The sequence below is a fragment of the Ambystoma mexicanum genome, chromosome 7p (genome assembly GCF_040938575.1).
Source record: "Ambystoma mexicanum isolate Mex_15411 chromosome 7p, UKY_AmexF1_1, whole genome shotgun sequence".
Lineage (NCBI taxonomy): Eukaryota > Metazoa > Chordata > Amphibia > Caudata > Ambystomatidae > Ambystoma > Ambystoma mexicanum.
This window is the reverse complement of record NC_090939.1, coordinates 668,686,509-668,974,866: the sequence shown is the minus strand read 5'-3', so window position 1 is coordinate 668,974,866 and position 288,358 is coordinate 668,686,509. Positions and strand designations below refer to the sequence as shown.

The window sequence follows — 288,358 nt, the reverse complement described above, 5'->3', positions numbered from 1 at the left end:
ATTAGCAGCAGCGATGGCACAGATTTGCTAATAAACCTTTCAACATATAACGATGAAGAACTTACTGCGAAGGAGCCAGCTGTGGTATACCCTATGAGTTCGCCTGAATCAACCATTTTTGTGCAACCTATAACTGCTCCAGAAGGACTCACTGTGCCAGCGGTGCAGGCAGACATAAATGCATGCGACAGGGTGGCACAGGCTGTAACACAGGTTCCAACTGCAGCAACGTCCTTGATAATTCCATCTACAAAATGCCAATTAATCCAACCGCCACCTTCGCTCCAAAATGTGAAAGATGGTTTGGAGCCTATATTCACGACTTTAGAGGCCAAACGAAGACTGATTGCTGCTAAGTCGCAAATTAAAGGCCTGTTGTCAAGCCCGCAAGTTGCCCATGAGGGTTTGCTTGATACTGACAACGTGCAAGTTCAAAAGAGAGAGTCCCACTCTGTGAATAATGGTCAACCGATATTACATAGAAATAGACAAAGTTCAAGTCTTAATACAGGAATTCACCCAAAGACACAAATAGCGCGGCAGAGTAACAAAAATGTGCATACTCCTAAAGTCAATATGAAAGGGAGGAAAATACAAGCACCTTTAATACAGGCGCCACATCGACTCCTCTTGGAACGAATTGAAACCTCTGATGATCTAATCTTAAACCGACACAATGTGCTATGGTTATGCCATATAATTCCAAGTTTAAGAGCAATTGAATCTGCGGATTTAAAAATTGTGGAATTCTTCAATGAAAAGAAAAATGATGCTGTGATTTTACATCTACAGTCTAAACTTATTGTTGAAGCCCTGTTGGATGCTGGCCCCGTGTTGATATCACTGGGGTTCGACATAGCAAAAATTGAAGAAGACCGACAATTTGGCTCTCTTGAAGAGAAGGCAGACCTTCCAATAGTTGCTGCCACAAGTTATTCTCTGACTGAAGAGATAGAAACAAACCAGGGCGTGATCAAAACTGGAGAGTCCGTGTTGGGTCTGCATCGAGCTTTACTCTCCACCGAGGCACCCCATACAAGGGATCCGATAAGAATAACGATTAACGGAATGGTGAGCCCTTTGCCTACAGGGGTCGACCCTAAGACTCAAGAACCCCCAGGTAACAGAGATGACGACTGGACATGGTTGGCTGCAACCATAAACAACCAACTGGAAAAGTAATGCCAGGAACCAGAGGGCCCAAAAGGGTGCACCATGGGCTCATGGAATACCCGTGGTTTTTTGCACCTTTTTGAATCATCGTGGGCCTGTGGATTGGATATATTATGTTTACAAGAAACTTGGCTTTTGCAAAATCCGTTGCTGGAAGGCTTTGAAGTGGCATTCAATCCAGCCATAAAGCAGGCAAAAGGTAGACCGATGGCTGGCCTGCTTGTGGCTATAAAAAAAGCATCTGGACTTCGGATTTTGAACTCATGCAGTCCATCTCCTTTTATTCAGGTTGTCACCATCCATACCCAACAGAATGGTTGTAAGGCACCACGCTTGTATATTATTAACGTATATTGGAATCATTTGGCCAAGGACGACTCGCTTTTTATTGATCAAATTACAGCATTGATCGACGATCTATTAACAAAGGAGCTGCCATTGGACCTAATTGTGTGTGGGGATTTAAACATCGTTTGTGCCTCAAATTTAGACAGAATTGTGCTAAAGGGTAAGAAGGCCCATAAACACGAAGAAGTAGCAGCTCAGTGGTGCTTAGAAATGGAGCTCTGTGGTTTATCAATGCTCAACGGCCATACTGTCGGAGACATTCCTGCATGTCCTACATGGAGAAGATCTGATCAGGAATCAGTACTTGACTACATATTTGTATCTGAAAACATCCACAAACGGACAAAAAAAATGGAAGTTGTCAGAATGAAGCATAGCGACCACGATATGGTTCAATTTATATTTGAACATTCTACTCTGTGTATTAAGGAAGGTTGGCGCTTTTCTGTGACTACTGGATCCAGTAGGATCCGTTTAAACTTGTTGGACACAGAAGTTGCTACTATTACACACAATTTCCAACATGGCTCGAACGCACTTGAATACCGAGATCTTTTGTGCGATTATGAAGAACGAAAACATAACACAAAACATAAGGAGTTTCGAGCAAAACACAAATTTGATATGGCTATCATGCAACGAAAAAGAGCCATGCGACAAGAATTAAGGGCTTTAAAAAATATAAGCAGTGCATCCAGGAAGGAGTGCAAACGAATGATCAAACAAAGATACCGGAACTGGCATAAATCACATGCAGCTATTATGATGCAAAACGACTCAGAACTTATGTTACAGAAAATGTCTGGTAAAAAGTCGGCTGAGTACTGGAGACTGATAAATAACAGCATGGCTCCTCAACATGCATTACAGGCTAATGCAGTCTCGGACGTAAAGTGGGCCGAATTTTACTCGAATCTGTATGCTTAAGACCCATCTCCCACAGTCTGGGTATATACGGCGTTAAACAAATGGGACTTGGCGTTTGAGCGCCTTGATATACTCAACGTAATTAAAAACGTGCATGATTCTAGAGCTCCCGGGCCGGACGGCCTAACTAACTTCACGCTCAAGAAAAACCCAGAACTATGGACAGACTTTTGTGTAACGTTGTTTGAAAGAGTCATTAAGAACTGCTCGACCCCAAAGTCCTGGAAAAGCGCTGTGGTGGTACTTATTTTTAAAAAAGAGGATCGAACTAATCCTCGAAACTATAGGCTTATAGCGCTACTTGACGTCTTGGGGAAGATCTATGCCAGCCTTTTACAACAAAAATTCCTAAAATGGGCTACAGTTGCTAACCACTTAGATCCCAGACAAGCAGGTTTTGTAAAAGGAGTAGGATGTGGGTTAAACCTGTTATTGTTAAATCTTCTAAAAATGGATGCACTGAAGTCAAACACAAAGATCTATACGGCCCTGATAAACTTGTCACAGGCGTTTGATAGCATAAATAGGGAGTTGTTGTGTGAAAAACTCACGAGGTGGAATTGTCCCTCTAGCCTAGTGGACGCAATCCGCGAGCTACACACGGACACTTTCATTAAGATTCGTTTGGATGAGAAAGGTACGTTGTCTGCTGCCATTGCCACATATAAGGGCGTGAAACAAGGCTGCCAGTTGGCAGCAATTGTTTTCAATCTCTTTATCTCAGACATAATGCAAGCCTTTAATGGTGTAGCCACCTTTCCTCCAAAACTTTATGGGTCTCCCATTGAATACCTGGTTTATGCAGACAACCTTCTTTTGGTAGACTTGACTCCTATTGGGCTCCAGCGAAAACTCAACTGTCTTGATCACTATACAACAGAAAACGGTCTCATAATCAACAAAGAAAAAAGCGAAATTCTGATTTTTGAAAAGTTACAGGGAAATAAGGGCAAAAAAGGAAAGTTTCGCTGGCGGATTGCAAATGAGTGCCTACAAATTGTAAAGAACTCGACCTATTTGGGCATGAAAATCAGCGCCAGTAGAAGAGATGAGCCATGGTCTGCTGCTGCAAAAAGCAAGTGCCGGCAGCTGGCGTGTCAAGCGCAACTAATCAACAAAAACTTTGGCAAATTTTCACTAAAACCTGTCATTTTGTTCTTTGAGCAAAAAGCGGTACCTGCACTAATATATGGTGGGGAAAATGCGTTTGGTTGTGCAGAGGTTTTGTGGAATTCCTTAGAAAACATTTTTTGGTCCCGTGTCTTGCAGCTTCCAAAGGGTACGTCGACAACATGTCTACGGTATGAGCTAGGGCTCATATCAATTAAAGCAAGAGTCACTTGGAACTTACTAAGTCTATATAGAAAAACGATGGTTAAAACTCCGGTGCCGCAATTTGAATTACTACACAAGTCTGATAACGACAGAGTTTACACTACATTATTTGATTGAAATTTACTCTGTCAGGCTCTATTAAAGGAGTATGACATCAGTCTCTTATTGTTAATAGAGAACCCAGACATGGCTAAAACGAAAATCTGGAGATCTGACTGGATATCGACCTGTGACTCAAGAGCAAATTCAAATCTAATGTGTGAGGTACCGGGAGAAGCAAAAGCTTATGGTCAGAGACACACATATCTAACCTGCTTACCAGATCAGTACTCAAGAGCCCTGTACATGCGTTTTAGAATGAATTTGTTTTTAACAAAAAAGCGTTTGGTTACATGGACGAAGTTTGCTAACATCGATCTAGCGTGCAGATTCTGTAAAACGAGTAATGAATCCATCAAACATTTAGTCATTGTTTGCTCGGCTTTTGAGCAACAAAGAGAGAGACATTTTGGTAAACTGATCAATGAGCATCAATTCATGAGAACAGATGACTGGTGGAAGGCATTGTTTGAGGGGAACAACAGAGTAGTTCTATTTGCTTTAGTAAATTTTCTTCGATTGTTAAAAAGTAATTTAGACACTGAGAATGAAAAATTGGGACTACGTAATTAAGAGAACTGTTACGGAGGAGGTATATGGGTTGTATGTGTGGAACCAAACGATGATGTTTCAGATTGATAAAGAAAAACGAAGAGTTGGAAGGAGGGATGTGGAGATTGTATTGTTGTTTTAAAGGTTTGAACAAACCAATAAAATATAAAAAAGAAAAAAAAATACATATACATTTATTAAAGGCCTTTTAAATCAAACACAAAGCAAATAGCAGCAGTAATAACTAAACCAAAACAACACTACTATTAAACATATATAAAGTTACCAATGGCCTAAAGGAATAGTGCACAGTAAGGGTCCACAACATGTAAAGAAAGGGAGCATACAGTGTGAATATCGTTCAAGCAGTCTTTCACTTTTTAAACCCTAACTGATAGGCAGTCCAATCCCTAAGATGAGTGGAGCCTTATGCTCAAAAGTACTTTCGGTGCTGGTGCACGCGATCGTGCGGTTGGGCCAAAACAGGATCTCTTGTAGGGATTGTAGTGACTCAGGAAGGTGGGTGAGACAGTGAAGAATAAGTTCCCACTATTTGAGGAGGGTCTCCTCAAGAGGGCAGAACAGGATCCAAGAGTTGGGAACAGCTCGGTAGCACAGGCTACCTCGATAAAGAAGAGTAACCCTCAGGGGACATGTGCGTAAAAATGAAGGGAGGCGCCAGGGGCCACCGGTAAGGGTTGCAAGTACTTATTGACCCTCAGTGCACTCCAGACCAAACTCCGGCAGTCGAGTACACTTTGGTCTTAGGTTCAAATCCTGCAGTTGCACAGCTCTGCGGCTTTCAGGGGCTGTGTTCCAGGGATGATTCCTTGGCGGCACAGTGGTGATTTCTCCGCTCCTTATGAAGGGACCAGGCCAATTCCACTGCAGAGAGTCTGAGGGAATAAGGGGGCACAGCAGCAAGGCACGCATGAATTTCGTCATGATAGTTGGGCGGCGCGGTGCCCGCGTATGCTCGGGTACAGGCGTACTCTCCCAATTCCAGACGTAGGAATGCTAGGTGTACAAAACTCGGCAGGAGAGTGCCTTATACCCAGAGTTTACAGTCTTCAAAGGCTCAAGTGTTAACTCGAGATGGCAGTGGTTCCAGGGCAAAGGTCCTGTGCAAGCTGGTCAGTTCCCTGGGCAGTCAAGGAACACTTCTGAGAAGGCTTGCTTACAGGTTAAGTTGGAGGTGCCAAGAATAGTTAGTCCCACTATTCCAATGGGTCAAAGCGACCTTTGCAGACCTTCTAAGTTCGATCAAAAAAAGGGGGTCCACCGGGACCACAGGCAGCTCAGGGTGCCAAACCTTCCAGCGTGTCACCAGCAGTTACTCGGCTCTGCTTCTTGGTTACATTGTACTTGGCTCCTATCCTAAGTTCTGTGTGAACTCAAGAGATCGACCTTGAGTAGGTGTAAGATGCCTTCTCTTATCAAGAATCTCCTTTGCGCCAAAACGAAGAGGACCCAATGAGAGATCGGCTCACATTCAACCATCCCAGACATGGACCAATCATGGACCACAGTGGTCCCAGTCATTCGCAGCACACCAGACATCCTGCCACCCAGGATGTGTATTGGAACTAGACAATCCACCCCACATCCTGGAGGCACACACACAAGGCATGCAGATGCACACGAAAGCTTCGGTTTGCGCAGGAGTCTGCATGACCAAATAAGGAATTTCCCGGATCTGCTCGATCTAGGGAAGGCAAAGGGACAAGATGAACAAAGGACAGAACAAAGGACCTCGTGGCATGGCCATTTTAGGCACTGGCCACTGTCCTGGGCCAAACGCGGTATGGACCGTAGAAAAGGGTTAAACATATATGAAAAGTAACAGCTGCCGCCAGCTCTGTCCAAGACACATTTGTACTTCTCTGAAAAATTCTTTGAGGGTGTCTAGAGCCTTAAAATGAATGGAAGACCACAGCGCACTGTACTTTACGGTACTTTGGGCCCAGATAAACTGTTGCTAAGAACTAGGAACAAAGTGAAAGATTAACGGAAATAAAGTCTCCCAGTACTGACTGTCTTTAACGGCATGTCAGTTTCCGCATAACAAAGTGAGTGAACGCCCAGCAGAGTACAGCAGAAGGCTAGGCTCCACTGGCAAAAATCAGGCTAGGATTGTCAGATAACAGCAAAATGTTGGGGGGTTCACAACTCGAAGCCAAATTACACATAACTTGAAATCTTTCCTAACACTCGCCCCTCCCAGACCAAGGACAGGGGGAACAAATCCACCCCTAGATGAGGTTTTTGTTCAGGTTGTTTAAACATTCTGGACAACCCATCTGCATTGCTATGTTGGACACCTGGCCTATGCTCAATGTTGAAGTGAAACCTGTGCAGGCTTATGGACCACCTGAGCAACTTAGGATTCTCTCCCTTCATGTTCTTGAGCCACTTTAAGGTCTTATGGTCAGTTTACCCAGTGAAGTGGGTCCCATAGAGGTAGAGTCTCAGTTTCCTTAGGGCCCACACAACAGAGAAACATTCTTTCTCTACTACCACTTGAGCTGTCTGTCCTTAAGCTGGTGATTAATGATTCTAATAGGGTGTTCCTTACCTTTCTCATCTACTTGTGATAGTACAGCACCTATCCCAGTGACAGAGCATCTGTCTGCACAACAAAAGGTATTTGGTAATCAAGGGCCCTGACTACAGGGGCCTGGCACAAGGAGTCCTTTAAGCCATTGAAGGCCTTCCCACAACCCTCAGACCAAGAGACCTTCCTAGGTTTCTTTGGAGTTGTGAGAGCAGCCAGAGGGGCAGCTATGATGCCATATTCTGTCATAAAGTTTCTATAGTACCCTGTGAGACATAAAAAGGCTCTCACCTGGGTTTGTGTAGTGGGGGTAGACCAGTCTTGTACCGCTTGTACTTTACTGGGTAGAGGCTGTATCCTCCCTCCACCTACTTCATGCCCAAGGTAGACCACTGAACCTTGAACAATCTGGCACTTAATGGCCTTTATAGTCAAGTGGGTCTTCTGAAGAGCCTGCAACACAATTCTAAGGTGTTTCACATAATCCTCCCAGGTGGCACTGAAAACTGCTATATCATCCAGAAATGCAAGACAGAATTCATCCAACCCATTAAGGACATGATTCACAAGCCTCTGAAAAGTGGCGGGTGGATTTTTCAACCCAAAGGGCATTTTCCGGAACAGGTAAAGGCCTTCTAGAGTTGAGAATGCTGTCTTCCCCTTGGCATGTTCTGCTAGGGCTATTTGGCAATACCCTGCAGTGAGGACAAATGTGCTGAGGCACTTGGAGGCACACAAAGTATCCACCAGCTCACCAGTTCTAGGTGAGGGGTGTACATCTGTCTTGGTGACAGCATTCAGAGCCCTGTAATCCACACAGAACTTCAACTCAGAGGAACCTGCTTATGGAACCAGAAACACAGGACTGGACCAAGGACTACTGGAGGGTTCAACCACGCCAAGATCTAACATCTTGTTGACCTTTGTCTTGATGTAAGATATCACCTAATCTGATATCCTGTATCCCCTGCTTTTGGTAGGTACACTATCTCCTGTGTCAATATCATGTTTGCACCAAGGTGTCAAACCAGGAGCTAGGGAAAACAAGGGGGAGAATTGCCTCAGCAAACTTCTCACCTCATCTTGCTGTAAAGTTGTCAGACGAGGGGCCACTTTGACACCCTCAATGGAGCTGTCTGAAGGACTGCCCTGGAACAGATCAGGAAAGGTTCTGAGTCTTCCTCCTCTAGGTCTGACGCCAACAGCAGCGCAGCTATTTCAACTATTGGGATGAAAGCATTCAGCCTATTTACATGGAACACTTTTGGAGCCTGACCAGCCCTTCCAAGGTCCACTAAATAGTTAACCCACCCAGTGACTCCACCACTTGTAAGGGCCTGACCATTTGTCCTGTAAAGCTGTAGGCCCTATAGGGTTCACGATCAGGACTTGCTGGCCTGGTGTAAAGTTGACCAGGGAAGCCTTCTGGTCATACCAGTGTTTCACCAGGGCTTGCCCAGCCTTCAACTTCTCACTAGCCTGACCCATCAGGAGGACCATTCTTTTTCTTAGACCTAGCACATAGTCCACTACATTGGTAGTGATGGGGGAGTAGACATCTCCCTCCCCGTTGACATTAACTTAGGGTCCCCTTACAGGGTGACCAAAAAGAAGCTGAGAGGGGCTGAAGCCAACCCCCTCTTGAGGTACCTCTATGTATGCAAACAACAAGCATGGTAAAAGGAGATCCCATTTTCTCCTCTTGAGCTCTTCCAGAGCCCCAATCATGTTTTTGAGGGTTCTATTGGACCTCTCAACTAAGCCATTCGTTTGGGGGTGATATGCTGAGGAAAACATGTAAGTAACCCCACACCCTTTCCACATGGCTTCTATTTGCTTGGACATGAAGTTGCTGCCCCTATCCGACACAACCTTTTTAGGGAAGCCTACCCTAGGGAATATGCCAAGTAAAGCTTTTGCAACTGACTTGGCAGTTACAGTTTTTAATGGCTGGCCTCAGGATACCTAGTGGCATGGTCGACCAGCACCAGGATAAGCCTGAGGATGTTTTAGGGTCAAGGGGGCCTACTATGTCAATCCCTACCCTTTCAAATGGCACCCCCTCAACTGGGAGTAGTACCAGAGGAGCTTGGATTGTTGTGCCACTTTACCCAGATAACTGGCATGTGGCACAACTCATGCAGTGACTTTCTACTTGCACCCCCATCTTGGGTCAGTAGAAGTGCTAGGCTAGCCTTTGCTTCGTTCTCTTGATGCCAAGGTGCCCAGCAAGGGGACATTCATGCGCCAGCTGCAAGAGGAAGGGTGTTACATGAAGGGGAACCACAAACCTCCTAGGGTCTCCTTCTGTAGACTCTGTGGGCTCACTCTAGAGAAGCCCACCTTCCCAATAAATCCTGTGCTTCCCAGGAGGTTCACCCTCACACTAGCAGCAGGCCTGTCTCCATAGGCCTTCCAACGATGGGCACTCACGTTGGCCCTTACTAAACCCAACCCTATCAGGACCACCTTCAACCAATAAACTTTGGAGTTCAGGATGGTCATGTGGACTAAGAATTTCAGGCAACACATCTTCCTCGTCGGATTCAGGTGTTTGGCCAACTACCTCCACCTCAGTGGTAGGTGAGTCAGGGTGAGGGGTGTTTTCTTTCCCGATCTTGTCTTTTTTGACTCCTTGTCACGCGCGTAAGGCGCCTGCCTTCATGGAGGCTATGGAGCGCTTGGCGGTTTTCCCCGCATTAAGCAGGGCCATTTCTTTCTCTCTCTGCAGCGTTCTAGCTATTTGTCTGTGTTTATTTTCCCTGCCTTTAAACCACCCCCCTTTCTGCGACGCTTCGTGTTGCAACCCTATCACTTCTGCATCTGGGTGCTCACGCTCTGTTTTCTCTCGCTCTGTTCGTACTTCTGTCCCGGTTCCTTTCCCTGCTGTTTTCTTGTCTTTCTTGGCCTTCATGGTTCCGCCCGCTGCCTACCTTTGTTTCACCCGTTCCCTTTTCTTTCTTCCTTTCGCCTCCACTTTCCTTGGCGGTCTCCTCTTTCCTTCCCTTTCCCTTTGCCGGTCGGGGTTTGTTCCATCCCCGGTTCCCTTTCCTTGTTCCTTTTTCCTTTTTTTTGCTTACCTTCTTTGCCTTCTTCCTGGCGTTCTGCTTTCCTGCGGCTCCGGTCTCCACTGTGTGCTTCTTTCTTCCGCTCTGGGGATATTGGAGCTTTCTTCATTCCAAAGTACCTGCAAGGGAATTATGAAATCCATCAGGAGGTCGGTCCGCCCACACATCCGACCACTAGAGAAGTTACTTACCAGCATACCCACCGGTCATCAGGGACTGCCTTCCAAACTCCACGAGAGGATTTTTTCTGCCAAATTGGCGTTTTCCTCTCTGAGGGCTCTCTCGGAACGGGGTCCATTGCGCCTCCTTTACGAAGGCATCATTGTGGCTTCGCTCCGGGGAAGACCATACCTCTTCAGAAAGAAAAGAAGAGATCAAAGAAAGAAAGATCAACGTCAAGAGAGTTCGTCTGAAGAAGCAGGTGAGGAGGAGGGGGTGTTTGGAGACAGTGATACACAAGAAGTAGAGGAGTACTTTGATAAACTTGACACTGCTTTAGCCTTGGGATTCTCCTTTGGCGTGGGCTTGGCTTTGGTCTTGGCCAATGCAGCCCTTGTTTGTGACCTTGTGCATGGCCTCTCTGCCTTGTCACCCACAAAACCTAAGTCTCTGCGGTCATTCCCTAGCAGGAACTTACCTTGGACTTGCCTCTGTATGCTCACTGGAATCCTGACCATAGTAGCATTGATAGCAAGATTTACAGGCATTACTGGGAACTTGAGAGGGGGGCCATCACCTAACTTGGTGGGCATAAAAGGAGCTCTGGCAAGTTCCTCTGGGTTTACCAAAGTGGAATACTCCACAGTTCTGCTGGCCCCCCTATCCCTAAGGGCAGGGGTGTCTACTCCATTGATTATCATACTGTCCTTAAAGTAGTGCTTGTTGTTATCTGGATTGCTAGCATAAGCCTCTGAGACTTTAGGCTCCCAGGAACCCAGGGAATCTAGGGCTACCTCAGATTCTATCCCACTGGGGAAGGAGTCTGAGGAGAAGGATGCCCTGTGATCCCTTCCTCCTCATCGGAGGGGAAGGCCAGACTCACAGAGTGGACCCCCAAGACTTGACATTACATCTGGGGCCCCCCTTCACATGGTCATTTGCTCCACAAGCCACACAAGATCCACTGGGCCCATGGACATAGGGAGGCTTACTATAACCAGAGTTCTGTTTGGGAGGATAACTCCCACTACCCTGAACATTCTCTTGGGACTTACCCTTGAATTTCTTTTTGTGGCTCTTTTAGGAGGACATTTTATCAGATCTCCACCCTCTTTATCTTCGTGCTTGTTCCCATCCTTCTGCTTACCAGGAGTAGTCTTGTCCTCATGGGACACTCTGTGCCTATAAATCTGCTACCATGGCCAGCTTCTTAGGATCTAACTCATTTGAATCAGCCAAGTGGTGCTTAAGCCCAGTGGAACAAGATGCAAAAATATGTTCATGGATGACTAACCATATCATACCCTCAAAGGTGGAGACCTTATAGCCTTCAACACAGCCAGTCAAGTTTTTCAAGGAATCGGTAACATAGGACACCCAAGTGTTACTGTCTTTCTTTTTGTACTCTCTAAATCTCTTTAAGTATTGGGCATGAGTCTTCCCAAACTTTAAGATGAGAGTTTGCTTCAATTTTGCAAAGTCTACTCTTTCAGCCTTAGAAATTTCCATAATAGCACATAATAGTTGTTACCTCTTTCTCTTAGGGGCAGGGTGGCTAGCACCAGAATGATCACCTTCCCCAGATTTCTATATAGTTTCACCAATGCACACTTTTGCATAGAAGTTGCCTTTTTTCTGAATCTTGAAGGCATGCTCCGGGACTTCCTGTGCGGCCCGAAAACTCACAGATTGGCACTTCATGTTTTATCCCTGCCTTATAGTGCAGGAGGGGCACAATTCCCACGCCTGGAGTTTTACTACTTGGCTGCTCAAATAAGTTTTATTGTGAAATGGTTGTCAGACGAATTTACATCTGAACATGAGCTACTCAATGCACTAGTGAGACCTGCTTGGCTCAGGGAGGCTTTATGGCTCTGGTTAAATCACACAGACCTCAGCCTTTGGTACTGCGAGTGGGTAGACAGATTTGGACTAGAGTATAAAAGATACTTTGACTGCAACACCCTTACTCCCCCAATGTCCCAACACTGGCTGGTACATGTGTCAATTTAGACGAGATAAAGGATATTCGATGTGGTGAAAGGGCGGGTATAACTATCCGGGGCAACATGTATGAAAATGGGTCATTCAGAGATCTGACCAGCCTTATGCAATATGAGGGTAGCAAAGTTTGCTAGGTACAATTGGAGTGAATGGCCTGCGGAGCCCCAAGAAAACATTTCCTGGCTCTAATGTGTGCATTAGAAGATGGCTGGAGGCCTGTATCCAGACTATATAAGCATTTACTGGATGCAGCTAGCGTTAAACCGCGTTAAACTGAAAGCACGCTGGGAGATAGAGTTTGGTTTATAAATCACAGATAAGCAATGGGAATTGGTGTTAAGCTTTGTTAAAAATGTGTCCTGTAATGCCAGATTGAGGTTAATACAAATTAATGTGCTCCATCACACTTATATGACACCCTCTAGAGTTGGCAACTTTAAACAGGGTGCACCATCCACCTGCCCACGCTGCCATCAGGATGAGGCCCATCTTATGCATGTGCTGTGGACATGCACGTTGGTACAGTGCTTCTGGTCTCGAATCAAACAGACCTGCAAAGATTCTAGAATTAACAGGTACCACTGGACCCCGCTTGAATGCATCTTGTGTATATACCCTAGATTGCGCAAGCACAAACATGTTACTAAATTCATGGACCAAAAGATGCTTGGTGTTGAGATGGATTTCTGAACTCTGACCTGGTGGGCAGAGGTTCAGAAGGACAGCCTAGTTTCTTGGAAAAGGCTAACCTTCTGGACAAGCCAAACCAGTCAATGTAGCATTGACGGCGGTCAAGACTAAGTCTCAGGAGGGGTGAGGGTAATTGAAAGCCCACAAGAGCACACACAGTAAATGACACTACAAATTACTCTGTCAGGTGTATATATCAAAAATACATATACATTTATTAAAGGCCTTTTAAATCAAACACAAAGCAAATTGCAGCAGTAATAACTAAACCAACACAACACTACTATTAAAGGTATATAGAGTTACCAATGGCCTCAAGGAATAGTGCACAGTAAGGGCCCACCACCTGTACAGAAAGGGACTATACAATGCAAATATCATTCAGGCAGTCTTTCAGTTTTCAAATCCTAACTGATAGGCAGTCCAATCCCTAAGCTGAGTGGAGCCTTGTGCTCAAATGTACTTTTGCTGCTGGCGCACAGGATCGTGCGGTTGGGCCAAAACGGGGTCTCTGGCAGGAGCTGTGGTGACTGAGGAAGGTGGGTGAGGCATTGACGGATACATTCCCACTATTCGAGGAGGGTCTCCCCAAGAGGGCAGAACAGGATCCAAGAGTTGGGAACAGCTCGTGGGCACAGGCTACCTCGATAGAGTTGACCCTCAGGGGACACATGCGTAAAAAATGGAGGGATGCGCCAGGGGCCACCGGTAAGGGTTGCAAGTACTTACCGACCCTTGTCGCACTCCAGACCAAACTCCGGCAGTCGAGTCCACTTTGGTCGCAGGTTCAAATCCTGCAGTTGCTCGGCTCTGCAGCTTTCAGGGGCTGCGTTCCAGGGATGATTCCATGGCGGGACAGTGGCGATTTCTCCGCTACTTATGAAGGGATCAGGCCAATTCCACTGCAGAGAGCCTGAGGGCACAGGGGGTACAGCAGCAAGGCACCCACAAAGTTTGTCACCACAGCTGGGCCACACGGTGCCCGCGTATGCTCGGGTTCAGGCGTACTCTCCTAATTCCAGACCTAGGAATGTTAGATGTATGAAACTCGGCGGGAGAGTGCCTTATACCCAGAGTTTACAGTCTCCAAAGGCTCAAGTTTCAACTCAAAATGGCAGCGGTTCCAGGGCAAAGGTCCAGGAACACTTCCGAGAAGGCTTGTTTACAGATAAAGTTAGAGGTGCCGAGAATAGTTAGTTCCACTATTCCAATGGGTCAAAGCGCCTTTACAGAACTTCTAAGTTTGATCAGAAACAGGGGGTCCAACGGGATGACAGCGGGCTCACAGTGCCAAACCTTCCAGCGGGTCCCCAGCGGTTCCTTGGCTCTGCTTCTTGGTTGCAGGATACTTGGCTCCTTTCCTAAGTTCGGTGTGAACTGAAGAGATTGACCTGGAATTGGTGTAAAATGCCTTCTCTTATCCGGAATCTCCTTTGCGCCAAAACGAAGAGGACCCAATGAGAGAGCTGCTCACATACAGCCATCCCAGACGTGGACCAATCATGGACCACGGTATTCCCAGTCATTCCCAGCACAGCAGACATCCTGGCACCTAGGATGTGTATTGGAATTAGACAATCCACCCCACATCCTGGAGGCACACACATAAGGCATGCAGAAGCCACTGAAAGCTTCGGTTTGCGTGGGGTCTGCATGACCAAATAAGGAATTACCCGGGTCTGCTTGAAGGCAAAGGGACAAGATGGCCAAAGGACAGAACAAAGGACCTCGTGGCATGGCCATTTTAGGCATTGGCCACTGTCCTGGGTCAGATGTGATAAACGCAGTATGGACCATAGGAAAGGGTTAAAAATATATGAAAAATAACACCTGCTGCCAGCTCTGTCCAATACATATTTGTACATTCACCGAAAAATCCTTTGAAGGGGTCTTGGGCCTTAAAAATGAAAGGAAGACCACAGCACACTGCACTGTATGGTACTTTGGGCACTGATAAAATGTTGCTAAGAACTAGCAACAAAGTGAAAGAATAAGGGAAACAAAGTCTCCCAGTACTGACTGTCTTTAAGGGCATGTCAATTTCCCCATAACAAAATAAGTGAAAGCCCAGCAGAGTACAGCAGATGGCTGGGCTCCACTGGCAAAAGTCAAGCTAGGATTGTCAGACAGTAACAAGTTGGGAGGGTTCACAAGTGGAGGGACAATTGCACATAAATGGAAATATTTCCTAACACTTAGCAATGTCATGGAAATCTAAAAGGGGCCCGCAGTTTGATATATGGTTCAGGGAATTTGCAACTTGGTGTGAGGCTGAAACAAAAGCATGGATGAGTGGAGTACAAGCACATGATGAAGATATGGCAATTAACCTAGAGGCCTCGAAAGCCCTTATCAAATTTGTCATTAATGCGTCAGATTAAAACCCGCCCTGAATGCTCTACATTTGGTTTTGCTAACTTTGCTCTTTACCTCTTACCATTAAGTACAAGGAAGGGGTAATTGCCCAAAATGTTGCCCTCACAATTATGACGGCTAAAAATGGCGACTTTTATTTTTTAGACCCCCCTTACACCATATATATATATATATATATATATATATATATATATATATATATATATATATATATATATATATATATATGTGTGTGTGGGGGGTATGTAATATAATGGTAATATGGGGAGGGTGCAGGGGGTCTCCCCACTACATATGTATGGGGTGTAAGGGGGGGGGTTTAAAACTTTTTTTTAACAAAAATAAAGTCGCCATTTTCGGCCATCGTAATAATAGTGGTCGCAATAATCCCATAGATCCCGAGGAAGACATAGACCCTGGGCTCGCCCATAGATGAGACCACGTGGAATACCTACTTGGCATGTACTAGATCGGCCATAACACTCACTAATAACCAACATTATTTGTTTTAGACAGCAAATCATTGGGTATTAGTTAGACATTTTTAGTTTAGGTATATTGGTTGAATCGCTGGATGTTGATTGTATCATCTAACATTGCTGCTGATATTTACACAGTTTAAGGACTGTGTTACTATGTAATGAAGCTGAAATAATGTTACCAATAAATAAATAAAAGAAATTAAAAATAAATAAAAATAAAACTGAGACCAAGAAGTGTTAGAACAATTGTGAGGAACCTGAGGGCGTCCTCACTTCCTTTCCTCCAACATCCTCTGCTCCGCTGAACAGGGAAGGGCCATCACTCTTGGATCCCGACCCTGGGGGTGGGGGAGATGCGAGGGAGGATCACCTGGGTAGGGGACACTTGGGGAATAGTAGGGGAGGTCCTTGGGTGAAACGCAGTTTCCCCCATTTCCATTCCATGATGAACCCTCAGTCCCAACTGCCTTCATGGGATATTGTTACCCTTTTCCCTTTTTCCAGGATAACCCTAGAAAGTACCACCAAAATAGGGACACAAGGAAAAGGGTGAAGAAGGGGATATCCGCAGGCAAGACACGGTATCCCCCTTTTCATTTTGAGAACCCACCTTACCCTCCCCCTGCCTCTAAAGGCTGTTGCCAGTCACCTCCCTTCATTTCCCCTCATTCATACCACTATAGTACTGGGACAAGGAAGGGGCCTGCAAGCTAGTGTAAGGGTCAGTCATGTCCATATTACTCCACTAACTATGGTCATTCATTTGGGCCTGCACACCTGCAACCTGTTAAATGGTTGAAGGTGCATAAAAGGTGGGGCGACAAGAAAAGAGGAGAGACCAGCAGGAGAGAAGCCGGGCCGAGCGTTTCAGGCCTGAGGGGAGAGAAATCATGCAGAGGAGGGTCCTGCCTGGGGATCAGGATGCCATCGAGTACCGAGGAGAGAATGTGGCGCCTAGGCCTGGGCATGCTGTGAGAGGGTCACAGTGATCGGAGGCTCCCTCGTCAGGTGCCCACAGCAGAGGCTGCGGGGCACAGAGAAAATCCAGTTGCAGTAAGCTACCAGCAGCGTCCACGAGAGGTGACCGAAGCTGCCGGCAACTCACAGAAAGAAGACCGGAATGCGAGCAGGGCTTGCAATACAATGAAGACGTGTATGCATGCGGAGCTAAAGAAGAGAAAAGCAGCCGCCCGGAGGAGCCACCAGGACCCGGTCAGTGAAAAAAGGGAACACTCGTACCAGGGCGCTCCTAGGGGCTATTAAAGGGCACAAGCAGATGCAGAACAAACAAAATTATATGTGTGAGATGAAGGAAACCCAAAGTAAAGGGTTGTAGTGATCAAAATGAACAAGATGAACTGTGAGTGAAAGAATAAGAATTAAGAACTATTGAATACCGAATTAAAGGAAAGCTTTTGATTAGCCTATGAATGGAAGGCGAGCTTGTGTGAAACACACGTAAAATATTGAAAACCAAAGAACGAATCTTGTGAAATACAATGAAAAGCAAGTAATGAATATTACAGAAAAGTGTGAAAGCAATGTGTTTAATGAAAGAGAGCCCCACAGAGTGAGCTGAATAAAAGAATAAGTTGTGGCAAAGTCAAGAGACTGGCAAAGAGGAAAATACATTGTGGCAAAGCCAAAAGGATGGCGAGGAGAAAGCCAAGTGAATGCGAATTAGAACACAGGTGCAGTGACAGAAGACCCTGTGTGGGCAAGAAAGCTTAGGGCTACCGATTGCGTGACTTGTAATAGGTGTCATGCATAGGAATTCCACTTGGTCGGTATGGTGCAGGTGGAAACATTGGGGAATATGGTCCCTTTATCACACAGCCAACATGGTGCCCGTAAGCTCCTCAGAAGATCATCTCTTACTGCGGTTTAGTTGTTTCCAATATGGCCCCCGGCTGAACTGCCCAGAAGCAGCATTTGTGTGGGAACCTACATGAAGGATCAATGGACCTTGCCGGATGCATTGCTTCAATCTTGACCCGAAAGCTAATATCAGAATTCTGTTTTCTATTTATTCTGCTTTTTCTCTGTTCACTTCTGTTTCGCCCCTCCTTTCTTGCTACATGCCTTCTCCTTGTGCTCTTTTTTCTCTATCCCTCCTAGCATCGATTATCCCTGTGGGACTTCTGGACCCCCAGCCCGGCAGTCTTCCCTGCAGGTCAACTCGTGCATCACCCGCCGGATCGCCTCATCGATCGCAGCGCAACCCGTGCATCATCTTTTATATCCTCTCTGCGTTTTCTGTGCAGCACGTTCACCTGTATCTTGAAGTGCCATAACTATATTATTTCTTGTTATTGTTCCGCATTCTGTGTACTGCTGACCCTCTGGGCTATGCCTTTCGCTTTCCACATGAGGGTTATCAGTTGCTGCAGTTTGTGAAGAATAGTAACACTATGGGCCTCATTCAGAGTATGGAGGTAGTCCTGGCGCTATTTGCGCCATGACTACCTCCCATACCGGTACCGTGTCCGGTTTGGTGAGATGGGGACTTACCGGTCCAGTCCAACCTTGGCGGGACCGGTAAGTCCCCATTCACCAAACCAGTCCCCATTCCCATTTCAGCCCCCATAGGGCTCAATGGGAAGGGGGAAGTAGCTAATAACGGTACCGCAATTTGTGGTACCGTTATTGGCTCTGATTTCCCTTAGCGGGTCCCGTCCTTAACGCCTAGTAGGTGTTAAGGAAGGGACCCGCTAAGGGAACTCATAGTAGGGCTCAAAGGGATTACCGGCACCAATGTCCTTAACGGTGCCCGGTATCCCTTTGCGCCCTACTCGGAATGAGGCCCTATGTGTTCTCTGCATATCCATAGGGAATTACGAACTACTCTCTCCAAGGAGCGCTGCCTTTTCCCATTTACCTCAAGATCATTCTATTGAACATCCATTGGGTTCTCTGCCCCTGGAGGGTTTACAAGACCTTCCCACTGGCTTTGTGTTCACATTACAGAAAATGTTGGATGGTCCATTTACTGAATTCGGTGACTACACTACGTCAGTGGTAAGTGATCTATTGTGGTTCCGTTATTGTTGCATGGGGTCATAATTGGGTGGACCGCGTGGTCCGACAACTGTACCTATACCAGAGATACCCTGTCTGTGGAAGTCAAGGAAACATACAGAGAGCAAAGCCAAATGTATGAAAGGGATTGCTGAAGTGAAGCAGAGGAAAGCAATCTGCATGAACTGGCAAGGAATCAGAAAGAGTATAAAGTTGATCTGGAACTGGTTGTGAATCTTAAGAGGCTGAAACTAAGGATACATTGTCAAGGTGGACCAGCTGGCGTCTGGGAGAAGGAAAACCCCAGATGATGTACATTTTGGTGGCATTTTAGGAAAATAGAACCCTAAGACCATTGTGGAATCATGTTGCCTTCTTGGGGAAAGACACCTCAGGACCATTGTGGAATTGTATTGTCTTCTTGGGTGAAGGGAACCCCGAAACTGTGTGGAACTGTCTAGAACTTGGGGAAGGGAACCTCAAGACTTTTTGGAACTGTGTTGTCTTCTCGGGGAAGGGAACCTTGAGACTGTGTGGAACTGTTTTGAACTTGGGGATGGGGAACTGTAAAGTAAGCCAGGAGCTGGAAGAAGCTCAGAACTTTATTTGGAACACTATTTCTTTTATTGCTGACATCCCTACACATTGGGCCTCATTACAAGTATGCCGGTCCGGAAATAGCAGTGCTGGTTGCTCCGTACCGGCACCTTTTTCTGGTCTGGCATACTCTGAGTTGTGATGCTGCTAACACCGGCACCGCAAGTGACCTACCGTATCCGGCAACACGGTGACCGGAATCTGCTGCAAAACGTGTCAGCCGTGCCTGGGACACCGGCATGGCGTTAGTACATGCACATTCCGAGCTCCACGTACATGCAAACACCAGCATGGACATGCCGGTAGTACCATGAATTCCGCACCGGAAACACCGGCATCGTGGACCTGGCGTTAACTAGAGTCAGGGTGTGCAGAAACCACCCACAGGTGCCCAAGATCAGCCCAGGTGGCCCCAATTAGCACTGTAAAAGCACAAAATGACCACTCACACACCCCACACACCTTCCAACACTACCATGCTAGCAGTAGCAGTACTGGAGCTGGAGGCCCTGCATGCAGGCCTACTACTTGAGGAAGCAGGGAGGCATTGGATGTGGCACAGGTGCTTGAGGAGAAGGAGGGAAATCATGGCCCTGCAAAACAACAATGGCCAGCAGGGTGCAGCCCGCAGGCAGCCAACTATTCCACACATAAGGGCCACAACCTTCAACCTGAGCCAAAGCCAGACCCACCCTCTGTACCGGCTAGACAGGGAGACCATCACATCCATAATGGACCTGATCCATGATGACCTGGTCTGCCTCATATAAATCCTACAGCCCCCCCTCCCCTCTTGCTCAAGGTAGTGTCTGTACTACACTTTCTAGGCACGGGCACCTATCAACACACTGTGGATGAACTGCATGGACTATCACAACCCTGTTTCTCGCGTGTTCTGTTTCAGGTCATTGATGCACTCCTGCATCACGTTGCAGATCACATAGGCCTAACGAGAACAGCTGACCAGGTCAATACCATGAATATCGCTTTTCATGCCCTTGCAGGCATGCCCAATTTGATAGGTGCATTGGACTGCACACATGTGGTGCTGGTGGGCAGGCATGTCATTAAGGCAGTGTACAGGAACCGAAAACTCTACCACTCACACAATGATGGTGTGTGATGTCCGCCACTTCATCACCCACTGCTGTGCCATATTCCCTGGTTCAACCCACGACTCCATGGTGCTGCAGAACTCCATGCTGTCAGGGTACATGGCACGTCACCGCGGAGAGCGTACCTGGCTGTTGGGTGAGTGTATCTACCTAAGCATGTGTACTGTTCAAGGGGGAGGGGGGGGACAAAACACCATAGCGTACCTGGCTGTTGGGTGAATGTATCTACCAAAGCATGTTCAATGGGGGTATGTACAACACCTATCAGCAGTGCATGTGTGCAATGCAATGTGCAACAAAGAAATAGCATGCCTGAGTACAAGGACGCTCTGAACCCCAGTTACTACACTGGGTGTATTACCAGATCCTGATCATAAGGGCAAGTCACATTAACAACGTGTAATACATGTAGGCATACATATAATGCACTTAGCTTTGCAGCTCCGTTGTAGCTCCTGTTTCTATGGGTGACTTCTGAGTCGTACTGTGTCTGCTGCGGGTGCCGAGCCGGCATCTATAGGACTCAGAAATAATACAACTAGGTTGTGCACTCCCTCTTGCAACAGAGTGATTGTTTCTTTTCTTAGGAGGTGTAGGAACATTTAAACTGTCGTTCAGCATTTCGTTATGCTTAAGTAGAATGTTCCCCAGTTCGTTTTGTAACGTTCCCCATGCGTTGTTAGATTAGTATCCCCATGCGAGAACTGAACGGCAGAGCCATATTACTTATCTTTGGAGCCGCGGGCCTGGGCGTTGGATCAGAGAGGCAGGGTGCGGCCCTGCAAGATGATCATCCTTAGGTGGACTGGATCCCCTCAGAAACATGTCCGCACAGTTGGGAATCTGTGGCACAGAAGACTTGATGCAGCGCGCATGCGCGCTGACACAGGTGTGGCTCAAGGAGCCTCCTGATATTGTGTGAGCCCGTGAAGGTTGCTGGGAGACGTAGTCTCTCTCTCCCCATTACACTTTTTGCTGTGGTCTGGGGTGCCTGTTGCTCTTTCCCCTGTTGCTGTAGTGGGTGGCTGCTCTCTTGCCTTGGCCCAACACTAGGCACCTACAGAGTGGGCAAATATGGCATTTACTGTGAGTGATGTGTTTTTTAGGGTTCCTTGCACATGCAACCCTACCAACCATGCAAGCAGCCTGTGTGCTCCCTACACCTTTGACTGCCTGATCCTCTGCCCCTCACAGTACACCCCGCTCCCCAGAGAAGGACCAGGCTTATCAAGGTAGTTTGAGTGAAAGAGGCGCAAGAGCCGGGGGGAACATGAATGTTACTCGCTGGTTCCCAAGAGCGGTCTTCTGGGCCAAACCCCATCCAATCTACCAAATAATGAAGTTGACCCCCTCTTGCATGGGAATTCAAGATAGCCATTATTCCACATTCGGGATAACCCTTCCCTAGGATGGGAGGTGGATGTGTAGTATGTGTAGTGGCTGATGCAGGTTTCAAAAGGGTTGTGTGGAAGACTGGGTGGATTTGCATATGAGTTGGCAGTTTTAATTGCATGGCTACTTGGTTGATCACTGCTTCAACTGTGAAGGGCTGATGTAACAGGGTTGCAATTTGCGGGGCCCAGGTAACTGGAGGTGACGAATGGGAAGCCACGCTTTATCCCCTACACAGTAATGGGGTTTTGGTCTGTGCTTTTTGTCTGCAAATCTTTTGTAGAATTCTTTGGCTTATTCTAGGTTGGTGTACACATCTTTCCAGATATGCATCTTTCCAGATATGGTTCTTACGGGTCTGCACGGGAGGCGGGTGGTTGAATGGCGGGTTGTTTACGGGGTGAAACCCATAAGTGCTAAAGAATGGTGAGTATTTAGAGGTGGAGAGTCGTGAGTTATTATATGCCAATTCTGTCATCCAAATGGCCGCCACCCAAATACCCTCAGCACTATGATCGGAACAGCGGAGGCACTGCTCAATTGTCTGGTTTAACCTCTCAGTTTGTCTCTCTGTTTCAGGATGGTAGCTTGTTGACAATCTCATTGTAATGCCTGTGTGCTTACAATGTGCTCGCCAAAACCTTGACGCGAACCGGGTTCCTCTGTTGGAAACTATATGTAGGCGGATGATATGTTGCATAAAAAGGACTAGCAAAACACTGGCTGTGGGAACTCCCTTGCATGGTATAAAGTGGGCCAACTTGGTGAGTGAATCTATGACAACGAGGATGTCTGAGTTCCCTTGGTCAGGTGGGAGATGCCGTGGCACTGTGGGCATTGGTAGAGGACGCAAGAGGCCAGCCTGGTTTTGATGGTCTGGTTTGTTCCGAGCACAAGTTTTGCAGTTCTGTACGTATGACCGAACATCCTTGTGAAGCGTTGTCCACCAGTAATGTCTTTTTACCAGGTCTTTGGTTTTGGTAATGCCTGGGTGCCCTGCCACCGGTGAGTTGTGGCACCACTTTAATACTTGGTTCTTCAATGCCTTAGTAGGTACGTACAATGCAGTGCTGTGGTATGATAACCCACCTTTACTGTTTGTTTCTGTGTGCCGCACCATTGGTGTAATACTTGGGCTGACATAGCCCTACCAATGCGTACAAACAGATCAGCACTGGTGCTTCCTATTATATGGGTAGGGTGGTACAATGGGTCTTGGGGTTTCTTTTCCTGCTCATCACTTGCCTCATCTGGGTATCGAGACAGTATATTGGCTTTCCTATTCTCCTGACCTGGTGGGTATGTGACAAACAAAATCGAAGTCCATCTTAGCTGGTGTGGATTTAGGGCTCTTGCAGACTTCAGGAACTGCAGATTCCGATGGTCCGTCAATACGGTGACAGTATGCCTGGCTCCTAGTAAACAACGCCTCCATTCTATAAAGGCTGCTTTGATTGCTAGGCGTTCTCTGTCGGCTATGATATAATTCTGCTCCACAGGGTTTAGCTTTCTTGAATAGTAGGCTACTGGATGTAGATGACCACTCTGGTCCTGTTGTGATAGTATAGCTCCAACAGCGTAGCTGGAAGCGTCCGTCTCCACCAGGAATGGTTCTGTGGTATCTGGGTGCAGAAGAACCAGGGCTGTTGTAAAGGCTTCTTTTAGGCGTTGCAAACTTTCCTCGGCTGCTGCGTCCCACTTGAAAGGTATGCACTTACGCAAAGTCGGGTAATGGGCACAACTTTTTCTATGAAGTTGTTTTTGAACCGGTGGTAGAAATGTGCAAATCCCAATACTGCTTGCACTTCTTTCCCTGTCTTTGAGGACGGCATATCCGGGATGGCTTGTACTTTCCTGCTGTCCATCCTGACTCCATCCAGTGATAGAATGAATCCCAGAAACTACAATTTTGTGCAGTGGAAGTCACACTTTTCTAGTTTGGCGTACAGATGGTTCTCTCTGAGCCGTCGGAAGACCGCCTTGACATGTTTTATTTATTTATTACATTTTTGGGATTTGTGAAGTGCACTAACAGCCCATGGTCATTGAGGCACTGTTGCAAGAGAGTGTCTTAGTTACAGGAAGAAAACTTTGCTCATTATTACAGTGAGCGTGTAGCATGACAGTGCAAATTTAGAAGGTTACATACATAGTTGGTTACAGGTTTAGTAAATCATACAGAACAATGATGATTACATCACATAGATGGGAGAGGCATGCAGCCTAGATGGAAGCAATGGGGGGCTACGTTTATACGAACAGCATAGTTTTTATCGCTTTCTGGAAGCCTAGGTGTGACTCAATACTTCTAATGTGAGGTGGTAACGTGTTCCAGTGGGTAGCAGCCATGACAGGGAAGCTGGCACATCCTGCGCGAATCCTCCAGGTATTAGGGGTGGAGATTCGGTTGGTGTAAGCTATTCTTGTGGGTCTGGTTGTGATAGGTTTGGCTATTATTTGAGAAAGGTAGAGGGGGGTGCAATGCTTGTGCGAAATGCGAGCTAGAACAACATGCCGTCAATGCGCAGCCATTTTGGACACTCATCTCCCATCACAGTAATATAGCCTGCGTCTCTGCGAGCCTCGCAGAATAAACAAGCATTTCAGTAGCTCAAACAGAGCAAAGTCACATAGCTACATGAATATTATTGCTGAGTGGACTTACTGTAGAGAATAGTTATTGTATTGTCCACTGAAGGACGAATACAGGGAGGGAGTCCGAGTGCCCTGCAGGTGCATGATAATGGGTTCTGGGAATGAATGCAAGGAGAGGGGCGCTGGGTTTTTCCATTTCTGACCTGTTTTTTCCACCCTCTCTCCCTTCAACATGTGATCTGCTCTTCGGCCGAGGGCGAACACAACTGAAAAGGGCGGGGAAATGCCCCCATAAAGGAGAGCGCATTGCATGGCAAAAGATAGTTGGAATTTGGACCCCGGAGTGATGCAGTCTTGCTGAGAGGGAGGATGCTCCGCCTCAGACCCCGTTAGAACGAGTGATCTCTTCGCCTACATGCGGAAGGACTAAGCAGTGTTGTAGTGGCCAAGATGAAGGTGTCTTCTGCTGCCCCTCTAACAGTGACGTCCCTTATATCTATATCTTTATATATCTAAGTGTATGTTTGTCTATGTATGCTAATCTCATATATACATATATTGTGTGAATAAAGGGCCTGTAACGAGCCATTTGTTTTATGATAATGGGTAGTTTATGTGTGTTTTTTTGCTTGTCTGAGTTCAATAACTTGTTTTGCCAGGGGTCCGGAGTGTAAGTGTTCGCCTCACGTGGCCAAGCAAAACAGGGGGCCATGTTATGGACCCATTTGTGCATAAGGGCAACAGTTTTAAAGACAATCTGCAACTTGATGGGGAGCCAGCGAACCTACCACCTGGTCTCTGCGAAATGGTCGCTCTCACAAAAGCTGGTGTCGGCCATGAGGGCATTATTTTGGACCGTTTGTAGTTTCCTGATGTTTTTGGTGGATTTCCCTGCTAAGAGGGCATTGCAATAATCCAGCCAAGACCCAATTATTGCTTTCGCTATAGTGAGGCAGTTCTGTTCTGACAGAAAGGGTCTGGCTGCATTAAGCAGTTTAGAATGGTAGGCTGCTGTGGATGCAATGGCTTTGACCTGCTTGCTCATTGAGAGATTGAAGTACAAGAAGGCATCCAAGGTCTTGACAGCTTGAGATACAGAAATTGGTGTGTTATCAATCTTGAAGGAGCTGTATTGATTGTCCAGTTTTTTTATGGTTGCGGGTGATCTGATTAGCAGAAGTTCGGTTTTTTCACCGTTAAGCCACAACCAGTTTTCTGTCATCCAGTTTTGAAAGGTGGACTAGATGGAGTTGAGTGTTTTCATGTCGGACTCATAGTCGCCGGTGAGGGGAATGAGGACCTGCGTGTCATCAGCATGATTTGTATATGTGATGCCCAGCGCGTCCAGAATGTTGAACAGTGGCCTCGTGAACAGGTTGTAAAGGGTCGGTGAGATGCAGGAGCCCTGTGGAACTCTGCATTTTATGTCGCTTGGGTGCGCACAAACTGAGTCAGAGAAGACTTTCATGACCCTTTCCTGGAAAAACGAGCTGATCCAAGCTATGGCCTTAGGGGAGAAATTGGCAGTGGAAGAGAGATGGTGGCAGAGGGAATTATGGTCCACAAAATCAAAAGCTGTGGACCGATCAAGGACAAGAAGGAGCGCTGGTTTGCCGGCGTCTCTGAAATCGTCTATTTGGTTTTTGAGGTCTAAAAATGCTGTTTCAGTCCCGTGTTCAGGACAGAAGCCTGACTGTTGGAGGCCGAGAAGGTCGTGAGACTCGAGGAATTTTTGGACTTGCAGATAAGCTGCCTTGCCGAGGAATTTTAATAGAAAGGGGACCGTGGTGATGGGTCTGTAGTTCCCTGGGACAGTTGGGTCAAATGTGGGTTTTTTAAGGAGAGAACGTTCCCATGCTTCCTTAAAGCCAGTTGGGACATGGCCTGTTGTGAAGGAGGCATTCATGAAGGCTGTAAGGAAAGGGGCAAGGGTCGGGGCACAATCCTTGATGAGTTGAGCCGGGCAGGCGTCCCCTTTGCAGTAGCTTGGTTCGATGGATTTGAGGAGGGCGATGACTTCTTGTTCGCTCATTTCCTTGAAGACAAAGGGGGGGGGGATTCACCCAAGGTGCTACTATGGTGGTTAGATATTTGATGGCTAAGTGCCTGTTGATGGGCAAAGATTTTATTTTGAAGAGTGTCGAGTTTGTCCAACATAGCAGATTGGATACTATTACACCAGTTTTTGTCTTTAAGGAGGGTCGGTGGAGGTGGGGCGGTGTGTTTCCAACTCTCTGAAGATGGCAAACATTTCTTTGGTCCCTGATTTAGCATTTAATGTCCTAGTGTTGAACGAGGTGGCTTTAGCTTTGATTATAGTGGCTTCATATTCCTTGGAGATAATCTTAAAAGCTAGCTTGGAGGAGTCGTTAGGCTTAGTTTTCCAATAGGAGAGTGCTGTCCTTTTCCCGAAGCATAGCTCAAGAAGCTCTTGGGAGAACAAAGCATTTGAGTGCTTGGTGCGCTTAGCTTTCCTTAGGGTGAGTGGGGCGTTGGCGTCAACCGCTTGGGAGATGATGTTTTTGAAAGCACTAGCAAGAGTTTCTGGGTTGCTGGAGAAGGAGGGCTGAAGGGCAGGCACCAGGAGGTAGGGCGTGAGTTTTTCCTTCGTGAGCTGATGAGAGCTTCTGGTGAGTGCCGGGGGGAGGGTAGTCTCTTGCTTAGGGGACCTCTTAGTGGTGTTGAGATCAAATTGAATGAAGTGGCGATCAGACCAGGGAATAGGGGAGCTGTCCATGACAGCGAGAGGGCAGTTATGGTGGGCAATCCAGTCAGGGTGCAGCCTTTAATGTGAGTAGGCTCTGTAATGGCTTGTATGAACCCTAGGGTAGGTAAGGCTTTATTGAGGGAGGCTTCTTGCGAGTCATTAGGGTAATTAAGGCCTAGGTTAAGATCTCCCGGCAGGATAGATTTGGTGGACTTTTTTAGGTTATCACAGAGGGTATGAATAAGGGCATCTTGGAAGTCAGCGACTGGCCCTGGTGGCCGATAGACTACATGGAGGGCAATGGTACAGTTAGGGGAGGGGTTAATATTCGGAAGAAGGTAATCACTATTATAGCCTAGTTCCCCTTCCATCCTTCTGATTGGGATGGTCTCTTTTGCTATGAGAGCTACCCCTCCACCTTTCTGGAGTGGGCGGTCTTGCCTAAAGATAGTGTAACCTGATGGGATAGCAAGGGCCAGGGCTGGGCCTGAGGCTTCATTAAGCCAGGTTTCACTCATTATCAGGAGATCAAGGTTACAGCTGGTGACTAGGTCCTGAACGTCCAGGGCATGCACTGGGAGTGAGCAGGCGTTGATGAGGGCACAACCAAGGGAAGGATCCTTTAGGGTGGTGTTGGTTAAGGGTATTGGGACAGGTATATTGAAAACTGTAGTAGCAACCCTATTTGGCATGGGAAGTGCTGATTCAACACTATTAGGCACAGGCAGTGCTGTATCAACACTATTAGGCACAGGCAATACAACACCAACACTATTAGGCATAGGCAGGACTGTGGCAGCACTATTAGGCACAGGCAGTACTGTATCAACACTATTAGGCACAGGCAGGACTGTGGCAACACTATTAGGCACAGGCAGTTCTGTATCAACACTATTAGGCACATGCAAAACAACACCAACACTATTAGGCATAGGCAGGACTGTGGCAGCACTATTAGGCACAGGCAGTACAATACCAACAGTATTTGGCACAGGCAGTACTGTAGCAACAGTATTAGGCATAGGCAACACAATGGAAACATAATTTGGCACAGGCAGTACTATATAATCACTATTAGACACAGGCAGGACTGCGGCAGCACGATTTGGCACAGGCAGTACAATACCAACAGTATTTGGCACAGGCAGTACTGTAGCAACAGTATTAAGCATAGGCAATGCAATGTCAACAGAATTTGTCACAGGCAGTACTATATCATCAATATTAGGCATAGGCAATACAATGCCAACAGAATTTGGCACATGCAGTACTATATCATCACTATTAGGCATAGGCAATACAATGCCAACAGAATTTGGCACATGCAGTACTGTATCATCACTATTAGGCTTAGGCAATACAATGCAAGCAGAATGTGGCACAGGCAGTACTATATCATCACTATTAGGCATAGGCAATACAATGCCAACAGAATTTGGCACAGGCAATACTATATCATCACTGTTAGGCACAGGGAGGACTGTGGCAGCACTAGTTGGCATAGGCAGTACAATACAAAGAGTATTTGGCACATGCAGTACTGTAGCAACAGTATTAGGCATAGGCAATACAATGCCCACAGAATTTGGCACAGGCAGTACTGTAGCAACAGTATTAGGCACAGGCTGGACTGTGGCAGCACTATTTGGCATAGCACCACAGAACCAACAGCGTTTGGCATAGGCAATGCATAATAGGCAAGAGGTAGTGTTTGTGGGGCATCTCATGAGGCCTGGAGGGCAGATGGTAACATGTGTGCATTTATCTTGGTAACCATGGCACATTCATGCCCAGCAATCTGAGGCAAGATGGGGGTGACTGGGTGCGTAAAGCTTGCAGTGTTTAGTGCTGGAAGGTCTTCCGGTTGTGGAAAATGGAGACCAGACAGGGTTCCATGTGGTGATGCCTCCTGGTATGTTACAAGTGCTCAGGATTTCACATGCGCAACATTGCGAGCGGTTGGTTTGTGAAGGTGGACAGGGTGGAATGTAAACCTTACACGCAGGCACAAGTTCCTTATGTGAGGAGGTGGCTGAGAGGAGACAAGTTGCGCGGGGAGGGAACGCACACAGAGGCGAGTGCTCCTCTCCAGTAGTCGAAATGGGCGGGAGCGGTCGGGAGCATGCTCCTCTACTTCTTTTAATTAAGTTTTACTGTTCCTACACCTTTTATTTTAAAAATAAACCATTACGGAATGGTTTCCTTTTAAAATAAAAATTGTAGGGAGAAGTTAAAACTTGCACTGCATGGAACGTTCCCTTAAACAGCAGGCGCATGTGTTTTGGGGTTTGAATTGCGCTTGGGATGGTGCCTGCTGATTAGCTTTGTGGGAAGCGGTCCAGGCCAGTAGCGAACATAGTTCCACTACTTCTTTTCGTACACTTCGACCACTGCTCCTCTCAGCTAAAACGGCCAACAAGGGGTGGCGTAAGGTAACAGCAGGGCACACAGGAACATCACCGATAGGGGTGGGAACATTTTTATTAAATGCTGCATGACCCTTACCTTTCCGGGATGGCGCAGTGAGGTGGGTTGTGGTACCCAGAATCCTCGAGCAGCGGAGAGCTGCAGAGAGTGGCAGTTGATATGCTGTTCCTTCGAGGGGAAGTAGATCAAGATATCATTGGTGTAAACGATGGCAAACACGTCTAGATATCCATGAAGGACCTCTTCCAGGAAGTGCTGAAAGGCGGCGAGTGCGTTTCAGGGACCAAATAGCATGACTTGATACTCATATTGTTATCTACGACTACGGTTGATATTGTGAGACACAATCAATGAATATATTTGGTATTGCAGATATAGAAACCGACTAACCTGGTCAGACAGCAGTGACTTTAGATTGCAGATGTAGAAGATTTCCCCGTTATTTCTACCTCCCTCGGCCTGAATAGGGGAATTTACAGACCGAAGGAAGGCAGCGTTCACAGGGAAACCCTCTGGGGAAGAAAAGCCTGAAGTGTCGGAGGATCTGGAGGACTTCGGAACCTGGATGATGTGTAATGCCGGCGCTAATCTTCGGGTTCGGGATGATGAGCTGCGTTGTTCCCGGGATCGTTCCAGCGAAGGAGCTTCACTGAGAAGGTAAGACAACAGGTAAGTGAGTGAAAGTAGTAAGCTTGGGAAAAGAAAATAGTGTAATCGGAAGTGAAACCTACCGGGAAATAGTAACAGGTAAGATCTATGGGAAGTTGAATAGAACAGAAGGGCTCCTTGCAAAACAAAAGGGATACGTTAATGCCAAGCGAGAAAAAGAGATTGGAAAGAGGAAGAACTATTCTAAGGTACTTACAAGCCTCAATCTGAAACGGAAGAAGAATGAAATGTATCATTCAGTAGGTCCGAAGCCGTAGAAGAGATTAGGTTTGGCGAGTTTGGAGCCAAACGAAAGGAGCTGGTAGATGGCGGAGGAGTCAGTCCGTACGGGAGGAAGGTTGATGGCTGAGGTGGATCTGTCGTGAGGAAAGCTGGATAGGCGCTGAGGACACCTAAAGGCTGGAGACAGGGTTGCACAGATCTAATTCACTGCAAGAGAGAGAGAGAGGGTTAGGAATGAAGAACAAATAAAGAGAAAGGATATTGAACACCTAGAATCGGTAACTTACGAAGCATCTTTCCTAAGAGTAGCGACGCACTGACTGTCGGAGATGCAGTCGTTATATGCGGTCACATGATCAGCACAAGACGTCTGAAACGTACGTGCATAAGCTGCACAGTCCATCCAAGAAAGCCTGAGACAATCATGGGCCATCTTGGTGGAAGAAACCAACAATGAATGGCAAAGGCGGCTGCGATGCCACAGGGACCAGCACCAATAAGAGGATGTAACAGTATGCCCCTTCTCAAGGGCGGAGAACCCGGCTTACCAGGATGCAGCCGGAAAAAGCGGCGTACCAAACGAGGAGCATGAACCCCTGAAGCCAGTTCCCAAGATCGGTCAGCCGGGCCATAACCCTTCGAATTCACCAAGAACTGAAGGCGACCCCTACAGTAACGAGAATCACAGATGCCAGCGACCTCAAATTCAGGACCCAAAAGAGTTGAAACAGGGGGAGGATGAGCCACCTGATTCCGCAGGAAACGATCTGGAACAGATAGTTTAATTTGGGACACGTGGAAAACAGGATGTATCCTTGACCAAGAAGAAGGCAGCAAAAGACGAACCGCAGTAGAACCCACCAGAGACAACACCCTGAATGGACCAAAAAACCGGGGAGAGAGCTTTGAAGGAACCAAGTGACGAGGAAGAAAGCGGGAGGACAACCAGACAGAGTCACCAACAGTCAAAACCGGAATAGCCCTCCGGTGACGATCAGCATTCCTCTTGGCCCGATCCTGAGCTGCCTGAAGAGCCTGACGGGCGAGACGATGACCAAGTTGGATGTCAGCTCGGAGACTATTCACACCAGGCACCCGAGAAGAAGGAGGTGTAACAGAAGGAACAAAGGCATGATGGTATCCATAAGAGCAGTGAAAGGGACTCGTCTTTAGGGCAATATGGTGGGAGTTATTATAAGCGAATTCCGCCAAAGGTAAGAGTTCGACCCAGTCATCCTGTGCGGCAGATACAAAGCAGGGCAAATAGCCCTCCAAGGTCTGATTGAGACGCTCAGTCTGTCCATTCATTTGTGGGTGGTATCCAGAACTCAGAGCCCTTCGTATTCCCAAGTAAGTACACAGCTTCTGCCAAAAAAGAGAAGTATATTGGGGTCCCCTGTCAGAAACTATAGTGTCCGGCAAGCCATGTCGAGAGAAAATCTCAGAGATAAAGATCCGAGACATACGATCAGCATTGGGCAGCTTGGGTAGCAGGGTGAAATGAGCCATCTTTGTAAAGTAGTCTATAATCACCATGATGGTGTTGTGACTATCTGACTGTGTAAGGTCTACTATAAAGTCCGTAGAAATAACCTGCCAGGGCCTGTCAGGAATTGGCTTACGGGTGAGTAGACCCAAAGGATTTTGACGACTTGGATTGGAGACACGTGACACAGGCAGAGACATAGTCTCTAACATCTGCACGAAGAGTAGGCCACCAAACATGGTGTTTGATCAGATCCAAAGTGGAGTGATATCCTCGATGACCAGCCGCCCGAGTATCATGACACATATGAAGAACTTCATTCTGCAGGGTGGTAGAAGGAACAAATACTTGATCTTCATGAAAAAAAGTGGTTAATTGTCAGATGGTAAGTTGGTAGAAGGTTGTTGCATAACTGAAGATGCTGGGTAGTTGCTTGTTTAATTGTTTGAAGGAAGTCTATTAACACGGAAATGAAACTGGCTCTGGGAAACAGATATTCTGACCTAAATCTAGCTGTGGGTCGATCCTTACGGGAAAGAGCGTCTGCTCTAAGATTCTGTTTTCCGGGAAGAAAGGTAAATAATATCCGAAAGGGCAAAAAGAAGTGTGCCCACCGAGCCTGGCGACTGTTGGTAGTTTGGGCCTGTTGTAATACGTTCAGGTTTTGATGTTCCGTTCGAATCTCAATAGGATGGGGAGAGCCCAACAATAAATGTCTCCACTCCACGAACGATCTTTTTATGGCTAATAATTCCTTTTCAAGGACTGAGTAGTTTATCTCGGACGAGTTGAAAGTCTTAGACATGTAGGCAACCGGTGATTCTTCCCCTAAGACAGATCTTTGTAAAAGAACAGCTCCCAAAGCATAATGTGAAGCGTCCGTTTCTACAATAAACTGCTTGGACTCGTCTGGCATGGCCAAAATCGGGGCTGAGGAAAAAAAATGTTAACAGTTCGAAAGCATCTTGAGCTTGCGAGTTCCAGGAGAATCGAACCTTTTTTCTTAGCAATTTAGTTATTGGAAGAATGATTTCTGAGAAACGAGGTATAAACTTTCGATAAAAATTGGCAAAACCAAGAAAACGCTGAATATCCGTAACGTTTGACTGAGATGGCAATTCTAAAACTGCAGACACCTTCCTAGGATCCATGGAAACCCCCTGGGCGGAAAGGATGAAACCGAGATAGTTGACCTGTGTCTGATAGAATTCACACTTCTCAGCCTTGCAGTACAGCTGATTGGACTGGAGTCGATCCAAAACCAGAGCTACATGATTCACATGGACGGCCTCATTTGAGGAAAAAACTAAAATATCATCCAGGTAAATGACCACAAAATGCAACAAAATGTCTGCAAAGAGATGATCCATAAACCGCTGGAACACTGCGGGAGCATTGGATAGACCGAAAGGCATGACATGATATTCATAATGTCCGAATGGCATTCGAAAGACGGTCTTCCATTCGTCCCCGGGGGCAATCCACATAAAATGATAGGCCCCACGGAGATCTAACTTTGGGTAAATCTTTGCCCCTCACACTGCCTCCAGGCTGTCAGGAATTAACAGCAGGGGGTACTTGTCCACAACCGTGATCTTATTAAGACCCCGGTAGTCTATACATGGCCTCAATTCCTCTGTATCTTTTTTTTTAAACAAAAAACAAAGATGCTCCAGCCGGTGAGGTTGATTCGGTGATCAGACTGCTTCGCAGGTTTGTGTGGAGGTAATCCTTGAGTTCTGTCTTTTCGCGTTGTGACAACATATACATGCGTCCAAAGGGTATAGGTTTATCCGGAATCAGATTTATGTGGCAGTCATCTCTTCGATGAGGAGGTAAGGTCGGAAACTGCGGCGTGGAAAACATGGGTAGATATTGATTGTAACACTCAGGAATCCGGCCCACTTGGCCAACTGTAGTTATCCTGGTGGAAGCATTAGCTTGTGAAGGGATGCAAATCCCCACTGATTCTTGGGGCAGGCAGCGTGTCACACAATGATCGGATCCCAAGAAGAGAGTGCCTGCAGACCAGTTAATAAACGGGTTGTGTAATCGCAACCATGGCAAGCCCAGAATTATGGGAAAGTGAGCGGCTTTAATAATATCAAAGCTGAGGATTTCCTTATGTGAAGAGATCATGCAAGTGATGGGCTTAGTCTGCTCTCGTATATGCCCAGAACTTAGAGGGCAGCCATCAACCCCTTGAATACGAGTAATACAAGCTTTAGTTAAGCGCTCTATTTCTCTTGCTTCTGCCCATTTGTCATCTATACAATTCCCAGCTGCTCCACATTCCACAAGGGCAGGAACACCTTGGAGTACCTGTTTCTGAAGTACTAAAGTTATGGATATGACAACCATAGAAAGATCAGCTGGTGGGGAAGCATGTGATAATTCTAATGAGCTTGAGGAACCCTTTTTAAAAACCCCAGTCGCGGTTCCTCTTACGATAGGGTTTTGGAGTTTCCCTGACCTTTTTGGTTATACGGTCCTGATCGACGAGGAGGAACAGTTGGGCAATCCCTTAATACATGGGTAGATGAACCGCAATACATACGTAGACCAAGGGTTTTACGCCGCTCTTTTTCTCCTGCCGTTAAAGGACCTTGCGCTGCCCCAATCTGCATGGGTTCCTCCATTGGAGGAGTTTTAGCTAAAGATGGAAGGCCTTCAGACCGAAAATGAGATACCCTTCCTTTCTTCCGTTCTTGAAGCCGTTCTCTGAGATGATAATCCATTTGCATGGTTACCGTAATCATGTTGGCTAGGTTTGCAGGCCGGGGTACCCTCGAGACCTCATCCTTCAATTTCTCTGTGAGACCCCTTCGGAAGAGAGTGAAGAGGGCGTCATCTGGCCAGGCAGTCTCTCAGGACAAATGTTTGAACTGGGTTATGTGGGTGAAGAGATCCTTATTCCCTTGTCTCAGATCTAGAAGCCGCTCTTGAGAGGCTACAGATATCTCTTGTCTACTGAACATGGTTTTTAGGCTATTAACGAAGGCTGGGTAGGAGTCCAGGATTACATTTCCTTAGGTTACCAACGGAGTGGCCCAAGCGAGAGCTGGACCCGTGAGATGGGAAATTAGAAATCCGACCTTGTCTTTGTCAGACGGAAAATAGCGTGGCTTGTAGGTAAATTGAACTGTATAACAATCTAAAAATTCTTTTAGCTAATGGGGATCCCCGTCAAACTTGCCTGATGGCAAGGTTGAAGGGGGCACCTCAGGAATGGCGCGAGCTATCTGCTGTTTTAACTGTGCATTTTCTTGCTTAAGTGTTTGGACTTCATGGGACATAGATTGCATAGCAGCCATCATCTGCTGCATTTGCTATTCTATTTTTCACTGCTGTAAGCACTGGCGTCGCTATCTGTTATCTCTGACTACGGTTGATATTGTGAGACACAATCATTGAATATATTTGGTATTGCAGATATAGAAACCGACTAACCTGGTCAGACAGCAGTGACTTTAGATTGCAGATGTAGAAGATTTCCCCGTTAATTCTACCTCCCTCGGCCTGAATAGGGGAACTTGCAGACTGAAGGAAGGCAGCGTTCGCAGGGAAACCCTCTGGGGAAGAAAACCCTAAAGTGTCGGAGGATCTGGAGGACTTCCGAACCTGGATGATGTGTAATGCCGGTGGTAATCTTTGGGTTGGGGATGATGAGCTGCGTTGTTCCCGGGATCATTCCAGCGAAGGAGCTTCTCTGCGAAGGTAAGACAACAGGTAAGTGAGTGAAAGTAGTAAGCTTGCGAAAAGAAAGAAGTGTAATCGGAAGTGAAACATACCGGGAAATAGTAACAGGTAAGATCTATGGGAAGTTGAATAGAACAGAAGAGCTCCTTGCAAAACAAAAGGGATACGTTAATGCCAAGCGAGAAAAAGAGATGGGAAAGAGGAAGAACTATTCTAAGGTACTTACAAGCCTCAATCTGAAACAGAAGAAGAATGAAATGTATCATTCAGTAGGTCCGAAGCCGTAGAAGAGATTAGGTTTGGCGGGTTTGGAGCCAAACGAAAAGAGCTGGTAGATGGCGGAGGAGTCAGTCCGTACGGGAGGAAGGTTGAGTCTGAGGAGGATCTGTCATGAGGAAAGCTGGATAGGCGCAGAGGACCGCTAAAGGCTGGAGACAGGGTTGCACAGATCTAATTCACTGCAAGAGAGAGAGAGGGTTAGGAATGAAGGACAAATAAAGAGAAAGGATATTGAACACCTAGAATCGGTAACTTATGAAGCGTCTTTCCTAAGAGTAGCGACACACTGACTGTTGGAGATGCAGTCGTTATATACGGTCACATGATTAGCACAAGACGTCTGAATGAAACGTACGTGCATAAGCTGCACAATCCATCCAAGAAAGCCTGAGACAATCATCGGCCATCTTGGTGGAAGAAACCAACAATGAATGGCAAAGGCGGCCGCGATGCCACAGGAACCAGCGCCGATAAGAGGATGTAACACATACAGTCTGAATTTCATTCGGAACGCAGTCTTCCATTCATCTCCTCCACGCACCCGCACCAGATGGTATGTACCTTGCATGTCCTGTTTTGCGAAGATCGTAGCTCCCCGCACCTGGTCTAGCAGCACCGTAATTAATGGTAAGGAGTACCTGTTCTTTATTGTTATCCAGTTTACTACTCGGCAGTCGATGCAGGTACGAAGGTCCCCGGTTTTCTTTGGCACAAACAATAATGGCAAGGAAACAGGTGATGTCGAGTGGCGGATGAAGCCATTTTTTAGATGGGTATCAATGTATTCCTTTACATACTTCTTTTCTGCTTCATTCAACGCATTAATCTGGCTACACGGCAGGACTGCTCCTGGTTCTAGATCGATGCAGTAGTCGAAGGAACAGTGCAGCGTTAGGGACTCAGCTGCCACCTTACTGAAGACGTCCCTAAATTCCTCGTACTATGGGGGGTAGTGTTTTTACACTGCTGCTGGCAACCCTCACTGGTTATATTGGTGTTTCCTGGTTCGCCTTGTCATCCTGAGGCCCAGGTATGTTGGGCAGGCATACCGTTACTTGAATACAATCAATTACTGGATTGTGCAAACGCAGCCAGGGCATCCCGATTATCAACTGGAACCTTTGAGTGGCTATAACATCGAAGCCGATTTTCCGGTGTGTCCCTGGGCATCCAGAGTTACCTCTTCGTCTGCTGTGTGATGAGTCCCGATATGAGGGGTGACCCTTCCACTGAATGTACTGCTTCTTGATGCTCTTTATTGCACAGCGGGAATCCTAATTCCATAGCATACCTCTTGTCGATAAAATTACACGTGGCCCCCGAGTCCAGCATAAGCATTACTGAGATTCTCCTGTTGTGGTAGCATAGCCACCCAGATAAGGAGACATGTGAAGATATGGGCTGTGTTGTGCTTGCTGAATGATGCACCAGGGTGTCCTTGTCCTGTGGGCTCAGCCGTTCCACCCCAGCTACTGACGAGCCCATGGGGTTCTCTTTGGCTTACTTGCGCAGTCTCTTACAAAGTGCCCAGCTTTGCCACAGTACAGAAACAGTTTGCCGCAATGCTGCTTTTCTTTTTCTTCCTTGGTTAGCAGCCCTCTCACCGTCCTGATTTGCATTCACTCGCTATCCATTGTTTTTTTCAGTCCTTTTGCTGGTCGTTGGTAGTTTAACCATGCGGGGGCTGGTCTGGATTCCCAACGCCTCCTTTCCTGTTTTCGCTCGCTCTGGCAATGGTCCAAACGTAGGGCTAGGTCAATCATCTTCGGGCAGTCAGGTCGTTGTGGAGCCAAATGTGCTATAAAGTCTTTTAGGTCCTCACGAAGGCCTTGGTAAAAAAGGGTGAGTCTTTTTTCATGAGGCCACTCCTTTTCCACTACTAGCCGGTTAAACATGGTAACATAGGTGAATAAGTCCTTACTTCCCTTGCGCAGCGTGAGTAGCTCCCAGTCTCTTAGTAAGGAAGCCGCTTTACGATTCAAGATTTTCCCAAACTGCTCTAGGAACCCGATCCAATCGTAAAGATAGCATCGTCTTTTGTACTGAGGGGGTCACCCAGGCTGCGGCATCCCCTCCCAGGTATGATATCACAAATGCTGCTCTAGCCTGTACGTCCCAGAATGCAGCAGGTTTGGCCAGAAAACGTAACTGGCATTGCATGATAAATGTTGCGTATTTCTGTGAGTCCCCATGATAACGTTCAGGTGGAGCAAACGGTAGCAGGGGTTCAGACATCACCTGCACATTCACTGGGTTTGTGGTAGGTGGTCTGGCTGGCAACGGCGTGCCCTGGGCTGTCAGCCTCTGCACAAATGATGTCAGAGCTGCGTAGTCCTGTCTAGTAGTGGTTAGCTCATATTTTAGATTCTGCAGAGCCCTTAATACGTCCTCCATGTTGGAGTCGTGCTGCAGGTCCCAGTCGCACGCAGAGGTAGCATGCACTCCTGCCTCCCCTCAGGGGTCTATTGGTGATGTATTAGTAATTGCACAGAGTCGCCGCAAGCCCTGTGGGGAAAGAGGGTTAGGTTCCACAGACTGGATGGGTAGGGGGTGGTAGGCTAAATGGGTAGAGGGTGAGGAAGAGGTTGTAGATGGGTAAGCGGGTTTTAGGGAAAGATGCTCTTTTGACTCTGGTTTTAGCATGTTCTTATTCTTGACTTGTGCTTTGCCACATTGTGATGATAACACTCACATTCATAACACCACAGACATGTGCAATTCTAAGCCCAATTGTTGCCCCCTCTGACCTCTGTGCCCCTCTGAGCACAGCTACTGATATGACATCAGTAACGCCAGAGGACCCCAGTTGCTACACTGGACACCACTGCAGCCCAGTTACCTCACCAGAATCCAGTATAATTTGGTTGCTGCACCAGACACTTGAACCCCAGTTACTTGACTGGGCATACTACCAGATCTTGCTCATAAGTGCAAGTCACATTAATAACGTGCAATACATGTTGGCATGAATATAATGCACTTAGATTCACAGCGCCATTGTAGCTCCTGTTTCTATGTCTGAGTTCTGAGTCATGCTGTGTCTGCTGCGGGCGCTGAGCCGGCGTCTATAGGAGACCCAACAATGTACTCCTATAGGGATGTGGCCAATCCCAGGTAGATTATCACACTAGGGTTTTGGGATATGACCCAACCCCCAGTGTTGAGTTTAAATAGTTTTCTTGTAACCATTAAACGTTTCAAACAGAGATTCTCGATAAGTTATTTAAAACTGTTTTTCTGTGTCACTGGGTGTGTATCAAAAAGTGTCTTGCCACAAAATAGACACCACAATAATATACATGTTTGACATACTTTTGTGAGTGTATAAATCAACATAAAAGAGGCGAACCAATTTCAATAACCCATTGACAAACATTTCATATTAACAGGTGAGGAACACACATTAAATAAAGCTGTTCCTATTGGCAATCTTTTAGAAAACTCAAAACAAAGTAATAAAATACATAATTGTGTTAGAGTCTTCACACAATTGCATCACCACAAACGTATTAATTTTAGTTCCAATCTAATAGGCTCCTTATGATGTGATATGGTTGCCGACGCGTTTCGGATACTAAATCCGTCTTCAGGGCTAGATGTCTATTGTTCATTGCAGAATTGTGTTTGATTCCTGTGTCTTTAGTGTGGTCGCTGATGGGACCTAAAGGTAATGTAAATTGTAAAAGTATCTTAGTGTAAATTCAACTCCTAGTGGTTTTTATGCTATGAATATTAACATTTGTAATTGGAGCTTTTAATATTACTGACCTCAGAGTGTCTGTGGCCCATGCCGGTATATGTAGTCAATCAACGAGCTGCCAGATTCCAAGGCTGGCGTCTGGATCTCAATAGAGTTACAGCCAGTAGCTGCGTGGGCGATAGAGCGATTCGGATTGTACTCGGTCCAATGAGACCTAAAACAAACAAGTATGTTACTCGAATAGTTGTAGCTGGTCATGGCGTACAAATAGACATCCTATGGTGAGCTTGTGGGTGCGCCCCAATGTATGTTCAGTAACGTGATAAATCTGCGTGTAAGCGAGCGGGTCCCAAACTGGATGCCCTATGTGGCTGGATCAGTCTCAGTAGCATGGGCTTACCTTGTGAGTGTCTGTAACACTGGTCCGTAATCGCAGGATGCTAGCGTCCGCTCACGGGCTGATGTGTGTAAGTAGGTTGCTGTGGACACCGCACGCCTGCACATATGGGTCCACGGCATCCATCTTGGAGCAGGGTCGTTACTTTGGTAACATCCCACGTGTACCTGTAATTCCGGTTTGCATAGCGAGATGGTGTGTCTCACGGTATACTTGTGTCCCTTGATCGGAGGCATATTGATTGGTAATGTTGACAGCGAGAAGGTAACAACGCCAGCGATGTCAGTCAGATGCCCTTTCTCTGTGCAAGTGATTGGTGAGCAATCTTCTAAATGTTGGTGGTCACAGGGACAAAGGCACGCATCCGAACTGAGTCGGTCGGGTGCCCATTCCCTGTGTGAGTTTCAGAGCTAAAATGGCTAGACATGTATGGAAAGTGTGTCACTATCAAAGCTCCATGCTGAGAAGACCCAGTATTGATCCATTGACTCACAAGGCCCACAATCAGGCAAATGATTCAGTTGGAAATGGATGATAATTGTAAATCACAGTACATCAAGCAATATACACATAGATCCAATACATTTGATAGTGTGGGCATCATATATACTACCCAATTCAAGAAATGAATACCGCTTACCATTCGGAACTGAGTCACAAACATATTTACACACAGATTTATCCAAAATTACAAAATCAATGCATATCGATGTTCAAAGAACTGCTAAACAGAATCAAAGAAAAGAAATCTGTTGGAAAGAAATCTTTCCTAGCTCCAACGTGAACTCATGTTGGTTTTACAAGGACATCCATACATGAGCTGAGTCTTATAAAAGTTCTGTGGCACATCCAGCCAGACAGCAGTTCAAGGTTGCTTCTACATTGGAAACCTCATCATGTGGATTGGACAATGGAAGGAAAGTCAGACAAAACACATAAAATCGGATTCACAGTTCATTCCCCTGGGGTAAATGCAATACAAGAGGTCTATCCAAAGTACCTCCCATTGCAGTAGTTTCCTATTCAGGTCCCCACCCCTGCTTCCTAGTGTGACTTTCTCCAGGATTACGCATTTTAAATGTGCAATTGTGTGACGTGCTTCTAGGAAGTGCATGGCCACCGGTGATTTGGAGTTTCTGGTCCTTATATTAGATGTATGCTCCGTCCACCGGATGTTTGCTGTTCTTGTGGTCATGCCAACATAGTAAAAGCCAGAAGGGCATTTCAGTGCGTAGATGACATTCTTTGAGTCACATGTTGAGGAGTGTCTTAACAAGATAGGTATGCCCGAGTGTGGATGCGTAATGGAGTTACCGGTAATTATATTCCCGCAATGTTGGCAGTTGAGGCATGGTTACGTGCCTTTGAATGTCTTTTAGATTTAGATGTTCGTAACTCTACTTATATCAGACTTCAGACTGCTCCGTAGGGATTTACTATTCCAGTAAGCCAACGTTGGTGGGTTCCTGAACAAAGGTTGTACTGTAGGGTCCATTTGCAGCATAGGCCCATTTCTTTTTATTATCCCTTTGATCTTGTAGCTCTGTATGGAGTGTGTTGTGATATAAACCAGGGTTTCCCCTTGCTTGGGTGGTTTAGGGGTGAGGAGTGTATCTCTCTCAATTGCATCTACTCTTGATGCTATGTCTGAAATGAGGGAAGGGCCATAACCCCTTTTCCTGAATTTCATCTTCAGGGTGTCTGATTGATGTCTTTATTCATCCATTTCAGAAATATTTCTTCTGTAGTGAAGGAATTGACTTAACAGTACAATTTCAATGGTATGTTTGGGTTGGGAACTTGTGGCCATCAGGAGACTGTTCCAATCAATGGTCTTAGTCAGTGGTCGAAGTGGGCGGGAGCGGTCGAGAGCGGTGCTCCTATACTTCTTTTAAATAGGTTTTACTGTCCTATAATTTTATTTTAAAAAGAAACCATTCCGGAACGGTTTCGTTTTAAAATAAAGGTGTAGGAACACATTGAAACTTGCACTTTCAGTGCATTGCACTGGATGTTCCCTTAAACATCAGGTGCATGTGTTTTGGGGGTTGTATTGTGCATGGGAGGGGTGTATCAATGGGGTTTGTGGGGAGCAGTGCAGGCCAGTAAGAAACATAGTTCCACTACTTCTTTTCATACACTTCGACCACTGGTCTTAGTGTATATTCTGGTTTCCAGAGAGTTTTTCTTGTTGTAGATTTCAACATCCAGAAAGTGGATACTTAGTTTACTTGTGCAGGTTTTGAATTTGATGCGTGGGTGCATGTTGTTCATCATCTCAAAGAAATCAACAAGTTCTTCATCTGGGCCAGACCAAATACCGAAGATGTCATCGATATACCGGACAAACAGTGAAAGATGTCCATCTAGGTGAGCTGAGGACGTTCTCATATTCAAGGTAATACATAAACGCATTGGCATAAGTAGGTGCCATAGCTGCTCCCATGCTTGTTCCTGATAACTGCAGATATTGGTCTCCGAATTTGAAGAAATTATTCATTAATACCAATTTTAGAAGAGTGAGGATAAACAAGCTATCACCTTGACAATTGGGTGACCGTAATAATAGCCACTCCACTGCTTCTAGTCCTGCTTCGTGCACAATGTTAGTGTAAAGGGACATGACATCCATCGTAAAGAGAGTGTCTCTGTAACGCTCACCTGATTCCCGCAGAGGCGCCGGTCTTGACTGGGTGAATGCCGTATCTTCAAAGGTGATGTGTAACACACGGTTGGCTCTTTGGGCTGGACCTCTGTGCACTGTATGTCTGACTCGAAGAGTAAGATGTCTGCAGATAGAAAATATGGGATTAATGAACTGGGGTTATTGGGTGCCTCTCTCCTCTTCCCTTTCTCTTCTCCTGTAGAACCCCAAAGGTTAACGCCCTCACCTTAGGTAAGTGAACGCCGAGCTCTCCATCTGCCTCGGGGCAGGGTGCCGTAACCAGTTTCTTCACTGGATAAGGGTGCAGGCCTCTTGACCTCAGAGGACTGCTGTCCGTCGTTAACTGCACGAACGGTAAGTTCTGGGCACTTCAAATGTCTTAAAAGTCTTTTGTAATGATATCTCTTGTTTTGCAGGGTTCCGGCGATGGAGAATGACGGGCTGATGAGAGTTGAGGATCGAACCCGCGTGAGGAATAGAAGCGCCTGGAAGCACGTAAGTAAGCGCTTGTAGCCTGCTTCACGATGCGCACTAACTGTCCCTTTTATCTTGCAGGTACAAGTTCTGAGCTTTAGAGAAGCTGAAGGGTGCTGGAATACCCACTGGATTCGGCGTGGGAAGGAGGAATGGCACGTGAGTAATAAAGTTGCCCAATGTCTTTAAACGCACCTTCTTTTGTCTTTCAGATGCGGGATGCAGCGCCGAAGGCCTCCGGAGCGTGCGAAGAGCTGGTAAGCTTTTGTCTTTCAGATGCCGGAATGCAGTGCAAAGACCTCCGGAGCATGCGAAGAGTAGGTAAGCCTTTGTCTTTCAGATGCCGGAATGCAGCGCGAGGCGTTGGTGACAGCCGATGGACCAGGTAAGAGATGTGCTGCCACTGAAGACCGTAGTGCTAACCTGTTCTTTCTTTGTCTTTACAGGTGCTGCTGAAGACTGGATTCCAGGATGGTAAGCCTTTGTTCCCTTAGGCCCAGGATCAGAAGCAGAAGACACGATGAGCGTTCTGCTGCAGAGAATGCAGAATAACACAAAGCAAGATTCATCCATCGGGTGTGGTTTAAATAGCCTCCTGTAGTGCTTAGGTGTCTCCTTCCACAGCCACGCCTAGGTAAGAAAAGAGTTCCTGCTTTCCAGAAGAGTTCCAGTGTTCTGAACCTAGGGAGTGGCTCCTGCCCCACCCAACAGGAAAAGTAGTCCCAAACAGAAGAGGATCAGGGGTTCAACTGGCAGGTAAGTAAGCAGCATGGTCTGCTGCAGGTAAGTCCACCCAAGCATTATGAGCCCGGCGCTTCCAGCGCTGGGACTGGGCATCTTTATGAGCCTGGTGCCACTGGCGCCAGGACAGGGTCCAAAAGGTCCCAATTGGGACTGGCTGGCACTCGCAACCGGGGTTATGGGTCTGCTTCCAAGGGTGTCGGGCAAGTCCTGATCTTTTGGAAGCAGAGATCATGACAGCACCCCCCCTCAAGGCCCCTCCCAAACCGGGCTTCTCCGGGGGTTTGGGCTTGTTAGGAAATGTTCGATGAAATCTTTTGATTAGACGAGGCGCGTGGACATATTCTGCAGGTTCCCAGGATCTTTCTTGGGGACCGTAGCCTTTCCAGTCAATCAGGTAAAATAGTTTAGATTTGGAGATCTTGGAATCCAGGATGCTTTTGACTTCAAAGTCGAGTTCTCCATCAACTAGAATGGGTTTTGGAGATGTAGTTAGTCGGGTTTGAGGTTGCACGGGTTTTAATAGAGAAACGTGGAAGACCGGATGTATCTTCATGTGAGGGGGCAAGTCCAACTTGACCGCTACTGGATTTACTATGGTAGTGATGGAATAGGGACCAAGGTATCTTGGGTTGAATGTGCGTGGTCCTTTTAGAGGTAGATATTTGGTGGATAACCAGACTTGATCTCCTACTTGATATTGGGGGGCTTCCTTCCGATGTTGGTCTGCTCCTTTCTTGTATTGTTCTTTAGCCCTTTGAAGGTGAGAAACGGCTTCCTTAAAGGCTTGGGTGATTGTAGAATGCAGGTGGTCTACTGCTGGTGTTCCAAGATCTTGGAGTGGATCCAACTCCGAGGTTCGAGGGTGACTACAGTATAAAAGAAAAAACGGGGTTTCCCCAGTTCCCGAGTGGACAGAGTTATTGTAGGCATATTCGGCTATCCAAAGGATATCTTTCCAAGTTTTTTCAGTTTGTTGTAGCATGCAGCGCAAATACTGTTCCAGAGTTTGATTGGTCCTCTCGGTTTGTCCGTCGGTTTGAGGGTGTTGGCTGGTCGAAAGTCTCACATCAATTTGAGCCGACCGACAGCAACTTCGCCAAAAATGAGAAATAAATTGACTACCTCGATCCGAAATTAGAACTGAAGGAAAACCGTGCAGTCGGACGATGTTTTCGAGAAATTCTCGGGCCAGAGTTGCTGCTGTTGGTAAGCCTTTGAGTGGAATGAAACGCGCCATCTTGGAGAATAGGTCCACGATTACTAGGATCGTATTGTATCCGGAGCATGGAGGTAGATCGGTGATGAAGTCCATAGAAAGCGTATGCCAAGGGCGAGGCGGGATGTCAATAGGGCGTAAGAGGCCGGCTGGTTTTTCCTTTTGACTCTTGTTTTGGGCGCATACTCCACAGGACATTATAAAGTCTCTGATATCTTTTTTCCAAGAGGGCCACCAGAAGTAGCGCTTGATCTTTTCCGAGGTCTTGGTCATACCGGGATGTCCTCCCATTAAAGAATCGTGATAACAAGAGATTACCTTTTTCTGTAAATCTGTGCTGGGCAGGTATAACCGTTCTTGGAAATATAATAGGTTGTCCTTCACCGTAAAGTCCTTTCCCTGCAGATGCCAATTCTGTATGTCTGCTGGAGTTACCAGTAGCCTGGCTTTATCCTTAACTTCCTCTATGGATTGTGTGGCGATTACACCTAGAATTCTTTGTTCGGGAATGATAGGTACAGGTTTAGGATTGATCAAATGTTCTTCCACTCCCATCCGAGAAAGGGCATCAGCTTTACCGTTTTTTGTACCAGGTCGATAGGTAATTATGAAGTCAAACTCGGCAAAGAATAGTGCCCAACGGAGTTGCCTAGAGGATTGAGCTTTTGCGGTTTTCAAATATTGCAGGTTTCGGTGATCTGTAATCACAGTAACGGTGTGTCGGGCCCCCAGAAGATAATGCCGCCAAGCTTTAAAGGCGGAGTTGATAGCTAGAAGTTCCTTATCAGTAATAGTGTAATTGATTTCAGGAGGCGAGAATTTGCGGGACCAAAATGCCACGGGATGCAACTGATTGGTTACTGGGTCCTTTTGTGATAGAACTGCCTCCATGGCAAGGCTCGAAGCATCAGTTTCAACGATGTAGGGGAGTTCTGGGCGAGGATGTTTTAAGATCGGTGCAGAGATAAATCTAGTCTTCAAATTCTGGAAAGCTTGTTCCGCCTCGGTAGACCATTCAAAACGTTTGTTTTTCTTTAACAAGGCGGTGATGGGCTGGACTATTCGAGAGAATTCGGGGATAAACCTGCGGTAAAAGTTAGCGAAGCCTAACATGCTTTGAACACCTTTTACGGAGGATGGCGATGGCCATTTGAGAATTGCATCGACCTTCTTTGAATCCATACGCACTCCGCTAGGTGATAATATGAATCCCAAGAATTCAACTTCAGTCACGTTGAAAACACATTTTTCCAACTTAGCGAAAAGTTTGTGTTGACGCAATCTCTCGAGGACCATTTTCACGTGTTTCCGATGTTCAGTTTCCGATGAAGAATAAACGAGGATGTCGTCAATGTAAACAACAACACACACATCTATGAGCTCTCTGAGGACATCATTCATAAAATATTGAAAGGCGGCCGGGGCATTGCAAAGTCCGAAGGGCATGACCTGATATTCAAATAGCCCATACTTGGTGCGGAAGGCCGTCTTCCATTCATCGCCCTCTTTTACTCGTACCAAGTGGTAGGCTCCTCTAAGATCCAGCTTTGTATATATGCATGCTTTTCTGACTTGGTCCAGGAGTTCAGGGATCAAAGGTAACGGATATCTATTCTTAACGGTGATCTGGTTCAGGGCGCGATAATCTATACAAGTTCTAAGGTCCCCTTCTTTTTTTAGAACGAAGAACAAAGCTGAGGAAGCAGGGGACTTGGAAGGACGAATAAACCCATTCGCTAGGTATTGATCCAGGTATTGTCGGAGGTGAAGATTCTCAGGCTCGGTGAGGGCATACATTCTACTACAAGGAGGAGTAGATCCAGGTATCAGGTCTATCTGGCAGTCATAAGACCTATGAGGAGGTAGAGAGTTAGCCTGGTCCTTCCGGAAAACATCTTGGAATTCTAAGTATTCAGGAGGTAACTGGGGAGCCTCCGAGGAAATTGCTGCCAGTGCAACACCAGGTCGAGGGTGACAAGTAGAGACACATTCTGGAAACTGAACCGTTCTTGCTCGCCAATCGATCTGAGGATTGTGCTTCTCTAACCAAGGAATTCCTAGAATAATCTGGAACTGAGGGGCCTTGATCACATCGAACACGATCTTCTCATGGTGTCCATCTTGACTTACTAGCGTCACTTCTTGGGTGGTATGCGTTACTGGTCCGGAGGCTATCTCCGTACCATCCACCGTAGTAATGACGTCCTTTACAGCCTTTGGACAAAGAGTCAGATTCATCCTCAAAACCATTTCATGATCCACATAATTGCCGATGGCACCGCTGTCGACGTAAGCTTCAATCGCATGTAATCGATCCGGATGTTCAGGGCTAATGAGGACCATAGGTATCACGAAATGCGAGGTCACGGAACTGGTTTTAACGCTCGGCAAGAGGACCTCTATTCTTGTCGGGCGAGGTCGTTTCCCTGCTCGGAGTTTGTGACCCTGGTAACTGCAGCTCCTACTGCCTTCTTGGCTGGTTTCACCGGACAGTCTCGAAGAAAGTGTCCCGAGTTTCCGCAATAGAGGCATAATTGCAGCTGTTTTCTCCTTTCCCGCTCCTTTTGTGTTAGTGGTCCTTTCAGGCCCCCTATTTGCATGGGTTCCCTGGAGTCTACTCCTTTGGTAGGAGTTGGTGGTTTGGAAAATACTCGAGCATCAAACTTGGAACGATCGGCCTTCCTGTTCTGCAGTCTGTGGTCAATTTGAACGACTAAGTCAATATAGTCCGAACAGTCTTGCGGGGGATTCACTACTTGGGCTAACACATCTTTGAGCTCTCCACGTAGACCTCTATAAAACAGCGTAATCCTTTTGTCCTCAGGCCATCGAGTTTCCACTATCAGTCTGTTGAAAGACGCAATATAAGCCAAAAGGTCTTGATTACCCTGTCGCAATGAAAAGAGCTCATTGTCCAAGGCCTGCCCCTGTGAATGTCTTGCAAACAGTTTTTCCACACTGAGCTGAAAAGCTTGAAAATCATGGAGAACCGGATCATCTTGATTAACTAGAGGGATCGACCAGTCTGCCGCATTGCCACTAAGGTACGAAAGCACGAAAGCTACCTTAGCTTGATCAGTTGGAAAGGCTGCTGGCCGGCATAAGAAGTGCAACCGGCACTGATTAATAAATACTGCAAACCTCTTTGGGTCACCAGAAAATCGTTCGGGCGGATCCAGAGGTACATTCCCAGGTAGGTTGATCTGCACTGGGTTCGTAGAGGATGTTGAAGGAAGATTTGCCCCTGATGCAGGTAACGGAGTTTGTCCGGCTTGTGACTGTAGCAATTGTCTAGCGAGATCGTCTGTTCGCTCCTTGGAAATAATCAGTTCCCTTCTTAGAGCATTCGTTTCCTGAGGGGCTGCATGCACTTCTGCTCTTAGTTCCCCAAGTAACTGGGCTAGCTGGTCGGTATCCGAGGTTTCCATAGCGCCTGGGTGGGAGTTTTGCGGTAGGCTTTGTGTTCTGTAACGCTCACCTGATTCCCGCAGAGGCGCCGGTCTTGACTGGGTGAATGCCGTATCTTCAAAGGTGATGTGTAACACACGGTTGGCTCTTTGGGCTGGACCTCTGTGCACTGTATGTCTGACTCGAAGAGTAAGATGTCTGCAGATAGAAAATATGGGATTAATGAACTGGGGTTATTGGGTGCCTATCTCCTCTTCCCTTTCTCTTCTCCTGTAGAACCCCAAAGGTTAACGCCCTCACCTTAGGTAAGTGAACGCCGAGCTCTCCATCTGCCTCGGGGCAGGGTGCCGTAACCAGTTTCTTCACTGGATAAGGGTGCAGGCCTCTTAACCTCAGAGGACTGCTGTCCGTCGTTAACTGCACTAATGGTAAGTTCTGGGCACTTCAAATGTCTTAAAAGTCTTTTGTAATGATATCTCTTGTTTTGCAGGGTTCCGGCGATGGAGGATGGCGGGCTGATGAGAGTTGAGGATCGAACCCGCGTGAGGAATAGAAGCGCCTGGAAGCACGTAAGTAAGCGCTTGTAGCCTGCTTCACGATGCGCACTAACTGTCCCTTTTATCTTGCAGGTACAAGTTCGGAGCTTTAGAGAAGCTGAAGGGTGCTGGAATACCCACTGGATTCGGCTTGGGAAGGAGGAATGGCACGTGAGTAATAAAGTTGCCCAATGTCTTTAAACGCACCTTCTTTTGTCTTTCAGATGCGGGATGCAGCGCCGAAGGCCTCCGGAGCGTGCGAAGAGCTGGTAAGCTTTTGTCTTTCAGATGCCGGAATGCAGTGCGAAGACCTCCGGAGCATGCGAAGAGTAGGTAAGCCTTTGTCTTTCAGATGCCGGAATGCAGCGCGAGGCGTTGGTGACAGCCGATGGACCAGGTAAGAGATGTGCTGCCACTGAAGACCGTAGTGCTAACCTGTTCTTTCTTTGTCTTTACAGGTGCTGCTGAAGACTGGATTCCAGGATGGTAAGCCTTTGTTCCCTTAGGCCCAGGATCAGAAGCAGAAGACACGATGAGCGTTCTGCTGCAGAGAATGCAGAATAACACAAAGCAAGATTCATCCATCGGGTGTGGTTTAAATAGCCTCCTGTAGTGCTTAGGTGTCTCCTTCCACAGCCACGCCTAGGTAAGAAAAGAGTTCCTGCTTTCCAGAAGAGTTCCAGTGTTCTGAACCTAGGGAGTGGCTCCTGCCCCACCCAACAGGAAAAGTAGTCCCAAACAGAAGAGGATCAGGGGTTCAACTGGCAGGTAAGTAAGCAGCATGGTCTGCTGCAGGTAAGTCCACCCAAGCATTATGAGCCCGGCGCTTCCAGCGCTGGGACTGGGCATCTTTATGAGCCTGGTGCCACTGGCGCCAGGACAGGGTCCAAAAGGTCCCAATTGGGACTGGCTGGCACTCGGAACCGGGGTTATGGGTCTGCTTCCAAGGGAGTCGGGCAAGTCCTGATCTTTTGGAAGCAGAGATCATGACAGTCTCTTCCTTCCATAAACTGGATGTTTCTCAGTCTATTCAAAAAGGGCATGGTGTCACGTATGTAGGTTTCTGTAGTCTGTATCAGTGGTTGTAGTACTTTATCCAGATATCGTGCCAGTGGTTCCAGAATGCTATTTGTGGCTGCTATTATGGGTCTCCCTAGGGGTTTGTCCAACTTCTTATGTATTTTGGGTGGAACGTATAATACAGGGATAATGGAATATTGATTCTCCAGGTATTTCCATGTTTTGGCAGAGATCACATCTCGATCAAGCATTTGATCGAGATGTGATCCCTGCCAAAACACGGAAACCTACATACATGACACCATGCACTTTTTGGTCCGACACCAGGGGGATTTTTTCCGATACCTGGGGATACAGGTGTCCTGCAACTATGAGGATCTCTTTGCAAAGAACTACCTGCCGCTATGGTCAGAGGTGCGGAGGGACCTGGAGAGATGGGCAAAGACACGACTCTCATGGATGGCCTGCCTAAATTGTATTAAAATGGTGGTGCTCCCTAATTTCTTATTTTTGTTTCAAATGCTCCGGTAGTGGTCCCGAGGGTGTTCCTATTGGAAGCCAAGGGGGTATTGTTGAAATTTCTATGTGTGGGGGCCAAGCATAGGGTGGCATATAAGGTCCTAATTCTACCAAAGGAGGAGGGGTGAGTAGGGTTCCCTGATCTTTGGACATACTGCAGAGCAGCCCCGTTTCGGATCATAGTCAACCATCTCGACCCACTCACCGAGAAGCAGTGTTAATGGACAATGCCGTCCTGGCCCCAGTCTCACTGGGGGAATGGCTGTGGGTTCCAAAGGCGTGCATCCAAAGGAGGGTGTTACAACACCCGATCTTGACAATCCTGTGGTCTCTCTGGAGGGGTGGGGGGCACAGGTGGCTCACTACGTGGCCATCACCCTTAGGTTGTATTTGGGCTCCACCCTTGCGGGACGGGATTGAGGATCCCCTGGCTTTTCAATTATGGTATGAAGGGAGCTCAGAAGGGTGGGGCAGTTGTGGGAGGTAGGGGTTTTGATGCTACTGGTACGACTAGAGGAATGCTTGCAAGTGGGGAAGCTATCACTATTTGCAGTTGAAGGGAGTGTTACTGGATGACTGGTGGGCTGAGAACCTGCGTATAGGTTGGAAAGATTTTGAGCATATCTTGTTTGCAAAGGCAGGCTCAAGGGGCCTCATTGCCAGGCTCTACAGGGTTGTGTTGTTGGCGGAGCCGAGGGACACACCCCCAGCCAGAAATAATTGGGGACAGGACCTGGGAAAGGACATTAATAATGCCCTGTGTGCACTAATGTGCAGGAAAGTATAACGCACAACAATGTCTCTGCAATATAGGCACCAGGCTCTCAAGTTGTTGCATAGGTGGCATTATCCGCCCACGGTACTAGACTAAATGTGTTGGGGGTGCGACCCCCAATGCTGGAAGTGTCATTGAGAGCAAGGCGACTACTTTCATATGTGGTGGGGGTGCTCAGGGGTGAAAGCATACTGGAAGGAGGTTCTAGCGTGGATCAAGGGGATTAATGGGGTTGAGAGAAGACTATCGCCATGGCTCCTCTTGTTTGGAGTGGGGCTGGAAGAGGAAGGGAATGAGATAGAAGAGGGGCACATGGTGCAAGTCATGTTAGTGGCTGCCAGGTCTTGTTTGGCACAGCGGTGGAAGAACCCGCATTTCCTGAAACAAAAAGAGTGGGTGGCGAAGGTAAGAGCTATCTATGATATGGAATTCCTAACACACCTGATGGATGAATCCCGGTCAAACATTGAAGGCTTGTGGGTCCCCTTTTTTGATAAGTATGGCCGATGATTAGTATGGGAAATGGAGGTGGGGAGGTGATGGGCCTAGGGGGGGCGAACTGCGACAAATCCCTTATAGGGTGCGTTGCAATGGTCGATTTCATCTGGGGGCGCTGGAGTGCTAGGGCCTAGCTGTGTAACCAGCCTGGGACTATCTGGAGGGGTGGGATTTACTCCTTCCAGATACAATACTATCGAAGTACACTGAGGACTGCTGCATGGGTGGGGCGGCGGGAGGGAGAGGGCACCTGGAGGGGGGACAAGGTAGGTTGTCTGGGAGGAGAAAGTTGAAGGAAATTGTTCTTGTGTTATTGAAAATGCAAACAGAGTTTAATTTGGAGGGAGAAAAGACGAGACTGAACTTAGGCCTTGCATAGACTACAGGCATTTGAAGGAAATCACAATAAAGAACAGGTATCGTTTACCTCTCATCGAAATCCTTTTAGACCAAGCATGACACAGCACTATATACACCAAATTAGATTTAAAGGGAGCTTACAATCTGGTCAGGATAAAGGCAGGGGACAAATGGAAAACTGCCTTCAGAACCAGATATGGGCACTACGAATACCTCGACATGCTGTTTGGGTTATGAAAAGCCCCTGCCGCCTTCCAACATCTTTTGATCAACATCTTCAGAGACATACTGGACATCTAGGTAGTCATCTAGCTTAATGTCATTTTGATTTTATCTCCTTCTAAATAAAGAAAAACACATTACCCATGTGAGAGAAGTCCTATCACAGCTCAGGAAACATCTCTATGCCAAGGCGTCTAAATGTGTTTTTCATCAACAAACGGTTTGTGTCCTTCGGTTATGTTCTGTCACCTGGGCGTATCAATATCGACTCAAGGAAGATCGAGGCCGTCTTGGATTGGCCTGTCTCTTGGTTTTGCAAATTTCTACAGGCGGTTTGTCCCACACTATTCCCGGATTCTGGTACCATTCACTGCATTACCATGTAAGGGACACACTTTTGACTGGAATCAACAGACTCAAGATGCCTTCGATTGTCTAAAACAGAAATATACTACTTCCTCCGTACTGAGGATCCCCAACCCAGAACTTCTGTTTGTAGTAGAAGCCGATGCCTCTGATTATGCTGTGGGGGCAGTACTATCCAAGCCGACCCACATTCCAAACTCAAGCACCCTCTAGCTTACCATTCCAGGAAACTTAACGATGCAGAACACAAATACAGCATCTTTGATGAAGAACTATTGGCAATCAAAGAAGCCTTTACCAAACCTTTACCAACTAGAGACACCATCTCTAGGGGGCAGTACATCCTATCCTCGTCATCACAGATCATAGAAATCTCAAGCTATTTACGCACGGCCCATTCCAACCACCAACGGCAGAACAGGTGGATCCATTTCTTCTCACGGTTCAACACCCCTGGTCCCCTCGGTGCTCAGACCACCAAGGCAGATTCATTGTTGTAACAAGATCCTGTGCCCCTGGAAAAGGTTGCAGGGCTCCCATGCATCGCCACATCACAAATCTTCTCTACGCTTCAATCTACACTGGAAGGGTATAAACAACACCATTGTCTTGCTTATACAGCCCTCATGAAAAGACAATTCCTACAAGAGGATCCTAAGCATCACGAGGGACAAGGGCTTCTGTTCCACGATGAAGACTATAGTTACCCACAACAACTATTGAAGCCCGTTTTCTTCAATGGTGTCACGATGACCCCAGTGCAGGTCACTTTGGCATCCAAAAAACCAGAAAGAAGGAGGAGAGGTATGCTTGGTGGAAGGATTGGGCTCTGTTAGGCAAGACCGTATGCAGTACCCTGTGGGAGATTGCACCAGCCTTGTCCTCTTGGCAATAGTTAACCCAACCTTTGGTATAAGCATGTACTACACATGTTGGTAGAGTGAATGAGCAGCCAGGCTTATCTCAAGAGGGAACAATGTGAGCTGTAGGGTTATTAGACAGAGATTAACAGTGACAAGTATCAGAATAAAGACTTACACTCAATGTTTCTTGATTAAACAATTATTTATTAATTTAACAGTCAGTTGTATAAGCCTTCTTTAGAAGGGAGCAACATATGTAACACAATAATATACTTCAGAAATGCACACTATCAGTTTCAATAAATCAGTAGATACCCATTTGGGATGGCACACAGATACTTCCTACACCCTGAGGTGACTTAAATAACTAGGACACTGTGGACATTGATTTATCACTGGTACATTTAGAGCAATACTGAGGTTTGGTGTAATAAGGAAAGGAGGAGGGAATAAAACAATGGTTAACAAATATTCTTAAGCAGGGAAGTACTTTTTGAACCCTGCAATGCAAAGTAAACTAACCCTTTCCTGGGGAAAGGTAAACCACAAAGTCAGAGGTAAGAAGAGTCCAGGACAGCCAGTGTTAATTGAACAAAAGTCTAGGTGAGCTGAAGCACTTCTGTCACGCTCACCTGATTCCCACGGGGGTGCTGGCCTGGTTTCGAGTGCTGATGCCTCTTCAATGGTGAAGCGCAGGGCTCTGAAGATGGATAGGACGGGCCCCTCTACTCTGGCTAATCTGGCTCGCAGGAATATCCTCCTGTACGTGAAAAGGGAGTATTACAATCTGGCGGAATAATGCTCGAGCCTCCCACTTCCTTCCAACTCTCCTCGATACCCTTCCACGATCCCCCGTGAAGTCTCACCTTAGGGTCTGAAAGGACGAGCTCTCCATCCTGCTTCTGACGCAGGGGCGCGTTGAACCCAGTTACTTCACTGGATTGAGGTTGGATGGGAGTTCAGGTAAGCTTGATTATACTGGTAAGGCGCTGTAAAAGTTCTGTTGCAAGTTCAAAAGTTCAAGCTTTAAATAATAATATTCATTGTCTTTTTCAAGTGATGAAAGAAGATTCCTTTGGAGACTTCTTGCAACAAAGCGCTAATGTTGATGTCTTTTCCCCATAGGGGCCGGGGTTCGGAATGCCAGAGATATGGCGCCGACCCGAAGTGAAAAGTGCAGTTCCAGTAAAGATCTGGTAAGTCCTAGATGAGCGCTCAGGTAATGTTTTTGCATTCGCTCATCTAATGTCTTTGTCTTTTTTCCCCATAGGGGCCGGGGTCCGGAAAATGCCTGGAAGCAGCAAGACCCGAAATGAAATGGGAATGACCCAACAGGCAAGTCTTAAAAGGAAACTGAGCTTTTCCTATTCCCTTCCTTCTCTCACCTTGTGTTCTTGTCTTTTTCTCTCTAGGCTCTGGGAAGTGGCTGCGGATCCGGATGATCGCTGCTGAAGATGGAGGCGCCCAAGAAAGGTGAGTGAAATGCAGCGCTGCAGCGATCGGAGCAAAATGCTTTTAAAAATGATGTCTTCCTTTTCAGGATCGTCGGTGAGATGTCTCCGTGGTGCAGGTTTAGCAGGTAAGGCCTTCTTCCTCTCCAATTCTCTTCTTATCCCCCTTTGCAGGTGTCCCAGGATGCTGACAGGCGTGGCTGAAGTCCAGAAGCAGGAGCAGACACGGTGAGCGTCCAGCTGCTAGGTGCAGAACAACGCGAAGCACGTGTGGCTGTTCGAGTGGGGTTTAAATAGCTTTGGAAGAAGTTCCAGGTATGTATCCTTCCACCGATCAGGTATGTATTCTTCCCCGACCACACCCGGGTGGAAAGTAGTCCCACAGGTAAAGTAGTCCCATTCAGGCCTCAAGAGGGCCTGGATGTAGCAGCATGGTCTGCATCAGGTAAGTGCACATAAAAACACTTGAACACATGTCCAGCTTTATGAGCCGGGCGCCTAAGGCGCCAGGACTGGGGTCCAACACTGCGTCCAAATGGCCCCAGCTTGGACCCGCTGGAACTTCCCTGGGGGGAATGATGCCTGCCTCTGGGGTTGCTGGGTCGGACCTGGCTCCTTGGAGGTAGGCATCATGACAGTTCTTGCAGGTAGGTAAAAAGTCTTGCACATTGTTTTAGAAGTCTTTGTAAAGAAATGAGATCACTGTAGGGCCACAAGCTAGGGGGCGTGTGAGGGCAAAGCTGCAAGCAACTGTGCAAAGGCAACCAAGACAAGTCTCAACTGAGAACTAGCAAGGTTACATGACAAGAGGTAAGTCCCCTTAGTTAAACAGTACCTTTGGTTAGAAGAAATTGGTTCCAGCTAGCTTCTGTTCCTGTGTAGGTCTGAAGATCCTGTTGTTCCTGGGCCTGAGTCATGGGGACAAGAGGGAGGACGTCTTGGGACTCCTGCACTACGAATGGAAGGAGGGCAGCAGCAATGGGCAGCACTTTGCGGTTTCAGCTCCTTGCGGCTCTCGCAAATAGCACCACCGCAGTTCTCAAATACCTTGATGGACTTTCCTCGCATTTGGGGTCCAGCACTCTATTGAGGTGGCTCAGGCTTGGTTAGTACTGCTTCCTGGGAGTCCAGAGGATCTTCCTGGAGCTTGGGTCCGACTTAAAAACAAGACACTCGATTCTGGTGTTCCTCTCCCTGGCAATCGGTTCCTGCAGCAGCAATGGACATACAGCCAGCTCCGAGAGGATGTCCAGACGAGTTCGCTTTGGGGTTGATTGGTCCCACCAACCCATGGCGAGAAGTCATCCGTTGCAGGGCTTCTCTAGGCAAGGCAAATTCGGAGCTTCAGCAATGCAGCATGGCTTCACCGAGCAAACCAACAGTTCATAAGTTGCAGCAAGCGTCTCTTCCAAGTTCCTCTTCTGATTCCTTCATCCAGTGGTCGACTCTGCCTCCCAAGCCAAAAGCCTTGCCTTTTATGCACGTTTCTCCCATTCATTCGCAGCCTAGCTGTCACTCACACAGCAGGGTGGCTGTCCTCCAAAGGGAGCCAGCCAGCCAATCACCTTTGAGTGCATTCCTGTAACCAAGGGGATTAAGCACAGGGAGTTTCAGGCACCTCCCTCACTTCGTGCCCCTGCCAGACACGCTGGAGCCAAAGACAAAACAAAGAAAGGGACCAAACCTGGTTTGGCGCGCAAAGAGTGAATCTCAAGAAGAACCTTTCCAACAAGAAATGGCGAAAAAAGAAGACCGGGCCATTTTGACAAAATGGGAACCCATGGGTGCTTTACTGCAGCTGCAATTGCAGCCCGCGGTAGAAACACACAATGGTAGGAAAAAGTAAACCACTGCCACCAGTCATCAATTGCAGAAAGGGTAACATAAACAAGGTTGCATGAGAAACTAGACAAAGGGGATACTAAGTAACCCCTCCATCACCCTATGGTAAGATAGTGTGTATCTAGAAAGATACAAAATGTAAGTAAAGTCAATTTCACTTCACTGCTCCTGGAAGGCATTTAAGCCTTTGGGAAATCTAAGGACTTCCCTGTGGCACTGCAATGAAGGTGCTGTGGTTCACAATGTAAAGATGATGCCTATGGAGTTTGTCAGACTCCAAAGTCAAATGAAACACAGAAAACGCATAGAATTAAAAGTACAAAGTCCCAAAGTTCAGCAAAAGAGCTGGGTGTCTCTAAGGTGGGAGGAATTTAGCACTAAAATGAAAATTCTCCATAACAAGCTCACAATGTTAGAGACTATGTCCAAGGATGTGGTGTTTGTTCTCGGTCAAAAAGCGATCACCAGCAGACCATGGGTTTACTACAACTGCTACCCATAACACAGGGTACATGGAAAGACTGTTCGATGGACTTCATCACTGATCATCCTGTGGTACAAGGACAAACCAAAATTCTGACTATTGTGGATCGATTCATTAAAATGGCCCATTTTGTGGCACTGCCAAGCCCACCATCGGCTTGTGCTTTGGCCCAACTCTTTATCCAAAACGTATTCCGACCGCATGGTCTGCATAACACCATAGTTACGGATATAGGAACCCAATTTGTGTCTCGATTTTGGAGAGGAACCAGTCAGCTTTTGGGAATCAAACTATGTTTTTCTTCCGCATACCACCTCCAGAGTGATGGCCAGAACGAGAGAGTGAACCAGGTGATAGGTCAATACCTACACTGTTATGCCACTCTGCACAATGATAATTGGGTAGCTCTGTTACCACTAACAGAGTTTGCCTCATTAGCTGACACTCCAATTCACCTAACGTATGGTTATCATCCGTCTTCATTTTCTATTAAAGCAAACAAGTCCATTCCAGTACCAGCGGCACAAGAACACCTTCAAGCCCTGCGGCAAGGATTCCAAAAAGCCTCCATACAGAAACATGCACAAGATACAATCAAGAAATTCACTGATTAAAAAGAGATAAAAAGATAAAGGAGGTTAGTCACGGATAACCTTAACCTTCCCATATGTCAGCGGATGTTCAAACCTTGCATTGTAAGACCTATTAAGATCTCAAAGGTTATCAATCCTGTTGCAATGAGACTTCAACTGCCTGCAAGTTATCGTATACATCCTGTGTTTCATGTCTCCTTACTGAAACCGGCTACGCATTCCCTCCGATATGGCGATCGACATTTACCTCGACTCCCAGCAGTGGGTTCATAGGATGAATATGAAGTCAGGGAAATCATGCACTCTCATATTCGTAAGAACACCATACAGTATCTGATTGATTGGGTGGGGTACGGTCCTGAGGAGAGAACATGGGTCTCGGACAAGAATGTCCATTCACCACGTTTGGTCAGAAAGTTTCACTTGCTCAATCCAGGCAAACCTAGGTTGAAAACATTCCCCCAGATCCTGGTTGGAGGAGGGCCAAGGAAGGGACATACTGTAAGGCTTAGGCAACCTCCCACAAGAACACGTCCCGCTGCCAGCCACCTGTTACCAGGACGGCTGTGGCAGTCCTTATAGACCCACAGGTACAGGCCAAATAGATTTCCATTCAGAGGCACACCACTTAGTAATGGCTAAATAAGTATTTCTGGTCCGTTTAGCGTCAGAGGAGCACGTCTTGTATTCGTGCCAGCAACGGAGCACCGTTGCTTTATTCCTGTACCCGATCAACCTCGGAGAAAGCAAGGTGCTTCAGGACTTCCATGGCACTTCCAGATCACTCTGAGCCCCACCACGATTAGGTAATTAGTGTAGTTCTTGCCCTTGATTCATGTGCTGGCATCCAGCAAACTTTAACTTTTGTTTTCACGTGCCATTTTGTGAGCCGGGAAACTGGCAACATTTGCATAAATCTTTCCGGCATTCAACCAGCCTTGTGGATCATGACACTGATTTCTTTAGGAGTGTTCTCCCAGTAACTTGCCTTGATTAATTACAACCTGAAGATCACTTACACAGTATTACGGGTGCAGTACTGTGGGGTCTTGTTTCTCAGCAAACTGTCCCCTCAACCAGGAAATAAATATATCTAAAGGGAGATAAAAGAAGGGGGGATTCTTCAAGTCTTTTTCTAAAATGTATTACCTTTGTTTCCCCTTCTGTTCAGTTCTTCACCTACCTCCACTGCACTCCTAAGAAAATCCACTCTGCACCAAGGCGAGGATTACAAGGGGGAGTTTGGTTGTCTCAAATCGTAACTCCTTTTCCTTCCTGGCTTTGGTTTATTCCATACATGGTTCCTGAAGGCCAGTTTGTATGAATCTTGACAGAGACATAGGAATTGGCAAAGGGCTGCTCGATCTGCTGAAGACTGTTTGTCATTGTTTATATCCTTCAGTCAGTAGTGTGAGAAACCAAAGGGTGTCTCACTTGCTAGTCCCCGTGGATCTCTCTCTCAGGTGGCCAGGGCACGGCCATCGTCTTTGTATCCAGACCCTGGGGGTGGACCAGTGCAGTAGGATCACCTGGGTGAGGGATCTTTGGGGGGTGGGTGTGAGGCAACCAATGGTGAAACGTGGTATCCCCCCCTTTCCCGTGCCGATACCCCATCCTATTTTATAGGATTTTCCAGCATTCCAACTCTGCCCCACCCCTTTCTACGCAAACACTGGGCAGAGGAAGAGGAGAACTGAGAGTAAAGAGGCTAACACTTGCATATCTCAATGGACATGTCCCATTAACAAGGTCAGGCAAAGTCAGGCACTTGACCTTAATTACATACAGTTGATACTCATTAGCTCCCCCCACACGGATAAAAGGCGGAACATTGATACACAGATTGAGCAAGGGAAGACACGAGAAGGAGCAGATCTTCCAGGGCAAAGGCGAACCCACTGGAATAGGACGACCGATTGAGGGACCAGAGCGAGGGTTAGGGAAACCCTAAACATCCCTGCAGGAGGTCATTGCCTCTGGGAAACCGTGAAGGATATGCATAGAAAGCCAAATCCCCAACAAGAAGAAGCCAGCGACCGCCCCAGGTGAACGGCAGAGTTGGGGAGGCGAGGCCAAGCCTGTGATATAAGCCTTAACTCGTGAATCAAAGCCGCAGAGAAAAGAAAGGAATGCACACAACCGGTGAGTTAGCAAAAGACATGAAAGCCCAGTATGTGTCAAGGAAAGATTGAAGACGTAACAGAGTATCTCACAATTGATGGATGTGCGCGTGCTGATGAGACGCGAAAGAAAGCAAACCAGTAGTGAACTTGAAAACATAACGATAACTGGGAAGCCAGTGATACAGAGTAGCGGAGTGGTCCGGCGAAAGGAAATAGCCCACTCGAATGTCTCTGGAAAATGTTTGATGTTTTGTTAAGAAGCGACAAAGTGAACAAACTCTGAAATGCGCAATGATCAAGATTAATGTTATGTTATGTTATTTTGCTTGTACTGCGCCAAATCCTGTAGGCATCCAGGCGCCGAGAGACAGATATGGGGACCGAAGCTACTTGCAGGTGTTCATACTAATTAAAGAGATACGTTTTCAATTGCTTCCGGAACGCAAAAAGATCCTTAGTCTTACGCAGGGATACCGGTAGCGCATTCCATGCCTTCGCTCCTTGGGTATGAAAGGCTCTGCCGAGCCCACGGGATCGTTTCACTCGATGTTGTACTAAGTAGAAGTCTTCGGCTGACCTAAAAGGATTTCTTTTGGGCTGATAGATACTAACAACATCCTTCAGATAAGCTGGAGCATTCCCCAAAATGCATTTATGGCAGATAGTTAAAAGTTGAAACTGGATTATGGCTTCCACAGGAAGCCAATGTAGTTTTTTCCTAGCTGCTGTAGTAGGTTCTAAACGTTTCATCTGGAAGATGATGCGGATGGCTTTATTCTGGACTTTTTGTAGTTCTTGGATATCAGCTTTGCTTGCCCCACCTAGGAGCGCATTACAATAGTCCACACGTGGCAGGATAACGGCTCTCACAAGTTTAATGCGAATTTTGACCGAAATAAGTGGGGTGACCTGCCTGAGCACTTTGAGATGATAATTAGTGCTCAAAGTGATGGCTGTGACATGGGCTTCACAATCTAGGCTGTTTTCCATGAAAGTGCCCAAAGTTTTAACTTTCTGCACAACCTTGATATAACTGCCATCTATCCTGAAACTTACATACTCTTTGCACAACTGAGTTTGTGCCTGACGGGGGCCAAATAGCATGAATTCAGTCTTTGAGGCATTCAAGCAAAGCCCATTTGTAGACATCCACAGCATCGTGATCGCCAGTGATATCGAGAACCAACTGAAAATCATCAGCGTAGTTACAAAAGAAAATCTGGAAAGATTCTAATTCACAACAAAGAGGGAGAATGTAAATGTTAAACAATAGTGGTGATAGACATGCTCCCTGAGGTACACCACAAGTTATAAGTTGTGATTTAGAGGCACTATACCCCCAATGCACCTGTGACCGGCGGCCCTCCAAGAATGATCTCAGCCAAGCTAATCCTGATGAAAGGAGAAGTTTTCTTTTAACCTTTCTGATTGTGTTATGGAACTACCAAGACCAAGAGACATTGGGGTAAATTACATAAGGGTGCGCTGAAGTGAAAGTGAAGTGATCCTGCAGAGGTCTCTAAAAAAAACTTGCACACTTGAAAGTCTTTGACATCAGTGAAAGGTCCGAGCCCAACTGAGGGAGACTTGGAATGTGAAATAAGTTGGGGGAAGGAACCCCCTAACGTATGTGAATGAAGCTTGGCCAAGGGAACCACTGCAAGTGCTGTGATTGTAAGGTCTGAGCCCGGCTGAGGAAGATCGATGCTGAATCAGGTACTTTGTGTTGAGAGGTCCGAGCACAACTGAGGGAGACCTACGTGAACTGTTGATGCCTTGAGAGGTCAGAGCCCGACAGAGGGGGACCTATGTGAACTTTTGTTGAACTGTGAAAGAACATTTGGTGAAGTGAAATAACGGGACTTTAACGAGGAATGACAAGTGGGCCACAACCCACGTTTTGAGCTGCTTTTTTAAAATAACCTGAGCCAGAGTGTGTCATCCTGTCTACAGGGGCCGCCTTACTCCGTGCTGTCCAACGTGGGGAGGAGAGCTGATTCAGCCACCTTGATCCTTTATGTTATAACACTGACTTTTCTTTGCATATGCATGCCTTTTTACACAATTTGTGTATAAGAAATAGGGCAGGCATATGTTTTGTTTTGTAGAGGCCCCTTTCATTTGACATAGACTGACTGGGACTGATTTTTCTTTATTATTTGATGGTAGAGACTACTCCAATCGTAGCTGTAGGGCAAAGTAGGAGTTTTCCAAACCCCAATAATTTAATAAAGGTTTTGAAACTTGTAGCTCTTGTGTCAGTGTCATACTTGTAATACCATGCTTCCCTTACGGAACATTGCCTTTTGGGGGGCCATATTCCTCAGTATAACACAGCATAGTATGTCGATTGATTCCAACAGCGCAGAAATGAGAGGCTACAAGGACTCCCTAAACAACTCCTTCCAGGCTTATGAACCTTTGTGTCTTTAAGTGATGTAAGTGAAGTGGTACAGTTGGAAGGCTCCATTAAGCACAACAGGATTTCAACAAGAGGGTGTTGTGCTTAATATTCCTAAGTACTCCAAGATGACTGAAAACCCTGAAGAAATGTGCATTGCTAGGAGGGTTAAACAGATGTGCTTGTCATTGTGAAAATGAGGTCACTCAGCAATCACCAAGAGTCTCAGTCAGTCCTGGGCGGTCTTGCAACTTTGTAGGATCTGAATATGACATAGACTTGGAGGCAATTGTAGCTCAAAATGAGGCCAATATTTTTGGCCACCCCCCTAACAATGGGTCATCAAAACCACAGAACAAGTTCAGGAGTGGCCTTACAGAGAAATCTAGACCTTGTGCCTTATCTGGCGTATCAGCTCATGAGGCCAAATTCAAATCATGCTGTAAATAAAAATAAAAGATTCCTCCAGTAATTTCTTTGATTCATGGCTTTTTTACAGTTTGTTGATTTAGAGCAGTTATAAAGTAAGGCTGCTTAACTGTGTAATAATGTGCACTCCCCCAACCATTCTTTCTGTCATTTATGTAGGTGCTCCTTGGATAGGTTCACTCTTGGCAGGTATAGTCAGACCCTGCCCCACTAAACCCATACAATGAGGTCCACAGGGATTCCAGCAGCTGCACCCAAAGGAGAAGCGCTGGTCACATAAGCAATTCGGTGGCCAGTTTAACTCCCTGCCTGCCAGCACCAATGATGGAGCAGCCTTCATATTGGCTTACAGTGAAATCTCAACTACTTCCTAGAGGGCTGTCATGTCACTGCTGCTCTCTGCCACTGAGGAGAAGGGCCTCTGAGAATTAAAAGCCAAAATCTCCCAAGCCGCCCAACCAGAAAAGTAAGAGCCGGCAACCCGTCTGTGGTAGCCCTGCTCATAGCACTCACCGAAACAGCTCAACTGCCAATACATTTTGCAGTGCACAACTGACTCTTGGCTGCTTAAAGCAGTTCCGGCAATACAAACACCAGACTCTAAACAGGGGCACATAAGCTATAGTACCAGAGTCCCCAAAAGTTCTGCCTCTCTGTCCTGCAACACCTAGCGCTCTAGGGTAAGTTTGTATAATGATACACCTGCTACCTGTTCATTTTACAGAGGAGTTCCAGGAGTTTAGCTCCATCTTGGTGCCCAGCCTGCCATGCCCCCTTCCAAGTCCATGATTTTTAATATGTCTCATATGTGGGGCCAGGTATATATTGAGAAGCAGAGGCGACGGGCTCAGTTCTTGCAGGAATCCACAGGTCACTTCATTGAGTTAGACCTGAAAAGGAGAAAGACAGGTGGTATCTGTTCTGTCCATGTGGAAGAACCTCATCCATTGTAGCGTAGTGTTGTGTTTGCCTACTTCTTCCAGTCTCCTTATTATAGATGTTTTGTTGGTGGTGTGGAAAGCCACTGAAGTATCTAGGAGTATGAGGACTGAGGTGATATTAGCATCTGTGTTGATTTATAGGTTGTTCCAAATGGATCTGAAGCAGATTCTGTTCCCCTCATTGCCTTGAATCCTATGTGTGCATGGTCTAGGATGGTGATGGACTCCACGTGTTCCAGACATTGGCTACTGTGAGGGGTCAGTAATGCGAGGCGGACAGCGGCCTGTGGTTTTTTCACAATTACACATTTTTATTAAAAGAAAAATATTCAAACAGTTCCTCTCTAATCCTACTCTATGAGGGAATTCCCTACCTAGTCTAAAGGCTATGGGAATCACTCCTAACATATACAAACTGGCCGTCACACTAAACAACAAAACATTCACAGTAATTCACAACAACATAAAAGAATGAACAACAATCAACCAGTTTTTGGATGACCTTCACCTGTCCTGGGTAAACCCCTTCCCCAGGATTGTCCAAAGTCAACTTCCCCAAATGTTCAAAAGAAAAAGTTAAGTTTTGTACCAGTTCTTGTAATTTCCAAATAAAACAAAAGTTCATCAAACAAAAATCCACATGTAACAGTTCTTCATCTTTCAACTGAAATAATCCCCTTCCAATTCCAGCCAAGAAAATAGCACTGTACCTGACCACAATATCCTGGATATTCTCTTGCCAAGATTGTTTTGCTGTCACAAGTCTCTCCCCTTCTCACCTGTTTTTGTTGTTTACTTGAGACCTTCTTTGGTGACTTCTTTCGCACGGTCTGGGATTTGTATAGACCCGTGCGCCGGTCTTTGGATTCCAGCGTGAGGATGACAATCCAACTCCAGGATACGTGCAGATGTCCAGGACGGGGACCAGGAAGGAGCAATGTCCGAGCTTGGAGACACGGAATGCCGTGAACCGAGCGCATGCGAAAATCCAGGAATTTCGAAGGTAAGTTTTGAGGAAAGAAGGGAAGGAAGAGGGATTCAAGGAACCAGGAAACAGGATGCAGATGAAAGCCCTGAGCGAACTCCGGCAACACACGTCCAACTACAGCAAGCGGTAGCGTTGAGACGCGCAGAGCCGCGGGGGCGTGTCTGTTTAGTAGAACACACAGCGTGGAGCGCAAGGACTGGCAAACAGCGCTCTGTGTCCGGCAGCCATGTTGGAAGGATTACTGCATTCAATCCCCTATGTGTCAGGGACCACGAAGTCCAGAAAGGACCTAGGCAATGGTTCATGACAGTATGCCTCCTCAGAAGCCCAGGTCCTCTGGGTTTGCCTGGATGGATAAGATGGTATCTTCGAATTAGCCTGTGGGCATTCATGTTTGACACAGGTTCCGAAGTGCGCTCACTGGGAGGATAACCTTTCCACTCGACCAAATATTGTAATTGGCCACGTCGGTACCTAGAGTCACAGATTCTGGAGACCTCATATTCGAGTTGATCATTGACAATCATTAGGGTAGATCTTGGAGCAGTTCGAGAGGGCTGAACATATGGTTTTAACAGAGAGGTATGGAAGACTGGATGGATCCTTTTCCATGATTCTGGTAGTCGGAGTCGAAAGGCCACTGGGTTGACAATTTCTTTTATAGAAAAGGCCCCGTAATACCTGGGAGCCAATTTATTTGGTTGTAGGTGACGGGAACGGAGTTTCGAGTATAACCAGACTTTATCGCCTACTGAATAGGAAGGCCCAGGGCCTTTTCAAGGTGTTCCTTTGCTTCTTTGTGCACATTAATTAGTGTTTCACTCAAGGAATCAACCGCAGGTACTGGGGTAGGGTATAGAAGAATGGACGGTAGAACTGAAGGATGAAATCCTTGACTGCAGAAGAAAGGACTGGTTTTGATAGCTGAATGATCTGAATTGTTGTATGCAAATTCGGCCACAGGTATTAAGAGATCCTGGACCTTGGTGGCAAAGCAACGAAGATACTATTCCAGGGTTTAGTTTACTCGTTTAGTGGCTCCATTGGTCTGTGGGTGATAACCCGAAGACAAGGCACGTTGGAGTCCCAGTATACGACATAACTGTTTCCAGAACTGGGATATGTACTGGGGTCCCTGGTCAGAAATGATCTTGGATGGTAGCCTATGAAGCCGGAATATGTGTTCCAGGAAAATGACAGCAAGTTCAGATGAGGATGGCAGTTTGTATAAAGGTGTAAAATGAGCCATATGAGTGAACAAATCAATGGTAACCATTATAGTTGTGTAGCCCCTGGAAGAGGGTAGTTCCACGATAAAATCAGTGGCAATGATTTCCATGGGTCTTGTTGGTATTGTTGGTTGGAGCAGGAGACCTGCTGTTTTTTGTTATCATGTTTGTTTTGATTGCAGACTGCACATGTTTGGATATGGATCTTGATATCATCCTTCATCTTTGGCCACCAAAACTGTCTTTGTATTAGATGGAGAGTGTTGGTGATGCCACGATGTCCTGAATGAAAAGTATCGTGTCATAGACTTGTGATCTTTTGTCTCAGTCCAGGAGTGGGAATGACCAAACGATTGTCCTTAAACAGGTATCCGTCCTTTGTTTTGAGATTCCACCGATTGTTTCTCTTAAACTCCTTCCAAGGATCAGAGGACTGGGTTTGAATTCTAATATCCTCCAGAAGGGTAATTGCTTGGGCAACAAATATTGGTGGGGAAACATCTTAGGAAAGGTCCGATCTTCAAGGGGTTCATAATCAAGACGTCTGGATAAGGCATCGGCTATAATTTTATGTGTTCCAGGAACATGATGGATTTTAAATTGGTTTTGGGCAAAAAAGAAGGCCCAACGGGGCTTGCGACTGTTCTACATTCTAGGGATTGCAGGACTTGAAGATTCCGATGGTCCGTGCGGACTTGTACTGGGTGTTTGGCTCCCAAAAGAAGATGACGCCAATCAGTGAAAGCTTGACGGATAGCTAGCCATTCCTTTTCCAGGACGGAATAATGAGTTTCACTGGGGGTCAAGGTGCAAGAAAGATAGGCGATAGGGTGTTCTAACTTGTCGCCAAGTTCCTGTTTCAGGACTACCCCAATGGCGTAATTGGAGGCATCAGTTTCGACAAGGAAAGGTCGATCAATGTCAGGTTGAGCTAGGATGGGAGCTTGTGTGAACTCCGACTTCAACTGCTGGAACGCGGAATCTTGGGCAGAGGTCCACCGAAAGGGGGTATCTTTCTTTAACAATGTAACAATGGGATGCACAATCTCAGAAAATGCTGGTATAAATTTCCGGTAGAAGTTAGCAAGCCCTAGGAAAGATTGGATTTGTTTTACAGTGGTTGGAACAGGCCAGGATAGAATTGAATCAACCCTTGAAGGGTCCATTCCAATTCCTTTTGGGCTAAGAACGAATCCGAGATAGTGAACAGTTGATACACGGAAGAGACACTTCTCGGGTTTAGTCAGGAGCTTGTGTTCACGTAGACGCTGTAAGACTGTCTTTACGTGCTCTTCATGTTTCAGGTGGTCCTTGGAGTATATCAGTAGGTCGTCCAGATATACAATAACGAAGAGGAACAGCATATCAGAAAACACCCGATCCATAAAACGTTGGAAGATTGCTGGGGCATTAGCAAGTCCAAAGGGCATAACCAAGTATTCAAAGTGGCCAAATGATGTTCTAAAGGCTGTCTTCCATTCGTCACCTTCCTTTATGTGAATAAGATGTTAGGCACCCCTGAGATCTAATTTCGTGAAGACGACTGCACCTCTGACTGCTTCCAGGATGTCCGAGATGAGAGGCAATGGGTAACGTTCCTCGAGAGTACACTGGTTAAGGCCACGGTAATCTAAGCACGGTCTAAGCTCCTTGGAATCCTTCTTGGGGACGAAAAATAGACAAGCGCCCACCGGGGACTTGGATGGTCGTTTAGTTCCATTTTCCAAGTTGGTATCCAAGTATTCCCGGGGGGCCCTTTTTTCAAGTTCTGACAAGATAAACATTCTGCCAAAAGGGATTACTGCTGAAGGTTCAGTATCAATGGCACAATCCTCAGGTCTGTGTGGTGGAAGAGCTTGAACAATGGCTGTCGAGAATACATCTGTGTAAGCCTGATAGGCCCTGGGAATCCGGATGATGTTAGAAACAGTGACTGGAATTTTCAGAGTTTCTTGAGAGTCTTCAGAGGAGCTTGGTAAGGTGTCTTGTGATAAGCAGTGGGACATACAATGTTCAGAACCAAGCAACAAGGAGCCTGCTGCCCAATTGATATAGGGGTTATGCTTCTGTAACAAGGGCTAGAACCATTGGATATTGGGCCGACCTTATGATGCCAAATTTGATCCTCTCTTGATGGTGGTTTATGGAAATTATGATCTCTTTAGTTTGAAGGGTTATGGGTCCCGAAGACAGGGGTCTCCCGTCAATAGCTTCTACGGTTACATTGTCTCTCAAATTTCATGTGGAATGTTGTGAGAAGTGACCCAATCATGATCTATGAATATGCCCATGGCTTCGCAATCCACTAATGCCAGGATGGGGTAAGATTCTTTCTTGGAAGGCGATAGGAATGCCTATAGAATCACAAGATTATTTTGTCCAGGAGAGTTCAAGAAAGGAATAGATATGGAGCAGACATCTCTCTCCCAAAACTGTGCCCCATCTAGGATCGGGAGCTGCCGTTTCCTGAACGCCGTGTAGGAGCAATAGGGCACTCTCTCGCGAGATGTTTATCGGAGGCGCAATACATGCATAGACCAGTGTGAATTCGGTGCATTCTTTCTTGTGGGGTAATGGGTCCACCGAAGGCCCCAGTTGCATGGGTTCTGGATCCGAGGTAGGAGAAGCTGTGGGCTCTGGTCTGTTTGAGTGGTCTGTGGCAGCCTTCTGGAAGGTTGATTTGGATTTCTTTTTCTCCGCCTTTCTTTCCTGGATTCGAAAGTCGATTTGCAAGGACAGGTCCATAAGAGCCTGGAAGGAGTTTGGGCGAGCTACCCTGGCTAACTCGTCCATTATTTCTTCATTCAGGCCTCTTCGGAAGAGGGTGAAGCTGGCTTCTGGAGACCAATCAGCTTCCTTCACAAGTTGTTTAAAGCGGGTCACATAATTCAAGTAAGCATTCTTGAGCGCTGTAAACCTGCTCTGGTCGATCAAACATGGCTTTTAGGGCTTCCACAAACCCATCGTAATTCTCCAGGAGTGGGTCGCCCGAATTGACTAGGGGGGTTGCCCAGGTCAAGGCGTTACCAGTGAGGTGTGAGATCATGAACCCCACATTTGCTCGAGGAGTGGAAAAGTAGTAGGGCTTGAAGGTGAAGTGTACCAAACATGAATCAAGGAAGGCACGGAGGGTCTTTGATGAACCATCAAATTTGTCCACTATTCCTCCCAATAACACACTTTCCTTAGTTGCAGAGTCATGTGACAAAACTAGCTGCTTTAATGCAGCATTTTCAGCCTTAAGGTTCTGAACTTCTGTGGTTAGTTCCTGCATGCCTCGCATGAGGTCTTGAACCGCGGCTTCCATCTCTGTATCGTTTTTTAGGCGTCTCAATCTGTCACAATTCTCTCCCCTTCTCACCTGTTTTTGTTATTTGCTTGAGACCTTCTTTGGTGACTTCTTTCGCACGGTCCGGGATTTGTATAGACCCGTGCGCCGGTCTTCGGATTCCAGCGTGAGGATGACAATCCAACTCCAGGATACGTTCAGATGTCCAGGACGGAGACCAGGAAGGAGCAATGTCCGAGCTTGGAGACACGGAACGCCGCGACCCGAGCGCGGGCGAAAATCCAGGAATTTCGAAGGTAAGTTTTGAGGAAAGGAGGGAAGGAAGGGGGATTCAAGGAACCGGGAAACAGGATGCAGATGAAAGCCCTGCGCGAATTCCGGCAACACACGTCCAACTACAGCAAGCGGTAACATTGAGACGCGCAGAGCCGTGGGGGCATGTCTGTTTAGTAGAACACAGAGCGTGGAGCGCAAGGACTGGCAAACAGCGTTCCGTGTCCAGCGGCCATGTTGGAAGGATTACTGCTTTCAATCCCCTATGTGTCAGGGACCACGAAGTCCAGAAAGGACAAAGGAGACGGTTCATGACATTTGCCACAGTTCAACGAATAGATTAATAACTTCTTCTTCAACTTCACAATTGGTTATGACCTCTGCAGTGTATTTGGTATAATTGTCCGGATGTTTCTTTTTGGGTTGTTGCTTTCCTTTTGACTACCACTCTTCTACTAATGTTACCATTAGAACATCCTTCTTTGTTCCACAGTATGCTACTACTTCAACCAAATTTAATGTAACATCCACTGGAAATATTATATATACAACCACATTTCTGGAATTTCTGCTTCAACTTTTTACTTTTAGTTTTTAGGCATTTAAAGACAAGACTCTTCGACCTCCACAGGTAGGCAAGGCATGCTTCTTTCCTCCTACTCCAAGAAAACGACAGCCTCTTAGCCTCTTCTGTCTGTCTTACTGCCACCAGTATAACCTACCCCTGCTTCAAGATTAACTCTCTCTCAACTTCAGCAGTCTCAGCATTACAGATTATTTACTCAATCTTCTTACAAGCACCCAGCTCCCTTCCCAAGCTTTATTCACAGATTCTTGGTTCCAGTAGATATCCTGAAGTTACATTACCACACTTCCAACTTCGGGTAACAATGTCACACTTGTATCAGAGGACAATGGACTTTCAAAAACTTCCTTAAGCAGGTGGATGGGTTTAAACAGCTTGCTTCACTATAGAAAGGGTTTGCCTCTTGGCTGGGTAATGCTTGTTCTTCTTATTAGTACAACAACTTCTAGTTTTAAAGAATACTTTTTATTCTTGATGTTACAATGTTCTGTCTTCAGAGGAGAAACAGATTTAGGCACACGCAACCATACTTTAAGGTAGATCTTTAACCTTAAATAACTGCAAGTGTTTGTATTCGGTATCCTGTGATTTTAACGAACGTAAAAGTTTCGAATGGCAAACTTTAGAAATGCCATTCTTTTGAATGACAATTTCTTTGAAAAAATTTTGAAAGTGCCGTCGACATGATTTAGGGTTAGGGTTGGGGCTTGGGCGAGGGTTGGGGGGTTTGGAGGGTGGCGTGGGGTTTGGGGGGTTGGGAGGGAACCCCTCCAATATACACTAAAACCATGAAACGTTACATGGAGCTGTCCACTGCGGAAATTACAGCACTGGACAACTCAATCAAACGTTTTCAAAGTTACAAAAAAAAGCATTGAAATGCTACTTTTAACATGTAAAAGTGCATTTCAATTGAAACCAGTCCATGACTATTGTCGACAGATTGGTTTAGAAAGAAATGCACTTTGCATGTTAAATATAGCTTGTCACAGCTTTTGTTTTCAAACTTTGTTTTCGAAACTTTTGTTTTTCTGAACTTTTTAAAAAAAATTATCACTATAAACCTTTGTATTACATGTATTATCACAAAGATGCTTTCTAACTCCTGTCGGGAATCACAATTGGCAACACGCAACCTTCCTTTGATGCTGTAAATACTTATAACAATTGTGAAAGCCAATGTTAGGAATGTTTTAACAAGCGTTGCCTCTTTGGATTAGGGACATGCAACCACTCCGGCAACGTTATAAATTCAACAATGAAAAATTAGATGCTTTTCTTCTTACGCAAGCACTACAACTTTAACTAGAAGTGCACGTGATACTTTTCCATTGTTAACAATACTTTTCACAATGACTAACAGTTTATACTTGCTTCTACTCTTACGCGAGCCACATTAGAGCTGGTAACAGTTACTGGCAAGAGTTTCAGAGTAAACCTGAATGCCAAGCTTCACTCACTGGCTCAAGGAACACTGCAGTTGCAGGTTTCGTCACCTTCCCGACTTCTTCCACTTCTACTTCTGCTATGGCTTTGGGCACACTTAGGACCCACACCCTTTTGCAGCACTGGTGTCTCAGGTCTGGCCACGCCAACTGGGAGTCTCCTTCACTCCTCTGTCCCTCGGCTTGCTTTTTGCTGCAGGCCTTGGGCTTCAGCACGGTCACAGCTCTGCAATTAAAGCCACTAGGTGCATTTCGGAAAACCTTCACTCTCAGCACGTCTTTCTTAGTGCAGTCACGCCAAGGCCAGACCCTCTCAGAACTTGCAGGTGAAATCTGCTGTCTCCACGTCCTAGTGTCCTTTAAGTGATCACACTTCCTCATGAACTGCCAGCTTCATGCTCTTTTACTTCTGCTACTTCTGCTAGCCTTCCAGCGCTGCCCCTGCTCCTTCCTTCCTCCCTCTTATGCTGCAGCCTTTTATACCTCATAGGTGGAGCAATTGGTTTCATGTGCTAACCATTCATGTCAACTGCCTGATGCTTGCAAAGGCTGTTAGGCCTAATAGCCTGTCTTACACGTCATAAATATGTGATTGAAAAGGGCAATCCCGGATCTAAATACACCCATTAGACTCCTCTTTGAATGGCTTGTATTCAATTTATTTCATATAGTCATATAGTACATCTATAAAGCAATCAATGTTTCTAAAAGTCAGTATTTCAAAGTGATACAATCAAAACAACAACATAAACATTATAATACATGTGCAAAAAGTGCATTACATTACATGTGTATTTAATGTTGATTAAACACATACAGTAATCATCCAAATATGTTACCCCTACCACTAGACTGGGGTTAGCTAAATCTAAATGCCTGATTCACTAGGATATTAAAGTAGTGTGAATGTTGCACTGCTAATTTTCTTGGCTTGTCGACACATCAGTGTTTCAGCCTCTGGAGTGATTGACAAGTGCTCTAGTTGTGACGGCCTTCATCAGGACGGAAACATTGGTTTTATATCCCCGTAGGAAGGGTTCCTGTGTGCATTATTGTGCAAAGTGGATTTCAGTCCCAGGAGGGGCATTCGAAGAAGAAATGGGGGCCGACACAGGGAGAGAGGGGAAACCCCAACCAGAGCCGATACCACTTACCGAGGAGCATGTTGGAACATGCGGGAGAACGAGAAGCAACCAAGAGCTGTCGTGGCAGCAACCAGCTCGCAGGAGGTGGAAGACACCACCCTGGTGGTGCAACCTCCTTACCAGGCAAGTAACAGGGAGAGTGGGAGACCAGGGCAGAAAGGCAGCCACACTACATGGCGGAGCCATATACATACAAGTGAGACAAACTAATATAATGATTGAGATATTCATCCTCATCTATATGCAAGAGATAAAATTAACAAGTGTCATACTCATATTTGCATAAACAAGAGAAACAAATATAACTATTTGCATGCACATATTTGTACCAGTGAGTGGCAATCATTACTGGGCTTATCATACTCCTCAAGTGACCAGGCGAGTGAGAATCATTATAGGGCTGATCATACACGTCCCAGTAAGAAAGCAAGTAACCAAGAGAGAGTCATTACTGGGCTCATCATACTCGACCTAGTAAGAAAACAAGTGACCAAGAGAGAGAGAATCATGACTGGGCTCATCATACTCAACAAACAACTAAACAACGGCCCAAGAGAGTAAGAATCATTACTGGGCTCATCATACTCGTCCTAGTAAGAAAACAAGTGATCAAGAGAGCGAGAATCATTACTGGGTTCACTATACTCGTCCCAGTAAGAAAACAAGTGACCAAGAGAGTAAGAATCATTACAGTGATCATCATATCCGTCCCAGTGAGAAAGCATACAACCAGAAGAGTGGAAATCATTCCTGGAACCTTTATTATCTTCCCAAAGTAGCAAGAACTGTGACAATAAGAAGATTGGTTACATTTCTCAAGAGATAAGTTCAACATTAGAGAAAGGGAAACTGTTTGATTCACCACAAGAAACGCAGCCAGGAGGGTCTGGCAAACTCAAAAGAGGAAGCCAAGAAGTTGGAAATGTCCCGTAAGAGAACTGAACGAATCATTGCAACGATAGCCAAGAACTATCTGAAGATTCTGTATTAAATTGTAGCGCCAAGAAAGCCACCCTAGGAGAACGGAGTAATTCTGCTCGACTTTAGCTATTTTGACAATAGTGGTAGGGTCAGCATAGCTATGTTTTTGGACAGAGGACAGGCTTTACTGTGGACTTCACTACTGATGAGAGGACACTGGTTAGTTGCGTTAGGCAGATAAAACCCATAGCTTAGTGAAAGTGAGGCATTTTCTTAATATGTCAAATAAAATAGTGTTGAGAATGGCAAGTTATAGTTTGTCTCTTCCTTCAAACACTCCATACCAAATACTTAACTCTGCTAGAATTATTAAATGCTAATGTTCTGCCATGTGGTTGGCAACAGACTATGAGAAACCTTCTACAAAGGTAGGATTGTGGGAAGGAGGTCTATATATGACTAGGAAGCAATTGTTAGTTTGGTGGTTCAGGTTACATTTTATGACTAGTGATTTGCAATCTGGGAGGTCCGCAGTTAGAGTTGTTGAGAATCTGATATGTTTCTCGTGTGCCACAGTGATCCCTCTTCTCTTGCCTTTTTGGTTAGCCTATAGGAATTATCTTGTCTTCTTGGTTAGTCTACAGGAATTTGGAACTAGTTGGAATGGTTTTGGGAGCTACAACCTTACAATTATCTGATAGTCATGCTTCTTGTATGAATTGAATGGAGATGCCTCCTTAGCTAATGATTTTGCGGATCTCTATTCTGTGCTTAGACAAAGAGCAAGCATTGATCAGTTTTAAATGTGTTCTATTCCCTGTCTCTGCTGCCCATTTTGATGCTTGTTTTGGCCTTGTCTGGTGCTGCTGTTCGGCTTATCCACAGCATTGGTGGGGGGCAAGGAGAGGGGGGTAGAGTTTGTGAGAGATACTTTTATTGGAATGGGTTCTTTGTTAAATCATTCTAGAAAGTTATTTGTTGGGTCGCTGGGCTCCCCTTGCTTGCAGGTTCCTGAATTGTTGATAGATGGGTGTGGCAGTCCTTTGGGATGAAAGGTTTGTTCTGGTGCAGAGTTTCTGTTAGTGTGCTATGGTCATTTTAGATTATGGCAGGGCTGCTGTCCATTTTTCTCTGGAAATGGTGAGCTTTCAGAGTGGAATGCTTACATGCACCAATTGTGATTCAGTTTGTGTGTGGCCCTTTTGTCTTCTCCTGATATTGTTCTATTTGTTTTTTACTTTTTTGCTATGTTAGTTAAAACTTTCACACAAAAAAGAACAATTAAATACAATCATGTTAAATCAGAATGTTGATCAAAAAGGTGATAAGAGCTTTACATTGTTATACTAAAGCTTTCTAAATAAACAGATTGACCTAGCTGTATATGTAGGACGATCAAACAGTTAATTAATTAAATGGTTAAGCCATTGTGAAACCCAATCATAAGATGATACCAAATGCTGTCTGAGCTCATGAAAGATAAGTTATGTGCAAATTTGCCCTGAAAATTCATATCTGAGACCAAAGGTGGCAGGAAAGTGAATTAAAAGATGTTTCAGAGTTTCAGTGGATGTGCAGCGAGAACAAAGCAGACCCTCTGTTTGATGGGTACAGCCCTGATGGGGCCCCATTGCTGCAAGTTACTGTAAGGGTGCAGAAGGAGGAGACTGACACATAGGTGGCATAGTAATTGCTATAGACTTTTATTAGTCAAGAAAAGAAAGAGAAAATCCCTAACTTTCCCTATCTATAAGACGGGTTTCCCTGCCTAAACTAAAACAGTAAGGGTTCTGTCAGAATGTCTGTGTACATCAATAGTCCACTGTTGTGTGTCAAAACCCCTACTTCAGTCCCTTACACTTAAAACTAAATTTGAGATAAAGTGGATATTCTTGGTCCAGAAGAATGACTCCCTTCTTCTGGACTGTTGATAAAAGTTAACTTCCAGGTTTTGGTTTATACCTAGGGGAATGACTCCCTTCCCTCGGTCAAAATTATCCTCCAACATAAAATACAAAGTTCCAGCACTTCTCTCTGTCAGGTACACTGCTTATCTTTTAACAATGTGTATCAGAAAGTATTTTCAGCTTTGGTTAACATGAGAATGACCCCCATATCCTGGTGTCTATATGTTACAGTTTAACAAAACCAGGGGGAATGACTCACTTGCCCTGGCCTGGGTTACCAGGAGAATTACCCCCTTTTCCTTGTATCTTTGGTATCTTGACTTCAGAGTTCACTACAATCAGGGGGAATGACTCCCTTACAGTGGTATACTTTCACTTAGTTGCACAATTCAACATCACCAGGGGGAATGACCCCCTTTCTCTTGGCCTCTCTTTCACTTTGCTTTCAAAGCTCAACGCGTTCAACCGTTGTCTTTGAGGGTCCCAGACCCAGGCTTCCCTGTCTCCAGACTTTGGTAGACTTGGTTCACTCCCCTGCCAAGTACTGCCACGAGGAAGATGATTTGTACTCCTCTTCTCCTGTGGGAGTGGTTCCCAGACACATATTCCTCTGCTGCCTTGATTTGGAAGACCTAGTTCACTCTCCTGCCAGTTACTGCCATGAAGAAGATGACTTGTAGGGGTCTTATTGTGCGGGTGCGGGTCCCAGACCCGTATTTCTCTTTTTCTTTGTATTTGGGCACTTGGAGCCCTTTTCTCCCAAGTACTGTCACGAGGAAGAAAATAAAGAGAAAACCTAACTTTCCCTATCTATAAGAGGGTTTTCCTGCCTCAACTAAAACAGTAAGAGTTCTGTCAGAATGTCTGTGCATATCAATAGTCCATCGTCTTGTGTCAAAAACTCTACTTCTGTCCCTTAGACTGTAAAACAAAACTTGAGATAAAGTAGATCTTCTCGGTCCATTCTTCTGGACTGTTCACTTCCAGGTTTTGGTTTCTTATTAGGGGAATGACTCTCTTCCCGGGGTCAAAATTGTCTTCCAACACAAAAGACAAAGGTCAGCACTTCTCTCGGTCCGGCACACTGCTCATCTTTTAACACTTTGTATTAGAAACTCTTTTCATCTGTGGTTTCCAGGTTCGCATTTTCCTGGATCCTCGACCCTTCCCTGGTGGCAAGTGGCTTTACTCAACCACCAGACAGAGGGAGATTCCCTCCAATCTTCACAGTTCTCTTTTCAGGGTCCCAGACACTGTTTGCCCCTTCTGCATTTCTTTGTGTGTAACTTTCACAACTTGTTGTTGCATCCTGAACCCTTCTTGGCCTCTTCCTGGGCATCGCAACAATTGCAGCATATGGATTGGAGCCTGCTATCCTCCCTACATCCCAGCCAGTCCGACTGTCGCCCCCATTACCTTTAGATACTCCTGTGCACAGCGATAGCTGTTCTATGGACTGGAGTTTGCCCTCCGTTCCTCCTCTGCAATCGTCAGCTTCTGTGACCCATGACTACCAGCAATGTAAGTATGGTTTTGATACCCCAGGGTTCACCTTCTTACTCAGCCTTTACCTTTGCCTGGCTTCGCGGTCAAAGGACCGACCGACGTCCAGCACTGGAGAGCCGCCTTCTGCAACCCGCTGGACTCTTCTTCTCTTCGGTCTCTGCCGTCTCTCTCCTCCCATGCCTCACAGCTTCCATGCTTGCTGTTACTCAGGGACTGGCTTGAAAGCCGGCTTGACAACATAGAAATACCTTCTTCGTTTATTGCATAAGTGGACATAGAAGACTACACTGTTCATTCATCATTCACGTTCTCAGCATTGCTCTTCCTTGTACTGCACCTCCAACCCCATCACAGTACCTGTTAAGTAGGTCTCCCTAAAGTAGTCCCTGCTCTTCCTCGTCTCAGTAGTTATTACGTTTTCAGGCTTGCAAACATACATGGAAGTATGGGATATGGAGTTGGGTTCTATGGGATAGGAAGATGTAAAGGGTGTGTGTATCGGTACCACTGGTACTTTGCACTTAGCCTACGGTGTGTGTGGAGGATTATCATACAGCGTTCTCATGAGATGTTCTCTTTTGTTCCCAGAGGGGAGGCCCCACGAGATCTTCCTGCTGAATACCATCCCCAGGGGCACTATCGGGTAGTGGCCTCACCACTCTGGCCTCATAGGAAGGGGTGCCCCTTCAGGGAGAAGTAATGAGAACTCAGGATTCATCACAGTACCAAATAAGTTAAAATTAAAACGCATTAAGATATTCCGAAAACTTGGGATCTGGAAATCGTACCAGATAATTTGGGAGTAGAGAAAAATTGCTATTTATTTTGGCATACTTATTGTACAATTTATATTAACTGATTAAATCCTGGTCCTTGGACCATATCAAGAATCACAGACTTTGTTTTTTGTGGGTCTGGATTCAAAATCAGGGCCCAATGGCTGCTGCCTTCCTCCTGCAACACATTTTCACAATCCTGGACATAAAGATTTAGCGGCAGGCATACTCGACTCAAGTCAACATTGTGAAAAAAGAAAAACAAGGATTGCTCTGGTGAATCCAAGATTGTATAGAACAGATTCAACTTCATCCACATCATGGAATCCTACCATGACTGAATCCACAGTTTGTGTTGAATAATCATCATTGGTTCAGACGATGGAAGATCTAGAAGTCTCTTCCAGAGTGGACCTTACAGTACATTTAATTGGTTTTGGTCCAGGGATAAAAATGTCTCCAGCCCAGCTAGCACAGAGGATAGAATTTTATTAGTGGAATCAGATGAATTTTCAATAGTTCCACTTTATTTTTTACATTTGGGTATAAAACAGTTTGGATCTAAGGTTGACAGATAGGCCGCCCATCCTTGACTATCATAGAATGGAAGTCATAGATAAGTTTTTTTTTGCAAATAGTTCGGAACAGCATTTCCTGCTGATCTAGGAACTTTTTATTTTTTTTTTTTATTTTTATTTTAAGTGAAAACAGTGTAAACAAACTTGTGACATTATACACAATAAACCAATAAAACACTTAACAAAGCACAACACTACACTCCACCCCTCCCCCCCAAGAGCTCATCCACAGGGTAGTTCCGTATCGACCTGGTGTGGCCGGGTGACTTCCTCCTCCGAGGCAGTAGGTTCTCCTCGTACCCCAAACAGACCAGTGATTAATGACCTCCAGGCTACTAGGTTGCCCACATCCTCCTCCCCGCATTTACTGCATGCCTCTTGCCAGACCATGGTTTCAGCCTCCGCCCATTTTTGGAGATCCCTCCACCACATCTCTATCCTAGGTTTGTAGCATTGCTTCCAGTTCATAGCTATCCTCCTCTTAGCGAGTATATACGCTAGGTCTCTCAGTTTCCCCAGATGTCTGGTGTTCTTTGGTCTGGAGAACCCCCCTAGAAGGCAAGCCCAGGTCGTGTCAATGCTTATCGAGACCCCTTTGTCAGCCAACTTCTGTGACACTTCTCCCCAGAAGACTTCAATTACTGGGCAGGACCAGAACATATGCGTCATGTCCGCGTTCTCCTCGTTACACTTCGGGCATGCTTGCCTGCCCGAGTTAGCAAACTTAGCTATTCTCTTGGGGGTCAAATACGCTCTGTGTGTGATATATAGTTGGATTTGCTGTAATCTAGCATTCCTGGACACTTTTTTATGATATCCCAGAGCCCGTTCCCACATCCCATCCGTCATCTGAACCCCCACCTCCATTTCCCATTCTAGTCTCAAGTCTGTCAAGTCCTTTCCCACTCGGGACATCACCACCTCGTACAATCTGGAGATCTCGTGTCCGCCCTCTGATATGTCATATATTGTGTCAATCAGGGCATCCGGATCCTCCGCTAACACCGTCTCAGGCCAAGATTTTCGGATAATCTGTACCAACCTGAAGTATGTAACATATTGGCCCCCATGTAACCCAGCTTCTTCTTCTAAGTCTGCAAAATCCTTGATGGCCCCATCTTGCCATATATCTCCTAACGTGGCCAACCCAACCGGTTCCCAGTACATTCTGATCAATTTTCTAAGTTGACCATCCCCCGCAGTCAAGGCAACCAGTGGCACCTGCGGCGAACACGGATCCGGGCTTTCCAGTAACCGGCATGCTCTACGCCACATTTTCCACCCAAGTAACAGCATACCAGGGCAAAGGTTTAAGTCTTGTCTAGGGACCCAGATGATCTCCTTCAAATAAAACGAGGTGCAATCTGTCCCAACCAATCTGGACTCGGGAGATTCCTCATCAGAGAGCCACTGTGTAACATATTGCAATTGGCTCGCTACATAATAGGCCTCAAAATGTGGTAATTTAATTCCTCCTTTGTCGTAGAAGTTTTGTAGCTTCCACAGCGCCACTCGGTTGCGAGTGCCGTGCCATAGGAAGTCCCTGCACATACTGTCGAGTTTGGTAAAGAACTTCCTAGCTATTAAGTATGGTATGTTATTGAAGAAATGCAGCAGTCTAGGCAAGACAACCATTTTAAGCAACGCCCCTCGCCCTATCATCGCTAGCGGCAGTTTTTCCCAAAATCGCATAGACGCACGTATTTTATCCACAGCAACCTCGGTGTTGTGCAGATGTTCGTTTCTCACAGTGTGATATATGTCTATTCCGAGGTATCGGAAGGACTCGGCTGCCCAAGGCACGGGCAATACCGGTAAGCGTTCCGTGGGGACCCTCGAATAGTACCCTAGAGGGAACATGCTCGACTTGTCAGGATTAACCGCTATGCCGGACAATTCGGCATACTTCTGCATGACCTCCAAAACATACTGGAGGTTCTCTTCAGGATACTTTAGGTACAGCAGCAGGTCATCGGCATATAAGGATATCAAATGGCTCTTTCCTCCCACCTCGATGCCCACCAGGTCATATTGCTGTCTAAGATATACCGCTAAGGGTTCCAAGGCCAATATGTATAACATCGGGGACCAAGGACATCCCTGCCTAGTACCCCTACTTAGGTGCCACTTGTCGGATATCACTGATCCTGTACGCACCCTAGCCGTAGGCTGGCTATACAGTAGTCTCGCCCATCTGATATAGCCTGGCCCAAACCCATATTCCCTCAGGACCGCAAACAGCCATGGCCACCTCACCGAATCAAACGCCTTAACTGCGTCTAGGGAGATCACTGCCATTTCCTCATCTCTTCTGTTCCCTTCTTCTATCACTCGGTGGAGCCGCCTGTGATTATGAGTTATGTTCCTGCCAGGGACATAACCTGTCTGATCCGAGTGTATCAGCCTGCCGATGACCTTGCGCAGCCTATCCGCCAAGACCGCTGTCAGAATCTTACTGTCTTGGTTTAACATCGACAGCGGTCTGTACGAACCACAGTGTTGTCTCGGCTTGTTAGGCTTGGGCAGTGGTACGATCAGCGCTTCTCTGAGCGTGTCTGGCAATCGGCCTCCCTCGAATGATTCGTTGTACATCTCAAGCATAGGGGGGAGTATCTCTGCGCTATACGTTTTGTAGAACTCACTCGGGAGTCCATCAGTGCCCGGGGTCTTGCAAGTAGGCAGCCGTTTCACCACCTCTTCCAGTTCATCTAGCGTAATGGGGCCATCTAACTCCTCCCTTTCCTCTGCACTAATCCTGGGCAGTTCTATATCTTCCAGTGCGTCCCTGATTTTATCCAGATTGTCTTCCCCTTTGTCCTCATACAGCGCTTTATAATAATCTAAGAAAGCAGCGTTAACCTCTTCCTGAGTGTGAGCCTCCTCTCCGTCTTCCCTTTCTATCATCATGACCGGGGCCCTGGGGGTTTCCCTCTTGTAAAGCCATGCCAGTAGGCGACCCGTTTTGTCACCTCCTGCATGTTGCCTCTCTACGTATTTCCTGTAATTGAGGTCACAAAGCCGCTCCCAAAGCTCTGAGCATCGTTGTTGTAATTCGAGTACTAGGTCTGTGTCCCCTCCCCCTCTGGTACATTCACGCTCCAATTCTTTCTCCACTTTTCCCAGCTCAGCTAAAACCCCCCCCTGAAGGCCCTTTGATTTAGAAATAGCATCGCCCCTCACTACCACCTTGAAGGCCTCCCAAAGTGTACCAGCCGACTCCACACTGCCTGTGTTCTCCTCAAAATACCTTGTAATCCTCTCTCTAATATCTTCTCTGAAGGCCGGGTCTCTGAGCGCCTCCGCCCGGAGGCGCCATGTTGGAATCCGCCCTCTAGGGCGGCCATATTGCCAGGCCATCACCAAGGGCGAATGGTCCGACAGGACCCTTGCTCTGTATTCAACCTGTATAGTTGTTATCGTCACTTCTGGCGTAGCAAAGAAGTAATCTAGTCTCGTGTGCAACTGTTGAGGGGCCGAATAATGAGAGTACTGCAAGGCCGTGGGGTGTTTCAATCTCCAGACATCCTCTAGTCCATAGTCGTCTAATAGTACCCGTAGAGCCCTGGCCGCTGGGGTGGGCCTATCTACTTTCCTGTCGGACCTATCTATCTTGGGGTCAAGAACACAGTTAAAATCCCCCCCCCAGATGATCGGTTCTCCTGCGCACGAGCCCAGGCGTGTACATAGAGTCCTGAAATATACAGCAGTATTCTGATTGGGGGCATATGTATTAATAATACTCAGTCCTCTGTTCTCAATCAGTACCCTCAGTATTACCAGCCTACCCTCCGTGTCTATCTCCTCTCGTACAATTCTGAGTGGGACATGCGGGGCCACCCAGATCAGCACACCTCTGGCATAGGCCGAGTACGGGGAGCCCACCACTGTACCCCCCCCATTTTTTCTTTACAAGGTCTAGTTTATGTTGGGCCAGGTGCGTTTCTTGTAGCAGGGCAATGTCGATCTTCTGTCGTTTAAGATACAACATGACTTTATTTCTTTTCAAGTAATTATTGAGGCCTCGGACGTTCCAGGTGGCAATCTTGAGGTCACCCATGGCAGCTATGTGTCTTCCCACCCCCCTTAAGGGAACCTCCAACAGTTCTCATGACACAGAAAGCGTCCCACTGCGGCCACTCCGCAAATAAGCTCATTCCCAAACTAACCGCACACACAACTAAACTCCAACCCCCTTTCCCCTCCCTCACCCACCCTCCCCCCAACACCACACACCCCAACTGTTGCCCAGCTTCAACAAAAGAGCTCAGGCACCCCCACATCTGGCTCCGCAAACACCAGTCCGTACACGGAGCCCAGTAGGGTGAGGTCGCCCTAATGGCCACCTAACCTAAGCTATTGTGGGGAGAGAGTATCGCTCCATGGGGCTCCCGTTCAATAATAATCTCAATGTTTGTGGCAAACAGTACAACCAACTGACCTTCCATACCGAAGGTTCCGAACCGACTATAATCAAGTCTTAGGGTCCATGTGTCGCGCCATCTTGCGACGCCATTTTACGTCTTCCGTAGTTCCTCCGAGTCCTTCTGGGGCCGGTCCGCCGATTCTTGAGGGCACCCTTGTGCGTCGAGCCACTCCATGGCGTCCTCTGGGGTCTCGAAAAATAAAGTCTTATGCGCCTGTATGACCTTCAGTTTTGCAGGGTAAAGCAACATATATTTGTAACCTGCCTCCCTCAGCCTCCGTTTCACAGTTCCAAAGTTCATGCGGCTCCGCTGCACAGCTAGGGTGTAATCCGGATACGCTGTGATGTTTGCTTCTCCTCTCTTGATCGTGCCTCCTTTACGAAAATGTTCTAATATTCTTTCCCGATCACGGTATTTAAGAATTTTGGCAATGATGGGTCTGGGCGGGTTTCCAGGAGGCGGCCTCCTCGTTAGGGCTCTATGTGCTCTCTCCACTGCGAAGCCTTGGGATAAGGCCCCTCCGGATATCTCCTGCAGCAACATGGTCTCAACGAAGTCAGTAGGGTCACGGCCCTCCGTCCCCTCCGGTAGGCCCACAATGCGGATATTGTTGCGACGGGCCCGTCCTTCCGCCTCCTCCGCTCTACTTTCCAGGTTGCCCACCCTTTGGATTAGGGCGTGCAGTTTTGTCTTGTGGGTGGCACAGTCCGCCGTATTCGGGCCGACTTCTTTTTCTAGGGACTCTGTGAGCTCTGCCAGAACCCTAACGTCTTGTCTCAGTAGATTGACGTCTTCCTGGACCTCCCCAACTTTGAGGTCCAATGCCGTTTTTAATTCAGAGACAGCCTGTTCTAATTTCGATTCCCAGGCCGCTCTCAGGTCCGCAATCGCTGCTAGGATTTCTTTGTTAGAGCTCGAAGTCGTCGCGCTACCTACGGCCGGTGCATCCTTATTCTTGGTGGCGTCCGAGCCCGGGGACGTTTTGGTGAAGTCATCCAGCGTGGGTTGTTTCGCCTTAGGTCGCACTGCCTTACTGGACATGGTTCTGAGGATGTGCAGGTCTACCGAATGATGAGTGGGCGCATTACGCGCTGACCTGGTTAGGTCTTCCCGCGACTCTTTTCAATCCCGTCTCAAGTCTATGTCGGCCATTTTGAATCGCCCTTTGTTCTCAGCGTCTCTCGACTTTTCTTCTCCGATCTCGGTCGTCGTAGCTACTATGACCTCCAAAAGTTCACAATACTTCGGCAGCACCTTCACACGCTGGCATGCATGTCGTCGGTTTTCAATAAGCAGTCGAATTGCACTGATTTGCCCGGATCTGTTCAGGATCTCGGGAGCTCCGCTGGAACGCGTCCTCCTACATGGCTCTCGTAGCCACGCCCCCCAAGTCATAGATAAGTTATAGTGGAAACTACACCCAAACCAACACCATTGATAAACCAATTAAATTTGGGGATGTGGGTAGACCTCTTGGTTATTAGAATAGATGTTTTTGACAAGTTGATCTTTAAGTTGTTCCTGTGGACATAATGGTTCAGGCCAGTAGGGGCTTGTTGTAGGGCAATTTGGGTCCTGTCAAACAGGATTATGTTGTATTTTTCCTGCCATATCTTGCCTAGCCTCCTTTGTTTTGTAAGTCGGGAGGGTCCGTAAGTTGAGCTGCAGCACGATATGTAGAAAGTCGTTGGTCTTGGTTGAGGTGCCTCACTACACTATGCATCTTGAGCAGAGTTGTTAGGAGTTGGGAAGGTAGGAGGTTCTGTGGTGGGTTGGATGTTTTTTCTTATAGTAATGTCTTAGTTGTTTGTTAACTTCTTTTTTGTTTTGCTCTCATTCCTTGGGTGAGCGATTCTGATATGTATTGCCTACAGTGAATGGATTGAATAAGTGGTTCCCATTTCTCAGCCTCCAGATTGAGACTTTGTCACAAAATATACAATTGACCTAATTTTGGGTGGTATTTAAGTCCTGTAACACACCCTGGCCGCATTCGATTCACTCAGTCAAATGTATTTGTTGACCGGCATCCTGGGTCCTGTTCACGGTAAGCATCTAACGGTTAAAGGGCACCACATCATCCTCTCCTTCAAAGCAGCCTAAAGAGGACAGAAACAATTCCTACCATCAGAGCTGGCAAGTTTTCCTGATTCATGCGTGACACCTTGAGCCAGTCCGGATGTTTCCCATTGCATGCTTGGACTTGGAGTTTTGTTATTTCCATTGTAAGTATGGGTCTACAAGTTCCATCATGCAATAGGAAAAACACGACTGGCTTGAGGTGTTATGTATGGAAATAGGAATCTTGTTAGCTATGCTCCGGTCCACTAGGGCAAAGCCTACACTTATGCAAGTTCAACAGGTTGAGATACTGTGCACCGCTGCCTCCAGTGGGGTTAGGTTAAGTTTATACGTGCAGTGCGCAAGTACCCAGGTGTATTATGTTCAAGACTTTTTCTAGGGTGGACTGGGTCGTATAGTGTCTCCCATTATCCCATTATCTGAAATATGCCTTCAATAAATGTTTATGGAGTGATGTATATGTATGAGAAACTGTGTCCCTCCTGAGCACATAACCAAGGCAAAAGAGATTAACCTGTTGAAATAAGATCCACATCGCCTTTCAGCATGCTAAAAGGGGCAAAGGGCTCTGAGTTATCTCACTCCCTGAGCAGGGATTATAATGGGAGGGTGAACAAATGGAAGAATAAGGGATCAAATACAAATGCGTCTCTGGTGGACACAGTTTTTCAGCCCACATATACAATTTTAATTGAGAGTATTTTTAAAGAGGACCAGCATATTTTACTACACAGATGTGGCATTCGTTTGTTGTTTTCAGAAATTTCAATTTCTTGAAAGGATATTGAAAGAGTGTTGATTTTATAGATCTTGAATGGACGAATGTGGTCATAGTCAGTTTCGACTCTAGAGTTGTCTTTGAGCTTATATTGAAAGAGGTGGCTACACTTAGACAAATAGTTTTTTTATGACACCTTTTAATGCTAGTTCTAGTAATAAGGATCAGCAGTGTTATAGTGTGATGGCTGTAGATAGGACTAATACCATTGAAGTTTCCATAGGTAATGGTTTCAACAAACAAAGAAGTGTACATTTTGGAAGAGGAGAGATTATCAAAGGAAATATAGACCACGATTGGTCATGGATAGAGGGCTCCTTATCCAACCAAAGGACTTTATAGGCTGCCACACATAGACTCTAGTGTTAGCTGCCACAAACCTACTCTCATGGAATACAAGGGGCCATTAAAGCTATTCACAAACCCTGAGCTAGGTGTATTTTACAAAATTTTGAAATAGTGTGTTTAACAGAGATATATTTGACAGAACTCCCTGCTTGGGACGGGTGTAGTGTCATTTTTCAAGCCTTCTAAAAAGGCCCTTTGGGAAGACCTATTGGGGTTTGGCCTCTGTGTTTAAAGTAGACTGTGGGTTTGTTAATATTAAGCAGAATAATATTAATCACTGTCTATTGGCTGAGGAATACAGCCTAAAGGTGCGAGGAACTACTACTCCGGTTCTGCTGGTCTGCATATGCCGTGTGGAAAGATGTATAGCCAGTCTAACTGATTTTATTGTCATTTGGACTGCTTATGATACTAACGGCCACGTGGTGGGGTTTTCTGTGATTTTAAATCAACTTGCCCTACAGTTGACAAAAGCGAGTAGAATCTGTTTAGTATCGCTGGTGAGCCATTTAATTTGCTAAAAACAGCAATGGTGGTAAGTGGCAGAATGGACTTAGAAATGTAGGTTTGGTGAAATTAAACAATGCTATTGAGGGTGATCTTACTGTTTGCCCCACTTGGCATAGAGGAACTTCTTCTTCAATGTTAGATTACATCTTTACAGATGAATTTCTTTTTGGAAAATGTAAGAGATTCAAAATTGTGCAGAATACCTGGAGTGACCACTGCATGGTGCAGTGTTAATTCAAACTTAATCTGAGTTTCTCTTTAGACACTTACAGTGCTGACATGGTGCCGAATGTTACTCTGAATAGAAATTAGCGGAATGATAACAAGGTTATCAGAGTAAATGGGGAGATGGCTAAAACTATGGAAACCTTGAGTTACGAGTGGAAGTTGATAACACTAACAACAGACAACTTCAACAATTGTTTCTCTGACATATTGGAGAATACACTGGGGAGAGATAAAATAGGGAAGATCCCAGGAACACGCACAACCAGAAAGACCCAAAAGTGCAATCCCAAATTAGCTTTTATGAAAAAGGGAAATGACGGCCGATATCAGGCATATTAAGGAGGAAAAAATACCTGAGATTGAGAAAAAGATAAGTATCAAAAAGGCTAAGCAGAGTTTTAAAGTTGGGCGCGGAGGCACCACGCTAGCCTATTTCGAGTAGATGTAGAAGCGATGTTGTCTTGCCTTCGAACCAAAGACATTACAAACTTTTGGAGAATTGTCAATGCAGCAAAAGCAGGGCAAGTGGAAGTCTGTTTATACTGAGACTGGACTCCCTTATTTTCAGAAAACGGGACTTGCTGATGCCTGTTCTAATGAAGAAATCGTCACTTTTGATTTGGAAGATATATATTGTATCATTCTTAAAGCAAGTAATTTGCGAGCACCTAGCCCCAGTCAGTTGTCAAACAAGCTCTTTAAGGGAGACCCGATTAGTTGGGCTAGGATATTTAAATGTCTTTTGGATGACATTATGGTAAAAGGGTGATTTCCAACTTCTTGCTAGACATTGTATATAATTGCCATTTTTACACGTGGAACAAGATCGGATCCAAAGAACTACCATCCAATCAAAATATTAGATGCTTGTAGTAAAATATTTGTGATTCTAAGACTACAAAATTTTGAAGATTGTGACTGGCAGAAGTTAAAAAACTCAAACTGGGTTTAGGAAATTCCATGATGCCAAGATTTAGTTTATGAGAAAAAATATGAAGTGATTCACATGGCTGCAGTAAACTTGTCGTCTGCTTTTGATGTGGTAAGTCACAATTGCTTATGGCAGAAATTGGAAGGTTGGGGAATTCCAAAGGGTTTGTTAAAATTAGTTAGGTTGCATGACGATTCTGTTGTACAGGTGCAGCTAAATCAGAAGGGGTTCTCTCTCAAAAAATATCCACCCAGATCATCTTATGGCAGGGGCCATGCCTTTTTAACTTGTACATTTCAAGCGTTGGGGAATTTTTAGATCAGACCGCCTTTGCCTCTCCCAAATTTGGATCGTTGGCTGGCTTACACCAATGATTTTATCTTATTAGAGCCAAATGGTATAGGTCTTCAGAGACTTTTAACTGCTTTTGTGAATTATGCAGGTGCACATTTTTTAAAGATTAAGTGCAAGAAAAACAAACATTCTGTCAATAACAACTAGAAAGAAATGCATAAACATGAGATGGACATTGAATGAGGTTGCATTAGAAAAAGTGAAGTGTCTGGTATATCTGGGATATCCTATTGTGGGCAATCCTGACAAAGTTTTTACAATGAATTACCTGAAGCAAATCAAAGATTCCCTTAGATTTCAAATGAAGTTTATAAAAAAAAATGATATTTCAAATGTACGTGCATACCATTATTTAACTATTATACAGGAAAACTGAAAGCAAAGCTCATGCATGGAGTTGAACTTCACCAGAACAGGGTTTCGGAATTCCTAGGAACCTTACAAAGTTTAATATGGTGTATGGTTCTTGGTATTCCAACCGCGGTCCCGATAGATGCCATCAGGTTTGAGTTTGGGCTAATTTCCCTTAAGGTAAGAGGATAGTGGAGAATATTTGCCTTATATCGTACATTTGTATGCCCTTCTTTAAACTATTTATATGAGTATTTGGGAGATTTATTTGAGGAGGGCACAGTATTAGTCTTACTAGGTTTTGCCGAAAGATGTGATCAACTTTTAGGCAATTGCAGTTTCAGTAAGGTGGATTTGATAGCTGATCCCATCAGAGACAAAAGAATGCTTTTATCTTATGGTGTTTTGCACAACGCATAATTTTCATGCATACGTTAGCTTGAACCACTTAGCCTTGGAACATAAGCGTTTGGGAGACACAGCTTCTTACCTCATGGTCTGTCCTTGCCATAAGGTTAGGTATAACTTTTTTCGGAGTCGGCGGAACCTTTACCGAATGGGAGAGACCTTATTAAGACGTAAGAAGATTAATTAGGTGGTGGCAAAAGGTAGATTTTGTAATAACCCAGAACCTTTAGCGACTCTCAAGCATTTCTTGGTATTTTGTCCCTCTGAATTCTTCGCGCACAATGCCATCCTAAATCAATTACCAACGCAGTAGTAAACAATAGTTTGCATTCAGAAGAAAAGGAGATCATACATGGATCAAATCTGTGGTTGAAGCCATTGCTCTACTCAAACCTTGCAAAGCGAAACCCACTAGCCACACCAATGCATAGTTCACTGCCGACCTCTTGCAACTCTGAACCGAGAGAAGGGCTGCCTTATCCCTATGGCAATCAACCCACAAAGATGCAGTGAAACTAGACTTCAAAGCCCTGTCCAAAGAATATTAAAAGCCATCACGCATGCCAAAGCCATCTCATTTGCATCCAGGATCCTCAAAGCACAACAAAACACCAAAGAAATCTTCTCAATCTTCAGGGATTTGGAGACTCCCACTCCTCCTCCCCAGAACTTCACCAAAGACAAGACTTGGTGTGATGGAATCAAACAGCTTTAATCAACAAACTTAACACCCTCCAAACCAAAATCCAGACCGCACAACACATCCTGATGACGAACAACACCCTTCTGCCCACCCCCTCGCACCATTTGGCCCCGGACTCTACCACCTCATTCTCCTTCAAAAAAATTGAAGAACATGACATGATCAAAATCATGAAATCCATTAAAGCGTCAAACTGCAAGGGAGACATCTGTCCCGCCGCAATCATCAAGGACTGCGCAAGCACTCTTACACCATTTCTAACCGCATTTGTCAATGCTTCCTTTGCTACCGGGAAAGTTCCTTCCTGCCTCAAGGAAGCCTGGGTGAGTCCCCTCATAAAGAAAACCTACCCTGGACCCCACCTCTTATGACAACTACAGGCCCATTACCACTGTCCCCTTTCTTCTTAAAATATTAGACAAAGCTGCCTACCTACAGGTGCAACAATTCATTCAAGAGAACAAAATCCTGGGGCTACGCCAGTCAGGCTTCTGTCCAGGTCATGGCACTGAGACAGCCCTACTTGATCTAAAAAATCAGATGGATGATGCTAGAGACTCAGGTAAACAGATTCTTCTCCTCCTCCTTGATCTCTCGGCAGCATTTGATCTTGTCGATCACAATGTCCTAGGCCACCAATTAACACATACAGCCAAATTATCACCCTATAGCATCTTCATGGATATCATCCTTCCTACAAGGAAGGACCATGCAAGTCTTCTCTGATACAGCATCTGCATCCCCTACCGTTATCCTCTGCGGAGTTCCACAAGGGTCCTGTGTCTTACCCACCCTCAATAATATATTCACTTATGCCCTTGTCCACATTCTTGACTCACTGGGTATCTCATGCACAAACTACGCGGACGATACAATTCAGTCACTTCACCATTGATAGCATCAGATTCCCAGTTGCTGACTCTGTAAAAACACTCGGAGTATATCTTGACTCCAGCCTATCTATGACAAGGCATGTCAAGGCCATCTCCTCCTCTGCGGCATAACCTGCTAAACTCTTAAATGCAGCCAGACCATTCCTCTCCAAGGAGAACTGCATCACCATCGCCATAGCTATTACAGGGTCGAGACTGGATTACTGCAATGCCCTCTTTCTAGGCACCTCAGCTAAAAACATGGAAAAACTACAAGTCATTCAAACTAACTCCCTGCGCGCCGCCATTGGTATTACTAAAAGAGAGCCCATCACTGCCGCCAGGAAACAGGCACACTGGCTCCCAATCAAAGAGCGAGTATTTTCAAAGTCCTCGCCCTAACTCATAAGTGTGTTCACCGAACTGCACCCCCATACCTCTCGGATAGGATACATTCCACTGCATCCACCAGACTGACTAGAACACGCTACACAAACATGCTCACAGTATCCAAAATCAAGAGAGCCCACGCAGGAGGTGCCAGCTTCCCATACTTAGCAGCCCTACAAAGGAACACTCTGCCACCCTCCCTACGAGCTGAAAGATCGCACCTAGCATTCCGCAAAGCGGTGAAAAATCCCGATTTTCACCTGAACTCCACCCGATACATCCAGCTAAGAAATATACCTGTATTACAAAATGTACATTGTTTTATTTGTAATGAAATGTAATGAATTATGTACAGTACTCTATCATGTGTAACTAAGCTCCTTACAAGTAACAGCGCTGCCATGTCCAAGGGCTGCCTGTGCGCTATACAAATGTAAAAATAAATAAATAGATGCGAGCAGTTGCTAGCACACTGCATTTATTTAAGCTCTGCATATCAAACTTAGGTATACATTGTTATTTTAAGTATGAGCGTGAAAAGCTTTCATTTGAATAATGTTATATTGTAAATAGTACTGCACTTGCACTTTCAAGAAGTCATCTTTATTATGTGGTATGCAACCATTTCTTTGTTTATGGCATTGCCAGTACTGAATCTAACTCCGTATTGTTATTTTGCACAATTGACAGTTTCTTAAAAGAGGATAATATTTTTAAGTTTTGGCCCATGTTATATATATATATATATACATATATATATATATATATATATAAGTATTTCTTTAATATTTTTTTTTCTCTCTCTGGGGTCTGTATGTATTTCTTTTAATGTCCTTAGTTGTTCATGGTTGATGTTTTAGGAGCTTGAGAGGTTTTGTAGTTTGGTTTAGGACATTTTAACTTTTATGTATTCTATTTATGTATTCTATTTACATTAATATCGAATGGATTGTTAAGGTTGAACATTTTGATTTAACCAATAAACAATGAAATATATATATATATATATATATATTATCCCTGCTTAACATGTTGAAAAGTACGGTTTTAGTATAGTATAAGTATACCGGTTGTTTGCCGAGGATATGGCTGTAGTCACTGCAAACGTGGACTGTCACCGACACATCTAAATATTCCGTTGACTAATTAACATTTCAATTGGTTTTACTACAACCAAAGACGTGACGAAACGTGTTTTCCCGGATTCCGACAACACATCTTTCAACATTAGTTTTATCTGCCTAAAAGACGGAGCGGAGAGCGCAGCGCCACCTGGTTGTGGAAAGTGTCGGCACCCAACGCATGCCCTTGCAATCCTGTGGGGAAAGGTCCTACTCTTGCCAGAACACACTTCCTGTTCCGCCCCTGCTCCGCCCTCCTCCACCCACGCCCCACCAACTGAGAAGGATCTACAAAGTGTCAACAAAGAAAGAAAAGAGGAAAGTTTCTGATGCGGACACTGTTGGCAGTCCTACCAAGTGGCGGTGAGGTGGCGCTGCGTGAGCACGAAGAGGAGGAATCGGGGCGTGCAGGCTGAAAGAAAGGGGCAACGTCACTAAAAGTTGAGCCGCAAACTTGAGAGGGTCTAGATATGCCCAGAGGGGCAGTTGTGCTGCTTAGCTGGGCACTGCTAAGCCCGTAACTGTCCAGACAGAAGCTAACCCCAGCCGCTTGTGCATGCGGGCCCCGGTCTAGTCTGCGCTCTTCTGCTCTCCTCTCTGGGCGCAGGAGCCTCCCGGGTGGTATGCAGACTCAGAGGGGTAATGGGAGCGACGCGGCCGCCCCCCACGCCTCCAGCAGCAGGATGAAGAAGCCTGACGTGAAGGTGGTGCTGCTGGGGGACGTTCACGTTGGCAAGACTTCGCTGCTGCACATGTACGTGGAGAAAAGGTTCCAGGACACGGTCAGCACGGTGGGGGGCGCCTTCTACCTCAAGCAATGGGGCCCCTACAACATCTCCATCTGGGACACTGCAGGTACTCCTGTGTGAACATTCAGTGCTTTAAACAAATCCAGTCTTGAAACTGGGTGATATACCCACTCTGTCCCCCAGCTGTGCTTTCTTAGGTTAACATATTTTTTATAGTTTACAATGAAAACATGAAACGCATGACAAAAAGAGAGGTTGATATTACTTTAAAGAACAGCCACGAGCCGGTTCCTACACCCAGACTCGTTATAAAGTGCAAGGCAATTGACTGGTCCCTTAGCATATAGAACACGGCCTGTTAAGCTATTTTTTTCTCATTTTCTCGCCTGGAAATACAGATTTGCATAGCTCTCAACCATTTGTGTCACAAAGGCGGGTGAAAACACCCGATTTTATTTTTGGCGGGTGAGAGGCCCATTGAAATGAATGGGCATGCCCGAGGCTTGGCGGGTGAGTCAGCTGTTTAGAAGGCGGGTGACACCCGCCAAAAGCGTGTGAGTTGAGAGCTATGGATTTGCCAGTGTACTTAATTAGAATAGTTCCCCAATTAACCCAGTGCCCCGAGGGGACTGCACTCTCGCCATGTTTGCATTTTTTTGCCCAGTTAAAACTTCCTTAAATTGAAGTTCCTAATACTGAATTTATTTTCAGGAAGGACTCATTTGCCCTCACTTGTGCCTTGTCCTCACTGTGGCCTATCTGCTACCAAGGCCGCTAATATCCTGGGTTCTGGTCACCAGATCATACGAATGCATCTTGGAAGCGGTAGTTTCTTTTAATGCCCTGTTGAGCAAATGGCAAGTGTGTGTACACGTCACCGGTAACTGATTGAACGGAATCCCGGGTCTGTTAGTGGTGTCTCGGAGACATGAAGTCATCTGTTCGCCCTAGACACCATCGATTCTCTTAGTGAACATAAAAATAATCTAACCGGCACAAACGTATAATAACCCAATTGTTTAGAAAGCGCTTGCTACCATACTGTAGTTTGTGCAAGTTCGTAGCGCTGTAAATGCATCGGGTTGTATTTGTGTGTTCACGAATGTGTGTGTACCTGTGATGCATGCTGGCATAAGGGCATGGGTTTGTTCTTCAATGCAAATGTGTGTGTGTGTACACATAAGGCAACACTTATGTCCTTGTGGTGCATTTGTCGAGTGCGTATGAATACATGTTAGTGTGCAACTGCGTGCGTGTGTGCATGATGTAGGTCCATGAAAATAGACTTGCAAAGTATGCTATTCACTGGGACTTCTTGAAAATATGGTGGGCCGGGCTGTAGCCTATTTATCTCAATATAATGTGTGTACCTCTGTACCTGGAGTACATGCGCACATTATGGCATTTAATTGGCAAAGTGCAAGTAAATATGATTGAACTGCCAATCAATACGCTTCACTTTCTACACAGATCCGCTCCTAGTCCAACCTGCTAACCATAGATGAACACCGTCACTCGTGCAATCCAAGCCACACGTCTAACCTGTTACTCTGCCTTGTATAAAGCACCATAGCACCATTGTGTTAGTTTAAAAGTGCTGAATCCTTGCCAGTGGCATACAGCTAAAACACCAGTAAACCTGCTCTAGCACTGACATAACCAAACACATTCTAAACCACTTATCCCATCTATTGACTTTGCCATTGCTTTGTAAAGGTGAGCCCAGGATCACGTAGTCAGAATAACACTCAATGATGGAGGACTTGGGTGCACGTCAAAACCCAGCTTTATTCAAACAACGAATCCAAGCTGGGACCGCATACAAGCATCTCATTGTCACAGCTCTCAACAAATTCAAGCAAGTTTTGTATCAACTACGCCCATCACATTACAATACAGTTTACAATACCTATGCTGAAGTTGGGTTGGTTGGTGGCTCAAAATACATATAGTATGTATAGGGGTTACTTACTCTATTGGTAGATACCTATATGATGGCTCTGCCTGGACCCATCCCACTACAGATATTATGTCTACTACATCATTACAGGGTCAGTTAATTGGTTGCCCTTATCCACTATAGGTGGTGTGGCACAGGGTCTTTCTCATTGGTTGGCATCTAGCGTACCAACCTTGCACTCCTTGGCAAAGCATCAAAATATGAGCGAGACATAAGTGGGTGGAGGGGAGAGACCTCTTCAGTCTGCCATCAGTTCAATTAAAGGATATTACTAATTATCCCGAGACGATGAGGCCTTCCCTTTCCTTAGTGGCCTTGTGCACTGTCTGGTGTCTGCACCTGTACGGAGGGAGTTCTGCAGTTGTCTTATCTACATTTGGCTCGTAATGAATAGCTAGTGTTTCTTGTATCTGGATCATGTGTTAGGGTACTGTGTTTGAGAATGGATTGCCTTCTATTTATTAAGGTTTCTACTAATTCTAATGTGCATGTTGTGTTCTTTGTGGCCCCTCATGGCGCTAGTTACTTTCTATGAAGTCTTTTGGCTTACTGATCGCGTGCACCTGGACATCAATGGCTGTTTGTGCTCTTATTAAAATTGATTAACTTGGGAGTCTACCGCTTCTCGTCCTGGGAACTGTTGTCTCGAGCCTGCGTTCTGTTAATTATTACTCCCTTCCTAGTTTCCGACCTTGGCTCTGGCCACCAGCCACTGTCTGAGCTCTGCACGAGTTTCTCGAATACATGTGTTTTCGTAAATTTAGCAACTTGGGGTTTGAGACTTTGCTAATTCTGAGACCTGGTGCGGCCTCTGCGTTAGAAAAATGGCTGCACTTCTGTTTTACTGTCTCCATATTGGCGACCTATAGTCGCATCTATTCATCCTGTATTTCTGCCATAGGATGGTTTACCTGCCAGTGTATTCATCCTATCTACCTACAAGCCACCTGCCCTAGCGGTGTAGTGAGTCCAGAACCGCCTTTTCTTTTATACTGTGTTGCACTATTTATACTGCACATTGTTTGTGCACCCTACAAACTACTTTTAGCACTTAAAAGTTTTTTGCATATACTCCTTAAAAGATGGACCAAGCCTTGTTGGGATGTGTTTGCCTTTATTGCTTAAATCAACATTTCAGTCCTTCTAGATGACATTTCGGCTTCTAAGCCTTTTTCAAATTTGGACTAGGTAAGCAGTCGATTCTGTTGCGCCACACCTTACCCCTTGATTTTACTTATCGATTGCTACTAGATTATGTTTTTGATTCACTACCTCTTTTAACATGCTCTTTGGAAGGATCAGCATGAGTGGAAGTCTGTGGGGCTCATCACGAGTCTGAACTTTCAGCGCAATTTCCGTCGAGCGGAATTGGCGCTACCACCCAGTCGTACAGCTGTATTAGCTCTGCATCACAACCTGGCATGAACGTGTGCCCCACTCCGGCAGTAACGTTAATACCGTCTGGTGGAAACTGTGGTGAAGTAAGACTTTCAGTGCTAATAGCACTACTGCTGGCGTTCTCTGGAGCTATTAACGCCAGCGGAAATTGCGCCATCGCCAGAACGGGAAGCATGGCGGCGGCCATTTTTGAAAACTCAATCCAACCAAATTCGCCCATTTCCTGCAGCCATTTGGGCCTGAAAGTCAGCAAACATGTCGCAGGAGAGGACTCGAGGTAAAGTGCCTGAAAACCGACTAAGCAAACCCAAATTCAGTGAGTGAGAACTGATGGTCCTCACTGATTAGGTTGTGACCCACTGCAAAACTGTATGGCAGCAGGCAGAGGAAGACATTGGGCCAGTGCAGGACTACCATCTGGTATGCCATCAGCCAGAAGGTGACATGATGCTGAGGACTGCAGAACGCGGTGGAACAACCTCAGGGTCAGGGTATGGGGAGTCCTGTCCCAACACCACCAGGAGGTCTGGGTAACTGGAGATGAAACTGTCCATTGTGGTACATGAGTAACCACAACACCGTGCAGCAATCACACATGTTGCGTGCCCAGTTGACCTGCCCCATGTTGGTATGGCAGACAAGCCCCATGGAAGTACATGTCCCCCTACACTGACATGGGCATAGCTAGCCAATCACTGAACACCACAGCGCATCACTGCTGACTGCACATCAGTCCCCTTAGAGACATGTCACTGTCATAGACAAAGCCACTAACACAATGTGTGCGTCACCTGGGGAGGGGCTGTAGGGCCATGAAGGGCCAGCAGCATACATGCCATGCATCAGCAGCCCCAGCTTGGACACCCTACCTTGCCCTCCCCACAGACGGGCCAAATGCCTCCTGGCCATGTGTCACACACACATGGCTGCAACCATCCTCACTATGCTGTGCCCACATGCAATGTCCCCTGACCCCATGCCCACCTGCCCAAATGTGTGGGGTGCCACTCTGTACCATAGCAAATGTGTTATGCCAACACACATGAAAGAACCATACCTGACCATATTTCCTACGTCCCCCTACAGGCACACAAGCATCGGAAGATAACGCAGGGGGCAGGCCCATCGCGAGAATAAAATTAATATGTTGCCATTGGTTGAAAACATGAGCTAATTATGAACAGAAACAAAAATAAGTTCTCACAATGTATACTGTATTAAGATGTACATATGTGCGTTTTCTTGCCGGTCCGCACAGACAAAGCCAGCAACATGGGCCTGCTGCTGCTTTCTTGTTGTGAACTTTTTGGTTTGTGTTTTGTTCACTGACACCCTGACCTTGGTTTAAATTTGTGGAGCAAATGGATACAAATGTGTCTATGAAACGCATTTTGTTTTTTGTTTCTGTCCATTAATAGAATTAATGGAATGTTCCATGCAACAAGATTGATTTAATTTTTTCGGGGATGCTGCACATTTATCTGTTCAGCACTGTGCTGTTTTTATGAAGAACTTTCATTAACTCATTAACAGTCAAAAAGTTAAAGTATGTGAAATATATTTGTCAACATTTAGTTCGAATGGCGTTAGTACTCTGTTTTATAAAGAGTTCATTAGCAAACGGTTGACATTTTGATTATTAGCATTTTTTTCTTTGTAAGCATTCAGCATTTCTGTTGCTTGTGTTATTCATGTTGGTAAGTGTATGAATATTTGTGCGTGCATGCACAGTGCACAATTTTATTTATTATTTTTTTTTTTCCAACACCCTTTCAAAAATGTCATCCCATGGTGAAACACTATGGTGTATAGCCTGCTATGCAAGGACCTATGGCCTTGAGTCCGAAGTCCAGGCCCTGCTCTAGAAAGCAAGATTCTGGAGTGGTTGCACACTGAACAGTGTCCAAATAAGGTCACTTCTAGTGTCAGGGAGTTAGTATCTCGGCTCACTTCTTTTGTATTGGTGGGTTCCCGTCCTCTGAAACTGTACTTTTTTGCATGATTACTGTTCCTTGGGTGTACCACCGCCTGGAATAGAGAGATGGCATCCAGTAGTTCTTGGATCATTTGTGTCTTCAGGGGTCTGCACTGGGCAGATGCATCCCACTCACTTCCTGCTCTATGTGGGTTCTTCCCGATGGGGTTCCTCCCAACCTCCACCTGTGTTCTAACTTTTGGGTTATGCTGACGGCCTGCTCACTGCCACCCTAGTGGGAGCCCATAACCCAGTCTCTCTGGACTTTCTCTCTCTGTTCCTGGGGATATAGTGCGTCACTCAGCCTGCCAATTATAGGGGATATATTGCTTTAACAACCTTCCTACCAGTCTCTCTAACCACTACCAGCTTCTATTCTCAGGTCAATAGGTCTCCTGCTTTAGCCAGAAGTCTCAACCCAGCATCTGGTTGCCTGGATTCAGCCACCTCCTATTTGCTGCCTCTAACTCTGGTGACCTCTGGTATAGACACCACCGTTTCTACACCCATCTGCTCCGGCTCTTCCTCTTCCTCCTTCTCTTATTCCTGCTCCTCTGGCACCCTCTCCATGCTAGTACACAGTCCACTTTCTAACACAGCTTCAGGAGGTCTGCCCCCTTGTTATATTGTGGATCATAGGGTGTTTTGACTGATTCCCTGAACCATTAGTCTTAGGTTTCCCTATACTTCACAGAGCCATGATCCTTGCACCTACTGCCTCAACTTGTGGTAGCCCACCCCTCACCTCAGATAAGGGCACTTTTGGGATGTTTGTCTAGCCCCTGCGTGAATCTGTCACTTTGGAATCAGGCAGGTGGATATCAAGACTGCATCCTGTGCCAGGAATACAGATGCCTGGTTTGTGGTTAATGTGCTCATCTCTCTGTGATTCTGCTCAGTTGCTGATGATGGTGGATAATGGATAGTAGTGAACCGGGACAGCCGACCCGGCCCTTTAAGACGAGGTAGCAATACTTTGAGATGAATGGGGATGCAGAAGATACGCAAACATCAGTAATCAATACAACTCAGGAAGTTGACAAAGTTGACTGTTTTAATGTCAATTATCTAAAACGGGGAGTACAACAGACGTCTCACAGCATGATCTCAAAGCAAGTTATAAAAAACATCATCTTTATAGGACGTATTAACATACGTCATCCTACGTGGTAAACTACAAAAACCTAGTGGCAAATGTGATCGGCTTAAGGGGAACATCTAGGTATACGTTCCATACTAGTATAAGAAAGTGATAGGCTCCTTTAACGTCAGGTGGGACTATTAAGCCCACCCTTCAAACGGGTCACTATGAACGTCACCAAATACACGTCGTCTCATTGGCTACACAAACCATAGGCCTCTTAATTACGTGGCCCCCTACAATTGGTTGGGACTCTTACATCCGTCAATACTTTTCCACCTACGTTAGCAGCATGCAGGTTGGACTTCCAGGTGCTGGTGCGCTGGTCACAACAAAAGCTTCCCACCAATTGGCATATCATCTATCATCACCTCCGTGAACTGCACGTCAATTAAGGTTTGGAACTTGGCCTTGGAAATGTTCTTTTGCTCTGGAGAATACAGGGGAGTAGAGGCACGCTCTGCCTCTCTGCGTAGGGGTGGTTCGTCATGTTTGTTCAGTTCCATCCATGTGACTGAAGACCACAAATTTGAACTCTGGTGCATTTAATACTACTATTATGAACCTGACGTCTTCCTTGTTTTCGTTCATGTCTTCTGAACAGGCGTTTCATTCTTTCACACGATTGTAACTAATGTCTGCTCATCGCTGTCCTATAAGACTGTGGCTTCTTGGCGATGATCCATCCTCGCCTTTCTGAGATTCACTTCTGTCATTCAATTGTTTTTCAACTGTGACACACTGAAAAAGGCCTTCCTTCTCTGGTCCAGCTCTGCTATGATATGTAGTGGAATCGTTCATTCTTTATTTAATGATAGTCGCATGCCGCAATCTATTCACTACTTAGCTAGCCCCAAGATTACTTAATCTGCTTGCATTTCTTTGCATCTGTACACGTGTAAAATAACTTGATATCTTCATCGTTTCTGTAGCATATGCCTTTTCATCTCGAGATGCTTGAAGTGGGGGTACTTGGCTCCTTCTCTACAGTAGTGGTTTGGGGTCACATGCTGAGTGCCTGGTTACTATTTTTGCCATAGGTTTTGTTGTGAGAACCGCTATCCATCCTGTGCTTCGTCTTTCTGTACCTGCTAACCCGGTTCAGACCATATGACTAGTATTTCTTTCTCTCAGCCTCATGTCTGTTTTTCTGTGTGTGCCACTGAGGTTTCCAACTCTATGGAAATCTCTGCCAGGACTAGGTGAGCTGCTGGGCATCCCCCATTTATGGCCTCCATGGGCCACATCATGGATAAGAGGATTCCTCATGGCCCTAATAGTTCTGCACCGCTCACCGACATGGCCAAAAGTGAATTTGTCACATGTTATTCAACAACTAAGGGTTTCCAAACATTACTATAGTTCATAAGCCATCGGAGTATCATGAATCACAACTAATGCCATCTCAGAGTATTCCTCCTTCATCATGTTGACCTCCAGTGCTGATTTTCCCCACCCACCATCTGCATGGGTCCGCTTCACAACATGCAGCCAGCCATGGTGAACCTTGGGCACAGTGCCTCCTTGTGGAATTGGCTGGTGAGGGGTCAGGGTTTATTTCCAGTTTCCATGTATTGGTTGTTGTCCTGAAGGTTATATACAAAATCAAATGCATCACCTGCAGATTCCACATGATCATTCCACCAGGTGTCTGCCTCACTACTAATGCAGGCGTGGGGGGTTCTATCAGGAACCTCATGTTACCAGTGTTTGAGTCGTCACATCACTGCAGCACCCCCGCCTCTGGACAATGCATTCCTCAAGGTGTTCAGGTTAAGGCTAAAGCAGTCTAGATATGTACAGTTTCCCACAGAGGAACCAGGCTTCATTACACACAGGCAGTCTCCTGCTGCTGTCGTGCATTGAGGCAGCTGCTCCTTCCAGTATTTTATTTATTGGATGTTTGTGGTATTTCACGGCATGACCTTGCCACACTGCCAAACTCTGGTCTTCCACAGTTCACTGGGAGGCCAGTTTCCACTCTTATTCCCCCCCCCCCCCCACCTCCAGCTTCACCCAGCATCTGATTCACTGACCCTTGTATTTGAGACTGGGCGTTGGGCACAAGGAGCAAATTGGCTGCCATCTTGGATCCTCAGAAAGCAGCTCAGGAGGCAGCGTTTTCAGTTATTTTTCTTGTTAGAGTAAGGTGCTCCAAGGTACATTTTGTTAACCCTATAATCACTAGTAGTTCTCTTCAGTTGACCTTCTCCTTTGGCATGGCCGCAATGCAGCATATGAATGGTGGCGACTATACTGAGCGCAGAGAAGGAACATCCTCTCAGCAGCCTAGCTGGCTCTGTCCCCCAACCTCCAAACCCTTTTTGTCATTTGAACTACCTTTGATGTTCCCCCTGCTTTGGACTTGAAGGTGGGCAAATGCGTTGGCTATATAAAAGCAAAACACTATTGGCTTTGGCAGTGCTTGCGTTTCCAGACTATTTAGAAAGCCTTGTTTCTGATGTGTCCCAAACCTCATCACCATTCTGTTGCATAGTGACCAGGGGAACAAGTTGCAAACTTCTAGCAAGCCATAAATAGTCACTTGCACCTCAACTCTACACGTACACACAGCACCCACTTTCTTACTCACCAAGAGTCCATTATCACTAGCCAATGGATCATGGAAAGTGCAAATATTGAGCCCTTATATTTTCAGTATGGATTGCACGTGTAGCGTTTGGACAATGCCAGCTGACTCTCCATTGTATTTGATGCTGGTTCAGGTTTTTTTCAGTGCTGTGTACTAGAAGTGTGTAACATGGGAATTATATGACATGATATACCATGTCATTGTGACATGACACCACACACCATGATATAACTTCATAGTGATGCAATATGGTATACCATGTCATTGTGACATGACACCACACACCATGATATAACTTCATAGTGGTGCAATATCATATCACGTCAATACTGTCACCTGACATTTAACAACTTGCCCTATAACAGGGCTAATATCAGAAATATTTGAACATTGTGTTGGGGCTTTAGTTGACAATAGAGGTGCAATTAACCTATGTGTGCTGTCTTGGTGCTTGCATGAAGATGGACATCGCTTTGGTGCTTCCCACTGTGGAAATCCTGATTTTTGCACCAGTGCAAACCCTGCTATATTTATTTTCATTATTTGTGTTTTATTTGAATGTATGTAGCGCTTTACATCAAAATGCTTAACACATTAAAATGGTACATTAAATGATTTCAATTTAGGAGGAGAGAATATAGTCTGAGGCGAGAGCAGCAAAGAGTCAGACGAAAGAGAGTGAAGACAGATCGGTAGCCTGTTTCAATGTAACGGGGCCAAGAGAGAAAAGGAGCGAAAGCAGGACTGGGCACATGGAGAACAAGGGACAGTAAGGAGGAACAGAGATTGAGAGTGAGTAGGAGACCAAAGTGATTCAAGGGAAGAGATATATGGTGGAGGAAGGTTCTGAAGAAACTTGGACTAAACAAGGAAATTGAATTTGAGGCGGGAGTTAAAGGAAACCCAGCAAAGGGATGAAAGTGCAGCAGATAGTCATGAGAGAAGAGGGAGAATAATGGACAGATGAGTTATTGTTGGATCTTGGAGGACTCCGGTGCAAAACGGGAAGGCCAAAGAGAAGAAGGTAGCGATAGAAAAGGTGTGGTAAAATGATGGAGGATGTTAAGAGATTCGAGGCATGGAAACATTCCTCTGGCACTGCAACCACCTCCAATCCAGTCACTGCTCTGAAACTAAGACCATTGCAAAGTGATTCATGGCAAACCCAAGTAATAAATAAAATTACGCTGGAATGTGAACACAGGTCATGCATACGCAATAAAAACACGAACTCGGCAGTGGCCAGACACTGGTTAGACAAAAGGCACAATCTATCACAGATACGGTTTCTAATATGGAAGTAGTGAAGAAATTAGAACCAAATGAACACCTCCATAAGCGATTGGACAGAAGGGAATGCTTCTGGATAGACTGGCTGGGAACACTTGCACCAAAGTGCTTGAATGAAGAAGTGAACTGGGCTTGTTTTATAACATCATGAAAACTACAAGATTTAATAACAAACAGAAACACTGCGAGAACTGGGAAAACTGGCTGAGTACTTTTAATATGCACAGAATCTTGGATATGAGCAAATGAGCTATGTCCTGAGAACATCATGTGATAATGAGCAAGTACAGATTAGATCTAATGCAGCCCTTTTTTTGGGCACCGGTTATTCACAATTGGTTTCATAATGAAATAAACTGAGTTATACGCACATACACATAGGCACCATAATGGAGAGATGGACACGGGAGTATCCTAGTTAATGTAATTTCCACATAAACTAATTAGAACATTTTGCTCTAAGATTTGGTCAATCTCGTAGTCTGCACTGGACACACAGATGGACGGGACACAGAGAATTATACAGGATGAACATACGGACATAGGAGATCTTTAAAGGGAGATGCATCTTAGATTAGACATGCATATATGCGCAGGTCATAATGCATAACAAGATTAACAGCCGTTAATATTCTATCATCACGGGGAAACATCATATTAATATGTAATCCACCTTTCATGGCGGTCACTTCCCGTGTCCCAGTAATAGTGTCCTAATTAATGGCATGACTTTATAACACTAATTAGTACATTTCACTTAAAGATTTGCTCAATCCCCTAGTCCGCACTTTATACACAGCCAGACGGGACATAGAGAACTATACAGTATTAACATACTGACACAATAGGCATTCGAAGGGAGATGTAGCTTGGACTAGACATGCATATATGCAGAGGACATTGCATAACAAGATTAACAGCTGGTAATAGTTTATCGGCACAGAAAACATTTAATGAATATGGAATTCACCTTAGTCATGGCGATTGCTTCCCGCTTCCCCGTATCCATGGAGATGTGGGACATGAGGTGCCGCCACGTCAGCACATAGGCTGGCGTGTCGAGACGCTTCAATTGATCGCCAACAAGAACAGTACACATAGGAAAGGGAACAACGTGCGGGTGTACAGTTTCCTTTTGAACGGCAGACACTGCTGCAGTTTGAGGTAAGCGACACCGAACGCTTAGAGTAAAGAAATCCATATTGTGTTTGAACGCGGATAGTGATAACATCCATCTTGTTAAAGTTACCAGGATGCAGATTTCGAGGAGATGGAAGCAAACAAGGTAAAAGCCATTAATCTCCCCACATTGTGCGAGTGTCTTCAGTTGAGTTTTTGATGGGATGACGAATGCCAACGACCCTCTTTGTATTTTCCTACTTCTATTTTAACAGAACAGTATGGCCCAGAGATAAAGGTATGATCTGCTTACATTACACGTGATATAACCATACTATCTCACCAGATACTGAATATGTAGGCAAACTTCCTTTGGTTCAACTTTATTCTTACCCTTATTTTCATTTCTCTTTTTTTTGAATTTTGGAACTATTTTGGGAATACCTTATGGACATACTTGGTATGTATCCAATCAACCAATTATGATTTATGTTGTGATCTCATTTTAATTTGATGTGGTGATTTACATGTGACATGGCATATTTATAGCCCTGAAGATGGAGAATCATTCCGAAATGCATAGGCTCTCTGACCATGTATAAGCCTAGAAAATGCTTCTAACAAACGAAGAATTAGTTTTGAGTGACAATAACTCATGATGAATAAAAAGATTAATATTTGCAACAGAAACGACTAGAAGAAGTCTTGATATGTAAAGGCAACTTTCTACAGAGAATTACTAAAGGATTAATGAATATATGTACTTTTTTATAAAGAAAAGGAACTTTGAGTAAAAAGCGCCACACATAGTTGGGTGAATTCACCCATTTTTTTTGCAAGGTAACGGTATGAACGTGTGTCCTGGTGTTTAAGGATCACAACATTCTGGCTGCTCCACTTAGAATAAACTATTCTTCTCACGAAAAAGAGGAATTACATTATATGATAAAGAACACGGTGGTGCCCACCTCTAAACCTCCATTTTCCAAACCCAAGTAATAAACCTGTGATAAAGAGGTCTCCAGAGTGAAGTCTGACACCAGATGCACACCTGGCTGCTTGCAGGCTGGTGGCGGTGGGCTGGGCCTGGTGCTTAAGCCTATCCAAGCAATCATGTAAGCCACAACCAAATGATGCCTTGCTGTTACTTAGATGCATGACAGATTGTTCTTATAGAGGGCATTTTATATGTGAAATCATTTTTTGGTAATTGTTTTAGTTATTGTTTCGACTGTGCCTATTATTTTCCGACCAATAGGACACAACTATTTGTCTAGTTATTTTGTTGATACTGTGCACAGATCTTATATTTTTTTTTATTTGTTTTTAGCTGTGCTCACTACTGAACTACATTTTCCTATTGCCCTAGCAGTGGTGTTAACGTTCCATGCACTTTCATGCATACGGGGCTTATAGGAGTCGCATCAGCGCTTTGATGCAAAGATTTGAATCTGGCCTCGTTGGCTGACCACCCCCTTCTCTCTTTGTGTTGTATCTACTTTGCTGCCTGCTGCATTTCATAATCTTGAAAGTATTAAGGACATTATTTCTTCTGGCCTCATGATGTCAAAACCTGTATACTCCTCTGATGAATTGAATAATCACTATTATCTTGCAATTTTCCAAAGAACCTTTTATAAACTTACCTTGCTTTCCATCCTTGATCCAAAACTCCCCCTAGAATCATCACTGTGGCTGAATCCACTCTCTTAAACATGCAGATACACTCTATGTTAAACTTTCTACAGTGCCCTTTAATGCCAATTTGGCAGTTGTCCATGTCTTATTAATTGACATCTTCGAAATATTATACGTGATATGAAGTTCTTGACAGAGATATGGTTTAAGGACACCCTCGGCCATTCTAAACTTGCTGTTACTCTCTCAGATTACTCGCTCTAATGTCTTCAGAGACATGGAAAAAAGAGAAAAAGCTATTGTTTGACGGCTCTCAACCTGAGACAGCTTAAGGTCTTTAGCTTATCCTTGGGTGAATTGCTTATATGGTAAACTGTCCCTTTCCTACCTGCGTGTTCATTTTGTGCTCTGTGCTTATGTATTGCCCTCCTTCCAATATAAAAGGAAGGACTTGTTTTTGGGAGCAACTTAATGATTTCCTTTTTCTACTCTCTATTGAATACTAAAAAGTGCCTTATGCTCAGTGATTTCAATATATGGGCCAGTAATTAATCAGCCCATAAATGTCTTTAAATGAGGGTCTATCTATGATCTACAGGTTTTCCATTTTGACTACTGGTTCTACTCTGAGCCCACCACCTCGATTAGCTTATATCCATAAATCTCACACTAGCTCTATCTTCTGTAATTGATCTTGATTGGTCTGATCATAAATCTACAGTGACTGCTGTTCTGGATGTTGAAGAGGTCTTACTTCGATATCAATTACTCTGGTTTAGTGATAGTGCTGAATTTGGCCGAGGCAATTGACATGCTGGATCACCAGGTTCTCCTCCAGAGACTGCCCTCTGTTGCCAGAGTTTTAAACTCTGCTCTCGAATAGTTTGCCTTGTTCATCATGGGCTGTAGTTTCGGCATTAATTTAGATGGTCTGACCACCGACTTTATCTCCAAATATGGTGTCCCTCAGGGATCCGCTTTCTCTGCTACTGTTTAATATGTACTTTCAGCCATTTCATGACTTATTTAATAAGTATGATGATAAATGTCATTGTTACGTGGATGACACTATTCTTCAAACTCACAGGGTGCCCTCCATCAGACAACAACATCTTGTAAGTCCAGACCTGGAGGCAATGCAAGTGGCCCAGTCTTAACACCACCAAAACTGAGCCGATGGTTCATCTTTGTAGCCACTCACTATTTTTGACATCTCAATATTCTTCTTTCCAGCTAAATTCCTATGACATTACAACATTTAACGAAATCCACACTTCAGGGATTTATTTTTACGCTACTGGACTTCTTTACTCACATTAGTCAAAACATGAGTAATGCCTCTTTTTATCTGAGACCTTTCAAACTGATTCGACCATACCTTTCTTTTGACCATCCGTCAATTATTGCCCACACTATTATTGGATTAAAATTGGTATACTGTAACAAGTTCTATTCTTCGTTACCTAAATCTCTCTATCATAAGTTTTGGATTTTGCAGAACAATACAGCTAGAATATCAAGCTCACCTGAAACCGTTCTTAAATCCTCTTAAATGGCTGCTGATCTTAGCTAGAATTAGAATAGCCACTCTGGTAAGTGTCTTTATGGAAAATCCCTTATCTATATTGCAAATGGACTAAAATGTTATACCACTGATGGACCTCAGGGGGCAGCTACATTTAAACTGTGGCCTGCTCTAGATTCAGGCTTAACTCGGCTTGTGGCAGAACTTATTGTGAGGGGTCAGTAATGCGAGGTGGACAACTGCTTGTAGTTCTCAGAATTCGACATTTAATGTTAAACAAAATTGCAAAGAAAACCTAACTAATCCTACCCTACCAGGGGATTACCTACCTAGTCTAGGATCTAAGGGAAAATCTCCTAGCATACACAAAACTGGCCCTCGCAATAAACAACAAAACAAAGCATTGACAACATAAATGAAAGATTACCAAATAACCAATGTCTCGGATGACCTCTACTTGTCCTGGGTAGATCTCGTTCCCCATGAATGTCCAACGTCCATTTATTCCAAGGAAAAATAAAGTCTAAAATCAGTTTTTGAACTGTTCTTCAATCAAACGAAAATCCACCGGTAACAGTTTTTCGTTTGTTGAAAAGTTCCCTTCCCAAGTTCCACAAAGAAAACTGCACCAATGGTAATCCTGGATAACCTCCTTCCAGGATAAAATGGATAAAGTTCAAAACAAAAGTACAATTTCTGCTTTAACAAAACTTCTTCTGCACCCTCTGCAGCGTCTTTAATATAACTTGTCAGGATGCTTCTTTTAAGGGGGTTGCTTTCTCCTTGTCAACTTCCTTCTGCCAATGATACTATGGAAGCAGGCTCCGTTGCCTCAGTCTACTACTACTTCAACTACATTCAAGTAGAAATGTTCTGACAAAATGATGGACAGCCACAGTTCTTCTGCTGCAGCTTGATACTTTGAAATTATATTAAGCTCTAAGACAAGACTCTTCGGCCTCTACAGGTATTAAAGGCACTCTTCATTCCTGTATCGTAAGAAAGGGCAACCTCTGTTCCTCTTCTGTCTTACATCTAACTTAAAATCTGCCTTGGCTTCTAGACTGCTTCTCTCTCTCAACGGTCTCACCTTCACAGATTATTTTTTTTCAGTTCTTTTAACATGCACCCTGCTCCCTTCCCCAGCTTTATGCACGCATTCTGGCTTCCAGTAGTTATCCCAAAGCTGTATTGCCACTCTTCCAGCCTTGGATAACCTTGTCACTCTTGTATCGGAGGACTCTGGATTTATAACAGCTTCAACAACCCCACAACATAGGTTTTCAGGTCTTAATTGGGCTAGTTTCACTTTAGAATGGATCTGCCTACTGTCTTGGGCAATGCTTTTTCTTTTCGTGACTTCAGCAACTTCTACAACTACTAGATAATTGTTCTGAATGTTTAGAAACAAACTTATGTACACGCAATCTCTTTGTTGTAAAACCTCCACTTAAAGACTTGCACTCCCCTTTGTTTGTGCAGCGCTCTGCTTTAATGTGGATCTGGAAACAGTTTCATACATGCAACCTCCCTGATGTTGAATCGTCTTCTAACATTTCGGGAAAGTCAACTTCTACTTCTTTAAATGGTTACCGGCAACATTCTCCTTCTTAATAGGAGACACGAAACCCCTCCGATAATGTTTTAAATGCAACAATGGGGGACAAAATAAAGCTTTTCTTTCTACGCAAGCACTGGATAAGCACGTGATACCATTCTCTGTGATAATTGCTTTCCCACGACCACAAACAACTTTACTCGCTTCTACTTACACGCAAGCGTTAATTCAGCCGGTTACAGTTACCGGCAAGCTGTTTTGTGTGATTTGGAGTACAGAGCTTCATTCACTGGCACCAAGTCACATCGGTTGCAGGCTGCTTCCACTTCCCGACTCTTTATTCTGCTATTACTGATATGGGCACTCTTGGGACCCACACCCCTCTGCAGCACGGGTGCTTCCGATACCGCCTCCAAAATGGAGAGTCTTCCTTTGTCCAGCTTCCCTCGGCTTGCTTCTGCACATGGGCCTTGGGTAGGATGCATGGCTTCCGCTCAGCACTCATAGCAATTAGGCACAACTGGAAATACTGCTAGTTTTTCCAGTCTCTTCCAATGCAGCCACAGCCAAACAAGGTTTGTGAGCACAGGACCAACTCGGAGCCTGCAGGCGGAATCTGCTCTTCTCTTGCTCTGGAATCCCTTCTGTAGTCGCACTTCCTAGTGAACTGCTAGCCTTGTGCTCCGCTTCTTCTGCTGCTGCTGACCTTCCAGTTCCTGCTTCTTTCTACTGCCTCTTCTTGCTGCAGCCTTTAATGCATCTCAGGGTGAGGCAATTGGCTTCAGGTGCAGGCCCTTAGTTAATTGCCTGACCCTGCCAAAGGCTGTTAGATCTGCACGCCTAACCTGTACCTCTGCATGCCTCTTCAGCCCTCTTCTTTGTCACAGTCCCTGAGGGATTCTGGGACATGTAGTCCATTTTAGGGAAATTTGGGTTTTCTGTTGCTTTACTGTTTTTTTAACAGTGATTTTACCTCCCCTGATATTATTAGAAGAGGGATTATAGGGTTTAACTTTTTTAGAGACAGATTGGACAGGAAAGGCCACATTTCGGCATTCGTTTTGGTATACCTTTGGCATTGGGGAGGATATGGGATTTCAGGGGTATAAAAGACTTGTTCATTGGATATAACCCTTTGTTGTATTACACCCTTGGAGTTTACCCTTCCATCTTTTAGTAGGAGTTTGAGATGTATCAAAATGACAATAAGTCAATTCCTCCTTCAACCCAGTGTTAAGAGTATCCTTCTCCAAGGAGAAATACTGTCTCATCCTGCGAAATCCCCCCACCGCCCTGGGCCTTCTCTCCACCCAGGTGATCCTCCCACAGTACACCGCTCCCAGGATTGGGATCTGGAAGTGTTTGCCCTCTCCTTGCCACCTGGGAAGAGATTCTAAGCAGGTATTTAGGGGGGGGGGGGATCCACCAAATTCTCCACGTTTTTCTGTGCAATGCTCTAAAATTTTCAACAAACGCCTACCACCCCCCCGCCCCCAGGTCTAAACCACATTTAGGAAAAACTAAGCTTGGTGACTGTGCCATTTTGTTCAACTTTGTCTTGCAGCGCCACTATGCTAGTGAGTTTGAGCACTTTAGAGTATTTAATGCTTAGTCAAATGCTGGTTGCACCCTTGTTGCCTTTTGAGGCCAAGACCATGAAGGGGAGCCTTGGAGTCCTTTCTTATCGGTAGCATGAGGTAAAACCTACTTGGCGATTGCATTTAAGGCTGTGCAGTGGTTCATTAAGTGAACATAATGGGAGCCCACCATAATAGGAGGCTAACGGCAACTGGAATTTGTGTGCAAAGTGTGCTTAATTTAAATTGGCCCTGGTGTAGGAAGTGGGCTTAATGGTAATTGGGCAATATCTGTGAGCATGAGGTAATTTGATAGCTGGTGATACTGCAAAGTGCTGTTGTGCCTAATGGGTTTTCTGGAATACAGCAATGACGTGCTACTCTAATAAGGATTAATGTGAATCGGAAATTATGTGCTAATTTCGTTCAAATCAAAATATGATGGAAACAATTTGTTCAACAACATTTTCTCTATATGGCACTTTATTATCACTTACATTTTCTTTTAACTGTAACTTTCTAGAATCAGTTATTGTTTTTCTACCATTTCACCAAATCGGTGCAAGCATCTATTTTGTGAGTACATAAGGCTGTACGTTTAGAATTTGTGTAATTGTTTTGCTTGTGACATTTACATAAACAAATTTCACTTATATTGTGCGGAATCTAGGATAATATTCTGGTAACATGCACAACATTTTGGCTATTGCTGGAGTCCAGACTAAAGAAAATAGATTTCCTCTTTTGGGGGTGAAAAGGAAGGTGAATTTTCTTCACAATGTTATTTATTATAATGAAATTTAGGAAGGTTTAATATGGACTTTCCCAAATGTGTACAAACCTGGGCACCTTGGTTGAAAAGATCTTCCACTATTAAAATGAAAGCTATAGGGCAGAAAGACAGAGTAGTAGGAAGCGTTAGTAAGGTAAAGGGGACTATTTTTCAAGAAAGGGCACCTGGTTACATCCCTGCTCTACCCAGGTGGGTCAACATTTATCAAATACAATTGAGCAAGGTGCTATGAACCCATGACACAACATATACTACTTCTGATAGTGAGGCTACTTATAGATGGTAGCAACAAAAGGTTGCAAGTGAAACAAATTTAATGCATCAAGCAGATATCACAAATGTTATTCAGTTATATTTTGGAAAACATATTTTCGAAATACCATTTTGTCACAATTTGCCTAATTTTTTTTTTCTTCGAGTGTCAATAAAAAAAAAAAACGGGGGGTTGGGGAGGGGAACCCCGATATTAAAAAAAAAAAACATTCGAAAATTGTTTTTTTTTCGGCAATTTTGTGCCGACAAAATGGCATTTCGAAAATATGGCATTTGAAAAAGTCACTATAAAACCTCACAAATATGTAAAAAAAGACCTAGGACATTCAATAAAATATATATAACTTACATACAACAATGAATAAATACATGTGCCAAAATAACTCCTTTTGGACAATGTTATCAATGATCGTTACAAACTTCAGGGTCCCTTACAAGGGATACCATATGGAAAGTGATTTAGGATAACATGTGGAAAGTGTCTGGCAGAAGCAGGATACATTTGCTCGTGCTAGGCTGGTTCCTGGATATCCTCACGCAGCCCATCGGGCGGACACCTACAATCAAGGTGAATCTTCCACCAAAGTGGAGCCTAGGACCGGCCTTCCTCCTTTTTGAAAAATTGTTTTCAACACAGCAATCTAATCTGGATCACACCGACCGATTTATTATTATTTCCCCCCCCCCCCTCCGCCCCCCCTACAGCTACATCACTTTCCATATGGTATCCCTTGTAAGGGACCCTAAAGATTGTACCCGTCATTGATAACATTGTCTAAAAGGAGTTATTTTGGCACATGTATTTATTCATTGTTGTATGTACGTTATATATATTTTATTGAATGTCCTATGTCTTTTTTTACATATTGATATCTACTTGATGCATTAAATTTGTTTCATTTGCAATCTTTTGTCGCTACCATCTAGAAGTAGCCTCACTATCAGAAGTAGTGTATGTTGTGTCATGGGTTCATAGTACCTTGCTCAATTGTATTTGGTAAGGTAAAGGGGAGACAATGCGAAATGTCCCTATGTTAAAAATAAAGTGCACAACGCAGGGGATGGGGAACATGAACTGGATGGTAGGAAGGCAGACAGGCGGTAGAGTTGGGGTGAGAAGAGAAGAGGGCAGTGAAAGGAAACACTTTCAACAAGACAAACCAATGTAATGTACCAAGCAAATACATATCTTCAAACTTACATTTTAAAAAAAAGAATTAAAGGCATGGCAATGCGCAGTGCACCAAAAGGTACATTTCTGAACTTTACCTTTTGGATATCTGATTTTCAAACAAACTTAAGACCTGAAGAAGTCATTGATTTTTTTAAAAATTTTTTATTTATTATGCGCTTATACACAAGTGTTTTCAAAGCGCAACCATGCATGGGAGGCAGGGGCATAGACACACAAAATCTGGGGGGGCACAGGGGACACCTTTGGGACTTTGCTAAAGACACAACATAACCCAGTCCAAACCGCCAGAGGGTCGAATGCCAGTCCTTAAAGCAATTTAAATATGTGTTCTATGTTCTTAAAAAAAAAAAAAAAAAAAGAAAAAAATGCTGACAGTTTTAAAAACAAAGTCGCACTTCCAATAAGTTTCAGCAGCACAAAAGCTCTTTATAAATACATTTTTAGCAAAACAGTGTAGAAATAAAGTATTTATGGACTACTAAAACTAAGTTTCAAGCATTTGCGATTTGACAGGAGGGGTTTTAACTAAGCAAAGTACTATTCATCTTTTTGAAGCTCTCTGTCTAACTGTTGTAAGGGGCTTTATATTATTATTTTGTTTTGTTGCATCCTTTAGTTTCCCAAGCAAATTATGTTGCTATTGCTTGTATTTCTACCAGATGCAGGATATCTTTATGTATTGCAGAACAATATAATTCAGTATTTTATGAGATATACTTGAACACAGTCAGGTTTTCTGTCATCGCAAAACACTAACCCTTCTCTCAGCCTCAGAGAAAGAAACTGGAACAGTTAGGCTTCACCTGTGCAAAGAAAGATGTTTGTCTGGGAAGAATCCTTAGAAACATATCTACACGTTTTGGGGCTAAAGCATACTTGTGGATGCTTGATAAGATGATGAATTGTGCAGAGAAGAGGGCATATTTGATTTCTGGGTATTTCACCATAATTTCAGTGCATCTCCCTGGTTAGTGAAAGAGTGGAATGGAAGAGTTCAGAAGGGGAAGTGGGGGAGGGTGAAAGAACGGAGTAGTGGATAGTTGCTGAGAGTCGTGGAAAAAAGGTGTTCAGGGAGGAGGAGCATTTAAAAGGGCGAGAGCGGTATAGATAATGTCCCAAAAAAAGGTTGACAGATTAAATTACTCATTTGGCTATTAGCATGCCTGCTGAACATTTTAGACTCCACTTAGAGCAAGCACTGGCAAAGAAAATAGTGTTGGCCTGACGTATAAACATTTTATATGCATTGGTGTTAATCTCCTGGTACCCATGCTAATTACCAGCTATCACATCATAGGCCCATAAAGTACCACCATTTGCCAGGTATGGGCATGATGTGCTCTGCTACTCGCACCATGCACCATATATTTCTACCCTGTACCAAGTAATGCAATGAAAAGCCCAAGTACTTACAATTGTAATTTTTTCTGTTCAGAATCCAAGGTACACATACCATCAGCAGGTATTGGCATCAATACATCGGGTTCAGGCACAATTACCATCCAATGCTTAGGTACTCAATCGATTATAGCCAGCGTCCACGATGCCCACTTAGAAGGCAGTGCCGGATTCCATTATGTCCATTTAGCAAAGAGGTTACTGGCTACATTGTGCCCATTTAGCATAGCAGTGCAATATTATGTTTTACTCAATTATGATGTTAATGCAAGGTTACATTATATCTACTTAGCACAAAAAGACTAGATACCAATATGCCAACTTATCTTATGCAATGGCAGATTCAAATATGCCCAACTAGGACAGTGATGCCACATTGCATTATTTGTAGTTTTGACAGTAGAGCAAGGTATCATTATGAACACCTGCACTGTACGCGCAGACTTCAGTATGCTTGGATAGCTCTGCTCTTCTGCATATTCTGTAGGGGCTGTATGTGTGTGGTCCAGTTGGATGTAGGTGTGTGGTGCTGGGGGCAGCTGGAGTGAGCAGTGCAGTGCTTGGGTTCTGTATGCACAGTAGGGTGAAGTATGTGCATTGCTATGCTAGGGGCAGTGTGAAGTGTTGTGTTGGAATGCTGTGTGTGTGCAGTGTGGTGATGTATATATGCAAGGGTGGGTGGTGTGGGCATAATTGCAGTGGGGTGGTGTGTAGACACTGCCCTGGGTTTATCCTCAGGGCTTTGTGGTGTGGGTGTGCAGTAGGGTGTACACTCCGTGATGGGCAGTTCTGCTTATGCAATCCTGGAATGTTTATTGCCAAAGCATACTTGGGCATGCACCTGCTACATACTTGGAAATTAAATGAGTTTCTTAATGTTGACCACATCTCAGAATGCATGTCCTTTCAATGTACCTAATTAATCAAAAAGAAATGCATTCAAGTGTTATTCTCACACTTTTTAAAGATGTTCTTGCTTTGCCAACTTTCAGCCAAAATGAAAAACAAGCATTGGCAAATGCCAACAGTTTGGGCATTTGTATAGACATTGGAAAGGCACTTGCCAGGGACTGCTGTAGTGGTATCAACTGGCCATTGATGACAGCAGGTGCAACATTGTGAGAATACCTGGGCATCTAATAGCAGTGCTTGACACATGCCAAATACTTAAACTGAAGCCAAAATTGGTGGTTTTTCCAATGCTTGTTTTTCTTAGGACTTCAATGAAGGGCATCCATAATGCTTACAAATGGAGTGGCTGAAGGCAGAATTGGTTAAGACATTTCTACTGCATTAGTTGCACGTTTAAAGCTCCAAGAAGTAATTAACTCTCAGAAGGTTGCTTTGAAAACGCATTGGCAGGAACTTTGAGTGTAGATGGCAAGGCTTGATTAAAGCAAGCTCACAGATGGTCATAGAGATTAGTGTGGCCATGGGCAGTCAATGGTGGGCAAATAACCAAGCAGCACCTACAACCTTTGTTTCCCATCTCATATGCCACTTCTCTCTAGCTGTACTCTAATGCAATAGTTGTGGCTTATAGGTGGCGCAAGGCCGAGGGTGGATCATTAGAAAAAAATCAATGGGTCAGATTTTTAAAACCTTTTTGACGCACGTGAGATGTGCTGAAGCATCTCCTCACTTGAGCCAAAAAAAAGGAGAAGCGCATTTCACAAGGGTCATCTGAATGAGTGCGACCTAGATGCACTCATTCAGATGCCCTTTTCCCCCCTTTGTGCATTTGCGTAAATAACAGGGAATCTTAGGGTATTTAAATGCCCTGGAATGAGTGTTCCCCCCCCCCCCCTCCGCCGTTGGAAGAAGGTGCAGTGAGGAGGCGCAAGTCATGACAGGGTCATTTCTCACTCTGTCATGATTGTTTGTTTTAAATGTGACAGCCCTGGAAATCCTCAACAAAGGCACAGAGGATCTAGACAAACACAAAGAAACAACCAACCCCAGCAAACTAGTAGATAACCCACACACCTCACCAACACTGATATCCAGGAAAAGTATCCAACAAAGAGTCCTCCAAAGCGTGCATGCTACACTGCAGACTGTTTAACGTATGATCTATGGCAAAACACCAAACGGAAATTAACGACTTTGTTAGCGAAGGTGGCATTGACGCCCCCTTCCTCACAGAAACATGGCTATCCGACAACTATAAAGTAATCGCTCATGGAGCCATACACGGCCACTAGAAAATAATACAAATAAAACGGAGATGGCAGATAGGAGGTATTGCCATGGCAAACAAAAACCAAATCAGCTCCACATATTTATCTTCAACAGACAAAAAACAGAGAATCACTCTGTCAACCACAAACTTGGCAAACAATCCAACATACTCTTCCCTACTCTTCCTTCTTATCTAGAGACTGCTCACCTTCGTCCTCATAATTCACTGATGCCCTAGCCAGCATAGCCATAAATCATGATAACATAATCCTTCTGGGAGATTTCTACATTTGGTGTGAAAGAAAAAACAAAAACAAAACCAAAACTGACTCCATCGGCACACTCCTGGAAATTATCCTTCTCAAACAAATGGTGAACAGACCCACCCACAGATCTGGACACATCTTTGACAGAATATTCTTCAGGGATGGACTCTCCACTACTGCCCCACTGATACCAATCATCTGGAGGGACCATCATATAATCCCTTTCAACGTTAGAACACCAACCCGTACAATACCCACAAACATAAAGTAATCAGTGACAAACAAAAAGAAACTGGAAACGGCTTGAGCTAGAAACACAAACCCAACTAATAGAAATCACCAAACCCGATTCCTCTCAACTACATGAAACGACACCAGACACTGTTGAAAAGAACCTTCACACCTGGATCACAGGTGGAGTAGACCATTTGGCACCCTTAAACATTCAAACCCACACTGAAAATATTTACTGGTTAGATGGTTCACAGGAGAACTGTGAGAACTCAAGAAAATAACCCGTAAACTAGAAAAGACGTGAAGGAAAAACTACAAACGACTGGACAAAAATAACTACCAAATACAAATGTATCTATACAGATTGGCAGTCTTCAAAGCCAAGAATGCACATTACGCTGCACGAATCCAATTGTAAACAAACCCCCAATTGGAAATGTACAGAATTATCATGGATATATAAAACCCAAACTCCTGCAGTAACAACACTATACCCTCGCAAATGTTATATGAGAGTATTCCAGACCACCTTGGAGTAAAAATACGCTCAATCCAGGAAGCTGTAGAGGCGTCCAAGAGGACCATTTACAACCCCCCCCCCAAGAAACCACATCTCCAATAACCAGTGCAATATTCACCCAATCACTGGCATAGCTGGGGCCCCGCAGCCCCATTGCTGTAGGGGGAACCCCCCCCCGCTGCCACGTGTCTGGGGGGGGTCACGGTCACTTGGACTTCAAAAAGAAATATTTATTTTTTAAGTCACTCTGCTTTTATGAAGAAATTATATCCGAACAGAAATTATTTCTTCATAAAGGCAGAGTGACTTCAAAAAGAAACTATTTCTTTTTGAAGTTTGATGGCTCCCCCACCACATGACATGGAAGCATCTAGGCAAAAATCGCCCAATACCAACCCAGAAGAACCTTAGGTTCTAGCACTGACCTCCAAAAAGAAACAAAACACTATGCGAAAACTAAACGGAGTGACTTTTTTCTCCATTCTCAAAGCCGAACTATGGACCTCGATCCCAAAGGAAATTAGGATGGCGGAAATCCAGCTAATCGTCTGGAAATGGCTTAAAACCTGGTTATTCAACTCGCCGAGATAAAAACAGATAATGATCACCCTCATGGGCAGGCCATTTCCACCTTGTACAACGTCCAAACCATGGGCAGGCTCTTTATACCTCATACAATGCCCAAACCACATCCACAAAGGCATTGGAACTCTAGCCTCTAGGGACAGAACAGCAAGGACCCCTACAACCGAACACTCCTCAATTCTGGGACCAATGTTTCAAGAAACACGCACACAAATTTGCATAATGGGTCAGGAGGGCCTATGAAACCAAATATCCCCTCTAGATATTTACCCACCCCAGTGACTGTTAACAGTCCCCTACACAATACTTTCTACCATATTAATCTGTATCCCTCCTGTAGTCTCGTCCCGCCAATTCAATTCTAACCTCAAGCCAATGCAAAGGTGAATGGCTTGCAAAAGGAAAACCATAGCATAGCTGCACAATAGCCAGATACCACCCAACATCCTACTAACCACTTCCTCTTCTCTACCACCCGCCGTCACCACACACTTACCACCCACGCCCAGATGGCTAAGGAACCACCCTGCTAAACACCCAAAACTGCACATCGCTCTCAAATCAACTCATAAACCCCAATAGTCTCCAACACTCAACAACACAAACACTGGACCCTGCCCATCTGGAAACAATAAGCATGCAGTGTACAAAACACACCCAGAAAGCACACATGCACAGACTCTAGTTACTCCTGGTTCTGCATGCATCAACCCACCCACTTTACCTTACAGATCCACGAGAGTCCCTGGAGACCATGGAAATGGCAACAGTGTGCAGTATAAATAACTTAACATAACATACCATTTCCATCCCCAAACAGGAACGAATGATTCTTTTTTCCTCAGGGCATTTTGCAGAGATGGGCCCTTTAATGGCCTGTCTTGGTGAAATGCGCATGCAGCAATCACATGGTTGCTGGGAACCTGTCATACATTAGTGTCGGGAGCGCGCTAATGTATGCAAGGGGGCTCAACAAAAATGCTCAGGTCACTTGGTGACTATGGTGATCTGAGCAATTCTGAAAGCAGCAAAATGAAATTTAGTGCATTTGCTGTGCTTCTTTTTTTTGCGCTGTTTTTTGACAATCTGGCCCAATGTCTGACTATACTATCCCACGAGCAAATAATGATTCAATATTTCTCCTTGTTGGAGAACGAAACCTCAATGGTTGAATACTCTGCTAAACTCGTGTTTATTAGTAGGTGACATTTGCATAGAAATATTTAATTAGAAAGGCTTTAATAAATTACAGTTACATACATTGTATTTGTATAATACTTGTTTTACTCTGAACTATACAAGGTACATTTTACTTTGCTGACTTAATACGCCAATCTGTTCACTGTCTTTGAAAAGATTCTCTGCAGATTATCATTGATGTCTGAGATTTGCCCTGCAGCCTCTTACATAAAGGGGGGGGGAGGGGTTGTGACAGCTGTGCATCCACTCATCCCCTATTCTACTGTTACAGTGACCTTACTTTTGCTCCTTAAGTAACCCCCTTTAATAGGAAGAGAAGCACTGCTAACCCACGTTACCGGACCAACATGACTTCCTGCCCCCTTGCGCATCCCCTTGCAATATCTGAAGAGGCTCTCCAAGTCTGCATATACTTGCCAATTTGTCTTAATTGTTGCCTGATGTAGCCCCTTGTATCTAGAGGCGAGGCTTTCCCAACCGGTATATTCGACTGTCATTATTGAACTGTACATATTTGTAATTGCCGCTCCTAGTCCTGCGTTGAGACTGAACCCTACCTACATGTAACTACCTAATGTGACCCTCCCAGTCTTGCGCTGTGACTGAACGGCATCTATATGTATCTACCTAAAGTGACCCATCCAGCCTTGCTCTGTGCCTGAACTGTACCTACATGCAACTATCTAATGTGACCTACCCAGCTCTGCGCTGGGACTGAACTGTACCTATATGTAACTACGTAATTGTGGCTCACCCAGCTTAGCGTTGTGATCAAATTGTACCATCCGTAACTTCCAAAGTTGAATATGCACTTTCTGTAACTAGTGCCTAGATACCTTGGGTTTTGTGCGCTGAAATAAATGTCAAAAATAAATATAAACTGAGCAGTTCATTGCAAGGTAAGCAGTGTCTATATATATTTCAAGCATTTGGAATAAGAAAGGCACATTTCCCAAAAGATGCCCTGCACTGCAATTGGAAAAATGAAGAGCCCTTCTTTCCCCTTGCTCCAGATTGTGGGGGGGATAAATCATATTGTATCCCCCCCTGCCTAAAATTGTGGGGGGGGGTATTTATTGCGCCTGAGCCCCCCCCCCCCCCCGCACCCCCATTTCCTACACCCATGATGGGAGGGGAAGACAAGACAAACAATCTTACTAGGCATGGTACATTCAGATTATGCAGGTGAACAGAAAGAAAGTGTGTGTGGGGGTGGGGGGCAATAGAGACAAGTGCACCCAGTCCCATCAGAACAAGGGTTAAGTGCAGAGAGATACCACTCTCATGGGTCGGAACCGAAGTACAGGAGTGCTGCAGCAAGTGCAGGAGACTGGCGATGAAGGCTTGGACATGTGAATCTGAGGGTACACCACGCAGCCAGTCAGCGAAACTGAGCAGAAGTAAGAGAACAGAAAGAGGTGGTTAGCAGGGGAGGGTGATGAGGCGAAGAGGAAAGTCTTGAGGAGTTTCCGTAGTTTAAGGAGATCCGGCTCAAGATGGAGAGAGACAGGTAGGCTGTTCCAGAGGGAGGCACCTGCAGAGGATAAAGCTGTCCCCCACCCCCTCCCAAGTCTCTGCTTGGAGAAGTGGCTCACCTGCAGAGAATTGAATATTGGAAGAGAGCATTGCAGGTAGAGTGGGCCCATGCCCCAGAAAGCATCGTGGACAATGCAAAGGGTCTTCAACTTAATCCATGCAGCCACGGGGAGCCAGTGAAGGGATTTCAGTGCTGGAAAGATGCAGTCCCTGGGCTTGAGGCCAAGGATAAGTCTTGCGGTTCTGTTCTGGGTGATTTGAAGAGGACGGAGAGTAGAAGTAGGCAGGTTGAGAACAAGGCTGTTGCAGTAGTCCAGCTTAGAGAGGACCTGCGCTCTGTAGACGGTGAGCCTCTGGGGGAAGGTGAGAAAAGGTAGACTACCTCTGAGAAGGTGCAGTTGGTAGTGGGACTTTTTAGAGATGTGCGACTCGAAGGAGAAAGTGGAGTCAAAGATGGGGCGGGGCCCTCACCCCTCGCCCCAGGATTTTTGCCTTGTTGGTAGGTGGAGGTGCAGAGCCAAGGGAGGCTGGCCAGAGAGAAAGCGGGAAGGTGGGAGCAGGGGTCCCGGTGAGGGCAATCTGTCTTACTGGCATTGAGGCAGAGGTCGTTTGCAGCACACCATGATTGAATTGCGGACAGTCGGGTATGAGTGAGGAAGAGGCCGAGGGTTGCCTGAAGGAGAGCTGCATGTCATCCGGGTAACACTGAAAGTTGGAGGTGAAGGTGGCTATCATGTGGGTTGGGGGTGGTGGCATGTAGCTATTGAGAAACCAGGGGGATAGGTTAGATCCCCTAGGGGGACACCGCAAGTAGAGAGCATGATAGGGGAGAGGAAACCTGGGATGGGCGGGCGTAGAGAAAGGTTAGCCATGCCAGGGCCTGATCAGTGATGCCCAGGGTATCACAGGGACGTGCAATCAGGGTGCTGTGGTTCACCGTATCAAAGGTAGTGGAGAGGTTGAGTAGGATGAGGACAGAGGAAGAGTTGGAATCAAGATTTGAGAGCAGATATTCAGATCAGTTTCTTGCCTCTGGATGATCTAAAGCCAGACTGGTGGTCATGGAAGCAGCCAACAGATTCAGTGTGGAGGGTAAGCTGGGAAATGGGCAACTTCTCCAGGAGTTTGCCCTGGAAAGCAGTGATAGAGATATGGCGATAGTTTGTTGGAATGGAAGGGTCAGCAGAAGGTTTTATGAGGAGAGGGTGCACAAGTGAGTGCTTAAGAGAAGTGGGGAAAACTCCTGTGGTGAAGGAGAGGTTGCAGAGGTCGACCAAGGCTGGGGCGATGTTGTCCTTGATGCTTTTGGAGGGACAGGGGTCCATCTGCTTGGAGGATGCTTTCATAGACCGACTTGTCTAGTGACCTCCTAAGGTGTGATCGGGAAGAGAGAAGAGAGAAGGGGAGTGGTGGAGTTGGCCATGGGTGGAGTTGGCCATGGGTGGAGGTGGCCATGGGTGGAGGTGGCCATGGGTGGAACGAGATGTTTGTGCATGGAGGTGGTGAGGAAGAGAGAGCGAGGATAGGATAATAGGATATCCTGTGTTTTTTTTTATTTTTTTTTTTAGGTGAAGTGTACAGCCTGGGCCGAGCAGAGTGCCTGGGTGGTCGCATTGGTGGAGGAGTCTGTGGTAGCGTTGGCTAGTTCCTTGCAGACTTTGAAAAGTTTGGCCATGTTATTGGATGCCACAGAGATGCAGGCTTGAATAAAGACTCTTTTCTTGGAGCGGATGCAGTGTCTATACTGCCTTTGGAGAAAGTGGCAGGCCAGTTTCTCAGAGGGTGTGCCTGAGGAATCCCATTCCGGTTCGGCTGCCCTGCACTTCTTTTAAGGACAGCTAATTCGGAGTCGTACCAAGAGTTGCACTTTTTGGTAGGTTTGAGTCGTACCTTCATGACCGGGGCAAGAATATCAAGAGTTTGGAAATAGGTTAAAGCTAGAGAGGGCTGTGTCAGAGTGGGAGTCAGTGGCAGGAGTGGAAGGAGCAGAGTGAGTTGAGGCAAAGGCAGCTACTGACGCTCTTTTCATGGTTCGGATAACCTTGTACATGGCCGGAATTGCCAGGCTTACCGATGCAAGAGGAGAAGAGAGCTTTAAGTGGGAAGAGAGGAGAGTAAGATTAAAGAGTGAGAGAGAATATGACCAGGTGGCCGATGGAAGCTGGCCAGCAGGAGTGAAGAGCTAGCAGAGAGGGAGAGCCTGCGGACCAGGCACTCAAAGGATGAGTGGGAATGACGGACATAGGGATTTACTCGGGGAAGATGGCAACTCCCCCATCTGGTCTGTTTGGTCCAGGCAGAGAGAGTATCTTGTAGCCTTCTGGGAGAAGTGTCAAAACTCGTGACCGAGCTATCCTTAAACTAGCTTTCAGTGAGGGCAAGAACATCATGATCCAGGAGTTCAAAGAGGTTGCAGATGTCAGAGGAGTGTTTGACAGCTGAGCGAGTTTTCAGCATGGCAGTGTGGAGCAGATTGCCATCAGTGAAGGACTTGTGGAGGGAGCAGGGGACAGTGGTCCCCCCATGAGTGGTGAGAGTGCCTGAGGGACAGAGGTAGAAGGGGGTAGAGAAGACGAGGCCGGCAAGGGATCCGGGACCATAGTGATTTAGAAGGGAGCCAGTGCAGGAGGCGCCGCAGGGGACAAAGGATCCCCAGATACAGTGTTAGCAGGTGGTGAGTTCACAAGAGAAGGAGGCTGACTGGGTTGTCAATGTGTGGGGTGGTGTCAAGGAGGCCATGGCGGGGGTAGAACGGTGGTTAGGAGGCAGCAAAGGTAGCAAGGGAGCCAGGGCTGCGGAAGGAGCTAATGCAGAAGGAAGAGGGAGGTTGATAAGGTGGGGGAAGGAGCCCATCAAAGAGAAGGTTGGGTTGAGGACCCTGTACCATGATGGTACCATTACGGTAGACGTTGATGATGACCTTGGAGGTGGAGAGAGCAAGAAGGACCTCTGAGCAGGTGCCACCATTGATTGGTGAGGAAGAGAAGAGCGATCATATAGAGAGTCCATAGGTCGGGTGAGGAAACGACAGAGTATGTCGGTCAGAGTCTCTCTGGCAGAGGCAATGACGTAGGTCTCTGCAATCGGAAGGCCTGGGTTGGAGCCCAGGATGTCCTCCTTGAGTTTCTTCCTGCCGGACTTGGTAAAGCGTATATGATATATATGTATATATAATATAGAGAGAGAGACACTCTGGGCACACGTTACATGGGTTTCTGCAAAGGTGTGAGAATCTTGGTGGTTGTATGGAAGCAGAATCTAAAGCTCTGTGTAACACGGGTCTCATACTCAGTGATTTCATACTCTACAAGCAGGGCCTCTGAGCAGAGAATTGGTGCCATAAGCCTGTGCCATGCAAGCAAAGCTTTATATCCTCTGCCTAGGAGTAAAAGGATTACAGCAATTCTGTTTGAGCCTGTACATTTGACATGATGTAGATCAATATTGCAGATAGCCTGTAGAGCTGAACATTTTCACCCCTGCCTTGAGTTGCAATTTGGGAAGTGACTCACTGGAGGATAATTGACTTCCAGGTTCTAGAATATGACTTTCGGGGGCAAAGTTTAACTGCAATGATAGTGTCGAGTTTTACGTTCAGTGCCTTGATGTGTATGTATCATTCAGTGTTCAAAGGTTGTTCGAGTAAAATGTTTTTGTTTGTTTTTTGGCTCGAAGTTTAGCTCCCGAGTTAAGCGCTTACCTTAAACGTGGGTGCAGCCTAAATTTTGCAAGTTCGAGTTGCGGCAGAGCCAATTCAGTACCCTTGTCCTTCCGAGGTGGATAAATTAGGTACCATTTTAAATTCAGTTATAATGCTTTTTATTACAAGCTTGGATGAGTGAGGAATCTGCACTACATAAAACATGATAATGTTATGTTGTTGGCTTTTATGCTGCTCTTCACTACCGTTTGCATAGTCTCGTAGTGCTGTATTATTGATTTCCGGTTACACAAAGTGAAAATATGACTTTCATCAACCGTGTTAGTTAATCATTAGTGTTGTCTATCTGTCCCCCCGCACCCCACAAATGCACGCATGCCTATTTGTTGATCAAACTAAATTCAATGGCCAACCTATTCCAGCTCCTTGTGTGCGGCGAATAACTTATTATGGGCATGGCCGTAGCGGAGGCAGCTTTTGGTGCCTGGGGGGCATGGATCTCCTGAGGGAGCATGGTTATGGTAAACTATTCAAGGTCAGTGGCAGCAGGTGCAGGGGCATTTACATCTTTTACAAATTGGCACAAGCAAGGCAAGAGAGCCCCACGTTGAAATGGTGCATTATGCAGCATATGTTTGGAGAGAAATGGTTTAAAAAGTAATAGAATTTGCAATTGGTTCTCTAGGGTGATTCATGATAACATCTAGAAGATGCCATGGTGCCAACAGTACACAGGAGCATTTTGACATGTTCATGATGCCTGAGTTCCCATTGTTATGCAGCTGTGTCCACTGTATGCCCCAGTATGGGCAGTGTAAATTATTTCATGAAGAAGAGTCCATAATAAATGCCAGCATTCCTAATGTGGCCACAATCTATGCTATTATGGTCACTGAAAAACACGTTGATGAAGCTGCTGCCACATTCTATTCCAAAATTCTCCATATGGCAAATTGAATGATGTTCCACAAACACTGTAAACCAACATTGTGCCCATTAATAGCTTCCTTGATGCAGCCCTCCTGCTGCCAAATACATGGATGCCTTGCACGCATCCACTTTAGCATCGCACCTTTCCCCCTTCCTAAACCCCCTCCTTCCCACACAGAGAAACACAAATACACGTGCACATCAATCGCACAGTAAATCAGAAGCAAGTACCAAGGACGTGTGCAGAGTTGAACTCCACTGGTGCAGGAAGGAAAGAACCAGAAGATTAGCCTTCGCTGTCTAAACTCCCAGACTCTCCCCATCAACACCAATTGGCCTCTTACACTTTCACATTTCAGGATGGAGTTCAAGACCCTTCTCTTCAAGGAATGGCTTCTTCCTAATGCCTAGATCCATATTGTTAGGGCTTGTCCTAATGCTGCTTTATACTCTGATGAATCTGAGGATGCCGTCCATTCTCCCCCAGGGGGAGACCTCTCCCAGGGCTGGAGGGCGGTGTGTCCACAGTGCGATAGTCCCCCTGGGGGTGGTGCATCGAGGGATGATCACATTGGGGAGGAACCCCCTTATAGGATTATGGAGGACCATCTGCAGAGAACGCGGTATGCCCCTGCAGTAATACCCCCTAAACCCCAATGATCCACCCATCCCTCCTTATGGTAAGGCCAATGTCCACTATGGTCATGCCAGCCAACCTAATGTACTTAACAGGGTTCAAACTTTAGAAAATGCAGAATATATATCATATCTGACTCTGACATATACTGGCAAGAGGATGATCAGGAGTCTGAACTCATGAACATTCTAGCTTCTTAAGGACTGAGAATAGTTAGATGATAAGAGTCCAAAGATCACCATCATAAAGCAGAATGAGCACTCTAGTTTTCCAGCAAACATGATTGGTCCAAAGCAACTCTTTCTCAATGCAGGAGTTTAAACATCAGACAGCTGACCTGGACAGGGATTGATCGGAGGAGGATGAAACTGGCAAACCAGGTAGTGGCGAGAGCCAGCTGGAGGGAAGCTGAAAGCGGAGGAGGAGGAGGAGGAGGAGGAGAACGTGAGCAAGGTCACTGGATCCAGGGCCGCTCACGTTACTGCTGTCCAGTATCTCCGGGCATCCTGAGCATAGCCGAAGCATCGAGAAGAAGCGGATGTCCAAGGAATCCACTGCTGATCAGGAAATACCTTGAACTTGAACAGAGCCTCCAGAGAATCTGATGCCAATCTGGAAACGCTGGTACCTTCTAGAGGGTAGCAAACGGGTAAGCTGGTTGCCCGAGTAGTGCAGTAGGTCCAGGGGAGTGAGGAGATGGAAGGCGGAAGCCATAATAATAGAGTCTGGGACCCTGGAAACTGAACCGTGCGAGTCTGGGACATGCACCCATTTGAAAGACAGAAACTAATCCGAACATTGCGAGTCAAGGACCTGCAACCATATGGGAAACTGAGACAAAACCAAACCATATATTGCAAGCTTGGCACCTGCACCCAAAAAGAGACGATCCGTGTTGGAACTATTGCTTAGCAGGAGAATAAACCAAGCAACCGTGAATGTTAGGAGTCTGGGACTTAGTTTTATAAAGAGTGTCAGTCCTCAAGAGGCAGGATAGTATACCGAGCCGAATGGAAAGGTGCAAGTTTGGGGAACGGCACCCAAAGGATAGGTTTTGCTTGGCAGCAGATTACACCAATGCAAATTGTATGATGAAAGTCTGAGACCTGCACCCAAATAAGTTCCATGAAAGCATAACCGCTTGGCAGGGGAGTGAAGCAAGCAGTTATATTGCAAGACGGGGATCGCACCAAGAAGAAAATACAGTAAAGCACATCCTATACTTGCCAAAGGGTGTGTGCCAAGTTGGTAGGATAAATGAGCGAAGCATAAGGAAGATATTATTGTGACCAACCTGTTGACATTTGTTTAAGCAACCACAGGCCCACAAGGCCCCAAAAGAAAAGCATGAGGATCAGGAATCTATGAGAAAGATTTACGACCCTAAGCTTTGTCTACAGTTTTGAAAATGTCTTTATTTCTGCCACTTCACCCAAGAGTCTGGGAACTGTTTTGTTTGTTGGATTCATGAAGAACATCTTTACTTTGGGAAGAGATCATCCTTGCACAGTTAGTTTGTTATTCTTGTTCGGGACAGAAGTAAGTCTTTTTGAAACACAACAGGGACGGACTTGGACATTCTGACAGGTTCATTAGTTCTCTTAGAGGCAGGGACACCCTGTTAGTTTTAGGGACAGAAAGGCATTTTTCCAACCCTTTTTCATATAATAAATATTTCTGCCCAAAAACCTGCCACCTTACTTCTGCACCCTTACTTCTGCACCCTCGCAATACACATTCATAATACGCAAAGGTAATGTCTCATAGGCATGTTTGTATGGCAGCAGTTGGTCTGATGAGTCAAAAGTAGCTCCAGTTAGTGACTAGGCTCTCCTAGGCTAGAAGCAGGAGTTTAAATGGCTCTAAGCAATTTTCAACTCTGTCTGGTATCTGCCTCATATCTTCGTATTATCCACAAGGCATGGAGGCTGTGTGCGGAATTATTTTATGCATTCATGCAATTGTTTGTTCTGTATTTTTGCCTGCTTCTTACACTCTTTACTGATGTTAGGGTGCCGATTTAATGCAACAAAATCCCAGAAACTCTGCATGTGTTGGAATCGGTGCCCCCATTGTGCAGCCCATAGGAACACTGATGACCTCGCAAATGAAGCTAGTTTCTAGTTTGGAGAATGTCATACCGATCCATCCGATGGCTCAAAACTGGCTTACTTTACATAGGGCGACATATATTATAGGGATTTGTGAAGCCTGTATGTACATAGACTTTCCCAAAATTTCTATTGCTGATTTATGACTTGCTGGATGGATTTGGATTCAATTTGAAAATGAAAAAGGTTTGGCACAGCCCCCCAAACTGGAAGTTCTGAGAAACCTGTGTGAACAACAAAATGCTGTTTGTGGCCTAGTGGTCCCAGTTCCCATAGAGACTAGTGCTTCGAGTGACCACGCGTAGTGTGTAAACTGCTGGATGGATTTGTACCAAATCAGAAACCTGGTCGAAAAGCATTGCAGATTTTTCTTTTGCTGGTTTGGGTTAAATCGGTACAGTAATTTTAAAAAATATTCAGAGAATGTGGTGCCCCCTGCTCCCAAAAATGTTACCGTTTTCTTCTCGATGCAGGTGATTTCCATGATAATATCAGGGAAAGTCTAAAATGAAAGTGTTAAAAATGCTATTTAGAGGAAGGAAAAGGATGCAATCACATCAAGCTAGTGGTGGGCAAGAGGAAAGAGGACACCATGTGAATTTGTGGAGTTGGGGGTAGGCTGGGGAGCCAGTTACGGCAATACCTTTTCGGCTTATCCGGGGAGTACCTGGGGAATCTTGGAGATTACTGCAGCAACAATGCAACACACGCTTGGAAAAGAAACTGTGTTGCACGAACCGAAGAGTGATGGACAATAATGGAGGAAGAATAGAAATTAAATGAAGTGAGGGTGGGGGGGGGGGGGGAGACTGAGGAAAGGGGACACCTGGACACCTGGTGAGTGACTGTGAGAACAAGGAAGACTTTTTTATTTTTAAATTTGTGAGGGTTTTTAGGGAATCTGAACACAATAGAAAAGATTTTATACCTGCAGTGATCACATCTATTAGGCAGGGGGCAATGGGTACAGTGGCCATGGCCAAAGGCCTTAACTTCTGGGCCACGAAGAAGCCCATCGGTGCAACATGTACAGTGGTCATGGCTGAAGCCCATGGGTAGTGGGTCCTGAAGGAACGTATTTGTGCAACATTTACAATGACCACATCTTTCATTGCCAAAGGCAATGAATGGCTGGTGGGCCACAAAGAAACTACTGTATAACAAAACCCTTGAAATTCAGTGAAAAAACTTTAGTTCAGAGAGGGTCTATATGACCACAATGATGACATCACTAATTACATCATGTATGACATCACTGATTGCATCACCTGTAGCATCAGAAATAACCTCATATGACTTAGCTAATGAAAGCTTTGAGTATATAAAAGAAATTGAAATGGTAGGACTATTTTATTGCATGTAAAATACTTATTATAAAGGTACATTATTTTCTACTGCAATTATAAGGCACATTTTTATTCAGCTATAATTTCTTTAAATATAGTGTATTCTCTACAGCTTGAAGTATGTACAGAACTGAATATAATAGAAATAGGACAGTATTTAAAGATGTTTCTACTTTTTGCAGTTGTTACTTTAATTTCTAATTAATTTAGAGAAGAAAAACTGAACATTATACAAATGTAATTTCATGTTTACAAGTAAAAATGAAATTTATTTTCTTCATTTCTTTTGTGTATGTATAATATATATGTAATTTTTGCAATTTTGCAGTAATCATTTTTTTTTTTTAAGAATACCCATGCTTAGAATTTCTATAATATATCTCAATTGATATAACTCGTCTCGGTTACAAAACAATACGTGTACATACTATTTTTTTTTAATTTCTTTTTTTATAATAAGCACACCCAAACATTTCAATCTGTACATTTAAGATGTATGAAACGATCAGGTTTCAACACGTTTCCATTTGTATTGAATTCTATTAATATTGTTTTACTACTGTATATACATATTCATATTTTTACTTGTATTTGCCACAATCGGTGTCATTCAATACAATTGACAATTGTATTTGCCTGCTATTTACTAAAGGTAAAACTATTTATATAATACATATTTATACTTTAATTTTCATCTTTTACCAAGTACTACAAATGAAAGAATCACAAATACTGATGTCAATGTGTAGACATTTAATGTGTTTATACAATAGTCCCATTGTTATGAAGTATGGTGAAAGCATATATAGAGGGGTACTTTAAATATTGTAAGCTACCTAATGAGTCCTCTTATGTCGGTTGCCATCTCTGATGCCATCATTGTGGACTTAAGCTGCACAACAAAGGGGCTGCAAGTTAAGGTGGCTTTGCCTGAATTGTCTGCAGAATTTCAGGGGCTTTGTAGGTGCTACTAATTAGCTAAAGTGTAGGAGATAGTAGCTGTTACATATAGTCGCAAAAGAATTGAGACTTGTAATGAAGAAAACATAAAAATGCTGTTTTCAGCCTACATTACTTTTTCCATAGAGAAAAAGTGAAGTCTTTTTAAACAGTCGTTGGTTGAAAACTGCTGGCTGATTTAGACCAAATAACATCAAGCATGCACCCCAGACCAATCAATTCTACTTGTTTCATGCCATAACTGCAAAACTGGAAATGTACAAACTTAGAATTAAAACATCTGTACATTAGTAATACCATTGCTAAGTCTATAATTAAACTTTCTAATCTTCTTTTCTAACTGATTTTGTTTTGCATATTAATCGAACTTCGAATTCTTAGATTATATATTATCATGATGCACACATCTTTTGTATGGGAATTAATTTTTTTATAAAACTTGCCATTTAGAAAAGAATGTGGTAATGTAATATTAGAGTAAGGTATGTTTGAAATAGAATTGGCTACTTTCCCTGCAATTATTGTAATTGCTTACTAATGAAATTCAAACCATTTTTTTAACATTACATAGTTTTATTTTGAACTTTATAAGTTGATAAATACTACACATGAATGCTCCACATGTGTAATCATATCATACTTCTGTATCAGTGTATTGTTCCATTTTTTTTAAAGTGTAATCACAAAAGAGGTTAACAAATATTCAAACTTATTTAATCGGTAGTGTCACAATGTAATTGATCTCATCGGTGATGTCATGTATGAGGTAATTGGCGATATCGTCAGTGATGTCTTCTGTGATGTCGTCATTGTGGTTATACGCTGTGCAAAGAGGGGTCGAATAGTTAAGGTGGAATTGCTCAAAATGGCAATCAGCCATGGCCAAACATGTTTCATGTTTCATAGTTCCTTGAGGTCTCACTAGCTATGGCCGTGGCCTTTGTGTGTTTTTTGTACTAATATCTTTCTTTTGGGCCCACTGGAAATGTCAAACCATTATTTTGTTAAACAGCCATTTCCCCTGCCCAGTAGCTGTGCCTATATGGAACCTTTTTTTTTTTTTTTTTTGTTCAGCTCCTTATATTCGCGATAATTTAACAGTAATCCTTTCCAATAACAGCAAATTCCTGCGGTAGAGACCACAAGAAAAATTGCTCCGAATTTAAAAGGCTTCCACGTTCTCACAGGCACTCAACATGTGCCACACACACCTTCGTTTTTCCAGGTCCCCTCACTCCGCTCAATTGCTTTTTCCCTTCATAACCCTCTCCCATTACCCCATATCACTTCATAGCTTTGTGTAATGCAAAATTAATTTGGGAGTGTGTTTTACAGCATGGTCGCTGTAATCTCATGCGATTCCCGTTGTCTTCCCCTGCAAACCAACTTTTTATTTATTTATTTATTTTTTTACCCGTAACTGCTTCCTCACCCACCCGCAAATTCCCAACTTCACATGGCGTCGTCTTTCCTTCCCACTCCTAACCTCCAGCCTGATGCGATTGCTATTTATATAGCGCCTACGGCCAGGCCATCTAAGCACTGCGGTTCAAAACAATGTGTTCCCATAGGAGTGACTACATAAACGGAGCAGTCTGTATCGTAGCAGCACTCCAGAAAATACACATAAGATGTTGACAAAGGAAATCCAATCCAAGTACCAGCCAGGATTTGGCTGAAATCTTGAAGTTGGTTAGGGATGCGTGCCCTCCCCCCGGCTGCCAGAGTGCAAAGATTTGGAATTTATTAAGAAGACAAAACAATTTTTCTTTTACAAAGTTGCCGCCTACTTCCCATTCATTTCCCTATAGACAAACCAGGTCAGTTTTTGCTGGACCGCACAGCCCAAACCGCTGGCCGGATTTGGACCAGGTCTGAAACAACTTTGGCATGAAGCGTTTAAAACGTATGGTTTGGGGTTATTCTGTGCAGTAGTTTTGAAGTATTTGAAAGAGAAGGGGGTGCCCTCTTCTCAAATGGATAGCTAAAAGTGTGAAAACCGGGTTTGTTTTAGAAATGAAACGGCTGCCATCTTTTTTTTTTTTTCTCCAAGTGAGAGATGGCGTGGCACAAAGAGTAATTTGGGAATTGGACGGGGTCTAGGGACTGAGTTTGCAACACAAAGCTTTTCTGTAACCTCAGCTATATCTGCGAATAGCTGACATCTCAAAGCAAACTGCGTCACAGAAACAGCGTGTGTTGTGGAGAAAGGGGGAGAGGGCAGGTGATGAAGCAATCTGGGGAGTGAGGGGAGCTGGCACAGATGATGTGGCACTTGGTGAGAGGCTGCGGGGGGGACAAAAATGCATTTTTCTTCTACCTTTTTGCCTGATATTCACAACTATAGAAAAATACAGATCGCCACAGCTATCTGTAGTTCCATACCCGCGGTTATAGTTCTTTTTTTATAGTGATGTCAGTGGTGAAAAATCAATGGCCATGTCCTTTTGGCATCCATGCAATAACCAGGACAGACCCTGCTTCGCTTCAAAGTGGAGGGGGCAGACCCCTCTGGCCATATTACCTAATAAATGAGCCAAAGTTACAAGACCACTTAGAGAAACATGGCTTGAGGGGGCAAACCCTTTCCTTGCTTTGAAGAAAAGCAGGGTCAGTCCCAGTTACTGCATGGATGGGTGACCGAATGGGCATTCTATTTTTTTTTTTTACACTGTACTACAGTCAATCGTTGAAGGTTTTGAACTTGGACTTTTTTTGTTGAATTGCATTCTGGTATTTGTAGTGTCCCAGTCGAGATGTGGGGGGCGGGGGGCAATAATGCCACAATTGTACACTTTTTGCCTAACCTAGCACTATGGTGATTTATATATTCGAGTGAGATGTGCATCTTTACAAACCAGAGTATTGTTGTAAGCCACACATGGGGGTGAGGATGGGAAATTATGAGAGGGCAAGTAAGTCATGAGTATTTGCCCACGATGTGGCAAGAGTTTGTAATCCTGGACACTGGTGCAGGTAATTTCCCCTGATTGTGGCTGCTTTTCAGGGCACAAGTAAAGGACACGTGGGTGGACAGCGTAATATTTTTTCAGAGGGTGGGCGCAACATTTTTTTTTTTAAAGTTTGGCAAGCTTGTTCAAGTACTTGGCTGCCAGGATTATACTCAAGTTGTCATGCTCCTAGTGCAGATGCCTACTCACAGGAACACAAGCACTTGTTTCGTATTGGGATTTTGTTTTCCAGGGAATATTTCACAACAGATTGTTGGGTTTAAAAGGTGAGCACCTTTTTATACTTTGCCAGCATGTTTCTTGGAACACATCCTCTCTCTCAGGATATTTGTCCGGAGTTCGTTAATTTTTTTTTTCCAATGCTATTTTGTCTTGCACACTTTCTTGGGAGAAGGTCTAATGAACTACATTTGTAGATTTCCCTTACTGTGCGTATATTCATGGGTGCCAGCTTTTGATTTTTTTCTGTGGGGCAAAAGTACCTGGGCATATGTTGTTCTTGCAGCCGGTCATTTTTTTTTATTAAGCAATGCTGCTTAAATGTGGTTAGTTGGGGCCACTGTGCGGAAAAAATCTATGGAATGACAAAACGCTTGAAATTCAAGGAAACATCTTTAGTTGCAGGGTAGTTCAGGTGAGCACTTGCACAACAAAACCTCTGAAATTCAGCTAAAGCCACCTTAACTGTGCGCGCCTTTTTGCGCAGCCTATGGCCTCACTGGTGAACTCAATGGTGACATCATCAATGACATACACAAAGTCAATGTAACAGAAATTGGATGTTATTTGAAGATTACTTTTACTTTGTATAGTATTTGTATACATTTTGACATATGAATCACTTACAAAAGAGACACAAAGAAATAACACATCTATGTACATAATCAGTTTTTTTTCAATACCCATGTATGGAAATCTTAAAATATATCCTAATACATAGTTGTTTCGTGTTTTTAAAGCTCTTCTCATGTCATTTAGAAAATGTGTACACATTTTTCTTACAGTAAAACAATTTAGTATTTGTTTATTTTAAAACTATTATTTGGGTTCAGCATGTCTCTTTCAATTCATTTCTGCTAATTTATTTCTAAATGTGTATACAGATTATATTATAGTGTACCTGTTTTAGATATATTTGGCACAAACAGGCACATTCTAAGCAGTTTCCTATTTATAAATCGGATATCTTTTACCAAGGTACCACAAAAGAAAGCTTCACAAGTGATATAACGCATGTGTAGCTGTTTGCTGTTTTAAACAATGTACTTATTGTTATGAACTATGAAGAAACGTAAGGGTTGTATAAATATGGGGAAAAACCTAGTCATCTTATGTCTGATGCCATTAGTTAAATAATCATTGATGTCACCAGTGATGGCACAGATGTCACCAGTGATGTCATCATTGTGGCTATAGGCTGCACAACAGGGGGCATGAAGTTAAGGCAGCTTTTGCTGAATTTCAGGCAGTTTGTTGTGTTTTAACGTCCCTGCAAGTAAACGTTTTTTTCCTCTGGAAAAATATTTTAAGGAACTAGGTGCATCCCCATGTTCTGTTGAATATTTATGTCCAGTTTAGTGGGGCTCTTGACAAACATTTTCTTTGGAAAATGTCCTCCAAATCCATCCAGCAAGTCAAATTATTAGCATTGCTCAGCCTTTCTGCTGTAAAAAGCACCAAGGATGATATAAAGTTTTTAAGGACCAGGGGGCACCCCCTTCATGATTGAATATTTTTAAAACTACTGGATGAATTTACCCAAACCAGGTAAGAATTGGTTCCATGAATTGTGCCCAAGTGGTTTTTATTTGGTCCAAACCTGCCAAGCAGTTTTCACGCCTCAGCTGTTCAAAAACTGCACTTCTTCTCTCTGGGAAAATGAATAAGCTGTTAACTGTGGTGTCTTGTTTTTCATAATAACTTTCATTTTTATAACTTCTGTTTCCATAATTTGGGCAGTTTTGGGGGTGGGGGCCTTGACAAACTTTGTTTGAAAATTTCATTTGCATCCATCCAGAAAGTCAAAGTTATTAGAAATAGAATTTAGGGATAAAATTGCAGATTTTCATTTCAGAAAGGCCTCTATGCTGAAAAGTACCAGTGACGATCTCTCGAATTTTGGGAGAAGGGGACACCCTTCTGGATGCAATAACCGCAGGCTTCCAAACAGTCGCAAGTCAACGCATTGTGCCAAGTTGTTTCGTACCTGGTCAAATTCCATCCAGTGGTTTTCGCTGTGCAAAATTTGACCTTTTCCGTCTATGGGAAAATGAATGTGTTTTTTTAATTCTATGTTTTTCTTTTCTTAATAAACCTTTTAAAATGTATATATTTTTTTTAACCACTCTTTCCCAAAATGTCCACTCTGGGGACAGAGAGAGGAAGGAAGGAAGGGCGGGTGGGTAGGAGGGTTTGGGGCATACGTATCATTTTATTTTTTCCTGCAGAATTTCAGCCTATTTCATCATACAAGTCAAAAGTCATTAGCAATTCATTTTTTGAAATTTCTTATGGTACTCAACGGGCACCTTTTTAGCACTATAATTATCGTCCATATATATATATATTATAGGGTGAGGTTAGTCATCCTTTAGCTAAGGTGAAACCTATCATCCTTTTGGAAATGCATATATTATATGCATAATGCCTTTTGAGTCGTATGACTGAGTACGAAATTCTCTAAACATGATGTCTCGCACCCCAAAACTGGAAAAAGTTGTGCAAATCAATGATTCAAAAGATATAGGGTAAAAAAAAAGTTGTTTACTTTTTTCATTGGTGTTCCTATAGTAAAAATGTCCAATTTCTGCTTCTTACACACACAGCCTAAAGTGCTGGATGGATTTCGGCCAGTAAGAAACCAGTACAAAGCACTCCAAGGACATATTTAGCTGGTTTGGTGTAATATTGGTCCAGGTTTTTTTTAGTTTTTTTTTTGTTTGTTTTTTTGGTCGAGGGCGGGGTGGCCCTGTACTGAAAACATTTTATTATATCTCCCGTGCTGCATTGCTGGACTCAAGGCTTTTCATTCCTGAAAACATGCCTTCCTGTAATTCAAGGTTCACATCTAGATTTGTTTTTTGCAAACCGCTCCAAAATGATAGGTGTAGGAGTAGGTAATTTTTTAAGCTGGGCAGTATCTGAGCCCTGTACAAAGAGGATTTGTGAAGGTTTGGGGGCTGGGGCTATTGTAGATTTTTTTTTCTAGTTTTTTCCCCCAACCTCATCTAAATCTCGATTTTTGTTTCGAATGACAAAAGAAAAGAGCAAATACTTAACAAATATAAAATTTTGAGATGCGACAAGTACAGTAAGTGCTAGTTGGGGAAGAGTAGTATTTTAAGTAAACTTAGGAAGCAATCCCTGTTTTTAATATGTAAAACAAATCAAGTGATTGCTTCCTAAATTGACCTAAAATGTGTGGGAGCAGGGTGTTGGGGAGCTATTATTGTTTGGGGGTGTTGGATCTGCTTTTAAAAGGTTTTACTTGGTTCATGGTAATAAAAGGTGTGCAACAGAACATCAAGCGGTGCTGTTGCATGTTTTCAATAGCCTTTGTTTTAATTGGACAAGCTTTTCATGTGACTTAACATTTAAGGCAGGTCTGCAGTGAAGCTCTGTCCTTTACCCTACATCCGTCTTCCCAGTAACCCAATATTAATCCATGTCATTACACACACATCCCTCTTCCTTGTCAATCCCCCCCCCACCAACTCCAATACTCCCACCTCACTCTTCCTCGTCGCATTACCCAATTAACCCCACCTCACTCTCCCTTGTCTCTTCCTCGTTAGTCCTTCAATACCCCTACCTCACTCTACCTTGTCAGTCTGCCACTACCATCACCTCACTGTACTTTCTCAGTCTTCCAATATAATCTCTTCACTTTTTTCCTCATCAGTCTTCCACTACCCCACTTCACTCTTCCTCGTCACAATCCCCCCATTACTCCACCACACTCTTCCGCATGCCAGCACACCATTAGTAATCCATTCTTTTCTAGTGGATAAAAACAAAGTTACGCCTGTTAAACCCAGTGTTGCATTGCTGAATAAGGCATGTTGATAACCATGGACCTGGCATTGGTTATGTGGTGTGAAGTATAGCATAACAAATCCCTTGAAATGCAGTGATAAAAACGTATGTGGACGTGACGTTAAGGTGCTAATTTAATGTAATAAGCCCATGAAATTCGGCTGGCGTTGAAAGTAACGCCATCTTAACTCTGAGGCCCCTGTATCGTTTGCCCAAAATTTACATTGTTCCGTGAAGTTGATTTGCTGTAGATTTACTATGACCATACTTTCTGTAATCTGCTAATTCTTAATGCAACACGTGGCCTTATGGTGGGCTGTTTGCTTGTCACAATTCGTTTTAAATCGTCTCCAATCACTAACTGTGGGCGTTGTTGCACCCTGAAGCCTTCAACTCAGTGGTACCTTGTAATTGATCTTGGAAGGATGAGCCACTAAAGCAACCCTCGAATTAGTTTCGGAGGTCTGTAGGTTACATACAAATGCCTCCCGCAGATGCATTAAGTCAATCATTATACAGTAGCCCTTTTAAAACCTGCTGATGAAAAAGAAGAGCTATTGCATCAACAAAACTGCCTGATGTCATCATACCTTCCAAGCATATCGCAATAACTATTTTGCCAAAAAAACAGACTTAAAAAAAATAAAAAAAACTCAGTACCAGATACTCAAAACGTTTTTTGGGGAAAGCACTTGCACCAACAAAAGGAGCAGCACAAACCACACCTGAATGGTGAGGTATGTGCGCTCATTCAGATGCCCCTTTTCACCCCTTTGTGCATTTGCGCATATCAAGGGGGCATTTCTGTGCACTTCAAAGCACATCCCGAATTCACAAACGGGATGCGCTTTTACATGTGCATAAAACTAAGGCAAACTCATACCCCTGCTCGGAATAGGTGCAGGGGAGGTGCAAATTGCATGGCAGACCCTTTTTTTAAAAAAAAAAAAAGAACATTATAATGTAAAGTGCGACAGCAGAAATATGGGACGCTGCTGCCTCACTCGCTATTGCTCAAACAGTTAACAAAATGTTTTTGTGGTTGGGTTTTTGGATCACATTTTACAGTGACAGGCCCTTTAAAAACCTGTCATGATGAAATGGGCTCCTATCGCCCCTAAGGGTGCTGGGAGCCTGTATAACAGTGTCACGAGAGCGCTCTTGACACTAATGTATTCAAGGTGTTTGGCCCATCCATCATATCCACCACAGCTCAGCCCCCTGAAAATGCGCTGGTCACCTTTTGAAAATAAGGGGGGGATATGCTAATTTCCCAAAATTAGGCATCTAAAAACAGCACATCCTCTGATCTATTTATTAGATGCACCATATTTTTTGAGGATATGGCCCAAAATCTGCATTTTTAAAAAAGTTAAAAATTGTCGCACCATGAGGAGGAAAGGAGAGAGATGGGGAGTGATGGGCAAGAAAGCAGCGAGAGAACAGTGGGTCAAAGGGCAAAGCAGTGGGCCCGAAAGCAGAGTGGGAGCGGTGGGCTAGAGTGGAAATGGTGGGCCAGAAAGGAGAGAGGGAGCAGTTGCTTGGAAAGAGGCAAAGGACTGCAGATTGGGGAGACATGATAGGGGAAGAGTACGATGGAATGGGAGAAAGGACAAAAGATGCAGAAGGAGTGAGAAAGAATGAAGGACTGTAGATTGCAAGAGGACTGGGAGTGTACAGTGGTAGCATGGCTGGGAGTGTGACAAGGACTGGGGAGTGAGTTGTGACTAGGCAGTGTGACAGAACACACAAGTATGTGCATTACTGGCCGGGTGAGAGGTTTCGGAGTGTAAGTGGTGGTGGGTGGTGGGGAATTGGTCAGTGTGAGGGGTGTTGGTGAGTGGGGTCTGTGGGTGCTTGGGGATTGGAGAACAAAGATTGGGGGTGGGCGGATATTTTTACCATCATAAACAAGAACTCTAATAATATTAAATGGGTTCACCAGAAAAGTAGAGCAAAACAAGTCAAAGGCATTCAGGACTCTTCCTATTAAATTGATACAGAAGGTGCAAATGATAACTAACAACCTGGCTCTCCAGTAACATACTACACTTCTAACCTGCCAATCTTACACCTGCCTGTCAATAAAAAATGTGCTGCAGAAATGCTGCAATAAATACAATATTGTGCTCCATAATTTTCAATTTCGTGCTGCGATGCCCTGCGTTGCATATTACTTAAAGTGGGATAACCGAGGTGGAGGCACCAACATTCTTTATCCTAGTAGGAGAGTATTTTTAGCATTTTATTATAATTTTTTATTTTATTTGTATAGTGCCCAGACCCAGAGGTATCACAGCGCTTGTACATGGTTGCTGCAGTAGTGAGCTAGTAAAACAAGGAAAGAATATATAAGTTATACATATTTGTTGAATAGCCACTTTTTTAGAGATTTTTTGAAGGCTGTGGTTTTTTTTTTATTTTTATTTTTTTTAAAATGTGGTCAAGGAGAGGTATTTCAGAGGGTGGGGCGGTCATGCAGAATCTGGTGCCCCCTGCTCCCTTGTGCTGGAATCATTCAATCTGTTTATATTTGTGAGTGTGTGAGGTTCTGTCTGCCGGAAAATTAAATGCATTTGTGTGGGTGTGTGGTTGTAGTCTTGCTGAAATGCTGGGGCTCGCGTTGTGCCGAACAGCAGCCACTCATCTGCCAAGATTACAGATGTTGAGAACTATTACTGTATATTGCTACACTTTTTTTTTTTTCGTTCTGCTAACTTTGAAAAACTTAAACGGCCCCTTTCGCAGATTTGTGTGTTTATTTCAGATTATAATGTTTTTTATGCAGTGTTTATACCCCACTTGAATGGCAAAACGCAGATGTTTAAATAAACCTACACTTGGAAAGGCTGAGCTGTCCTCCATGGGATTTGATCCTTTGACCAATGGATGCTTACTGCAACGGATGCATTGATTCACTGAGATTCCCTCCCAAATAAGTCAGACATGCAGAGAACACGGAATGTCTTGCACAATGAGGACAACCTGACAATAGAAATGTAATCACAGCTACTTGAATCATTGTTAGCCACTCTTGCCCGCTCCCCAGAACTGGCTGATGTGGAGTGTTGGACGCCTCAGCGGTGGAGTGTTGGAAGCCTCGACGTTCTTTCTGGTTGTGAGTGGTTTTCAGTGGTGTGGACACACAATTGTTTGAATTGACACCCTGCCAGAACTCCAAGTGTTTTCCTGTGATCAAAATCTATTGCAGGATATAGTCAGGAAGTCGTCGGAAATCTAAGCGTGTGCTTTGCAATTTCCTGCAATAAGTGTTCTTCAGTTGGCGCTTTGAATGCTGTATATAAAAACAGATTTTACATAGTTTATTAGAGCTGCCTAAACCCAATGTACAGGAGATAAATTGTCTTACCAAGTTGCTCCAGCCTTATTGGCTGGCTAAATACCTTTCACCACCCCTGAACCTATTCTCTATCCACCCAGCAAAAACACACTAGGCTGACGGAAGGGGTACCATGCATTAAAAGGCTTTACCGTATGCCATTCTGTTGAAAAATCCAATGGTTCCTACAAGCAGCCTAATAAACCAAAGACACTTACTTGAAGATTTGTACCTAGCTAACCTGAACCTCATGCCCACCGAAGCAATTTTGAAGAAAGGCTACTTGTAGCGCTGTATAAAAAGGTTTGATCAATAAATGTATCCATTTGTAGCTTTTTAGTAGTACTCCCTTCATTGGTTGCCCTATTTCATTCCATGTCTTCCAACAGTTGTCAGTGAAAATGTAACTACATCAGGATTAATCTTGTGCTTTAGGCCTAGTTTTCCTGGTGAATTCTTGAACAATGTTGTAAAATAAACTTAAATCGTTCCAACTGCTTTCACTTTATAGAAGTGGACTTGCACCCTTTTATCATTTCAAACTTAATTTAACTGATTTGGCGAGTCAGGAGGGCGACATTTTAGAAACTTGAATATTATGTTGGCCAAACATACATTTCTCAAAGCTTGCCTCAAGCTTCCTGAGTCCCCAAAATAAGAAGCTCTGTTTTGGCATTGTTGAGGGCCAGTGATTTGAAAGCCATCCAAATTTGGATTTGAGTAAAAACATGATTGATAAGCTCCAGGTCATCAATAGACATACCAGATAGCCTGATGACAATCTGCGTACCATCAGCATAATTACCAAAATATATGCCCATGGCCGAGAGAAGATTGCAGAGAAGTCTGGAGTATATATTAAAAAGTAATGGCGAAAGATAAGACCCCTGGGGCACACCACATGTAAGATTTGAAATGTTAGAAAAAGCATTGTCCTTAGTAAAGTCATACTTCTAGGGCCCAAGAAAGATTTGAACCAAGCAGTTGCCTCTGTAGAACATTTACCGACCGAGGTCAATCTGTCCGCCAGGAGTTGGTGATCAACAAGATCAAAGGCGGCAGCGAGATCTAATAGCAACACTAGTGCTGTGTTGCCCTTGTCTGTGATACCTGCAATATGTGGAATCTTGATTGCTGAGTAGCGACTATATTGTTGTTCTCCACAAATGCCTGGTACTGTGAATAGGCAATTTTGTTCCATATTTTTAGGATGTAGGGGACATTAGTTATCGGTCGATATTAGCAGCTTCTGCTGGGTCAAGATTGTCCTTTTTCAGAAGGGGTGTTACCCACGCCTCCTTAATATTTTCCGGAACATGAGCCTCAGAGGACCGATTTGATAAATCTAGTGAGCCATGGTACAAGAGTCAAAATAAAGTCTTGGAACAAGGATGCAGGAAAACTATCTTTACAGGAGGTGGGTTTGAGCTTACAAACCACTTCAATAACCTCATCTCCAGAGACTGTCCTTGAAGGTAAAAAGAGGAGAATCGATAATCGGTTCAACCACATTAATAATGGGAGTCGTGTGCACATTAATAATGGGAGTCGTGTGGGTAGATGGTGTCTTTACTTGTGTTAATGTTCCCTTGGTGCCTAAGTGTCTTATTAATGAAACTATCATGAATATGTTGGCACCAAGGATTATCTACAGATATAGAAGAAGTAGAGGCACATTCTTTCAATTCTTGAAGGATCGAGAAGAGCTCCTTAGGCTGAGATTTGGCTTTTGAGAACTGAGAATTAAGGTGTGCTTATTTAGTCGTGTGGATAAGGGTTTTAAACCGCTTGTTTATATAAGATGTGAGATTTAATTCTGAGGGATGTTTGTGCCAAGCGCTTTCTAATTGGCGCTTTTGAGTATGAGCCTCAACAACCTCAGGTGTAAACGGTGTATTAGGGGTGGGTCATTTTTATTTGAGGCTTTGAGAGGAGCGAGTGTCTCAAAAGCTTGATCCACAGCTGACCCAATGCCAGATATGATGTCTTCAAGAGGCATCTTCTCTTCAAGAGACGGTAATAATGGAAGAACAAGAGCTTGGAAAGCTTCATGGGTAACCTTCTGCATGTTTCTAGATAGGCGGGGTATAAGAGGCTGCTGGTTAACAAAGACTATATCTTTGGAAGTAATCTCAAAGGAGACTAGGTGGTGGTCTGACAATCTACAGTTTTTCACATTGATATTGGTAATTAAAAGGTTTTTTGATAAAATCATTCTAAAATGTTACCACCTATGTGGGTAGAAACCTTGACATGTTGATAAAAGTCAACAGAGTGCAAGGATTCAATAAGAGATCTAGCCACGCCGTCAGTGGAATCATTGGTCCAGGGATTAAAATCTTGCAGAATAATAGTAGGTGAATGCAGCTTACATGCATTACCAAGAAATACTAATAACTGTTCTTCAAATAAGGGAGTGTGCATAGGTGGTCTGTAGAGAAGTAGGAAATGTACAGATGATACAGGATTAAGATTGTTTTAAAAGGAGCCACACAATGATCTAAAATAGGAGGGCTTGACACACGTAATTTAAAAATCGATTCATAGATCACTGCTATTCCAACACCTCTCTATGAAGCCTATTCAGGTGAAGAAAGGAGTAGCCATTAGTAATTGCCAATTGGAGAGAGTGGTTGGCAGCATCGTGAGCCGAAGTCTTAGTCAGCGCACATATATCCGGTTGAGTCTGAGAAATGAGGTCTGCCTCTTCATGGCAATGTTTATCAAGAGACAGCGTATTTAATAATAAACAGTTCAGTGTATGCATACTAGGTATAACGCTGCTTGATACACGTGCTGATGCCACAATAGGCTGAGAGATTGAAGTTAAAAGCATATTCTGATCTGATATAATAGAAGTAGCGGTTTCCTGAGTTGGCAGATCGGCACAGAATTGTGGATGAAAACAGTATTCTCAGTTGCATTATCATGCGACATGGTCTGCAATCGGGTTCTGCGATTTCTTTAAGATTGCAGAAACAAGGTCACAGCAGGACGCCATATTTTTGGCACCAAGGAAGAAAGGTGGAGCAAGGGAACGTAGAGTGATACGGGTATGGGTACTCGCTACCACAAACGGCCCCAGACGCGCTTACGTGCCTGACGTGTCTAAATACGCTGGTGAACTGCAAACTCAATGGGAGTTGAAGTTCCAGTCAAGCTTGTTTTGCTCCTAATTTCAGAAGCAGACAAATAAAAGGCTAATAGGCTTTTTCGCTGTGCGGATGAAACAATGTTTGAGCAGCGTAACCTAGGTAAATTGTTCAGTTAAAAATATATTAAACTAAGTTGTGGCACTGACTAAGATAACTAAAATGTCAAGCAAAGTAGAGGCTAAAACAGATTAAAAACGCTGAATCAATTGTAGACTAAAATATCGCACCAGTCAATAAAATACAATAACTAGCAATGAGCTCTACACAATATTATAAGAATGTTCTCCTTTCTAGTAAGTCTATAGAATTCTCGCAGTAGTAGGAATTCCTCACATAGTCTCTTTGGATATCTTTCATCAGTCTCTGTAACTCTTCACGTGTGCCTTGTAGTTTTCCCTTATCCTTAGAGTTGCCCCTTGTGTTTCTTATGTCAGAAGAGCCATTTTGTCCTGGCTGATTAAGGGCTGTAGTACTTTGGTACGTTGATCCCTTATTTAACTTCACTTGTTTGATTTCTCTAAATTCACGTTTGCTGTAATGATTCCTATTTATTATCTCTTCTTCTTGTATACCTTGGTTTAATTCTCTCCCCGTTTCCCACAGAATGGTTATCTCCAATTGGGTTTTCTGGGTGTTATTCTTTTTTTATATTATTATTTCCTCTTTTCTCCCCAGAGTTTAAGTAATTTCCTTAAAGAGGACTTTTATGCCGTGATTTCTTTTGAGACAAGTTATTTTCATAACTTACTGCTTATTCCTTGGCAGCCCGTTATATTCGCTACTTCTGTTACCTTCTACTCTATTCTGATCTGGTGGATCGATTCTGGTAGACTAGTTGCATTGTGACCACCTCTCCGGTCTCCGTACTTTGTACACTGTAGTTTGGCGTTCCATTTCGCCTTTGGTTTTCTCTCCTCTTGGTGATTTCGTTGTCCTTTGACAAGGCGTCGGCCACCCATGTTCGTTGGTGCTCTGTGGCATCAGCGCTTTTGCGGGGACCGACTGTCCACCACAGGGTTCCCGTGGTCTTGCCACTGTCTAATGTTGGGCTCCTGCCTCACTGCTTTCTCTTGCTCGGTTGCGCCATGGCTTTGGCATCCAAGCATCTTTCTCTGGTTCCCGTCTCTGGATTTCTTGTGTTCAACTGGCACCTTGGGTTTGGTGTTTCACCGTCTCTCTCCCAGTTTCCCCTCTCTGGGATTGTGTTTGGCTGATGCCCTCGGTCTGGTGTTCCAGCCCCTCTCTTGTCCGTCTCTTGCTCTCGTGATTCTGTGTCAAGTGAGATTCATACACCCAGGCTTGTCTGCTTGTGCTGACTCTGCCTCCTTCCTCTTTGTACGCTGGACGTCCATTATTTGTATTGTATTTGTCATTTATATAGTGCCATGTCCCCATTTGCTAGACCAAATTTGTCATAGGTTGTCGTATTCTAATGGCAGTGGTATTAAGGCGAGTCTTGGTTTTTAGTGCGAGACGTTATGTGACCAGCTAGACCGAATTTGTCATAGCCGTATTCTAGAGAGCATGGATGGAAAGCTGTGCCTGCGGCAGATGTCCACAGACTAGGTGCGTTTATACATACCTAAACTCAGAAGGAGTTTATCTTCGATGCCGCTGTGTTAGAATGTTTGTGGGTTTATGGGCTGGCTACCCATAAGTCTACCAAAGTGATAGGCTGGTTGTCCAGGAGCATCTCCTAGTAGGGGTGGACATGCTACCATGGAAAAGGACCAGGCTAATGGGATTCTTGAGTGCAATAAGCAAATGCATTAAATCAATGTAGCTTCTACGTGTCTTCCACGTTGTTAAGAAGCTAACCAAGTGATCTAATAAGCATGATGTCAAGGGATACTTGCATGTAACCACTGTGCGATTCAGCATCTAACCTAAGCATTTATAAGTGCAAATGGGGTTGTTAGCCATTCCTACCCCCCAAACTCCATCTAAGTGCATACCATGTCCTATCCCCAAATCTTACTAGATGCACCTCATTTCTACCTCTGCTGATCCATTCTATCGAGCATTTAGTCTTTTGGGCCATCCCCGTTGATATTATATAGTACAGGATCTGCTGGTGCAAGCCCTCTAGGTATTCACCCGAGGCGGAAGTTAGGATGAGACTCCATTGCCTATTTCAGGGCCTGATCTGTGGTCCAGAAACCTTTCAATGGTAAAGTATAAGCTACCGTCAGATGTCTGGTAACCATAGCACACCAGTTGGAGTGAAGGAAGTCTGGAAGCAGATTTCTGATCGTATGGTGGAGTGGAGTGGAGTGGGGTGGAGTGGGTTGAGTTTAGCAGGACGGGCTGCCGCAAAAGCAGCCGGCATCCGCTACAATGTGAACTGTTGATGTTTCGGTGAGTCTGGCTGGTGCTTGGGTGCGAGGACAGTCATGTGAATGCTGAGGGAGGAGGATGCATGATGGGATAGGGAATAACCCAGTTTTAAGGTCCTTTCTGAATGCAAGGCGGTTGTCCATGCAGCAGATGTGAAGAGGACGAGAGTTCCAGATGGTAGGAGTTTCGATAGGGGTTGGGGGTGTTAACGAGGAGAAGCGCTGCACCGGATCTGAGGTTCCTGGTGGGTTGGTAGTGTATGAGTTTATTCTGGAGGAATTCGGGACTGGTGTTGTGGATGGCATGGTGAGTGATGCACATGGCTTTAAAGGTAGTCCGTCAACCATTAGGGAGTCAGTGTAGGACTCTGTGTGTGGCTAATGTGTTCTGTAGGTGAGGGGTAAACGAGGGGACGGGCAGCAGCGTTTTGGATTCTTTGGAGTTTCCTGAGCTGGAAAGCCGGTGTGCCTAGATAAAGGCAGTTTGCATTATATAAGCAGGAGAGGATGATGGGTAGGTGAGGTACGGGACGATTCGCCTGAGGCTGCATAGGTGGAAGAAGCAGGTTCTGGATACAGAGTTGATGTTTTAGGAGAGGGATAGATTAGAGTCCAGTGTGCATCTGAGGTTTTTCACTGAAGTGGAAGTTGTTGTGTGGGGGCCTAGAGAGTGAGGCCAGTGGATAGGTTGGGGGAAGGAGAGTGGTTTTACCGCATACTATGATTTCTGTTATTGTAGGGTTGAGGGGTTGGTCGTCATCCAGTGGTCATTATAAGAGAGGCATGCGCGATCCGGATGGGTGGCACCTACCCGTTCCAGTGTATGGGACGTTAAGATTTAAAGGGACATGCTTCTTGTCTGTAAATTGTGGCATCTATTCGGTGTTTTTTCATCCCAGTTGTTGTTGGTCTTTTTGGTGGTGGAACACCTCATGTAGGTGATAAGGTGGCTATCTCAAGGGAGTTCCTCACAGCAATGGAGTCCTTGTCCTCAAAGGGTGAGTTTTTCCCGATTAGGTCCCATTTACCTCTACACCCAGGGAGGGTATTGCGGAGTGGGCTCACCTCCATAGCCTCACAAGAAGGGGCCCTTGGGGAGAAGAGATGACTTCCCTCAATTTGTCACACTGCATAGGCAGTTACTCATGTTTTCAAGACATTGGACATTCACAAACTATGGAACTTAAAAGTTGAACCCTCACTTTCACTGAAGAGTTAGAGATGTACACCTACATCTTAGGGCTTGGCTCCCCTGCCTAGCCTTCCCCCCCCCCCTGGCCTGCCTTTGCACAATCAACTCTGGGTAAAAGCCCTGTAGCAGCGTGGACCGCATGGACTTCTGCTTTTTTACTATTCTGCCTGGGCCTCCAACATGGCCACCCTGCTTGCAGCAATCTGAGGAGGCACTTGACCTGCCTCGATCGAGCTGCTTGATTGGCTCAAGCTAGTCCAATTACCAGAAGGCCTGGGGAGCCGGCAGGTGATGCAGGCTCCCTTCGAAGGGCCACCATCAAAGGAATTGGGCTCACCCTGTCTGGCCCTGTCCAGACCTGGAAGAGGCCTTATTGCAGCATGCAGCTCCTTTTCACCACGCTAAGCCGCAAAGACTTCTCTTCTCTCTCCGGGATCCTCCTATCACCAGCACCTCTGTGTGTGATCCGCATGGTCCCACCATTGTTCTGTGTCCCCCTCCCCCTGTTGTGGTATCACTGAATTTCGCTCCGTCTGTTCCCGTTTGCTCGCAACCTTCCCTTGCCACGGTTTATTCTTCTTTGCCCTTAGCCCACTGCTCATTCTCCTTGAGCCCTTGGTGCTTCCTGCTCCCTTTGCCCTCCGCAGGTGTCACCCACACCTACTGATTCTTGTTGCACAACCTAACTCCGACTTTTCTGGTGATCTTCTGCTGCAACACTTCCACCGCCTCACCTTAAGTGCCCCCATGCCCGCCTTTCACTTTTGTGCATATTGGCCCTCACTACATCTGAATTGTTTTTGCCCGGATGCGGAAAAATCGAATCCGACTGTTGTGATCCATGTTTGCCTCACTTAAATGCTGCATTTTTCCTGCTTGCTTGAATTTCAAATGTGGCTGTTGTGATCCATGTTGGCCTCACTTAAATGCTGCAAGCTCTCCGCATCATGTGCAAATTCTCGTAACTGCCATTTTTAACTCCCTTGAATGTGTTTTCAACCTGGCCCATCAGCTGCTTAAAAAATAAAATAAAACTGTTGTTCATTGTAATTCCTGTTCTAGTATTTATAATGTTGGCCCTTCACCTGGCTGCCCCCTCTTATTCATCATGTTGTGCTACTACTGCTTGCTGTAACTTGGCCCTTTTTCTTCTCCTTGGATACCCGACTTACTGTAATGCTGTTTCATCTTCCCTGTACTGGCTGCTAGGCTGCCTGGTGAATTCCTCTTGCATAGTGCTGTCCCTCTTCCTGACCCACCCACCCCTGCATCCATGGTGCTCTCAGTCTCCCCTATCTTCTGTCACTCTATCACCTACCCTAGCCCTCTTTCGAAGTCTGGAAGGAAAAAGTTTAAGAAAGTGCTCCTGACCTTTCCTTCAAGCTGCCCTCCACTCCTTCGTCTCTCGTTCCCGATTGTCTACCTGCTATTCAGGCATGGTGCGCCTACCACGCTCTGTCTTAACATCAGTAAGACCGAGATCCTTCTCTTTGGCACTCCTGCCACTTCCTTCCACCCTAATCTCTGGCTGCCCTCCTTTGGCCGCCTCCCCTCACCCTTGTGTGAGGAAAAAAAACCTGTGAGTCCTCTTCGACTCCCCTCTCTCCTTCTCACTTCATATCGTGAACCTTGCCAAGAAGGCCCTCTTTCAGCTTTACCTCCTCAGAGGCATTCACCCTTTCCTCACCTTCCCCCAGAAACTCAATGGGCCTCATTACAGGTTAGCCGGTCCGGATTTAACTGTGCAGGTAAAACCATACCGGCACTGTTTTCCAGACCGGCTAACTAAGAGTTCTGTGGCCGTGTGGTGTTACACCCGCCATTTCTGACCTGGCGGGCGTAACGCCACCGGCCGCAGATGGACGCAGAAACACCGGCACCATTACCGCATGGTGTTGGTGTTTCCGCGGCTCCCATTCCCGTGGCGGGAATGGGGAGTAACGGAATGCTGGCGCCGGAATTACCAGACCACCGGGGCTGTAATGCCCCGGTAATTCCGGCAAGTCTGGCGCTGGTAAATCCCCACGAGTCTGGCGGCAGCCTGACGGTTTTACCAGCATGGCTACCGCCGGACTTGTAATGAGGGCCAATGTCTCCAAAGCTCTGGTTCTCTCTAGGCTGGACTACTGCAACAGCCTCTTCCTCAATCTGCCTCTTTCCTCCCTCCGCCCTCTTCAACTAATCCAGAATAGGACTGCAAGATTTATCGGTGGCCTCAAGCCCTGGGACTGCATCTCACCAGCCTTAGAATCTCTCCACTGGCTCCCAGTGGCTGCAAAGATCAAATTCAAGACACTTTGCATCACCCACAAGGCTTTCTGGGGCCTGGCACTGCGCTTTTCCAACTTTTCCTCCTTAATTACCTCCATGCTAGAGTCCTTTGGTCCTCGCGTTAACTCTCTGTAGGACAACGTTTCTCCAAGCGGAGAGTGGGGCAGGGGATGGGGGTGGGTAGATCTCTTTTCCTCGGCAGGAGCCTTTCTCTGGAATGGCCTTCCTATCCTTTTCAGACTTTAGCCAGATCTCCTTAAGTTCCGAAAGCTCCTGAAGGCTTTCCTCTTCTTCTCCTCCTCCCCTCTCCTCCCCTGCTGATGCCCCCCTGCTGCTACGACTGGGTGCCTGGTCCCGAGTCTTACTGGGTTCAGGTTCTCCTCCTACCCATCTTCCACAGTAATCTATTCCCAGAACTTGCCTTTGGGCACCTTTCTCTGACTAGCATACTGAGTCTGGTCCACCCCTGTCCTCGCCCCTTTACCCTTTACCCTTAGCCCTGTCTCCCTTCCTACTTGCCCTCCATGGGCTCACCTAGCACTTACCCTGTCTCAGCCCTGCCCCCACCCCTGCACTTTGTTTTCTGCACTTGCTTGATCCTTCTGTCATAAGGCCTAGTCGGACCATTTAGAAACACTTTCTGCTGTATAGGCGCCATACAAATGGCCAATAAATAAAATGAACTAACACAGGGCTGTGCCACACAGGTGCAGCACTCGGTTGTACCAGTCATCATCTTTCCCCTTTCCTCCATACTTGCAGGACATTCCGTCCATCAGGACGGGACCAGAGCACTTTTAAAGCATCAAAAAATAAATGTTTTGTCCTTATTTTATTTTTATGCAGGGCCAACGCACGTGACCGTAGCCTCGCCTAGCCGAGCTCCGCCCCGCGCATCGCCCTTCAGTCCCTTTTTCTGCGTGTTCGGAGTCGGACGCACTTGCCTCTCGTGAAATATTTTTATTTTTGTTCCCTTGTCCTTCATTTTCCTGCTCCAGTTCCGCGGTCATCTTTCTTCAGTCTATGCTGGAGCGTCTGGTATTCGTGTCCTGTTCATCATGCGAACGTTGGTTTGCGAGGGCGGAACCCCACTCTTTGTCTGGAGTGCTTAGGCCCGGAACACCAGTGGGACTTGTGTTTCTACTGCAAATCCCTCTCTGTCCGGGCACTCCAGTGTCGGATTGTCAGGTGGGAGGTGGTGTTCAGCGGATTCCTCCACCACATTTACAGCCCTTCATTGAAGAAAAAAAGGAAGCAACTGCTAAGTTTGTTCCTTTTTTAGGGCACCCCGGCCAGGGGACTCCTTCCCACAGTCTTCGTTGTCTGGGAGGGGCTCATGTGGCTCTGTTATCAGGGATCTCCTTGAGGTGTCCCGAAAGGGACCTAACCAGCACTCCAGAGTTTCCTCTGAGGTCCCCTGCAAAGGGGCTGCCAGGACAGCTTCATCCGAAGTTCCCCTTTTGGGGGCTAAAGCTAGGCCCAGTACTTCTAGGGCCCCTAGACCCCTTGTCACCGGGGTCTGTCCTGAGGTTTCCATATCTGGAACTTAGTGTACAGAGTTTCTGCTCGAGGTTCCTGTTAAATTGACTAAATGTACGGGGGTTACCCCCGAGGTTCCCTATCTTGGGGCTATATCCAAGACCAGCAAGATCGAGGGGCCTCCTTTGAGAGCTCTGACTCCAGGGGATGACTCTAAGCCTTCCCATACTCAGGCCTGTGGTCAAGCCGATCATGCTGAGGGGGGAAAAAGAAGCTGGTTAAGCACCTTAAGTCTTTGAGTAGCGAGTTTGCTGAGGTTCCCTCACTGGGGCCTAATTTATCAGCAGTCTCTAAGGGGTCACAGAAACACTCTAGGTCTGCTAGCACCGGCTCTGCTGAGGTTCCTTGTCACAAAGCTAAAATCGATCATGCGTCACAGGATTTCTGCTGCGGTGACCATGGCCTCACTGGCACCTGCGATGCAGTTCACCTCGGGCAGTAATAAAATGGCGATCCAACCCCCACGGTGGCCATTGTGTCTACCTCGCTTACACCAACGTTCACAACGGCTGGTACTGAGGGGCCTGTCATTGGGGATGAGCAGCCTTTTACACGTTTTGTGGATAACAAGAACCTGTTCCGCCCTCCAATGGATGTGTGTGCTCGCTCCCTCCTACGTCCCCCTCCTTTGGTTTATGTGGATCCAGTTGGTGAAGGACCACCCTGGAAACATCCTCTTTGTGATCCTGGTTTATGCCCCTACCAAAAGGCCTCTACTCACTCCAGCGCCTGGACCTTCTTCTGAGGATGCGTTTTTTGGCAAGTTTCAGACGCGCATGCATTCTGATCTCATGAAGGCATACTTTAAGGATTTAGTTAAGGAAATGTATCCTAAGCTGCCTGAACCGGCCTCTGCACCGGCAATACCTCTGCAGGTCCCTGTAGTGCCACCTCCTCCACCACTTCCTGTGGGGCCTCCTCCTCCTCCTCCACTGCCTCCTCTATCTCCACTTTCTCCTGTGGAAAAGACTTCCATTGTGCAGTGAACCCTGCCCTCGGGGCCCGAGGTGCCACGTGCGGTGGATCAGGTTTCTGCTCCCGCCTCACTGGATGAGGATCAAACGGACAAGGACAGTGACGACCCGCCCCTCTCTATTAGATCCTTTCACGACCGGGTTGTGGATATGATGACATTGGTAGACATCCCATTACCAGAGCCTCCGGCTCAACAAGAAGGGCTACTTTCTGGAGCCTTTATGCTGTCAACAAAGATGCGCACTGGCCTGTTCCTTCAAAAGGATTTCCTGACGGAAGCCTCCAAGGTCTGGGGAAAAACCTCATTCCGGGCATCACCTAAACAAGAAAATTGATGTTGCTACAAGCTACACACGTCTGAGGACATATCCTTGTCTGCATGTCCACTCCCCTCATCCATGGTGGTGGCTGCAGCTACGCTCCAGTCGAAGCCTCTACATCCTTCACTGCGGCATCTCAGATCCTTTTCAAAGAGGACCAGCTTCTTGACGCCATGGGGGAAAAAGAGGTTTTCCAATTCGGCTCTTCAGCTGTGTCATACTAATACCGAGCTTATCCTGGTGGCTGCTAATGTCAAGCTGTGGAAGGTGCTTGCCGAGTTTCAGGAATGTATTCCTCCTGATAGGCTTGAATACTTAAGGGCGGCTTATCCGATGCCAGAGTTCTGGCGCAGGATCTACTTGAGGCTGCGGCCCATCATGTGGACACTTCTGCTCGGGGCCTTCTGGTCAGAGTAGACCTCTCCCGCCAAGCATGGCTGCATGCAACAAAGTTTTCGAAGGAAGTTCAGGACAAGGTGCTTGATCTCCCCTTCGAGGGTAAAGCACTGTTCCACTCCTCCACAGGTAAGGAACTATTAAAAAAAAAACAAAAAAAAACAAGGCAAGCACTCAAACTGCCAAGTCATTGTCGGTCTCAAACGAGTTCCTTCTCTGGTTTCAGAGGCTTTCAGGACTGGCGTGCGCGCAGAGGCTCCCGCTGGTGACCCTCGCCGTAAACAGCCAAGGCAAGGTGGCCAGTTTTTCTCTCGGTCAACAGCCTCCTCTTCAGCAACGGGTAGTCTCCCCGCCAATAAACCATCTAAATGATATTTCCATCAGTCGCACGAGACTCCGGTGGAAGGACAAATTTTGTCTCATCTGGAGGCGTGGCAGACCATCACAGACGACTGATGGGTTTTGTCCGTCGCCAGGGCGGGCTTCCGCTTGCCCCCCCCCCCCCACACAACCCTCTAACCCTCCTCTCCAGCAGACTGGATCGCCCTCCCTCAGAGCTGATGTACAGAAACTTCTAGACCTCAGAGCAGTGGAACATGTCCCCTTGCGGGAGCAAGGGCAGGGCTATTATACCAGTCTGTTTACAGTGCCCCAACCAGACTGGCCTGTGCACTCTCTTCGACCTCCAAGTTCAATCTCTTTCTACCCCAAGAGAAAATCAAGATGATTACGCCCTGCCATATAAAGTCCTCTCTCCAGAAGGGCGATTGGCTCAGCGTGGTAGACCTTGACGATGCCTACATGCATATTGTGATCTGGAGCCAGCATCGAACGTATCTGCGATTCTCTGTGGGAACGGAACACTTCAAGTATCGTGTGCTTCCGTTTGGTCTCATCTCAGCACAGCGTGTCTTTACAAAGATGATGATGGTCATCACAGCATTCTCCAAACTGCAGGGAGTTCATGTATATCCATACTTGGACGATTGGCTCCTGCGCAGTCCTTGCCCACAGGCTGCAACGGCCAATCTTCAGTCACTCCTTCAGCTCCTGTTCATCTTGCGATGTCTGTGAACTGGCGGAAATTGTCAATGACGGTTGCTCAAGACCTGGTCTTTCTGGGTTTCCGTTGGGATACCATCAGTAAGAGTTTTCCTGACTGAGGACAGGATTACGGACCTTCAGCCACGTGCAACTCTTCCTCCAGTTCTCCCACATGTCGGCTTGGTGGTTCCAGAGACTCCTGGGCCTCATGGCCTCTTGCGTGTTAGCTCTACCTCTTGCACACCTGAAAATGAGGCACACTCAGCTTGTTCTCGATTCCAGTCCCTTCCTGCATGACATCGGATCTTCAATGTTGGTCATCCACCAGCAACCTTTCAGTGGGGACCTCCTTCTAGGAACCCTGCCCACAAGCAACGGTTACTACATACTCCTCCTTTCTGGGGTGGGGAGCAACACTGCGTCACCTCGAGGTGTATGATTTTTGGACGACTCCGGACAGGCGGTTCCATATCAATTACCTGGACCTCCTGGCAGTTTTTCTGCCGCTCGGGGCTTTTCAACCCTCTATGACCAACATTTGAATTCGCACCGACAATTCTGTAGCGATGTTCTACATCAACAAACCAGGGGGCATCAAGTCTCCCGCTCTGGTGGACCTTGCTATCCAAATTTGGAATTGGGCTATCCAACACAATGTCTGGCTTCAAGCTGTGCACATTCCAGGTCACATCAATGTGGCTGCAGACTCCCTCAGCTGCCAATCTGTGGCGAGTTATGAGTGGGAGCTGAACACCGATGTTCTCACCAAGATCTTCCAGCAATGGGGTTCTCCACGGGTGGACCTCTGCTACCTCATGAAACTGGAAATCTCCGCTCTATGCTTCCAGAGACGGCCTCAGAGTGTCTTCCTTGGGGGTATGCTCTTGAGGTCCCATGGGACAACATGAAAGCTTACCCTTTTCCTCCTTTGCCGCTGATTCGTCAGTCGCTCTGGAAACTCAGGAGTGCCTCCAACTGCACTCTCCTCTTCATAGCTCCTTGATGGTCAGCCAGGTTCTTGTTTTCGGAACTACAGCACCTGTCGGTGTGCACCCCGATCAGGTTGCTGCAGATTCCCGACCACCTTCACCAGAGCAATCGCCAGTTGTGAAACCCCTTCCCACAATGCTTCAGCTTGGAGGCCTGATGAATGAGTTCTGATCATTAGCGCAGATCAACCTCTCTGAGGAGAACATGCGTATAATTCAAGCGGCATGTAAGCCCTCTGAGAGTGCAATACAGGAGCAAGTGGCTCCGTTTTTATCATTGGTGTCTAGCCAAAGAGCTTGATCCCACAATTGACTGTGTCTTGACTTTTGGATCTCACCTTCCAGCCTCTGGCATCCATGTCTTATCATGCAGGACAGATCTATCCGCCATTGCGACTTATCCGTCTACAGACAGTTGCTCTTTTTCACTGGCGAACCCAGTTATCAAGACCTACTTTGCAGGTCTTCATCTTTTTCCACCTGTTCGGGTACCTCATCCCACATGGGATCTGAATGTGGTGCTCACTGCTTTTTGTCATAAGCCTTTTGAACCCATGGCCACTACCAAGCTTAAGTACCTTCTTGGAAGGTGGCCTTTTTGATTGCGGTGACATCCGCAAGACAAATTAGCGAGATTCAAGCTCTGTCAATCATCCGTTCCTAACTTTCTACAAGGATAAGGCCGTGCTTCGCACTCGCCCTTCTTTATTTCCCTAAGTGGTTACTGAATTCCACTTAAACCAGTCAATGTCTTTACCGGTCTTCTTCCCGAACCCGGTCTCCAAGGCTGACAAGGTTTTACACAACCTAGACGTCTGACGTGCTCTGAAGTTATACCTCGACTGAAGAAGCCAACGTTGAAGTTCTCCCCAACTCTTAGTTACATTAAGTGACCCGAAAGGGAAACCAGCCTTGACAGTGGCCATCTCTTGTTGGATAGTTTTCATGTTTTTCCGAGGCCTATAAAACTCAAGGCCTTCAGCTCCAAAAGGGCATTCATGCACATCTGTTCCGTGGCAAAGCGGCTGCAGTTGCCTTGCAAAAATAAGTCCATAGCCAAGGCTGCTGCATGGGCTTCCCCATTTGGCTTTTTGCAGACATTGTCTTGACCGGAGTTCCCCGGCTGATTACCAATTTGGCTAGGCAGTTATTAAGAATTTGTTCCAATACAGGATTTTCTATTCACCAGTATTTACTGTGGTCGGTGCTTGGGAGGCTCCCACAAGTATGGAGGAAAGGGGATGGGAGCTAGGAGTATGACAAGGTTACTCACCATAGTGATTACCTTTCCTCCTATTCCATAGTCCCCTTTCCTCCATACGTCCGCCCGCCCGCCGTCCCCTCTAATAAGTATCCACTATTCTTTAAATGGTCCTGGACCTGGCGATAGAAAAGGATTGAAGGACAAAAAAAAAGTACACATTTTTTGATGCTTTGAAAGTGCTCTGGTCCCGTCCCGATGGAAGGAATGTCCTGCAAGTATGGAGGAAAGGGCACTATGGACTAGGAGTAAGGTAGTCACTACGGTGAGGAACTTTGTCATCATTCTTTCTTACCCAGTCTCTTCAGACTTGGATGCATAGACTGCAATGCACCAAACTAGTAGATGGAATATATCTTTCAAGTTATCAGCATCTAAACCCTACACCCCTAGTTTTCTGCATTTCTCTTGCTCGAAGTAGAGCCCACATGCACTCGACCTTAAACAATTCCCCCAGCCCACCTCACTGCCTTCCCTTACCGATCTATTGTGTGTTTTCATAATGCACAGTATCCATTTGGACAAGCATTATCTACGGGATACCACTATAATAGTAATGGGTGTAGTGCAAATGCCCATTACATTACATCACATCCACTTCTTTGTAAAAGTAATTGCTCATATTCCGTTATTTATCAATGCGTTGCAAAATTATGAGGATGAAACTTTGACGTTAATTGTACTTTTACATGATTTTTCGGGCTATAGATTTTGCATAGGAAATATGCAAAAGATCAGGGTTTTATGATGGGTCTGCATTCTATTGTATTAGAGTTAGAGAGGCTGACCAATTTGGATGGCATCCCATTAGTCCCTGCAACCCCAACCTACAAATTGCTACTAGAATGAGGAGAATTCAGTCCACAGCTGATGGAAGTTAAAAACGTTTAAGGCTATCTACCATTGTTGTACACTGGTAAGTCTAGTCACAACTCCATTCCTAAACCCGGGGATCGAAATTAAAATTGTGTAAGCAGGAGCTATGAGCAGCCCCTGGTATCCAGCATTAGCCAGGGACCAGATGCTACCACTGGAAAATGAGGAGCTAATTATTCAATCTAACTTCCATATATGATGCCAACATATCCTTTTGTACTTTGTTTACAACCCTTTATGCTTTAAATGTTGTATGTGTCCCAATGTTTATTCATCAATTTTTCCAAGTTAAATTTACATAGGTGGGTTTGTCCAGCATCAGCTCGTATGAGGAGCCAAAAGTGGCTCTTGGTAGCTAGCTGCTGGTATAAAGATAACCAGGCTACAAGCAGGAGATAAAAACTCCCAGCTCCCCTCAATTTCAGACCCTGAAAACCACTCCAAATGATCATCAGTGTTGTAATTTTAAATGGTTAAATAAAAATGTTAATGCGGGAAGCAAAGTCCAAGCAGTATTCCTGTTGCTTGCCTGTAATGTCTCTGCTTAGTCACTTGTCTGCATTTACGAGAAAGAAATCAGTGTTTTAGGTGCCTCACAGAATGTTGAGCTCCGTATACTGTGTATGGTGGTGAAAGAGTTGGCTTTGATATTGCGCCATTTCCCTCCCTGCTCTATGCGCAGGCAGCTGCCGATCGGAGTCTAACCCCTCGCAGTCCCTCTTGACCACAGTGGAATGTTTGGGTTTCCTCTCCACTCCTCTCCCCACAAGATTTATTCCTCTTCTAACCTTTAAGAGTTCACAAACTGTCCAGTTCCTCTTTCGAATGTGACCAATTCCTCTCTATTAAGTCTCTTTACGAGACAACTTCATAGCCTGTAGTCGTCTTCCATGAATGAAGACTTCCATATTACAGTGCCGCCAACTAACTCCAAGTGCACTCCTATGCTTTTTGAAGAAGAGCAATTGCCATTTGAAGTGCAGGGCTTTAATTTAAAGGCCATATCAAGATACCTTTGCTCAGTCCACATAGTCTACACTGTGCAGTGATCCATAGGTAAGCCCAATGAAGGCGTTCTAAAGCCCAGAACACACCACAAAATGGGAAGTGGGAAGTCTTGATATGATGTGGCATTTATAACACGCCTACACACAAGTGTTTCAAGGCGTGATGCGACCATGGAGGGGGAACAGAGGGAAGACAAGAGACATTGCTCCTACTAGGCCAGGTGTCATTCAGATTGCGCAAGTGGCGGGGAAGGGGCAAGAGGAAAAGTGCAGAGTGGTTGGGGGGTGGGGGCTGTGCAGTACAGGAGGTAATAGAATAAATAAACAATAGGTGAAGTAGGCCAGCTGGTGGGAAGGGTAAGTGCAGACATCGGGTGTCAAGTGCTGGAGGGGGCTGTAGGGGTACTGAAAAACAGTCCCCAAGTGCAAGGGTTGCCATGGAGGCAGTGCAGGTGTGTAACTGGTGGCGGAGGGGACCTGGGCCAGAAATCAGAGGGTGGCTAGGTAACCAGTACAGTTTCAGCCAGGAATTCAGCAGTGGAGAGGAGGAGAGAAAGCAGAAGCAAAGAGGAATGTTTTGAGGTGCTTCTGGAACTGGAGGTGGTTCTCCTCAAGTTTCAGGGAGGCTGTGCCAGAGGGAGGCCCCAGCCGAAGAAAGAGATCTACCACCAACTCGTTGCTTGGAGAAGCGACTGACCCTGAGGGAGTTGGAGGCAGATGAGCAAAGAGCTCGAGAAGGAAGATATTTAGGAAGAGAGAGTTGAAGGTATTGAGGCCTCAGATGGCTGTGGACAATGCAGAGGGGTTTGAACTTAATCCTTGCAGTCACTGGGAGCGAGTGCAGAGATTTCAGTCCTGCAGAGATACGATCCCTGGGCTTGAGGATAAGGACAATGTCTCCCAGTCCTGTTTTGAATGAGTTGCAGAGGGCGGAGCGCAGAAGCAGGCCGATTTAGAAAGAGGCTGTTGCAATAGTCCAGCCTAGAGAGAACCAGAGCTCTGGAGACGGTGAGCTTCTGGGGGAAGCAGAGGTAAGGAAGAATACCTCTGAGGAGGTGCAGCTGGTAGTGTGACTTAGAGACGTCAGAGATGTGAGGATAGAAGGAAAGTGTGGAGTTGAAGATTACCCTGAGGTTTTTAGCCTTGCAGTTAGTAGTAGGAGGAGGAGGAGGAGGAGCCTATGAGGAGAATCTCGGTCTTACCTGCATTAAGGCAAGGATCATTGGCAGCACACCACTCCTGGATAGCAGACAGAAAGCCAGAGATGAGACACGGAAAAGAGGTGGCCGAAGGTAGCCTGAAAATGAGCTGAGTGTCATCCGCATAGCACTGAAAGTTTGGGCAGAGAGCAGCAATGCGGTGGGCAAGAAGTGCCAGGTATTGGTTGAACAGCCAGGGAGATGTTAAGAGACGTTTAAGTGCACAGCGTTCGGAATGGAGCCTTTGGTTGTGTTCATTCAGAAAGAAGTGTTCTTACATGTGCATATGATATTGGTATTTTCCTGGAACATCTTCTAGAGCCCCTCTCTCCATTTTGTATGGGCCGATTGGGACATCTGCAAACCCATTGGCTACGTTTTAAAATTATTATTCTTAGTCCAGGAAGATTTTTGACTTTACGAAAATATTCACTAAGGTACTGCTGCTAACTAAGTGCCATTTAGGTCGTTCCTTTATGAAGACGTGAAGCATTTTCTTTTTCAAACTCTCTTCATATTGTTCAAGGACACTAAACGGAGGAAACACTCTGATTAATCCCCCTGCGATATCTCCTATATATGGTCACTTTATTATACAGACTTATTATTTCAAAATATTCTATCCTTGAGACATTTGGGATAGTATGGTATGGTATGGTAAGGTAAGGCAAGGGGAAGGGAAAGGGAGACTTCAGTGGCAGGGGGGATTGGGAAACTAAGGACTAAGTGTGGCAGGGAATATGAGGAAGAGAAATAAAGGGAAGGCAAGGGACTAAAAGCACCAAGTAAAAAGCCCACCGTAGAATCAGTGCTTTGCCCAAATCTGGGCAGTCGAGGGTGGGCCGGGACCCTCCAGGTTCCACAGCTCCCTTCTATCCCAAACTAAGAAAACCACTGTCTTGTCTGAGTCAGTGAAGGTGTATTCATGTATTTCCCCATAAGGTTAGCAGGATTCCAAACTAGCTCTTTGACAGTACACACTCCAAAGAAACGAAGTCAAAGGACCATTAGACTCCAGAGACACCAGGAGTTTCATCAAAAAGGGGAAGTAGAGAGATGGGGTGGAAATTGGGCAGAACAGACTGACCCACAGAGGGTTTCTTAGGAAGAGGAATAACTAAGGCATGCTTCAAGGTAGTGGAATATTGCCAGAACTAAATTAAAAATTAACAGTGCTAATAAAGGCATAACTTCCTTCAGCACGGGGAGAGGGAGGGCAAGAGGATCATTAGGGGAGAGTTCAATTAAGCCTTGGGGCTGTAGGCCTGCCTCCCTTTCCACTCAGCTGGTCTTCGTTGGTGGCAGAGAATGCAGAGATGGTCATTTACCATGGTTCTGACATCGATGATTTAGGTTTAGCAATTTTGAGAGGAGCATGATGATCTTCAGAAGCGAGGAAAGATTCAGAAAGAAAGTATAGAACAAGTAGCTACCTGAGTCGCCTAGTTGCCTTTTCTTGCAGGGTTCCAGAAAAATGTAGTCTGGTTCATCATGAGGTTCCAAGCTTTGACAGCCAAGATACAAGCCTTTGTTTTTAATTGACTGGGTGTCCTAGTTTGCATTGGAGATAGGCTGGGACTAAGGCGCTAGAAGATGTTTGCTGGGGCCCTCATATTGTGAGTCGGAGTCCCCAGCCATATCATACTATCCTCCTTGTTTTCTTTGTTGGCTTGTACTCAAGGGGCTCTTTCTAGTATCAGACTTTCAGTTTCACTCGGTCTTAACTCCTGCCACACCTCCTGAAAAGATTGCCATGTCTACTCCTCCCACTGTATGCGTTTCCCTCTTTTGTTCTCCTTAGTCTCATCTGGTCTTCCCCAAACCTCTTTCTAGTTCCAACTCATCCGCTTCTCCATTGGTTTAGGTCATCCTTCCTCCTCCAATTCTCGCTTCATCAGCTATTCCTGTGAGCTTCTCTTTAATACCTCCTACCTCTTCCTTATAGCTTTCCTCCTAGACAACCTCATTGGTTCCTCACATCACCTCCTCCTTGGGTCTTATTTTTTCAACCACCTTCTAAAGCACTCCTTTCAACGCCTTTGCCGTGGATCTTATTTCCTCCACTACCTGCTTTCCTTTTCACCTCCTCTTTCTCATATCTTGCTCTCTCTACCACCTACTTTGCTTCTCCTGTCACTGTTGCCTCCACTCTGTTTCCAATCTCTCTTCCAGCCACCTACAAATCCTTCTCCGAGTTGTGCTTTCTTTTATATGCCCTTTCCCCTCCCCTTGGTCTGGGCTCCATATGGGGGCCTGCAAATGTGTATGATTTATCTGGTTGATACTTGATTGGATATCTGCTAATTGTTTTCCTATTCCAGGTGCATGTGTTTAAACAGCATTGGTCTCCCATGTCTGCCGGACCGAGACTTTACAAGGCCAACATGCCATATTGTATTTTTAGCTTTTGCTCATGTGCAAGATTTGTGTCTGGCAAGCAGACCCTGCTTTGCTATGATGGTGGCCACTGAATGGATTGTTCGATCTAAGCTGATAGCTGTAAGCAGTGTTCGTGTTCTGGTCGTCCTGCAGTCTTTCCAAGTAGAATTTGAAGTACATTCAGACCATGGGGCCTTTCTTAAAATATCTGATATTACTACTTTATCTAGCACAGCCAGCACTATTCTGTATATGCATTTTTAATAGCTGATGTTTATTGAGGGACCAATGTGATGAGTCCTTGCGCTCTGACCCAGGTGCTTTGAGGTTTACCAGGGGATCATCGTTACAAGCCCTGCAACATGGAGTGGTGGGTGGCACCTGGCTACCATGGTCTCGCCTCAAGCATCAGTCAGAATACCGTATCGCGCATACCCACCTCGAACTCGGTCATTTATTCCCTAATGTCGACCATTTTTTAAAACCTTTTGCTATTGTAATATTATGCAGATCCTGGAATAGCAGAACCCAGATCCTTTCGGTTCCCTCGCTGCCCTCCACAGAAGAACCTCTCAATTATTGGGATCTGTGAGTGCCAGCCTCATGTCATTCTGGTGGGTTCCCTCACTGGAGATGCCCCAAAGCGAAGGCAGGCAGAATGTCTGCTAGATGACAATGGGGTTCTGTCCAGAGGGTTGTTCCAATCCAGAATCTAGCAGTATCTGCAGAATGTTTCAAAGTTCCTCCTCTGGTACTTTCTCTGGTATCCCCAGGACTTTTGATGTCCTCTGAAAGTTGTTGTAAGGGGCAAATTCCCTCCAGCATTCAGTTCTTTAGGTCTGACTAGTACTGTAAGCAAGTCGCAGCAGATTAGGCCCCCAACCCCTCAGTTTTATGGCAATCTTTGGTCTCCTGAATGTCAATGTCCTTACTCTATAGACAGTTCTCTGGATTCCAGGTGGGATTCCACCATTGTCCTGGATCCACCTTCCTTAGTTGTCTTCTGGTGGAGTGAAGTGATTCCTGCAAAGTACCCCATAAAACCTCTGATCATAACTTTTTACTGGTTTGCCTGATCACTGGGCTGAGCTTAATGTAAGGGGAGTAAGTACAAAATAAATTGCACTTGTCTTTTTCCCTTCATCCTAGCTATGGCCCAGCTCGGTAGCACTTCTCCACATCTCTCCTCTCCGCTGGCTAGCTAGCAGCGTAGGCAGGGGCACAAAGCCAAACTGATTTCCTTTCTCTAGCCCTCCTGAAGGGGAAGTTCAAGAAGTGGCATGGTTCAGCCATTTCACTCCCCTGAGTGGTTACCATCTGTACTGCAGCAGAATTAACCAGAATCTCCACCTTTATTGCTTTCCTAGCTGGGGAGCCCCTCATTGTACCCTGCTGATTCGTGCAAGGAGACCTCCCACCTTCCCCCCCGGTACTCAAAACTGGTTGTGTGCCCTTGATGTTCTAATTTCAGATCTTGGCACATACCTGCAAGGGGACTAGCTCTCTGTTTTGGGACCTACTATTATTTGATCCTGCTGCTGTCAAGCTGCCACCGCCTAATCCCATCATTGCTCTATTATTGTGACCATTTGACTTGTAATGTCTTGCAAAGAACAAATTCCACCAAGTGTTGGTTGCAGCTGGTAAGAGTAGTCTGTCATAAATTACATCCTATGGCTCGAAACTCAAGAGAGGCCACATCAACATGTAGCCGTACATGAAAAATTCATGTTGGTGTTTACAGAGATGCATTTCACAAATGTGCATTCCAACTATTTACTTTGCCAGCATTCTCTTCTCAAACATAATTGAAAATATGCACAGCATTGCTAAAACTTGTCAAAGTGCATTATGGTGTTAATATGTTCACTGGAAATCTAAAAGCTAGAGGCATTTAGAAAATTCATAAATTATTTTTCTATACAGCATGCACAAGAGAAGCTATTGCCTAAACAACCAGTATACCGGCTACCCTTGCCCTGTTCTGATTACATTGTTTTTCTTCCTGCTTTGCTTTATTCAGTGCATGGTTTCTTTATCAGTATTTTTATTGTGTTGCACGTATTTGCTTCCAGTATTATGGACAAAAACAACACAGTTTTGGCCAACATTGATAAAACTATAATCAAGGTTGAATGTTTAGTTGGGACATGCTGAACATGTTATGGAAAAAAACACTGATGCCTATTTTATCCTTTGCCAAAACCCCATCTTGTTGAGACGCCCAATTTAAAATGCAAGCATTGGATAACGAGATTGGCTTTAATTCGAATGTGGATAAGCAAGATGTTTAGTTTCGATGTTTCTACTAATTAAATGAAGGACCTCATTGTCTGTTACATTGTGATTGGCTCACAGGGAAACCACTACGGGACTTCGCCTTTAAAAGAAAGCCGTTTTTTTCTGCTAGAGAGAGTTCCAACGATTTCATTGAAGGGCCACCTGCTTTGAACAAGGAACGAAGAGGGACTGGAGGGCACTGATGGCCCACAAGTCTTGAGCTGCCCGGGTAAGGGAAAGCACGCAGCTTCAATGGGTAGGTTAGGACTGGAAGTACATCCTTTGAGTAGCAAACAGCTTTCAGATGCCTTTACCCAGCGTTAATAAAATGCTCATAGAGCTAAAAATTGCAACTTGCCCAATTTATTCAAATTCTTATTTTTGGACTGTTTCAATATGTTTGTGACCGAAATAATAATTTTCCCCCCATTTTTCAACTTTTTTCTTTTTCATGGGAGGGCTATTAGGAGACTGCATGATGTATTTTGTTAGGTTAGCCTTTCAATCCTTTTTAGGGTGGTACTGAGTTTCCACACAGTGTTCATATTTAACCTGTGTTGCCCCTTGTACTTCTGTGGCCAGGATAAGTGGATCCATCAAATCACAGAAAAGGGAAATAGGAATCCTATGCAGGGGGATTTTAAATGTTTTACCTGTGAACTTTTATCATTTTTCTTTTTATCCATAGGTCTAGATCGTTTTTAGTCTGTTCTATTCTTAGTTAACTACCCATAGACTTTTTGACAGAAATTGTAACCCTTCCCACCCAATGGGTTATCCAGAGGTTGGTCTGTGTAACCTCACCAATTTCCTGGATTGTCAATCCACAGCATCACAATTGTGAGAATGATTTAATGTTTTAGTAGGCCACAATGTCTACATACACACTTGTGTTTGGTAGTAGATAGTTTACACATTTTAGGACATTAGAGGATGCTGGGTAGCTACTTAACATTATTGGTAGTATTAGGAACTGTACATTTCCTGGTTATTATATTTTGTATGCTTATATACTATCTCTTTGCGAATAAATACGCGTTCAGGCTAAGCAAGCGAGTGAGAGCATTATTAATGTGCTTCTATTAATGAGTATAAAGGAACTATTTTGCAAGTACAAACACTTGTTGATTTAGTAAAAACTGTGTAAGGAAGATATCATCTAAGGTTTCTGATAATTATAGGGCAATGAGCATTGATATATAGATTCCCCCAGAAGGTGGACCAATGACAAGTCGTTTAATAGCCCTCCTAGGCCGTTCCTCCTATCTCACTGGCGGGCTCTCGTCTTGGTCACCTAGGTGCTCTGTCCTCTCCTCGCCCATGTAGCCAGACTGTTCTGACCATCTGACTGTACCACCAATCTCATTGTCCCTGTTTGCCAGCTGGGCCTCGCTCTTCTGAAGAATTATACATTCCTTGTTGTTATTCTTCTGTGTGGCCTTTCGGCAGTGAGCATCAACTCCTCCTCCTTTACTACCATCAGAGGTGCAGGATCAAAAGCTGACACGTTGTTTTTCTCACCAGTACAGTTTCTCCTTGAATCTCTGAATGACGTGCTTTGCGTCTTCTATCAGCATAGTCCTTCATTCTCATTTTTACCTCTTCATCATTTTGTCTGATCCCTTAATCACTGGCATCTTCATCCTTCTTGTACGTTGTGTGTGTTAATCGGGTGTGTACTGCATGGCCGGGCTTTTCCCTGTTGTGCTGTGGAGGGTGTTTCTATAATCATTCACGAGTTGATATACTGCTTGCTCTTTGGGCATTTGCGTGATGTTTGATATCCTGAAAGCCCCTTTGATGTTGGTCATGAAACTTTCTACCGCTCTGTTGGCTTGTGGCCATAGTGGTATTGTTCTTCTATGTTGGAAACCCATGTATTTGGTGAAATCCTTGATGTCATTACCCGTAAATTGCAGTCCATTGTCCGATTCTACTATTTTGGGTATGCCATAAATTGAGAAAATCCAATCTATCATGGGTATTACTGCTATAGCTGCTGTGGACTGCAGGTTTTGTATCTCCGGTTATCATGCATGTTCATCCAGTACGACAAATATGTATATGCACAAAAGCAATTGTCCAAAGACATCAATGGCCACTTCTTCCCATATCTGCTCTGGTAGTTGGGCCTTTTAGAACGGCTCAGGGAATGTTTGTGGCTGCAAGCTCGGGCAAATATGACATGACTTTAGTGTGGTTTCCAGTATCTGATCCATTGATCCATACATGGTAGCCTTTTGGCGTAGTAGCCTCTTGGTGGACACTTTGCCCCTGTGTCCATGTGCTAACTCTATCACTTGTCGCTGTAGGCATGTAGGAATTATTATTCTGTTCCCCTTCAGTATCAATTTGGATAGTGAGATGGACAATTCATCCTTTGTGTGCGCCAATGTGCTCAGTAGTGACCTGTCCACTGCTGGGTTCCTTGTTGCCACACCTTCTGGGTGATCTCCACCTTCCTGTTTGAATACATGAAGCGGTTTGCGTCGGGTCCTCTTTTGTGTGTGGTCCTCCAATGACACCAATGTGGGGAGGGTGTGTTGCACCATGTAGTTATCAAATTCGTCCACATGGTTGGCCGATGTCAATGATCCTGGCAGTGGATGGAGAGACAGAAAATCTGCTGAATTTGCTTCTTTCCCCTGTTTGTGTAGAATGTCAAACTTGTATTCTTGCAACCGTAGGCCCCATTGTTCAATGCGAGGCAGCATTTGGGTGGATGGCCTGTCGTAAATCGTGATGAGAGCCTGGTGATCTGTAATGATGGTATTTGGCTTCCCAAATAGAAACGGGGGAAAGTGCTTGCATGCCCATTCAACCGCAAGACTCTCCTTCTAAGCCTGCGAATATCTCTGCTCAGCCTCCCAGAAAATGTTACTAGGCTACAAGACGATGCGTCTTTCAGAGTTGTTGCCGCCTTAGTGTTGTGCCAATATTGCCCGAGTCCTACCGGGCTAACATCCACCGTCGCCTCAGTGTGGAAGTTCGGGTCAAAATATGACATGCACACCGCTGCCACCATCTCGTGTCTGATGGTATCTCGTAGAATAACTTGCCAGTCCTAGGAATGATCGAACTTGCAATGTCTCAGTAAGCACTTTTATTTGATCCTGATCTGGCTCGATGCCTTGCTGGGAAAAGATGTCCCCAAAGAATTTCAGCGTTGACATTTTGAAAGCACATTTGTCCTTGTTCAGAGCAAGGTTTGCATCCTCGAGTCTAGTGCCTTGCATACTCTGAGCATTGCGGTGTTGTGTGCTTCTTATGACTTCCGATAGATCAAAAAATCATCATTATAGGTCAGGCAGTTCGGTAAATGACAGATGACGTACGTATTGCCTCCTGAAATAGTTATGCTGTGGAGGATAATAAGAAATTGAGTCTTTTCACATCTGAACAAATCCAGATGCATGGTAAACGTAGTGATATTGCTCACTGATTTCGAGCTGGTGGTATACCTTGTTATGATCTAGCCTGTAAAATACTGTAGCTTCATTGAGTTGCTGCATCATATCACTGACTGATACAAGGTGCTTGATGGTGTCCCCCTTCTGCCCCCCCCCAATTGTGGCTTGATTGGGGACCCTCCTATCAATACACAGCTGGATTTGCTTGTGTCCTTTTTTCGGAACTGTTATTACTGGGGATACCCATGGGGTGGGTGTGGTTGTTGGTTCTACTACGTCAGCACGTATTAGAGCTTGTAAGTCTTTTTCAATTTGGTTTTGGATGAACAAAGGTATTCCTATATTATGCTGGGCCACAGATTTGATGGCAGAGTCTATGTGAAGTTTGATCTGGCATCCTTTAAGTTTTCCAATTCCTTTGAATAATGACCAGAATGTTACTTCTGTCTGCTGCTGTTATGGATCTGCCGGCCATCAGACGATGGAAGACATATAGGGGCCCCATCTGAATGGTAGATTGAAAACTCAAGATACATCCACACGTGGTCTCCGCATCAATGATGTGGTTCGTGATTTGGTCCGATTTGTCTTTGTAGGTGCATGCCATGGTGAATGTACCCTTGCAGTTCAGTGTTTTTTGGCTCCATATGCGTATGTCTACTTGGGCCTTCTTTAATCTCTGTGGTTGTTTTAGCGATTTGATTTCTTTCTCTGACATCACATTTACTTTTGCGGCAGAGTCTATCAGAAAATCATATGATTGTCCATGTATTTGTAGTGGAACTATCGGGCTGTAGGCTATGGTGGTCGGATTTCCTATAGCATACAGGTATCATTTCCGCCTGTCTCTGCTTGAGGCTGTGTTGGATTCATTTGTGGAGGAGGGTGTTCTTCATAGGTGGTGTATGCGCCTTCTTCCTTTCTGTCACATTTATGGTGAGTTTGGACGCTTTGAGCATGTGCTGTGTCTTTTTCATGTGTTTCGTCTTTCTCATGTCCTTATCCCTCCATCAGTAGGGTGGCCGGTAGGTGATTTGTTTCTATATGTCCGTGACTCTTGACAGCTTGAAGTTGGTAATCTAGCTGCATGGCACATAGACCTGAAGTAGTTTTCGCCCCGGTATGCAGAACACTCTTGACTGGGCACATACCTTCATCTGGAAAATCGTACCCACTTCGATAGCATCACTTGTCCGTTTTTGTGTGTGATGGTTGTGCTTCTTCTTTGATCATGGGAGTGAATGAGATCTGGAGTTTACTCATCGTACGTACCTGAAATTGTACTGCAGTGGTCATTCCCGCTAATGGCAGTATTTCTGCGAGTGTATGGGGTTTATGTAGCAGTTTCTTTTTAAATGACATGTACTTTGCATGCATGCGATTATTTGCAATTTGATGGTTTCTTGGCTTGTTTGTTTGAGAATAGTGGAAATCGCAATGCTTCACCTTCGCTTGGAGTCTGGTTTCTTCCTGGGACTGCACGGTGTGTGGAAATTGTGCCTCTCACAATCGCCATTTTTGTGGATGGCAAAGTGTTCATTCAGAAGTTGTTTTAATTTGAGGTAGGTGTACACTACATCTTCCGTCAACACAAAAATAATATATCGCATTTCGGGTAAGGAGGCCTTTCACCTGCTTGTCTTCCAGCGATCCTAGTGCATCCAGATAGACATCACATTCTCAGCTCCACCTGGCCCATCTGGGACCTAGGTTGGTGGTGTCTGTCATATTGAATGGCAATAGCGCAAGTACAGGGAATGTCCCTGAACTGCTGCACGAGCCCCTCCCCCTGGGGCCGGTCGTCAGCCTCCGTGTTTGCTCGTGGCCTGACATAATGAGGATGTCGGACATCCTCCCTTCGGGAAATGCAGGCACTTTTATCTTTCTGCTATCTTGCGCTTGTATTTTGTGTGCTTCCTTCTGTGTAGGCACGTGCTTTCACTGGGTGAACACTCCCTCTGATGACCACCTTTTTTTTTCAAAATAAACATTTTATTCAGGTATTAATCAGTAACAACAAGAAAGAAACAAATTAAACAGTAGACCTCGGAGTTAGCGCATGATTGTGGTGGAATAGTTAATTACAGTGGAAGGAATAGATAATAGGAGAGGGAATTTAGTATACAACTCTTTCATAGCAATGTTTGGGCAGGAAAATGGCGAGAGGGGGGAGATCTCTATACTGGACCAATCCGCATCCATGCGAAGTTCAGTTCAGCCAGCGGACGCTAGGCGGCTTTAGTGCGAGGGCCGAGTAACGGTCTGCGTAGTCCATGAATTGGGGCCCAAGTGTTTCTGATGACCTTCTTACATTTTACTATGTGCCCCTTACAGGAGCCTTCCAGCTGGAGCGGGGCACCCTCTGTGTGTCCAGTTGGGTACTAATTGTCTTCCAAGTGAGACACGAGGCAATGTGCTTCCCAGTAACTCACTGTGGTGTCTCGGTCGCAGGCTTCTCTCCGCCACACCTTTCAGTCTTCTTGTGAGGTAGCGTTGCTGGCTCTCTTATATTGGGGCCGCCGATGTCTGGTCCACGTCCATTGAGCGGGGATGTCTGGGTGTGCCGTGACGGTCCAGCGGGGCTCTCCGTGTCCTCGGCTCATTAAAGTGGCGCACAGGCCTGGCAAGGCTTTCTCGATCACTGCTCGCTGCTCTATTCAACGGGCGTGTAGCAGCTTAGCAGTATTTGCGACTACATCCTGGAGTTCTCAGCTGAGCACAAAGGAGGTCGATATTGATCTTTCACCTTTGGGCTCAGTTTAGTGTGCCACTCAGTGGGTGGACACGCAGACAAATAAAAATGCTTCAAAACAGTTTGAGTGTCTGCTGTAATCTAACTTTATTGTCCTCCTTTTCCTCCCATATGTCAGGTCCGGCCATTAGCATAATGGCCTGAGGCACATAACGAAAGAGAGTGAATACGCATTAGATATTGCACCGCTCTTCAGGTCTGTCCCTTCTCTTGTATGGTCTTAGAAACTGCCATATCAAAGTATATCAAGTAAGAGGTGTTGGTGAGGTTGGGCGAGATAGTTAAATAACTGTAGTGAATACTGGAGTTTTTAAATCTTGGGGCTGGAGTGGTGCTATGAACTAAGAACCATAAGTGGAAAAGGTGCTAATGCGGTAAAACGAATGGGTAGAATATTTGTCATGATGTGAGCAACACAACCCCACCCATTTGTATAAAACTTAATTTTTGAATAATAGAAATTGGTTAAAAAATGTCCAACTCTTTGAACCGGTGGAAAACCACCAGGAAAAAAAGGCTACAAAATGTGTGTGAAGCATGTAAGGGGTGGGGGGGTACAAATCAGGAGGCTGACCCTGCCATACCAAGTGTGGGGTGTGCGGTGCTGAACGCAGGTAGGTAACTGTACATTCAGTGATGTGGCAAATATAGGGGTTGGGCCGTGTCTTGTGTTGGGTGACATTCCTATTGAGCTGAGCGAGCAAGTGTTACATTAATGTTAGTGTGTCAAACTGAGGAGGAGCCGTTTAAAGGGGGCATTTAGTGTGGTGAGAGACTGATGAGGGAGGGGAGATGGTCCCGATGAGAGAGCTGGGGAGCAGGGGTGTACTGAAATTCTTCTTGGAATAGGTGTTTGGCTGACGTTTGTCTAAAAAACATCAATTAGACTGTGACCAAAAAAAAGAAAAGATCACTGATCAGAGGCAAAGATGAAGCACAGACTTCATGAAGGTAGGTAAAAATCCTTTCCGGACAGTGTTCTCGGTTGAATACCAGACTAAAGTGCATGCATTTGTGTGGTGCTAAAATGAAGGGTAAGGCTGAGTAAGAGGTTTTCTCCTGTAGGACACAACTATGTACACGAAGACTTCACATGGCAGGTTGAAGCAGGTATGACTATGTAAAATCAGTCGGTGCAATATTTGGCACAGACAGGCCCATCCAACCGGCACCTGAGAGACATTTACTTTTGTGAAAACCTCCCTGTTCCCTGTTATGTCAGTTTACCTCGGTGGGTAAGGATTGATGGCAAGGGATTTTTGTTTCAAAAGGATAACGTTGGAGAGCCGTGCTCTTTTTGTGCATTTGGAATAAGGAGAGGTAGCGAAGGGTAGTTATTTTGGCAAAAAGGAAGATAGCCCATCAGATGTGTGCTGCGGAAGAGTTTACTTTAGTTTTATTGTTTGCTTGTTAGGCGCTTATACAGAAAATACATTCTGTTTCAAAGCGCCCACAGGGCAACAGGGAGGGAGCATGGGATAGCAGTACAATGTTTTAAAACAAAAAATAATACTGTTGGGGGGTCAGGGGGAAGGGACAGATGCACCTACTATGCCTTGAGAGTTTTCAGACTGTGCAAGTGCTACAAGGAAGAGGGCAGTGGAGTAGGTGCCGGGGTGTCTGCGCTCGAGGGTGTCACAGATGAAGTGCAAGGTATGGTAAGTGCTATGCGGACAGGAGCTGCGCTGGGTGGAAAAGTGCGAGTCTCCAGTGCGGAGGGTGTGCCGAGGCAAGTGCTGAAGGTAGACGGAAGCTGGGGAGATTGGGTGTGAGTGGTTAGGTCCCCCAAGATGCATAAAGGTCCAAGACACCAATCGCAGCAACTGTGAGATTAGCAGAGGAAGACACCAATCACAGCAACTGTGAGATTAGCAGAGGAGGAAAGTGAGAATTCCTTTGAGAAGGAAGAGCTGAAAGTGAGACTTCTTAGCAATGTCCTGAGTGTGAGGGAGGAAGGAGAGGGAGAGAGGAGTCCAAGGTGACTCCAAGGTTTCTGGCTTCCGAAGAAGGAGTAGGGAGAGAGCCCAAGGTGGGAGGCCAGTGAGAAGGGAAGGAGGGAGCAGGGGTCCCAATCGGAAGGATCCCAGTTTTGCTGGCATTGAGGCAGAGCTCGTTGGAAGTGCACCAAGCCTGGATGGCAGTTAGGCAGTCGAGGATGAAGGAAGGTGCTAGTGAGTCAGCAGGAAGTCTGAAAAAGTGGTGTCATCTGCATAATCCTAGAAGTTGGGGGGAGAAGGAGGAGATGAGGAGTGCCAGCTGAGCAAGGTAGATGAAAAGCCAGGGGGACCGGGGAACACCACAGCTGGAGAAGCAAGTAGTAGAGGAGAAGGTGCCCAAGATGACTTGGGAAGAGCAGTCAGTTAAGAAAGCGGGCAGCCGTTCGTTTTTTTTTTGGTGTGCCTCTGTCGCATGGCTAAAGGCGTGAGAAAGAGGAAATTCTGTATTTGTCAGAAAGAACAACCGAGGTCAAACTACTGACTTTGCAGCGGCTGATGTGGGACAAGTGAGTGAGAGAGAGATGCAGAAAGAAACTTTGATACAGGCATCTTCAGGAATGATTAGAAGAAAGGTTTAGTTGAGGTGGATGGGCTAATGGAGAAGTAGACTTCCAACAAGGGGGTTCACTTGGCAGAGGTCGTAGGGCTTGCGCACAGCAAGCCACTTGATAATTTGAATATCGGAACTGGCACTGTTCCAATGTTTTCTGCTTCCCGAGAGGAACCTGCCTGTTTGGAACGGTCATTTTTCCGTAGGTGAAAGTGTGCTTCAAGGGCTCCGGTGTTTGATTTGTGAGTGGTATCTGTGTGGTATGGAGAGCCTGGCATCTGAGGCCTGATACAAGAACTGACCTTTCTCAGCGTTCTGATCAGACGAGTCCTTTGCATAATGCAGAGGACAACACTGCTTTGAGCCGTGAGGTGCAACTCGTTCATTTTAAAGCTATTGAGTTTGCACCTCATGGCTCACAGTAGCAAATGCAGACGCAGCCCCCTGCAAAGGGCAGCATGCTTTTTTTTTTTAATTCAAAATGCGGCCTGATTTGCAGCATCCTGTCCCTTCATGATATATTGCAGACGACACGGAGCAACACAGATTCGATCACCGGGTCCGCGCTTACAAACCTCTGGGTATTAAGCGCGTTATAAATAACCAATTGCATTACATTACATTGTGAAGAGATGATAGCATGGATGCATATAGGGGTCTCTTTAAGATGCCTGGCACTGCTGCCTACACCATGACATATTCATCAGTGCACGGTTTAATTTCCCTTATTTTTTTAAAGCTTTCCTAAACCTTGAGGGAGGCCTGGAAAGCGCTTCCAAGTAATGTCACCCCTTCCTGCTCTGTTGTGTCATGAGGCGATCTAGCTTGTGAACCAGTCTTATTTGCATTGTTGTCTTGAAGCTAAGCGTGCAGTTTTGCGTTTAATGTGCAAATTACACGAGTGTCTACTTTTCCCACCCGCTCTTTGCACTTAACTTGAGCCATAGCTCAGAACATTCCCAATCAAGGCAATGGAGATTGGGACTCGTAGGAATAAATGTTGGCTAAAGATGGGGGAAGTGTAGACATCCGTTTTTAGTCCATGATCATTCCTTTTCAATAATGACCTTAACGATGGCACCAGTATCAGAAACGGGACTGGCCTTCGCTTGGGGGCACCCAGGCGAAACAAAATGGGTCTTCACCCCCCACACCCCTCCAATAGGATTTAAAGACAACATTAATGTGTGCGAGTTGCCCAATATTGGGCTACTTTTCATGGCAGAAGGGATCATTTGAAAATAGGGTAATTGAGCCAGCAGGCAGCATGCAAAGCACACTGTGTCAAAACACTGCTCGGTGAAATCTAGCATTAAGGCTATGCAAATGCCACAGACTAGTATCTCCCACATTAAATGGGGCATGTTGGCATGTATGTAAGAGATCTCCAAAAACAAAGCTCTTATGCGATTTCTTCACCTCTGCTTGGGCGGCTTGGCAGAATAGACTGCATGCAACCAGTGACGCTCACTTGCCGTGAAATCTTTATTTCGTGGGAAAAGACAATCGCTGACTGCATACATTGTAGTCAGACGACCCGCCTGACATGGACGCATGGAAATTGGATAAAAGGGCTTCCATTAGCTGCAGTATGATGAGGTGAAATTGGTTCTGCTGCAGTCCCACCACAACCCCCGCTATACAGGAATGTATGGTGGCTGAATGGCTGGTAGGACTATATCTTCCTGCCAAACCAAGGGATATGAGACTGAAGGTGGGACAATGCAACAATAATCCACGTCCAGGTGACTGCCTCCCCGCTGCTTTGTCCCTTAAATCATTAAACCTGCCTCATTGTTCGGACATCTTCTTTTTTCATGTAGTGTGAACTTAATCACTTCTAAGGACTCCAATGTGTTCAGTTAAGTCGGGGTGAGTTTACATTTATCTGCACATGGTCACACAGTTTGGCTAAACAGTGAAGTAGGGATCTAACCCACCCGAAACCTGTAGCCATTGGAGCCCCTACAATGAAAAGAGCAGATTCACACTTCCATTACTCACTCACAAGTTTTTTTTTGCTGATTTACTTTCACAGACCTGTTTAAAATTGTGGGCTTTCTTACTTTCCCAAAATGCTCTTTGCTTTTATGCAAATTGGCAGGCTTGGGATCCAGTAAGAGATACTGTCTTGCGTAAGCCACATCACTCTATTCTTTCCCCTCCCCAAAGGAGGATGGGGTTCCCCAGAGTAAATTGTTTTGTTTGCCAGCAATGCCAGTGACAGCAACGCTCTATTCAAATAAAAAGCTCCCTGCTCGCCAGCATGGGGGTGGGAAGCTTTTCAAATACAATGGGGTCGCTGGAACCACACCAGCTCAGGGAAGCTTTTTAAAGGCTCCCCCATGCTGGTGTGGCAGCAGCACCCAACAGAAGTGTTCTTCCTGGAACTTCTCATTTACGTGGGGCACTGCTGCCGTGCCAGCACGGGGAGCCTTTATTTTATGTAGGGTGTCGCCGCCACGCCTGCACAAGGGAGCCGTTTAAAGGCTACTTCATGCTGACGTGGCAGAGGGCGGCTATGGTATTAGTTTGGCACTCTAGGCGACTGCCCAGGTCACCTGGCTGTAAGGCCGGCCATGATCAGAAATTCACATGGATGCTCAGTTATTTGTAATAGAGGTTCTGGGCTGTGTTCGGTGGCGGTTGAATTTCCAGCACAGACCCATCCTTTTTTTATATCTCGCATCAATGGATGATGATTCACTGCGGCCAGAGCTGGCTTTAGGGGAGGGCAGGCCGGGTGAACACCCGGGGTGCCACGCCCCCTCAGGGTGCCATTAGCCCCCGCCACACCAGCTCAGGGGAGTCATTCAAGGGCTCCCCAGAGCTGGCGTGGTGGCAGAAGGCGTGGCAGGGGGCCCTTTTATATTAAATGCACCTGCAGCAGCGGAGCACCTTTTAATAATAATAATAGGGTGCTTATGCACTCTATTCACATAACCTCCTGGTTAAAAAAAAGTGCCATCCTGGCCCCTTCCTGCCCCGCCTCGCCCCGTGTTGACCAGGGGTGCCAATTCGCCCAGGGTGCCCCTGTCCCTAAGGCCGGCCCTGTCTGCGGCGTCAAGACCGAGTACTCTGTGGCTTCATTTTCTAGTGCTGCTGTGCCCAGGCAACGGAGTGCATTCTGGATACTGCCATGCCTCTCTTGTGGTGCATTGGGCGATTGCTGTAGCTCGGGCTGACTGCGATGCCCTGCTCCTTGGCAATGGTTTGAACAACCACAGGCACAACAGAATTGACTTATCGCCGGGCAGGTGACATCGTGCCGAATAAAGAACAAGGAAAAGTATAGTAACAACTTTTTTGTTTATCCTCCAGCCACCCTAGTTTTGACCCTACGGTGCCAGATCTGCACCAGTAGGCCCTTTGTTCAGTACCCTGTGCTGACCTTTTTGTTTCCATTCACTGTGTTCACGAGCCTCCTGGAAGTGACGCAGCATTTACTGTGTGTTTATGAAAGAATGAAGTTTCATATGTGCAGCAGGCTTCTTGGACTCAGTGACTCATTTCCCAGAATAGATCCGTCTCCTCAGCTCCTCGGTTCCTTCTGTAAAAGCACGCGCGCTTTTTGCTTAGTGTGGCTGAAACACTCTTTCGACCAAAGACCCAGTTAACGTTTTCAAACGAGCATCACATCTCATGCTAATACCAAAAGCCTTAGACTGTGCTTCCTGGCAGGGCGACGAGGTCACGTTGCAGCTATTGCGCAATGTTGAACCAAGAGTCCCCTTTGTGTTTATATTTTGTGTTCATCATCCAGCAAGCATCCTGCTGTGAGAATTTCCATGACCGGTTTGTAAAAGGTGTGTACGACAGCTTAGGTTTAAATCCTGCATGACTATAAAATTGACTCCCTTTCCCTTGACTTTAAAAAATAATCAGGTGCAATTAATCACTTATTAGCAATAGAAAATGAAAGGTTATGGAACGTTCCGTTTGGCCCAAACAATGGAGAATGAGGATTGCAAGCAAAGGCCGGTGCACTTTTTCCCATCATTTTCTCAGAATTCTCTGTCCTGCCCGCCACAGCCAAGTGGAACCTCCGTGCGCAGAGGCAGTTGGGGTTTCCCAACGCTGAGTCTACTTCCAGTGCCCCAGTTTGCCTGTTACGGTGGAGCTGATCCTTCTCCTTTCTGCGATGGCACGCTGCACGCCATTGCATGCTCTCCCCTGTTAACGCCATAACCTGGGCATTTGTCCATTATTATACCAATGCACATTATTCTTGCTCATTCATCTCAGCCCCTATCTTCTCCCCACCAGTAAAGTGCAGAATGAGGCATGTTTTCTTTTTGGCATAAAAAGACTGCAGATTTATTTTCACACATAATGGAAAACGCAGCAAACAATTGTGAAAATAGTTCCGACGGTGCAGCGACCGCTCCGTGTCCAAAACCTGCTTCCCCCTTTTCCCAACAAAGTCCACGGTAGGCACAACTCTCCCAACCCTTCGTGCCTGAGACCAGCCTGCCCCTGCATGTGTTCTTGGGCTGGGAGAGCGCCGTTTCTTCGGGGGAAGCCGAGCCCTCATTGCTATCACCAGGCGCCGCCGCCGTTTAGGCTTCCAGGAGGCGCTGGTGCGAGAAAAGTGAAGACCCTTCCGGCTGTGCAATGGCTCATTCAGAGTCTGTCTCTTGTTACTTGTCGCCAAAACACTGCCACGCCGAAGGTGTGTTACAGCCCACCGCGGCTCCCCACTATCCCCTTTGTTAGTTCCAGTGGCTTTGAGCACAATCTCCAGTGAAAATTCCCATGCCCAATGCTGACCAGTGTACCCTTGCACTGTCTACTTGGGACTCCGCCTTAACCAGGGCGGGCCTGCTCTGGGTATACTTCCGCACGTGCCACTTTTCATTCTTGCTTTGGAATGATCCTGGACCACCGGTTCCTGGTTTCCCCCCATCCGTGAGGTCAACTCGTTTTGTCATACTTCGCCCTTAATAAGTACTTCCCGCGTCTTATTAGGCTAAATCTGCTCCGCCACATTCTCGTTGCTCTGCCTGCCCTTGCAGGAGTTACCGTGCTGGTGGGTGCCGTTCCCTAACGGGTGAAGTTGAGCTTTATTCCTTAGTTCCAGTTAAAACCAACTCCGCCTTCACTTCCTCCTTGCCTCAGCCCTTTTCATATTACATTGAGGCTAAACATTAGGCTAAACTCGCTCTTGTGCTGGAGGAGCGCCATTTCTGACGGGGAAGCTGTCCTTTAATCCCCTTCTTACTAGCCCCATGGCCTTCAAAAGGAAGCTCTCATTTCCCTTCTTCATCATGTTGGCCCCAAGCTCCCCATCCAAACCCAGATGGATTGTCTGCCCTCGCAGCTGTCCTACTGGGCTGGAAAAGTGCTGTTTGTGTTCCTGAATAGCCAAGTCTTCCTCTTCCTAACTAGACCTCCCTCCTTGCTTCTATTTCACATGCAAGCCTCCGATCCCCTGCCATAGTCCCATCAACCCACGTATATTGTTACCTAACAAATGCCCCCGCACCACTGGTACTTGTTGCTTGACCCCAGAAGGATGACATGCAGGACTGCTCTAGAATCGCAACCTTATTCCCACTGTTACCGCTGTTCCCTAATGCCTAGCTTAATACCGGGCCCTGCCTGCTACCTTTATTTTATAGAACAGTGCCTTTCCCCTTTCTAATGCTGCTTCGGACATGCCCGGCCCATGTCCCCAATCATTACTCCAGCTATTTCGATATTCCCAGGGACAGTCATGAGGGTTAACTGTACCCAGAGATCTGCGTGCTTCACCTCCCCCTCAATTCTGTACTTGTAGTGAGAACATGCATACTACCCCAACTGTACACCCCACCTCCGTCATTTAATCAATGAAGCACGTACCCATTACTGACCTAAAACTCTGCTTAACCCCTACTGACTGTTTCCTTCCCCGTGAAAAACCACAAACTCGTAGCGGAGTCTGCTGCTGCTCAGCCGCCCCTTACCAGCTTCCCATGTCTAATCTGGGATCCACAGCCGGCACGTCCCCTGTGATTTACCTGAAGGAAACCTCTTAAAACCTGTACTAATTCTGTCTCTATATATTAGCTGGGAACCCTCCTGCCTCTGCGCGTTGCTCATTATTCACACAGCGTGTGGGATGAAAGGCTGAGTTTGTCCCAACCCTTTGCCGCAAAACCCATTACCCAGGTTATTCTAACTGCAGTATCGTTGCTGATCGCTGCAACCGGTGCCTCCCCCTGTGTGCTCCTTGCCGGAAGCCTTTCAAAATTATGACGAGACTGTCAGGATGTTCCTTTAACCGCTGTGTAAAGCAACACACCCTTACTGTAACATCCCCTCAAAGCTATCCTTTGTATCCCTGCAAATCTCCTTAGCCATTTCCCCAAAGGCACACTTATGATACGTTTCTGTTAATCCCAGCTTTGAGCTCCCTGGCCCTCACTTCGACCTTCTCCCAAACTATGGTGCCTTAACCATACTTTGTGCATGTGCCCCCATTGACACCGCCTGTTGTCTTTGGGCTCTGGCCAACTGCCCAATTGCGACTGTGGGCACCTACTCCTGCTCCCCAAAAAGGAGCAAATGTGAGTGAAATGCTCCCATTGACCTTGATCCATAGCACAATATATCTCCTCTGCAATACGTTAAACTGGGCTACCTTGACAAAGGTTTCCTCCTTCGACTGCAGCACGGGCCCCCCGTCGAATGATCATAAGCATATAGATGTAAGCGGGAACTGTCAAGCTACATCCCAGTCAAATTTCACCCCTATGCATCCAGCTGTAATTGATAAACTAGTCTGTTATATCACAACTGAAACATGCCTGGTAACCCCCCCCTGCGCTGCTGGAGAGTGGGGCAACAATGCGCCTTAAAACACTTGTGTATAGGCACGAAATAACTGCCATGTCTTTCCAAAACGTGAGGCGCGAAACTACGGGGACTGCCTGCCCGCCGGTACTACCATAAGCATACCGCTGCAAGCAGTACCATGGCAAGGTACCTCAAGTTATCACCACCCTATCATGACATAACGTACGGCGCAAACTTAAGAAACTCTCTGTAGTCATACATGCACCTGTATTGTTGATTCCCCGCACTTAGCTCTTCTGTGCCTGCCAAACATCTTATCCAACCAAATGCAATATTTGTGCCCCCATCACGCCGTCCTGTATCATGGTATTGAGGGGTTCGTGGAGCCCTAGTGCCCATAATGTCTCCACTCATGTGTTCACAAAATGTGTCCATGATGCCAGGTGCCTGGCCATAACCATGCAAAAGTGGTACTGCTTAAAATCGCCTCCGTAACCTCCAACCGGCCCGATATTGGCTGCTGTGGCAAACTGAACTCTGCTCATGCCCATACGCCAAGCACCCCCAACATAACACTTTTTCCTCCCACGCCGTGCGGCGGCTTTCCCCGTTTGCCCCATATTTCCGCCTCTCTCCCATACCAACCAACCACTAAGGTAGGTGAAGTGGTGACCTACCTAAAAGGCACCACCCCCGTTGCTGGACTGCTGGTGCTTCCTGCGCAGCACTAACCCAATACGTGTTTCGTGTTCCCACAACCGTGTGCTACCTCGGCAGGCAAGTGAGCCTACAATCTGGTTCGGCCCGCAATATTTATCTATAATAAAACTAACAGACCCCACTTCCATTCTGCGTATGGCCTGAACAAACGACCTAACATCGTTATGGTTTGGAAGACCGCCGTGCCATAATGTGTGTAGTGCCCTTTTGTAATTCCTTCCTCATGGTGTTCCCTTCGCCAATGGAAAGCGCCATGCATAAATGCGTATAGCGCCATTTTGTACCACCCCTTGTATAACGCTCCCACACACCATGGACGGGGCCATGCAAAAATGCGTATAGCGACTACCCCTTACGTGACGCTCCCACCCACCCTGGAAAGCGCCATGCAATAATGCGTACAGCGCCATATTGTAACACCTCCCTCGTGCACAACATTGAAAAGACCCCAGAATTAACGCATATAGCGCAATTCTTTTACTACATGAATACATTCCTCCTGGCGCTCCCATACAGAATAAACCTACCCTGGTACCACTTGAAAAACTGCACGCTTAAATGTGCACTGCACCCACCCGCCGTATGCAAGCACAATGTGTAATGCGAAGAACCCTCTGCATGCCGCCTGGCACCTTAGTCCCCCGCACTTCAAAGCTTGCCCTTGGTGTACTTAACAAACACCTCCTCCTAGGAACATTAATCAAATAAACCACTGCGTCTTTGGCTACCCCTGGCAGCGATCCCGTGCAATCACGTAATTTTTGACCCAGACCATTAATCCAGATGAACCATGCTGTACTATCCACCTTCAGCCCGCCAGAGTAATTACGACCCCTGAACCTTACCTCCTGTGAGTCCCATAGCTGGCGGCATACAAACACGCAAACCCCTCATGCACTAAAGCCGAACAAGGCAATTTCAGGCAGTAGACCTGCATTACCAATCACCTTCTCCTGAAGTTGCCCCTGCCATCGCTCAAAGGCTGACAGAAAGCAAAACGGCCCCAATTAAGGGCACCATGACGACCGCCTGGTCACTCTGCCCACAACAATGAATGGCACCATCCTCTCCCTCCGAATTTGGATCTCCTCGTCCACATCACACTTCATTACGACCAATCGCCTCAACCTTCGTCGCCTTCACCAACTGGGGGCCGGATGCTTTGTCCAAAGCAGTCAGTTAAATTGCCATCTTGCTTGAGTTTAATTGAAAATTGTATTCGTAATCCCTGTTGCTCATGTCCTTCGTTGATCTCACCCTTTTTTCGGGCCGGATGATTCTCATAATCAATAAGTTATTTTTAATCCTGCTTGCTGCACGTTCCGATCGCCAACTCTCACGAAGAGTAGCAAGTGGGTGTCACTGGCCTTGCGCTCGATGGCTCTTCGCTCGTCTGCTGTTCCACACCGTCCTCCGTACCATTACAGCCCTGGGACTGGCTGCATCTTCTCCCGCTAAGGCGGTTCTCTATGTACTGGATGCCAAAAGTGCAGTGATCTGTTCTCCTGTGCCTTCGATGTTGATCGGGTGCGTCAGTCTTCTGTTCCATTGTTCTCTGGCATCTGAGGTAAGGTGAAATTGCAACGGAATGTTGAGAATATTCTGCGAAGTTGGGTAGCCTGCTTTTCTTCAACGCTTCCCTCGTTGTTTTCTTATATCATCATTTAGCTTTTTTTTTTTGCAGAAACATTTTTTGAGAAGGAAGACCTGCATAATATATATCCTACATATAGAATGCCATTTCCAGGCTAGTTCAACGCCAGAGAAACCTCCATGATATCTGTTGTAATCAGACATAGGTCCATAGATCACTTCGATCCACCTGCCCACTAGTGGATTTTGTCCTGCCCACCTCCCACTCTGGGACAGGCATGAAGAGGAGGGAAGCAAGAAGGAGAAAGTTAGGGCGCCCAAGGGGAATACAAAACAGAAAACCATAACTGAGGTCCTAGCTATCAGTTCACCCTAAAATCTCATGCCCAACCTCCTAAAGGACCATGATCGTCCTAAGGGAGTGCCGGATCATTTTGGTTCAATACCAAGCAATGGTGATCAAGTGGAGGCTGTGGCCACCATCACAAGATCACATATTCTCCTTAATGCAGTGAAGACATGCTCAGGCTGCTTCAGATTGAGTGAATGTTTGCTCGTTGTCTTTATGAGAAACCTTTAGTCTTCTTCACTCTTGTCAGGTCCTCCTAGTTAGGCTATCGTTGCAAAATCGCTGGAAATTAGTAGCTTTCTGTCTCGGAGCTTGAGATGTTTCTTTTTTGCTACCGTTTGATTCTCCAAATATCTCATGCCTTCCAGTTTTGTGCAATTGATATGCCTTGTTTGCAGGTTAAATACTGTCGGATTCCACCATATTGTATGCTATTACTTTATTCCCTTGTTGTACAGAGCTCCCTTCCTTGGAAGCAAATTATTCCCTTTACAAAACCCAGTGCATGCTGCTAGTGGCCCCCAACCTGTTTGTGGGGAACCAGTATTCTGTCCACAACTTCACATCAATTTGTTTTTGCCACTGAAAGCCTTGCCTCCCACACCAAGACCATTTAGGTCTTCACCTATGTGCGAGAGCGGAGCACTTTGTGCCTGAGATTGGCTACTCTCGCCATGCTACTAAGGTATTCTCTAAAGATACTATAGATGCCCAATTACAGTCCTGAGAATGTCTTCTTGGTGTCCCCTGTCCTTCATTCTTGTTTTGAAACCCAGTTTTACTGTTTGCTCTCTTGCTCACACTCTCAACCCTGTAAAGCTTCACTTGAATGCCTCTAGCTGCTCTTCATTGACGCCCCTGATGCCTTAGTGTTATCGGCTGCTATGTAGAGCTCCTACTGTTCAGTTTTTCCAAAAGCAGGGATTCTTCCAGTGTGTGCATGGCACTTTCTGCATCGGTTGTCTGCAACCCTTTTCTGGTCACCCCACAGATGGGAAGGACTGGAGTTGAAGGAAGAGATCCCAAGTTTCCTTCATTGTTTGTTCCCACTCTTCATACATCATATTGTTACATAGCCCTATATGTAATCATTCCTTTGTGGCTGTTTCCCCTTCTAATGGGTGATGTTCCAGATGTGTTCTCCTGCCACATGGTCTCCCATACAAAGCATTACCAGATGCCAGCGCTTCCATCATCTTTCAGGTCTCAGATTCATAGTTCTAGTAGAGTTCTCGGGGGTCTTGAGAGGCAACACACACCACCCATCCAGAAGGAACCCTCCCACAGGTAGTTGGAATAAATACTCTGTGGGATAAGGTCCCCCCAGGCAGGAGTACTACTTGACACACCCCTGATTCTTTATTTGCGGAAATGAGCTTTAGTAAGAGTTACATGAAACATAAGATCAGTATTGCAGTCATACAAACATACAAGTAATGTAAACCCAACTTCTAACAACCTCAGCCAGTACCTGTACACATTCTGTTGTCCTCATTACACCTAGACACCCAAAGTACAAGAGAAGGCAGGTAACTAACTAAACACTGAAATCCCCAACACTAACCTGCTTCCTGGTTTCATCGTAACGACTGTTGGTAGAACGGCGTCTTCCTGCTGTGCGTAGACTTAAATGAGATGGGACCGAGCCGGGGCGCAACCTCGCGGTTGGAGAAAAGCACGCTACTGTGTGGTCACATTCTTCACTCGACACTCCCCTTGCATCTGGAAGGACGAGCTTAAGGCCGGCAATGGTTACCATGGTGCCCCCGGGACACCGTCGGGAGCCACAGAGAGCAGAAGGCCCATAAGAATGGGTTCACCTTCTGTGGATTCTGGCGCTATAGCGCTCCAATCCTAACAGCAAGGCCATCAGGATGCCCACGGTCTGAGATCAGCACCATGTTCTCCACATGTTTCAATGCCGCTACCGCCACATCACTTAAGGTCTGTCGATCGCAGCTCACCAAACTATCGTCCCTCGAATACTACAAGCCACCACCAGTTCACCACTTTTTTGTCCCACTGTGCACTGCATAAACCCGCTGTGGGCCCCGAATTGAGCTTCACTTTCATGCTGGCAGCATTCTGGAAGGCACAATAATATGTCCTCTCTGTGGGAGGGGCACTCTCGTTTACACATGTGAGTTTGCAGGTCTCCCTACTCTCAATTGGAGAATCACAACATGGAGCATGTCCATTTTCAGCAGCCTTCCCACCTGGCTTATTTGTGACTGAGCAGACAATGTAACAACCCAGTGATTTGTGGCCATTTTACAATGCTGTTCCCCTCCTCCCCCACTTTATGCTTTTTAACATTTAAGGTTTATTGAAACATACACATCAATGTTTCTGTCACCGTAACATTGGTGACAATACAGGTCAGGGTTGCAAATCTAACACTTATTATTTGACACGGTTATATCTGACTCTGTCATTCTGCTAGTATAACATTGTTTCATATCTGACCGGTTTTCAAAACATTTTAATCAAATCATAGCTATAAGCGATTATCCATTAAAGCTTAAAAAAAAAAGAAAATGACAATTTGTTGAATCAATACAAAACAAAACTGTTTGTGCATACCTCCTAGCACACTGTTAGTGAGAATGTAGTGAGGTGCAGGTTATGCTTTCGTTTGTCGGGGAGCAAGTGAAGCTTGCTACAGTAGTGAGAATGAGGACATCTCGTGGGGTTTGTGATGAATACTAGGATTATCCGAGTTATTTACAAATGTGATTAGTGGGGCCCACTCTGCCAAAAAACTTTGACATTGCTGCCTCGATTTTGGACATGGCAGCTACATACCATATTTTAGCCCACCATTGTTTTATACCAATCATGTTTTGTGACTTCCAGTGTTGTTCAATTACCAAATGTGCCACTACTAGGAAGAAGGTAATTAATCTGGAGCTTCTGGCTGTTATGTAATGTCCATGTCCATGTGCATCTTAGTTTCCCAAAAGTAAAACCAGTGGATCCATCTCCAGTTCAAACCCACATATTTCTTTAATCTGGGTGACTACTTTTTGCCAGAATGTTTGCACTTGTGGGCATTCCCACCACATGTGGAAAAAGGAACCTAAGGGTGCGTTGCATGACCAGCAGCTGGAGGGGAGGATTGGTGTAACTTTGTGCGGTCTGGAGGTGAGGTACCAGCGGAGTAATACCTTAAATTTATTTTCCCTGAGGTGAACAGCTTGAGACGTCTTATTGGCTTGTGTCCAAATATGAAACCACATGAGATGGTCTATAGGTCTCCCTACATCTTCTTCCCACCTGGCCCTGTATGTGTGTGGGCGTTTAAACACAGATCCATTTAACACCTTATAGAAAGTTGCTAACTTGTGTTGGGGTGATTATCCCGGGGTCGGCTGAGCCGTCCGCGGTCCTCTGGGCTGGGAGGCCCCAACTCCTCTTGCGCTTCCCTGAATGGGTATTAGACCCACACAAGGAGCAAGGTGCTTCTGCTGTTTATTATAACAACGACAGGGATGGGTCTTGGATCGTACGCGTCCGTCCAGACTCTCAATCTTGGTGGGGCTCGCAGGCCCTTTTTACAGCAGTATGACGCGCTACTTGCGTCACCTGGGAAAGTTAGCAAAAAACCTATTGCCACTTTGGATTGGTTCCCCGAGTGGTAGGGTTAGTATAGGATACATATAGAGAAGGATATTAGTGGTTAAGGATGAGTCAGGTGGTATACTTGGGCTGTCCCTACTATTAGATACTTGAAAATCGTTACAAGAAGACCCCTGATGATTGGCTAATGTTAGTGGTGTCAGTGATGAGTCCCCCCCATGTTCTGATTGGTCCTCTTGCGAGCCCCCAAGCCTGGGACCATCGCCGTTCCCAGCTTGCGGTGTACCTGTCATTATCAACAATGTGTAACTATGTGTTTGTGCAGACAACGTACAGGTCTTCTCATAGACTTGTGAGCAGGTCGTTCCCATCGCCGTAGGTGTCCATCTTGCTGCTTCGCTGTTGCAACCTGTGTCCCAGACGTGGGACCCAGGCGACTTCTGTCTCATGGGTCTGGCACCTTGTCAGATCGTCTAGGTCACGTGTGGAGAGACCGTAGCTGGAGCAGAATTCTGAACATTAGATGTGTATTTCGTTTCTGTGGGCTTGGCTTTTTTTTTTTACAGGTGTAACCTTGGCGCCGGGCTGGTAGCATACAAGTTGCAACATCGTGGCCTTGGCTATGAGCTCTCGCTGTGGCTTGTTCTGCATGATCAGCACTTGTACTCTCGCTCTGAGAGAGTTTTCATGATGAGGCTCTTGCTTGCGGCCTACTCTGGCCTAGTTCATGGGTGGTGATGCATAATCCATTGTACGGAGGTCGCGGTTTGACATGGCGTCACAAGCAGCGTTGGGTCTACATGATGGTGTCATCACAGGGCGAGTGGTGGGAGAAGCGTCCGCAAGCGTATACGCGAGTTCTTCAAGCGTCTTGCGTTTCTGCATTACTATAAAAGGGCCTATGTGAAAAATAACAACGATGCACGTCAGTGGGTGTGTCAGTCACCTACGTCATAGCACTTAATATGTTCTTCGTGTAGGTTGGTGTGTGAGTGACCAGTGTGCATGGTGGCACGTGTGTTCTTGGCAGTTGGCTAGGTCGTTGTGGCATCTCTAACAATGTGGGTACTTGTGGCTTTTGTCTTAGTCGAGTTCATCCATACCGCAGGTGTCGGCTTGAGTCGGACAGGCTGGTGGGCATATCCTTATGTTCCTGAACCAGGGTATTTTGTCATCTGGTAGACAGACGAACTCGTCCTGTTGGGGGTGCCTGGGCCGCGATCCTCTAGGCCATGGTCGTGATGAGATTGGGGGGAGCTTGTTCTCCCATTTCAGTGCCCCCTCTGGTCGACTTGTCGACCACAAACATATCCTTTTCTTTATCTCCTCTTACTCTCCATACTTTAGTTATTCCAGCCAAGTGTCCATAGTGGTTGACATGATCTTCAAATGACCAGTACATATAAACACAGCTGCCTCCTGGTTTGCAGTATACCCATCTTCCAACATAGCTCCTCGGGTTTCTTGGGTTCTCCAATTTTACAGATGGTGGATCCAAGTGGTTGGTAATGATCTGTTTACGCAGTCTCTTTCCTTTATTATCACGTCGGTGCGCTGGTCATCATCAGTTGGCATCAAGGGGTGCATGCCAACCATTTCGTCTGTAGTGCGTGCTTTCCTGGCTTTTCAGAACCTTATTACAATCAACACTGCTGCAGCTAATATTATGCATCCAACTATAATCTTCAGTCCATCTGACAGCCATGATGGCATCCATGACCATAAAAATGAAAACCAATTAGTATCCTTCTTCACCCCTTTGCTTTCTTCCATCATTTTGGAGTGCATCTGGGCCAGTTGTGATACTGCTTCAGTAAGTGTCCCATTATCTGCATCATTAGCAGGGATGAATGTGCAGCATGATTGTCCAATTTTCGCACAAACTCCTCCTTCCATAGCTCTGAGAAGATCCAGTACAGATCCGTTTTGTAGTGCTACCATTCTTACCGCTTGCAGCTCTTCTTTTATGGCGTTGAATCCGTTTACTAATCGTCATCATCAGTTCCCACCGGGTGATCTGAAGCCATTTTGCGTTTGCATATGCTTGTAGTCCTGGGTTTATTATTGACGAGAAGAACATTGCAGCCCTGCTGAATAATCTTTGTTCTGGTGGGATGGAGATGAGTGCTGTTTCCGATCTTCCCCACAGGTAGTTTCCTGTCAGGGGTTCTCCTTGTCTTTTCATTCTCGGTAGGATGTTGTTGTTGTTGTTCTCTCCTTCTTGTGATGGTACAGACCTTTCCTCCTCCTTGTTCCCTTCGTCCATCTTGGGGAAATTGGCCATGTTAACATGTTTTTGGGGCACTACTAGTGATGGTGCATTGATGTGTACCATGGTGCATATTCCATTCCACTCCACAATGGAGGCAAGGTGTGGTATGCCTTATCCCTGCAGGCCCAATAGTGGTCCATTATTGCTTCCATTCCAGATCCCCCTCTGGTAGTTCTAATACGCTTCCGCAGTTGGTGTTGTATCCCACATCCACATCTCCTTTGTGTTGGTAGCATAGCTTGGGTGCGGTCAGCGGTAGTATGCTTATTGGGTCTTCATCCTTCTCCATCCATGTCAGCATGGGTACAGATTTACCCCATGTCGTCCAGCATTTGTCGTCGTGTTCCTGTATGGTGGTAACATTTTCTCTTGTTATCATGTTGCTCCCAACCACTCCTATTTCCCATTCATTGTTCATGCATATTTTCCCGGTTATTGTTATCAGTGGCCTCTTCCAGCATCTCTGTACACCAGGAACTTCAGTGGCGTACCAATCACACGGCAGGTATTCTAGTGTTACTTTCTTCGTTTCTCCTTTATCGGGGCCACTCGTCATGTACCTGAATGCCTCCGCGTGTAAGCTGCTTTTATGGTAGCTCAAGTATGACTTCAGGAAGTTGTTTTCATATGGGTATGTGTCCCTTGTTTCCCACTGCATTCTCACCACCGTTCCTTGGAATCATCCCCTCGTTTGGAAAAGTGCCAGGTATATTATACATTGCACTGTCTTTTCCTGTATTTCAGTGGCAACGAATGTTCTTGATGCGCTCATGGCGTATGGGATCAATGAGCACACATAGTAGCTATCCTCCGTTGTCTGCTTACCAATTTGGGTCATGTGCTGGTACCACATGTTTGAGACGTGTGCTGAATCTGTTATGTAATTATCAATACCTCTATTGTCAGTATATGTGCTGCGTTTAACTCTACCTCCCTTACCTTTAAGGTTGCTAGTACCACCTGATATTATACCTGTTGCAGCAGTGGGAGGGGGCATGTTAGTTCTGGGTGCAGCCACAAAATTGGTAGCATAGCTTTTGTGCCATACAGAGGCAGCCAACAGACCAGTGATGATCAACACTCCTATCAATTTTATTAAAAGAGCTAATCTCACCGGCATTTTGTTCTTACCTCGCTGCAGTCCGGCAGCATATTCCTGCTACGTTAAAGGTGCCCGCCTGAAAATCCTTAATGTGCTGGTTATTATTGTTAGGAAGAGCTTAATTAACAAATACTATGAAGTAATCGTTCAGTGCCCAGCGAAGAGCTGTTCCCACGTTAATCTTAGTGACCTATCTCTTAGAGCCGGTAAGTGCTCGTGAAGATGGGGAAATGATTGTTCTATGGCCAAAACAAATGCGGTGTAATATACGCGTACCCTTCTTCTTTTTAGTTACTTCGGCCTTCTTATGATATACAAATTGGTGTGATAGGGCCTCGGGTGTTATCATCCGCAGGCAGCATCTACTCCTGGGCAGAGCACACTGTTAGTTACTTTACTTTCTAAACAATAAAATTATATGCGGTACCTGAATGTGCAAGAGAAAAATAGAGAAAAACATACAAGTGTTTTTTGTGTGTGTGTGTAACATCCAAGTTTGTTATGCAATATCCTTCAATCGGTGGTGGCCTTGGGGGGGGGGGGAGCGATTGGGCAGAGGTTTGTTTACTTTGTGATCTCGTGACCATGGGGTGGGCTATGGGCAAGTGTCCAATGTCTATGGCAGTGGTTGTGACTGGGGAGTGGTCAAGTGTAGTCACACAATTGTCCTCAGCGGTGGTTGCTGTATCCTTCTCTGTAGCCGACGTTGTTGATGTTGTTGGTCTTGCAATGGCCCTGTCGTCAACACTAGGGTGGGTCTGATGTTTGTAGGGCTTTACATCGTGTAGGTGATTCCAGGTGCGCTTATCGTGCTGTTTCACTGCTCTGGGAGCCACTTCCTCTACCAAGTGGGGTCCGGTAAAGCGTGGGCTGTTCCACTTTCTATTGAAGTTGCGGAGAAGCACATGATCGCCCTCCGCAATAGTGCATAGTCCTTCCTTTTCTTAATCCTCATTGGTGTCTTCTTGTTGAGATCTCTTCGACCCGCGTGCGCTTGAGCTGTTGAGATCCAAAGGCGACACTAGTCGAGGAAGACACATATTGATACATTTTGTCACCAAGAACAGTTGCAGTGGTTTCATGGTCAGTAAATGCTCTTGATGTTGGCATTAAAGGAAGGCGCATTTGATGTCCTGTCACCACCTCGTGGGGAGTGAGGTGGTGATCAGACCCTGGCCTGTTCCTCAGCTCAAATAGAGCCAGCGGAAGGCAGTACAACCAGCTCTTTTTAGTTGTCTGCTGAATTTTTGCGATCTCCTCTTTCAGTAGTCTATTCAGGCGTTCACAGATACCGTTGGCCATTTAGGCCTTCACAGATACCGTTGGCCTGCGGATGGTATGCACATGCAAATTTATGTTTAATACCCAGCAAAGATGTGATGTGTTGAAACATTTCATTAGCAAAGTGTGGGCCGTTGTCCGAACGCAGCACTTCGCAAACACCCCACCTGGGGAAGACCTCTCTCACTAGAAATTTAGCTGCTCCAAACGCATCCGCGTGTGAGCAGGGTCCAGCCTCGATCCACCTGGAGAATGGACATACCACTACAATCATGTACCAATGTCCTTGACTTACATTGATCAGATCAACATAGTCAATGTGAAGGTGTATGAAGGGTCCTTCGGGCCGGGGTATAGTACCTTGCAGCGTGTGACCGGCCGTAAACTGTTGGCATGTGAGGCAGTTGCTGATGAAATTAGTAACATGAGAATTTAACTCGGGGCAGAACCAAGCCTCCCTAATTCGTGCTGCAATCACTTCCTTTCCTGTATGTGCTGATTATGAAGCTGGGCCAGGGCGGTGTTCAACAGTGCCAACGGCATGACCACTTTTCCAGTATTATTTTGACACCACAGCGCGTCTGTTGGGGACATCGTACATCCTCTTCTTACCCACAGTTCCTTTTCTGCCATTGGTGCGGCTGCCTGTAATTCCATTATCTGTGTTGCAAGGAGATGAGTGTACCCTTCCTTCATCATCATCTGTCTTACCATTGCCCTCCCCCCTCCCTCTCTCTGATTCTGGGGGGGGGGTCCATAATTCACCAAAATATGCAGCATGCTTGGCATGTGCGTCTGCTGTTTCATTTCCTTTCGAGATATAGTCCTCTCCATTAGTGTGTGCTGGGCATTTAACCAAAATCATCTCCATTAGTGTGTGCTGGGCATTTAACCAAAGCTATCTCTTGGGGGTCATTAATTACTTCAATCAATTCTGCTAGTAAGAGGAAATGTTGTACTGGGGTGCCATCAGCTCTTCTAAACCCCCTTCTCTGCCATTTTATTAACCCGGAGTACACCGTTGATGTGACATATGCGCTGTCAGAATATATAGTCACTCTTTTGTCAACACTTTCCTTTAGTGCCAAAATCAGCGCAACCAATTCCGCTGCCTGAGCCGAATAATGCTGCGGTAATTGCACACATTTTACTGGACATACATCAAATCTTGTCATTTTTACTACACCTGCCCCAGTTCTCCTTATCCCATCTCTTTGGTCAATTGTTGACGAACCATCAATGTACAAAATCTTCCCCCCTTTAAGGGCATCCTCCCCCACTTTCCTTGTGCTGGAGTACATTTCAATAGTCTGTGTGCAATCGTGAGCATAATCACCTTCCTCAGCAACTTCCGCTATGAATCTGGCTGGGTTTACGGTACTGCATCTGACAATTGTCAATTCTGGTCTAGATGATCTCATAACCTGACGCCCTCTGTGAGGTCAGTGTGGACTTAGGTTTGTTCAGAATTGCAAACGGCGCATGCTCCACAAATAATGTGGTGGGGCACCCCATTGTTATCAATGATGATTTCTCCACCGCAAATGCAGCTGCCGCGAGACACTGTTCGCAAGGGAAATGCCCTAGCATAACAGGGTCCAAGTGACCGCTGTAGAATGCTATTGGCTTGTGTCCCATGCTAGTTTTCTGAGTCAATACTGCTTTCATTACTGCTGAGTCGCAATGTGAAAAGATGAAAAATTGAGTTTCGTAATTTGGAGTGGCTAGTACGGGAGCTGTGGATATGGCGTGCTTCAACTCATCAAACGCCTTTCATTTCTCTTGTCCACCCCAATCTCTTGTCCCCTTTTTGTGCCTCTCTTAATGCCTCGAGCAGGGGTCCTATGTATGAGCTGTAGTCGAAGACCCATGCTCTACAGTAGTTGCATAGGCCTAGGAACTGCTGTAGTTCCCTCATAGTTTGTGGTTGTGGCGTGTTGGATATGGCTTGTGCTCTTTGTGGTGCAATGTTTCTTCCGTGCTGGGATATTAGTTGACCAATGTATAGCACCTGTTCCTGACAGTACTGTAACTTGTCCTTGTCTACCTTGTATCCCTTTTCAGCCAACACTGTCAGCATTTTAACTGAGTCTTCCCTGCACCTCTCCTCATTTGTGCTGCAAATTATTATATCATCAACATATTGCAGCACTGTACTTTCCATTTTTCCCAAATCCATCTGTATTACTCTGTTGAAAATTGAGGGTGACTCGCAGTACCCTTGTGGTAACCTTGTGTGTTTCCATTTTGTATTCCTGTATGTGAAGCTTGTCAAATCTTGCGGATCTGGGTGCAGCGGAATTGGAAAAAAAAGCATTTTTGAGGTCAATCACCCTGGTATTCCACATAGTATTGTGGCTGGGTTTGCGGCTATGGGGTATTCTGCCTCTACAATGTAATTCAAGGGTCTAAGGTCCTGGATGAAACGCCAAGACCCTCCTTTAGCCTTGCGCACTGGGTACACAGCCGTGTTACATGCTGACTCTGATGGTACCAATATGCCATTATTTATCTGGGCTGTTATGGTTTCGTATATGCCCTCATCTGCCTCTTTTGATAGTGGGTATTGCTTCACTCTAGGTAGTATTGTGCCCTTTTTCAACTTTATTTTTACTCCTCCAATGCTCTTTATGCAGCCCACGTCATAGGGACTGGTGGTCCTCAGTGATGCTGGAACCTTAGCCATGTCTTCCTCGTAAAATGGTACTGGGGTAGATGCAGGTGCCTCGAGTGCCATAGCCATTTTCAGTGCTACTTGCTTGTTTGTTACTCTTAACCAGATGTCGACACTCATCATAAATACCATCTCTCCTTCTCTCTTGTTTTCTGAAAAGAGCTCTTTATCACACACCTGCGTGAGCCTGCATCCCTCAGCCAGGGCTATCACTGCTCTCCATGCTCTCCCTTCCCCGTCTTGGGCATGTACTGCGATGTAATCTGCAGTCGCTATAATGCTCTCGATGCTCACCGAGATCACCTTCCCCTCTGGTTCACTAGCTGGTGTCTCAGGCCTGAACAAATATGCTGCTGGCCACCTCCAAATCTTTCCTTCTATCCCTGGCATCCATGCAAATGCCATGTCTGTTCCATATTGGAACAGCTCGCCATCCACCGGCTCAGCTCGAGCTACTGTCTGGCCACAGTAAGCTTGCAGTATTTGTCGTGCAGTAAGCATGTTTATTCCTGGTGTGGAGCAAATTATGCTGTTCTCCGTGAAGGATATTCTCATATTTAATCTGCTCATTATGTCTCTTCCAAGTATGTTCACTGGCGACTCCTTTGAATACAGGAGTGGGACAGACATGTCATAATCTCCTATAGATAAGGAGATGTTATCAGTAAAGGGAACCAACCCTCTAGCCCCAGAGAATCCTTGGGTGTGCATAGCCTCACCTGACATTTTTAATTTACCCTCCCTTATGCAAGACCTGGTTGCCCCAGTGTCAACAAGGAAGGAGAATTTTTTTGTCACCTAGCGCTACCTCAATGCGTGGTTCCTCCGCACTATTAGGTGTTATCGACAGGATGGGACACACCAAGGACGTCTGTGGGCTGTCCTATTGTGGGTACAGTGACTGACCGCTTCCTGTGTAAGGGATGTGTGCCAAGTTAGTCACCCTCCCTAACTGCGTTTGTGGTAGCGGTATTTGAGTGAGTTGTTGTACTGGTTGCATTTGGTGTTGTGTTATTGCCACCTGCTGCTGCGGTGGTGTGTATGTCTGCAACTGTTGTTGTGGTGACACTTGCTGCTGTGTGTTGCTCTGTTGTGTTCCCTGCAGCTGCTGGTAACCCTGCTGCTCCGTCATAGGCCCTTGTGGTCCCTGTTCCCCCCAGGCTGGTGGGGTGGGGTCTCATTCTACACGTGCGTGACATGTGTCCCAACATTCCACAAACCCAACATACAGGTGGTGCCATGGGAAACTCCCCGCATTGTCTTGGTACCATTGTTGCCCGTTGGGGTAGTAACTCCGAAATCCTCCCCCTTGCTGTTGTGCAGGTTGGCCATATTCCCTCCCTCTCATCATTCCGCCCCTTCCCCTGGTGTTGTTATAATATCCATTTCCCGGTAGCATGTACCCTCCTCCTGTGGGAGCCGTGTATGGTGGGGGTGGTGGCATCTGTTGTGTTATAAGTTGTGGTAGTTGTGGCAATGGTGCTATTTGTAGCTGTGTGGGATCTTGTGCAGCCACTACTTGCGTGGGGTTTGGTGTCATTGTTGTCGGTGTAGTTATTAGTGCTCCTTCCATGGTATACTTAGTTTTTTTCTGCACTAATTTTGCCTCTTCTGCTTTCCTATCTTCTTCCTTTTTGTTTCATCTTTTCTTGCCACATCCTACAGTGGTGTACTATTGTTGTATTTCTGGCCCGGCCTTAGCTTCCATTCCCACTATCTTCTTCAGTTGTCTTTGTACTGCCTCCGGAAGCCCTTCTACTAGTATGTGGTAAAAAATTGCAGGTGTCTTGTCCCATTGCTCTCTAGTTTCCAAGCACCACATCTCCTGGATATAATCAACAGGATCTTCATTCTCACGCATCTTGCATGATGTAATTGCTCCTATATATGATGTGGGTGGGTACTGCACCCTCAGGGCTTGCCATGATGCATGCCTGCAGTTGGCAAATGGCGCCCCGTCATGTGACGTGTTTGTTATTGTAACTCTGGGGGAATCCTGCCCTCTTCCAAATGTCATCTGCCGCATACCCTAATATTGATATTAATAGACCCTTCACGTCTCCCACTGCTAGTTTCTGTCCCGCAGTGTGTTTTTCCATCTCGTATATCCATTTCCCCGCTCCTCGCTTAGTGATGGGAGCCTGCACTTTATATTCTCCTTATCAGCATGCTTCCAAGGGACATATTGTGGTCTAACCCCTCCCCTCTCCAATAGTGGCATTAAATTGTACCCCATCTGTCCCCCTAGTTGTCGCGGGGTGGAATCCGTGTACTCCTCCTCTTCCTCTGTGTCAAGTAAATCTGCTGCCATATCTATATTACTGCTGCTTGTCGTATCTTCTCCTTCATTTCTCCCCCCTCTCCTATTGCTCTCTTGGTTTACTGCAGGTGTGCGTGGCCGTTCTTCCTGCCTGCGTCCTGGGAGGTCTCTGAGCCTGCCGATGTATGGTGTGTGTTCAGGCGCGGGTGTGGGTGGGTGTGTTGGCCGTAATGATGTGGATGTAACTGCGCGTGTTGGTCCTCCTGCCACTTCTCTTACCTGCTCCTCACTTCCCTTCACTTCTTCCTTCTTCTTACATGCCCGTGGTGATTCCCCGTTAGCGCGTGTGATGTACAATTTATCTAAGCTCTCCCTACCACCGCTTCTTCCTTCTTTCCCCACTCCCTCTTCTTCTTCGCTGCAAAATTCATCCAGGAGTGACCACCCCCAATCTGTCCTTTTCCCCCTAATTGTCACTGTTTTTAAGTCTATTAAATCCGTTCCCTCCTGTTCTCCTCTACCAGTTACTCCCCTTTGCGAGGATGTTGTAGCTACATCCGCATCCCGACGCACATATGTTCTTACCCCACTACCCCCTTTCCTCTCTTCTCTCCTCTTCCTTCTTTTCCACTATTTCACCACCTATTTCCTCTTTTCTTTTTCAATTCCTCCATCACCTCACTACTTACCTTCGCTAATATCCTTTCTTCCTCTCTCCTCCTTTCCCATTTCTCTTTCTCCCTTTCTAATATGCTGTATATTACTTAACCTTCTTCGTATTTCCTGGTGCTTTCAGAGAGTATTTTCTTCTTCCATCGTTCCATTTCCTTTTCTTTCTCTTCTTCCTCTCATGTCACGCTGCTATTGCCTTCATCCTCTCCGCTTCCCTCTTCCTTTCTTCAGTTCACTCCTTCATTCTCTCTAACTCATCCGTACTTTCCTTCCTTTCCCTCCTCCTTCCTCGTGCCTCTTTCTCGAGCTTCTTAATCAGTGCACTCCGCTCATCCCTAATTCAGCTAATTGTTCCAACATCTCCTCCTCTTCTTGTGACAGCTCTCCTTCTCTTGTGGTGTCCTCCTCACCCCTTATTCCAGTGCTACCCGTGTCGTCCTTATTCATTCTCCTTACCACCTCTTTTTCTTCTCCTGTTAATGTCCCTCGCAGCTTTAAGAGCACCTGCGCTGCTACCCACTCGTCTTGTCCTATGTTTGAAATGTGCTCTTCGCTGTTCTTCCCTCCCTTTGTGCGCATCTGCGTGCAATTCGTGCCTACCGTGCTTGTCACCCCCCCCGGTAGCTACCTGTAGCCGTATATGGTATATTCCTCCTTCACTACCTTCGCTAGGGGCATGTCTTCTGTCCCTTCCTTCTTTACTTCTACTTCATGTACAGTACCAGGCTTTTCATCCCCCTTCCTGTCTCTTCCCGCGCACTGTGCGCTACTGGTCGCCCTTTCCCCGTTTCCTTCTTCTTCCTTAATCTCCTTCCCCTCCTTTGTTTCCTCGCTCCCCTTCCCTTCTGTCGTCCCTTCCACAGTGAACATTCCGGTTGGCCGTGGACGGGATCCCTGGAACATCCTCCACAGCTTAAACACCTCCACGTGATGCACCAACTTCTTCCCTTTGTACGTGTTGTGTATGTGTGTCAACAGTGAGTGTTGGACGTATGGGTCAAAACTGCCGTTAGGCGGCCATGGTGTTTTCAGTTTGTTGCATGTTCCTTGTGTCCATTCTATGCTATATTTGATGACTTTTTCCCTATGGGGTGACAGCGTTTTACAAATATGTTGGAGGGGGGTAGTTGGTGTTCCCCCACCCTCCCGAACTCGACCCATATGACATGGTTACACTGTGTTTTTAGCTTCCTTCAGCACAGCAGTCGTTACCTGGCCTCGTAGATTGGGGACTTTCGACCGTCCGCTGAAAAGTAAAACAACCAAGTATAACCATTACAAATATACAGTCCTTTTCCTCTGTTTTCTTCCTTGATACCGTTGGTACGGCCTCCTGCGGCCACGGCGCACGAAGCCCCCTGCGGCTGCGTGCCCTGTGTGACGTTCTTGTACAGCCGCCCCACATTTTCCACTCCCCTCCTTCCACCTCACTCAGCTTGGCCGGCGTCCTCTGTGCACGGTCACTTCCCCCTTTCCACCCTTCCCGTAATTGGGGTGCCTGGCGGTCTCCGTGCGCGCCCTCCCCACCTCCTTTTTACTGCCCTTGTCCTCTGCTTACTCCCCTACCACACTTACACAGCGCGATGTGGTCAAGGTGTCCTATGAAGGCCCTACGGTTGACGTCACCAAACTCTTCCAACAACTACCGGTAAGATCTTTACACTTCAGTAGAGCGCGCAATAAGTTTTAACTTCTTGTCCCCGTTAACCCCACAGCTGTCCTCTTGTTACTCCCGGAACAAGGTAACCAACAATACACTCTTATAATCGGACTACGCACGCTGCGTCGCCTCGCGTTTGACACGCCCCTTGCTGGGAAGGCTTAACCAGCCAATTATCTTCCGTACTTGGCAACAATCTACTACCTCCTACAGGAAAACGTCATCTATCTATTGAGTTTCACTGCTCGATCAATAGGGATCCTCATCTACTCATTGATCGAAAACGCCAATTCGTAGGAAAGCCACACACACCCCCACGATCTAGACCAATCGGTGTCTACAAGCAACCGCACGTGGTGCCTTCTGGCTCCACCCACCCTGCTTCCGTGAAGTGGTAGAGGACGGCCCTCGTGCCTGTCCCGTTACCGCTCACTCGTCTCAACACTAATTGATCAAATCTTCGCCACACACTGTAATAACACCTCCGGCCGCCCTTATTACGACTCCTCCCCCCTCCCTCACAATCTCACATTGCTTGTTGGGTGTGTCATACTCACCAAGTTCTCTTGATGCGGGGCCGCTCGAGTGCGTGCACCCCTCCAAGCGGCTCGCCACCTCCCCTCGTCTGGACCACGTCTGGACACTCGCCAACCGCAGGCGGAATTACTTCTCAACCGGCTCCCGAGGGCCAATATCCTGATTGCGCTGTCCGGTCTTCTCGCAGTTCCGCGATGGTCCTGTAGTCCTCAAAAGGGGGCAGTGGCAGAGGGGGCCGCGCCGCCGGGCCTCCTCGCAACGAGAGGCCTTGGAAAATGAAAAAACTCAAAAGGGTAGACCTTAAAGAGATCTCGGCAGTGCCTCCAACTTGTTGGGGTGATTATCCTGGGGTCGGCTGAGCCATCCGCAGACCTCCGGGCTGGGAGGCCCCAACTCCTCCCGTGCTTCCCTGAATGAGTATTAGACCCACACAAGGAGCAAGGTGCTTCTGCTGTTTATTATAACAACGGCAGGGATGGGTCTTGGATCGTACGCATCCGTCCAGACTCTCAATCTTAGTGGGGCTCGCAGGCCCTTTTTACAGCAGTATGACGCGCTACTTGCGTCACCTGGGAAAGTTAGCAAAAAAACTATTGCCACTTCGGATTGGTTCCCCGAGTGGTAGGGTTAGTATAGGATACATATAGAGAAGGATATTAGTGGTTAAGGATGAGTCAGGTGGTATACTTGGGCTGTCCCTACTATTAGATACTTGAAAATAGTTACAAGAAGACCCCTGATGATTGGCTAATGTTAGTGGCGTCAGTGATGAGTCCCCCCGTGTTCTGATTGGTCCTCTCGCGAGCCCCCAAGCCTGAGACCATCGCCGTTCCCAGCTTGCGGTGTACCTGTCATTAGCAATAATGTGTAACTATGTGTTTGTGCAGACAACGTACGGGTCTGCTCATAGACTTGTGAGCAGGTCGTTCCCCTCGCCGTAGGTGTCCATCTTGCTGCTTCGCTGTTGCAACCTGTGTCCCAGACGTGGGACCCAGGCGACTTCTCTCTCATGGGTCTGACACCTTGTCAGATCGGCTTGGTCACGTGTGGAGAGACCGTAGCTGGAGCAGAATTCTGCACATTAGATGTGTATTTCGTTTCTGTGGGCTTGGCTTTTTTTTTTTTACAGGTGTAACCTTGGCGCCGGGCTGGTAGCATACGAGTTGCAACATCGTGGCCTTGGCTATGAGCTCTCGCTGGGGCTCGTTCTGCATGATCAGCACTTGTACTCTTGCTCTGAGAGAGTTTTCATGATGAGGCTCTTGCTTGCGGCCTACTCGGGCCTAGTTCATGGGTGGTGATGCATAATCCATTGTACGGAGGTCGCGGTTTGACATGGCATCACAAACAATGTTAGGTCTACATGATGGTGTCATCGCAGGGAGAGTGGTGGGAGAAGCGTCAGCAAGCGTATACGCGAGTTCTTCAAGCGTTTCTGCATTACTATAAAAGGGTCTATGTGAAAAATAACGATGCACGTCAGTGGGTGTGTTAGTCACCTACGTCATAGCACTGAATATGATCTTCGTGTAGGTTGGTGTGTGAGTGACCAGTGTGCATGGTGGCACGTGTGTTATTGGCAGTTGGCTAGGTCGTTGTGGCATCTCTAACGATGTGGGTACTTGTGGCTGTTGTCGAGTTCATCCATACCGCAGGTGTTGGCTTGAGTCGGGCAGGCTGGTGGGCATATCCTTATGTTCCTGAACCAGGGTATTTTGTCAACTGGTAGATGGACAAACTCGTCCCGTGGGGGGTGCCTGGGCCGCGATCCTCTAGGCCATGGTCGTGATGAGATTGGGGGGAGCTTGTTCTCCCATTCTCCCACTTCATTGGCTATTGGATAGCGGGGGTGTCACCAATAAACAAATCTTCAAAAGAAGAAGTCTTGTGTTTCTCCAGGGATGCCATTTGTGGTTGAATTGCACAGTGGGGAAGTTGCAGATACTCGAACCTGTCCCTTTCCTCCACCATGTATGCCTGCCTACACTATAAACGTGAGGGGGATGATTGGCACTTTACATCTGGCATAGTGTGTGTAGGCCCTCCGTTTTCGAGTGAATAAATCGACCCCTAATTCTGGGGGAAAATCCTTATTATCCCATAGTCCTGTTTTAGGTGAGGCAAATGTCGTTGCTGCATATTTGCGCGAAGCTTTGTCCCAATGTTCCAATGTGGCACTAGAAGTTAGAAGGCTCCGTTCATCTCTCTTGCAGAAACCCAGAATGCCTTATGTAAAAGGGTTTCCATGGGGCTTTGTTCAATATTCACACTCAATGTTTAGTTCCTTGTGTCTGGGACACCTTCTGGCACTCTAGAACCAGTGTTAACCGGGCATCGTATAGATAACTTTCGATATCTGGTACAGCTAGTCCCCCTGCTACTTTAGGTGCAATCAATGTGTGTCTGGCTACTCTCGGGCTCTTTCGGGACCATATAAAGCTAAAGATAGGGCTGTTTTTAGTATCCAGATTGGCAGCACCTGGAAGACGACCTATAGTAAACGCGGTAGCAGGGTCATCTTGATGGCTGTTATCCTTCCAAACCAGGAGATTTCAGACTACCGCCCACCAGCCCCCCCATCTTAAAAAATCTTGTTTTGCCCTAGCGTACAGTGGGATAATGTTATTCGTGTATAGGTCTGCATGTTTCGCTGTGAAATTCATCCCTAGATATTTTAAGGTTCTTGTGGCCCATGAGAAGGGGAAATCTCTCTTCAGATGTGCAATCGCTCATGGTGGCTCCATGATATCCAGTATCGTTGATTTTGTTAAGTTTATTTTTAAAGCCAGAGACCTTGCAGAATCATTCCAATAGGGAAACTATGTGAGGTAGTGTGGTTCTTGAGTCATGCATTTAAAAGAGGTTGTCCATATACAACGCCGTTTTATGGTGGTGGCCCGCTATTTAAAACGCCTTAAGCCTCCACTTGATGGCTAGGGGTTCCATAGATGGGGCGAACAGCAGTGGGGACAGCGGGCACCCCTGGCAAGTTCCTCTATATAAACGCACTGGATTGGAGAGAGTCTCATTTACTTTAATCTTAGTAGATGGTATCACAAAGGTGGCTAGTAGCAATTTCCAGAAACGCTGGCCTAATCCGAACCCCTCTAGTACCTTGGACATGTACGATCAATCTACTCGATCAAACGTTTTTTCAGCGTCAATTCAGAGTAGAGCCATTGCTCGTTTGTGCTTTTACGCCCATGCCGAAATGTCTATTTTATGCCGGATATTGTCATATGCGTAGCGTCCGGGTATGAACCCTGTTTGGTCTGCCAATTGTGGCAGGATCAAGGCCAGTCTTGTGACCAGTACCTTTTGAGTAGATTCGAGAGTCGTAGTTGAGAATTGCAGTTGGTCGAAAGGACAAGCATAGGGTGGGTTCTTTATCTGGACTAGCGAGTAGAGTCCGAAGCGTTTCACCATAGGTGTGATTGACCCCGTTTCCATAAAAGAATTAAACAAGGTTGCCATATGAGGGGAGAGGACTGCTGAGAATTTTTTTAAGAAGGTGGCTGTGAAACCACCTGATCCAGATGCTTTAGTGCCCAGGAGGGATCGAATAGCGTATGCTATTTCCTCTGTTGTAGGTGCCTCTAGAGATTCTTTGTTCGTCTGTAACTTGGGGGAGCTGAGCTTTTGGGATGAAGGCCTCCTGCTGTGCACTCGCAGCTGGGTCCGCTGCAAATAGCTCAGCGTAGTATTGGGATAGAATTTGTATTTTCTCTGATTCATCAGAATGTAGCTGCCCACCCACTGTCTTGTAGGGTCCCTATACCAGTGCTATTTTGTTGCGCTTGAAGTTTGTAGGCTAGCATTCAGGACGCTTTATTGGATGTGCTAAAGTAGAAGTGCTTCGTCTGAAATAAATTATGTGAGATATCGCATGCCCACAATGCCTTCATCTCAGCCCTGGTCACCTGGAGCTGCCGATATGTTTTCCTGGCCCCATCCCTCTGGTATTGGGATTCCCATTTGGTCACCTTTTCCTCAGCTTGGACTCTTAGTGGATAGTGGCTATGCCAATCAGTTCTCCTCTTAAAGGGGGTTTAAGCGCCTCCCATACCCCTGAGATGGATACTTCCCCTGTGAGGTTTTCATGAAAGTACTGTGTAATCCTTTCCATAATGTCTGAGCATATGACTGGGTCTGTGCGTAGTGAATCATTCAACCTCCATCCCATGGACTTCCGACCTCCCAGACCATATCCGTTAAAGTGTATTGTGATGGGGGAATTGATCTGATACCAGAGCTACTTCTATAATAGCTGTTGATATCCCGGACAGTAAGGAAGAAGACACCAGGAAATAGTCGATTCTAGAATAGGTGCGGTAGACATGTGAGAAATGGGAATAGTCCCGATGTTTGGGGGTGGAGGTACCGCCATGCATCAATCCGGTTCAACTCTGCCATTGCCCATTTGAAAGGGGCTGCTCTTGCCATCTCTGCTGAGGATTCTGGGCCAGATCTACCCATGCCTCATCCAGTACTAAATTAAAGTCCCCACCAATTACTAGCTCACCTTTTTGGAATTGTGCTATTTGAGGAAACAAATTGGTATAGAACTGGGATTGGTGTTGATTGTTTCCATACACTGATACCACTGTGAGGTCCCTCCCTGCTGTGCGCAGAATAACCCCTATATGTCTGCCCATGACATCTCTGATCACCTTCACTTGTTCAAAATGTAGGGATTTAACTATCAAGATAGCCACCCCCTTTCTTAGTTACTGAGGAGGTGAAGTACTGATGCGGGTACCAACGTGACCTCATTCTTATTTCGTCTTGTTTTCAACAGGTGTGTTTCTTGGAGCATGCCAATGTCTGCTTTAAGCCCTATTAATTTGGATAGGACTCCTTTCCTTTTCCTTGGGGAGTTCAGCCCCTGGGTATTTATGGAAACCATTTTTATATCCGCCATGGTCTAGAGTAATCCCTGGCTTTGCTAGCAATCTGTACCAGTCCTTAGTCTTCCCACTCAGGTGTTCATATGGCCCCATTATACCCACTCCCCTTATTAGGATGTTGTAAAATATTCCAACTCCTGGTAAAAAAAATACTTCCCACTACTTTTCTGGATGTATAGCCACACAACAAAAGGAAAATAAAGCAAGGATAACCCCATGTGGGGTCAAATTCCAGCAATCTGCTTGAATAAGGGCATGTACTCCTATTGCCCCTATAAGTATAAATGGTTGCAAAATAATCAGCTTGCTGCCGCCGTTGTTTATTTCCATTGTTATACAGCTGCTTAATATTCTAGTTTAAAATTGTTCGAACACCGAAGGTCTCCATAGATTCCCCGAGTTAGCCAAGTTGATTTAAGTCACTAAGCTCGCCATTCCGTCTGGTGCCTCTGTGTCTCTGCTCTTTTCGCTTTTATCCATTGAAGGTCTCCTACGTTCTCAGCGTCTGCTCTTCCTGGACTTTGATTGTGACCATCGAGTTGCCGAAGCTCCTGAGGCCTGATCTTCTGGCAGGGGTATGTCCTCCTCTGGGATCTTCAGGGTTTCTACCGCCACCTTGAGTGATGTAAATTGATTTTGGGACCCATCCATTTGGAACATGATCCAGAATGGATAGCCCCATTTGTAGCACTCCCCTTTTCTGAGAGCCAGGTGGTTAGTGGCCTCATTTGCCTGTGGCGTTTTATTGTCCCTTGAGAGAGGTCCTGAAACAGCTGCAGGGCAAATCTTTGGAATAGCAGGTCACCCATTGCTCTTGCCTTTTGGAAGATGAGTCCTTTAATTTTGAAGAAGTGGACTCATACTAGGACATCTGGGAGGAGATTTTGTCTCTTCTGGAAGTTGGCCGCCCTAGATCTGCGGTCCAATGTAAGATCGGATGTTTCGTCTCAGAGTATCTCCTGGAATAGAGCTTGAACGTATCCTTCCAGGTCGTGGTCTTGGATGTCTCTCGGTACTCCTGATGCGTACGTTGTTCATGTGAGAGTGATTTTCGGCATCTTCTTGCATTTCCTGCGCTATACGTCAGTAGGATTCCAGTGCTGCCATCCTTTGTTAGAGTTGATCATGTAATTGTGTTTGTTCGCAGAAGGCAGTTTCCAAGTCAACTAGTCCAGATTCAGTTTGCTGTACACAGTTCTTGAAAGGAGCTTTTTAGGTCTTTTGCTGTTGACGCCATCTTTTTTTGTAGGGACTGGAACAGGTGCAGGATGTCCCCTTTAGTGGCGGGTTGGGCTTCCTCCTCCAGTGCCGACAATCACGGCGGTGGCTTTGGGTGTTGGAGCATGTCTCTGATGGAAGCCCCTGCTTTCTCCTTTGCTTTGCCTGACTTCATCCTGCCTATAAATAGGTTTTCTTAGCAGGAGGTGCACCGAGGGCTAACTAGTTGTGGTGCAGTGGAGTGCTTCGCTTTGCTATTTGCTGTTTACTCTGGTTATGCGGTTTTCGAGTTTTCTATGGGGGACTGGGAGCATTCCAGGGTAATTCCTCCAGGTAATTCCTCAACATGCCATGCACTCCCTGGGCTAACCAGTGTGCCGTTTATCGTCATTAGTGTCTGTTTATCCACTTTTCAGCTTTGAGGCCCAGGTAAGCTTACACTGCATCTGAAAGCATGAGCCCCCAAGCTTACTGTTCCAAGGGCTACCTGTGGGCGGGCAGCCTATGCCTCCCCCTCCAGATTGGGGAGGTTTTCATGCCTCAGGCTTCACACCTCTAACCGCTTAGTATGGTACAGTTCCTCGTATTTCGTGGGCTCAGGGACCGCTCCCTGCAAATCAGTGCTCCACGTTGTGTTCATTCCGTACATGGGGCCTTTGCTGCTTTTCCCACTCCTACTTTGCAATCCCAGTTAGCTTGGTTGTCTCTGTGGCCAGACGCTGAGGTTCTGGTCCGATGCCCTTCTTATCACCCTGCCTCTTAATCCGCTCTCTATCAGCATGCGCCGCAGCTTCAGTAGAGCTCCTGCCTCCCTTGCGAGGGATGAGTGCTGGAGAGCTTGTACACTACCTGGTGCCTGTCACTGAGGTCCTGGGCTGTTGCCCTGCTTATCGCTTTGTCCCTTACACCGCACAATCTGGGTGTGCACTGCTGCTCTGGTAGAGCGCCTGCCTCCCCAGGGAGGGACGAGGAGTGGGGAGCTTATATTCCCCTCCAGAGCATGCCCTTCATACCTGCTATTGCGTGTCTCGGGTGGTGTTGCCTCCATGTTCTTCGCTGTGTTCTTCTCCTGGGGGGTTTGGGAGGGGGTAGGCGCCAATCAAGTCTCAGGGCCCACTTCAATGTTAGGATACATTTGCCGGTCATGTTGCTGTGTCCCTCATTCCGGCTCTGCCAGCGCTTCTCTCTTGGTGCCGTGCAAGGTTACAGCGGCCATTTCTTTTCGGTTGCCGGGACTGTCGCCAAGAGGGACGGAGCAATATTCAGAGAGATTTGAGTCGCTGTGGATCCTCCGATGTCGGCTTCATGCGAGTAGGGTTCTTCACGGTTGCTTAATAGGCATGCAGCAAGCTGATAAACTTTGCAGGGCTGCGAAGCCTCGGGGATCAGACCTCCATTAGACTCCAGCCAGGCCACCTCCTCCCCCACTTTTTAAAAATAAAACATGCATGAAAGCCACATTATTCTCCTTGTGTGGGGGAAGCTGCCATTGTCCAGGGCCCTATGTGAAAAGTACTACAAAATATTTGATTTTGAACTGCCATATTTCAGCTTTGTGTAGTTTGTTTTGGCCGATAGCTACTTCAAGAACGAATGCCGGAAGGAGGACATTCTGGTGCTTTTGGGGTAATGTGAGTTTTCTAGTTCAGAGATTCAAGAGTCGGTCTCAAAATTGTTGGAAGAAACGACAAACTACTTGCAAGGGCAACATGGAATCGGAGACAAATAGACCTTGTTCTTTGCTGACTCATGTACATAACTGGCTTGGCTTAGCTGAATCGTGGACACCTTTCACGAGGCGCAGTATCGTGGACCATTGTTCATTGTTTGTGTTGTCCCTTGAGTTTCTGCCTGGCGTAGGAAAGGCGTGTTATCCGGCCATGCTTTGAAAAAAGCAAGGGGTTAATTAGCATAAGTGGGGTGCATGGGTTTTAAATTGCCTAGCACTAAGATGTAGCGCATAATGCATTTGAAATACTACATCATCCCCTCTCTTCTAGATGTTTTCCGCGTGTAATGATAGTGACCTGTTGGGGCCTCCCATTGTGGTGGATGGAGCGGAACAATGGGCACAATACTTGACTGAAGTTTTAGGTTGTTACTTTTATTCTTATTTTTCACTATTTTCTGAACTTAAGAGAAATAACATTGGTCTTTACAGACCAGACCGGTCTTCTTTTCATCCATGGCAAATGTATTTGACATCAGAACCAAGGCATGCAGGCCAAATTATTGGCTGACACTTGGGCCTATGGACTTTGGATGCTGAAGCCTTTGGCTCACTCGCATTGGTACTAGGCCTCTCTTTCAGGCTGGGGGGAACCCGAATGGTAAGGGGTCCCACCTGGGGACACATTCTCCAGCAGAGGTACCTTGGATAGTATTCTTCACTACTTCTTTCTCCTGTTAATGGGATTAACCATTACTATAATGATTCTATCCCCGACCTTTCTGGTGCCGGTGCATTGGGTGATGCAGCCCTTCCAATACAGAGTCCCTTCATGGGCGGTCAGTTTGGAGACCGGTGATGGGTTCTAAAACCAATGGCCGCTCAATCTTGGATTGGAGAAGATTGGTATACTCTGCCAAACTGGGAGGACAGCGAGGGAGTAGTATCACACCTGGCATGGTTGTGCCTTCTTTGCTGCAGGTAGTTTCCCGGTGCATTGCAAAAGATTAGGAAAGTGCCCGACTGGGATGGCATTTTCATAGCGTTCTTGATAAAGGATTTGATCCGAAACACGTTGGCAGTTGTGAAGTGTCAGCAATTTGCAGTTTACAGATTAGACACTTCTTGTTTAAACTGCTTGTTGTTTTGCTATATTAGGCAACCACCACTTGTTGAAAGCCCTTCTGCTTTCACCGGTGTGTACAACAGAAACTTGATATGGAATGTTGGTTTTTATCCATATTGTTTTATTTAATTTTTTCAATGTTTGACAATTGAGGGTGACATTTGAAAACACCCTGTTTAAATGTCTGCCTTCGTTTTTGAAGGCAAGTGTTTCATTTATTGAAATACATTATTTTTATATTTACCATTTGAAATTGAGCCACACTGTCTCTCTTTTGAACACGTGCCTATTGTGTGTGAATGGTATTTTCGTATGGTTTATAATTTGAATGTCTTTGGGATTAGTCCAATTGGAGTGCATTCGAGATACCCTTTGGCGACAAAAGGCTTTCTATTGGGTTTGCTTTGTTTGAGTCCCGTATGGTCAGTGGACTTTACCCGTTTGCACCTGAAAACCATTTAATGATTGAATTATGAGTTTTTGAGCCTTTGACATTTAAGCTTATTCAAATCTCAGCACCTCCATTTCACCCCAATGTCTTGAGGTCATCCTCAACATTACATGGCCCAACACTTTAAAGGAAACTGACACACATCTGTCCATGGAGCTCCTGGCCTCTCTTTACCCTCACCCACCGCTAAACTGCAACCGTAGATCGCTCATTGCCCTTCAAGTGCTGCCACAAGATGTTTGTAAGACATTACTGAGACGATATCCTGTGCATCCGTTTACAATTCAAGCAATACCATGCTCAGCAATGTTAACCTCCCTGCCACCTGAGCTATCAAACCCAAATGATATATACTCCTAGACTGCGTCACCTCATGGGCAACGCGCTCAACCTAGTGTTATCCTCATCCCAGTTCATCGAGTGTCACTGTATCTGTCACACCCCCATCCAGCTGCATTGGATGGATAACGCCACCATCCCAACCCTTCTCACATACATGATACTTATCAAACCTGGAAGGCAACCAACCCTAGAAGGCAATTACCCATCTCAGTCACTTGCCAATCTTACAACCCCTGCAACCCCCCTATGCCATGCACCCTGTCCCGAAGCCCTGGAGTCCAGCCTCTGTTGCCAGAAAGATGCTGCATGACCTGCAATAGTCCTTCTCTGTACTTGTGACTACGCATGACCATTCTCCTAAAGCACCCCTTGTATACTCAGAGTTCACTGACTTCAAATGCACCAACCACCAAGCGGAGATCTGGCACACAATAACGGAACTACGCATCAGCGACCACGCCCTCCTCAAAACAGTAAAACTTTAGATTACACAGCAGCAACAACAGCAGGCTGCAAACACAATCTGAGCCCTCTTTCAACCTGTAAAGAAGCCCCAGTTCCTGAGCCAGTGGTGAAATATGATGCTGTCGATCACTTCTTTATTAATAGGATCTCAGAAATCAAAACTCATATATTGCCAAGACAGCGTCCACTAACCTTGCCCATGGCCTACACACCGTAACAACATCCCATGTTCAAACTTCAGGCCGATCACTACAGATGAACTCACAAACACCTTTGCATCTGTCAGACTCACCACATACTGTAATGACGACATCCATCCTGCTAAGCTGTATTTAAATTGGAAGGAGGTCCAACTAAACTGGCAAAAAGCAACCATGAACCCAATAATTTACATTCTAATCAACACAACACTTTGCCAGTATAGTGCATATAGCGAAATATTGACAACACAAAATGGATTCAAAGTCTGTATGTTTTTGTATAAACGCATATGTGACCCCAAAACAATTGAAAAAATGATATGCACAATATGAAAAATGCAAATATATACACCTAAGCCACGTGTGTAAACACACCATATCTACACGTGGCAGAATGGAATAATATCAACCTATTAACAGCGATGGCACAATACATGTGCAAATGAGAATGTATACAAAATCCCAATACTGCTTAGCCCAAAATGCTTTAATCCCCTCTACGTTATGAGATCTTCCGAATGGAAAATGCCATATTTGAAGGTGTGTCATGTGTAAAGCCTATGGATCAAACCAAAACCAGTATGAGAAGGAGGGATCGATTATGCAGAATCTAGTTTTTTTAAGGTGAAAGAAAACCACATTCTTTCACTTGTGTCTAGCAAAGAGGTATATTGGAAAATAATTAATCGTGGTTCCCAATTGTCTCAAGAAATGGATTCGGACCTAGTTGGATCTAAAATGAAATAAATAAAATACTTTAATACTGACCCACTACATATGTTATGGGAGCGTTTAGATAATGAGAAAACCAAATGAAACAAAATGTCTCACCTTGTCTCAAAGGATGATCACTCAGAATGTTATTGATATGCGGAAGCACATCAAGAATAAATAAACATGAGTTGACCTAGAATGTACCATGAAAAGTGTTCATCCTGGACTTCATGTAAGTGAATCGCGCGGAGCAGGAACACTCCGGATGCCGGTAAGTATAAAAGGAACATGATTTATTAAGTATAGGGTTAAGTATAGCAGTTAGGCAGCAGGGTATGGATGGTACATCTGTATAGTTCAAGCTCCTACCGTGAAGTCCTGAGCAACGGTCTCCCATGGAATCTGGGCATCCCCAGGTTCTACGTTCCAGGCATCTTATAACTTTATAGATATGCACTAGGATACTACACACCTCCCTGGGAACCCCAAATAAAATAACAAGAAGCTAATTCTTGAGATATCTCGTAGCAACAAGCTCATCCTCAACAGATCTCATTGGTGTGGATGCTACACACTTCCCTTTTTCTCAATCTTAAGCAAAGTCGTAATATGCGCTCATCTACAACACCTCGCAAGAAGGACTCTGAAAAGATATGAAAAAAATAGAAAAGTGGCAAACAGGACAAAGAAGATACACAAAGCAATACATGGCTAGAAGGGAATAGCCTGTAGCATATACACAACGCAGGTGAACATTGGAGATTCCCCTCATTGCATTAGAATGAACACCAACAAGAAAGAATTAAGAAATCGCCCTCGTGTACAAAATGAAAACAAAACTCTAATGGTTATGCACAACTGACATACGCCACTGGCCTTCGAGGTTCTTCATTTTGTGCACAACTAGCACACACCTTGCTACTGAAAGACTTGCCGGCCATATCACCGCAAGCCTTACTGCTCTATGGCATGCTTACAGTAACTAGTGGTGCCACCCTACAAGGCTTGAAATTCTCTCACGAGGGCCCTTTCTACTTTAAAAATCATGCAAAGTCTACATGCATCTAAATTCTTACCACACATGTAACCTTTGTTACCTTAACGGTCTCACATAATCTACGCGTAACTGGTATGTTTCCATTTCACACACGTGTAACCTTTGTTGCTTTAACGGTTTGCTCAACCTCTGTGTACTCCTTTCCTAGCCATAGAACTGTTGGTGAGGGACTCCTCAATCGCCCCGTACACACCGCATAATGTACATACACTCCAACCACACACCAGGAAGTAGGTTACTTACACATTCATATAAGCGCTAATAACTAGCTTCGTGCCTACCTTTTCCCAGAAGCGCTGCGGTCTTTTCTTTTTTTTTTTTTTTCCCCTCATAATTTGCAGCACTCAAAAGCTGTTCACCTTATAGTTTTTAACTCACTAAGGCGTTCACCTTTGCCGGGACCAGATAATGATAAAATAATACGCATTACCCTTCTAACGTCATCACCACATCATATAATAACAATATCCTTCTACTGCCATCTTAATATGAACGAGGCCAGAATGTTTAGTGAAGGACACTTATAACAAGCACCTGTGCCGAAAGTCTATTATGCAAGACGCGCACACTCGGCCTGCATAGCTGAGATGACCATCCTCACTGAAGAGTGTCCTCACCAAATCCTGGAAACAATAACAAAGACGCATTATGTGCACGTCGTACAGCAAGCACGCACACACTTGTTGAGAGGTCGTTTCCTCCGACCTCGTCTCTTTTCCTGGTCATCCTAGGGAGAAGACACTGGCAACATTTTTGTAGTCGGTATAAAGCAACCAACATTGCATTTGATTATACCTTGTTTAATAATTATAACTAGTATAAGTGCGATATTCGCAAAAGTGCTTTGAAATGTTTACAAGGTTTGGCATAGGCGGTTGTTTTTGTTTGAGTGGTTTGGATCTCCACAAATTCCTATCCCTTTGAGCTATGTGGTGGAGGACCTCGTGTGTGTTTGTATGCTACCAGCTTCCTGCCTGCTTGCTTACTGTGGCATGTTTGGCATAGGTGCCCAGAAGGGAGGCCATCGTGCAGCAGGGGGGGTAGGGGGAGATGGGCTGGACTGGCTGCACCCAAGGGTTCCGGTCTGGCTAGTTGGTGATGCATGCCATGCTTGGTTTTAAATCAAGCATGGTGTGTGTTGTTGTTTGGCTGGAGTGCAGTTTGTGGCTGCCAGTTCAGCAGTTTCTTGCTGTGTCCTGATTGCTTCTCTTTTGGGCATCATGTCCAGGACAGCAGTGTTGCCATGTGTTCCTGCTCGGCCTGGTTGCCTGTAGAATGGCGGCCTGGAACAGGATGATTCTGCTCTGCACCCCACATGCTCAATGGGTGGCACAGCAAGAGCACGATTTGTGTCACACTCCAGGCCATCGACTGCACTGCAGGCTCTATTAGGGGAAGAGCCAGATGCAGAGCATAAGCGCACAGCTCCATGACCCGAATGTTGCAGGGCAAGTACTGAGTCAAGTCACCATATGAGTGGCAGGAACAGTTATGTGTAAGTTTAACATTAATTTTCCAAGGTGCATTTGGAAGGAAAAGTAGCAGGACTTTTATTTTTCGTGGCATGCTTCTCCAATATTGCAACTCTGGATGCTCCCCTGATAGTAACAGTTCTTAATATACCACCAAAACCTACACCCAGGTGGCAGGTGTGTTCATGTGTTTGCGTGCCTACATCCTCTCTTTGGAGACAGCCAGCATCGAATATTAGGGGAAGAACAAGTTACTTCTTACCTTGTAACGTTCTTTCGACGGGATGTTCCTCCGACGTATTCCTCATCTTAGATATATCCTTCCAGCTCTGCTGGCCTCGGAAAATGTTTTCAGTAGAGGGCGCTGCGCGTCGACGTCCCTCGAGTCGATGTCCCTCGAGTCGATGTCCCTCGACAGTCGCCGTATTGACGCTCGACGTCATCCTGCCCATAAAGGCCGCGCGCAGCGTCCGTTGCTCAGTTCCGTTTTGAAGCCCACAGTATTACTGTTTGGACTAGACTAATCACCCTGAAGGAGCGTAAGCTGCAGCAACAAGGGAAGTAGAACTGCGGGGATGGATGGGAGGGTCGATGAGGAATACGTCGGAGGAACATCCCGTCGAAAGAACGTTACAAGGTAAGAAGTAACTTGTTCTTCGAAGGGATTGTGTCCTCCGACGTATTCCTCATCTTAGATAGGCTCCCATAGCAGTATTCTATATTCGGAGGAGGGAGTACTGACTTCACGCTGTCTTCTATTGATGAATAGAATGTAGTACAGCCCTTCCAAACCTAGTCTCTTGACTAGAGGAGGAATCCAGATTGTAAAAACGTGAAAAGGTATGGACAGACGACCATGTGGCGGCCGCACAGATGTCTTTAACCGGCACGCCTCTTTTGAGGGCCGATGAAGCTGCAATACCTCTGGTCGAATGAGCCCTAAGGTTTTGAGGGGGCTCTTTCCCTGCCAGTTTATAACATTCCAGAATGGCTAGAATGATCCATCTGGAAATGGTCTGTTTAGTTATAGGTAACCCCAGCTTGTGACCTGCGTAACCTACAAATAGCTGGTCTGCCTGTCTTATCCTGGATAGTCTACTAATGTAAAAACTTAAAGCCCTCCTAGGGTCTAGTCTGTGTAACCTCTCTTCCTCTTTCCCCGGGTGAGGAGGATGATAGAAAGATGGCAGGGTAATCTTCTGAGAGATATGGAACTCAGAAACTACCTTTGGGAGGAAATTAGGCTTCACTTGTAGGACAACCTTGTCTTTGTGAAAGATTGTATGAGGGGGTTTACAAGAAAGAGCTTGTAATTCGCTCACCCTTCTAGCAGATGTGAGTGCTGTTAATAAAACAGTCTTAAGGGTAAGGAATCTTAACGAACAAGAATGGAGAGGTTCGAAAGGTGTACCCATCAGGAAAGTTAGTACTAAGTTTAAATCCCATAGGGGAACTTGGAATGGTCTTGGGGGATAAACATTGGTTAACCCCTTTAGAAACTGTATTACCAAGGGTAATTTGAAATAGGATGGCTCCTCCGCAGTCCGCTTAAAGATAGATAGCGCTGCGAGATAGCCCTTAATGGTACCAACTTGAAGGCCTGAATTTGCCAAATATAGTAAGAAGGACAAAACCATTGGAGTACCACATGAAAATGGGTCGATATTCTGTTCTCTACACCAGCTGCAAAATCTGTTCCAACGGCAGCGGTATAAAGACTTAGTTGCTGGCCACCTTGCCGAAAGCAACACCTCCATAACATCATCAGGGAGGTCCCAATCCTTGTACCTCAGCCGTTCAGAAGCCAAGCGTGTAGGTTGAGGGTTTTGATGTCCGGATGGAGAACCTGACCTCCCTTCTGAGAGAGAAGATTCTCTCTGAGCGGAAGTCGAATTGGAGGGCAGATGGACAAGTCTAGAAGGTCCGGGTACCACGTTCTCCTGGCCCAATCCGGGGCAATTAGGATCATGGTTCGCCGGAATCTTCTCAACCTCCTGATCATTTGAGGAATGACAGGGACCGGTGGGAACGCGTACAGAAGCGGAAACTCCCAGTCCACTATGAATGCGTCTCCCAGAGCTCCTCTCGGAGGAAATTCCCTTGAGCAGAACAGGTCGCATTTCCTGTTTAGGCTGGTGGCGAACAGGTCTACCTGAGGGGTTCCCCAAAGGGCGAAGATCTCTTGAAGGACTTCCTGAGCTAGTTCCCACTCGTGGGAGACTGTGTTCTGCCTGCTCAGAGCGTCCGCTGTCAAGTTCTTCTCTCCGGCTAGGTGAACTGCCGATAGAGAGATTCCTTCTTGGATTGCCCAAAACCAGAGCTGCATCGCCTCTCTGCACAGGGGTAGTGATCCTACGCCTCCTCTTTTGTTGAGGTAGTGCATGGCCACCGTGTTGTCCGTCATTATCAGGACGTTTTTCCCCTGTACAACCGGCAGGAAAGCCTTCAACGCAAGTCTGATGGCTCTCAGCTCTAACAGGTTGATGTGTAGTCTGGACTCCGATGGAGACCAACGACCGCTGATGGTCAAGTCGTTGGCGTGGGCTCCCCACCCCGTGAGTGAGGCATCCGTGACTACTGTTATCTCCGGCCAGGGTTGCCAAAACTGTTCTCCTTTCAGAATGTTCTCCTGACAGGCCCACCACTGAAGGTCTCGAGCCACCCTGCCGGGAACCTGAAGAAGATCTGTCATTCTCCCTGAGAATTGTGACCACTGAGTCCTCAGTGCCCACTGGAGGGATCTCATTCTCAGGCGAGCCTCTGGCACAAGGAAAATGCAGGATGCCATGAGGCCCAGCAACCTCAAAAAGTCGAAGGCTGGGAGATGTTGGGCATGTTGGAACCTGGTAACCATCTGTAGAATATCTTGAGCCCTCACCTCTGGTGGTGAGGCTTTCCCCAGGGAAGTGTCCAGGATCATTCCTATGAACTGGAGTCTCTGCGATGGTATCATTTGAGACTTCTTTAAATTGAGGGAGAAGCCCAGTTTGTGAAGGGAGTAGCACACGTGATTTAGCTGGATCTGAGCTTGCTCCGGAGAAACAGCCCTGATCAGCCAATCGTCCAGGTAGGGGTAGACGTGAATCCCTTCCCTCCTTAGACTTGCAGCCACTACCGACATTAACTTGGTGAAAACCCTCGGGGCGGAGGTCAGGCCAAATGGCAGTACTCGAAATTGATAGTGAGAGTTGCCAATTGCGAACCTCAGGTATTTCCTGTGTTTGAGATGGATAGGCACATGGAAATAAGCGTCCTGAAGGTCCAGAGATACCAACCAGTCCTGGAACTGAAGGGCCTGGAGGATCTGAGAAAGAGTGACCATCTTGAATTTGTCTTTTCTGAGGAATTTGTTCAATTCTCGCAAGTCCAAGATGGGTCTCAGTCCTCCGTCTTTCTTCGGAATGAGAAAGTAAGGGGAATACCAGCCCTTGTTCCTCTCCGCTACAGGTACCGGTTCTATGGCACCTTTCTCTAGCAGGTCTGAAATTTCCTGCAAGAGGAGCGGATCTGGAACTTTCTGAGAGCTGATCCCCGGTGGATGACTCTGAGGTGTACGTAGGAAAGGCAGGCAGTAACCTTGGCCGACTGTTTCCAATGCCCAAGCATCTGACGTGATAGCCTGCCATACCGTCAGATGTTGAGTCAACCTGCCTCCTACAGGTGTCCTGTGAGGGGAGTCCTCAGAGTGGTTTTGGGGCGGCTGATGCAGATGCCGATGGTAAAGAGGCACCTGCTGTTGCTGCGGCTTTAGAGTATCTACCCCGTCCACCTCGGGTAGTTCTTCTTTGACCCCTTTGAGTCGGTCGTCCTCTACCTCTTCCGAAAGAGGAGTAGAAGCGAAAGGACTTGCCCCTCGCAGAGGTTCCCGTGGGACGAAAAGGAGTCTGACGGATTGCAGCTCCTAGGGATTTTGCTGCTGCCTTTGAAGTTTGCAGTTTCTCTAAACTGTCATCCGCCTTTTTCCCGAACAAAGAAGAGCCATCAAATGGCATGTTCAATAGCCTGGCTTGCACATCTGGGGCAAAACCCGACTTTCTCAACCAAGCGAACCGCCTGGTTGATGTACTTGCCGCCATTGCTCTGCTGATACTGTCAGCCGAATCAATGCCCGTCTGGAGGGATTCACACATAGCGTCTTTATCGTCCTGTATAATATTCAGGAACGCATCCCTTTCTTCTCCCTCCGGGATGCAGTCAGCCGCTGTAGAAGCACACTCCCAAAGTGTATGGCTGAACCTAGCAAGGGTGCAAGTAGCATTAACAGACTTTAACGCCATGCTACATGCTGAAAAGACTTTCTTTGCCATAGCATCATACTTTTTATCGTCCCTATCCTGTGGGACTGTAGGATAAGCCGTCTTGACATCGGTAGAGGATGCTGCTTGTACCACCAGACTTTCTGGGGATGGATGTTTAGACAAGAACTCTGGGTCTGTGGAAGATACCCTGTATTTTGCAGACAGTTTTTTATATACTGCTGGTATTACATCTGGGGTTTCCCAGTTTGTCATGATCTTTCTCTGAAGAGCTTTATGAAAGGGCACCACTGGATCTTCTTGTGGGCCTTTATCAAGAATATCCGTGAGGTCATCTTGCTGAAAAGATTGTGAAGGTGTAGACCACCCCATGAACTCCGTAATCCTGGCCATTAAGGCTCTGTAGGGAGTTTCAGCATGCTCCCCCGGGTCTGGTTTAGCAAACTCCACCTCAGGGGAAGTGTCTAACCCACTTGCCTCATTTAAAGAATCATGAAGATCCTTTAATCTGCGCTCTTCAGAGGAAAATTCCTCTCTAACTGGGGTTACAGGTCCCTGTAACTCAAATGTGTCTTGTTCAGACAAATCACCCTCTTCTAAAATTGAGGATATAGTTCTCAATTGTTCTGAACTCATAAAGGGAGTAAATCCCATTTCCAAGGCAGAGGGTGCCGACGTTGTCATAATTGGCCTCGAGAGTGTCGATGTCGTCGACGCCGACGTCGAAGGCTTCGAGCGTGGCGTCGAAAACAGAGGTGGAGGCCTCGAGGACCTCGACAGAATTGGAATTCTACTCGACACTATCGACGCCATCGACGTCGAAGGCCTGGGGATCGTCACTGGATGTGTGGACATCGTGACTTTTCTCGGCGTCGACGCCGGCGTCGAGTCGACAGACCCGTGTGTCGAAGGTCTCCTCGACAACGGCGTCGAAGACATCGACGTCGACGGAACCGTCTTCGACGGCGTCGACGGAACCTTCGAGGAAGGTTTGGAGGTCATAGTCCTACTCGAGGGTTCGAGACGCACTCGAGAGGTTTCTTTCGCCGGGGACTGCGACTCGCAGCGTTTTTGACCTTCGGGTCTTTCGACCAGAGCAAAGCTCTTGGCAGTCTTCGAGGGGGTCAAGGCCGCGTTCTCGAAGACGCTCATCATATTTTTTCTGAATTCCTCCCATTCAGCCCGGGAACTATGTTTCGTGGGGCAAGGGATTCTTTTTGGCGAAACAGAGGAAGAGGAAGACGGAGAAGGAGATCTTCGACGTCTCCTCTTCGAGTGTTTCGATCTCGAGGAGTGAAGAGACCCACTCCGAGACCTGGAGCGTGAATGGTGACGAGGAGACGAATGTCTCGACTTCGTCGACGAAGAAGAAGCTTTAAAAGTCTTACCTTTCTCCAGCTTCCCCCTACGCTCCTTCAGGGCCTTAGCTGTCATGGACATACAGTCCTCGCACTCCGAACAATGGTGTTCGACTCCCAAGCACCACAGACAATTTCTGTGAGGATCGGTCAACGACATCTTTTTTCCACAATCTCGACATTTTTTGAAGCCGGATCGAGGAGTTGTCGGTTCCGACGAGGAAGCCATCGAGTACGGTATCGAATAACTCGAGGTAAATAGTATTTATTAAACTAATAACTGAGCAACGGTATTCCGAGGCACCGAGTAGCGCGGAAAAACGGAACTGAGCAACGGACGCTGCGCGCGGCCTTTATGGGCAGGATGACGTCGAGCGTCAATACGGCGACTGTCGAGGGACATCGACTCGAGGGACGTCGACGCGCAGCGCCCTCTACTGAAAAATTTTTCCGAGGCCAGCAGAGCTGGAAGGATATATCTAAGATGAGGAATACGTCGGAGGACACAATCCCTTTGAAATCTGCTTACAGTCTTACATCTAGTCACCAATAGGTTCCCAGTACTGTGCTTCTGCTCTGGCTGTTGGGTGATGGGTACCAGGGTTCCATGCGTGGGGTTTGCATTCTTGGTGATAGGTTTGAAGGATGCAAGGTTTAGGGCTTGTACTCTGGGTGCTGGGGGGGGGGCTAGATGTGAGCTTGGGCGTGTGTGCTTTGGGTCTTGAGACTGTTGGTTTATTTGTTTTTTTTACTTTTTGTGATTTGCACTACTTCCTGTGATTCGATCAATCATATAATGGCATTGTTCGCAAGAGCTTTTACAACTAGGTGACAGTCTTTCTTTAATGTAAAGTCAATTACCCCATCACAATGAAAACCTAACTGTATCATGCCCGGGCACAGCCCACCCACCTTCATAATTCTTAAACACTACTCGATTACACACACACCAAAAACCTGCATCGCCACCTTTAACCCAATGCAGTTTAGACGCACATAACATTCTGGTCAGCAGTTATGTAACTTGACCCTTGTGACTTCCCTCCTCCATCAAAATGAGTCACTGCACCTATTCCCTCATCTGATAAATATGTGTTGCTCCTAGCTACCTAGCCACTTCCTAGCTACCTTCTGTGCTGTATAAAAAGTCACATACCCTTTTTATAAATCCTCTTTTTCCTGTCTCCCATGACCAACTATGGTCTTCAAAATGCCATTCATCTACACAGCGTGTATTAGCCACCCCAATGGAATATTAGAGCATACAATACATTATATAAGGTTGAAAAACACAATACTACAGACATACGGACAGTCCGAAATATAGACAGAGGGTGTCGGCCACTTGTTTAGGTTGGAGAATGGTTGATCGATTGAGCTACAGAGTTGGCCAAACATGTTGATGGATCACCAGACAAATGTAGACCGATACATAGAGTGTGATGGATAGATAAAGATGCGGACAGAGAGATACATTTTGAGATCGATATATACAGACCATTCAATAGAGGCATATATAAAGCTAGAGAGCGATGTGTGTATATATATGTGTATATATATTAGTTATATTTGTGGGGAGAGATGGATGGAACCATAGAGACCTGCATATGGATCAATGTATATAGACAGAAAGGGATGTATATTTACATTGAAATATATAATATATATATATGAGAGGGAGACAAACGCATAGATGGGAATGTATATCTATATAAATAATTAGATGTATACATGGAAAACTCGGTATAATTGAGAGATGCATTGCCAGTCCTGCATTTAGACATGTGAAGCTACACAGAGAAGCAAGCGGATAGATGAATATAAATAGTCATGTGGCATTTGGGACGAATGTACCTTGACAGATTGATGGAGACCCAAGTATGGCTACGATGCAGATGCACAGATGGACGTAGGTAGATTGAGAGACTCGGATAAAATGATGCAGCATGAAGTAACTGTTAATATAGAGACCTGCAAACACAGATCGACAAGGACAGACCGAGAGATGGATACAGCGAGATATACAGATGCATGGATATTGATGGAGAAAGAGGTGGGTGGGTATATAGAGATGGACACAAGGATTGGGATCACTATATATAAAAACAAAGAAGCTTTTTTTGCCATAGACCTATTGAAGATTTGTGGAACAGTCAGTCTGTACCACTTCAGTGCCTGACCAAGAAGCAAGGTGCCCCATAATTAACATTAAAGTGCCCGTTTGTTGCACGAATGCCCTATATTGTCAGCCTCTTTGCTCTGTGTTGTCCAAGGGCAGACCATGATGCACAATTACAATCAACCACACAGCTACTACTTCTTCTTCTGTCAGTCTATGTCCTGTCTGCAAGATACATCCTAATGTGATCATGGTTTAGGGTATCATATTGAGTATTGTTGTGATGGAGGTTAGGGATGCCGGATTTTCCGTGTTCTGCCACTGCAGGAGCACCATCTTTAACAGTAGCAGTAGCATAATAGCCCCATATAAAAACATTATAAGTTATCCCTTGGGTATGTGGTATAAAATTTAAATATTGATGGTTATATATTTCAATGTAGGGAAATAAATCTTATTCTGTTCTTTTAACCTGTATTTAGAAATGTTTAAAAATAATTGTCACATCTGTCACCTACCTTTCCATCTGTGCCTTTTCTCGTTTTCAACAATTTAAAATGATCTATTACAATTGGGGGAAGGGGGGAGACTAAATGTATATTGAATTTTAATAATAAAAATACTTTGTAATGATTTTGCAAAATAAGTACAGACATTAAAATATGCAGGCCCTGCAAATACTTAAATAACCCACTATACATGCAGGCCGAGTTCCTTCGTTTACTTACCCGACCCAAGAAAAATGCACTTGCCCCAAGGTGACTGGTGACACAATATTTACCAGTTATTTTTGTAAAATGGTGCATGTCGCCATAGGCACACCTCATATATGGTGCAATGTTGTGAAGCATGCACAGTGAAACTTCTATTTGCCATTTACTGCTAATAAAGTGTTTGAACTAAATGAAAAGTAAGTTTCTAACATCCCTATACTCGCCAGCAAGGCCGAATGTCATACAAATAGTACTCGCCCTTCATAAAAACGACTTGCCAATGTAAGTGGTATAGTAGGTTATAAAAAAACACATTCAGTAATGAATATCGACTAACATGCAATAAAAAAACAGTAAATAAATCAACAGCAAAAAATTAAGTTTGCATATTTTACAAATATATTTTTATCAATACAGTTATAAAACCTAAAAGAAATTGAAACTTGCTTTGGATGAAATTTTAAAGACTACAATACTTATTTTGAATCGTTTTCAACAAGTTCAACTTTTAGAGGACAAACCACATTAGCAATGTTTGGTGGCATAGACTGGCCTCTGGAACATATTCTGGTGGCAGTCTGTGCGTTTATATGGCCAGCAGAGTCAACGCTAGATCTTTCACAAAGTCATATTCCATCTGATGAAATATTGGCATTGCCACACATTGTTTTTTCTGTTTGTAAACACATGGGTAATGAAGCATAACGAAAGTGCCTGCAGTTCTAGCTTGTTCCCTACTAATTTTCTCATTGTGTGCAAGTACAGCCATACCATCCATGCTGAAATGCAACCTTGTACATTAGACACATATATTAATGGAAAACCTCCATGTTCCAGTGTGGCAAAATCCTGTCAGGCCCTTCATATCTCTGGTAAGCGTTTTGTCGCACACAATTCTTTCAAGGGCTGTGTGAGAAGCACAGCCCTGCACAAACCACTTTTTCTTATATTTGTGCTGCTCACTCAAAGGTGTATGTACACAATCGTGAAAATGCTCGTTTTCCTCCTATGAGTGCACGTTTGTACTATGGTGGAGCATTGAATGCCACTTTTCAACTAGAATCTGTACGGAGCCCTCACGATTTTGAACTCCACCCAAGATGGTTGCTGATCGACTATGACCATTTTCAAAATTTGTTCGGAAACCTTTTTTCTCCAGCATGGGTCTGGCATGGATTCACATGCTCATAAATAGTCCCGGTCGTCAGATTGGCAATAGTCGGTAAAAGAAAAAACAGTTTCACTTTCACTTACAAACTGTATTTCTCCTTTAAACCAATCACTGTCCTCTGGGTCATACTGCCCTATCCAATGACAGTGCTCTCCCAAAGCCTCTCCTCTGGCAGCCATCTTCAGATTTGGTAAGCATGTAAAGTGGCAGAATGACCAAGAAGAGCTGCAGAGGGGTCAGTAGGAGGGTTTGCATATGAATCCATGCCAGACCCAGGCTGGAGAACAATAGTTACAGGTAAGTAACTTGTTCCTTCTCCAGCATGGGGACTGGCATGGATTCACATGCTCATGAATTAAGAATACATAGCAGTACAACATTACACAACAACGGGAGGTGGCAAGGGTCAACAGAAGCAATTAACTCTTGCCCCCGGAACAGACTTGCCTCAAGCAAACGGGTTGTGCAGCACTGCCTGGCCGACTCTGGACTCCTCCCTGGAATCCCTGTCAACACAGTAGAACTTCGTGAAGGTGTGCATGGACCTCCACGTATCAGCCCTGCAGATGTCTAGCAGGGGCACACCAGCCAGGAACGCAGTTGTCGCAGCGATCGCTCTGGTGGAGTGGGCTTTCGGACGGCCGGACAGCAGTCTGTTTGCCAACCGATGACAGTGCATGATGGAGCTGGAGAGCCACCTAGAGATCGAAGCCTTGGACAAGGCCTTCCCATGGTTCACAGGACCAAAGTTCGCGAACAGTTGTGAAGTCTTCTGAAACCTCATTGTGCGTGCCAAGTAAAACTTCAGGGCACGAGCAACATCCAGTGAGTGCAAGACCCTTTCAGCCGGTGACGAAGACTTCGGGGGGAAAAAAACAGGTAACATCAAATGCTTGTTGAGGTTGAATTCTGACGGAACCTTCCGCATAAAAGAGGGGTGCATCCGCAGCACCACTTTCTATTCGTGGAAAGTCAGGTATGGCTGTTAGCAGGATGTAATGTAATGGATCTCTGCTACCCTCCTGCAGAGGTGATAGCCACAAGGAAAGCCATTTTCCACGCGAGGAACTGGAGAGGAGCCCGATGCATAGGCTGGAAGGGGGCTCCCATTAACCTCGTCGGAGCATTTAGTTCCCACGCCGGGGCAGGCGCCTTCACGGCGGGAATGATCGAAAAAGTCCTTTGAGGAACTCCTTGATGAGTCAGTGAAACCACAGTGAAGATCTTTCTGGTGACCTGGTGTGGCGGGAGATAGCTGCCAGATGCACCTTTTTATAGAGGTGTGCGCCAGTCCGGCCTTGGCCAAGGAAACCAAGTATGGTGAATCTGCAGGGCTATGACCCTCATCGGGGTAATCTTCTGCGAATGACGCCACATAGCGAAACGCTGCCAATTGTGATCTTATCACGTCAAAGTCGACGACGCCCTGGCTTTGACGTGGACCTCTCTGGAGTCCACAGGTAACGCATAGCCACAAAACTCTAGGGCTGCAAGAGCCAAGCCCTCAGGTTCAGCGATCCTGGGTCGTGATGCAAGATTACGCCGCCTTCTCCAGTGAGAAGATCCAGGACTATTGGCAGTTTGATCGGGGGCAACGCCAACAGACTCAGAGGGTCCGGATACCAAATCTGCCTCAGCCACTCCCAGACCCATGCTGGAGAACAATTGTCAGAGGTAAATAACTTGTTCTTTTTTTTCCAGCAGCTGTTATTTTTTGGGATGCTGATTTTGCGACGTGCCATCCATCAAATTGGTGTTTTATGTGTGGGAACTGCTCTCGCGTGATTTTTGCTATTCTGACGTGTCTGCCAGTGGCTATCGGTTCTATTTGCATTCCCCTTGATTGCAGACATTCAATGGCTTGAAACCATATTTCTCCATGGCAACAGAAGATGTACATTCAGACACTTGCACCATGACAGAACTCACTATTTTCTCGGGTGTCCATGTCCTGGAAGTGGCAAGTGTAGTACTCTGCTGAAAAACCAGGACTATTGCATTGTCCATCGCCAGCAAGTCTGACCCTCTTGCCTGCAAGAGCATGGTCTATGAATATCTTTTCGAGTTTCTAGGCATGACTAATAGCGGGGAACAAGAACTTTCTCTGATATTTGTAGCATGCGGTTTTTAGCCTAAGTCCTAAAAATGTACAGAACCCTTTTACTGAGCCATTGATCGAACGAAACGGAGCAGAAGAACCAAGTACATTTCCAGCATTCACATTTCCAAGAATGGGTTGCGCAGACCATGAAAATTTAGTGTTGGTGACCATAGCTACCCTTGATCTTCAGGTTATTGCCTTTGACTGGCCGTGTTACCTTCACCAATGGGTCCTGTAAAGGTGCAGAAGATGGACTCTGACACAAAGGTTGCATATTTCGTGCTATAGACTTTTAGAAGTTAAAGTAAAGCAAGCGAAAATGTTTCTGAGAGGGTTTCCCTGCCTCAACTATAGATCTAAGGTGACTTTCAGGATGTCTGTTAAAGTAAGTGTCCACCGTCCTGTGTCAAGAAAACCCTACTTCTGGCCTTTACACTAAAACTAACAAAATAACAAAGCACCGTGCTGATATCAGGATACTACCTCCCTTGTCCTGGGTTATTGTGCAAGTTCCACACAATGGCCCTCATTACCTGTCGGGATACCAGCGAACTCTCTCCACCACCTGATATCCAGGTATTACCAGGATATTACAGGCAACAGAGACTCTGGTAAATTCCTATTCCATAGAGTCCCATAGGGCTGCATGGGATGGGATTGCTGGAATTACCGCTACTGCTAGTACTAGTGCCTGTGATTCCAGCAATTATTTGCCAGCAGGGGCCTGAACTTCCGGGAGGTCCAGCCTGCCGGTAGTTCACTGCTCCTGCCGGAAAACTGGTTTCCCGGTCTGGAATAAATGGTGGCTGTATTACCGCATGAATTCCAGACCGGGGACTTATCATGAGGCCCAACATCTCCTTGCTGGGCCATGCAGAATGCCTCCCTTCTCCTGACATTGCCTCAATGCCTCCCTTCCCCAGGTCACAAAGTTCTAAAATAAGTTACTTCATAAGTTAGGAGAATGCCTCCCTTCCCTTGGCATTTGGTCTCAGTCTCAAATTAGCCTGGGGAATTGATTAACTTCCTCCAGATCCACATTACCAGGGGAATCACTCCCTTCTCCTGGTAGTTATGACAGTTTCCTTCAACCAGGTGGAATGACTCCGTTGCCCTGGTCTTCTCATTGATTTCTCTTGTCTTCTTTGGTTCTGCCCACTTTGTTCACTTCGATGCCAAGTACTGCCACGAGGAAGATGACTCGTATTGCGCTCTTGGTTTGGGTCCTCGACCCTTGTTTCTCGTCTTCTTTGGTTTGGCCCATTTCCCTGCCAAGTACTGCCACAGGGAAGATAGTCCTGCTCGTAATCTCGGTACATGGTTTTAGCCTTTCGCACCTATCGATGCCTACCGGTCCCCACGCATCTCCCGTTAGCTTGTCTGCAGCCGGGATGCATGGGCGGTTCTTCCTGGGGTCCTTCTCCTGCTCAAAGTGTTGCTCGAGCGACTCTGCGTCTCAGTTCCTTTGCCTTGTGGATCTCCTGGCTGGCCCTTGGAGTGACGGTATAGACACTGTTCCCGTCACCGCCTACCAGCCTTCTGGTAACGTCTGGATGCCATCGGGTGAAGCAGTGCAGTTGTCCTCTTTACTCCGGGAGCGGACTGCTCTGTTCTTTCCTGGCTTTCTCCGTGGCTCCTTCATTCTTATCAGGTTTCATGGTCTCTCGTCCTGGTTGGTGGCCTCTACTCTTCAGACAGTCCTTCTTTGGTCTTAATTGCGTTAACCGGACTATGCCTCCGCAGAAGTCTATACCACTGCAGTTCCTTCTTAGCATGGTTCTTCTTTGCTCCTGTGTCCCACCTCATTGCAGTACTTGGATAAGCTATGTTCCTGATGTTCTTCATCTCAGTACTTTCCAGGATTTTGAGGTAGTCTACTTTACAACAGCACATAGACCTAATCTCTACCAAGAGATTAGCAGAGGAAGAAGAGGCTAGAGTGGTTAGGGGAGTGATGTTCCTATAAGGACTAGACCTTAGATGGTCATCCTTCTCCCTAGGGAGTGGGGGGGGGGGAATCCCTCCCCATGAGATCCTCCCTCCTTATACCACTCCCAGGGGGACTATCGGGTAGTGGCCTCACCTCCCTGGCCTCATGGGAAAGGGTGCCCCCCCGGGGAGAAGTCACAACATCTAATGATTCGTCCCACTCCCCACTAATCCGTCTATGTATCCTGTAGTCTCATTTAATCAATTGTATATTCTCTAGTGGGCAGCTGTCAAATACGGTATTTTGGCTCCCTTAATAGCCAATCTTCCTGCAGTACAGTGGTTTGTGATACTATGGGATTGGATAAGTCCCCTGCACTAGGAATATTGAAGTTTGGGTCATAAACCAAGTCATCGATCAATTCAGAAGATGTTTCAGTGTTTTCAAAGAAGATGCTTCATTGATTTCAATTGTGATATTTCAGGATTATCTGAATGTATTGTGGAAACAGGAAAAATTATGTCTTTCTTTGAAATTGTTTTGAGGGCGTGGATTGTGTGAGAGGATCAGCAAGGAATGACAAAAAATATTTTGTTGTCTGTCAGTTCTTGTGAATGTTGTGTGATGTAACAATGATCCATCATTACTTTCCATGTTTCGGCTGGTGAACCTTACAATGTAATACCAATTAAACTATTTCTAAACAATCGCTTCGAAAAAAAATGAAAAGCCTGCGTGGTTTTTACACTTGTTTTCCCTGTGTGCTTTGATGGTCAATCTTGAGTTGCCGATTTCATCACCTAACTGTAACCGCGCATTGCCAAAATGTTGCAAATAACCGTAATACTCTTACATTTCATTAAACATAAATATAATTACAACAAGAACATCATTTCAGTATGAAAAACACTTCACACACAATCAGTTACATTTAAGGTACAATAGATGATGAATGATGGCTATCAGTATTATTTGTATACTTGTGGTCCATGTGTCTCTTCCATCTCAACCGCTCCAGTAGTAGACTCCTTGTACATAACACATTCAATAACATTTGGATACTAGTTAGACAATTTAATGTTAACTTATTTGATCAGAATAAATTACATCTCCATAAGTAAAGTTGTATGATTTGTTGAAGTTCAACCATAAGCTATCCATAATACACGGAAAAGGTAAATCACTTGAAGAAAAATGTATTAAACACTTATTTTTTACAAAGATAAAGTGTAAGTAAATATAACATTTAACAATTAGTTTGAATATACCTGTTGAACTTAGTGTGACAGGGAATTGACATTAGAGTTGGCACTATACTGCCATCCTGGAAAAATTAAGAGAATACATTATTGACACCAAAAATATGCTCTTTTATAATGTTTTTCATTTATTGCACTTTAGATGTCCAGTAACAGTATATTAATCCAGACCATTTTGAGAATGAAAGATTTCATGTATTTTTTCTGCAATCCATACTTTTTTTGAATGGATTGCTGTGAATGTTGCATGTAGGAAGGCGAATGACAGAACATTGATGATTGCATGCATTCAGATTTTCTGAAAAATATGAATCATTGGAAACAAAGTATCATTTGTGATATTACTTGGAAACAAAATATTATTCACCAATCATTAATATCATTCAATAAAGTATCCTGCATCATACCTCATCCGCCTGTCCGGTTGCAATAGAACAGTATATGTTGGCAAGTTACCAGTATCTCGGGAGTGGGGGGGCGGACGGGGTGCTTGTGTGTGTGTGTGTGTGTGTGTATATATATATTCCATAGGAAGAGCACTTTTTGGGTGGCTTATAACTTCGCTCCTCCTGGACGATCCTCACCAAACATTGCAAAAAAAATATATGGTCCACTCTGTTTTTACAAAGTTTGGTGAGGTTTGGTCCAGGGGGGGAGGGGGAAGTTTTTTTCCCATAGACATAATGGGGAAAAAACTTTGCTCACACCTACAGCCCAAACCGCTGGATGGATTTTCACCAAATTTGTGGCAGGAGCGGCGGCTTGGTCCCAAAAGCGTGCTTTTTTTATTTGGTGTAAATCCATCAAATATATATATTTTTTTTAAATGACCAAAACGTAAGGCAAAAAAATTAGTGATATCTGTCTGGTCCGCGGACTCACTTGCCTGTTTGGTCCGCGGACTGGCCTCTCATTGGCTGTGCTGTCCGCAGACTGGCCTCCGATTGGGCGCAGTGAAAATTTTTTTTTAAAAAGCCGCATTTCACTTGTCAAATTCGATAAACAATCTCTGGGGAGGTGGGCGGAGATGAGGATTTGATTGGATATGGCCATAAGAAGCCAAAAAACGGGTTGTTTCACCCCCCGAAGGGCCGCGAACACTATGGATGTCCTGGGACGGTCCTGTGGTGTTTGCGGACACTTCAGATGTCTTGGGACATCTGTACCTATTTCTGCATTACAGGGTTGGGGAAAAGCGGTTTTTGGATGGCTTATAACTTTTGCGCCACTCAATGAAACTGCATGTAATTTTGCAATTTTATTCTAGAACTAATCCTGAATAGTTTTGAAAATATTTTTGGGATTCTGTCAAGAGGGGGCAAAATTAGAGTGGGAGGTCCCAAAATATTGTAAAGGCATATAAATGTGGTGTCATTTGACGAATCTGCACAAAATTTGGCAAAATGATTTTGGATCTAGATATAAATGGTTTTCTAAGGTTTAGTGGGATTTTCTCAAGAGGGGGTGAAATTAGAGGGGGGGTCTCAACATTTTTTGATGGCTTATAACTTTGTTGCTATTTGACGAATGTGGACAAAAGTTTTGAAAAAGATTATAGACCAAACCTTCAATGTTTGTGTAAAGACTGAATGGATTTGGAGTGTGGGCTCAGTTATTTGACTATTGTATGTACATACATTTTGACACTTTTTAAAAAATAAAACATGGGCGGATTTCGAGCAAACTCGTGAGGTACATTGGCAAGGACATTAAAGCATGGTTTTGCAAATGTGGCCGTGTTTTATTTTTTGACAAGTATAATAATGTAGGTACAAAAAAGTCATATACCTTTGGTGACTGAGGTATAGCCTGTGGCCGTGGGCAGTAGCCAGATTGTCTGGGTCATGGCATAAGGTTATTGCATGGACAATCTGGCTACTGGCCATGACCGCTAGGGACGGAAAATGGTGTTAAAGTGGCTATGTATACCTGGGACCGGCTATGTGGTAAAGATATTCGAAGGTAGGATAGGTTTGAAAGGGAAAAAAAGTGCTTGTGGTAATATGTTCATAGGGTTTTGCGGGCTGCCATGGCAAGGGAAGAGGGGTTGTGTAGGGAGCCCCGCCTTCTCTTTCCATCTTGGCTGTCTTGGGAAAGGATTTTCTTTCCTACAGTGGGACCGCTGTAGGAAGAATAAGCATTCCTTCTTACAGCGGGACGCCACAGGCGTCCCGCTATAGGAAGAAAAATCTATGTTTAGCACCCTGCGTTCCCGCTTTGGGAACCAGGGGTGCTAATGGCCTTTATCCCCCATTTCAGGGGCTGCAATGGACGATAATGGTCCGCAGCCCTCATTTTATTTATTTATTTATAATGCGCCAATGCCCTCAGACATCAGGCTGTGTGGTTACAGTATTTGTTGAGCAAGATGAGGTGGAGGAAGACAGCTTACTACTTGCTGAGAAAGGAATAACCTTTCTGAGAGCATTGCAGTAATTGGATTTGGTGTGGCGGCGCATGGAGGTGGTCCCGTAGGAGTACTGTCCAGGTAGACTGCAACTGAGTAAAAAATTGCACTCAGTGCATTTCACATTGGTAGCTTTAGCCTTTGGTACACTCCCAACAGTAGCAAAGAACTGGTACACCCATGATTCGATCTTGGTGCTAGAAGTAGGCACTTCCGCTACCTCATCTTCTTTGTCCTCTTCATTGTCTTTGAAAGTACTGTGCTTTTTTTGTTGTCTAGGTCCTCCAGCTGGTGGTGGTGGTGGCTCTTCGGGATGAGGGATGGCAATAACTGATACCATTTTTAAGATAAATAGCAGTTTTGATAAAATTCTTCCAAGTATGTACTGTGTACCAGATTGGTAATGGATAATGAGTACGAAAAGGTGTCGGAGGTGTGCAAGGGAAATTTTTAAGTTGAAAGTTCCTAGATCAGTAGAAAATGCAGTTTGAACTGTCCGTGAAGGACGGATCTTATCGTGAAGTGCGGACGTGTTCTCAGACACGTCATCATGCCGCGCGCCAGCGTATGGTCATGTGGCACTGTCCGGAAGGTCTGCAATGAAATCAGATGTTCGTAGATATCTACGGATGCAAAACTAGTTGAAATAGTTGCAAAAATGTATAGAAGTGTTAACAATGATTCTAGAAGGTGGGAAATGGCAGAGTTTTAACGTGACACTTTGTAAATTGGACACAAATATTGTTATATTTGGCAATAATGATATTAGTAAGTTGTAGGAAAATAGCATGCACTGGTAAAAACCCATGAAATTCTCTGAAAAACGTTGTTAAAGGGACGTTATGGTTACACGTAAAATCGAAAACCCCCTGAAATTCGCCAGTTATGGTAAGCTAAGCAACCATAACTCGTGACACCACTGTGCACTGCTAAGACTAACACCCAGGACATCAAAGATGACATCAGAAATATCATTGACATCACTGATGACATATGTGCATTTACTTTTCATACAAGGGGTTGTGAATGTAATGTTGGCAAACAAAGTATCAGGGAATATCGGGAGATGTGTAATAGACTACATACTTCATCACGCAATGTAGCATTCTAAAGAACATTCCATTGCACTGTTCTTTCTAGTACAGGAAACTACTCATACAGAAATGTAGGGATTGGCTGCAGCATACACCACAGAGGTGCTTTATTTGTAATTTTCCAAAGTTATATAATAAAACGGTGAATGCTTCTGTATCAGACTTTTCCGTACTGTGAAACATGTACTAACTAGCTAATAATGCATCACTTACTACATATTTCTACTAATACACACACAACCTAAATAGACTACAATGCATACAAATATGGGGCTTATATATGGAGAGTAAAGTAAGCAAACAAGAGGCAGTACCATTAGCAATTGTGTATAATCTACATGATTGTATTCACGCACAAAAATGATTGCTGTGTTTCAGGCCTGCTTCTACCCCTATATATGTACATCATAAGATGCGATTAAATTCTAAGGAAAGTAGTGTAAGAACATGTGAGAATTGCAATATCTATAAATGTAATACCTTTTAGAAAGTTAAGTTTCTGACTGTCAGTAAATAAACACACCTGGCCTAGATATGGCAGTGAACAAAAAAGAAGGGGCTAGACATGTGATGTCATCAATGATATTTGTGATGTCATCGTTGATGTCCTGGGTGTTAGTCTTAGCAGTGCACGGTGGTGGCATGAGTTATGGTTGCTTAGCTTACCATAACTGGCAAATTTCTGGGGTTTTTCTATTTTACTTGTAACCATAACGTCCTTTTAACAACATTTTATTCTGAATTGCATAGGTTATTAGTGCAACTTTACCATAACATCCCTTTAACAAAGTTTTTTCATTGTAAATATATATATATATATATATATATATATATATATATATTTTTTTTTTTTTTCCAATTATAATGTTGAAAGAGAAGTATATAAATTAAAAGAATAGATACTGCGATATGATCCAACATTCTAATTATTATCAATAAGAAACATAACAATTATCAATTTGTTTCAAAGTTGAATTTGACCATATATATTGGATATTTGATGTGTCTGTCGTTTCCTCGGAGGTAACCGCCTGGATTTAGCAGCGTGGTCTTCGTAGTGACAGAATATTGTAACAATCAAATTTGAAAAATAACCCATTTACAGATACTGCTATTCATGTTTTTTTAGAAAGGCTCATATTGCAGTTCACTTTTTGTGTATGCCAAATGTGGGTATTTGTTCAAGGGCAAAGTGTACAATTCAAATAGATGTGTAATTTGTAACATAATTGAAAACCTGATGGTAAAATATCTATACCAATATTGCACAAAAACTCCATTCTATAGCCATATTTTGGTATCTTTAAAGATTGATGGCGGTGAGGATTTGATGACCTCAAATTTCAAAGAACAATGTGGGCACCTACAATCGACAATTGCAAGCGCTTGCTCTCAAGTGAGAACTGCTTTTGATAAGGGGTTGGGTGTAAATGGATGAAGCGAGTGAAACAGCCTAAGGCCTCGTGAATGGTCACATGCCTATGTTGATCGCAGCAACAGGGTCTTCAAAGGGGAGTCTGGAGACACCAGGCCTGGGGTGGCCATGTGACAAAATGGTCCCCATGCGAAAAACCCCTTTGAGGTGTACATTGTATTCAGCACCTTGTGCCTTCCCATCCATACATCCAGCCCTGTTGCGTGTGCATGGTCACAGGTGCAAACTGCCATTTATACTTGAGAGGGGATTGATGTGGATAAGGCAAGTGCAAAAGGCCAAGAACCTAGTCAAAGGACACAAAGCTATGTTGATTGCAGGGGCGGGGTCTTCAAAGCAGAGTATGGAGACACTGAGTGTGTGGTGGCCTTGTGGTCCATGTTCCACCTGCAAAAGACCCCTTTGAGGTGCACATGGTATTCGGCACCTTGTGAATTGCCATCCCCACACCCCCTTTGTGAGTGCATGGTCCCAGGTTAGAACTAACTTTGATAAGGGAGGGGGAATGGATAAGGATAAAACTAGTTTAATAGGCCCGGAACCTTGTATTAGGACACTGAGAGATGTTGAATGCAGAGACGTGGACTTCTAAGGGAAGTATGGAGACAACCGATCCTAGGTGGACAGTTGTTGATATGCTAGAACACATTGAGTTGTGCAGTCACTTACGCTGTGTTAAACCTGCTGGCTCATAAAAATAATAAAAGGGATTGAATAAATTAGTTCATCGATGAGGGATAACTTTTTGGTTGGATTATGATATAGTCCGAATGATATTTAAAAAGTATTGATGGCAGTAAAGGTAGTCTTTCTTGATCTTGATGGTATAGCATAGATTTTTTAATAGTATACTTGGAGGTGTTGGTGACGTACACATTACTATAATTCCATTGTCATATTACATCATTAATTTTAATTACTATGACAGTAAAAGTGTGATCATTGTTAACTTTTATTGAAAGTTGTTTATTAATAAATATAATCTAATGACCCATCGCGTACATGAAGGCAAAAAGTAACATGTGAATAAATGATAAGAATATGATTTGCAGTTGCCCTTTCAATTCAAGTACATATTATGTTTTTATTTTATCTGTAGTGTTTGTACCTTGTATGTTGTTGAAAACTGGAGATTTGAAAGCAAAACTGAATACTTCAAATGAAACTCGTAGTAAATAGAAATAATTTGAAAAAATAAAATGCAGAATTATGATGTACATATTTTTTATTGAAAGGTAAATATTTTAGTAACATGCTTGTTTTCTTTAGAAAAGGTAGATGGTATATGCAAACTACAAATGATAATGCTGTGGCTGAGGTACTGTCATTATAAATCACTTGTATTGTCTGGAGGCACTAGGGAATTCTTCACGAATGGCTTGAACCACACATGCAGTTATTATTCGTTGAATGCCGAATGCCAGTGTTCCATGAATCCACCATGTAAACTCTTGATAGGCCACAAGCCTGTACCATCTGTGTGACAGATACAGAAATAGTTTTGTCGAATTAATCCAATAATATCTATTTATCTTATTTGGGTTACCTTCTTAAATACAAGGCATTGGTTTGCATTTTTAAAAAAGTACTTTTGTGATTAAACTACTCGAAGTAAAATTCTTTTTAAATAAGGAAATGTATTCACCCTTTCAAACACTAAGATGGGAACAAAGGGAAATGTTTTTTAGCTTTAAAGTCAATGAAATTGTATTGTTAAGCCGCCAAATGTTGAATAGTTTGGCTTGAACTAAGGCCTATACCTTTTCGAAATATATTGAAATTGATAGTCTGTGAACTTGCTAAATCACAATCTAGTATAACAATAACAACATAAACGGCTAATGGTCTTGGTTGTCACAAATAAAACATAAAAACACAAAACGGAAATTATTACTTAGTGACCGAGGGCGAGTTGTTCATGGATCGGGACCGTTGTCATTCTCAACATGGATCTTGTAAGGCAGGCTGCCCTGAAGTCATGCAGCTGGGTAACGTATAGTGGTGGAGGCTCTTCTTTGACTATGTAGGCCAATCACCAGTTTTCTCTGCAACAGAAGTTTTCCACCAAAGTTGGCATTACCTCACATTGATGGCAGGTACACCAAATGGAATGCGACTAGGATCAGGCTCCTGTGACTTTTTCGTCACTACTTCCACTAGATTCCCAATCTTTTTGTCTTCTTTCTCAACCATGCCTCCTCAGTATACTCTGGCTCGTACAGGTAGGACTGAATTGTTGCCGTAATTCTTGAGCATTGAAGTACAAAATTAACTGTGCGAGAAAAATAAAAAAATTGTAATTTGGATAAAGTAACAAAATGAGGTCTTGGTTTAGAATGCAGTATAAAAGAAAATTATGAGAAGAAACTGAAAGGTTACAAAACACATGGATAGAAGCGAGGAATAGGCCTAACATTGGAAAGTTTGCATTGGCAATGGAAGAAAGAAGTAATGTAAATATAAAATACAAACCTGGTTTGGTAAAATGTGTCAATTATGTAAAACATTTTTAAATGGAAGGCGCTTACAGAGTTATTCATTTGAGGAAGCGCAAGTCACTTTTCTCAGTATGTTCTTGGTATATAGCTGAACAGAGCAAAAAGAAGTGGTGGAATCTCTGAGTGAAATAGACTGACACAAAGGAAGAAGAAACTGCAATGTTGTCTGATCAGAAAGGATTTGTTGATACTTATTGAGGATAGAGGTGTCTTGACATTTCCATGGAGACACGTCAGTAGATGTACACCGAGGACATTCAAGTGAGACGTGCACTGGCCTTGTGACAAGGGGCGTAAGCATCTAGTGTTGTCAACCTGAGGGCCTGAGGATCTGAGTTCCTTCTGTGAGGGTACTTGACCTTAGGGCGATGGTTCAACGGATAAGATTATGACACAATGGCGGTTTCGGAGATGTGAGTTTCCCATGTGTAAATGTGAGAAAACCAAAGGTAATATGCAATGAGATTTTATTTATTTATTTGTTTTTTTGTAGGCATGGGAAAGGCACTTGCCAGGTACTGCCTTAGTGGTATGAACCGGCCATTGATGGTAGATGCCCAGGTACTCGCACCATTTTGCACCTACTAATAGCAGTCCCTGGTAAATGCTGAATACCTATACACAAGCAACTGTTGGCTTTGCCGCTGCTTATTTTTAACAGGACTTCAGTAAAGGACCTGCATAGTGCTTATAAATGGAATGGCATTGTGGAAGCGTTGGTTTAAATTGGCTGTATGAGGGGACATCCTTTCATTGTGATGAATGTCTTAATCACATTGTGTTTATGGTTACATGATATGCTCCATATAAACTGCTGTTTTTCTTTTTTTTTTGCTGTGTATAAAGTTTAATGGATATTATCTGAAAAAACTCATTTAGAATTTGATGGAATGGCTGAAAGCAGGTCTGGTTTAGACATTTCTATTACACTGCTATTGTGTTTACAGCGCCAATTAAGTAATTAACTCGGACTGCTTTGAAAAATAACTTGCAGGTGTAAAGTATGAAGGCAAGGCTTGTTTAAAGCAAGCATAGTTCCCTTGAGGAGGTGTTTAAGGTGGGGAGGGGCATGAACGGGTAGAAACTGGATGGGAATGGCCATAGGGATTAGCATGGCCATTGATGGGGAAGGGGGTAAATGGGTGGGCAAATGACCAAACAAAGGTTTTGTGTCCCTCCTCATGCCATTTCTCTCTGCTTGTACTCTAATGCAATAGTTTCTGCGTGTAGGTGGCTCTAAAGTGCCATCCAAAAGCCAACACTAAAAAAGGAGTTAAAATACAGCACCTGTGATGTATTTCTACATATGTTTTTTTCTTTTAAGAGCGAGGCTTTTCCCTCAATGGCAACCACACTTCTCCAACTTACGGAAGGCTTAAAAGATTTTATTAAATAAATAATAGTGGCAGACTTTTTATAAATCCTCATTGTGACAGTGGTGCACACATTGCTTCCACAAGCATAGACTGTCCCCTTCAATCCTTACATCCATCTCAGAATGGTGGTGCTGAAAACTGGAGGGGAGAATGACGGCTTTCCAATCCAGTTTTGCCACAGCTCAGAATTGAGCCCTAGTGTTGCTGTTTCTGTATGGGCACAAGTGAATTGCTACTTTTCCATTCATTTTTAAAGTTTCACTACTTTGTCATGCCCTCACCTCAGTTTCTTCTTCTTGTGGAGTACCTTTTCTGAACTGGAAAATTGCAGCAGAGGAAGGAGTTTGATACTTTGGATTCTTCTTCTGTGGTGCAAACCCTTTTAATAATTTTTATGATTTTGGGGGTGTGGAGGGGTAATATTACCGAGGGTTTCTTTTTATCCTAACCGAGAGGATGAAATGTGTAAAGTGTGGATCGTATCTGCATGGATAAATTGGATTTAGGCATCAGTGTCTTGAGAGTCGAGGAGTAGGTGGGTTGAGTTGGTGAGTTGTTGATGATTATTGTCAGGGAAGGGAGGAGTGCTAATGTCAGAAGGGTCTTGTGTACGGAGGCAGGGAGAATGTTGTTGTGTACGATGTGGCCTGAGAGAAGCACGGGCAGTAGCATAACACAAAATGTGGGGCCCCCTCTGCGAGCCATGCTGAGGGGGCCCCCCCTCAAACTCTGCAACAAATCACGGGTCGTGCCACACTCTGGCCGGCCTAGATTATCACGCTTGCACAGTACGCATGAATGTGCTGCTTAAGGGGGTATGCCACACACTGTACTAGGAGAAAGATATAAATATGTGTTTTAATGCAAATACAGCACACTTTCTGAGAAAAATTGGCTAAAAGGCCAGAGTGTTTGCAATTGTTTTGTAGGGTAACACCAATCCAATACATGCAAGTCCCCAGCAGTGCACAGGAACATTAATGCGTTGCTATTAAAAATTCTGTGCCACATTGAAAACATGTCCCACTGGCTGCACAATGTATACTATTGTAGACATGTTATAACATTACAGTAAAACATGCCAGACCACATATAGACGTACCTAGACTGGTTGCACCAAAATACCAGTCGAAGCAATAACACTCATCAAGACGAGAGCACACATTGAAGCCCGGGTCTCTGCTGCCTCTAACAACATGGCCAAACTCTTTAAAATCTGCACGGAACTGGTCAATCCTGTTGCGGTCTCCACCTCTCCTGTTCCCTCCCAGGACCTCTGTATGGCTCTGGCCTCTCACTTCTCAGCTAAAACTCGGGACATCCTGTCCACTATCTCCTCTTCCTCTCCCTCGTCCTCTCTCTGCCCCCCTTTGGCCATCTCTACCTCTCCTCCTTTCTCTCTGACCATACCTGACAAGGTTTCTAGACAAGTCTGATTCATGAAAGTGTTGTCCATACAGGTGCTCCCCTGCTGCTCCAGAAACATCAAAGACTGTATTGACAACCTCGCTGCACCTTGGCCAATTTCTGTAATCACTCTTTCACCACTGGAACGTTCCCCTCTCCCCTTATGCACTCCCTTGTGCACCCACTCCTCATGAAGCCGTCTGCCGATTCTATCTGTCTGGCAAACTAGTGCCCAATCTCCATCACCCCTTTCCTGGGCAAACTCTTGGAAAAGAGCTGGCCCTCTCCCAGCTTACTCTCCACATTGTATCTGTTGGTTGTCTCCATGACCATCAGTCTGGCTTCAGTGAAGATCTGCTCTCTAACCTTGATTCCAGCATTCCTTCTGTCCTAATCCTCCTTGATCTTTCCTCTACTTTCGACAGTCAACCACGCCATCCTGATCAATCGACTACATGAGAACCTGGGCATCATGGATCAGGCCCTGGAGTGGCTGACCTCCTTCCTCTTGGACTGCCTCTCTCAGGTCCAACTTGGTCCCTTTCTCTCCACCACCTCTTTCTCTACCTGTGGCATTCCTCAGGGCTCTGCTCTCACCCTGGTTTTTCAACCTCTATTTGGCCCCTTTGGCCCACCTGATCTCTACCTTCTCCTCTAACTTTCAGTATTATGGGGATGGTACTCGGCTTTCCTTCAGGCTCCTCATCTTTTGCTCATTCCTGACTTTCTATCTGTGATTCGGGATTGGTGGACCTCCAACAATATCTACCTTAGTGCCATTAAGATGGAGATCCTTCTCATTGGGACCCCTTCCCCTGCTTTCCCCTCTCACTCTGGCCACCCACCTTGGGCCCTCTTCCTTCGCCTTCCTGCGAGGCAAAAAACCTTTTGTGTCATCTTTGACTCCACTCTTTCTTTCTCTCCATGTATCTCGGCCGTTGCCAAGAAGTCCCACTACCTACCAGCTGCTCCTCCTCCCCCAGAATCTCACTGTCTCCAGAGCCCTTTTTCTCTCTAGGATGGACTACTGCAACAGCCTCTTTCTCAAGCTGCCTTCCTCTACTCTCCGCCCCCCGCAACTAATCCAGAAAAGGACAGCGAGACTTATCCTTGGCCACAAGCCCAAGGATCATACCTCTAAAGCCACTGGCTCCCGGTGGTTGCAAGAATCAAGTTCAAGACCCTTTGCATTGTCCACAAGGCTTTCTGGGGTCGGGCCCACACTACATCCAATCCTCTCTTCCAAAATACCTTTTTTCTCGAGCCCTTCCCCTGGCTACCTCCAACTCTCTAAGGGCTAGACGCTTCTTCAGGCAGAGAGTGGGGGGTAGATCTCTCTCCTCTGCAGATGCCTCCCTCTGAAATGGCCTCCCTGCCCCTCTCAAACTTTAGAGGACCACCTGATGTTCTGGAAGCAGCGCAAAACTTGTCTCTTTTCCTCTGCTTTCACTCTGTCCCTCCATTGCTGACCTACCTGACATACCTGTCTTCTGTACCGACTGGTTGCTTGGCTACCCTCAGTCTCACTGAGTCCAGGCTCTTTCTTGATCAGTCACCCTTGCACTGCCTGCGGGGCTACAGCACACTTAGCGGCTACAACTGTAACCCTACAGTCCCTTGTTCTCCTTGCACTACCGAGAACCGCACTGTCCTGGCTGCACTTACTCAGCGTATTACAGTCCTGTTTTCCCCTCCCTTCTTCCTTGCACTTCCCTCCTCCCTTTCCCCTTGCATTTCTCATTCTCGCACTTGCACGATTTGAATGACACAACGCCTAGTAAGATCATTTGTCTTGTCCACCCTCTATCTTCACTCCATTGCTTGTTGCGCCAAGAAACACTTGTGTACAGGCGTGTTATAATAGTCTTATATCATATCATTTTATCACAGATGCTAAAAAAAATATACAATGCTGCAGTAAGAAATGGCTAGACTGGCAGCACCCAAATGCCAATCTAGCCAGGTAATTACACTTAGCAGGACTGCTTTATCAGTAATGCGCAGTTAAAAAAAAGTCATACCAAACTGAAGAATAACTAGACTGGGTGCACCAAAATGCCTCTCTAGCCACTAATACCACATATCATGCCTCCTTAGCCAGGACCTGGACAACCATTATGATTTATCACACATCCCCTCTCCCTCCCATGCTCTACCCAAACTCCAAAATCAGCTCCTTTCCCAGAATTACCTTCACATCCCTCTTCCTTGTCTCAGAGCTTACGTTTGAGGCTCCTTGCCTCCAAGGTAAGTACTGGGATGATGATGAGTGGGACTAGGAGTAATGAAGATTACAGGTAGCTAGGTCAGGCATTACCTTCATGTACCTCTACCTCATCCTAGTACTTGTGTATGAGGCATTGTGCCTCATACACAAGTACAGGGACAAGGAAGCATAGGGCTAGGAGTAATGACGATTACCAATAAGGAATTAAGGCATTAAACACAATTAGGGGCTTAACAATATTCAGTTGACTGGGCTGCAGTACTCACCCCCAGAAATTGTGGGCTAAGTTGACTCATCCTGGCTGACCTTCAGAGCAATTGCCGGACAGAACAGGACACAGCTGTTAAATGTCACCTGGGTTTCACTCTTAACAAGGGCCCAGCAGTTACTAACGTAAAGCATTTCGCAGTTAGTACCTGCATTCAAATGCCAATTTCTTTAGAAAAGGGAAATTGTGATGTGGGTTTAGTACTTTCATGCCAGGGAAGTGATTGGAAGGGTAGAAAGGGAACAGGACACCATTCTTTCTCACAACATTTCATAAGTGGGTGCTTTCACACTTAAAGGAGAGAGTTAACTGCTTGTAACATTGAAGCTGCACTAGAATAGTCTCATTAAAATGCGAAAAGAAGTTAGATGCCCCCACACAAATAAGTTTGCCTCCCCACCACCCATGAAGTTAGTGCCTCTCCCAACATTTGAAGGCTCAGCCCCCCGAAATGTAGGTTTTGTTGTGTCCCTGAACACAAGCACAAACACTATTCACCATATACACGCATGCATGCCCAGCCATCCTTAAATTTAAGTGTGCACCCTTTCACCATACAGGCACACCCAAGCAGCCACCCATGCATTTAAATGTGCACCCTTTTACTTTACACGCACACATGCACACCCAGTCACCCATATATTTGTGTGTACCCTTTCAACATACACACACACAGGCAGCCACCTCCACATTTAAGTGTACATACTCTCACCCACGCACACGTCATTGGATTGAGGGGAGCCCTATTACTTCAAAAAGAAATTGGGCCTCAGTATAAGTTTGCTGGTCCGGTAACAACAGTACCGGTAAACTTGCCGGTACCGTGTTTACCAGACCGGCAAACTACGAGTTCTGCTCACGGGTGCCTTCCCGCTCGCCAGGTCTGACATGGTGGGCGTACCGGCACCCGTGAGCAGAGCATGTCGGATACACCAGCACCATTCTGAATGGTGCCGGTGCATCGAAGCTCCCCATTCTCATTGAACCCTATGGGGATCAAATGAGAATGGGGAGCATTTTGTTCCAGTACCCGCGAATGGGCAATTACCGGGTCCGGCGGGCGTTAATTTCCCATTCGCGGGTGCTGGAAAAAAGCGCAAGTTTGGCGGCAGCCTGACGGTTTTACCGCCAAACTTGTAATGAGGCTGATGTTTCTTTTTGAAATCACTCTGACTTCATAACGAAATTATTTCTGTTAAGGACCGAACCATAACTGAAATCATTTCTTTATGAAGGCAGAGTGACTTTAACAATAAACTATTTCTTTTTGAAGTCATAGGGCTCCCCCACCCCATGACATGGAGGCCTCCAGCCTGGGGTCTTCCACGTCATGGGGTAAAGGGAGCCCTCGAACTTCAAAAAAGTTTCTTTTTGTAGTCACTATGGGCCTCATTACATGGTATGCGGTAACCAGGGCTCTAGTAGCGCCATAGTTGCTGCCGGTATTTTACTGTGTCGGCCTTGATGGATGGCGGAATTACCGCCCTACTCCAAGGTGAGCGGGGGCGGTAATTCCACATTCACCAAGGCACTTCCCCATTCCCATTTTTGCCCCCATAGGGCGCAATGGGAATGGGGAAGGAGCTAATTACGGTACCGCAAATTGCGGTACCGTAATTAGCACCAAGATCCCTTTGCTGGCCCGTTCCTTAACGGCTGGTAAAACCAGCCGTTGAGGTCGGGTCCCGCAAAGGGACCTCGAAGTAAGGTGGTAAGGGTTTACCGGTACCGGTAAACCCTTACCGCATTCCGTTTAATGAGGCCCTATGTCTTCATAATTTCTTTATGAAGGCAAAGTGATTTCAAAAAGAAACTAAAAAAAAAAAGAAATTTGAAAAAAATATTCATTTTTTTTCCATGTGGGGCCCCCTCCCAGGACATGAGCTAGCGGGGCCACCCGCACGGCGGGGGCTGCGGGGGCCCCTGTTACGTCAGTGAGCACGGGCAACAGTGAGGACATATTGAGTGTCTTGAAAGTTGTACAGGTAGTTGTGGTTTTGCAACGCTGTCAGTTGTGGCGTTGGTGTCTACGTGTTAGCGGTTCAGGCTGATCTTGTTGATGAAGAAAGTGTTCATGGTGGTGGATTTTTGTATGGTGTGCGGTATGGGTGGGTTGGGCAGAGGGTTGATGCTTGATGGCTTTGAAAAGGGCTTTGCTTTAATTCTTGGCTTTGGCTATGGAGTTTTGGTAGTGGTGGACAGTCATCTGCGCATTGCAAAGAGTTCCTTGAGCAGGGTGAGGCTGGATGTACTGCAGGATTTTTGCAAAGTCTGTTCTTGTTTTTTAATGGTTTGTTTGTTGAAGTTGAGTTCTTGAGTGTACTAGGGTGCTGAAGGTTTAGGCTTGAGGATGCGCTGTTTCACTGAGGCATGGAAGTTAGTTGTTTGTGACTGTAGTGTTTATTGGCTAATCAAGTTGATTTCTTGGTTCTTCAAAAGTAGAAGAGCCCATTTGAGCTTCCACTGGGAAGTTGTTGAATGATCTGAAGCCTTGTTGGCTGTTTCCGATTGAATTTGTGAAAGGGGATTGCCAGATGGGCTGACCAGTTAGTTGGAATGGAGAGCCGTGATGGAGGTTAGGCTGTGCAATGATGATGAGGTTAAAGATATTACCTTTCCTGTAAATTGGGGGTTTTGTGTGCTGTGTGTGATTCAGAGTGTTGATTAGGCAGTGAATATCTTCCTTCATTGACTTGGTTGCTGGGTTGCTAGATGTGTCACAGAGCAAGAGGTTGGTGGCATGCGTGAGGGACATGGTGACCAAGTCTGTGAAGTCTTCGATGAAGGAGGTGTTCTGCTTGGGTGGTTTGTAGATGAGGTTACCAGTGACTGTCCGTTGGGGAGAGTGGGAAGAAGCAGAAAAGGTTTTTGAAAGGGCCAACGGTGGCAACATTCAGTTATGCGTGCATGGTCATGATGCCTTGTGAATAATGGTGATGGCTTCTTCCAATCTTGTTTAGAAGGTCTCGTTTTAGAATTATGTAGCTGTGAGGACATCTCGGATGTGGGTGGATATGGATGGCATCCAGCTCTCTGTAATATGGATGGTGTCCAAGTCATGTGTGGTGATGAGGTTGGCGATGTCTGTTGCATGGTTGATTGGAGAGCAAGGTTTTTGTGCAGTTGTGGGTGATTGTGTGCTGGTGGACACGCAGGTTAGAGAAACGCTTAATCTAAGAGTTAAAAAAGAAAAGAAGGGGCATTGCTATGCAGGTGGATGGGGCGTAGGTCACGTGACCAAGATCCACTTGCATCTGCTCCCAAACTGCAAGGCATAAATGAAACATTGACTGCTGACTGCTATCGGGAGGCAGTGTATCCTGACATGAAAATGTGGCATCCCATCAGAAGGTGGTGCCATCCTTCCTTGCACTCTCAGAGGTTACATTGGGCTGGCGATGCTGCCCTCTGGTGCTTTGCCGGGAAGTACCCCCATACATGACCTGCTTTCTCAGGGTTCTCAGTTGGTGACTTGAAAGGGCCACCCTGTTGCACAGAGTGACATTAGTCATTGCATCATCCAATCGCCCGGCAATACACACTTCTATTGCAGTTGCCAATGTAAAACACCATAAACACATTCTTCAGTCATAACGAGCACATAAAACAACCTATTTGGGGCGACAGAGGTCACCTATACCTTCTGAACAGTAAATAAAGAAGAGGAATGCGTGCAGCAAGTCAAGGAAGTACCAGGAACCTGCCTGGGGATTGGATATTGGCACCCCAATATAGTTAATTCAAGTTTAAACATTGTTGCTGTTTCTGATGGCTGCTCACCATGATGTGCTGGATTACATCAAATTCTGGTATCCCCTCAGCTGCCATCCTGGTAGCTTCCCACAAATACAACAACACCACTGTCCTGGTCCAACGCCCTAATGCCTTTGCTCACTCCAACACACATACCAAGGTCAGCAACTCACCCCCAGCTACTCCACTCACCATCACACCCCCCCACTACCACCAATGACTTGTGACCCATTCCATTACCACCTGAACTATCCTCAGACCCCACCACTGCACTCTAGTCACCCATCCCAGACTTACCAGTGTCCCTCTGATCTTTCACCCGCCAGTGAACCTACTCTTACCCACAGTCTGATCCAACCCCCTACAGTTATTTGCTTATCGACGATGACACCTCTTGCCATTTCCCCGATCTGAACCTTGACCCTGAATACCACACCTATTCACCTCACCTCTCTCGCTCACCTGCCACACTCCCTCACACTCACTGACTCGCTTCATCTCCCACCTCAATGCCACACTGTGCTTCCTCTTCCAACTCTCACGTTCACCTCAACGCACATTTCTGCATCAATTCCTCACATTACCGAACTACCAGAGTGACCCGACAAAACTGGAGAATGTGCACCACATAAGCTTGCTTCCAGAGTGGCAGATTCTGCGAATCGGACCAACTCACTGATGCCTAGTTATTGGTGGATGGTTTTAAAACCTAATTACTCTGAGTCAAGAAAACAAACTCATCTTCCACAGCGATGAACTGGCGTTGAGACCAACTCACAGGTGTTGCCGAAGACCTCAAAACCTGACACACCTGAGCCAAATATTCATACTCTCCATTCATTTTGGGGTACCGGAGAAGTGGCATTGCTGCCTGTCCGTAACCCCTATGGAATTTCCGAAAGCATCCCACCTTGGCAAAACATTTTCTCGCCCGATAGGAACATCGTTGCAGCGCCAAACCGCCATGAAAATGGCGACTGTTGTGCTTTACCAATGCTGCATAACATAATTTCAAAGTACGTTAAACATAGTATGACCCTCCTGATTTTGTCATCGAATGTGCTGAGCTATCTGTTCAAGATTTAACACCCACAATTAAAAACCTCCAGTAAAAAGGATTTGGCATTGCAAGGATCCTTCACCCTTGTATGCGGCTAAGGAGAGAGGTTCTTATTTTCCTCTGCTTCGGTAGTTTGCTACAGAACACTTCTGAGTCATTTTTGTGTTGTATTTTCAAACATTTTTCAAATTCCATAAGCCCACTAGCTTCCTTGCTCTCGACCCACTGACCGTATGCTATAAAGAGTGTTCTTTGTCCACGCTGACGCTCGCTCCCTCATGATACTCCCTCTTTGATTATTTTTTTCTTTAGTTGCCCAGAATACTCTTTCTTTAACCAGGAAGTGCAATCTGCATAGGCATAGCCAAGGCGATAATTTCAGACGAGGCATCTGTGTGGACTCGGATGAAGGCTGTGCAAGATGGCGGGCAACCTATCCTGCTGCTAGACTGTAGGAGGGAAACGCATATGGAAGTCTATTTTGAAACTTAAACCTACTGTAGAATACCGAATGCCTTCTCCTCGTGCCATGCACCCACCCAATCCCGTTCTCGCACATAACATTTGCACTGCAACAATGAGAGCTTTAATAAGGAAAATGCACTCCAGTCAATTATAGCAATAGAAGCACACTAGTTCCTCCGAGTGGCAATTCAGGTCACCCAGTTTGTAAAACGACTAATATATCATCAATAATCAAACATTTTAAATTAGTTATTTCTTGAACAGCAAAAGGTTCGATGAATATGAAACGTGCCTTTGCACTAGAATGGCTATACTCAATTTGTTTTGAATATGCTAGCGCTAGCTGAATATTATGCATAATTGCACGCTGATTTAGTCGCAAAAAGAACACCAGATCTTGTTACAGCATATAAACATTGGTGAACTCTTGTCCTTTCGTTTTCATTGTTCACTCGCCTCCTTTCGTTTTCATTGTTCACTCGCCTCCTACTTCTTGCCGCAGGAGGTGCCACGGATGGAAGGAATAGATGGTTTGTGCAATGTCAGCTGTGAAGTAATTTAAAATGACCTGAATAAAATGGTCACATGCTGAGGTGGTAAAAACCGAAAACATTGTGTGCAGTAAATCGGGTTTGGTCCTCCCCTTCACAAGGTGTAATAATAAAATGAAAGAAAGAGGGGGAAAAAAAGTCCGGAGGAGTATGTTCAAGTACTTTATTCTTTACAGACCTCAGCCCAGACTCGCCTTCCCAACTAATCTACGTGTTTTGATTCCATCTGAAGGGTGCATCCCTCGCTCCCCCAGGTTTTGCATGCGAGAGTCCAGGAATACCAAAAATGCACCCGCGTCCCTTTCGATGCAAACCCAAACATCTGGGTGACCGTCCCAGACAAAGGAATTGGAATGACAAGTCTGTACACTTTTGCAGCCTGACCACTTTCATCACACACCCGGTCTCAAATAAGCCGCTCTTAGCCCGCTCACTCGTGATGCACTGGGATCACGTCCTCCCTTTTTGGGGAGTGAACCTCACCCCATAAAACTCCCACCTCTTCCAAATCCCAAGCATCTGGCCACTGGTTTAACAATCTCCCAAATTACTGGACAAACGATACACATACTTGGTTATTTTTCACCCTCCCATCTTATGTGAACATGGAGTTGACTTTATTCTTGGATGGCTCTGAAACCTTTTCCTAAAACCTTCTGGCTATGACCATCTGCCAATCTCACCTCCATGTTTTCTCCCACACAGGGGTGGAATGGCCTGCAGGGACCAGTGGAGATGTCTCCCTGGGCCTCGGCACCATGGGCCTTTTTCACCTCCTCTTACCCTCTCTCCCAAGCACCCTACCCCCTTCCTCTCTTCATCCCCTGCATCCCTTTTTTGTGTTTAAATATGTTATATTCTGTATAGAGTAACAACTGAGCTTTACAATTCCCTCGTGGACCTCTGTTTTCAAAGCTTTCTTGGCACAGAACCCTCTAAAAAAAATCCAAAATCTACCCGGAAGGCGCTGGGTTTGCTCACACAATGTAAATTGGGGCAACTTTGACAACATTTCCGGGACCACTTTTGATTCCCAGTCCACCTCTGCTCTCACACATAAATGATGCACCCTGTCAAGTGCCTTTGATCCGTTAATGGACCCTTTCATGACTACCTGCTTCAAGATTTACCCTTTATTCACTTAATTCTTTACAGTCCAGGGTTGTCCAACGTCAGGCCTCGTGGCCCCGATCCATGCCAGGTTTTCTAGATACCCCTCATTAATATTCCTGAGATAATTTTGTGTAAATGTGTGTAATGTTTCCTCATCAATATTAATGAGGGATATCCTGAAAACCCGCCAGGATTCCGGCCCGAGGCCCAGTGTTGGACAACCATGCTTTAAGCATTGGATTGCCTTTTTTTCGTTATCTTAGTTAAAAGGCTCACACACCTGCAGTGTAATATGGTACAGCTATAAACCTATAATATATACAAAAAGGCCCCTTTTCTGGGTGTACCATTTTCTTTCACCACTTGTATGAAATACTTCAAAAGCAGATTTAATATTTCCAATAGCGTATGGGTGAACATGCTTGCTTGATACCTTTTTGTCTTTGGGAACTCTATCTCCATATAGACAATGTTTTCCTTCCTGAAATTGACCCCAAACATGGTGTCATTCTGCCAGTGGTAGGTACCTACACACATTTGCAGTATGGTTTCCTTAGATGGGGCCACCAACCTGTTGCTGCTTCAACCGCACGCACCTGTTGACGTCCCACAAAAATACCAGGCCCCCCAAAAATGTTCTCCTTGTGGTCCGTTTTGGTTGCCGGGATTCCTTTCTGACCCTTGTTGGCGAACTTCAAAAGTTTGTGCTTCGCAGATGGTTGTGGCACAACTGTTTTGACTTAACACATGTTTCACCGCAACCATTCTTCAGCTACATTTGTATATGGTTACACCAACCTTCCCACATTTTGGTACATGACCTCTTCTGACAAACCTATGCGAGTTCCTTCTCCTAATACACAGACTTGTATAATTCCAGTTATGTAACCTCTCCCGAGTCAAAGTGCTAAAAACTTTAACTCTGCTACCATGCTGTTCTCTCCCTCCTCATGACATGGTAACCATGAAAACCATTGGCTTCATCTCCCAACACCTTTTTTTCATTCAGAAAGCATTCTAAAAATTCCCTTTTCCATAGATGAAAGTGGAGTAGCATTCTCCCAATTGTATTTGATTCCATATGGTGGGTGTTGGGATTCCAGTATCCTCCCCAAGCTTCCATCCACATATTATCTTTGGTTCATAAAAGCGCTCAAACAGTGTAACAATACTGCATTTCATTTTTTGCCGACTTGTAACGCTATTCATTGGCCCAACAGGTAAAAAAAAGAAAAACAATGTGTGCCTGAAATCCAAGCATTGAATTTCATTTTGAGATTCTTTTTGTCTAAATCAATCTAAACACAGATTTAGCAATCCTGGAATAGATATTCTACAGCAAAACTTGACAGCAAATGGGAGGATGCGAAATGGCTATTGCCAATTTTATGATGGGAGGTTGAATTAGAACTACAATGAAGTTGTGATATTCACATTCCAGGTCTAGGTGTGACTCTTACATAGTAGCTTTCGTAACTTGTTCTGAATAATGCTTCCTAATTCAGGTTTACACTTTTTTTTCATCATTTTTTTATTTTTTTTGCCTACACCACCTTTATACCTTCACACATGAACTGTCTACAGAAGAGTAATGTCCCAGACTGGTGTATGCGTATTGATCACATGCCTTTTAATGTTGACTTCTTCCCCAAGTACACTTTGTGCAGGTTACTCGGCAACTTATATTTGATCGTTAAAATACCTGCGTAAATAAATATTCCCATGACTCTCCTTTTAATAAGCAGAGCAAAAAAAGATAATAAAAAACGTCTGCTTCTGAGAAGCTGCATCCTTCTACTCAAAAGTGCAACTTAAAATGTAGCTTTTTGTAGTTTTGTGGACAACGCTAGGCATAGGAGTCCAATCTCAGATTGAATTTAAGTGACTTTACATTGAAACCGGAAGAAGGAAATTGACAGCTTGGCAACAAAACGAAATGAGTAATTTTTAATTTTTTCATGCATTATACTTTTTAAAAAATAATAAAGGTTTAATCATATTTTGTGACCTTCTGTTAAGCTTACTGAGATATGTGACCCCCGTTAATAAGAGCAGCGGGTACAGCCAGTCAGAGAAGATATTGCCATTGGCACCTGTGCTAAGCAGCAGGTAGTTAATGGTAGACATTTTCTTTGCTGGATGAACCCTTGCTGGCAAGCATTCATTCACAAAAGAAAACGAACAACGTAGCAGTCCCCGCTGATCACCCGTCCAAAAGGGAAAGGGGCTCAAACAGATCCGCTTTTCCATTTCAGCTTGGGCGGGTAAGGAGCGACGCCTGTAAGGTACGTGCTTACTCGTGCAAAAGGGGAAACGTGTGGCAGCGGATGGTCTGCTGGAGGCGGAATGATGTATCCCTGAGCCAGTGATGACAGGGAGCAGGAACCAGGCTGACTCAGGTTAGTGTAAAAGGAAACAGGCTTTATTCTTCTTAGTTACATAGCATAGTATAAGAGGTAGGAGAGTAGGTGATAAGCCTGTGCCCTGGTTCCTAGTCCATCTCCCAGTCGCAACCGTCACCCTTCGGAATCCTCAGGCCCCCCACACTCCAAGCTCCACTAACATTCTAGGAGGCCCTTGCACACACTCAGCCATTCATCAGTCATACCAGGATACCACACATCCCCCTCATTAACAAACAAACACAATTCAATATACTCTCACCATCATGTTAGGATCACAATCAAAAGAAACCAAACACCTTCTACCCCGGCCTGCCACACGGGGGTCTCGGTGCTGCCACCACCGAGCGCATACCTTGCCACATGGACAATCAAAACTAAACTACCATCACAAACCTTCCTAACCTACCACCTTCTGCCAGAACTGCCACTCCTGGCCTCAAGCCTGCCACACTTGAGCACTAACCCTGTCTCAACGAGATCAACATAACTTCCAACATATAGTGCATCCAAAACGTACACAATTGGCCTGAACAACATCCTAACATGCTAGCAACAACAAAACCAACAGTATCCAAAACAACACACTTCAGCACCTATCCCTTCTCCCTTAAAGAAAACACAGAAAAGGATGAATAAGAAAGCAAGAGACTAACTGGACAAAGACCACATAAACCACAACACAACCACAAGAGGCGTGGTGCGTAAAAAGTGCACAGTCACTACCATGCAAAACGAAACTTCCGTCCAAACACCAACAAATGTAAAATTGTGGCACTTGCTAAAAGCTTCCGCTACAAAAAAAAACACTGAAAACCAGTGCAAGCACAACAAGGTGGAAAAAATGTAGTGCTTCTCCGATGTTAAAATTGTTTGATAATATAAAGTTTTATAATTACATAGTGTCCCCAGTGACACTCAAAAACTAAACTCAACTGTCTGTGTGCCCAACTCACAGTAACTTCAACCTAACTAGGCATAAGCAGGAACAACAATTTCTCACCTTTGCTGCACTACCTGACACCACAGACATTAGGAGTCCAAAAAATCACTCCTAACCCCGACACTATAACATTCTATAGGAGACAAAACCCAAAACACTAAGAAAATAATTTAGTGTAGCCTACTTCTACAACTTCACACGTACTACCTACGCCTCATAGTCTCCTACTATAGTGTCCTGCTATAGGATGCTTATATATTAAGATCCTCCACGAATAGGATGCTTCTATCTAAAGATCCTCCCCGAACACAAATCACATTTGTGTTTAACTTCCAAACACCGGTCTCCCTAGGGTCTCCATAAGGCATCACACCTGGCCAGCATGTGATCCTCACCCTCAACTACTTGCGTGCTACCTCTCACACGCCTACTTCTCCCAACGTACGTACTCAAGACTGCACACACCCATTGCAGTAACATTCACTTCAAACGTGCCACCTCACACACGCATCCAACATACACATGTATGTCACACATACCTACAGTTGCATGCTCCTAATGCGCACTCATCTCCAAATGCATTCTACCAATGCAACGTTATCCGCAATGTAATTTCATTAAAATTGCATTAGACATTTCATATGCACTCTACATTTGCCCACTAAACCTCCTCAAAAGGGATGATGGACACTAACAGACATGGTGTTGATCAGGCACCATTCTGGAAGTGTGTCATCTCAGAGACAGAATTTTCGTTTTCTAACAATCCCTTATTTGTGCAATATTAACTTCAAAATACATTTTTTCTGTAATTGCATAAAACTCCTGTGGACATAACATCTTTACAGCAAATCAAAGCATAATTGTCTTGCTAAAACTTCATTTTTAAAACCTCAATTTAGAAATCTACTTCCAACCCATTTCAAAACTGCGCATATTCATCAACATTCCCCATAAATATATCGGATGACTACATATAACTGACTGTGCATATTTCCCTAAATTGCATTTGTCACATCACCTCCAACTTCATGTACACTCTGCGCTCCGACTCGCATTCACTTCCCCATTGGTTCATTTACATATGAACCCATTTTATGGTATAAAACTTCAAACCATGAAATGCATTATTATTCTCAATGCAATAGTTATCACTGCATACATTACACGTGAATGCTAATAATATGACCATGTAAATGCGACCTCAACTTCAAACTTTAAAATGCATAATATACCGCAGCATTTACTCCTGAAAACAAAGATGTTAACATTTAATCTGAAATGCTTCATTTCATTTAAAACTCCTGAAAACAAACACGTTAACACTTAATCTGAAATGCTTCATTTAAAACATAGTGCACATCACCCAAGTGCATCTCTCATCCGTGCTCTCTAAGCACATACCCGAATTCAAATCCCTGCATGGCCATTGCCAAATGTGACATGTGCATTAGACATACACCTATATCTGCCTTTAAACCGGCCATGAACATGGACATGTCTCCAGTGCCGCCATAATTCGTAAGACGGCATAAAAAGATAATGTGTCAGGCAGTTTCATGTCAGTATTTCTTCCCAGTGTGGCCATATCTCCATTAGCCGTTCGAGAATGCCGGCATCATTCCCCATAATGTGGAAATCTGGGTTCAGGTAGAATGACTCTGACATCATGGTATGGATGAGTGACTTCTTTATTATGTTTCCAAGCATAACATCCAGTTTCTAGAGTCATATTAATCAGATAGTAGATTCCAGTTCACATAGGCAAGCACCGGCATCCTCTCTCTCAGGCTTACATCTTCAACTCCCCTCCAGAGAACACCAGTCATACACAAACATTCCATCCAGTAACATTCCAATGTCACTCATAACACTCACTCCAGATTCCACTAGGATGCAGGAGAAGACAGATCCTTACACAGTTTCATGTCAGTATTTCTTCAGTGTGGCCATATCTCCATTAGCCGTTCGAGAATGCCGGCATCATTCCCCATAGTCACAAAGCAAAGCACTCCGAAAGTCAACATCAGCTGTTCCAGCTTCTTTTGCCCATTAAGACGACAGTCATAAAACTCCAATTGCCATCGTTTCAAAATGAAGTGAAAGGCTTTCTGCATACCTTGATTTTGTTTACATCTAGCTTAAGTGTGTTCCTGATCACAGCTGCTACTTCGTCTTCCGCATCGCATTACCCTTTTAAAACTTGGTAGCTGACAACACATAAATCAAACTCCAATACCGCACGTGGAACTTCCTTGTCACGTTGTTGGAAGCAACAGGCTCACAAGTTCCTCATATTTCATGACGCTTTATGCACGTCCAGATGGCCTTTTCTTTAAAGCTTTCTCCGAACACGGAGAGGGAGTAAGATGGCGTCGGGCCCCTTTTCCTGCGTTGCAAGCCAACTGACAGGCTGGAACGCAAACAAAGGGAGGGCCTGCTGGGCACGCGCGCCACCCGCAGCCCCGGGGGACCCCTCCTGTGGCCAAATACATCGCCTAAAACTTCTCCGTCAACAAAACTCCGCACAGTACCTTGAAAACAACGTGGGATGCCATCTCCAAACGCTGCTTGCATTCCCCTTCTCCCTCTTTTCACATCGCCAGCGCCGCCTGGGAAACAACACAGCTGCTGCACAACTCCTCTCAGTGCAAACCGGCAACGTGTACACTTCATCAGGCTGCCTGCACACTCCCATGCAGGTCCCACAGTCCATCTGGGTCATCCTCACTCCCCAGCTGGATGGACTTTTACGGCTCTCCACACTGCTCAGCATTTGGTCTCCTTAATTGTCATCAATGCGGACAGCACTCCCTGTGCACTTTGATGGGCTTCACTTTCACTGAGGCCTCCTCTCCAAATGCCTCATCTTCATTCTCCTACTCTTCACAGGGCTCATTTAAAGGGATCCTCGTCGCCAAATGATGTATCCTGCCTCCTGCAGGATCTACCCTGAGCCAGTAATAACAAGGAGCAGGAACCAGGCTGACTCAGGCATGTAGAAAATAGGAAACGCGCTTTATTCTCTTGGTTGCAGGTTCAGTATAGAATATAGGAGAGAGAGATCATTAGTAGCTTCTTCCCTGGTTCCCTGCCCAGCTCCAAGTCGCAACAGTCACCCTTCGGAATCCTCAGGCCCCCCACACTCCAAGCTCCACTAACATTCTAGGAGGCCCTTGCACACACTCAGCCATTCATCAGTCATACCAGGATACCACACGGAAGTCCAGGGAACTGCCCCGAGGCGGGGCTTGTTGCTATGCTGTTGTATGTGGGCAAGCACGGAATGATGCTGGCGTTCGCTGTCAGGTAGAGCCTGCGTTGTGTCCCCCCGGATTATGAATAGCAAATGTGCCCCACTAGTTGATTTGGGAAGCCCCCCCCCGCCCCCTCCTAAATTGCCACACTGTATTTATGAACCTACCTTCACTCCAGGGTCTTGCTGGATTCTACAGTGAATATCAACAAGCGGCTTACCCGTCCCTCAATTGGAATATTTCAGATAGTTACCAACTGTATGAATACGTGCCAGAGGAGCAGGGTTCGAAGTCTTAATACTGCCTGTACATTGTTTGCTAAATCCATGGCGTTTACAGCAATAAACTTTATTTTAAAAACTGCCAGAATACCCAGCATCCGGTGATCTGGCAGATCTATACATCATCCATCCTTCATATTTAATTCCCACCATCCTTTTTAAAAACTTTCTGTCATCCATATATCAGTTCATGCCAGATGTCCGGGTGCACAGCTCACGAGTTGAGCACTTTCCTCTCACCTGATGCCATCCTGCTTTTTGCCAGATCGAATTCTGAGTGGGTTGACTCAAGACCAGCATCCGTCCGAGGCAGACAAATTGACTACAGATAAAAGGAGTAAGAACAGTGCTCAGAACGGGGAGGAATTGGTATATCATATCGTGTGTGTTTCATGAAAATGCACCCCTTTACCCACCCTCCAAATCTGAAGCCTGAGCACCAGCACGGCGAGGAGCAGGCGTTGGATTTGGGGGGAACCACTGCACCCTGAAATGAGACCTTCTCATCATGCTGGTGAACTGGCCATTGATTTGAGCGAGGGGGTGCATTGCCATGACATGCATTAATAACACTTATCACCCACACACCCATAACACAAACCCTCTCATACTCTCTCTCTCTCTCTCTCACACACTCTCTCTCTCTCTCACACACTCTCTCTAACTCACTCTTTGGTGCCCCAGGGGGAAATCACGGCAACATTTTTAAATTCTCTAAAACTAAAGGGAGAAAAGTAAATGAAAAACGTGGCCGATGTTCGTCCTCTCACCCCAAATATTCTAGGAGCAGATCATTTACTTTTCCAACACCAGAACTAGAAATGTTGGCCCATGGGCGGGGCCAAGCTACATGAACTACCCGAAGTAGACATTTGAGAAAACACTAAGTATAGTGTGTGGGCTGCCTGCAGGGAGCTATAATTGCATGAACGCATACTGCGTGATTGGTGCAGTGGGAGGGAGTAATGTAATATTCTGAGAGTATATTGTGAAAGATTGTTTTAGAGTGCAGTCACTTCACAGCTCAGGGTTTTTGTACAGGGGGCCACGTATGTTGCATGCCGCTCACCATATAAAGTTACCACATGCTTGTTTGTGTAGTGCTTTATGCCAGAGTAAGACCACCTCGCTGCACTGAGGCGGAGGAGTTGGAAGGGAGTCATTTTTGTTTCAGGCCAACAACGTAAGCACCAGTGAACTCAAATGGGTGCACAGAAGTGCCCCTCAGTCCAGAATGGACACTTCTATAGGAAGGCTACGTGGGTGACCCCGAGGACACTACTGCATAGAGGAGAAATGAGATCCTGGTCCCATCCATGACTGGTATATCTTCCTGAAACCCTTGTGATTGTTCCCCTGTTCAAATGAATGGAAAGGCTAAAAAGATGGGGTGGAAACACCTGCCCCATCCTGACTCCCTTTTGGATGCTAAACCAGTTAACCCCCATTAGCTTAACATTGTGCTACTGTCTGAAAGGAATACCTTGATCTACTTGGAGAGCGAGTCCTCTGTTGCATATTCCTGGAGGAATCTCCATTACAGTGGCCAGCTAAATGAATCTTAAGCTTGCCTTGGATTTATTTTGATGTCCGATCTTTTCCCGCTGGTGGTCATTACGTTTTTTTTTGTTTGGGCTACCTATAAGCCCAAACTATTGCATTAAAGTACGGATGGGGAGAAATGGCTTTTGAGGAGGGACACACAGCTTGTAGGTGTTGTTTGGTTATTTGCCCACCCATTGACTGCCCATGGCATGCTAATGCCTATGGCCATTCTCACCCAGTTCCCACCCCTACCCCGCCCAAAACAGCTCAACATGGGAACTCTTTGAGCTTGTTTTAATCAAGCCTTGCCATCAAACTTTGCACTCGAAGTGCCGGCCAGTGTTTCTTCAAAGCAGTCTTCTGAGAGGTTTGGGACTTAATTGGAGTTGTAAACCCACTACTGGTGTAATAAAAATATCTTATTCAGGTTGCTTTCATCCACTCGATTCATAAGCCCTCTGTGTCCTTCACTGAACTCTTTTGTTAAAAACAAGAATTGGCAAAGCCAACATTTTTGGTTTCTGTATAAGTATTGGGCATTTGCCAGGCACTGCTATTAGATGCTTAGGTACTTGCACCATTTTGCACCTGCTACCATCCATGGCCAGTTAGTACCACTATGGCAGTGCCTGGCAAGTGCCTTTCCCATGCCTACACAAAAGCCTAAACTGTTGGCATTGGCAAAGCCTTTTTTCAAGTTCTAGGTCTCATAACGGGCAGCCCATCGATACCCCTGGGTGCTTTGTGCTTGCTTTACAAATGCAAATGGAAATATATAACAAGGACTAAGGGTAACATCATGCCCCCAACCCCCCTCCACACACACGTATTGTGATGCAATCCAATGCAGCAGTAAGAAGTTCTCCATGGTACCAACATTTACCGTCAGTCTTCCTTGGAGTGCAGAACTGTATGCTGACTCCACAGGAGTAGCATCCCACAGATCTTAGACGTGCAATCCAGTAGATTTATGGGTTTTCAGAGCATCCCAGTTCACTCCTGGAACCCTTTTTAAAGATGGGAACAATAATGGTACTCCTGTCGCTCCAGTTGCCGTCCAATAATTTACATTTCTTGGTCTATAAAATATGACCTTGGTAGTTACAAGTAAGAAGACACCAAATTATATACAGCTCTCTGATGCCGCACTGGGCCTGGTCTGAAAACTCCATAAACACGTTTTAAGTCGTCCAGGGTGTGCATATTTTAATCTCGATAGGACTAGTTCCCAATTCAGCAGGTCACAAGGAAGGCGCAGTTGCCAGATCTGTTAGTCCCATCCCTAGGATCAATGTCTTGCATATGGTAAGAGCTAGAGGCCAGTTTCCGTGATGTAGTGCTCATGATCGAGGTATTATTTGCTAGCTGTCAGATTTGTGTCCCTTGCTTCCCAACGCATCACAAACTGGCCATAATCCGCACATATCTGACCTTTCAAGTTATTCTGTTTGAAAGCCTCTTTTTGAGTGTGCAGGTCAACCGTAAACGGGGAGCGGGAAGAGCTGAATCTTTGGGGCCGCAGCAGCACAGTGATTCTTTTTGAAATGACGATCCAAGTTTTTATCATTTATTGGGTAGGCTCCAAATTGGTTCTGTTTTTCCAAGTGTCTCTGAACTTGGTAATTGAAGCCTATAATCGGGATTCATTCAATTTTCAAAACCCTAATAAGTATATCAACTTTGAGACGCAACATCATTTTTTAAATAAAACCTAACACAATGGAGCATCTCCATTTACCCCCACAGGCATGCACACATCCGCAGCACGCACTCCCCTACAGATTGGTGTAGGACCATATGCTTTGTGCTATTGTCACCAGGGTTGAAGTTCTGTAAAATGTCACTCTCTATTAATGCTTCCGCCCATTTGGTATTCCTTTCACATTCCACATTCATGTAAAGATTGGAAGAATGTCATGATTTCGTCCTGTGTGGAATCAAAAAGGGAAGGGACGATTGGCCACCAGGGGGCACGCAGGTTATGGAAGCCTGAAAGTGCTCTGCTTCTTTGTCTCCAAAAAGTGGTCTGAGCCCCCTCTTTTAGCCCCCCGAAGCAGGCTGCCCCCCGGCCAGAGACTTGTGAGGTGGTAGAGCACCAGTGGGTCTAACACCGGAGTGAAATGGCCCGGGCAAAGTGTTGATCTGTCCCGCACTGTTGGACAGAAAATGAAAGTGTTCCTGCGGTCTGCGAAGTCGGGCTGAGGTCGCAGTTTGCAGCCTTCTAGCCCACCCGGAGGCACCTGGCGCACATTCCGGGCTCGGTGTGGAGAGAGTCGGGCGATGAGGCAGTAGAGGGAGGTGAGTGGCCCCCTCCTGAATCCTTCCCTGTGCCCCTCGGCATCGGAGAGGACCAGTGACATTCGTGGCTCGAAGGGTGGACTGTGGGGAGCAACCCAAAACTGGCCGAGGCCTCACGGCATCTGCCTCCCCCCCTGGGGAGTGGTTGGAACAGTGAGACTCGGAACAGAAGACAGCCTGTGACTCCACCTGGGCCCGTGCACCCAGAGGCAGCAACAGGCTTCATCAAGAAGGCAAAGAGAGGTAGCCGACCCCTCTGGGCCCCCGGTGTTTTCCCATGGCGATACTGTGGTTGTGGGGAGTCCTGCCACTAAAGTAGACTAAAGCCTACCAGTATGATCACGGCGTAGGGTGTAAAGTGGACCACCGCCCGGGTTGAGGGGCCCAAGAAAGGTCCTCTTTGTGGTTCGGGAGTGCCTGGAGACTGATACGCTACTGCAGGTGGCCTGAAGTGGGTACGGCCAGTCTCGTCCTTCATAGGCCAAGCAGGAGACAGGGACAGGTGCCGAGGGACCTTGGCCTGACTGTCGCGGCCCGTGGCTACCACTCCCATTGCGCCACAGCCCCCCCTCACCCCCTGAAACAATAAACAGAAAATTAGTCCCATTCCAGGATGCAGCGCCCTCAGCCGAGACTCACTAATAACGGTGCCATCAGGACCTTATCCCAAGTACCCTGGCTGGCCTCTGGAGGCGGGAAGCGGTGCCACTACCAGGTCTCACTGTGGGCAGCAGAGCGTACCTCTCCACCACCCGAGGAAGAAGGCCGGTTGCTTGCAGGGTGACGGGAGAGAGGGGTGAGGGCCCCCAATCTTGGGGCATGTGCCCGTCTCCCAGCTCCCGTGGAACGAAGAGGCTGCCCTTCAACGGAGAGAAAAGCCGCCAGCCGGGTGTGTCGGCCCCCAGCATTCTTCTCCTGCACTGAGGAGTACCCTGGCACATCCATTTTCTATCTGCCCAAAATGGAGGATCCATCCTGACAGGTGGCTGTCTCCTGGGTGCCCACAAGACACAATGGTGAGATGACAGATGCTTCTTGTGGGTCATCAAGGCACAGCTGAAGTCGCCCCAGTTTGGGGTGGTGACATCTCCGCATACACCAAGGCACACAAGTCATTCAGTGGTGGCATATGGATGGGAGAGCGAAGTTAGCCAGCTTTGAATACACACCAAGGAAGACCAAGGGGGAGAACGCCGCGAGGGACGGTATGGCGTCCGGAGGGGATGAGGCTGCAGCAACCAAGAAAGACGTTGCAGCACTAATGGAAGAGCTGAGAAGAATGAGGGCGGACATTGGAAGGAGGGTGGATAAAATCACCCAAAGAATTGATAAAATGGAGGAGGGGCTGGAGGAAGTGGAGCATGATCAATCCTTGCTGGACACCCTGGAGACCCAAATGGGTGTGCGGATGTCTTAAATAGAAAGGATGGGAGGTGGAAATCATAATGAAAATGGACAACCTCGAAAACCGCAGTAGGCGGAATAACCTTAGACTCTTTGGGAGCCCGGACAAGGAGGGAGAAATGGAGCTGGACCTGAGATGAACCCTACACAAGGTCACAAAATAAATTTTTAATGACGATACCATCGATTAAGTGAAAATTGAAAAGATCCATGGAGCGGGCTGCTCGGCAGAGAGCCCTAAATCGGTTCTCACCCACTTTCGCAATGACTACAATAAGCTTAAGATCCTGGAGAAAGCAAGGAAGAAAGTGCCAATAATGTACGGCATGACCAAGGTAACGGCTTTCCAGGATTTGTCCTCCTTGACTCTCTTCAAAAGGAGACTGTGCTCGCCCCTCGCAAGGTGGCTCAAGGTGGCTCAGTTAGAAAGGGGTCCAGTACACATGAGGGGCGGGGGGTTTCCCGTTCTCCGTCTCTTTTGAGCTGGATGGATACAAATATAAATTGACAACAGAAGAATATATTCATAGTCACTGAGGCTGGAGAGGCCGGAACTTCCCAAGGCACAACAGAAAAGGCTGCAAGAAATGGACAATGGCAAATGAAGGGTCTGAACAGAAAATGGATGCCAGGGTCCTGGAAGTTTAGGAAGTTGAAAACGTCACCGGCGGCCCATTCCTGAACTGACAGGGCTGATTAGGTCCGCAAGGGAACATTTGGTGGGGGGAGGGGCGAATACCACAACTAGATGGGACTTTTGATGTATGGACCTGACTGGGGACTGCAGACCATCTAACCACCTCTTTGGTTTTTTGATTCTATAGAGCAGTGGCTGGTGCTGTTGGGTTGGTGCGGTTGAGGTGTTACATGGATTTGTGGGGTGGGGGTGGGAAGAGAAGCTCTAGGGTAAATGGTTTGGGCTGAGGGGACCCGATTGAATGGTTTCAGCTGGCTGTTCGGTATTGACCTGGTGAAGCTAACTGGGGAGAACCGGGTGCCCATTGGGGAATTTGGGAAATGGGGTGGGGGGACTGGAGAGAGGGGAATTGGGGCTAGAGGGAACCTTGGGACTTTGGTAACAGACTTACTTATTGGCCTTTTTCTACGAACACGGCTTCAGGTGGTTGGTGTAGGCCTGCAGGGTGGCAAAGCAGTGGCTCTAGCAGAGGGGTCACATGATGGTTGAAGTGGCGGATGGGGCACGTGGGAACTGGTTTAGCCTAGGTACCCTAAATGGTAAGGGGTTTAACTTGCCAACAGAAAGATCCCTGGTTGCAAGGGAGTTCAGGAGATCCGACCTGGAGGTCCTCTTCCCCGAGGAGACGAAATTCAGTAAGGGTGAGGAACGTAGAATACCAAGCAGTCTAGTTGCCCAGGAATATTGGGCTTCAGGTCCTGTGAGGAGAGCTGGAATGGGTATCCTAATAAGTAAGGCACTCAAGATGGAGGTGGCTAAGGCCTGGGCGGACGTTGAGAGGAGTGCTTTTTTGGTCTCGGGCACCATCAAGAAGGTGCGCTTCACTTTTGCCACGTTATCATACTTGCCAACCCTACCGATTTAGGTGGTAGGATACCGCGTTTTAAGCAGTCCTACCGCTTTATTGGCAACAAATACCGTTTTTTTTTTTTTTAATTATTTTTTTTATTAATTTTTTTAATTTTTTTGCCCACGCCAGCTCGGGGGAGTCTTTGAAGGGCTCCACCGAGCTGGCGTAGTGGGAGAAGGCACAGCATGCATGAATTTGATGTGAAAAGGCACCCACGGCGGTGGGCTAAATGCGCCCCTCCGCCACAGGTGCCTTTGACAAAAGGCACCATTAGCCCCCCACCACGCCAGCTCGGGGGAGTCTTTCAAGGGCTCCCCCAAGCTGGCGTAGCGGGAGAAGGCACAGCATGCATGAATTTGAGGTGAAAAGGCATCCACGGCGGTGGACTAAATGCGCCCCTCCGCCGCGGGTGCCTTTGACAAAAGGCGCCATTAGCCCCCCACCACGCCAGCTCGGGGGAGTCTTTCAAGGGCTCCCCCAAGCTGGCGTAGCGGGAGAAAGCACGGCATGCAAGCTTTTGATGTAAAAGGCGCCCACGGCGGTGGGCTAAGTGCGCCCCTCCGCCGCGAGTGCCTCTGACAAAAGGCGCCATTATCCCCCCACCACGCCAGCTCGGGGAGTCTTTCAAAGGCTCCCCCGAGCTGGCGTGGTGGCAGAAGACGTGGCAGGCGCCTCGTTGTCATTGAATGCACCCGCGGCGGCGGGCTCATTCAATGACAATGGGCTGCTGACACGCCCTATTCCTATCATTACCTCCTCGTCTGACTATTTTTGAAACTTTAAGATTCCTAGAGATTTTTGGTCACAGAATGTTGGCATGAATGCGTTATACGCCCCTAACCAGGGTCAGCTGAGATTCTTGAAGAACAACCTCTCGAAAATATTGGTTGAATGTTCTGGACAACTAATCACCAGGGGCGGGGGGGACTTTAACATATGGGCAGATGTCCAGCTAGACACACAGGTGTTGCACACAAGGCAACACAAAGTTCCACGACTGGGATATGGGGAGATCAAGGAGACACTGGATGTGTATGGGTTGCGGGATGTATGGTGGCATTTCCCCTTTCTTCTCGCCCCCCTCATGGTACCTTTATCAGGATTGATTATTTGTACATTTTGAGGGACCTGTGGGAAGAGGCACACAGGTCGGAGATTCGGCTGATCTCTTGGTCTGACCACAACATGGTGACTGTGGATTTGTGATGGTTGGGGGATGACCCCAAGGGACTCTAAATGGAGGTATAATGAATCCTTATGGCCGGATCTGGTATTTCAGCTAGAGATGGCTAACGAAACTGGGGAATACTTCAAAACGAATCATAAAAGCAAAGTGGAGAAGAGAATTGTTTGGGAAGCGGGAAAAGCAACATGGTGGGGATCTTGATTAGGGAAGGTGCTAGGAACAAAGGCTGAGGGAGGTGATAAAGCAGCTGGACAAGCGGACGCATAAGGCCCTTGAGGGGCGGGATGCTTGTGTGTTGGAGGCTAGGGAAAAAAGCGGGAGCTCCATCTTCTGGAGGAAGGGAATATAATGCGCAACTTGCAATTTCTGTAACCGAAATTTATGCGAAAGGGGATGAGGAGGACGCTCTGCTGGTGGCCGAACTGAGATGACCGTGCTCAGAAAAATGGGTCAAGGAAATCGAAGGCAGGGACAGAGTGCATGAATCTTCCACTGAGGGGCTTCAGGAGGCATTTGCTTCCATATGAGACTCTACAAATCAATTGAAACCAGAAAAGGGGATATAGGCGCATACCTTGCTGACATTCAACTTCCGAAACTATCAGAGGATGAGAATACTCTCCTGTAGGACCCCCATAACAGAGGAAGAAAGTAGGAATGCAGTGGCAAAATTACCGCTGGGAAAGGCCCCCAGGGAGGATGGGTTCTCAGCAGGGTTTTATATTAAGATATTTGGGAATCAACGTCCCGCGACTCATAGCTCATTCTCAACAACCTCAAATCACCCAACACGGAGACCATACTGTTGGGAGATATAAACAGATGGAGGGGTAATCAAAACGACCAACAAGCCATAATCCTTGTAGAGGATCTAGAGAACAACAATTTCTCTATAATCAACAAGGGCCCCACGGCAAACACAGGGAACCAGCTTGACTGGATTGTCACAAATAGCACCAATGTGACCATGCTTGGAACTTATCCATGTACTTGGTCAGATCACTTCAAAATAGAAACCTCTCTGACTCCGAAACACAAAAAGGAAAAACCAGACAATACACCTAAATCTGTACTTGACAGGAACCTGAAAAAATTATGAGCAATATGCTCTCTGAAGAAATGAATAAACTCATGACTGACACTAAAGATGAGGACACATGCGAACACATCATACTGATGTACAATCAAAGCATGAAAAAAACGACTTGACCTCCAAGCCCCTTTAAAAAACAAGAAAGTTAGACCTAATACCAGCCACCAAAAATGGTTTAATGCTGAAGCCATCGATCTTACGAAAGATAAACGGAACCTCGAGAGGAAATGGTTAAAAGAACCCATTGGAAGAATGCCGACCGCATTTACAAATCCAAACTTATTGATCTTAAGAAAAACTATTACAACAAGCTCATTAGTACAGCGGCTAACTCCACGGGGAAACTCTTTCAGATTCTTAAATCCATAGATAAACTCACAACACTCACCCCACCATTCCAGCCCACAGAAACAGATTGTGAGAAGGTTCAAATTGCATTCCACAATATAATCATTAAAGCCAGAGAGACCATTCCTAATTGTCAGACCACAAGCATACCGATCAAGATCAATCAAACAGAAATCAGGAATGGGCTAGAAAATCCCAAATTCCAATTTAAGTCCATCACTTTAGAAGACATGAAGAAAAAACTCACTAACATGAGATGTACCTCATGCTCGGAAAACATATCACCCAAACTCATCCTAGACGATCCGGACATTTTTGCCCCTTTCTTCAGAAGAATGGTTAATGCCTCATTTAGGGACCCAAACGGTACCTACTACTATTAAAACAGTCATGGTCACTCCTCTACCCAAGAAACCCGACTTAGACCAACAAGATCCAGCTAATCTGAGACCCATAACAAACTGCAATTTCTTGCTGAAAGTTCTGGACAAAGTAGCTAACGAACAGCTCCAAAGCTACGTAGATGACAACAACCTATTACACCCTCAACAATCCGGCTTCAGGTCCAATCTTAGTACCGAGTCAGCTCTCTTAGACCTCCAGACCGAAATGTTGTCCATCTTGGAAAAGGGCAAATCAGGCCTGTTAATTTTATTGGACCTTTCGGCAGCATTTGATCTGGTAGATCATACAAAACTCTGAGAGGCCCTCAAACTCAGGTAACTGCTCACCAGGGGCAATTGAGTGGAAAGCTTCATTCCTACAAGATAGGCAATCCAGGATTGTCTGGGGGAAATAAGGCCTCAAATACCAAACCAGTGGACTGTGGAGTTCCACAGGGAGCCAGCTTCTCCCCACTACTGTTCAACCTGTACATGCACTGCCTTTGCACCATGCTGTCCCAAATGGGTATATTTTTTACGATTTTAGCCGACGGTACCCAACTGGTTTTTGAACTCAGTGGGGATCACAAAAAGGATAGCGACAAACTTTCAACCTTATACAACACCATCCAGAGTTGTATGAAGGACAACTGGATGTGTCTTAACGGCTCTAAGAACGAGCTCATGATCTTCATGTCCACTCAGGCCAGAAAGAAACTGAGTCCCCTTTACTCCTCATTTTGTATCAAAAACACCCAAATCTCAATATCGGAAAAAGTGAAGACTCTAGGAGTTTATCTACAAGCCTCCTTAGGAGCAGAGGGACATACAGCCTACCTAAAGAAAAAGTGCCAGTACCATCAAATTCTACTGAAAAAAAAAAATCAGACCTCTGCTCTATCAAAAGAACAGCACCATCATTGCTAGAGCAACCATATTATCCAGACTGGATTATGGAAATTCCTTGCTCCTGGGAGCTAACAGCAAATGTTTGAAACAACGCCAGGTGATCCAAAATAATGCCATCAGGGCTATTACAGGCAGACCAAGGAGAGAACATATCACCGGAGACAGGATAGCTCTTCACTGGTTGGCCATGGAAGAGAGAATCATCTTCAAGTCACTCACCATGGTCCACCGTTGCCTATATGGAAAAGCTCCAGCTTACCTTAAACAGTTTAAGTGGCATGCGCCATCTAGGTGCCTTAGATCTTCCAACACAGGTTTACTGCAAACTATTGCAACGAAAAAGCAAAATGGCCTAGGTAAGGCCTTCCCGAACAAAAGCACTAAAATATGGAACGAACTACCAATATTACTGAAACTTGAATCCAGCTATTCTCAGTTCAGGAAGAAATTGAAAACGCTGTTATTCAGATAATTCCTGGATTAACGACAATCCTATTATGATGAAATAATGGCCTGGTTCAAGTCTTTGTCCCGTCTTTAATCTTTATTGTCTTGTCTCTTTGGAAGCGCTCTGATGCCTGCGGGCTTTAGCGCTATATAAACAAATAAATAAATAGCGGAAGTATATGAGGCTAACATTACCCCCCTGAAGAATAGACTTGGGACTGACTTGGAGAAGTGGAGCAAACTAATAATATTTTGGTTTGGCTGCTTCAATGCTCTTAAAATAGTCTTTCTCATCAGGATCCTTTGTCTTCCAGATGCTCCCCATCAGAGTCCCAGACTCCCTTTTTCAGGAGATAAAAGGCTCTCTCAAGGTTCCTTTGGCATGGGAAAAATGCCAGGATATCTAGTAATGTGTTGGTCTTTCCTAAGGATAATGGAGGAGTAGGCCTCCCAGAAATTAAGCTGTTCTATAAAGCTGCCCAGCTTAGGGTCCTTATACCCTACCTGCGGGCCCACAGAGATCTCCAATGGGTCGCTCTGGACAATAATCAGTTACACCCGGCCACAGTGGGGGAGTGGCGATGGGTATGGAGAAATAAGCTTCCCTGCAAAATTGGGGACCACCGTATAGTGGGGACCATATGGGATGTCTGGAGTCGATGTGCAGAAATGAAAGGCGTAACGACATGGCCCTCGCCTCTTGCCCACATCTGGGTCCCGGGAGTAAGGGAAGCAATCCCGAACCCTGAACGATTCCAGAGATGGTTTGAGGCGGGATAGGAAAGGATCAGCCAACTCTGGAGTGAGGGTAGCTTAATCAATATAATTGACCTAAAGGAGGTGCTTGGCATAGGGAAACTGTCTTCTGGTATCTCCAATTAAAGGGGGTATTCACTGGAGGTGATTGGAGGGAACAGATTCAGAGACCTTACACCTTTTGAAAAACTCCTAGATACAGGAACGGGCATGAACGGACTGATCTCTGCAATGTATGGAGCTCTCGTGGAATCCAGGTCTCAGTCTACCGAGAAGGTTAGAAGGAGGTGGGAGCGAGATGTGGGGGTTGATATGGATCCTGTTCTCTGGGGTAGAATATGCAGTGAAGTGGCGCAGATATCAGTCTCCAGTTAATATAAGCTGCATGCCATCAAGATCTTACATAGGTGCCAATATGACCCGGTCAGACTCTCCAAAATGTTTCAGAACGCTGACCCTACGTGCTGGCAGGAGTGTGGAGAGAGGGATCTACGTGAAATTTCCGAGGCGGAATAACCTGTGACGAAAACGTTTGCATAGGAAATGTACGCACTACAAAATGTTCGTACATTTCCCATGCGAACATCCATTTAAAAACCCTACGAACTTGCACCCACAACACACCCGACCCACACCCCAACAAACCCCCACCCACACCCTACGTACCTTTTACGATGTGCTGTGTCCCTGCGGCGCCGGTTCCCGATCACGCAAATGAAAGGGAACTGGTGCTGCAGCAGCTGCAGGGGTTTCCCCCCTCAACCCCCGCTCACTATACTATATACGATAGTGAGTGGGGTGTTGCGGGGTACACCCCTGTAGCCCCCAGCTTTTTTTATTTACCGACCCACCAAAACACATACCACAGAAAGTTCGAACTTTTGGTAGTTCGAACTATTGGTGGTATGCGTTTTAGTTCTTTTTGTAAGGATGGTAAATTTTATTCGGACATTTCGTCCTAACCCTTGAGATGGGGCCAATTACTGTTATATGTGGTTGGGATGCACACGGGTGCAGGTATTTTGTGGTGAAGTCCTGGGTTGGATCAAGAAGGTAGATGGGATCACCCGTATTAAATCGCACATGTTGGTCTTGTTTGGTTTTGAGGGGGAGGGCGGCGAATACGACAGATTGCTGAAATTGGCTGCATCTTTGCTTTTGGCCACAAAAACTTGTCTAACTATGAAATGGAAGACTGCACACCTGCCGAGCAAGGGGGAAAAGGCCAATGTGGCCTTGAATATATGCATAATGGAAAGAATAACAGCGGGTCTCCATGAACAGGCAGCTTCCCAGGAAGTGGAGTGGGGTGGATTCATGGATAGATATTTGCACTCTGATGCTAACCGGCCATTAGATGCCACAAATGTCTGACATAAGAGGAGCTTAGAGTGCCTGTGGTGAATGAACGAGGGCAGTGCCTAGTAAGTCTGCTTAATTACTCTAAAATGCGCACATATGCGCTGGCAGAAGCCACCGGTTGAAGTTTTAATGTTTATTAACCCGAAGAGACAAGGAGGTGGTATAAGAAGGGAAGAATTAGTACCAGGAGGGTGAAGGGTTGGAGATAGTTGGGGGAAGTTAAGGTGGGGGGTGGTGGGAGGGGAAATGTGTTTAAGATCGTTACCAGATCTGCTTATGATGTTTATTTGTATAGTGTATCAAAACTTACAATAAAGAAAAAAAAAAAAGGGAAGGCACTACCAGGGGTTCTATATACAGAATGCACCAAGAACAGATGATTGCTTGGGCTGTGTAATGTGTGTTGGGGAGAAGCTGGCAGGGGGAGATCACAAGGAATATACCTAAATATCTGGGGGGAGGGGGATCAAAATTAAGATTCGATAAACTGGAGCTAAAAGCAGCTCCTGGGTAACCAGCCTTAACCAGTGCCCAGGAGCTCCCATTGAGGAGCTAGTACATGGCGTTATCCAAATGTATCTTCCACCAATAGATGCAGACATGCCACTGTGTTATTTATGCCCCCTTATGTTTTAAATGTCGTAGAGATATGTCCTAATGCTTATTTATAGATTGTCAAAAACGCACAGAGTTCAATCCACATAGGTGCGTTTGTTCAGCATCAGTTGCCCTGGGGAGACGAAAGTAGTTCCTGGTAGCTGTTGGTGTCAAGCTAACCATGCTCTTTTACGACACAAGCAGGAGCTAAATAGCTCCCAGTTCCACTCAATTTCAAACCCTGTATCTGTTAGTTCTTCTCCTCTCACTCATTATCTAGATCCATGTACGGGAAACCTTTGAAAAATGTCTTTGCCAATGTATTCTTTTTCATTATATCCAGTAGCTTATCGTTCTTTGGACAACGTCTGTCATTTGCCCAAAGGCATAAACCTGTCAGTCTATCTTCTGCTACAATATACTTCCCTGTAAGAGATTTCGTGTATTTGCAGGGTAGACCGATCCAATATTAAATGTCCTCTGTCGAACTGTTTTTCAGTGCTTGGATGTATATTCTGTTTGACTTGCAATGATATCACGTTCTAACCAATCTGGGCTTTTGTTTTTACTCTTGGTTAGGACGGGAACAGTTTCACGGCCTGGGCTCCATGTACTGCAGAGGCGCAGCTGCCGTCATTCTGGTGTATGATGTCTGCAATCTACAAAGCCTTGTTGAGCTCGAAGACCGGTTCTTGGCCTTAACTGACACCGCCAGTGCGGACTGCATCTTTGCCATTGTCGGAAATAAGGTTGACCTAACTGATGAAATACTGTCTGGTCAGGAGACTGAGGCTGAAAAGTTAGCTGGCTTTTGCTCCTCCACCAAGGTCCGCCGGCAGGTTTGCAAGAACGATGCTGTTGCTCTGTACAAAAGAATAGTGAAATACAAGATGCTGGAGGAAAAGGACGTACCACCAGCTGAAGCAATGTGCTTTGAGACCAGTGCCAAGACTGGCTACAATGTGGACTATTTGTTTGAAAGTATGTTTGACACAGTTTTGCCTTACATTAAGAAAAAAGGCCAAAGGCCGTCTGGGACAGTGGATCTGACCGATTACAAGACCAGGAAAGGGAATGCATCAGGATGCTGTTCTTAAGGATTGTATGCCATTCTGGTGTAACTCATTGGACACGAAAGGACGAGTAAAGCAGAGAACAGAATGCCTAATCGAAAGAAAGTGTAATTGTTCTGAATGGGTACTGTACAGACATGTAAAAAGGAGAAAAGTAATTAAGATTCCTGGGTAGGACGAATAGGTCTTGCCCTCACATGGTGCTATCCATGGTCGTCCTAGGTGAAGACATTTGTGACATCATTTCAACTGCTTGCAGACATCAGTTGCACTGTTTTTGACTTGCAAGCTTTCCACATTTGCATTCTAATTTCAAAAACATCCCTTGGCTTATACTGTGAACCAAACTTGCAAATCATAACCTGACATGTGGTACTTGTATTTTCTTTATTTGTTTGATTAATGGAATTCTGTAATAGTTTAAATTAATCATCTCACTACTTAAGTTTTAAATCCTTCGCAATTCCGGAACTCTACAACATCCATGTTCTTTGCGTTCATTATTAAAACAAAGAAATACACTTGTCGGACATTTTTATTCTGTCAGTTTAGTCTGAAGTTTTTCTATATCTTCAATCTTGTCTCCGAAACCTGTCTCTAAAACTCTGGGTGGTACCTGAACTCCAATATCTAAATAACCTCCACATACTCCTCCAGTTTGATGTTGAACTGGCCTCTTGGGGCCCCGTCCATCTCTGGGGGTCATCACTCTAGCTCCTTCTCCAGCAAAGACCACCTCTGGGGACTCTTTCTCCAGAAGCTGCTCTTCTTTTCCTAATTGAGCTGCTGGGCTTATGTACTGTGGTGTCCCCTTGCAGTGGGTTGGCCTCTGGGCAAGGGTCTATACTTGTTTTCTGAAATGATTTCCCTTAAACAGAAATACATCTTTTCCTACACAATTGGTTTTAGGTCAGTCTTGGGACTGCCTTGGATCTCCCAAGGGCTCATTTTGGGAATATTAAAATGTTTTTTTTCCCCCTCTGTCTGGGTGTCTACTGCCTTCGAGCAGGGACTCGATGAGAGTGGTATTGGAATCACTCCTATTATCCCCGCCTACGCCCACCATCCTCTAGCTTGGGGTCGTACCTGGCCCTTTCAATAACAGTTTTGACAATCTCCAAAGGTGTAGGCAGGGTCACAGTGCCCCTTCTTAAACTTCATGGGAACACTGATGTCCAACATTGTAAATAGTAATTTATATGGCAAACTTTTGTTTTGTTTTTTCAACTATTTGAAAAGCTCCGACTAGGAGAAGTGACTAGAAGCACATTTGTTTCTAAATAAAACGTTTTGAGATGCAATCTTTTTTCCACACTTTATAACGTCTCCCTTTCAAGGGTCTGTGATCTCAGGCCCCCATTGTTAATAGTGAAGGATGTATAGAATGGGTAAACCCCAAGTACAATCGTGCCCATTGATTATCATGGAGTGATTTTGCTGCAACACATTGATGTGATGTCTTGTGTGCATGTCTAAGATCATCCTATACTATCCAAGAGTCCCAGAATATTTACACACCTCCTAAAGTATCAGGAAGCTAGGGGACATAGGCTGGTTATAACATTTGGAGTGTGTTTAAAACAGAATTCTAAAATGGTACTACCCTAGAACATGATCATAACATATGGACATGTCACCCAGAAAAGCAAACCTTTTGTGCACTTGCCATCCTTTGTCATGTGGTGAAGTGTTAGGCTAAAAATCATGGTTCTTTGCAGGAGGAAATAGCTATCTATATAATAACTAGCTATATATTCAATGAAAAAAACTTAGTTATGGGTACGTTATGGTTAAGTTGCACTTATAAAAACGTATGAAATTCAATGGAAAAACATTGTTACAGGGACGTTATGGTTACAGGTAAAACAGAAAAACCTCTGAAATTCGCCAGTTATGGTCAGCTAAGCAACCATAACTTGCGCCACCACATGCACTGCTAAGACAAACGCCCAGGACATCAAAGATGACATCCCAAATGTCATTGATGACATCACATATTTGGCTCACTTATTTTGGTTCACTGAAAAATGTAGGCCAGGTGGTTTTATTCACTGACCATCAGAATATTAAAATTCAAAAGGTGCTGTATATCAAAACGTTAACCTCGTCGTATGTTCTTAAAGTACTTTCCTTAGGGTTTGGTCTCAGCTCATGGTGCACGTGCATGGGGCAATAGCAGGCCTCGAACACACAATTCATTTGTATACAGGAAGATAAACTTTAATGCTATTGACATTTTCTGATGAGGCTGTTTCTTTCTTCCTTACTTTAGTTTCCCTCTATGTGCCTATGATTTATATGTATTATGGGTCTTCATATGTATTGTTTGTACTAGCACAAGTGTGTAGTAAGTCTTGAATTATTAGCTAGTTATTACATGTTTAACATTACACAATCACCCCTGACATCTTGTTACCAACATAATAAAAACAACCCCTTGTAAGTAGGGACTTTTAATCAACATTAATTTCACATGTGATGTCATCAATGACGCTTGTGATGTCGTCATCTTTGTCCTGGGTGCTAGTCTAAGCAGTGCACGGTGGTGGCGCAAGTTACGGTTGCTTAGATTATCGTAACTGGCAAATTTCTGAGGTTTTTTCGGTTTTACCTGTAACCATAACGGCCCTGTAACAAAGTTATTTTTCAGTGAATTTCATCGGTTTGCACCAGTGCATGCTATTTTCCTCAACTTAGTGATATCATACTGACCCAATAAGCAATATTTTTGTCCAATTTACAAAGTTTCACCTTAAAACTCTGCCATTTCCCACCTTGTAGCATCATTTTTAACACTACTATACACTTTTTGAAATAATAATTTTGCATCCGTAGACGTCCAGGTGCTATGGCCCTGAGGACCCTCGCGTATGGAAACAAGGCACAATCACCATACACCCAGTGATACGACATGCACGAGGATAGAAAGTACTCTAGGGTTTATTGCAAAGCAAATAGTCTCAGTCGGCCAACTGGGTCTAAGGTCTCGCAACGTGTGTCACCCAGACCTTGTGAGACGCAAGAGAGCAAGCATTCTACGACAGTGTCATATATACGAAAAAACTATCGTACAATCTTTTTGTGACACATCAAAACCGCCCATAATGTATCTTCTTGAGCTAGGGTTCGGTAATTGACAATTATGACAAATATGACTCATTATGACTTGTTTCTTTATTAATCTATATTGCTTGGTTTGGCAACTGTTGCAATTTGTAGTAAGCAGACACATTCCAAAGCATGCTATCTTCTGGTTTCTATTCGTGAACTAGGGGTCAGCCTGATCTAAAGAGGGCCCCGAAAGAGGGGCCGCTAGGAAAGTATAATTCATGCCTTAACGGCCTATTTCTATAGTTTCAGCGAGACCGGCTGGTACCTGGCTTGGTGATTAAATGCCTCTCTCCTTGCCTTCAAGGACTCATGAGTAAGGAAAACAATGTATTTCTGTACTGCTTGGCATTTCTGTCTGGGCCGGTCTCTCAACATGTAACTTGTGGCCTTGCTTCGTGTTGGAGCAGAACGAAATAAAATACATTTTGCAAAGCGTTTGAACAGAAAGGCAAGGAAGGCAAATGGCGGATCTAGGGCACAAAATGGACGCTGTGTGGTTATGCTGATGCTTCTGTATTGGCGATGTAGGGCATATGATGCGATTGGTTTTCGGCCAACATAATATACCATCTATGCATGGGTAGGGTAATTTCTAGACTCACAAACCCTCCTTTTGGCCATAAACCAAGAGCATTATCCATACATCGCATCTTCCTCGGACCATGTATCTAGTTCTGAACTATGCATACTACTGTAATGGTCATCAATATTAATCGACATGAACTCTTTCATAGTTTGTTTCATCGTTTGTATTCGTATCTAATTTGGAAGTTCTCTTTTCTGTTACCATGTGTATACATTCATCTGCTATCTCAGAGCAAACAATTGGCAGGCAACAAAAACATGTCATGAAGATTCCAAGTACTGTTACTATGATTGCAATTAGTTTCCATCCCCATGAGCGCAGTAACTCCCAAAACCATGAACTTATATTCAGCCCCCAACCACCTGTCGGGGCACGAAGGTCACAGCTTAGAATGTGCAATTTCTTTATTGCCTCAAAAATCGTAGGGGAGGAATCACTTACAAATGCGCAGCACGCTGACCCCACGATTTTGCAAACACCTCCACGGACGGCCAAAATTATATCAAGAGCCATTCTATTTTGAAGTGTCATTAATCTAACTGCCTTTTCTTCTAGGGTCATATTATAAAATATGTTGGTCGTTCTGTTTATCGTTTTTTCTAAAATTCTGGACAATCTCCGTATATTCTATGAGTTTATTGTTTGGCCCCAAAATGGTATTCCTTCAGCATCACTTTTGCTGTGCTCATTGCTGTGCAGTCCTTAAGCGGGTATGCTTCCACCCATTTACTGAATGCACAGACTACCTACCACCAGGATGTGATTAAGGTTCTGACATCTTTCCATTTCTATGAAATCAAGATGGAGGACTTCAAAGGGCATGGGGGGGGGGGCAAAACTACCTATTGGAGTAGTTCCTTTTCCAATTTTATGTTGCAAACAAGTCATACAATTCTTGACTAGCCTTTCAGCAGTTTTTCTAATGTGTGGGTTCCGCCATACCGTGGGCAAATGCTGAATCATTTTTTTTAGCACGTATGTGTGGGGCTGTGGGCCATGATGACCATCACGGTTACATAGGAGTTGGGCAGCATCCACTTTCTACTGTCTTTGTCTACCCAGCAACCCTCTACGTCCAATTCTGCTGAGCCCTCAGCCCACGCTTTTATTTCATCTGCAGTTGCTTCCGCCCGCATCTCTTTGACTGTGGCAATCGCATTTTCTATCATGCAGGGCACTTCTGCCTGTACTATAAACATTTTCGTATGTGGATCAGTGGCAGTTTGTTTCGCAATTTTGTCTGCAAATGCGTTTCCTTTTCCAACGTTACATGTTACTTTCTTATGCTCTCGCATTTCATTATTGCTAGTCGCTTTGGATACGTTGATGCAGGCAATCTTGCTTTTAAAGCACCATGTTGAATCTTGGTTCCATGTGATGTTAGGAAACCCCTCTCAGCCCAGAGTCGACCAAAATTGTGTACCACCCCAAATGCGTACTGACTATCAGTATATATGTTTACATTCAAATTTTCAGAAATGTCACATGCTCTTGTCAATGATATTATCTCTGCAGCCTGTGCTGAATGATACAGGATCCTTTTGCTCTCTACAATACTTTTCAGGGATGTGATGGCATATGCAGCAGTTGATGTGCCATCGGGCAGTTTAAAACGGGAACCATAACAAAACCGTTCTCCGTCTGGTTCTTTCTGTGTTGTGTCTGTTAGGTCAGTTCTTCCTTTTGTGTCTTGTTCAGTAACCATTATACAATCATGGGGTGGTGATTTCTTTTCACCCGTACCTTCATTGGAAGGGGGCATTAACTCTGCAGGATTCAAAGCGCAACATCTCAATTTGATTATGTGGTGCAAAGAGGACAATTTCGTATCTCGTCAGTCTAGCTGATGTAAGATGTTGCGTCTGTGTTCTATTTAAAAGAACGTCTACTGTGTGGGGCACCATCAAAGTTAAGGCGTGATCCAAAACCATTCCCTTGGTTTGTTTTACTGACACCGCAGCAACAGCTCGCAAACAGCACGGCAAAGCGCATGCAACAGGATCCAGCGTGGAAGAAAAATAATCGCATGGTCTATTTCTTCCTCCTTGTCCCCGAGTCAAAACTGCCAGCGCACAGCCATTATTCTCATGCACAAATAATTTAAAATCCTTTTCATAATTTGGTGTGCCCAAAACTGGAGCTGAGCACAACACAACTTTGAGCAGATCAAATGCATTCTACATTCCTCACTCCATGGTAAAGGCAAAGCAACATCCTTGTTTGTTAATGCCACCATAGGTTTCACACTCAAAGCGAAATTGGCAATCCACTGCCTGCAATATGAAGCCATGCCTATTATGGCTGTGACTTCCTTCTGTGTCTTTGGAATAGGCATACAAAAGGTGCTTTCTATCCTTTCTGGTGTCCATCTCCTTACCTCTTTTGAAAGGAGGTAGCCCAAATAGGACACTTCCTTTCGACAATACTGACATTCTTTTAATGAAGCTTTATGTCCATATGCTGCCAAATGTGTCAACAATTTAACAGTACTCTCTTTGCAAATTTCTTCTGTGTCGGCAACAGTACACACCCTGTTGGCAATTCTAGCATGTCTAGCTGTTCTTTTAGTGCTCTGCTATAAATAATCCAGTTTTCAGTGTAATCTTGTGGAATTTGTGTGAATGTGAAAGAACGTCCTCCTAGTGTGAAAGCAAATAAATATCTGCTATCTGGATGCACTGGGATGCTAAAAAAATGCATTCTTAAGGTCTACGACACTAAAATGTGAAGCAGATGCTGGGATAATTGTCAGAATGGTAGTGGCATCTGAGACCAATGGAAATTGGGGATCAACTACTTTATTCAATCCGCGCAAATCAATTATAAAACAACATGGTATTTCATTACCCCCTTTCTTATAAACTGGAAGAATGGGACTGTTACACGTGCTACCAGTAATCTCTTCGATCACACTTCGTTTTTATCAAATCAGAAACGATGCATTTCAATGCTTTTTCACCCTCCAATGAAATTTTCTACTGTGGGATACTTGGCAATGTAACTCCCTCCTTCAAAACAATTTTCACTGGCTCTACTTTTAAACAACCAACATCATTGTCATTCATCGCCCATATACAAGTCGATACCTTACTCAATTCAGTTGGTAATAGTTTAGACAAAAATTGTGACACTGGCATATTTTGTGGTGATATTGTCAAATACACTCCTCAGGAGAACAATGAATAACCGCACTTAATTTTTTCAACAAATTTAAACCCAATAAATGCACGCCACAATTTTGTGTCAAAAGGAACGTGCAAGACTCGGTGAATGGGCCTAGTGTTATAGGTACTGACTGTGACACTGGACTGATTACCGGGGTGCCTGCAAACCCTACTGAAACATTCTTTTGCCCTGACAGTGGTATCTCCGGAACCAAGTGATGGTCAATCGAGCATTTCTGCGCACCTGTGTCCACTAGAAAAGTGTGCTCTCTATTCCTCACTTTCATCTCTACGTAGGGCCCTTTCTGGTCAACGGGAATAGATACTGGTTCCGACCCCTGTCTTGGGCTGTCCTAGTTGAACAATACATCATCCGATGTAAAGTCTCCTGAATAGTATGAATTAGCCTGAGTATCAAAAACATTTCCTTCTCCTGCACTATTCTGCTGCTGTTGGTTTTGGTTCTGACTCGGGTTGTTATTTCTTTGGTTATTCTGATTTTATGGCATTCTAGTGTTTCTATTTTGTCTTTGCGTTCCCGGGCGACCTCTATTCTGTCTTCTTGGGGCATTTCCATTCCTATTCTGTAAATGTGGACACTGTGGTCGCCAATGGCCTTCTTCCTTACAATATGCACATTGATTCAGTGCAATTTGACCTCCGTGCATATTAGAGAAATTCCCTCTCGTTTGTGCATTTCCTCCGCCCCTATTCTTATTCGCTACCTGTTGTAGTAACACTCTCGTTTTTAGATTCACCCTATCCCTCACCTCTTTCTCTGTATTTACTCTATTCTCATAGTATTGTGCCATGTGTAATACTTCCCTCTGTGATTTTGCTTGCCACGCACTTTCTGATGTCATTATTACATTTTGAATTTTCGGTAGCAACCCTCTCACATATTTGTCAATGAAAAGTCTCTTCCCAGGTTCAGTGCTTAAATCTTGGCCACTGAAATCTGAAAATACTTCCTCCAATCTATTAAAATAGTCAGTAGCCAATTCATCTTTGCCTTGCACGCATGCAGTTAATTTGTCCCAGATAATTCTCCTTTCGGGTATCAAAATCATGAATTTTTGTACTATTCGTGCGTGTAATGACGAGCTGGTGATGGCTTCTCACCAGCCTTTTCTGTCTGTATCTTCTTTTATCAAATTTTCCCATGTATTACTCAAAATCTCAGTGTCATCTACATTCCTAATTTGCCTCCATATATCTACTGGGAGAAGTACAGGAAATAGATCAATATTATTCATTGAGTCATATTTGAAATAGTCTATTTTTACAATCTCTTTATAGAATCCTGCCAGATTCTTTCACAAATCAGGGATTGTTTGTTTTATATTATTTACCTCTTGTCTCGAAAATGGACATGCAAGTACTGGGCTGTATAATGGCCTCTGTTACCTGCGCGGAGCTCCATCAACGCCAGGAATTTCTACTTTTGGCACAAAAGTGGGAGGGACTTCTCTCATGGGAAATATCAAACTGGCCCTATCTTCCTTCTCTCTCTTATTAAGTACTATAGTTAGATCGAGGGAAAGGGCAGTCTTTCCAGTTTCAGGTGAAAACGGTCTCTTGTATATTGTCATTAATTCAGAGGGACAACAATCATTATTCTCGACACATTTGTCTTGCAAATACTCAACCATTACCTGCAATACCTTCCTTTGCATTTCTATCGTATACTGCTTGAACGTATCATGCACCCCCATTGTAGGAATGCTAACATCCGTAATCAATCTAATCGCCTCTCGTGTACATATTTTCATTTCTTCACTAACAGGTTTTGACGGCGGAAAAAAAACGCTGCACAACATATGGTACCACCTCGTCTTGTTTCCCTCCTTTTCATCTCTGCATGCAATTCATCAAGTTCATCTTTAAACTCAAATAGCCTGTCTACTTGCTCTTTTATTTCTGCCGCACTTTCCCCTACCATTCCAGTTAATTTCCTCCATCTATCCATAAGATATTCCCCCATGTATTCTAACAATACCTGTTTTTCACCAAGCTTCTGATAGTCACACATTGCACTCAGCGTGGATCCCTCGTCATTTCCTTCAATGTACATTTCTGCCCATTCTTTAAGCTCCTCTCTCCTTGCTCTGCTAGCAGCACTATGCATTACTCTAGTGCTTCCTCTCTGTGCAGGCCCTGCCTCCGTGGAACTGTCTTCTAAGGCAGGTGCTAGTTCCTGTTCTGTCAGCAGTGGGGGAAATTGTATCACGTGCGCATGGGGAGACGGTGCAGTTTGAACAACAGGGATGGGGGTGGCAACTTAGGTAGAGCAATGGGTACTGGTGCAATTATGTCAATCTTTGAGGGCGTTCTCGTCTTTTTCATTCAAAATCTTATCTATTAGTTCATCTGATGCATGCAATTCTTGTTGTGGATATATCTTTTGTATGCCTAATTGGATACTCCTATCTCCTCTCCTGATAGCCTCATTCCATTTTCTCTTCTAATTCTATCGCTTTCTCCGTGTTTGATTTATGCCTGCGCGCATGTTTCTCCCTACTTTTTAAACAGAGGTTAGCTTCTTTCCTCCAGTCTCTTATGACGTCAAATGTCACGGGGCTTGCTTTCTTGCGCAGCAATACTGATTCTAAGTGCTCTATTCGGGCCATCTCAAAAGTACCGTCTTTTGGCCACTGCAGATCTACTACATGTCTGGTCTGCCTATGCCAAATTTCATTAAACATTATTGCTCCTGTTCCATATTTCACATACATCTTAAACGCTGGCGACCTTATGGGCGGCGCAGCCTGTCCAGTTTCCAAAGATTGTCTACCGCAGTGGAAAAATCCCACTAGACAGGAAGACAATTTCCCAGGCATGTTTATCTTCCTCGTACCTTACCTTGAGCGTTTGATCTTGCAAGAGCAAAAACTCTTAACCAATATCCGGGCTGTTAAGAATCTGGGCACGACTCACCTGATCAATCAATTTGTCTCTCGAGACGCAATTTGTCCGTATACAGATGCAACCAAGAATTGTCGTGACTGCGTATCTGGCTCAATCTGCCTAGTTTCCTTGCCTTCTTTGCTCTCTGGCTGCTGCTCGTCGATCAGGGACCGGTTGTGTACAGATCTGCAAAGGAGTCTCATCACTTTCACAGGGGCGCCTGAACACCTTTCGATCCCGTTTCGACGGCCTCATCCTCAATTCGTTTTTTCGCCTTCTTCAAATGCAAACGTTCACGATGAAGCAAATGAGGGAGGGTCCGTATTCGGGTGCCATTTTTGCTATGGCCCTGAGGACCCTCGCATATGGAAACAAGACACAATCACCATACACCCAGTGATACGACAGGCACGAGGATCGATTTCCAAGTACTAGGGTTTATTGCAAAGCAAATGGTCTCAGTCGGCCGACTCGGTCTAACGTCTCGCAACGTGCATCACCCAGACCTTGTGAGATGCAAGAGAGTTCTACAACAGTATCATATATACGAAAAGACAATCGTACAATCTTTTCGTGACACATCAAAACTGCCCATAATGTATCTTCTTGAGCTAGGGTTCAGTAATTGACAATTATGACAAATATGACACATTATGACTCGTTTCTTTCTTAATCTATATTACTTGGTTTTGCCAACTGTTGTAATTTGCAGTAAGCAGACATGGTTCTTTGTTATGGAGAACACAAAGCACTTGTTTAGCGAGCAAACTGTATTCATAGGAGAGACACATTCCAAAGCATGCTATCTTCTGGTTTCTATTCGTGAACTAGGGGTCAGCCTGATCTAAAGAGGGCCCCGAAAGAGGGGCCGCTAGGAAAGTATAATTCATGCCTTAACAGCCTATTTCTACAGTTTCAGCGAGACCGGCTGGCACCTGGCTTGGTGATTAAATGTCTCTCTCCTCGCCTTCAAGGACTCGTGAGGGAGGAAAACTATGTATTTCTGTACTGGTTGGCATTTCTGTCTAGGCCGGTCTCAACATGTAACGTGTGCCCTTGCTTCGTGTTGGAGCAGAACGAAATAAAATATATTTTGCAAAGCGTTGAAGGCAAATGGCGGATCTAGGGCACAAAATGGACGTTCTATGGTTATGCTGATGATTCTGTATTGGCGATATAGGGCATATGATGCGATTGGTTTTTGGCCAACATAATATACCATCTATGCTTGGGTAGGGTAATTTCTAGACTCACACGGGAATGTCTGACTTGATCGCAGACCTTCTAGTGCCACTTGACCTTACGCATGCGCGCTGTATGGTGACTTGTTCGCAAAGGCGTCTGCACTTCATGATCGATCCGTGCTTCGAAGATAGTTCAGAACTGCATTTTCTACTGATCTAGGAACTTTCAACTTCAAAATTTCCCTTGCACACTTCCTACACTTTTTCATACTCCTTATCCATTAACAATCTAATACACAGTACATACTTGGAAGAATGTTATCAAAACTGCAATGTATCTTAAAAATGGCATCAGCTATTGCCATCCCTCCTCCCCAAGAGCCACCACCACCACCACCAGCTGGAGGGCCTTCACAACAAAAAAGGCGCAGTACTTCCAAAGACAATGAAGAGGACTAAGAAGATGAGGTAGAGGAAGAGCCTACTTCTAGCACCAAGATCGAATCATGGGTGTGCCAGTTCTTTTCTACTGTTGGGAGTGTACCAAAGGCTAAAGCTACCAAATTGAAATGCACTGAGTACTCAGTCACAGACTACCTGGACAGTACTTCTACGGGACCAGCTGCATGCACCGCCACACCAAATCTAATGACTGCAATGCTGAGCAAGTAATAAGCTGTCTTCCTTCACCTCATCTACCTCAACAAATACTGTAACCACACAGCCTGATGTCTCCGGCGCATTATAAATGAATGAATGAATGAATTAAATAAGGAGGGCTCCAGACTATTATTGTCCATTGCAGCCCCTGAAATGCGGGCTAAAGGCCTTTAGCACTCCTGGTTCCCAAAGCAAGAATCCAGGGTGCTAAAACATAGATTTTTCTTCCTATAGCGGGATGAAGAAGGAAGGATTATCCTTCCTACAGAAGGAAAAGCCTTTTCCAAGACATTCAACATGGAAAGAGAAGGCGGGGCTCCGTACACAGCCCCTCTTCCCTTGCCATGGCAGCCTGCAAAACCCTATGAACATATTACCACAAACACTTTTTTTCCCCTTTCAAACCTATCCTACCTTCGAATAACTTTACAACATAGCCGGTCGCAGGTGGACATGGCCACTTTAACGCCATTTTTTTGTCCCTAGCGGTCATGGCCAGTAGCCAGATTGTCTGCGTCATGACCTCATAGCATGACCCGGACAATCTGGCCACTGTCCATGGCCACAGGCTATACCTTAGTCACCAAAGGTCTATCACTATTTTTTGTACCTACATTATGACACTTGTCAAAAAATAAAACACAGGCACATTTGCAAAACCATGCGTTAATGTCCTTGCCAATACTCCTTAAGCAAGTTTGCTGGAAATTCACCCATGTTTTATTTTTTCAAAAGTGTCAAATGCATGCACATACAATAGTCCTATAACTTATTCCCCCCACTTAGCAAAATCGAGTCAGACTTTACACAAACATTTAGATCTAGATCTAACATCTTTTTGCAAACGTTTGTGTAGATTCATCAAATTGCACCACATTTATAAGCCTTTCCAATATTCTGGGACCCACCCCTCTAATTTTGCCCCCTCTTGACAGAATCCCACTAAACTTTGCAAACCCATTCAGAATCGGGCTAAGAATATAAATGCAACATTTCATGTAGTCTCATTAAGTGGCGCCAAAATTATAAGCCATTCAAGAACTGCTTTTCACCAGCCCTGTAATGCAGAGGTGTCCGCAAACTTGACAGGACTGTTCGCGAACATCCGGACCGTTTGCAGACTTTGGTGGCAAAAAAACACCTGTTTTTTTGCTTCTTGCGGCCATATCCCATGCCATCCTCCTTACCTCTCACCTCGCAAAAGATTATTTTGCATCGAGGAAAATGTGATGCACGTCACACTTCACTCCAACCAATCAGCGAATACGTTGTCTGTCCGCGGACACAACGTAGGTCCATTGGCCAATCGGTGTCCTGTCCGCGGAGCAGAGCGAGATATCACACATTTTTTGGGACCTACTTTTTGGTTGTTTTAAATAAAACTACTGGACAGAGTTCCACCAAATTTACAAAAGCATGCTTTCGGGACCAAGCCGCCGCTCCTGCCGATGATTTGGTGAAAATCCGTCCAGCGGTTTGGGCTATAGAAGTGAGCAAAGTTTTTTTTTTTTTTTTCTTTTTTCTTCTACCTTCATTCTTGTGGAAAAAAATAAATTTTGGGACCCCCCCCTTATAAGTTTGCCCCTCCTTGACCAAACCTTCCCAAACTCTGCAAAGATTCAGAGTGGGCCATATACTTTTTTTGCAAAGTTTGGTGAGGATTCGTCCAGGGTTAGCGAAGTTATAAGCTGCCGAAAAAGTGCTCTTCCTATGAGTTTAGCAACTTAACCATAACTACATGGCCACGGACCGTGTAATATATTTCAAATGGATTGTGTCCTCTAACGCATGCCACATCTTTGACATGTAATGTCCATAGCTGTGCACGTTGTAAACTTTTTCGGCAGAGGGCGTCCTGTGTCGATGGCGTCTGGTCCATGACCCTCGAATGCCTTTGTTGAGGGTGATGTCACAGGATGTCAAAAATAGGACGCACGGCGCCCGTAGCCTCAGTTCTGTTTTTTCCATGAACATGTTAACATCGTGAGACTTAGCACACCTCGTGTGTTCATCATTACGATGTCTTTCTCTTCGACCTCTCTGACTCCGTGGTCTGGCTTCAAGACCTGCCGGGACTGTAAATCGAAAATGTCACCCACCGACCCCCACCGCATTTGTTTGTGGGGCATGGGGGAGTCGCACGACACTGACGACTGCTCAAAATGTCAGTCGCTGACTGCCAAGACCTTGCAGGAGCGGAAGGGGAAGCTCCAGGTAGGAAGGGGCTCTAAGCCTGTTAAGTACCGGACGTCCAAGTCCAAGGGGGTTTCCACTGACGACTCGAGGGGCGACTCTCCGTGTCGGAAGGAGTCCCATGGATCTCAGTCCTGGATCGCTTCCCACAACTTGTCTTCCTTGTCCCGGCACTCTAGTAAGGACCATCACCAGTCGCCTTCCCCATCCTACACGGAGGATGGTGCCTCGAGGAAGATTACATGCCCAACAAAGTCCTTGACTCCAGAGGAACGGGTGGCGTTTAAACAATCCATGTTGGCGATTTTTCAATCACAGGGCACGGGTCCGGTTGTGCCTTCTGACGAAGCCAGCCAGGATCAGTCTCCTATCATGGCTCGCACGCCTTTGGGCTTGAGTTCATGGTGCGTCTCACATCGGGTACCTTCGAGGTACCGTACGGACAAGAAATCGTCAAGTTGCAAGAGTCTCTAGGTCTTGGTCCTTGTCCCCAGCGAGACTGCAGCTACCTACGGAGGGCTCGATGTTGAATCGGTCTGCGCCGTGTCCCTCCGACTCGGACATCAACTCTTTACCATCATACCACCCCACAGCACTGTCAACCCCTGTGTCGACGCCAAAGCTTTCGGCGCTCACGACGTTGAGGTTGTCGACGCTCTCGACGTCGAAGTCTTAAGCGCTATCTGCGCCTTCAGGGATTTTTTATTTGAAATTTGCCTCTGGAGTACATGGGTATCGTGGATTCTCCAAGGAAGGCTACTGGGAATTCTGTGCGGCCTGTTTTGGCCTCCAGGCCCTCTTCTGTCCCCAGGCCTGGGTTTCAACTCCCATTGGATGACATTTATAAAGAGGAGGAAAGGTCTGAGTTTGAGGACCCTGGTGACCTTGAGGGTGCTCCACTTTTTTCTGGAGATAGTCAGTTGTAGGTGTTGCGCCAGACCCCCCATGATGCCAGTGGGTTGGACACTTCTCCGGAAGTGGAATTCGGTAGGCCTGACTGGGCTCATGCAGAGACTTTGTGCAGGATGATCTGAGGGACATTTTATATCAAGGTTTGTCCTCTGACCCGGTTTTGCCCTTTTCACTTGGAGAAAAGGGTGGCAGCTGCTTGGCAGTCCTCGGAACCTCTTCCGACTGTGAATAAATCTTTAACTAAGAAATAACTCCCTTCCGTTAGCGACCCCAGCTATTTACCTACTCACCCCACTCCCGAGAGTTTGGTGGTTCAGGCGGCTACGGTCACCTTGAGGCAGACGGTGTACCCTACCATCCCTCCTGGATAGGGACAACAAGCGCTTCGATGGTTAGGCCCTTAAAGTATTTTCTGCTGGGAGCATGGCCTTGAAATCTGCCAACTCCATGTGTGCCTTGGCAAGGTTTTCACACACTCTGTGGAATTGTGTCTCTTTGGCAGCTGAGCATATTCCCGAGGGGGAAGAAAGGGATGGGTTCCTTGCTGTTGTGCAGGACGGCAAGGATGCCATATGCGAATCCCTTCAGTCAGGTTTGGATACGGCCGGCAGTGTTAGCCGATCCATGGCTGTGAGCACCTTTTATATGCAGATTTGAGTGGTTGCGGTTTGCTCCGGATGTGAAGGCCCGTCTTCTGAACATGCCCTTTGATGGCGCACATTTGTTCGGCAGAAAGGCTGACGAGAGCCTTGAGAGGTTGCAGACCTCAAAAGCTGCAGCGAAATCAGTGAGCGCTGCGGTGCGTCAACCTCTGCCTTTTTGTCCTAGGGGACAGCAGTGGAGGGGAGGTTCTTTTCGTTACTATTCCTCCTTTGGTAGAACGAGAGGGGCTGACAGTCAAAGGGGCCAGCGAAAAAGTACCTATGGTGGTCGGGGAAATTGTGGTGCCAAAGCTGCTAAGGCAGCTGCCTCTTTGCCTTCGGGTGCTGCCGCAGCTGCTTCCAAACAGTCATGAGGCCATGTTCCATGGTTCGCCGGTTGGAGGCAGACTGTCTCAGCATCTCGAAGAATGGGGTGCCATTACTTCAGATGCGTGGGTTCTGGATACCATAGCCCACGGCTAATGCCTTCCCTTCCTTCAGCAGCCTCACGACAGTCCACTGGGGAAACTCTTTGAATCTTCCGGATCTGCTTATTGCGCAGGAAATCTTGTCCCTTCTGGAGAAAGGCGCTATAGAACTGGTGCCTGGAGCGGAGAGGAACAAGGGATGGTATTCCCCTTATTTTTTGATCCCAAAGAAAGACTGGGGATTGAGACCCATCATGGACTTGCGTTGGTTGAACAAACTTCTCCGGAAAGACAAGTTCAAGATGGTCCCTCTTTCTCAAATCCTCCAGGCCCTACAACTTCAGGATTGGTTGGTGTCTCTGGACCTCAAGGATGCTCACTTCCATGTGCCGATCCATCCCACGCACAGGAAGTACCGGAGGTTTGCAGCTGGTGTCTCGCACTTTCAGTTTCGGGTCCTGCCGTTCGAATTTACCTCCGCCCGAGGGTCTTCAAGCTCATGGTGGTGGTGGCAGCGTACCTCAGGCGTGGGGGGGGATTCACGTCTACCCCTACCTGGACGACTGGCTGATCCGGGCGCGCTCTCTCGAGCTAGCGTTGGATCATCTCAGTGTCACCTGCTGCACCCTCCACAGGCTGGGCTTCTCCATGAATTTCAAGAAGTCGCACCCGACACCTTCCCAACAGCTCCAGTACATCGGGGCTGTGTTGGACACGTCCTTAGGGAAGTGTTCGCTTCCCAAGTTAAGGGCTCCTCACATTGTGCAGATGGTGGAGAAGTTTCAACCTGCCCAGAGTCTCCCGGCTTTCGAATTCTTAAGGTTGCTCGGCCTCATGGCATCCTTCATTTTTCTGGTGCCAGAGGCCAGGCTGCAGATGAGATGCCTGCAGTGGGTGCTCAAGATGCAGTGGTTGCAGTTCTCCAGCAAGATGTCAGATCCCGTTCAGATGCCACTCTGTCTCCTAGGATCTTCTCTGGTGGGCCAACGAAGGGAACCTGATGAGTGGGGGGGGGGGGGACAGTTTTGGCAACCGTGGCCGGAGGTGACGGGAGTGATGGATGCTTCCCTCACAGGATGGGGCGCTCATGCCAACGACTTGACCGTCACCGGCTGTTGGTCTCTGTCGGAGTCCAGACTCCACATCAATTGGTTAGAGCTGAGGGCCATCAGGCTAGCCCTGAAGGCATTTCTGCCCTCTATATGGGGGAAGAGTGTCCTGATCATGACGGACAACACAGTGGCCATGCATTACCTCAACAAAAAGGGGGTGGGGTCACTTCCGTTGTGCATAGAGGCAATGCAGCTCTGGTTCTGGGCCATCCAGCAGAACATTTTGATCTCGGCAGTTCACCTGGCCGGAGACCAAAATGCGGCGGCGGACGCTCTGAGCAGGCAGAGCATGGTCTCCCATGAGTGGGAGTTGGCTCAGGAAGTCCGTCAGGAGATCTTCGCCCTTTGGGGAAACCCGCAAGTGGATCTCTTTGCCACCATTGTCAACCAGAAGTGCAAGAGATTCTGCTCAAGGGAATTTCCTCCAAGAGGAGCCTTAGGAGATGCGTTCGTGGTGGAATGGTCATTCCCACTGCTGTACGCGTTTCCTCCAGTCCCCGTCATTCCTCAAGTGTTGCAAAGGTTACTGTCATGATTCCTGCCCCTCATGTCCCCAGCCCTCCAAGATGTCAGGCTGGAGCCAGGCCACGATCACCTACATGGCCCTTCAGGTCCTCTCCATCCCCCCCAAAGACCCACTTGGAGTCCGACTTGGTGCTTGTGGCACCAGACTCACTCACTCCCATAGGATAACATTGGGGATTGGACTTGTAGTGCATTGATGGGAACAAGATGGATGCCCCCACATATTTCGGTTCCCAGAACTGCATGTGCGGTCTAGTCTTTTGGGTGTGGTTCAGCCCAGAGACACCTGGCATACCGAGACTATTTAAGCCACACCCAGGCTGAGAAACATGCTTTGCGTTTTCTGCACCTGCAGCGTGACACTCGCTGTGTTCGGATCGGTCTCCAGTAGGCCTGCATCTTTCTTCTGCGCTCAGCTCCTGCAAGAACAAGAACACCGTTGGGAACAGCCTTACCTTGCGGCGCTTCTGCCCATCATTCATTGCTCCTTCTGTTCTGCGGACATCCTCGGCGGTGTCATTCCCATCCCGGCACGAAAAGGGAAAAGACCAGAAAAAGGGCATTAGTAAGCATTCTGCAAATCTTTGCTTATTTTTAAATACTGTAGGAGCTTCAAACGCTTACCTGAATCCCAGCCGCTCTGGGGGAACTCTGTCTCCGGAACTTCTCATCCATCTGCAAGAGGGAAAAGACACTCCAGGTTAGCGTGGAAATATCTAGAGGTGCTGCATACCGCACTTATCCACCGCATTTGTTCTTCATAACCTGCATCCACGGTGGAAACGTTGCGGCACCTAAAAGACACAGAAAAAGAAATCAGTTCAATGCAAATACGAAAGGGGTGCATCGCACATCACGCTCTCACTCACCTTAGCGCTACTCATCTCAGCAGCACGCCGCCATCCCCGGATGCCGGCCATCATCTAAGGAAGGAAAGGAACGAAGTTAGAGAACTGTTCAAAAGACTCATTATACTTACCTGTCGGACTCTTCCCAGTGAAGTAACTAGGCAGCAACGAGCCCGCATCAATCAACGCGCCACTGCGCTGAAAGCAGGACGGAGAGCACACTATCCAAGAAAACAAGGCCCAGTCTCCAGTTGAATAGCCTCCAGGGAAGGGTTTGAGGTCGTAAGAGGTCAGAACAGGCTGAGTGACGTCCCCGTGGATACCAGGTGAGCGTTACAGTTACGGAGGTTCGGTTCCCTCTTGATCCTCATTGCTCTGGATTGGGCCGGGAGAGCGTGGTACCTGGACCTTGTGGAAATGTCCATTTGCCCTCCACGCCGTCTTCCCCACCGAGAGGATCTGCTCTCATGCAAGGCGGTTCAGGTTCTCCATCCAGAGGTGAAGCCTCTCAACCTTCACGCTTGGTATCTGAAAGGTTGAGGTATAAGGATTGGGACGTCCTGGATGACGTGATGGAGGTGTTGCTTTCAGCTAGGCTGCCTGCAACAAAATCCATTTACCGTTAGCATAAGTTCTGCGACTGGTGCAGGGATCACAATGTATTTGAGAGCTGGTACCCTCCCACAAGGACTTGTTGTCCATAATGAACCTTGGTTATTTTTGGACAACAAGGACTTTATCAAATGGAGCTACATCTCCAATAAGTGTGGGAGGGACTGGTTAATACTAATTATAGATACAGCTAGTGAGATGTCTATCAAAATTGCAGCAGGTCTCTTGGCTATGGAAGCTGAGATTAAGAAGTTGGTTCTGCTCGAAACTTTCAAACAAAGATTAGAAGACATTCTGAAAGAGATGGAAGACTTTAAGGAATACACAACAAGAGAAAGAATCAAAAGGATGAAAAAGGATTTAACGGTGAAAAGGATTTTAAATATACACAGGAAGGGTATGATCCCTTTAAAAACCAGGCAGTCCAGTTCCAAAAGCAACGAAAAGTCAATTTTGGGAATACTTCCTATTCATCAGAGGAAAAGATAAGAAAGGCGTTTGAAATAGGCTGGATATCCAAACAAGAACATGAATTTTTACTTTATAAACAAAAAAAAACGGTTATACCTAAGTTTTATATTTTACCAAAAATTCACAAGTCACTATCCAACCCACCAGGCCGTCCAATTGTGTCTGGTCTAGGATCCCTGTTGGAACCATTGTCAAAATTTGCTGACCCTTACCTTAAGCCCTTCGTACTGGAAATGTATTCGTACATGCGGGACACTACAGAGGTCATAACTCTCATTGAAAATTATCCTTTTGATGGAAAGAAACCACTGCTGATCGGACTCAAAATAGTATCTCTTTATGCATGTATTCCTCAAGATTTAACTCTTAAAGTATTAGAGGAAATCCTCTTAACTAAGAGAACAGAAGGTGAGTGCCCCAGCAGCTTCATTTTATGGTGCGCTGCAATGTCCTGAAAAGAAAACTACTTCAGCTTCAATCATCAATTGTTCCAACAGATACATGATACAGCAATGGGGTCCTCGGTGGCCCCATCAGCTGCGAACCTGTTTGTAGAATTCTTTGAGAAAAATGTGATTTACAACCTCTCAAACCCATTCCTGCCTCATCTTTAGGCCTGGAGGAGGTTTATAGACGACATTCTGATAATTTGGGATGGCGATGCATCTAAATTTGAAGAATTTGCTAGTTGGTTAATTGAACAGAACCAATTTCTCAAATTTACAGCCACAACCAGTGCAGCCGA

At 45.5% G+C, this 288,358-nt stretch overlaps 1 protein-coding gene across 1 annotated transcript; it reads left to right on the top strand.

Moving 5' to 3' along the window:
* The first annotated feature begins 92,350 nt into the window (after positions 1-92,350).
* On the top strand, positions 92,351-268,780 carry RAB20 (RAB20, member RAS oncogene family). Its single transcript, XM_069636745.1, has 2 exons — positions 92,351-92,998; positions 267,766-268,780. Exons 1-2 carry the CDS (start codon positions 92,767-92,769, stop codon positions 268,281-268,283), a joined length of 750 nt encoding a protein of 249 aa, XP_069492846.1. The 5' UTR covers positions 92,351-92,766; the 3' UTR covers positions 268,284-268,780.
* Positions 268,781-288,358: the final 19,578 nt, after the last annotated feature.

Excerpts from the sequence above, each read along its gene's own strand:
- RAB20 (XM_069636745.1), top strand. The coding sequence starts at position 92,767 with ATGCAGACTCAGAGGGGTAATGGGAGCGACGCGGCCGCCCCCCACGCC. Across the intron at positions 92,999-267,765 it reads CTCCATCTGGGACACTGCAG|GACGGGAACAGTTTCACGGC; the intron begins GTACTCCTGTGT and ends ACTCTTGGTTAG.